The sequence below is a fragment of the Ovis canadensis genome, chromosome X (genome assembly GCF_042477335.2).
Source record: "Ovis canadensis isolate MfBH-ARS-UI-01 breed Bighorn chromosome X, ARS-UI_OviCan_v2, whole genome shotgun sequence".
In the NCBI taxonomy this organism is placed as follows: Eukaryota; Metazoa; Chordata; class Mammalia; order Artiodactyla; family Bovidae; genus Ovis; species Ovis canadensis.
In genome coordinates this window covers 117,913,766-118,172,377 of record NC_091727.1, presented here as the reverse complement: position 1 = coordinate 118,172,377, position 258,612 = coordinate 117,913,766, and the positions used below count along the sequence as shown (strand labels likewise).

Below are 258,612 nucleotides of genomic sequence, written 5' to 3'. Positions count from 1 at the left end.
TAAAGTCCCCCACTATCATCATGTTACCGTTAATTTCTCCTTTCATACTTGTTAGCATTGGCCTTATGCATTGAGGTGCTCCTATGTTGGGTGCATAAATATTTATAATTGTTACATCTTCTTCTTGCATTGATCCTTTGATCATTATGTAGTATCCTTCTTTGTCTCTTATCATAGTCTTTATTTCAAAGTCTATTTTATCTGATATGAGTATTGCTACTCCTGCTTTCTTTTGGTCCCCATTTGCATCTAATATATTTTCCCAGCCCTTTACTTTCAGTCTCTATGTGTCCCTAGGTTTGAGGTGGGTCTCTTGTAGACAGCATATATAGGGGTCTTGTTTTTGTATCTATTTGGCCAGTCTTTGTCTTTTGGTTGGAGCATTTAACCCATTTACATTTAAGGTAATTATTGATAAGTATGATCCCATTACCATTTACTTTGTGGTTTTTGGTTTGTTTTTATAAACTGTTACTGTGTTTCCTGTCTATAGAAGATCCTTTCAGTTCAGTTCAGTTCAGTCGCTCAGTCGTGTCTGACTCTTTGCGACCCCATGAATCGCAGCACGCCAGGCCTCCCTGTCCATCACCAACTCCCAGAGTTCACTCAGATTCACATCCATCGAGTCAGTGATGCCATCCAGCCATCCCATCCTCGGTCATCCCCTTCTCCTCCTGCCCCCAATCCCTCCCAGCATCAGAGTCTTTTCCAATGAGTCAACTCTTCACATGAGGTGGCCAAAGTACTGGAGTTTCAGCTTTAGCATCATTCCTTCCAAAGAAATCCCAGGGTTGATCTCCTTCAGAAAGGACTGGTTGGATCTCCTTGCAGTCCAAGGGACTCTCAAGAGTCTTCTCCAACACCACAGTTCAAAAACATCAATTCTTCGGTGCTCAGCATCCTTCACAGTCCAACTCTCACATCCATACATGACCACAGGAAAAACCATAGCCTTGACTAGACAGACCTTAGTCAGCAAAGTAATGTCTCTGCTTTTGAATATACTATCTAGGATGGTCATAACTTTTCTTCCAAGAAGTAAGCGTCTTTTAATTTCATGGCTGCAGTAACCATCTGCAGTGATTTTGGAGCCCCCAAAAATAAAGTCTGACACTGTTTCTACTGTTTCCCCATCTATTTCCCATGGAGTGATGGGACCGGATGCCGTGATCTTCATTTTCTGAATGTTGAGCTTTAAGCCAACTTTTTCACTCTCCTATTTTACTTTCATCAAGAGGCTTTTTAGCTCCTCTTCACTTTCTGCCATAAGGGTGGTGTCATCTGCATATCTGAGGTTATTGATATTTCTTCTGGCAATCTTGATTCCAGCTTGTGCTTCTTCCAGCCCAGCATTTCTCATGATGTACTCTGCATAGAAGTTAAATAAGCACAGTGACAATAAACAGCCTTGACGTACTCCTTTTCCTATTTAGAACCAGTCGGTTGTTCCATATCCAGTTCTAACTGTTGCTTCCTGACCTGCATACAGATTTCTCAAGAGGCAGGTCAGGTGGTCTGGTATTCCCATCTCTCTAAGATTTTTCCACAGTTTATTGTGATCCACACAGTCAAAGGCTTTGGCATAGTCAATAAAGCAGAAGTAGATGTTTTTCTGGAACTCTCTTGCTTTTTCCATGATCCAGCAGATGTTGACAATTTGATGTCTGGTTCGTCTGCCTTTTCTAAAACCAGCTTGAACATCAGGAAGTTCACAGTTCACGTATTAGCATTTGCTAAAGAGCTGGAGAAGGAAATGGCAACCCACTCCATTATTCTTGCCTGGAGAATCCCATGGACAGAGGAGCCTGGCAGGCTACAGTCCACGGGTCGCAAAGAGTCGGACACGACTGAGCGACTTCACTTTCACTTTCACTTTCAAAGAGCTGGTTTGGTGGTGCTGAATTCTCTCAGCTTTTGCTTGTATAAAGCTTTTGATTTCTCCTTCATATCTGAATGAGATCCTTGCTGGGTAGAGTAATCTTGGTTGTAAGTTTTTCTCTTTCATCACTTTAAGTATGTCCTGCCATTCCATTCTGGCCTGAAGATTTTCTATTGAAAGATCAGGTGTTATCCTTATGGGGATCCCCTTGTGTGCTATTTGTTGCTTTTCCTTTGCTACTTTTAATATTTGCTCTTTGTGTTTGATCTTTGTTAGCTTGGTAGGCTGCAGTCCATGGGGTCGCGAAGAGTCAGACAGGACTCAGTGACTTCACTTTCACTTTTCACTTTCATGCATTGGAGAAGGAAATGGCAACCCACTCCAGTGTTCTTGCCTGGATAATCCCTGGGGTAGGGGAGCCTGGTGGGCTGCTGTCTATGGGGTCGCACAGAGTCAGACACGACTGAAGCGACAGCAGCAGCAGCAGCAGCAGCTTGATTAATGTGTGTCTTGGGGTGTTTTGCTTTGGGTTTATCCTGTTTGGGACTCTCTCAGTTTCTTGGACTTGGGTGGCTATTTCTTTCCCCATATTAGGGAAGTTTTTGACTATTATCTCAGGTATTTATTCATGCCCTTTCTTTTTTTCTTCTTCTGGGACATCTATGATTCAAATGTTGGGGAATTTAACATTGTTCCAGAGGTCTAAGGTTGTTCTCATTTCTTCTAATTCTTTTTTCTCTTTTCCTCTCTGCTTCATTTATTTCCACAAATGGCACCCCACTCCAGTACTCTTGCCTGGAAAATCCCATGGATGGAGGAGCCTGGTAGGCTGCAGTCCATGGGATCACGAAGAGTCAGACACGATTGAGTGACTTCACTTTCACTTTTCACTTTCATGCATTGGAGAGGGAAATGGCAACCCACTCCACTGTTCTTGCCTGGAGAATCCCAGGGACGGGGGAGCCTGGTGGGCTGCTGTCTATGGGGTCACACAGAGTCAGACACGACTGAAGTGACTTAGCAGCAGCAGCAACATCTTCCACCTCACTTATTCTCTCTTCTGCCTGTTATTCTACTGTTGGTTCCCTCCAGAGTGCTTTTGATCTCAGTTATTGCATTATTCATGATTGATTGATTCTTCTTCATTTCTTCTAGGTCCTTTGTTAAACATTTCTTGCATCTCCTCAGTTCTGTCTTGAGTCTATTTATCTGTAACTCCATTTTGTTTTCAAGATTTTTTGGATCATCTTACTATCATTATTCTGAATTCTTTTTCAGGTCAACTCCCTATCTCCTCCTCTTTTGTTTGGTTTGGTGGGTTTTTATCATGTTCCTTCACCTGCTGAGTATTTCTCTGCCTTTTTATTTTGTTTAAATTGCTGTGTTTGGGGTGCCCTTTCTGAAGACTGGGAGTTCATGGTTCCTCTTAATTGTGGAGTCTGCTCCCTGTGGGTGGGGTTGGACTAATGGCTTGTCAAGGTTTCCTGGTTGGGGGAGCTTATGTCTGTGTTCTGGTGAGTGGAACTAGATCTTTTCTCACTGGAAAGCAAGTGTCCAGTAGTGAGTTTTGGGGTGTTTATTGGTTTAGCATGGCTTTGGGCAACCCACCTTTTAATGTTCAGAGTTGTGTTCCTGTTTTGCTGGAGAATTAACATGATGTATCTTGTACTGGAACTTGCTGGCTCTTGGGTGAAGCTTGGTTTTGGTTGATATTATTCATTTGCTGAAATTTAAGAAGCATTTTAGATTAAAAAATATTTATTGAAGTGTGATTGATTTGCAATGTTGTGTTAATTTCTGCTATATAGGAAAGTGATTCAGTTATACACACAAATATATATTTTTTCATATTCTTTTGCACACGATTTATCATGGGATACTGAAAATAGTTTTGTGTTTTGCAGTAGGAATTTGTTGTGTATCCATGCTATATATAGTAATTTGCCTCTGCTAATCCCTAATTCCCAAACTTCCCTCCCGCAGCCCACTTCCTCCTGGCAACTGAAAGTATGTAAGAAACATTTTCGATTTCTGATTCTTTTTTCTATATTGCCAAGGATAGATAGGATGACTAGAATGTCTTTTAAGGTGTCTACATGTCTTTTAAAATGACCTTTTCCTCTCTTTATAAAAGTGAGCTATGACAGCAAACTGCTCCTTGGATAACACAAAACTCCCTCCCACAAGAAACATCTAGAAATGTTGTATAAAATATAACATCACACATAGATATTTCACACTGGGAAGATCCCCTGGAGAAGGGAATGCCTACCCACTCCAGTACTCTGGCCTGGAGAATTCTATGCACAGACGAGCCTGGCACCCTACAGTCCATGGACACAAAGAATCAGACACGACTGAGCGACTTTCACTTTCACTTTCCCCTCTCCTCAAACCTCCAGTTTCTTCTCTACCACTGTCAGCAAATGATCTTTCTCTTGATTTCACTGAAAAAATACGAATCCGAAGAGGATTTCCCATATTCCCTGCTACCAGCTCTCCCAAATTCCATGATGCCTTTCCTCCTGATCATCTCCCATCTCATGGCCATGTATCTGCCGATGACTCCCATGGGTGTATTTCCAACCCAGATATCTCTAAACTTGCAAATCCTATGGTCAAATGTATCATGATGTCTCTCCTTGTGTGTCTCAAATTTAACCAGGTCTCTTGATTTCCATCCCCCAAACCTGTTTGTTTCCCAGAATTCTTCTGTGTAAATTACATCACCACTCAATGTTTGCTCAAGCCAGAAACATAAGACTTGGTTCTACCCCCTCTCTCTGTCTCACACACACCTTGTCTTGATACTTCAGCAAATACTTTTGGCTGAACCTTCACAATATACCTCTAATTTTACCCTTTCTTGTCTCCTCCATTGTGTTGTGCTGTGCTCAGTCACTTCAGTCGTGTCCAACTTTTTGGGACCCAATAGACTGTAGCCCGCCAGGATCCTCTGTCCATGGGATTCTCTGAGCAAGAATACTGGAGTGAGTTGCCATGGCCTCTGCCAGGGCATCTTCCCGACCCACTGATTGAGCCCGGTCCTCCTGTCTCCTTCATTGCAGACAAATTATTTACCACTGAGCCACCAGGAATGCCACCTCATTACTACCATCCTTATCTGAGTGAATTTCATCTTCTGCTTGGCCAACCACAGTAGTCCTCTCGCTTATCTCCTCCCTTCTACCATTTACTACCTTAGAGTCTATTCTCAACTCTACAGCTGAAGTGGTCTTTATAAAACTTAAGACAAGGACTTCCCTGGTGGTCCAGTGGTTAAGACTCCACTTTTCCATTGCAGGGGGTGCAGGTTCAATCCCTGGTTGGGAAACTAAGATCCTACATGAGGCATGGTGAGGCCAAAATAAATAAATAAAACACCAGTCAAATCATGGCATTCCCCTCTGTTTAAACCCTCCAATGATCTCTCTTCTCACTCCAATAAAAGCAAAAGCCTGCTATGCTCTGGCTGATCTGGTGCTTTGGCATCTTTGGTATACCTCTGATCTCTCTCTCTCTCTCTCCACTTTCCTACCATGCTCTAGCCACACATGCCCTCTTGCTGTTCCTTGAACATAGAGTGTCCACTTACACCTCAGGGCATTTGGCCTTACCTCTGCCTGAAACGCTCTCACCCAAAATAACACCATAGCTTTCTTCCTCATCTCATTAGGGTTTCTACCCAAATGTCAGCTTTCCCTGAAATAATAACCACTCACTCCACTCCCAGCAGTCCTCATCCCCTTAGTAAACATGCTTTACTTTTCTCCAATTCATACCCTCTGACATTATGGTATTACATTTTCTGGTTTGCTTGTGGTCTGCCTCCCTCAATTAGAATGTAAGCATCATGTAGGCAGGGGTTTTGTCTTCTTCACTGGTGTAAGTTTTGCTCTGAAAACAGTTCCTGGCTTCATAGTAGATGCTCAATAAATAATTATTGAATGACTGTCTGAAAGACACAGTTGAGAGTACAAGAAAATAAGGTACCAGAAAGGATGAGAGAACTAAAAACTAGAGTAGTATATGGGAAACTTGTCATCTAATGACTTGAGATTTGATTTCTGTGGCCAAGACTTAGTTCCCCAATATCCATTCTCCTCTGTATATAAATCTGAACTCCTTACTTTTCAGTTAGACACAGTCACCCAGAATAAAGACGACCATGACTAAGTTCTGACCAATGGGATATTAAAGAAAATGTCATTTGGAAGCTACTGAGAATCTTCCTTAAAAGATAGCTGCCATGTCCCTTTTTCTTGACCTCTTGCTCTTTTCTGCTGGCTGGAATGTAAAAGTGAAAGCTAGGGCCTTCTTGGACTATGAAGTGACCTGAGATACAGAGGAGACATAGACTGGAACAACAAGATAGAAAGAGCTTGGGTACCTGAGGACATGGTGAAGATAAACACTATGCCAGTGTGGACTGCCTTTCTCTGGACTGATATATGAGACAATTTTGCTCTTATCAATGTCTCTATTATTTTGGAGTATCAGGTTCAGCTCTCAGCTGAGCCTAATACTAATCAGTTCAATGTACATACAGAGAGAGGAGCCAAGGCTTTGGGACCAAGACCCTCATACTAGCCTTGGACCATTAATTAGTTATTCCCTTAGTGAAATGGAAAATTAGGGAAAACCATGTGTCCACTGGCAGAGGAGACTAAATGAAGGATTGCCTACCTGGACCTGGGCTCTGTCCAGAAAAATAGAGTTCCCTTGGGAATTCATAACCACTAATAGGGAAGAATACTGGAGTGAATTGTGATTTCCTTCTCCAGGGGATCTTCCTGATCCAGGGATCAAACCCTCTTCTCTTGTGTCTCCCACAGTGGCATGTGGATTCTTTACCACTTTAGCCACCTGGTAGACCCCACTAATAGGGAAGGATTTTTAAAAATAGCATATAAAAAGCACAACCCCAAGGGAGAAATTATAAATATGAGTATATTAAATTTAAAAACATAATTCTGAATGACTAAAAACACCATAAATGAAGTTAAAGACATGCCACAGAATACATAAGCAACAAAGGATTAATGCAAGAAAAATATAAAGAATTCTATAAATCAATAAGAAAAAGGCAATCTAGTAGAACAATGGGAAAAAGATGAAGAGGTACCTTACAGAAAACTTTCAATGACAAACAAACAAATGAAAAGGTGCCCAACCCATATTGATTATCATACTGATTATGGATATGGTCATTAAAATAGTAACTCACCCTTACTGAGACCTTGCTATGTGCCAGGCAACATTCTAAGTGCTTTACATAAGATATCATTTTACATCCATCAAACTGGAAAAACATTTAAAAGCACAACACATATCAATTTTTGGCAAAGATTGAAGCAATGGAAACTTCCATGGATTCCTGGTGAGAATAGAAGTACTTTACAGAGCAATTTGGCAGTTTCTGGTCAAGTTGAAGATGCAGATATCTCTTCTAGATGGACATTTAAAGAAATCTATACAGATGCCCAGGAATTTTCAGAGCAATCCCATTTGGAATAGGGAAAAAATGTAAAGGATATAAATGTCCTTTATTAAGAGAAAGGATAAGTAAACATACACACTCTGAAATTCTCTACAGCAAGAAAAATGTATCAGTGTGACACATGTATCAACATGAAGAAGTCTCAGAAAATGCTGAATGAAAAAGGTGTTTCAGAATGATATATGTACAGGTTACCATTTGTATATAGTTTTCTTTTTAACTTTTTATTTTGTATTGAGGAATGGTCAGTTAACAAAGATGTGATAGTTTCAGGTGAACAGCAAAGGGACTCAGCCATATGTACACATGTATCCAAACTCCATTCCCCCCATCTAAGCTGCCACATAACACTGAATAGTGTTCCATGCATACAATAGGTCCTTGTTGGTTACTCATTTTAAATATAGCAGTATGTTCATACCAATCCCAAAGTCCCTAACTATTCCTTCCAAGCATAAGTTCATTCTCTGTGTATATAGTTTAAAATATGCAAAAAACTCTATATTATTTATGAATACCCTCACTGCAGTAGTAATATAAAAGTGCTCAAGATAACAGCACTTCTAGGAAGAGATGGTATCTGAGAGACTGGGAAACATGCATACAGGCTGTCAACTCTATAACATTTTAATTCTTAAGAAAGGAAACTCAGGTAAATAAGGCATAGGTTTACATTTATTTATTTTTTATTTATTTAAAGTGACCTTTTATTTATAAGTTGATTTTATTTAAAAGCTCCAGCCATACTTTTTATTGTATTTGAAAAAGATTTTCAAATTTATTTATTTGGCTGAGCCTGGTCTTCATTGCAGCAGAAGGGATCTTTTTCTTTCTTTCTTTTAAGTTGTGCAATGCAGGATCCTCAGTTGTGGCATGTGTGATTTTTTAGTTGTGGCCTTTGAACTTTTAGATTTGGCATGTGGAATCTAATTCCCCAACTAGGGACTGAGCCCTGGTTCCCTGCATTGGGAGCCCAGAGTCCTAGCCACTGAACCACCAAGGAAGTTCCTAGGCTTACAGTTTAACAAAGCTAAGTAATGGGTATATGTGCACTCACCATGTTAGTCTCTATATATTTCCATAGGCTTGAAATATTAACAATAAAGTATATAAACAAATAAAAACAGTCCTGGGTCATACAGCCGGTGGCATAAGCCCTCTTGGAGGAGATCGCCATTAACCCCACCATAGAGCCACCGAGCAGATGATCCACAAACTGCTCAACATATAACAAAGAAATTCTTACACTGTTAAGAAAATCCTAGAACCCGCTACAGATTTCCCAACCTGGGGATCTGGCAAAGCAACTGAGAACCCCCAGAGAATTTGACTTTGGAGGGATTTGACTACAGAACTTACACAGGACTGGGGAAGCAGATTTCTTGGAGGGCACAAACAAAATCTTGTGTGCACCAGGACCCAGGAGAAAGGAGTAATGACCCTACAAGAGACTGAGCCAGACATGCCTGTGAGGGTCCAGGAGTCTCTGGCAGAGGCGTGGGTCAGCAGTGGCCTGCTGCAGGGTCAGGGGCACTGAGTGGGCCAGTGTGTGCATGGGTCATTTTGAAGGAGAGCACCATTATCTTCATTACCTCCACCACAGTTTGGTCTCAGATCAAACAACCAGGAGGGAACACAGCCCCACCCATCAACAGAAAATTATATTAAAGATTTACTGAACATGGCCCTCCTCATCAGAACAAGACCCAGTTTGCCCACAGTCAGTCTCTCACATCAGGAAGCTTCCATAAGCCTCTTATCCTTATCCCACAGAGGGAAGATAGAATAACAACCACAGTCACAGAAAACTAATCAAACTGATCATGGACCACAGCCTTGTCTAACTCAATGAAATTATGAGCCATGCCATGTAGGGCTGCCCAAGATGGACAGGTCATGGTGGAGATTCTGACCAAACGTGGAAAACTGAAGAAGGGAATGGCAAACCACTTCAGTATTCTTGACTTGAGAACCCAATGAACAGTACAAAAAGGCAAAAAGATATGACACTGAAAGATGAACTCCCCAGGTCAGTAGGTGCCCAATATGCTACTGGAGAAGAATGGAGAAATAACACCAGAAAGAAAGAAGAGACAGAGCCAAAGTGAAAACAACACCCAATTGTGGATGTGACTGGTGATGAAAGTAAAGTCTGACACTATAAAGAGCAATATTGCATAGGAACCTGGAAAGTTAAGTCTATGAATCAAGAGATACCTGAAGTAACAGGCTAATTTGGCCTTGGAGTACAAAATGAAGCACGGCAAATGGTAACAGAGTTTTGTCAAGAGAACCCACTGGTCATAGAAAACATCTTCTTCCAACAACATAAGTGAAGACTCTACACATGGACATCACCAGATGGTCAATACCTAAATCAAACTGATATATTCTTTGAAGCCAAAGATGGAGACCATCTATACAGTCAGTAAAAACAAGACTGGGAGCTTACTGTCGCTCAGATCATGAACTCCTTATTGCCAACTTCAGACTTAAATTGAAGAAAGTAGGGAAAACCATTAGACCATTCAGGTATGATATAAATCAAATCCCTTACAGTGGAAGTGACAGATATATTCAAGGGGTTAGATCTGAAAGACAGAGTGCCCAAAGAACCATGGATAGAGGTTCATGACATTGTACAAGAGGCAGTGATCAAGACCATCCCCATGAAAAAGAAATCTAAAAAGGCAAAATGGTTGTCTGAGGATTCCTTACAAATAGCTATGGAAAGAACAGAAGTGAAAGGCAAAGGAGAAAAGGAAAGATATACCCATGTGTATGCAGAGTTCCAAAGAATAGCAAGGAGAGATAAGAAAGCCTTCCTCAGTGATCAATGCAAAGAAATAGAGGAAAACAATAGAATGGGAAAGACTAGATATCTCTTCAAGAAAACTAGTGATACCAAGGGAACATTTTATGCAAAGATGAGCACAATAAAGGACAGAAATTGTATGAACCTAACAGAAGCAAAAGATATTAAGAAGAGGTAGGAAAAATACACAGAACTATACAAACCAGATCTTCATGACCCAGATAACCACGATAGTGCGATCACTCACTTAGAGCCAGACATCCTGGAATGTGAAGTCAACAGGACCTTAGGAAGCATCACTAGGAACAAAGCTAGTGGAGGTGATGGAATTTCAGTTGAGCTATTTCAAATCCTAAAAGATGGTGCTGTGAAAGTGCTGCACTCAATATGCCAGCAAATTTGGAAAACTCAGCAGTGGCCACAGGACTGGAAATGTCAGTTTTCATTCTAATCCCAAAGAAGAGGAATCTCAAAGAATGCTCAAACTACTGCACAATTGCACTCATCTCACATGTTAGCAAAATAATGCTCAAAATTCTCCAAGCCAGGCTTCAACAGCACATGAACTATGAACTTCCAGATGTTCAAGCCGGATTTAGAAAAGGCAAAGGAACCAGAGATCAAATTGCCAATATCTGTTGGATCATAGAAAAAGCAAGAGAATTCCAGAAAAACATCTACTTCTGCTTTATTGACTATGCCAAAGCCTTTGACTGTGTGGATCACAATAAACTGTAGAAAATTCTGAAAGAGATGGGAATACCAGACCACCTGACATGCCTCCTGAGATATCTGTATGGAGATCAAGAAGTAACAGTTAGAAACCGGACATGGAACAACAGACGGGTTCCTAATTGGGAAAGGAGTACCTCAAGGCTATAAATTGTCACCCTGCTTATTTAACTTATATGCAGAGTACATCAAGCGAAACGCAGGGTTGGATGAAGCCCAAACTGGAATCAAGATTGGCGGGAGAAATATCAATAACCTCAGATATGCAGATGACACCACCCTTATGGCAGAAAGCAATGAAGAACTAAAGAGCCTTTTGATGAAAATGAAAGAGGAGAGTGAAAAAGCTGGCTTAAAACTCAACATTCAAAAAACTAAGATTATAGCATCTGGTCCCATCGCTTCATGGCAAATAGATGGGGAAACAATGGTAACAGTGAGAGACTTTATTTGCAGGGGCTCGAAAATCACTGCAGATGGTGACTGCAGCCATATAATTAAAAGACGCTTGCTCATTGGGAAAAAAGTTATGTCCAACCTAGACAGCATACTAAAAAGCAGAGATATTGACAACAAAGGTCCAACTTGTCAAAGCCATGGTTTTTCCAGTAGTCATGTATGAATATGTGAGTTGGACTATAGAGAAAGCTGAGTGTTGAAGAATTGATGCTTTTGAACTGTGGTGTTGGAGAAGACTCTTGAGAGTCCCTTGAACTGCAAAGAGATCAACCCAGTCAATCCTAAAGGAAATCAGTCCTGAATATTCATTGAAAGGACTGATGCTGAAATTGAAACTCCAAGTTCGGCCACTTGATGTGAAGAAATGACTTATTGGAAAAGACCGTTGTGCTGGGAAAGATTGAAGGCAGGAAGAGAAGGGGATGATAGAGGATGAGATGGTTGAATGACATCACCAACTTGATGGACATGAGTTTGAGCAAGCTCCAGGAATTGGTGATGGACAGGGAAGCCTGGCGTGGTGCAGTCCCATGGGGTCGCAAAGAGTTGGACATGACTGAGCAACTGAACTGAACTGAAAAGAAGTCCAGTCATTTTGAGAAAAAAAAATTAGAAAATGGCTAAAAATTGACATAATTGCCTCATCCAAAACGTTAACATTTTAATCTAAAATTTTCTTTGAATTCTGATATTTATATTGAGCCTGTACTTCATGCTCAGTCAGGATATGGGACATTGTAGATGCCCGGAGTCAATAAGACCATAATATCCTGAATGATACCCTGTCATATGTTTTGCCAAAATCTCCAGCAAAGTGTTTCATCTCTGTTAAGAAGTATCTTTAAAATGTAGGTTTAAAGCTTTCACTGCACAAATATTCAATAATCATCAAAGAGGTTACCCACAGTTTTCTGGAAATAGCAGTAACTAATACTTTTATTGAGCGTTTACTATGTGTGAGGGTCTGTTCTAAGCACTTTATCTATATTAACATATCTAGTCTTAACAATAACTTTCTGAAGTAGGTGCTATTATTATCATAATCATCCCCATTTTCAACAGGAGAATGCTGAGGCACAGACAAGTTAACTAACTTGTACAAGGTCACACAGTTGGTAAATGATGGAGCCAAGGTTCAGACCAGACAGTCTGGCTCAGAGCCCTTGCTGTTAACCACTGTGAAATCTTATTTTCAGTATCGCTAATTTTACAATAATAATGCTTTCAGTTTGTTGTGTGTGGCAAATGGACATGAGTCAATAACTGAACTCCTATGTAGCACTGCCTTAATTAATTTCATTTTGTGTGTTTATGGCTTGTCTCCTTAATCAGAGAAAAAGCTTCTGAAAGGCAGACACCATGTTTTAAGACAATATTTTTTTGTAGATCACTATGTCATTCAATAGTTATTTGCCCACAGAATATTGTCAATAAATATTTACTGAATGATTGAAGGGAAATACAAGAAAATTCATGAACCTTTCCACATGGAGGCATAAAAGGTTAATTTCCTAGGTCAATCAGGAAAGATATTCCTCAAGAAACTTTTCTATGATTCTGGTTTTCATTAATTCTTTTGTTAACAAAAGCTTTATTGAGATATAAAGTGAATTTAATGATTTTCAGTATTGCCATTGAGTTATATGATCATCACCACAATCAACTTAAAACCTTATCATCATCCAGCCTCAAAAAACCCTTTGTCCATTAACACCACTTTGCAGCCTTTCCTCTTTTCTTCCCACATCTCCTCCCAGCCCTAGGCAAGCACTAAACTAGTTTCCGACTCTAAGGACTTGCTCCAGACATCTTGCAATACGTGGTTTTTGTGTGACTAACTTCTCTCACTTAGCTTAATATTTTTAAGGTGGTTGTTGTTGTTCAGTTGCTCAGTTGTGTCCGACTCTGTGCGACCCCATGGATTGCAGCATGCCAGGCTTCCCTGTACTTCATAATCTCCAGGAGTTTGCTCAAACTCATGTCCAGGGCTTCCCTGGTGGCTCAGAAGTTAAAGCGTCTGCCTGCAATGCGGAAACCTGGGTTCAATCCCTGGGTCGGGGAGATCCCCTGGAGAAGGAAATGGCAACCCACTCCAGTATTCTTGCCTGGAGAATCCCATGGAAGGAGGAGCCTGGTGGGCTGCAGTCCATGAGGTCACAAAGAGTCGGACACGACTTCACTTTCATGTCAACTGAGTCAGTGATCCCATCCAACCATCTCGTCCTCTCTCATCCTCTTCTCCTCTGCCCTCAATCTTTCCCATGAGCAGGGTCTTTTCTAATGAGTCAGCTCTTCGCATGAGGTGGACAAAGTATTGGAGCTTCAGCTTTAGCATCAGTCCTTTCAGTGAATAATGAATTTTTAAGAGTTTAAAGCAGTCCTGAGATCAAAAAATTTGAGAGCTACAGGCCTAGGACATATTAGGGGAGGTAAAACCCCCTCAGAGTCACTTCAAATCAAATTCCTACCTGACTACTACAACTGGAAGACCCAGGACTTCCCTGGTGGTTCAGTGGTTAAGATTCCATGCTCCCAATGCAGGGGCTCTGGGTTCAATCTGGGATCAGGAAACTAGATCCTTCTGCTGCAACTAAAATAAAAAGACAAACAAAAAAAGCTGCATGCCACAATGAAGGTCAAAGATCCCAAATATGCAACTAAAACTTGATGCACCTAAAAATATAAAAAATTCTAATACCCACTCTCCCATTTCTTCCCTCTCTCTCCTCCATTCCTTTTCCTACTTTTCCCTAAAACTATCTCACGTCTCTATGTGGGTTTCACTCTGCACCAGGTCTCCAGCATATATTTTGGGGTTTTATTGTTTTTGGCTGCACTGGGTCTTCATTTCAACATGCGGGTTTAGTTGCCTTAGGGCACATAGGATCTTGGTTCCCCGACCAGGGATGGAAACCATGTTCCCTTCACTGGAAGGAAGATTCATAACCACTGGACCACCAGGGAAGCCCCTCCAGCATATGTTTATCTCACCTTCGTCTCCACATCTTTTCTGTGGATTTCAAGAAATTAAATTGCTCCTGTTTTCCACACTGGCAGAAGCATTCTCTTTGGTGAAGATAGTTATAATACATTATATATAGTTTGTATTTTTAGAATATATGAATCCAAGAGAGGCCTTTTGTTACTGTACATGCTAACAGGGATATATAGCATCTCATTCACATTGTAAGTTGATATTGCAATTTTGGAACAAATTTCAAAAAATACTGACAGCATCTATTTAATGCATATTGTGAAGAATAAAGTGAAAGTGAAAGTGAAAGTGAAGTCACCCAATCATGTCTGACTCTTTGCGACCCCATGGACTAGTAGCCTACCAGGCTCCTCCCTTCATGGGATTCTCCAGGCAAGAGTACTGGAGTGGGTTGCATTTCCTTCTCCAGGGGATCTTCTCAACCCAAGGATCGAACCCGGGTCTCCCGCATTCCAGGCAGACGCTTTAACCTCTGAGCCACCGGGGTATATACAAAATGGCAAAAAGCACTACAATATTGTAAAGTAATTAGCCTCCAACTAAAATAAATTAATTAATTTCTTAAATCACTATCAAAGGATTATGGGATGATTTGAGAGAATAGCATTGAAACATGTACATTACCATATGTAAAATAGATGGCCAGTGCAAGTTTTATGCATGAAGCAGGGCACCCAAAGTTGGTGCTCTGGGACAACCCAGAGGGATAGGGTAAGGAGAGATGTGGGAAGGGGGTTCAGGATTGGGGGGAACATGCAATACCTATGGCCAATTCATGTTGATGTATGGCAAAACCCATCACAGTATCATAATTTTCCTCCAATTAAAATTAATTAAGAAAAAATATTAGATACTCATATCTGTGGGAAGCTCATTCAAAATATGGATGTTCACACCTCAGTTTATTTCAATCCAAGAATAAAAACCACAGAGAACAAAAAAACACCCAAAACTCTACCAAGTTCCAGTGTTCCCCTAATGACATAATTTCTCTTGAAAGAATGTCATGCTAAGTGAAGAAGAACTAAATAGCCTCTTGAGGAAAGTGAAAGAGGAGAGTGCAAAAGCTGGCTTAAAACTCTACATTCAGAAAACTGAAACCATGGCATCCAGTCCCATCAGATCATGGCAAATAGACAGGGAAACTGGAAACAGACTTTATTTTGGGGGGCTGCAAAATCACTGCAGATGGTGACTGCAGCCGTGAAATTAAAAGATGCTTGCTCCTTGGAAGAAAAGCTATGACCAACCTAGACAGCATATTAAAAAGCAGAGACATTTCTTTGCCAACAAAGGCCCATCTAGTTAACACTATGGTTTTTCTAGCAGTCATGTATGGATGTGAGAGCTGGACTATAAAGAAAGCTGAGTGCCAAATAATTGATGCTTTTGAACTGTGGTGTTGGAGAAGACTCTTGAGTTCGTTGGACTGCAAGGAGATCAAATCAGTCAAACTTAAAGGAAATGAGTCCTGAATATTCACTGGAAGGACTGTTCCTGAAACTGAAACTCCAATAGTTTGGCCACCTGATACATAGAATTAACTCATTGGAAAAGAGTCTGATGCTGGGGAAGATTGAAGGCAGGAGGAGAAGAGGATGACAGAGGATGAGATGGTTGGATGGCATCCCCGACTTTATGGACATGAGTTTGAGCAAGCTCCAGGGGTTGGTGATGGACAGGGAAGCCAACACAACTGAAAGACTGAACTGAACACAGGACACAGAAAAAGCAAATATATGAAGTAAGTGGAGTGAGGAATCATCATGGCAAACAAATACCAGGTGAGAAGAAGGTTTTCTTTTTGGTCTGGGGAGTTTTTGCTTTTGGAAACATAATGTGTTACTTTCTCCAGGCATCACACACATGCACAGGCACACACACAAAATATGTAGCTTGCTAAATTTAGCTGCAGTTCTTTTACAATGATGACAAAGTTTTCTTCTGACCACAATGTGTTTGAGTACAAATGGTTCCTCTTTCCAGGCTCTGTGTAGTACATACACAAATTCCTAGTATGGTGACACCCACACTCTCACAGTGGGACAACTTCTTAAGAGCAGTCAGCCAGGATCTGGCCATACTCTCTAGGAAAAGACACAAAGAATTAAACTGTTTCTTGGCTGGTGGGTTCTCGGACCTTATACCCATTTCATAGAAACTGATGATCGCAGCAGATTCAGTTTCACCGTGGCCAGCCTAGAATGACATGCAAATGCAGCCCTGTGTTGGGGGGGACCTCCATCACCTTGTGGAATGGGATTCAGTCAATGTGACACTGTCTTCTCCCGCACCTACTGTGCCACAGAGCCGCAGCACACAGACTCCTCCCTGAAGGGCTTCACCACCGAGCTGCCTTAGGGATTGAAGAATGAGCAGAAACAGGAAATCAAATGCCTGGAAAGGAGAAATGAAAGAAAAGGGACTGACAACAAATGGGATATTGTCAGCAGAAAGGAGAACAACAGAAGTGGAACTGCAAGAGACAAGGGAAAACTAAAGATGAAAGAGTACTAGAATCTCTAATAATAGTTCCCATTTAGCCGTGCTTACTCTGTGTTAAGCACTGGATAAATATTTCATATGAGTTTCTTCATCTCATTTAATCCTGACAAGAAAGCCTGTGGTAAGCATATTTTACAAAAAAATAAAACATGCTCTTGCAATGAAAAGCCTCCTGGCCACACACACAAAACATTTAAAATAAATCAAAAGAGGAGACAATAAAAAGAAACAGAAAAAAATGGGACAAACAGAAAGCACAAAACCAGATGGTAGAAATAAATTTAAACATACTGAACTAAACTCTACAGTTAAAAGACAATGATTGCCTATGGGATATAAAAGAAAGAAATTTGTACTGTATGTTGTTTCCAAGAGCACATCTAAAACATAATAGCAGAGACAGGAAAGTTAGGATGTGTGGAAACATACAAGGTACACACTACTAAACAAAAGAAAGCTTATGAAGTTTGACTAATATTAGTCAAAACAGACCCTGAGGCCAAAAGCATTCATACATTAATGAAAATTACATCTTAGTGATTAAAAACTTGGTTCTCTATGTGCTCAATCCATCAGTCGTATGCAGTTGTTTGTGACCCTTTGGACTGTAGCTCACCAGGCTCCTCTGTCCATGGGATTCTCCAGGCAAGAATACTGGAGTGAGTTGCCATGCCCTCCTCCAGGGGATCTTCCCAACCCAGGGATTGAATCCATGAATCTGCATTGGCAGCCAGATTCTTTACCAGTAGTGGCAGATTCTTTACCATTGAGGAAGCCCTCGATGGTTCACTATGAAGCTATAACAGTTCTAGATTTGCATGCCTCTGATGAAATAGCTTCAAAAATACATCTTTGTAAAGCAAAAATGAACAGAATTATAAGGAGAGCTTAATAGATCCGCCATCAGAGTATCATAGTGGGAGATTTTAACATGTCTTAGTGACTGGCAGGTTCAATAAGAAAAAAAAAACTCAGCAAGTGCATGGATTTGACCAACACAACCCACAAACTTGATATAATGTAAATACACACAACATTGTGCTCCATAATTGGAGAATTGTTCCTCAAACACTCATGGAACATTTACAAATACCAACTATGCATTGTGTCATAAAGCAAACCTAATCAAATCTGCAAGGCTTGGTACCATCCTGAGAAGTGAGGATGAAAAGGAGTTAAGTTCTGGCCTTGGTTTCTGTGACTGAGAATTGGAGAGGCTAAGCCAGAGTGCTCACAACCATGGCCGAGCACCAGGAATGTGACCCACTATGTGGTCTAGCTGCAGTCATGCTGCTTTAAGTAGCAGAGTCAGAAAGGGTAATCCGGGTAAGAAGCTGTGGGTGATATGTTGTCATTAACTTGGGGAACTAGCTTCCCTGGTGGCTCAGACAGTAAAGCGTCTGCCTGCAATGCGGGAGACCCAGGTTCTATCTTTGGGTCAGGAAGATCCCCTGGAGAAGGGAATGGCAACCCACTCCAGTACTCTTGCCTGGAAAATTCCATGGACAGAGGAGCCTGGTAGGCTACAGTCCATGGGGTCACAAAGAGTCGGACATGACTGAGGGACTCCACTTTCACTTTTAAACCAAGATGGGTGTTGCTGCTCCCCTGCCCTCCCCCAAGCCTGGTGTTTTCCACTTGAATAGTGAGACTTCCATTCCTTGCTTGCTGAAGGAAATGTCAAACAGCATGATAGGCAAAGTGACCTCTGGGAAGTGCAAATTAGCACACTGATGCCTGGGGGCAGTGTCACAGTAATGCAAAGAGCCCCCACCAGAGGGAGGCATCTTGGATAGAGGGGGCAGAGAAGAGACAAAGAGGCATGAGGGACTAGAAATTTCTGTGTTCAAATGTAAATAGTAACTATCCAACATATTCTAGACAGACAATGAAGACTTTTCAGGGCCAGAAGCTGCAGGCAACTAACATGCAAATGATGTATTTGAATGTTTAAACTGAAGAGTCCTGAGCCCTGAGGCACCAGCACAGATGGGGCTGTGGAAGGCTGGGCTTGATGGTGTGTAGACTGGTCATAGCTGGGCCCGGGAAGGGGCAGGACCTGAACAGGGCTTACCTCCAGGGTGGAGAGTACAGTGAGAAGGTGGCAGGGTTCCTGGCTGAGACCTGGGCTAGTAGCCCCAGTGACAGCACCCCAATCTGAGGCCAAAGGAGGAGCCTTGGATTAACAAAGAGGCACAGAGGCCCTTCTTCCAAAGAGTCAGAAAGCAGAAGAGGGTCAGTTCCATAGAGGAAGGGTTTGTGTCCTGAAGGAAGTGAGGCCATGAAGCCCCTGAAGAAGATATTGAATGCTCTCAAGGGGAGAGAGAGAGAGAGTAGGGTTGCCTGGACCCCCGCCATGTACTCTTCATAGCAGAGCCCAGGGATAAATCAGCCTCCAGGCCCCTGGGATCTGATGGTGGAGCCCGCAGTTTGCCTACAGGCTGACTCTGTCCCTGACTGCCAAAACCTCAAATCATCCTTCCTCCGCCTTCTTCCCTCTAGGCAAGAATGAAGGAACTCTTGATGATTCATCTTAGACCACAAGATCTTTTAGAAGATACACCACTTTTATTATGTATGTTACCACCTGGCTCATGAAAGTATCCTTATTGCTTCTGAGATACAGCAATCCCACTCCTGGGCAAATATCTGGAGAAAACCATAATTCAAAAAGATACATACATCCCAGTATTTATTGCAGCAATACTCACAATAGCCAAGATATGGAAGCAAGCTAAATGTCCATCAGCAGAGGAATGGATAAAGAAGATGTGACACATGTACACAATGGACTATTACTCGACCATAAAAAGGAACGAAATTGTGCCATTTGCAGAGACCTGGATGGACCTGAAGACTGTCATACAGAGTGAAGGATGTCATAAAGAGAAAATAAAATATCGTATGATATTGCTTATATGTGGAATCAAAAAAATAAAAGGCTACAAATGAACTTATCTACAAAACAAAAAGAGTTACAGACATGGTTACTGGGAGGTAAGGGTGCGGGGGACGACCCGTGAAGGGTTAAGTCTTGGGAGCTGCTCAGCAGGTATGCAGAGCCCTAGGACATGTTCCTAAGCTCCCTGTCCCGCCACCCTCAAGAATTTTTATAGCCCTTAAGGCTCCAAGATGTTTGGTTTCGGCAACATTTTATAGAAGATAGATTATCTTATTATGTATACTTCATAGAAGATAGATTATCTGATTGTGTTCTGTATACAATGGTAAGGGTCTGGTGATTGTATCTTGAGATTAAAAACAACCTTGTGAATGTCATAAGTCACGTACTTTACCCTATATATACTGCAGCACAATAAAGCAAGGTATCAGCCATTTTGGGCTGATCCTCTCAACCCCATCTTTTGTCTCTCTCTTATTTTTCTTAGCGGGGACGCTCCGTTCTCTCCCTGTGCAGGTGCGACTCTTGCTTGTGCTGGCCGCGGCAGGTGGCACCCAACGTGGGGCTCGAGCTCGACAGTTCTCCTCGCCACTACTCTTATTAATTGAAAAGAGTGAGTATATGAGTAAACAAGTGAATTAAATTGAGGAGGAGTAGTAAGGTATATAGTTGAGAGTATAAATATGGGACAGACGCATAGTCGTCAATTGTTTGTGCACATGTTATCTGTGATGTTAAAACATCGGGGAATTACTGTTTCCAAACCTAAATTAATCAATTTTCTTTCATTCATCGAGGAAGTTTGCCCTTGGTTCCCCAGAGAAGGTACAGTAAATTTAGAGACATGGAAGAAGGTAGGGGAACAAATTCGGACTCATTATACTTTACATGGCCCTGAAAAAATCCCTGTCGAAACTTTATCCTTTTGGACACTAATTCGTGATTGCCTGGACTTTGATAATGATGAATTAAAACGTTTAGGAAATTTATTAAAACAGGAAGAAGATCCTCTCCATGTTCCTGATTCGGAACCCAGGTATGCTGTTCCCGAGGGAGTTGAAGGCGATCCTCCGTTTTCTAACTTATTGCGTCCTTCGGATAATGACGATTCACTTTCATCCACAGATGAGGCGGAGTTAGACGAAGAAGCTGCTAAATACCATCAAGAAGATTGGGGTTTTTTGGCACAAGAAAAGGGGGCGTCAACATCTAAAGATGAATTGGTTGAATGTTTAAAAAACCTCACTATTGCTTTACAGAACTCAGGAATCAAGCTTCCTAGTAACAATGCTAAATCTCCTTCTGCTCCACCTCTTCCCCCTGCCTATGCTCCTTCCGTTGTGGCTGGTCTTGATCCCCCTCCAGGGCCTCCTCCACCGTCTGAGATCATGTCTCCGCTGCAGAGGGCATTGAGACAAGCACAGCGACTTGGTGAGGTTGTCTCTGATTTTTCTCTTGCTTTCCCTGTCTTTGAACATAACAACCAGCGTTTTTATGAAACACTGCCATTTAAACAACTAAAAGAGTTAAAGATTGCTTGCTCGCAATACGGTCCTACCGCTCCATTCACTATTGCTATGATAGAAAGTTTGGGTACTCAAAATCTACCCCCAAATGATTGGAAACAAATAGCTAGGGCCTGTCTTTCGGGGGGAGATTATTTATTATGGAAATCTGAATTTTTTGAACAATGTGCTCGTATAGCTGATGTTAACCGACAGCAAGGTATACAGACCTCCTATGAAATGTTGATTGGTGAAGGCCCTTACCAGGCTACTGATACTCAACTTAATTTCTTACCTGGTGCATATGCACAAATATCAAATGCGGCTTGGCAGGCTTGGAAAAAACTTCCTAGCTCCAGTACTAAGACAGAGGATCTTTCAAAAGTCCGACAGGGACCTGATGAGCCTTATCAGGACTTCATGGCACGACTTTTAGATACTATAGGTAAGATAATGTCAGACGAAAAGGCTGGGATGGTATTAGCAAAACAATTGGCTTTTGAAAACGCTAACTCTGCCTGTCAAGCTGCTTTAAGACCTTATCGAAAAAAGGGAGATCTGTCTGATTTTATTCGCATTTGTGCTGACATTGGACCCTCCTACATGCAAGGCATTGCTATGGCAGCAGCATTACAAGGAAAAAGTATTAAAGAGGTACTTTTTCAGCAGCAAGCCAGGAACAAGAAAGGACATCAAAAGTCAGGTAATTCGGGTTGTTTTGTTTGTGGTCAATCTGGCCATCGGGCTGCAGTGTGCCCCCAAAAACAACAAATCCCTGTTAACACTCCTAATTTATGCCCATGATGTAAAAAGGCAAAGCATTGGGCCTGAGATTGTCGTTCTAAAACGGATGTTCAAGGTAATCCTTTGCCCCCGGTTTCGGGAAACTGGGTGAGGGGCCAGCCCCTGGCCCCGAAACAATGTTATGGGGCAACACTGCAGGTTCCAAAAGAACCATTGCAGACCTCTCTCGAGCCACAAGAGGCAGTGCGGGATTGGACCTCTGTGCCACCTCCTACACAGTATTAACTCCCGGGATGGGGGTTCAAACCCTTGCCACCGGAGTATTTGGGCCTTTACCTCCAGGGACAGCTGGACTGCTTTTAGGGCGCAGCAGTGCGTCTTTAAAGGGAATACTTATTCATCCTGGTGTGATTGACTCTGATTATACAGGAGAGATAAAAATATTAGCCTCCGCTCCTAACAAAATTATTGTAATCAATGCAGGACAGCGTATAGCTCAACTTCTTTTAGTTCCATTAGTCATACAGGGAAAAACAATCAATAAAGACCGTCAAGATAAAGGTTTCGGGTCCTCTGACGCCTATTGGGTGCAAAATGTTACCGAGGCACGACCAGAACTTGAGCTACGCATTAATGGTAAGCTTTTCCGCGGAGTGCTTGATACAGGGGCCGATATTAGCGTTATTTCTGATAAATACTGGCCTACTACATGGCCTAAACAGATGGCTATTTCCACTCTTCAGGGTATTGGCCAAACTACCAATCCAGAACAAAGTTCGTCCCTTCTTACTTGGAAGGATAAAGACGGCCATACAGGCCAATTTAAACCTTATATTCTGCCCCATCTTCCAGTTAATCTGTGGGGGTGTGATATATTAAGCAAAATGGGTGTTTATTTATATAGTCCTTCACCCACTGTAACAGATTTGATGTTAGATCAGGGCTTACTCCCAAATCAAGGTTTAGGTAAACAACATCAAGGCATCGTTCTACCCCTTGATTTAAAATCTAATCAAAGTCGAAAAGGCTTGGGGTGTTTTCCCTAGGGACCTCTGATTCTCCTGTGACGCATGCCGATCCTATTGATTGGAAATCTGAGGAACCGGTATGGGTCGATCAGTGGCCCCTAACACAGGAAAAACTTTCTGCCGCACAACAGCTGGTGCAGGAACAGCTGAGACTTGGGCATATTGAACCCTCTACCTCTGCTTGGAATTCCCCAATTTTTGTTATTAAAAAGAAGTCTGGGAAATGGAGATTGCTACAAGATCTTCGTAAGGTAAATGAAACAATGATGCATATGGGAGCCCTACAACCTGGGTTGCCCACTCCTTCTGCTATACCTGATAAATCCTATATCATTGTTATAGATTTAAAAGATTGTTTTTACACTATTCCTCTTGCACCTCAAGATTGTAAAAGATTTGCCTTCAGTTTACCCTCTGTTAATTTTAAAGAGCCTATGCAACGCTATCAATGGAGAGTCCTCCCACAAGGAATGACTAATAGTCCTACGTTATGTCAAAAATTTGTTGCTACAGCATTAGCTCCTGTTCGTCAACGTTTTCCTCAGTTATATTTAGTTCATTATATGGATGATATATTACTAGCTCATGCTGACGAACATCTATTGTATCAAGCTTTTTCTATTCTAAAAAAACATTTAAGTCTTAATGGTCTTGTTATTGCTGATGAAAAAATTCAAACTCATTTTCCTTATAATTATTTGGGTTTCTCCTTATATCCTCGCGTTTATAATACCCAATTAGTAAAATTACAGATTGACCATTTAAAAACTCTAAATGATTTTCAAAAACTTCTAGGAGACATTAATTGGATACGCCCTTATTTAAAATTACCCACTTATACCTTGCAGCCATTATTTGACATCCTTAAAGGTGACTCTGACCCTGCGTCACCCCGAACACTTTCTTTAGAAGGACGATCAGCCTTACAATCAATAGAAGAAGCTATTAGACAACAACAGATTACTTATTGTGATTACCAACGATCATGGGGTTTGTATATACTTCCTACCCCTCGAGCACCCACAGGGGTTCTCTATCAAGATAAACCTTTGCGATGGATATATCTATCTGCTACTCCAACTAAACATCTGCTCCCTTACTATGAGCTTGTTGCAAAAATTGTAGCAAAAGGACGTCATGAGGCCATCCAATATTTTGGTATGGAACCTCCCTTCATTTGTATTCCTTATGCTTTAGAACAACAAGATTGGCTTTTTCAATTTTCAGATAATTGGTCTATAGCTTTTGCAAATTACCCGGGACGGATTACTCATCATTACCCTTCTGATAAATTGTTACAATTTGCTAGCTCTCACGCCTTTATTTTTCCAAAAATAGTTCGCCGACAACCTATTCCGGAAGCGACACTTATATTTACAGATGGATCTTCTAATGGAACTGCAGCTTTAATTATTGACCATCAAACCTACTATGCACATACCAATTTCTCTTCTGCTCAGGTCGTGGAATTATTTGCAGTCCATCAAGCATTGCTGACTGTATCCACTTCCTTCAATTTATTTACAGACAGCTCCTATGTAGTCGCTGCCTTACAGATGATTGAAACTGTTCCAATTATCGGCACAACCTCTCCTGAAGTTCTTAACTTATTTACATTGATTCAACAGGTTCTCCACTGTCGCCAACACCCGTGTTTCTTTGGGCATATTCGTGCACATTCCACCCTTCCTGGTGCCCTGGTACAAGGCAATCACACTGTGGACGTTCTTACTAAACAGGTGTTTTTTCAATCAGCTGTTGATGCAGCCCGAAAATCCCATGACTTACATCACCAAAATAGTCATTCTCTACGGTTACAATTTAAGATTTCCCGTGAAGCTGCACGACAAATTGTTAAATCTTGTTCTACTTGTCCTCAATTCTTTGTTCTCCCTCAATATGGTGTCAACCCTCGAGGTTTACGCCTTAATCACCTCTGGCAAACAGATGTTACTCACATTCCTCAATTTGGGCGTCTTAAATATGTTCATGTCTCTATTGACACTTTTTCCAATTTTCTCATGGCCTCCCTTCACACTGGAGAATCGACACGTCACTGTATTCAACATTTGCTATTTTGCTTTTCTATTTCAGGAATCCCACACACCCTTAAAACAGATAATGGACCTGGTTATACTAGCCGTTCTTTTCAACGTTTTTGTCTTTCTTTCCAAATTCATCATAAAACAGGAATTCCATACAATCCACAAGGACAAGACGCAGAAGGCAATTCAGCAGCCCAGCGTTTTTGGGGAGAACGGTCCTCATGCAAAAAACCACTTGTACGATGGAAGGATCCACTTACCAATCTGTGGTATGGGCCAGACCCTGTATTGATATGGGGACGGGGGCATGTTTGTGTTTTTCCACAGGATGCCAAAGCGCCGCGCTGGATTCCGGAAAGGCTGGTACGCGCGGCGGAGGAACTCCCTGACATATCAAATGCATCTCATGACACTGAGCGAGCCCACGAGTGAGCTGCCTACCCAAAGGCAGATTGAGGCGTTGATGCGATATGCTTGGAATGAGGCTCATGTACAACCTCCAGTGACACCTACTAATATACTGATCATGTTATTATTATTGTTACGGCGGATACAAAACGGGGCGGCTGCGGCTTTTTGGGAATACATTCCCGATCCGCCTATGATTCAATCCTTAGGATGGGACAAAGAAATAGTACCTGTATATGTCAATGATACAAGTCTTTTAGGAGGAAAATCAGATATTCACATTTCTCCTCAGCAAGCCAATATTTCTTTTTATGGTCTTACTACACAATATCCTATGTGCTTTTCTTATCAATTACAGCATCCTCACTGTATACAGGTGCCAGCTGATATATCCTATCCTCGAGTGACTATTTCTGGCATTGATGAAAAAACCGGAAAGAGATCGTACCGTGACGGAACCGGACCTCTCGACGTTCCGTTTTGTGACAAACATTTAAGCATCGGCATAAGAATAGACACTCCTTGGACTTTATGTCGAGCACGGGTCGCATCGGTGTACAACATCAACAATGCCAATGCCACCCTTTTATGGGACTGGGCACCTGGGGGAACACCTGATTTCCCCGAATATCGAGGACAGCATCCACCCATTCTCTCTGTAAACACTGCTCATATATATCAAACAGAACTATGGAAACTTTTGGCTGCTTTTGGTCATGGCAATAGTCTATATTTACCACCCAATATTAGTGGGAGTAAATATGGTAATGTAGGAGTTACGGGGTTTTTATATCCCCGAGCTTGTGTCCCTTACCCATTCATGTTGATACAAGGCCATGTGGAAATAACGCTGTCATTGAATATTTATCATTTAAATTGTTCTAATTGTATACTTACTAATTGCATTAGAGGTGTTGCCAAAGGAGAACAAGTTATAATAGTAAAACATTTCGCATGAAAATTCAATGCCATGCTAATTATAAATGGATTTGTGTTACAAAAAAGCCTTACAATACATCTGATTTTCCGTGGGACAAGGTGAAAAAACATCTACAAGGAATTTGGTTTAATACTAATGTTTCTCTAGATCTTTTACAATTGCATAATGAAATTCTTAACATCGAAAATTCTCCAAAAGCTACTTTGAATATAGCTGATACTGTCGATAATTTTTTACAAAATTTATTTTCTAACTTTCCTAGCCTTCATTCACTGTGGCGAAGTATAATTGCTGTGGGCGCGGTTCTGACTGTTGTGCTTATCGTAATTTGTTTAGCTCCTTGTCTTATTCGTAGCATTGTTAAAGAATTTTTACATATGAGAGTTTTGATACATAAAAACATGTTGCAGCACCGGCATCTTATGGAGCTTTTAAAAAAATAATGAGAGGGGAGCTGCGGGGGATGACCCGTGAAGGGTTAAGTCTTGGGAGCTGCTCAGCAGGTATGCAGAGCCCTAGGACATGTTCCTAAGCTCCCTGTCCCGCCACCCTCAAGAATTTTTATAGCCCTTAAGGCTCCAAGATGTTTGGTTTCGGCAACATTTTATAGAAGATAGATTATCTTATTATGTATACTTCATAGAAGATAGATTATCTGATTGTGTTCTGTATACAATGGTAAGGGTCTGGTGATTGTATCTTGAGATTAAAAACAACCTTGTGAATGTCATAAGTCACGTACTTTACCCTATATATACTGCAGCACAATAAAGCAAGGTATCAGCCATTTTGGGCTGATCCTCTCAACCCCATCTTTTGTCTCTCTCTTATTTTTCTTAGCGGGGACGCTCCGTTCTCTCCCTGTGCAGGTGCGACTCTTGCTTGTGCTGGCCGCAGCAAAGGGGAGGGATAAAATTGAAAATTGGGATTGACAAATATACAATACTATATATAAAATAGACAACTAATAAAGACCTACTGTACAGTACACGGAACTCTACTCAGTTCAGTTCAGTTGCTCAGTCATGTCCGACTCTTTGCGACCCCATGAATCGCAGCATGCCAGGCATCACTGTTCATCACCTTCTCCCGGAGTTCACTCATACTCACATCCATCGAGTCCGTGATGCCATCCAGCCATCTCATCCTCGGTCGTCCCCTTCTCCTCCTGCCCCCAATCCCTCCCAGCATCAGTCTTTTCCAATGAGTCAACTCTTCCCATGAGGTGGCCAAAGTACTGGAATTTCAGCTTTAGCATCATTCCTTCCAAGGAAATCCCAGGGCTGATCTCCTTCAGAAGGGATTGGTTGGATCTCCTTGCAGTCCAAGGGACTCTCAAGAGTCTACTCCAACACCACAGTTCAAAAGCATCAATTCTGCGGCGCTCAGCCTTCTTCACAGTCCAACTCTCACATCCATACATGACCACAGGAAAAACCACAGCCTTGACTAGACGGACCTTAGTCGGCAAAGTCATGTCTCTGCTTTTGAATATGCTATCTAGACTGGTCATAACTTTTCTTCCAAGGAGTAACCGTCTTTTAATTTCATGGCTGCAGTCACCATCTGCAGTGATTTTGAAGCCCCCCAAAATAAAGTCTGACACTGTTTCCATTGTTTCCCCATCTATTTCCCATGAAGTGATGGGACCGGATGCCATGATCTTCGTTTTCTGAATGTTGAGCTTTAAGCCAACTTTTTTGCTCTCCTCTTTCACTTTCATTAAGAAGCTTTTTAGTTCCTCTTCACTTTCTGCCATAAGGGTGGTGTCATCTGCATATCTGAGGTTATTGATATTTCTCCCAGCAATCTTAATTCCAGCTTGTGTTTCTTCCAGTCCAGCGTTTCTCATGATGTACTCTGCATAGAAGTTAAATAAGTAGGGTGACAATATACAGCCTTGACGTACTCCTTTTCCTATTTGGAACCAGTCTGTTGTTCCATGTCTAGTTCTAACTGTTGCTTCCTGACCTGCATACAGATTTCTCAGGAGGCAGGTCAGGTGGTCTGATATTCCCATCTCTTTCAGAATTTTCCACAGTTGATTGTGATCCACACAGTCATAGGCTTTGGCATAGTCAATAAAGCAGAAATAGATGTTTTTCTGGAACTCTCTTGCTTTTTCAATGATCCATCAGATGTTGGCAATTTGATCTCTGGTTCCTCTGCCTTTTCTAAAAACAGCTTGAACATCAGGGAGTTCACGGTTCACATATTGCTGAAGCCTGGCTTGGAGAATTTTGAGCATTACTTTACTAGCATGTGAGATGAGTGCAATTGTGCAGTAGTTTGAGCATTCTTTGGCATTGCCTTTCTTTGGAATTGGAATGAAAACTGACCTTTTCCAGTCCTGTGGCCACTGCTGAATTTTCCAAATTTACTGGCATATTGAGTGCAGCACTTTCACAGCATCATCTTTCAGGATTTGAAATAGCTCAACTGGAATTCCATCACTTCCACTAGCTTTGTTCATAGTGATGTTTTCTAAGGCCCACTTGACTTCATATTCCAAAGTGTCTGGTTCTAGATTAGTGATCACATCATCATGACTAGGTCGTGAAGATCTTTTTTGTACAGTTCTTTTGTGTATTCTTGCCACCTCTTCTTAATGTCTTCTGCTTCTGTTAGGTCCATACAATTTCTGTCCTTTATCGAGCCCATCTTTGCATGAAATGTTCCCTTGGTATCTCTAATTTTCTTTTTCTTTTTTTTTTTTAGTTTTTTATTTTTTAAATTTTAAAATCTTTAATTCTTACATGCGTTCCCAAACATGAACCCCCCTCCCACCTCCCTCCCCATAACATCTTTCTGGGTCATCCCCATGCACCAGCCCCAAGCATGCTGCATCCTGCGTCAGATATAGACTGGCGATTCAATTCACATGATAGTATACATGTTAGAATGTCATTCTCCCAAATCATCCCACCCTCTCCCTCTCCCTCTGAGTCCAAAGGTCCATTGTACACATCTGTGTCTCTTTCCCTGTCTTGCATACAGGGTCGTCATTGCCATCTTCCTAAATTCCATATATATGTGTTAGTATACTGTATTGGTGTTTTTCTTTCTGGCTTACTTCACTCTGTATAATCGGCTCCAGTTTCATCCATCTCATCAGAACTGATTCAAATGAATTCTTTTTTATGGCTGAGTAATACTCCATTGTGTATATGTACCACAGCTTTCTTATCCATTCATCTGCTGATGGACATCTAGGTTGTTTCCATGTCCTGGCTATTATAAACAGTGCTGCGATGAACATTGGGGTACATGTGTCTCTTTCAATTCTGGTTTCCTCGGTGTGTATGCCCAGAAGTGGGATTGCTGGGTCATAAGGTAGTTCTATTTGCAATTTTTTAAGGAATCTCCACACTGTTCTCCATAGTGGCTGTACTAGTTTGCATTCCCACCAACAGTGTAGGAGGGTTCCCTTTTCTCCACACCCTCTCCAGCATTTATTGCTTGCAGATATTTGGATCGCAGCCATTCTGACTGGTGTGAAGTGGTACCTCATTGTGGTTTTGATTTGCATTTCTCTAATAATGAGTGATGTTGAGCATTCTCTAATTTTCTTGAAGAGATCTCTTGTCTTTCCCAATCTGTTGTTTTCCTCTATTTCTTTGCATTGATCGCTGAAGAAGGCTTTCTTATCTCTTCTTGCTATTCTTTGGAACTCTGCATTTAGATGCCTATATCTTTCCTTTTCTCCTTTGCTTTTCGCCTCTCTTCTCTTCACAGTTATTTGTAAGGCCTCCCCAGACAGCCATTTTGCTTTTTTGCATTTCTTTTCCATGGGGATGGTCTTGATCCCTGTCTCCTGCACAGTGTCACGAACCTCATTCCATAGTTCATCAGGCCCTCTATCTATCAGCTCTAGGCCCTTAAATCTATTTCTCACTTCCACTGTATAATCATATGAGATTTGATTGAGGTCATACCTGAATGGTCTAGCGGTTTTCCCTACTTTCTTCAATTTGAGTCTGCATTTGGTAATAAGGAGTTCATGATCTGAGCCACAGTCAGCTCCTGGTCTTGTTTTTGTTGACTGTATAGAGCTTCTCCATATTTGGCTGCATATACTCTGTAATGGCCTATATGGGAAAAGAAGCTAAGAAAGAGTGCATATAACTGATTCACTTTGCTGTACACCTGATACTAAGACAACATGGTAAATTATAACCCAATTAATATTTTTTAAAAGAAAGAGTCAATTTAAACCACTACTGTCAAGTGTGAAGATGTAGAGGTCAATGGGTTTCAGGAAATTGATGGAGACTCACCCAGAACCCTGCTACTCTGCTGCTGCTACTGCTGCTAAGTCGCTTCATTTGTGTCTGACTCTGTGTGACCCCATAGACAGTAGCCCACCAGGCTCCCCCGTCCCTGGGATTCTCCAGGCAAGAACACTGGAGTGGGTTGCCATTTCCTTCTCCAATGCATGAAAGTGAAAATTGGAAGTGAAGTCACTCAGTTGTGTCTGACTCCTAGTGACCCCATGGACTGCAGCCTGCCTTAGGTTAAATTCAGAGGATCCCATCACAGGCCTCTTGTGTAAACAGCACTACCTTGAGTGCACCCCCACAAGATTTCTAGGAGAAAAGCACTTGCTGAAGAGTAAAGAAACTATGAGTCAACTAAACCCAGACTGATCAGGCTACATCCATCTTTATATTCTCTGTGGTGCCACATGGTGTATTCCCTCCAGACATCACAAATAAACCCAGAAGCCCCTGGTTGTTGTCCCTTCCAATCAGATTGCTGGCCCTAAGCTCCTTCTAGGTGGAAATCCTGGAATCACTCTGAACAGTCTCTGGCCTAGAGAAACCTGAATCCAGTGAGAGAAGTGGACATGCCCACAAACCTCTTTATTATTTGCTACAGTAGAGGAAATGTGTCAAGTGCTATGGGTCTTCAAGGGCTTTCTAGGTGTTGCTAGTGGTAAAGAACCTGCCTGCCAGAGCAAGAGATGCAGGAGAAGAGGGTTCAATCCCTGGGTCAGAAAGATCCCCTGAAGGAGTGCGTGGCAACCCACTCCAGTACCCTCGCCTGAGAATCCACATGGACAGAGTGTTATGCCCAGAGTCCGAGTTCCCAAAACTGAGAGAATAAGACGTCCACAGCAATGCAAAAGCATAAAGGGGTTTATTGCTAGCTCGAGTTAAGGCCCAGGTCTCATCCAGCACGGTGGAATCCGACAAGAGCCCCGAGCTCTGAATCACATCTACTTTTATACAGATGGTTCTTTGTTCCTGTAACAGCATAGCTGATTGGTTAAACCATACGCACGTGCAGGACTTTTAAACCTCGCATCCCTATCTGTATTGGCTCGGGTCTGGCGCGGGTGGGGGGCTACAGGGATTTTTCTGATTGGTCGAGCTACACTGCCTGTGGGAGTTTTCAGTGCCTCGGCCTTCCTAGAGACTAAACCTCAGGCCTAGCCTGCCCCTTAGGGCCTGTCCTGGCTCCAGTTTGGTCCTAACATTCCCCCCTGTCTTCAGCTACATAGAGGAATCTTCCTCTTTATTTGGGGGCAGGGCCTGATACTGTTGCCTCAGTACTAGTACCTGGACTGTATTGATGCGCTCCTTAACAAATGTGATAAGTCTATTTAGGATACAGGGGCCAAGAGTGAGAATCAGTAGTAGCACTATGAGAGGGCCCACCAGGGTGGAAATCAGCGTTGTTAACCATGGGGACTGTTGGAACCAGGACTCAAGCCATCTCTGTTGGGCCTCTTGCTTTCTTTTTCGTTGGGCTAGCCCTTTCCTTACTTTGGCCATAGATTTTTTTTACTAGCCCTGAGTGATTTACATCAAAACAACGTTTTTCCCCTAACGCAGTACATAAGCCCCCTGAGAGACTTCATACTCAAGATACTTTTTGGGAATTGGGGCAGAGGTCTCTTTCTTCTGTAACTTCTTCCTGCTGTGCATGGGCGTAGGCCTGCCTAATAGAGCAGAAGTCTCTCTCTACCTGATCTAAGTTGGGGTTTTTCACATCTGAAACCAGCTTTTACCTTTGTAGTAACAACAATTTAGTTGGCCCCTCTCAGAGATGAAATAGACAAAGGCCAAACAGGAGATCTAACAGGATGGTCGTCTCTGGTCCCCGGAAACAGAAGGCAACATTTGGGGTGAGGGTTGCAGGCTTTGTGACCCCTTCTGATGGGTTGGTGGTGAGGCAACAGAGCTGTGCTCCAGGAATCTTGTGTTCAGTCTGAAGTTACCATCTTCCACCTGGGTGGGGGCTCAAAGACATTGTTATGCATATTTCTTTGAGTAGGAACCAGGACTCTGTCTGGAGGCTGTACCAACTTTTGATTGTTTCTGTTTTTGTATCCCCTCCCTTCCCTGATTAGCAATTGTTTGAATCCATGTTTTGGAATTCAGGGAAGGCCAAGGAGGCTGAACAAAGTCTATATCGTATAGATAAAAAAAGGAGAACACAGAACAGATCTGTACTCCAGAGCCCCACAGAGTCCGGCTCAGTTTTAATTTTAGGGAACTAGGCAACTATGACTGTGATAACTTCCTGTCAAAATGGGGCATAGGACTGCCCCAGCTTGGAGTATAGACACTGAATCGGAAGTATTTCTGAGTTCCATGTTTTAGATCTGAGTCTTGTATGATTAAAATCCTAATCCCTTGGTTTGCCATGTTGGTGTAACAGACCCAATTAGAAGTAGTTGGAGGAGTGATAACTGGCTCATTTCTTTTTAGAAGAATAGGCCTGAAACCCAGTCTGGACCTGGCACTTCAGGGAGACTTGTAGCCATGTAGCCAGTTGCCTAGTTTTATAAAAAGTAAGGTTAGTAGCTTCCAGCAGACATTGTTTTGAAAATGGTGGCATCCAAGCCTGACACGACTCAGAAAACTCAAGTGTTTAGCAATACAAGGTCTAATCTGAAAGTACACCCATAGCATCACTTAGTTATTTTCCAGGATATCCGAACCATAGCTACACTATTTTGACTTTTAATTGTAAATTTTTCTTTAATAGCCAAAGCAGATTTTACCGTTAATGATGTCAGTGTTTCTCTAGGTATGAGAAGATACAAGAATTGGGACTCACAAAATCTTTTCCTGAAAAAATCTAATTATCTGAAGGCCTGTTCTGCCAGTTTTTCTCAGAGCACAGAGTGCCTCATTCCTGATTTTCACCCTGAACTCCTTTCAGGGGCGTTCAAAGTCAGCAGTTGCAGCGGCCATGATTTAATCTTCGTAGATGCAGATGGCGAGTGTCAGTCTTCAGTTGGCAGAGCCCCATTTTGCTCATAAACTTGACCATGATTATGAGGGGGGCCACTTCATGACTATTTTATCTCATGGTGCTGAGAGTGTCCATTCTCAGGTAAACAGGCCACTCAATGTGCTGTTACTGGACTAGGCCATAAAACAGTATCTAAAATTCTCTGGACCACCTGTCTTACTAGCTTTTTGGTCCAGGAAAATATTCCCTCTTGTTGCTTTTTGCCATATCTAGAGTTACACTGTTACCATCATCGATCTCATACGGGACTATATATTGTTCTATTAGAGGCCTCACACACATATTGGACAGTGTAAGAAACAGCAATTTTGTAAGACAGGGGAAATACAAATAACATAGCCAGCAGTATTAGTAAAGTCACAAGTAAGACTTATGTTAAGAACTTCCATTAGATGTAGCCCAGTATATCTTCAGGTCATCTGACTTAGTCTGCCCTGCAGAATCTTTATCTTTTAGGGAAATTATATATTGGCACCATCTATAAGGCACATAGCCCAGTTTTTTTTTAGTGTTACTAGACTGATTATCTTTAGTATGATTTATTTATTTATTTATTTATTTTTTCCAACAGAGGAGACTTTAAACCTAAATTATTGTAGCCTGGTATTATCTATATAAATCCATCCCATAATTGTGGGAGATTTTTCCCTTCTTTGTCGAAACTTTTCTTGTTCTGATTGAGCTTGGGTAGTAGAAAAAAGCTCAAATTTATAGCCAGAGTCAGAGCAGACATTATTAATTGGCCCAGTGAGGGGATCCTATCTAGTAATACCATAGTGACCTGAATATGACTATAATTTTTAAGTAAATTTTTTCAGGGCCAATCAGTTAGAGTCTGGTAGTAGAGAAATCTACCAAGGTAACCCAGAACTAGACACAGGTAATTGGCCACAAACCCAACAATTGGATTGATTTTTAAAACTAGCATAGGAGCAGGCCTATGATAGAAAAGCATTTGACTTATATGCAAAGGTCTAAGAAGCCAAGAAAACATAAATGATCATACGAATCAGGTCCAGCATCTCGGGGAAGCTGTCTACCTCTGATGTCGTCGTCTTCTCATCCTGGTGTAGTGTAGTTTCTCCTGGTATAAAAAGTCCTTCCATCCAGGTTGGAGACAGTCTCTTAAATTATGTCTTTTTCCAGTCCTGGTTGCAGGTCTGAGGCATCTGATCTTCATCCAAAGATAGATTACTGAGATAAGCTTCAGAAGCAAACTTAGAGTGTTTTTTTAAGAATTCAATTAAATTTTGCATTAACATCACATAACAGCAAGAACTATCTAAGAGATGAGTCTTACTAGATGCAGACCTCCATTAACAAACTGGTATTTAACATTTTGAAATATCTTTTTTTCCTTAAAGTTACCCTCATTTTTATCAAATATAACCAAATTAAGGCTAGTTTGTTTGGAAAATAGGTCTGTTCTCACTGATTTTGGTCTGATGATTTTTATAACCATAATTGGTCTTAGGGAGGCTAATTGTTCTCCTTCTCTGGTTTACAAGACCAGTATATTAATTGTACTACAAAGACTTGTCTTCATTTTAGGAGGTTATTTTCGATAGTGCTAGCTACTGGTATTAGTACTAGGATGATAAGGAAGTATATAATAGATGCTAGTTGTCCAATGACGATATAAGGGTGTTCGACTGGTTGTCCTCCAATTCATGTGAGTGTTAGTAGGTCTGCTACTAAGATTCAGAATATGCATTGGCTGATTGGTCGGAATATTATGCTTCGTTGTTTGGATGTGTGGAGGAAAGGTACGAGTACTAAGATTAGGATTGAGAGGACTAGGGCTAGGACTCCTCCTAGTTTATTGGGAATTGATCGTAGGATTGCATATGCAAATAGGAAATATCATTCGGGTTGAATGTGAGGGGGTGTGTTGAGTGGATTTGCTGGGGTATAGTTATCTGGGTCTCCGAGTAGGTCGGGTGTGAATAATACTAGTAGCATGAGGGCAAGGATTAGTAGTATGGCGCCTAGAATATCTTTAATGGTGTAATAAGGGTGAAATGGGATTTTGTCTGCGTCTGATGGGATTCCTGTGGGGTTGTTGGACACTGTTTCGTGGAGGAAAATTAGGTGGACTATGGTGAGGGCTGCAATGATAAATGGGAGGATGAAGTGGAAGGCGAAGAATCGGGTGAGAGTAGCTTTGTCTACTGAGAATCCCCCTCAGATTCATTCGACTAGGTTCGTGCCAATGTATGGGATTGCTGAGAGGAGATTGGTGATGACTGTTGCCCCTCAGAATGATATCTGTCCTCATGGTAGGACATAGCCTATGAATGCTGTGGCTATTGTTGCAAATAGGAGAACTACTCCGATGTTTCATGTTTCTAAAAAGGTGTATGATCCGTAATATAGGCCTCGTCCTACATGCATGAATAGGCAGATGAAAAATATTGATGCCCCATTTGCGTGTATGTATCGAATGATTCAGCCATAGTTCACATCTCGGCAAATGTGGGTTACAGAAGAGAATGCTGTTATTGTATCGGATGTATAGTGTATTGCTAGGTATAGGCCTGTTAGGATTTGTAAAATTAACCAGATGCCTAGGAGGGAGCCAAAGTTTCATCATGATGAAATGTTTGATGGAGCTGGGAGGTCAATAAATGCGTTGTTTACAATTTTTATCAGTGGGTGAGTTTTTCGAATGTTGGTCATTAGTGTTCTTGTAGTTGAATGACAACGATGGTTTTTCATATCATTGGTCATGGTTAGATTCCATGTGGGAATAATGATAACATACATTGTATTTATTTTAAGTATCATTTTTGTGATGGGTTTTGTGGGATTTTCTTCAAAACCTTCACCTATTTATGGGGGGTTAGGATTGATTGTGAGTGGTGGAGTTGGATGTGGTATTGTATTGAATTTTGGTGGGTCTTTTTTAGGTTTAATGGTTTTTTAAATTTATTTGGGGGGTGTGATGGTGGTTTTTGGTTATATGATGGCTATAGCTACTGAGCAATATCCTGAGATTTGAGTTTCTAATAAGGTTGTTTTGGGGGCATTTATTACTGGTCTGTTAATGGAGTTTCTTATAGTTTACTACGTGTTGAAGGATAAGGAAGTAGAGATTGTGTTTAAGTTTAATGGTATGGGGGATTGGGTTATTTATGATACAGGGGACTCTGGGTTTTTTAGTGAAGAGGCTATAGGGATTGCTGCCTTATACAGTTATGGTACTTGATTAGTTATTGTTACTGGTTGATCTTTATTAATTGGTGTTGTAGTAATTATAGAGATTACTTGTGGAAATTAAATAAAATTGTGCTGACGAGGATTGTAACTAGGAAGGAGAGGAAATATAATTTGATTAGGCCTTTTTGGCTTGTGATTATGGTAGCTGTTTTTATTTGGGTTAGTGAAATGGTTTTTGGTAAAATGGTTTCTAGTCAGATTAGATCTAGGAGGGAGGATGCTGATTTTTGGCTTATTGTTAGGTTTATGTAGGGGGTTAAGCAGTGTATAATTGTGGGGTAGTATCCTAATAGGTTAGAGAATTTAAATATGTTTGATTTTAAATTTTAGGTAATGGGTTATGTTGCTAATTTCTAGTGCTATAATAAAACCTAGGAATGTGACTGCTAGGGCGGTTATTTTTAGATAGTGGGGTATAGTTATTTGGGGAATTGTTGTTGGGGGAATATTGTTGGAAATGATGAATCCTGCGAAAAGACTTCCAATTAGTAAGCGTTTGATTGAGTTAATTAAGAGTGGGTTGTTTTCATTAATAGTGATAAGAGTTGGGAATCGGGGTTGTCCTAGGAGTGCGAAAAAAATAATACGGGTGCTGTAGATGGCTGTGAAAGAGGTGGCGATTAGTGTTATTAGGAGGGCTCAGGCGTTGGTATATGACGTGTTGGTGGATTCAATAATTAGGTCTTTGGAATAGAATCCGGTGAGGAAAGGTATTCCTGTTAGTGCGAGACTGCCAAGGAGGGCTGTTGTGGTAAATGGTATTGCTTTGAATAGGCCTCCTATTTTTCGAATATCTTGTTCATCATTTAGGCTGTGGATAATAGAACCGGAACATATGAATAATATGGCTTTGAAGAAAGCGTGGGTGCAGAAGTGGAGAAATGCTAAGTAGGATTGGTTAATTCCAATTGTTACCATTATAAGGCCGAGTTGGCTGGATGTGGAGAAGGCGATGATTTTTTTAATGTCATTTTGGGTGAGGGCACATATTGCTGTAAATAGTGTGGTAATAGCCCCTAGGCATAATATAATAGATTGGGCAAATTTGTTATTTTCTGTTAATGGGTAAAAACGAATTAATAGAAAAATGCCTGCTACTACTATTGTACTTGAGTGAAGTAATGCTGAGACAGGAGTTGGGCCTTCTATTGCAGAGGGCAGTCATGGGTGTAGGCCGAATTGTGCGGATTTTCCGGTTGCGGCTAATACTAAGCCTATTAGGGGTAGATTTGAGTTGTCTGGTTTTAGTATAAAGATTTGTTGAAGATCCCAAGTGTTAAGTTTAATTAAGAATCATGCTATTGCTAGGATGAATCCGATGTCGCCAATGCGGTTATACAGAATTGCTTGTAGGGCTGCTGTGTTTGCGTCTGCTCGTCCATATCACCATCCGATTAGTAAAAATGATATAATTCCAACTCCTTCTCAGCCGATAAATAGTTGAAAGAGATTGTTTGCAGTAACGAGAATGAGTATTGTAATAAGAAATAAGAGTAAGTACTTGAAAAATTGGTTGATGTTGGGGTCTGAGTGTATATATCATATTGAGAATTCTATGATGGATCATGTGATGAATAGTGCTACTGGGACAGATATTATTGAGAAATAGTCTATTTTGAAGCTGAGTGATAGTTTAAGGGTTTGGATGGTTAGTCAGTGTCAGTTTGAAATAACTATTTCTTGTCCTGTGTGAATAAACATTATTGTAGGAATTATGCTAGTGATAAAGGCACATGAAATGGTTGTTTTTACGTAAAGTGGATAATTGGTGGATTTATAGGTGTTGGGGTTAGTTATTATGATGGGTGCGGTTAGTAGAATTAGGGTTGTTAATGTGAGGGAGGAGAATAGGTTTATTACTTTTATTTGGAGTTGCACCAATTTTTTGGTTCCTAAGACCAATGGATAACTGCCATCCTTTAAAAGTTTGAGAAAGCCATGTTGTTAGACATGGGAGCATAGAATTAGCAGTTCTTGCATACTTTTTCAGTAAATAAGAAGGTGATAGGCTTCTACTGTTAGATTCACAATCTAATGTTTTTTTTAAAACTATATTTACAGTACAGGGGGCCTAGGATAATTTTTGGGTTTAGGGATAGAAGTAGTAGTGGTAGTATGCATAGTGATATGAGTGCGTTCTCTCGTGTGAAAGAAGGTGAAATGTTATTGATGTGATGGGTGTATTTACCCCGTTGTGTAGTAATTAGTATGTAGAGTGAGTACAGAGCGGTAATTACCATGTTAAGTCCTATTAGAATAATTGTGATGTTAGATCATGAAAAGGTTGATATTACTACAAATAATTCCCCGATTAGGTTGATTGTTGGGGGTAGAGCTAGGTTAGTTAGACTTGCTAGGAGTCATCAGGTAGCCATTAGTGGAAGAAGTGTTTGTAGACCATGGGCTAAAATTATTGTACGGCTGTGGATTCGTTCGTAGTTGGAGTTTGCTAGGCAGAAAAGTATGGAGGACGTGAGCCCGTGGGCGATTATCAGGGCGGTGGCTCCTATGTAGCTTCAGGGTGTTTGGATGAGGATGGCTACGATAACAAGTGCCATGTGGCTGACGGAAGAATATGCGATAAGTGACTTCAGGTCCATTTGGCGAAGGCAAATTGAGCTGGTTATGATTATGCCTCATAAGGATAATATGATGAATGGATATGCTATGAAGTCGGTGACTGGATTTAGGAGTAGTGTGATTCGTATTATGCCATAACCTCCTAGTTTTAGTAGGATTGCTGCAAGAACCATGGAGCCTGCAATTGAAGCTTCTACGTGGGCTTTGGGTAGTCAAAGGTGAAGTCCGTATAGTGGTATTTTTACTATAAAGGCTATTATGCATGCTAGTCATATGAAGGCGTCGGATCAGGAGTTGGGTATTGGTTGTACCCAGTATTGAAGGATTAGGAAGTTTAGGGATCCTACTGTGTTTTGGATATGAATTAGTGCGACTAGTAAGGGCAGGGATCCTGCTAGTGTGTAAAACAAGAAATAGAGGCCGGCATTTAGGCGTTCTGTTTGGTTTCCCCATCGAGTGATAATGATGAGTGTAGGGACTAGTGTTGCTTCGAATAGGATATAAAAGAAGATTAGTTCTGCAGCAGTGAATGTTATAATCAGAAATAGTTGTAATAGGATTAATATTGAGATGAATAGTTTTTTTCGGGCTAGGCTTTCTTTTGATAGATGATGTTGACTGGCTATAAATATTAAGGGAAGAAGTCATATGGTTAGGATTAGTAGTGGTGTAGATAAGGAGTCGGAGAAGAAAGTTAATGAGAAGTTGAGGCTGTTATCACCGAATTGATTTATAAGGAGTAGGCTTGTAAGGCTAATTAGTAAACTATGAAGCATGGTGTTAATTCAGATTATGTTGTTTTTTGATAGTCAGGTTAGGGGTATAAGTATTATTGTTGGAATAATATATTTTAGCATTGTAGTAGGTTAAGGTTTTGTACGTAGTCGGTACCGTATGTGTTTGATACCATTACTAGTAAGGATAGGCCTAGTGCTGCTTCGCAGGCTGCGAAAACCAGTAGGATGATAGGTATCATACTGGCTAAGGTGAAGTGTGAATTTAGGATTATTAGGATGGCTATGACAAATAGGGATAGTATTATTCCTTCTAGGCATAGGAGGGAAGATATTAGGTGGGATCGGTATATCAGTAGTCCTGTAAGAGATACTGCAAGTGCTATCATAATATTTATGTATACGAGGGACATTTGGTAATTATGAGCTTAATCATAATCTAATGAGTCAAAATCATTTATTTTATTTTAAACTAAATACAATATTCGGTTCATTCTAGTCCTTTTTGGGTCCATTCGTAGGCTAGGCTTACGGCTAGTAGGAAGATTAGGAGAAGGGCTATGGTAAGTATTGTGTTTAGGTTAGTTGTTTGTGAGGCTCATGGTAGTGGTAGGAGTAGTGCAATTTCTAGGTCGAAGAGGAGAAATGTGATGGCTACTAGAAAAAATTTTATAGAGAAGGGAAGGCGAGCGGATCCCATGGGGTCAAATCCACATTCATATGGGCTTGTTTTTTCTGAGTACACGTTTAGTTGGGGGAGTCAGAATGCGATAGTTACGAGTAACGTAGCTAGCGTAAAATTAGTCAGGAGAGTAATTATAAGGATTATTGTTCTTTTTCGGGTTAAACCGAAACTAACTGATTGGAAGTCAGTCGTACTGATTGATACTAAAAGGACATGAGCCTCATCAATAGATGGATACATAGAGGAAAAGTCACACTACATCTACGAAGTGTCAGTATCAGGCAGCAGCTTTGAAACCGAAATGGTGACTAGAGGTGAAGTGAAATTTCAGTTGGCGGAAAAAGCAGACAATTAAGAAAGTGGATCCGATGATGACATGGAGGCCATGGAATCCTGTGGCTACGGAAGGTTGAACCGTAAACTCCATCTGAGATGGTAAAGGGTGCTTCATAATATTCTGAGGCTTGTAGTAGTGTAAAGTATACACCTAGTGCAATGGTGATGAACAGGGCTTGTAATATGTGGTTAAGATTTCCTTCTATGAGGCTATGGTGGGCTCAGGTAATGGAGACTCCTGAGGCTAGAAGAACGGAGGTGTTGAGTAGTGGGACTTCTAGGGGATTAAGTGGGTGAATGCCTGTTGGGGGTCAGCAGCCACCTAGTTCGGGTGTGGGAGCAAGGCTTGAGTGGTAGAAAGCTCAGAAGAATCCAGTAAAGAATAAGACTTTGGAGATGATAAAGAGAATCATTCCGTAGCGAAGACCTTTTTGGACAGTTGGAGTATGGTGGCCTTGAAAGGTACTTTCTCGAATTACATCTCGCCATCATTGGTATATTGTAAGTATATTTGTTGTTAGGCCTAGGGTCAGTAGGGCTGTTGAGTTGAAGTGAAATCATATGATAAGGCCAGATGTTATCAGGAGGGCAGATAGTGCTCCTGTGAGGGGCCAGGGGCTTGGGTTTACTATGTGATAAGCATGGGTTTGGTGTGTCATTATGTGTTGTCATGCAGGTATAAGCTAACTAGGAGGGTGAATACGTAGGCTTGAATTATAGCCACTGCGAATTCGAGAATCGTTAGTAGGACTAGAATAATAAATGTAATAAGTGCTGTTGTGGTACTGATGCTTGTTAATGCAAGGGTGGCTCCTCCGATTAAGTGAATTAACAAGTGTCCTGCCGTGATGTTGGCTGTCAATCGTACGGCAAGGGCTACTGGTTGGATGAAGAGGCTGATGGTTTCAATAATTACTAGCATCGGGATTAGTGGGGTGGGTGTCCCTTGTGGTAGGAAATGGGCAAGTGATGCTTTAGTTTTGTTGCAAAAGCCTGTAATTACGGCTCCTGCTCATAAGGGAATAGCCATGCCTAAATTTATTGATAATTGTGTGGTTGGTGTAAATGAGTGGGGTAGTAGGCCTAATAAATTTGTAGACCCAATAAATAGGATTAGGGATATTAATATTAATGTTCGTGTTTGTCCTTTGGTGTTGTGAATACTTATTATTTGTTTTGATACAAGTTGAAGCATTCACTGTTGGAGGGAGATGAGGCAGTTTTTGATTAGTTGGTTTGATGTAGGGAATAGTAAGCTAGGAAATAAAACAATGAGGGTAACAAGGGGAAGGCCTAGTATTATAGGGGTAATGAAAGAGGCAAATAGATTTTCGTTCATTTTGTTTCTCAAGGGGTGTTTTGTTTTGGTATTTTTGTTGTTATTAACTCTGGGCTGTAGTAGAAATTGTGTTTTGAGATTTTTAACTGGAAGACAATAAAGAGAACTAGGAATATTGATAGAATTATTGTAAGTCACGTTGATGTGTCTAGTTGTGGCATGTCATCAAGGAGAGTATCATGCTCTCAGTCTTTAACTTAAAAGGTTAACGCTGACATAGCTTCTTGATGATTTTATAATATTGATGCAGATCATTTTTCAAAGTATTTCAGTGGGACTAGTTCAAGAACGATTGGTATAAAACTGTGATTTGATCCACAGATTTCTGAGCATTGACCATAGAATAGGTCTGGACGAGTCAACATAAGAGTTGTTTGATTTAAACGACCTGGGATTGCATCTGTTTTTAGTCCTAGGGAAGGCACTGCTCATGAGTGCAGGACGTCTTCGGAAGAGATTAGTATTCGAATTGTTATTTCTATAGGCAATACAACTCGGTTATCTACTTCTAGTAATAGTAGTTCTCCTGGTTTTAATTCTGATGTTGGAATTATATAGGAATCGAAGCTCAAGTCTTCATAGTCTGTATATTCATAGCTTCAGTATCATTGATATCCCATGGTCTTTACTGTGAGAGATGGGTTGTTGATTTCGTCTATTATGTATAGGATTCATAAAGATGGGAGAGCAATTATGATCAGAATAATGGCCGGTAAAATGGTTCAGATTGTTTCTACTTCTTGTGCGTCTATAGTGCTGGTATGGGTTAATTTTGTTGTTAATATTAGTGAAATAATATAAAGTACTAGTGAACTGATTAGAAAGACAATTATTAGTGTATGATCGTGAAAATGTAGCAGTTCTTCTATGATGGGTGATGTTGCGTCTTGAAAACCTAGCTGTACGGGATATGCCATATGAGATGTATGGGACTTTCACCTGTAATTTAATCTTGACAAGGTTATGTAATGTTTTACTAACATCTCGTTTATTGAGAGAGACATAGTGGCTATGGTGTTGGCTTGAAACCAATAACAGGGGGTTCGATTCCTTCCTTTCTTATTTTAGGTTAACATATGTGGGTTCTTCAAATGTGTGATATGGTGGAGGGCACCCGTTTAGTCACTCTAGATTCGTTGTGCTTAGGTCTACAGTTGAGACTTCTCGTTTGGATGCGAATGCTTCCCAGATAATAAAAATTATTAGTATCACTGCTGTTAGTGAGATGAATGAGCCTATAGATGAAATAGTGTTTCATATTGTATATGCGTCTGGGTAGTCAGAGTATCTTCGTGGTATACCAGATAGTCCTAGGAAATGTTGTGGGAAGAAAGTCATGTTAACGCCTACAAATATGATTGCAAAGTGGATTTTGGCTCATGTATCATTAAGAGTGTAGCCTGAGAATAGGGGGAATCAATGTACAAACCCTCCTATGATGGTGAATACAGCTCCTATTGATAGTACGTAGTGGAAATGTGCTACTACATAATATGTGTCATGGAGGACAATATCAAGGGAGGAGTTGGCTAGAACAATTCCAGTTAGGCCTCTGACTGTAAAAAGGAAAATGAAGCCTAGGGCTCATATTATAGCGGGGGATCATTTGATATTGCCTCCGTGAAGTGTTGCTAGTCAACTAAAGACTTTTACTCCGGTTGGGATGGCGATAATCATAGTAGCCGATGTGAAGTAGGCCCGTGTATCGACGTCTATCCCGACTGTGAATATATGATGGGCTCATACAATAAATCCTAGGAACCCAATTGATATTATGGCTCATACTATTCCTATATACCCAAATGGTTCTTTTTTCCCTGAATAGTAGGTCACGATATGGGAGATTATTCCAAATCCAGGTAAAATAAGAATATATACTTCAGGGTGTCCAAAGAATCAGAATAGGTGTTGATATAAGATAGGGTCTCCTCCTCCTGCTGGGTCAAAGAAGGTTGTGTTTAGGTTTCGGTCTGTTAGTAATATTGTGATGCCAGCTGCTAATACAGGAAGTGAGAGAAGGAGTAGTACGGCAGTGATCAATACAGATCACACGAATAGGGGAGTTTGATACTGTAATATTGCAGGGGGTTTTATGTTAATGATAGTTGTAATAAAATTAATGGCCCCTAGAATTGAGGAAACACCTGCCAGGTGTAGAGAGAAAATGGTTAGGTCTACTGAGGCTCCTGCATGGGCTAGGTTGCCTGCTAGAGGAGGGTATACAGTTCAACCTGTTCCTGCTCTGGCTTCGACTATAGAGGATGCTAGGAGTAATAGGAAAGAAGGGGTAAGGAGTCAAAAGCTTATATTATTTATCCGAGGGAATGCTATATCAGGGGCTCCAATTATCAGAGGAACTAGTCAGTTGCCGAATCCTCCAATTATGATAGGCATTACTATGAAGAAAATTATTACGAATGCATGTGCGGTTACAACTACGTTGTAGATTTGGTCATCTCCAAGTAGAGTTCCGGGTTGGCCTAGTTCAGCACGAATTAGTAGGCTTAAGGCGGTTCCTACTATGCCAGCTCAGGCACCAAATAGGAGGTAAAGGGTACCGATATCTTTGTGGTTAGTTGAAAATAATCAGCGGTTGATGAACATGGGTAAAATGGCTGAGTAAAGCAATAGACTGTAAATCTAAGAACAGAGGTTTGATTCCTCTTTTTACCAGGTCCTGTAGTGAATTAACATATTGAATTGCAAATTCAAAGAAGCAGCTTCAAACTCTGCCAGGGCTTCTCCCACCTTTTTTCCTTCGCTGCGGGAGAAGTAGATTGAAGCCAGTTGTTTAGGGTATTTAGCTGTTAACTAAAGTTTCGTGGGGGTGGAGCCCACCAATCTATGAGGATTTAGCTTAATTAAAGTGGTTGATTTACATTCAATTGATGTAAGATGTGATCTTGCAATCCTTATCAGGAATTAAGTGAATAATACTTGCTTAGGGCTTTGAAGGCTCTTGGTCTATTTAACCTAAATTCCTATTCTAGAATTGAAAGGATTGGTGTGAGTGGTAGTAGTATAGTGGATAGTACGGTTATTGTTGGTAGGAGGGTTATCCGTTTTGTGGTCGAGAATTGTCATTTTATTTTTATATTGTTTGTGGAGGGAAATATTGTGAGTGCGGTGGAGTATGTAAGTCACATGTAGAAATATAGATTTAGTAGTGCTGTAATTGCTATGAAGGTGGGTAAAATAATGCTGTTATTTTTTGTTATTTCTTGAATAATTATTCATTTTGGTATAAATCCTGATAGTGGAGGGAGTCCTCCTATTGATAGGAGGGTGATGAGGACTAGGACTGTTATGATGGGTGCTTTATTTCATGTATGTGATAGTGACAGGGCGGTTGTGGTTGAGTTGGCTATGAATAGTGTAAATATGGTGGAAGTTATAATGATATAAATGATTAGGTTCAGTAATGTTATGGTGGGGTTATATAATAAAACTGCTGTTATTCAGCCTATGTGGGCGATTGATGAGCAGGCTATGATTTTTCATAGCTGGGTTTGGTTTAGTCCCCCTCAGCCTCCAATTATAATGGATAGAATTGATAGGGTTAAGATTAGGTTTAGGTTGATGGATGGGGAGATTTGGTAGAGTACTGATATGGGTGCTAGTTTTTGTCATGTAAGTAAGATTAGGCCTGAGGATAGGGGAATACCTTGTGTTACTTCTGGGACTCAGAAGTGGAATGGAGCTATTCCTAATTTTATAGTGAGGGCTATTGTTATGAGTATGGAGGCTGTTGGGCTGAATAGTTTTATTACAGTCCATTGGCCTGAGAATATTGTTAATGATAACAGCTATTATTAATAGTATTGAGGCTGTTGATTGAGTTAGGAAATATTTGGTTGATGCTTCCGTGGCTCGTGGATTGTGTTTTTTTTATTATAATAGGGATAATGGCGAGTATATTTACTTCGAATCCGATTCGGATAAGTAGTCAGTGGGAGCTAATCATAACGATAATGGTTCCAAGTATAACGGTTATCAGGATAATAATAAAGATGATTGGGTTTATTAGTACGGGAAGGATATAAACCAACATTTTCGGGGTATGGGCCCGATAGCTTAATTAGCTGACCTTACTATTAGAATTTGGTGTAATTGGGAGCACGAAGAGTTTTGGGTTCTTAGGAGTAGGTTCAATTCCTATAGTTCTAGAAATAAGAGGGTTTAAACCTCTATTATTTACTCTATCAAAGTAACTTTTTTGTCAGACATATTTCTTATGTTTGTGGGGGGATGCTTGATAGGAGGATGGGTAGTGATACGTGTCATATGCATAGGGCTAGTGTTAGGGGTAGGAAGCTTTTTCATAATAAGTGTATTAGTTGGTCATAACGGAATCGGGGGTAGGATGCTCGGATTCATAGGAAAGTAATTGTGAGTAGTAGTGATTTAATGGTGAAGTTAATTGTGTAGAGTTCTGGTATGTATGGGCTGTGGAATGCTCCTAGGAAGAGGGTTGTTGTGAAAATATTTATTATGATAATGTTTGCATATTCTGCTATGAAGAATAGGGCAAATGGCCCTGCGGCATATTCTACGTTAAAGCCTGATACTAGTTCAGATTCTCCTTCGGTAAGGTCAAATGGTGCTCGGTTTGTTTCTGCTAGTGTTGAAATGAATCATATTATTGCTAGGGGTCATGCTGGGAAGATTAGTCATACTTGTTCTTGTGTAATAATTAACGTGGAGAGGGTGAAGGATCCATTTATCAGTAAAACTGACAGTAAGATAATTGCTAGTGTTACTTCATATGAAATTGTTTGTGCTACTGCTCGTAGGGCTCCGATGAGAGCATATTTTGAGTTGGAGGCTCAGCCTGATCAGAGGATTGAGTATACGGCTAAGCTTGATATAGCTAATATGAAGAGGACTCCTAAGTTTATGTTGATGAGAGGGTAGGGTATGGGTAGGGGGATTCATATGGTTAGGGCTAGGGTTAGGGCCAGGATGGGTGCTAGAATAAATACTGAGACTGAGGATGTGGCAGGTCGTAGAGGTTCTTTAATGAAAAGTTTAATTGCATCAGCGATGGGTTGAAGTAGGCCGTATGGTCCTACAACATTTGGGCCTTTTTGGAACTGTATGTAGCCTAGGACTTTTCGTTCAACTAGCGTAAGAAAAGCTACGGCTAGGAGAATAGGGATAATGAGTGTTAGAATATTGACTATAAACATTTTGTTAAGGAGAGGATTTGAATCTCTGAGTATAAAGGTTTAAGTTTTACGCAATTACTGGGCTCTGCCACCTTAACTAGGCCCTTTTCTAGGGCAGGTTTTGTTTGTGAAATTAATTGAGATAAGGTCATTAATTGGTTTAAGGCGCTTTGTTGAAGTTGGCCTTATTTCTCTTGTCCTTTCGTACTGGGAGAAATACATAACAGAAACCGACCTGGATTACTCCGGTCTGAACTCAGATCACGTAGGACTTTAATCGTTGAACAAACGAACTTTGATGGCGGTTGCACCATCAGGGTGTCCTGATCCAACATCGATGTCGTAAACCCTATTGTCGATATGGACTCTTGAATAGGATTGCGCTGTTATCCCTAGGGTAACTTGTTCCGTTGATCAAGTTTTTGGATCAATAAGCGATAATTTGGTTTGACTTGTAAGTCTAGTCTTTAAAATGGCTCAGAGGATTTTTTGTTCTCCGAGGTCACCCCAACCAAAACTGCTAGTCCATAAAGAGTGTTGTTATCCCTTGGTGGTTAAGTCTATTTTCTTTGGGCTAGTTAGTTAAAGCTCCATAGGGTCTTCTCGTCTTGTTGGTTTATCCCCACCTCTTCACGGGGAGGTCAATTTCACTGATTAGAAGTAAGAGACAGTAAAACCCTCGTGTGGCCATTCATACAAGTCCTTATTTAGAGAACAAATGATTATGCTACCTTTGCACGGTCAGGATACCGCGGCCGTTGAACGTCTAGTCACTGGGCAGGCAGTGCCTCCAATACTGGGGATGCTGGAGGTGATGTTTTTGGTAAACAGGCGGGGTTTGTGTTTGCCGAGTTCCTTTTACTTCTTTTAATCTTTCCTGTGTGCACTCCTGTGTTGGGTTAACAGCACAATTAATAAATCATTTATTGTTGGGTTATTTTTATTTACTGTTAACAGTCAGGGTATTATCAGATACTGACTTAAACTTGTGCAAGGAGAAAATATTTCTTGTTACTCATATTAACATTATTGCTTCTATTTAGTAATAGAATAGTCCAGTATTAGGGCTAGGAGTTAGCTGTATTATTGCTGGGATTAATATTATTTTTATTGTTGAGCTTTAACGCTTTCTTAATTGATGGCTGCTTTTAGGCCTACTATGGTGTTGTTAGATCTTACTCTCTAGTGAAGGTTGTACCCATTTCTAAAAGGCTGTACCTTTTTAGACTAACTTTTAAAGATACAGTGAGATTTGTTTGTATTTTTGGTATCTTTAAAGCTGAACTAAAATTCATTTTCTGGACAACCAGCTATCACCAGGCTTGTTAGGCGTGTCACCTCTACTTATGGATCTTCTCACTATTTTGCCACATAGATGAATTGGTTCTAATAAACTGTCCATGAGTAGCTCATCTGGTTTCGGGTTACTTAGCTAAAATTCGTTTTGTTAAGTTTTTTGCTCGTTAATTCATTATGCAAAAGGTACAAGGGTTAATCTTTGCTTTTTTGTACTTTGATTCTTTCTTTCATCGTTCCCTTACGGTACTTTCTCTATAGCGCCATGTTTAGAATTTCTATCTCTTATACTTTAATTAGGGTAAATGTTTTGTTTTAGTTTGTTTTGGTCGTTTGATTGAAGAATGGGAGTTTTGGGCTAGGTACAGTTCAAGATATTCATAGTGTGTGAAATCTTCTAGGTGTAAACTAGATGCTTTAGTTAAGCTATATCTTGGTTTGTCCAAGCACACTTTCCAGTATGCTTACCTTGTTGACTTGTCTCCTCTCATGTGACTGGTGCATGTGAATAGGTTTGAGTGCATTGTATCTACTTGAGGAGGGTGATGGGCGGTGTGTGCGTGCTTCATGGCCTGGTTCAACTAAGCACTCTATTCTTAGTTTACTACTAGATCCTCCTTTGGTCATTAGTTTCATAATGGCTTTTGTATTGGTTTTTCTTGAGGTAGAAAATCAAGCCCATTTCTTCCCATTCCATAGGTTACACCTTGACCTAACGTCTTTATGTGTTATGATTGAGCTTACTTTTACTCCTTTTTAGGGTTTGCTGAAGATGGCGGTATATAGACTGTATTAGCAAGGATTGGTGAGGTTTATCCGGGTTTATCGATTATAGAACAGGCTGCTCTAGAAGGGTATAAAGCACCGCCAAGTCCTTTGAGTTTCGGGCTGTTGCCAGTAGTACTCTGGCGAATAATTTTGTTTTTATAATTATTTGTGTTTAGGGCTAAGCATAGTGGGGTATATAATCCCAGTTTGGGTCTTAGCTATAGTGTGTCAGCTTCTATAGGGTTACTTTCGTCACTTATTTTTGTTGTAATTATGGCTTTTTACAGTTTAATTAGAATTTAACTCTATTTGATGTAGAGCTTTAACACGTTTTACGCCGTGTTCCTGTTAGCTCGGGTTAATCGTATGACCGTGGTGGCTGGCACGAGATTTACCAACCCTAGTCAATATGGCTTAGTCAAACTTTCGTTTATGGCTTAATTTTTGTCACTGCTGTCTCCCGTGGGGGTGTGGTTAAGCAAGGCGTTATGAGCTACAGGATGTGTGCTTGATACCTGCTCCTCTTAATCCTACGGATTCGGAGGGCGTTACTCACCGGGGTGTGGATGCTTGCATGTGTAAGTCTATTGAAAGTTAACAGGAAGGCTGGGACCAAACCTATGTGTTATGGAGTTAGTGCACTCATCTAGGCATTTTCAGTGCCTTGCTTTAAGTTTAAGCTACATTAACTATGTGTCATGTAGGAGACCCAGGCACTTATATACTTACCTCGGTTGGAGTGCTGATTTGAGTATTGGGGGTGGGATAAATTTATATTAGTATCTAGGGGAGAGTGTGTTAAAAATAGTGATAAATATTTAAGGGGGAGGAGGGAAGAGTATAGGGGATTTACAATATAATGATTATGTCCTGTGACCATTAACCGTGATGCTCGTGCCTACCATTATGGGGATGCTCAAGATGCAGTTAAGTCCAGCTACAATTCATGCTCCGGGTCAGGGCCTCAGATGGCCATAGCTGAGTCCAAGCATCCCCCAAAATTAAAAAATACCAAATGTATGACAGCACAGTTACGTGTGAGCATGGGCTGATTAGTCACTAGTCCATCGAGATGTCTTATTTAAGAGGAAAGAGTGGGCGATTTTAGATGAGATGGCCCTGAAGAAAGAACCAGATGTCTGATAAAGTTCATTAAATAGCTACCCCTACAATTAATGGGCCCGGAGCGAGAAGAGGGATCCCTGCCGAGCGGGTTGCTGGTTTCACGCGGCATGGTCAACAAGCTTGTGATCATAGGTTTTTTATTTTGCTAAAACATTTATAGAGTCTCAGACTGAACTTTTAAAATAAAACAGGGCTGGGAATCTCACACCAAAGTCTTATCACAGATTTTGCCTAACAAATCTAGGTGAATTTTTTTTTAAGGTCTCAAAAATTTCTTGAGATTTGTATCCATGAGATAACCTTCCTAACTCATTTGATAAACTTACTGGAAACCTAAGAACTTTCAATTTTTGGAGGAGTCAGATAGAAAATATAATTGTTTTGTTTATAACATTTAATTTTACCAAAGTATTGTCATAATTAGTTTGAGAGGAAGATTTTTCTTACTCCCTGAAAACATAAGATTCAAACCCATAATTTTTCAGATAGAAACCATAAAAGTTATAAGCATATTTCCTGGTTCATTCAGTCCTTTTGCTAACTTTTGTAAAGTCATCAGGTTTTCCATTAAAATACCAGGACATATCAGAATGTTAAAAACTTCATATAATTTTTAGGATATCTGTATTAGTTATTTTACCATACACTATAACATGAGCAGATTTATTACTCATCTGATAATCTTTTCCATGTAATTTAACCCACCAAATAAACACAGTTTAATATCTCTCCTTGGGATGCTTCAGGGGCCCTCTGAAGCACCCCAAAGTTAGCTAGAAGCCAAAAGTGCTTCATAGAATGATTTAGGAAGTTTTGTCAACAAATATCAGAAAGGTTTCGAGCACTCAGTCAGATGGGACTATAGGTCACTGTGGAACAATAGCTATTCACTCAGCCAAAGTAACAATATGGGATTTCAGAGGCAAATACAGAACAGACCATTTAAGAGGCAAATAAACTTAAATCTATTGTCAAATGCAGTTCAACATCTGAAGAAAGTGTGTCCTTTTAACAGAGAGAAAAGCCAAAATCGAGTTTTTGCGTCAGCTTATTTTTAGTCATTAACAGTCCCAAATTTCTTTAGCTTCTTTGTAAGAGGAAACTAATGTTCAGTAATAAATGTTTCAAAATCTTACTCTATTTGGAAATGAGCTAGCTAGTCAGTGAACTTCCATCACTTAGTTTAGCACAACCCAATTCAAGTTACCCCAATTTGGACAGACTATTTCAGACAGACATTCCTAAAGCATAATTATTCTTAATAGAGTTTATCTAAAAGCTCATATCTCATTTACATTTTTTTGAAGATTTTTTTTTAACTTGAGGTAATTTACTTTTGACAAACTTGTAACAGATATAATATTTAACTTATATGAAACCTGGGTACAATGAAAATATTTTTTTAACGTTAATTATTCTAAGACATGTCTATCTTAGATAGGTCAACAAACAAACATTAATATCAGGTATTTAACATTGAATATTTCCCAGTTCACCTGAACCTGGAATTTATTGTTTAATTTAGAATTACTTGATTTGTAAGTGCTTACATTTTTTAAGCCAGATAAATAGATCCCATATACAAATTAACCTCAAAAATATTACCCAGAGACAGAGACATACCAAGACATATTTAGACAGACACAGTGCAAGATCTAGCTTCAAGTCCTTTTTTTCCCTCAGTGTCAGGAGTTAGAGATGGTCTAGATAAGTGTTCCTGAGAGCCCTAGTCTCAAGGCACAGGGAAAGAAAATCAAATTCTAACAAATGGCGGCAGGTCTAAACCACATGGTGGCCAGACAAAGCAAAATGGCCATCAAAAATCACTACACAGATCACATAGTTAAAACACACACATAAAAACCCGGCAGTCCTCATCACAGTGAAAGTGAAGTCACTCAGTCGTATCAGACTGTTTGCGACCTGTGGACTGTAGCCCACCAAGCCTTTCTGTAACATCAAAGATTTTAAGGGAGGAAAGGAAGCCAGGTTGAAAGAAGGGGGAGGAGGTGGGAGAGGGGGCAAAAGGGGTGGCCTTACAGACGTCTCCTGCCACCTACAGATACCCAGGCCTTACGGGACTTTTCCCTGGGCTTCCAGAGAAGGGAGGACTGGAACTCGGCCCTACCAGAAATCAGAACCAGAATTCGAGTTCTCTGCCAAGAGGAGGTGATCAGTCTCCAATCCTCAGCTCAGGCTGAGGGCCCTTCGACGAGATTTTTGCATCCAGGACCAGGGGACTAGAAAAACAGGGAAGGATAGGAAGGGTTAAGGAGAGGAAAGAGAGAGAGAAGAGAGAGATCAATAAAGTCTCTTGTTTCTTACCGGTCGGGGCACTCTGACCAGTTGTCCGCATCAGGAGGAGACCAGGGACAAAAGGGTCCCAGTTGCGGCCGCTGGGTCTGGTCCATTGGCAGGCAAGCTGGCCCCTGAGTACCCCGAGTGGTCAGGATGTCAGTCTCGGTGAAGAAGAGTCCCACCAGAGTCACCATTTGTTGCAGAAAGAGGGACCCTTTCCAGGGCCCGAAACTGAGCTCTTGCCTAACACTCGGAAATGAATTGTCCGAGGAGACATATGTGCTGACAAAGCAAGAGATTTCATTGGGAAAGGGCACCCGGGTGGAGAGCAGCAGGGTAAGGAAACCCAGGAGAACTGCTCTGCTGCGTGGCTCACAATGTACAGGCGGTGTCTCCTTTAAACCTTTCCCGAACTCTTCCGGTTGGTGGAGGCTTATTAGTTCCATATTCTTTATCAGGATCTCCTGTCATAAAACAACTCATGCAAATGGTTACTATGGTGCCTGGCCAGGGTGGGGCGGTTTTAATCAGTGTGTTTCCCCTAACAATTCCCCGTGCAAGATGGGGTATATAGCGGCGCCGTTGGTTCAGCTCCTTGAGATTCTTTGGGTTCTTTCTTATATGTGTCGCCAACACCTGAGGGGTAGAAAATCCCTGTTGAGGCAAAAAAGGTTTTACCCAAGGAGGGGTGGGGGGGAGCTTGGTCAGGGTGTCCAATCCACAGTCGGAAGATGATATCTCGGACTTGGTGTACAGTTCCCAAGTCAAAAGTGCCTTCTGAGGGCCAGCCTACATGGAAGGTCGGCCATTCTGCTCTGCAAAAAGTTATTAATTTGTTCTTCTTCACCAGCACCGATAGATTCTGTGCTCTAGACTTAAAATCAGAGAAGTGGTCAGTCATAAGAGACAAAGGAGTAGAAGTTGTTTGTCCCATGATTACAGAGAAAAACACAGGAGACCAAATGAGCACACAAAGAGCAGAGACAGTGCCAGCACTCACACAGACGCAACAAACAGACAACAAATGTACATCGGCCAAGAACACAGTACTAGGTCTTCCCGGGCCCCCTTTTTTTAACCTTTTTCTCCCCTAGAGAGTATCTTACCGACAGGACGTCCACAGAGCCAGCCGCCTCCCCAGCACAATGCCAGGCCTCGGCCTTACGCCGGTCTTAACCTGAAAACAGAGCCAGCCGCCTCCCCAGCACGATGCTGGGCCTCAGCCTTACGCTGGACTTAACCAGAATTAACACCGGTTCTGCCAGGAGAGTGTTATTCTTCCCAGTTAAAGGGATCCCGGACAAGCCCCCAAATGTTATGCTCAGAGTCCGAGTCCCCAAAACTGAGAGAATAAGACGTCCACAGCAATGCAAAAGCATAAAGGGGTTTATTGCTAGCTCGAGTTAGGGCCCAGGTCTCATCCAGCACAGTGGAATCCGACAAGAGCCCCGAGCTCTGAATCACATCTACTTTTATACAGATGGTTCTTTGTTCCTGTAACAGCATAGCTGATTGGTTAAACCGTATGCACACGCGGAACTTTTAAACCTCACATCCCTATCTGGATTTGCTCGGGTCTGGCGTGGGTGGGGGACTACAGGGATTTTTCTGATTGGTCAAGCTACACTGCCTGCGGGAGTTTCCAGTGCCTCAGCCTTCCTAGACACTAAACCTCAGGCCTAGCCTGCCCCTTAGGGCCTGTCCTGGCTCCAGATTGGTCCTAACACAGAGAAGCCTGGTGGGCTGCAATCCAGTGGGTTGCAGAGTCAGACAGCACTGAAGCGAGTTAGCACACAGCACACAGGCACAGACGTGACCTATAAGAGCGAGGCGATAAGGACCTGAACAGATCACTGCAGGTGAGGATGGGGGAAGAGTAGATCTGAGAGGTGGTTTCCCAACTAAGTGTTCCTGTTCAGTCGCTCAGTTTTGTCTGACTCTTTGCCACCCAAGGGACTGCAGCACGCCAGGCTTCCTGTTAATCATCATTTCCTGGAGCTTGCTCACGCTCAAGTCCATTGAGTCAGTGATGCCATCCAACCACCTCATCCTCTGACGTCCCCTTCTCCTCCTGCCTTCAACCTTGCCCAGCATCAGGGGCTTTCCCAATGTGTTAGTTCTTTGCATTAGGTGGCCAAAGTACTGGAGTTTGAGCTTTAGCATCAGTCCTTCCAGTGACTATTCATGATTAACTTCCTTTATGATTGACTTCATCTAAGTTACCGCATGGCTAATCGGTGGAGTGGGCAAACTACGTAGGCTAGATCCGGGAAGGGAGGGCTCAAGGATTGAAGTTTTAGCATTCCTCTCTCACTGATTTTTGTTGGGCATGGGGATAGTAGCTGGTAGAATTTGACCTTAGACTGTTCCTATATTTTAACTTAAAATTTATTTCTAGCATACAGATTTGAGCCTTTGAAATAATTTTATTTAAAAATTAGTTTCTGGCAATGCCACGGGAGCCTCAGTTGGCCTCAGATAGCCAGTCCCCCACTTTCCCCACTGGCCACTTCCCAGGTCGTTCGGGGCATGGTGTGGCACGCCGCTCTGCATGTTGGAACCAGGTCCAGTACAGAAAACTGTTCATCCTGGAACACGGGTGTGACCAGAAAGGCAGCAGCCCCCTAGCCCAACACTGCACCACTCAATTGTGGGGAACCTGGGGGAACCTGGTGCTAAACCATTCCTAGATGACCTGTTTCTGGGTTGGGGTTTTGCATGTAGCAGAGCAGCTCTCTCGCTTTGATCTGTTGAAAGTCAGCCCTCGACACAAGGGTTTGTAAAAAGAAATAAGGTTATCAAAATTTATTTTTAATAACAGGATTTTTTTAAAAGACAAAAAAATTAGTTTCTAAAATCAGGCAATAGTTTTAGAAGTGCTAAAGTATTTCTTCATGCAGAGCATAGAATACATTAAATGACCAAGGTAAACAGAAAAAAAAAAAAACAATATCCAAAAGTCATATTTAACATTGTAGCTTTTATTTGACCCAGGATTTACACAATCAAATGCAAACAAAAAGACAGGAAGAGTTCTTTGAGAGTAAGGAATGCTGTTGCTGTCTTCACAGGACCATTATACAGATTTGTATGGTGTCAGGTTCTTTTCCAGACACTGTTCTCTTTACCTTGATGTATAATTGTATTATTTACAATTTACCATTTCCTCTTTACTATATATGATAGAATACAAGCAAAGGGTTTTCATAAACTGTATGTCCTCTGGAAGTGCAATCAGAAGGTTAACTCATTCCCAGTACCACACTTGCTTACACAATTCCTTCCCCTTTCTTTTTTCTACTCTTGCTAAAACACACACACACACACACACACACACAAACACCCACCCCCCAAGAACACAAAACAAACAAAATCCCTGGGAACTTCCTTGTGGCTAAGACTCTGCACTGGCAATACAGAGGTCCTGGGTTCAGTCTCTGGACAGGGAAATAGATCCCACATGCTGCACCTAACAGCCCCATGAAGCCAAATAATAAATAAATGAATACTTAAAAAAACCCAGCAAACAGCAATGAAGAACATAAAAGCACCGCTTTTGATCAGCATAACACAGCAGTTAAATTTTACTTATTTTCTATTTAGTTTTTAGTAAATATTAAACATTTTTTCTAATAATGCAGGATATAAAAACATAAAATGACAGTTAACTTGCCAGAGATTGAAACACATCAAATGTTAGATTTGAATAACTTATTCTAAAGTACATTAATAAAAGTTTTAAATAACTAGAATTAAGTACTTAGAATGTATGATTTACAGTAAAAGTCAAATCATAATACAGTAAATTTTACTTCTTTTCCATTTTGTTTTTAGTACATACTATTTTAAATATCTTTGTAATAATGCAGGATATAAAACATAAAATAAGTTGACAGTTAACTTGCCAGAGAGATGCAAACACATCAAAAGCTAGATATGAACTCTAAAGTACATTAATAAAACAGTTTTAAATAACTACAACCTTCAACTACTTAGAATGTATGATTTAGAGTAAAAGTCAAAGGTTATTGATGCTATGTTATAAGCTTCCATGTTTTGGGAAAGAAATATGTAAAGGGAGATAATATTCAACCCTGGTGGTACTTCATTCCAAGAGATATTGAATCAAATTAACAACCACAACCACAGCGGACTGTTTTTGTCTCCCCACAAGCTAAAACGTGGGGGAATGCAGAAAGTGACTGCTATTTTGTATGGGCTTTTTTAAAGGGTGATGAAAATATTCTAAAGCTGTGGTGATGGTTTTACAAGTTTTAAAATATACCATATAAACTACTGTATTGTACTCTGTTTTAAAGTGTGAGTTTTATGGCACATGAATTCACTCAATAACTTTGTTTTTTCTACATGCCCAAGGACACATGGGGGAAAAAAAAAAAACTGTAAAGAAAAAAGGAGTTGAGTACCACCACGGCCCAGGGAAAGTAAGGAGGGTGGTGGGGGAGGACAGAAGAGAGGAAGGAGAGGGACATGCATTGCTGACTACTTCTCCCCTCCTCCATTCAGTATACATGTGCACACACTTGCACACGTACGCACGCACACACACAGGCAGGCACATGCACACACGCACACACACAGGCAGGCACACACACGCACACACACACACACACACAGTGATAACCAGTGACAAGCAACTGGCTGAGTTCTGTTACGGAGAAAACCATAACTGCTCTGTTTCCTGACAAGGTCTCCTGCTCTTGTAAATGCTGACCTTGCTTGCTAAATAGTTGGTCTTTGTTAATGGGGTTTTTCCTTCTGCTCTCGCTTTTTAACTTTTAAAAGCAAATTTTAATAACTAGTATACAGTCTGTGTCACATCTTCTCTAATTTAAGTCACGCTCTGTGGTATCTGTAAAGTCATATTCATTTTATTCTGAAAAATATCTGCTTCTGAATCTTTCTCAGTGTAAGTATTATAGTTACCTTATCAAGTCAAGTAAGTATTTCACAAGTATTACAGGGTTGAACTCTTACAGTCCAGGCCTTTTAGGTGTTCTCTTGGCTTTCTTTTTCTTAAGCCTTCTTATTGACTCATAAGGGATTCCCAAGTGGCACTAGTAATAAAGAACTTGCCTGTCAATGCAAGAGTCTAAGATACGCGATGGATGGGAAGATCCCCTGGAGGAGGGCATGACAACCCACTGCCGTATTCTTCTAGAGAATCCCATGGACAGAGGAGCCTGGCAGGCTACAGTGCATAGTGTTGCAAAAACTAGGACACAAGTAAACCAACTCAGCATGGCACACACTGACTCACAGACACTAGCAGCTTAATTTCAACAAAAAGATGATAGACCTGTATACTTTTATATAGAAGTAGAGGGATTCTGAAAACTAACTTTCTTTCTAGCTGAATTTTATTAACTGGCAATAAGTCACTGTTTCAAAGTCTTAGTCATTTGCCCAACTTTTTACTGCCTGTATATTATATTCTGGGAAGTAGAATCAAAGTCAGGAATTATCAGTGACATAGTCTGAATACAAATGTTTAATTGTCTGAATTGATAGGGAGACTGTCCTCTTGGAAAAGCAAAGCAGTCTCCTTAAGAAAGAGATGGAGCAATGGCTACTTCCCCCCTTTTTCTAACTGTATCCTGACTTTTCTCTTTATTGAAGACCCCGAAGTGCAAGCCTGAGTCTCACCTTGTGGCTTATCAGCATCATGGGCTGCAGCTTTAGCTCCACTCGTATTCTTGCTTGCTGTGGACTGTTCACTGCAAGGTCTCTGGCTACTGCTCTCTCTCACTGAAACGCGAAAAACACCCAATGATGGTCTTTTCACATTAGAACTTGAAGTATAGTCTAAAGGAAATAGATGTAAAGTGGTGTTTTCGTCTCTCCGTGTAAAAGGAGAAAATATGCTTTTGGTGTAATCAATCATACTTTCCTCTGAAGTTTCAGATATTTCAGTACGTAGGTCTTCTCCTGGAGAAATGATGGAAAGGCTCCGAGGGAAATCAATCTCAGTTCCATGCTTTGGTGTGGAGATCCTCTCTGAGGAGGTCCTCTGTGTGAAAATGGATTTGCTTTGTGGATGGCCAAGCCTGGCATCGGGAAGGCTGGAGTCATCTTGAAATCCATCCACTGTTTGAGGGCCAAACGTAGGCGCTGAAGGAACAGTGCTAGATGACTTCTGACTGCCACTGCTTATTGTGATCGTCTTACTGCTGTTAGAGGAAATCTTCTCCTGAGGACGCTCTGGCACCTCAAAGATGTCCTGACTGTAAAATGAAACCTGAAGCTCGGAACTGTGTGGCTGTTTCTTTTTCCCTCTAGGTTTCATCTGTTTGGTATTCGTTTGCATTATCAGTTTGACAGCCACATACCTCTCAGGTCCGGGCGGAGGGTCCCTGATCGAAATAACTGACTCGCTCTTTTGAGACCCAAGGACGAAGTCATCATCACTATCAGAAAAAGAACGGTGAAACTGTGGCTGTTTCCTCTTGAGCCTAGCCGAAAGCTGCTTGTTTTCTTCTCTTAATTTGTTACTTTCTGCTGTGAGCTCACCAATAAACTTCAGATTTTGTTGTTGGATATCATAAAATTCTTGCTGTAGTGTATTTCTGTACGTTTCGTTTACTGTACAGCGATCACATACTTTGGTGTTTAACTGACCTCGCAGGTCATGGATAGTGTCATTAAGGGTTCTCTGTTGCTCCGTCCAATCTTTAATTCTGGATATGGAGCCTGTCCACCTCCCGTCTGACAACCGCTCTTTCCTCAAACTGGTTACTTTCCCCTGAAGTCGGTGTAGCTCTCTGTCATGGAGCTCTTTAAGTGTTAGCCAGGTTTTTTTAAACTCTTCCGAAAACACATCACAGAGGCTAACCTGCATTTTATCTTCTTTGGAAGAGCTCTGCCCGCTTTCCCTGTCTTCTTCACCCACGTCCCCCGCCTTCATCTTGATTCTCTGACTGGGATTGGGAAACAGTGGAGACAGGCACCACCAAAAAATGGTGGAAGGGCCGTCAACTAGAACTGGGCCGCGGACCGATCGAGAGTTTCACCTCTTCTACAGACCTGTGAAGTGGTCTCAGGGCACCGGATGGGTGAGAGGATGGATCAAAGATGGCTCAGGTATGCACAGCAGGACGTAGGTGGGGGGCAGGAAGGAGACACCAGCCTCCTTTTGCCAAGAAGAGCAAAAGCACAAGGGAAGGAAGACGGTGCCTTCAAGCCACCCTGTGCCGGACTGGAGACTCAAGAGACTGGAAATGCAGTGACTTCTGGGAAAGCCCCGCTGAGCTGAAGTGCATCCCAAAATGGGGGGGGGGGGCGCTTGGAACATACCGCTTGCTTTATTTTTGAAACAAATTAATTTGACCCAATTTTAGCTACTTTCTTCCTGACAGTCAGTATTTTATAATCATTGAGAAGCACAAATACCCATGGTCATTAGTAAGTTGGACATAAAGTCAAAAGCCATGCACTCTCTCCTTCCTGTCACCCCTCCGTTTAGGCAACATTGCTTAGTCGTCCATTCCTAGATTTAGAGGTTCTCGGGAGACTGGCAATTCTGTAACTGATTACTGTTGCAATCCATCCTAGAGGTTTGCTGGTGGCTCAGTAGGTAACGAGTCTGCCGGCAATGTGAGAGAGCCAGGTTCAAACTCTGGATCGGGAAGATCCCCTGGAGAGGGAAATGGCAACCCACTCCAGTATTCCTGCCTGGAGAATTCCATGTACAGAGGAGCCCAATGAGGCTACTGTCCTTGTGGTCACAAAGAGTCGGACACGACTGAGTAACAGTTCCACTAGGTTTTTAAAATTTAGAAGTGAAACTGCTGACACTATTAGCTATATCTGAATAGGTTAAAAAACAGAATGGAAGGTTAAGTGGGGGTAATATTTTTCTCTTAAAAAAGTTTCAGTGAGTGTGTTGGAAGTTAAAAAAAAAAAAAGAACAACTCAAAACAAGTATATGTGATAGGTTTAAGGGCTTTTATATCTAAAATAGTTGTTTCATGAATCTGTGTGGTATGTATCTATATTGCTAGAACTTCAGGGTTAATAATTCAAAGAGAAAGAGGAAAATAAGTTATCACTTTTTCCTCTCAAGTTCTCAAAATTTTTGGTTCTCCGAATCCTTTGAGTAGCAGGCAAACGTGCTTGACCCTACCTTCGGAACAATGCACATAAATGCACCATTTTGCATAAAATTTTAGGAAAAACCCCAGGTCTACTTCGCTCCCTGTCTTCAGGGATGATAAGCCATCAGAAAGAACATTTATAAAGTAAATAAAAATAATTGTTAAAGTTGAAAATAATTACAGATTAAGCAGTATATTTGTAATTAATAGAGTGTATTGTGGATATTGGGCAGTGAGATGAGATAGGAGGGCAGGATTCAGATGAGACAGAACTGGTTATGAGTTGATGGTTATTGAAACTAAAGTTATGTACTTTGGAATTCACTGTGCTATTACTATTTGCTGTTATGGTTTCTGCTATTTCAAGCTGTAACACTTTATTCTATTTTCAGATACACTCACAAGGTATCTCCCCAGGAGCTCATAAACATTCTCATACTTCTAGAGTAAGTTGTCTTGTTTTCATAAAATTTCCTCTTATTTTTGGGAGCTTAATGTTTATAGTTAATGAAATATTACTCCTTTTTTGTTTTCATCAGCATATTTGTACATAATGTAGGGAATGTTAAACTATTTTCATAGTTTATAGGTTGACATATAGCTTCTTCACACATAGAAGAAAAACATGTAAATGAAATACTTGTGGTATTATAGGAAACTCTAGCTAATAAATAGCCCATCTTTGCAGACCATCTGGAATCTTTGTGTGATCTGGAAAACTGGAAGTGGCACCAGCTGTCCTAATCATTCATTTAGAGCAGATGCTGGGTTAATGGAGCCCCTTAAATGTTGGAGTTTAGAATGAGTACCCTTAGATAGAGCCAAGTAATTCTACCCACTTAAGAAATGTGTGCGTATGTATATGTATACATACACATACACACACACACACACACACACATATATATGTATATATATATGCACACATATATACCCCACTCCAGTACTCTTGCCTGGAAAATCCCATGGACGGAGGAGCCTCATAGGCTGCAGTCCACGGGATCACTAAGAGTTGGACATGACTGAGCGACTTCACTTTCACTTTTCACTTTCATGCATTAGAGAAGGAAATGGCAACCCACTCCAGTGTTCTTGCCTGGAGAATCCCAGGGATGGGGAAGCCTGGTGGGCTGCCGTCTCTAGGGTCGCACAGAGTAGGACATGACTGAAGTGACTTAGCAGCAGCATGTATGTGTGTGTGTGTGTGTGTGTGTGTATATATATATATATATATATATATATATATATATATATATTCAAAGGTACTTGAGTGGAGGGGGGAAGTTGTCCTATATTTTTTGTTGAGCTATTTTTACATCGTTATTGAAGCTAAAAGAAAAATTATAGTGAAGTGTAATTTCTAAATACATTTTAACATAAATAGTACACATATATGATATTGTGTACAGAATGTGGTCCACTGGAGAAGGGAATGGCAAGCCACTTCAGTATTCTTGCCTTGAGAACCCCATGAACAGTAGGAAAAGGCAAAATGATAGGATACCAAAAGAGGAACTCCCCAGGTCATTAGTTGCCCAATATGCTATTGGAGATCAGTGAAGAAATAACTCCAGAAAGAATGAAGGGATGGAGCCAAAGCAAAAACAATACCCAGTTGTGGATGTGACTGGTGATAGAAGCAAGATCCGATGCTGTAAGAGCAATATTGCATAGGAACCTGGAATGTCAGGTCCATGAATCAAGGCAAATAGGAAGTGGTCAAACAAGAGATGGCAAGGGTGAACATCAACATTCTAGGAATCAGCAAAGTAAAATGGACTGGAATGGGTGAATTTAAGTCAGATGACCATTATATCTACTACTGCGGGCAGGAATCCCTCAGAAGAAATGGAGTACCCATCATGGTCAACAAAAGAGTCTGAAATGCAGTACTTGGATGCAATCTCAAAAATGACAGAATGATCTCTGTTCATCTCCAAGGCAAACCATTCAATATCACAGTAATCCAAGTCTATGTCCCAACCAGTAAAGCTGAAGAAGCTGAAGTTGAACAGTTTTATGAAGACCTACAAGAGCTTTTAGAACTAACACCCAAAAAAGATGTCCTTTTTATTATAAGGGACTGGAATGCAAAAGAAGGAAGTCAAGAAACACCTGGAGTAACAGGCAAATTTGGCCTTGGAATGGGGAATGAAGCAGGGCAAAGACTAACAGAGTTTTGCCAAGAAAATGCACTGGTCATAGCAAACACCCTCTTCCAACAAAACAAGAGAAGACTCTACACATGGACATCACCAGATGATCAACACCGAAATCAGATTGATTATATTCTTTACAGCCAAAGATGGAGAAGCTCTATACAGTCAACAAAAACAAGACCAGGAGCTGACTGTGGCTCAGATCATGAACTCCTTATTACCAAATGCAGACTCAAATTGAAGAAAGTAGGGAAAACCGCTAGACCATTCAGGTATGACCTCAATCAAATCCCTTATGATTATACAGTGGAAGTGAGAAATAGATTTAAGGGCCTAGATCTGATAGATAGAGTGCCTGATGATCTATGGAATGAGGTTCGTGACATTGTACAGGAGACAGGGATCAAGACCATCCCCATGGAAAAGAAATGCAAAAAAGCAAAATGGCTGTCTGGGGAGGCCTTACAAATAGCTGTGAAAAGAAGAGAGGGGAAAAGCAAAGGAGAAAAGGAAAGATATAAGCATCTGAATGCAGAGTTCCAGAGAATAGCAAGAAGAGATAAGAAAGCCTTCTTCAGCGATCAATGCAAAAAATTAGAGGAAAAGAACAGGATTGGAAAGACTAGAGATCTCTTCAAGAAAATTAGAGATACCAAGGGAACATTTCATTCAAAGATGGGCTCGATAAAGGACAAATGGTATGGACCTAACAGAAGCAGAAGACATTAAGAAGAGGTGGCAAGAATACACAAAAGAACTGTACAAAAAAAGATCTTCACAACCAAGATAATCACAATGGTGTGATCACTCACCTAGAGCCAGATATCCTGGAATGTGAAGTCAAGTGGGCCTTAGAAAACATCACTATGAACAAAGCTAGTGGAGGTGATGGAATTCCAGTTGAGCTGTTTCAAATCCTGAAAGATGATGCTGTGAAAGTGCTGCACTCAATATGCCAGTAAATTTGGAAAATTCAGCAGTGGCCACAGGACTGGAAAAGGTCAGTTTTCATTCCAGTTCCAAAGAAAGGCAATGCCAAAGAATGCTCAAACTACCGCACAGTTGCACTCATCTCACATGCTAGTAAAGTAATGCTGAAAATTCTCCAAGCCAGGCTTCAGCAATATGTGAACCGTGAACTCCCTGATGTTCAAGCTGTTTTCAGAACAGTCAGAGGAACCAGACATCAAATTGCCAACATCCGCTGGATCATGGAAAAAGCAAGAGAGTTCCAGAAAAACATCTATTTCTGCTTTATTGACTATGCCAAAGCCTATGACTGTGTGGATCACAATCAACTGTGGAAAATTCTGAAAGAGATGGGAATACCAGAACACCTAACCTACCTCTTGTGAAATCTGTATGCAGGTCAGGAAGCAACAGTTAGAACTGGACATGGAACAACAGACTGGTTCCAAATAGGAGAAGGAGTACGTCAAGGCTGTATATGGTCACTCTGCTTATTTAACTTCTATGCAGTGTACATCATGAGAAACGCTGGACTGGAAGAAACACAAGCTGGAATCAAGATTGCCGGGAGAAATATCAATAACCTCAGATATGCAGATGACACCACCCTTATGGCAGAAAGTGAAGAGGAGCTAAAAAGCCTCTTAATGAAAGTGAAAGAGGAGAGCAAAAAAGTTGGCTTAAAGCTCAACATTCAGAAAACGAAGATCATGGCATCCGGTCCCATCACTTCATGGGAAATAGATGGGGAAACAGTAGAAACAGTGTCAGACTTTATTTTTGGGGGCTCCAAAATCACTGCAGATGGTGACTGCAGCCACAAAATTGATAAGACGCTTACTCCTTGGAAGGAAAGTTATGACCAACCTAGATAGTATATTCAAAAGCAGAGACATTTCTTTGCTGACTAAGGTCCGTCTAGTCAAGGCTATGGTTTTTCCTGTGGTCATGTATGGATGTGAGAGTTGGACTGTGAAGAAGGCTGAGCACCGAAGAATTGATGCTTTTGAACTGTGGTGTTGGAGAAGACTCTTGAGAGTCCCTTGGACTGCAAGGAGATCCAACCAGTCCATTCTGAAGGAGATCAACCCTGGGATTTCTTTGGAAGGAATGATGCTAAAGCTGAAGCTCCAGTACTTCGGCTACCTCATGCGAAGAGTTGACTCATTGGAAAAGAGTCTGATGCTGGGAGGGATTGGGGGCACGAGGAGAAGGGGACAACTGAGGATGAGATGGCTGGATGGCATCATGGACTCGATGGACGTAAGTCTGAGTGAACTCCGGGAGATGGTGATGGACAGGGAGGCCTGGCCTGCTGTGATTCATGGGGTCGCAAAGAGTCGGTCATGACTGAGCGACTGAACTGGACTGATGATATTGTGTGTGCATGTCCAGCAAAACATTTGGAGAAAATATTGATAAACAAGGTAGGATTTAAGCAAAAACTACTCTAATTATATTGAAATATTCACTAATGAAAATAGATGATGTTGGGGATTTACGTTAAAAACATGGAGGAGGTAGTAAGTGTGGAGGGAGAGGAGAGGACCTGTTTGGGGTAGAAGATAAACAAGAGTGGCCATGAGTTGATAATTGTTGAAGCTGGTTGGTGTTGGGTACGCGGGGTTTAGTTTGCTATCTTCTCTACCTTTGTATGTTTGGGATTTTCTATACTAGAAAGTAGTTTAATATCACTATAAAAATATAGCAATTGCCACATTTTTTAGGGTTAAGAACCTTTTTAGGTGTTAATGACTATATTAGAGACCTTGCTGGGATACACATTATAAAGCATGAAGGATGATTTTCTTTGATATGTTTTTTAGAAATATGTCATTAGAATTGTATGTGAAGACCTGAGACTTTTTGGTGCTGAAGTAATTGTAGCAAATGAATGTAGAGCAATAGAATATGGCAGGAGGTTGTTTGTATATTTATTTGTATATACCAAAACATATTATTGTAATATGATTTTTTTTTCAAGTTCTCATCTTTATTTTTTTTTAATGGACTAGAATATTTATTTATTTTTGTTTGTTTGTTTTTTTTGTTTTTGTTTTTTTTTTTTTAATTTTAATATCAGGCTCTACTACAAAGCCACAGTCATCAAGACAGTATGGTACTGGCACAAAGACAGACATATAGATCAATGGAACAAAATAGAAAGCCCAGAGATAAATCCACACACATATGGACACCTTATCTTTGACAAAGGAGGCAAGAATATACAATGGAGTAAAGACAATCTCTTTAACAAGTGGTGCTGGGAAAACTGGTCAACCACTTGTAAAAGAATGAAACTAGATCACTTTCTAACACCGTACACAAAAATAAACTCAAAATGGATTAAAGATCTAAATGTAAGATCAGAAACTGTAATATGATTTTAAATAGGCCATTCGTTGTAACATATAGATTTTCAAATATTATCTGTTAAAATGCAAAGTATGGTGATATATTACTAACATGCTACTGTTTTTCTTACTAGAGTATGTTAGTTTCACTTTAGATACATGGGGAAAAGAATCATAGCAAGGTAATTCTCATAGCACTGCAATTTCCTCTTTTTTTCTTCTCTTCCAACAGAGGGCAATCTTAATCATGCCATGCAAAACCTAGATGCTTCCTTTTGAGTTAGCCTTAAGATACCCATCAAGAGGATTTTTAGTTCCTCTTCACTTTCTGCCATAAGGGTGGTGTCATCTGCATATCTGAGGTTATTGACATTTCTCCTGGCAATCTTGATTCCAGCTTGTGCTTCTTCCTGCCCAGTGTTCCTCATGATGTACTCTGCATAGAAGTTAAATAAGCAGGGTGACAATATACAGCCTTGACGTACTCCTTTTCCTATTTGGAACCAGTCTGTTGTTCCATGTCCAGTTCTAACTGTTGCTTCCTGACCTCCATATAGGTGTCTCAAGAGGCAGGTCAGGTGGTCTGGTATTCCCATCTCTTTCAGAATTTTCCACAGTTTATTGTGATCCACACAGTCAAATGCTTTGGCATAGCCAATAAAACAGAAATAGATGTTTTCTGGAACTCTCTTACTTTTTCGATGATCCATCAGATGTTGGCAATTTGATCTCTGGTTCCTCTGCCTTTTCTAAAACCAGCTTGAACATCAGGGAGTTCGCGGTTCACATATTGCTGAAGCCTGGCTTGGAGAATTTTGAGCATTACTTTACTAGCGTGTGAGATGAGTGCAGTTGAGCGGTAGTTTGAGCATTCTTTGGCGTTGCCTGAACTGAACTAAGATACCCATGGTTTATTTAAGGCTTCTCAACTCAATGTTGAAATTAACCTGATGGGAAGTGATACATTTTTAAAAGTTTTCCAAAAGGTAATGGTTAGACTGATGTGCACAATTTCTGGTCTAATCCTAGAATAGATGCTTGTCTCTACTGAAGCTCGTGAGAAAGGGCTATTTCCAGAGGAAGGCAGGAAAACATCAAGTGAGGACATTGTCAGGTCTGTACTTCTGTTTACAACCTATCAATACTCACTTCAGTTACTAATGTAAACAGAAATCCCCAACAGCAATTGAGACATATATTATTTCTTTCTTCTTTTTGCTGTGTAAGTCTTAGTGAAATAAATACTTAAGGAAACGTTTGCACGACCCTAAGGAAAAGATGGGGTTGCAAAGAGTCGGACACAACTGAGCGACTGAACTGAACTGAAGGAAAAGATTACTTGCTTATTTTAATAAGATATGTTTCAGAGGTAGAGTTACTCATTAAAGGAACTTAAGTAGATTTCTTTTCTTTTTTAAAATAACTTTCATAGCACTTGGAAAAACTAAAGAGGCAGTTTGGATGGGGTTTATTGCTGAGTCTCTGGGACATCCTAATAATTCAGATGACAATTTCTAGTGTCTCCCCAGCACTGGGAACTGGTTGGGAACTGCTATGGTAACTACCACCATCAATCTTAATCACCAAGATTCTGCTGACCTGCCCTCTGTGTTTAGTAGAGGATGGACAAAGGCTTTTTCCTCAGTGCTTGTATTACCCAGTTGTTAATTTTTTAATGAAACCCTAAAATTCAAGGAGAACAAAATAAAAATGTGGAAATAGACATGTTTATCGAGTAAAAAAGTTCTGATCCAAGTTTAAGTCCGGCCCAGAGACAGATTAGATAGGCCTCATTCTTAAACATCTAACTTCAGGAAACCACCCCCCTCCCCGCCCTCCACCCGAGTCTCTGAGTGTCCATCTCACTGTTTCCTCTGACTCTTGCCTTTCCTTATCTCTTGAGAAAAAGATGGAAAATTATTGGAGTATTGTCCACTCTACTCTGATATTTTTGAGGAGAGGAAGGAAAGTAAGAAATTTCTCTAAATTCCTTACTTGTATTCTTGTAGTATAAGCTATTTTAAATACATGGTAAGCATCATACGGTTTCCAGTGATGTCTCATTTAAGCCAAATAATAGTTGGTAGGATATTGAGCATAGCACAGTGTTTATGTGGAAATCTAGTCATTTATTAGTTTAAAAAATATAACATTGAGATACAGTATTAAAGTACTTCATTTCCTAACTTTAACCTTTATTTAGGGTGCATAATGCCTGGCTGTCAAAACACTTTGGAGTAGCCTGAAAATCGCAAACCATGCCAGCTCTTTGAAACAGATCAGGAATAATGCAGGCCAGGCTTCAGCATCTTAATAGTCTGGAAAGTTTATTTACACTTAATCACAGTCTGAAACAGACATTAATACTATTTAACCTAAATCACCAGTACAGCTGGAGATCATTTTACATACATCGATACATTTGCATCTCTCTGTTTCTGTACAGTCATTTCATCATATGTGAATATAAGATCAAATATGCATAGATTGTTTCTGGCAATTTTAGTTAATAGTGAATTCTTAGTTTAATATGAAGGAGATTACTTTTCTCATTGAACTATTATTATATGTGATTTTACAGTCAGTATTCTCTATCTGTACGTTAATGAAAATAATGAATCTGAATAAAATAGTATATATAATATTTGTTTAGAATGACTGTTTTTCATTCAGTGATTTTTTAAGGGATTACCCATGCTGAGCTGTCTGCAGAGGTCAGAGTACTGTAAATTCTATTTTGACAAAGACATATTTCACACAGGTTGAAATATTAACAAGTTCAATAGGAAGCTAGAGGGTTATATGAATGAAAGCTATTCTCTGAAAGCAAATCTTGATAAAAAGTCAGAGTGAGAGAATGTTCTTTACCAGACAGTCCTTTAGAGGTTGCATAAGAGGAAGCAAGCAGAACTGGCTTTGCGATTTGGACTACTAATAAACACAAATGTCTTGAGCAGATGGATGCTGAGCTACTAGACTCAGGACCTTTCAAAAAAAATGGGAGTGGTACCACCTTCAGCTTTGTTCTTTGTCTCTTGTAACAATGTATTGAACCTGTGTCTTTCAGTTGGCCCAGATGCTTTGTTTTCCTTCTGATTTAGAAATAAGTCTCACACCACTGGCATCATTGAAAACATCAGGCCATAGGGAACCCCTGTACATAACATAGCTGCTTTTCTATGATTTCTCATTTTTGCACATATAATGAGCAGCACAGCCTAAAATGCCTCCCACGTTATTTCTTAGGTACATACCTAGATCATCACTCACATCTTGTCTACAAAGAGGTAGGCACCTATTTATTTGCTACAGAGCTGTTGATACAGAGCTGAAGTAAACAATAGCAGAATTAACCCAGATCGTATTTGATTAAGGGGTAAATACAGCAAAACTTATTAAGTCTGCAGTTACTGAGAGCCTGGTGACTTTTTGCTTGTCTCTCTCTCTGAGTCTTTGGGAGAGAAAGTCATTCCAAACTGTTATGTGAATCCCTGTGTCATACAGTTTTAATTTCCTTTTTAAAAAAAATCTCAGGTTCTACAACAACTGAAGCAAACATTTTCCATCAGGCACTTCTTGAAAGAAATATTGCTACCGACGTTTCCCTAACAGTGTTAGATACCATACCATTTTTCACTCAGTGTTTCAAGGTAAAAATGAAAAGTTATAATTTAGTCAGTATCATTGCAGAGAAAATACACAAAAGTTAACTAGGCAGATGAAGGTTGCTGGTGCTGCTGCTGCTAAGTCGCTTCAGTCATGTGCGACTCTGTGCGACCCCATAGACAGAAGCCCACCAGGCTCCCCCGACCCTGGGATTCTCCAGGCAAGAACACTGGAGTGGGTTGCCATTTCCTTCTCCAATGCATGAAAGTGAAAAGTGAAAGTGAAGTTGCTCAGTTGTGTCCGACTCTTAGCGACCCCATGGACGGCAGCCCACCAGGCTCCTCCATCCATAGGGTTTTCCAGGCAAGAGTACTGGAGTGGGGTGCCATCGCCTTTTCCAAGATGAAGCTTAGTACAGTAGAAAAGCCCCCAGTAAGCAGTTAGGAAACTTGGGTGGCAGACCTAGCGTGACCTCAAGAAATCACTGAGACTCAGCCTTAAAATGAGAGAAGTGAAGTGAACTGAAGTCGCTCAGTCGTGTCCGACTCTTTGTGACCCCATGGACTGTAGCCTACTATGAGAGAGTTGGACTATTAATAATTTGTTCCTTATTCTCCTTCTCTGTTATTTTTGTGTTTAAAAACAGGGTTTTTTCATACTTTTATGAAAATATCCAGTCATTTTTAGCCCAATTATGATTGAGTCTGTTTATCCAAATACCCATTGAAATGAGGTGTCTTGTGAAGCCAGAAGATGTCCAGGCAGGCTGGCTGGCTGGCTTCCCTTGTCAGGTGCTTGTTGGTTTTACTCAGATGCTTGCCTCAGTACAAAGCATCATTGCTAGGATTATAAAATAGAAGACGAAGAAATTGAAAGCAGTTATCTTGCAGGGTTGTTGAAGGTGTAAAATGAGATAATGGATGTTGGAGAGCTCTGAAGAAACAGTATATAACTATGTGCTTTGCTGAGTTGCTCAGCTGTGTCTGACTCTTTGGGACCGCATGGACTGTAGCCCAAGAGGCTCCTCTGTCCCTGGGATTCTCCAGGCAAGAATGCTGGAGTGGGTTGTGATTTCCTCCTCCTGGGGATCTTCCCAACTGAGAGACTGAACCCAGGTTTCCCGCATTGCAGGAGGATTCTTTACCTGCTGAGCTACCAGGGGAGCCCATATAACCATAATGTGAGGTAACAGTAGTGGGAGAAGTCAAAAGTGAAAACTCTTGCTGGCTTTTCATCTGAGTTACACAGATTTTTTTTCCTTTCTTTCCCCTTCTCAAAGTAATTCAGTTAATTGCTCAAGCCTCCAGATTGACTATGGAAACTAGGCCTGTGCTTTTCAAAGAGGCTTATAAGGGAAAACTAAAATAAATACTAATCAGAAATAAGCTGCAGTATCTTTATATGAAGAATTAAGTTTGTTCTGATTAAAATGCAACCCAAATTCATTTTTTATTATGCCAGTAAATAAGACATTTGGTTTCATGGTTTGCGTTGTATTTCTTCCTCCTGTTCAGACATTTCTTACTGATGTAACGTACATCTCTTGGTAGATGACAGGCACTATCCTAAGTGATTTAGAAATATTCGCTCCTTTTTTATTGTGGGACTGGAGGTAGAAAAGGGGACTGCAGATGGGCACCACGGATCTTTTTGAGATGATGGGAATGACTAGATTGTAATATATGGACAACTCTGTAAATTTACTAAAAATCATCAAATGATAAATTTAAAATCGGTAAATTTTGTTGTATGTAAATAAAACCTCAATCAAAGTAAAAGAACAAATGAGAACTGACCTTTGATTCTCACACTAGCTTTGCGATGTAGATGCTGTTATTTTTCCCATTAATTTTTGTTTTCCTTGTTTAGCTCCATGGGTCTTAGTTGCAGCACTCAGGACCTTTGATCTTCTCGGGATGCAGGATCTTTTCATTGTGGCATGCAGACTCCTAGGTGCAGCGTGTGGGATCTAGTTCCTTGACTGGGGTTTGAACCTAGGCCCCTCATGTTGACAGTGCGGAGTCTTAACGAATGGACCACCAGGGACATCTCTATGTTTCCCATTTTAAAGTGAGAGAAGTGAAGCTCACAGGGAACTTAATGTCACATAGCTAGTTGGTAGCAGATCCGGATTCTGATCTTGCCAATTATCATAAGAGTCCATGCTTCTAAACACTACCCCATTCCTTTAAAAAAGTAGACTAACGAAAAAGCCAGAAAGATGGAGCGCCATCCTGGGATTCTGTCTATCATCATTACCAATAAATCTGTTACAAGTTGCATATTGTATTTTTTTTATAGATCTCATTCTAATTTTTTTTTAATTAAGGGATAATTGCTTACAGACGGAGAAGGCAATGGCACCCCACTCCAGTACTCTTGCCTGGAAGATCCCATGGGTGGAGGAGCCTGGTAGGCTACAGTCCATGGGGTCGCTAAGAGTTGGACATGACTGAGTGAGTTCACTTTCAATTTTCAGTTTCATGCATTGGAGGAGGAAATGGCAAGCGACTCCAGTGTTTCTGTCTGGAGAATCCCAGGGATGGGAAGGCTGGGGGGCTGCCGTCTCTGGGGTCGCACAGAGTCGGACAGGATTGAAGCGACATAGCAGATAGCAGCAGCAGCAGCAGCAGCAGCAGCAGTATTTTCTTTTCAGTACATATGTGCTTTTAAAGTGGAAAACAAGATTAAGTATCAAAAGAAGGCCTTGTTTGAGGCTTCTTTTCCCTACATCACCTGTATGCCTGTGAAATTGCCATAAAAACAAATAATGAAATTACACACCTGCAGTTAAAAATAAACTAACAACTATGAAACCCCTAAACACAACTAATTAAGGTTTTAGGTGTGTCTTTCAGATATATTAGCTTAATATTATCTCATCTTTTCAATTAGTAGAAATTTGAAATAAGAGTTTTATGTCTACTAAGTAGAAACCTACACCCATTAGATACTGAAGATAGTTAACTATATTAAAGTATTTCCTTAGAATATTTTCAGAGGGGCAAAAACCTTAAAACTAAGCAAAAATCAAGAACTATTTCTCTCCATTATCAGTTCTTAAGCTTTAGAATTATAACTATAGGATTGGAGAAAATAGGAACTGAAGTATATAAATTTGCTGTGAATTTTTTTTGGACATTAGCTTGAGGCAGCCAGCCTGAACAGCAAACAATGTGACATGTTTCAAGAAGTGGAAACAGTGCTTTTAACCGATCATTTAAATACTGATTTTACAAAACCTTCAAGGGTTGTTGTTGTTTTTTTGTTGTTGTTGTTGCTGTTGTTTCTGAATTTATCCTTCATAGAAATCAAAGAGCCAAATGGATAACAAATGGTTAAGAAATGTACTCAAGATACACATCAAATTAGAAATGAAATCAAAGCATCCTAATTCAGGGTCCAAAGTGTTTTCAGCTATTATATACTATTTCCTACAGTCTCCTGCTGCAGCTTTGTACAGAGACCCAAGAAGTTTCCTCTCTTCCACTTTTTTGCTAAGAAGGTAAGCCCCTTAAAAGTAGAGTCTTTTCTGATTTTTTTGTCTCTGTTTCCCTGAAACATAAAAGCACCTGCAAAAGAATAAATACTTGAGCAGTCTCAAGAAAGCCAGTTTAGATGAGCAGATCCTTCTAGAGCTTTTAGTATGGGCAAGGCAGTGTGAACAATAGCCCAGCCCTCAAAGAGCTTGTGGTTGAGGAAGATAAGACATAGTCACATAAGGAGATAAGAAAAGGTCTGATAATAGCAAATCAGTGGTCATGACAAGTGCTTGAATAGGCAGAGCTTTTTTAGATGTAGAACAAAACAGGCTTCATGAAGGATGACAGCCTTGAGGGATGGGTAGGAACCAGCATGTGTGTGTTAAGGAAGGACCTTAGGCAGGGTAGTTAAAAACTTTATTGTAACTATTAAATGAACACTGACCATTAGAACCGATCACTAGAATAAGAGCCATGCAAAGGAAAAATAATAATAGATAAATAATAAATAAATAATAAAAATAATAATATGTTACCTGCGTATAAAAGCAGGTAACATTATCTTGTTCTTCTGACCTCCTTATCCTTTTGCCTTAGACTCGAACTCAGGAAAGCAGCTTTTTTTTTTCTGTCAGAACATTTGCACTCTAGTTGCTTGGTCCCCATGTTAGAAAAATTTTGAAGCCAACCTCGGTCAAATTCTGACCAACAAGTCTTGTTCTTTGTGTATTGTAGCATTTTGTATTCTTTGTGTATTGCAGCATTTTGTATTCTTTGTGTATTGCAGCATTTTGTAATAATCACCGATTCTGTAGATCACCTAGGGCTGAGGGTCTTACAGGCTCTGGACTCCTCATCTGGCATGCTGAGTGTGTGCCTCTGATAGGAAACCAAGGAAAGCTATCATATGAACTGTTGAGGGCTGTAATCTGGGAATTGTCGACCATCTGTCACAATTTTTTGATCTTCCATTGTAAGCCAGCTATACGGGCGATCAAGGCTGTATTCAGCGGGTAGATACACAGGTGCGTGCTAAGTCACTTCAGTGGTGTCCAACTCTGCGACCTCATGAACTGTAGCCTGCTAGGCTCCTGTGTCCATGGGATTCTCCAGGCAAGAAGACTGGAGTGGATTGCCATCCCTTCCTCCAGGGGATCTTCCCACCCCAGGGATCCAACCCAAGACTCTTGTGTCTCCTGCATTGCAGGCAGATTCTTTACCTACTGAGCCACCTGGGATACACAGGTAAGACATTATAATCTAGCAGCTACTCCAAGGGTGGCCTTTCTCTGTCATTAACTGGACTGGGTCTTCTGGATTCTGTATCTGTTTGAGAGATGTAAGTAATAGTGGCTAGCACTGTTATATTTGGATGTTTGATACTGAGAAGCAAAAGCAGAGCTAATATAGACGTGGAGTTCTGTTCAGTGCAAAGCTGACCAGGTCCTATAGTGCTCATGCACTGAATTATTTCATAATTCTTCCTTGCCATAGTCAAGATTTGCGATGCTTCCAGAGGCACTGTAACATGAAGATAGTACTTACTAGATCTTCCCTCCATAGCTGAAACTAAATCTAGATAGACAAACACACAAAATGAAAGAGGTTGAGTGAAGGGAAAGGGCTGATCTGACAGAATTATCCCTACCAGAACAAGTACAGTGAAAGTGAAAGGCTTCTGGGAGGAAACTAGGTTCCACTTGTTCCACTGGAACCCCAAGTAGGTACAGGGTCAGCTGAATACAATTCAGGTCACATGCAAGAGAAATTATGTTCAAAGAGGTAATCTGGGGTATTTACACAGAATGTTTTGGTTTTGAAAATAAGGTAATCCCACCACCACCACCACCACATCCTCCTTTGTTATGGAAAGTGAAGGTCACTCAGTCATGTCCGACTCTTTGCGACCCGAAAGACTGTAGCCCGCCAGGCTCCTCTGTCCATAGGGTTTTCAAGGCAAGAAGACTGGAGTGGGTTGCCATGCCCTCCTCCAGGGGACATTCCCTACCCAGGGATCAAACCGGCTCTCCTGCATTGCAGGCAGATTCTTTACCTATCTGAGCCACCATGGAAGCCACCGGCAAAACATACAAAGCTGCCGGCTGATAGCAATCAACACTGCCATACTGGCACATGCTGACTGCATATGAATCCTGCCCTGTGTCTGTCTTCCTGAACAGTAGCCAGTTATTCATCGTTGTAGCTTCCACACACATCTGAGCATCGACCATCCGTCTCTTATGCCCCCAAACTCTTGGGCCCCTCTGCTTACCTCCTCTGGCTTCCTTCCACTATCAGAATTACACAGAAGTAGTTTTCGGTTAATGATTGAACTGATAGGAGTTACTCCCTCGGTGTTTCCTCTCTAGAGAGTCTCTAAAGCCATAGCCTCCTTCAGTTGAACTTAATGTATGTTTCTCATTTGGATTTCTTCTATCTACGTTCACAGATCACTAGCTCTCTTAAAAAAGATGAAAAAGTTTTCAGTTTCTGTCCCCATTTCTTACCCATTTCTCTGCAGCTATAGAAATCCTGTAGGGGAAAATTTGCCCAGCCAATCTTGTTTAAAGACATTTCGTCCTCACTTCGGGTGATGGGACCTGGAGTGAGGTCTGCAGTCTCTGTGTCTAGCAGGCGAGTGCCGGCCCCTCCCTCCCAGGGCCTCCTGGGTCCTGTCCTCCTCTGCTCAGTCTCTTCTTCTCCCCAAGAGCTCCCCACCCCCCTGTGCTGTGTGCTCTCCTCACACTAGCTGCTCAGTGCTCGCTGTCTGGATGAACCAGTTCCCGCACCGTGACCCATAACTCCAGCTCATCTCACTGAATGGCATTTCAGCAAGTTTCTGCAGCCACTGCAACTTGGGGGAAACTGACATTTAGTTGGTCAGGATCTGAGAAGCCTGCGCTAGGGAAATGTCTTGAGATGGAACTGGCTGTAGTTTCCTTCTCTTTACCCCAAATCTGAAATTTATCTCGCAGATGGATACCTCTCTACCCTCAGGCTCCCTCCCGGCCAGGTATTCTGCAGCACGGATTTCTTCCTTTGGATGGCTCTCAGCAAATCAGTCCCTGGCCCTGCTCTGCTTCCTCCCCCTGATCCGATGTTGGGACATCCCTAGGAAGTCAGCTACCTCATCATCCAACCCCTCTTCTAGGAGGGAGCAGAGTGGGGTGGGTATCTTGCGCTTCCTCTTTCTGGAGCCCAACAAGCCACCACATCTTTGTAATTGTGACAAGGTACACACACGCACCTCCATTGATTCAGGACTTTATTTTTATGTCTTTCAGTAGATAGTCTTCTCCAGCTAATGCTTTTTTCCTTCAGGGCGAATATCTTAGACGTCTTGGGTCTTATTAGAGGAATTAAACTGCTTTATAGTTGGCAGCAGTGATAGAACTGAAAGTGTTTGTCCAAGTTAACAAGTTGGAGGGTCACTAGTAGTGAGAAAGGCTTCACCAGGAAGTGGAAAGGACAGCTACAGGGATGGTGAGGCAGACCTTGAGCATCCTCAGATTCCAAACATAGCCTGCCTGTAGACCAACTGCCAGGTTAGAAATGAGGGTGAGGCTGCCCGCTCCTGCTTGTGGTATGCAGGATGAGTGTATAGACCCTGACCTTCCCCACCATCACCTGCTGGCTGACTTCACACATGCTCACTTCTTTGGTTATTCCTTTGTTGTCTGGTCCCTTAGATCTTAGAACTGTGGTTCTTAATTGGGATTGATCACTGGGCAGGATCAATGCCAAGACATCTGGCAATGACTGGAGACATTTTGGGAAGTGGGCTAGAGACCTGGGGTGCTGTGCAACACCCTACTGTGCCCAGGCAGCCACCCACAACAAAAATGTACCTGGCCTCTAAGGTCAGGAGTGCAGAGTACCACTACCACGTGCCTCGCTGAACTCCCTGAAAGCTGCTCCACCAGCTGGTTCGTCCTCAAGGACCCTTTTGCTGGTCATCCCATCAGTAAATTCACTGGGAGATCTCTTTCCTACTAGGGACTTTTTTACCCTCAGCCACAACTGTTACCCTTGTGTCCCTGCATACCGGGCTTCCCAGGACGGTAGCGGTAAAGAACCAGCCTGCCAATACAGGATACGTAAGAGTCGCGGCTTCCATTCCTGGGCCAGGAAGATTCCTTGGAGGAGGGCATGGCAACCCACTCCAGTTTCCTTGCCTGTACAATCCTGTGGACAGAGGAGCCTGGCAGGCTACAGTCCATAGGGTCTGACACAACTGAAGCGACTTAGCAGGCGCACACACACGTACCTGCACACCACAAGTGGGAGTGGGCCTCCCGACCCTCATTTCTAATCTGGCACTTGGTCTACAGGTGAGCTTTGCATACACGAGCTCATTTTATACTCACTGCAACTTTGTGAGGCAATTACTAATATCACCCACCTCCTTATGACTGGGGAAGCTGAGGCACAGTGAAGCTAGATAAGTTGTTTGAGATCACACCATCAATAAGCAGTCAGCTAGAATCTGAACCCAGGGAATCTAGTGTAGAAATTCACACTCTGAACCACCACATGGAGATGAATCAGGGAAAAAGGAGGACAGATGCAGGAGAATAAAGTGATGAGGAAGCAAGGAAGGAGGAGGAAAGCTTCAGTTCCCTGACATCGGAAGGCAATTGCTAGACGGTACCCAGCCTCTTTTTCCAGGCCCTTGGATCACCCACTTCTGTCTCTGTTACCAAAGCTTCCTAAGTACATCGGACTTAGGCAAGAGTCCAAATCAATGAAATAAGTGGTGTCCAGAGGAATCGACGTTTTCTTTCATTAAAAATATTTTCATTGGAGTACACTTGCTTTATAATGTTTTGTCAATTTCTGGTGTACAGCAAAGTGGATCTGCTATATGTATACATATATCCCTTCTTTCTTGGATTTCCTTCCCATTTAGGTCATCACAGAGCATTGAATAGAGTTCCCTGTGCTATACAGTAGGTTCTCATTAGTTATACATATACATATACATAGTAGTCTATACGTGTCAATCCTAATGTTCGAAATTTATCCCTCCCTAACACCAGTTTCCCCCCTAGTAACCAGAAATCTGTTTTCTACACCTATGACTCTACTTCTTTTTTTTTACCCTTTTAAAATATAAATTTATTTATTTTAATTGGAGGCTAATTACTTTACAATATTGTATTGGTTTTGCCATACATCATCATGAATCCGCCACGGGTGTACACGTGTTCCCCATCCTGAACCTACCTCCCTCCCCTTACCATCCCTTTGGGTCTTCCCAGTGCACCAGCCCCAAGCACCCTGTATCATGCATCGAACCTGGATTGGTGATTCATTTCATGTATGATATTATACATGTTTCAATGCCATTCTCCCAAATCATCCCACCTCTCCCTCTCCCACAGAGTCCAAAAGACTGTTCTATACATCTGTATCTCTTTTGCTATGTGACTCTATTTCTGTTTTGCAAATGAATTCATTTGTACCATTTTTTTAGATTTCACATATAAGCAGTATCATATGATGTTTGTCTTCCTTACTTCACTCAATATAACAATCTCTAAGTCCATTCATGTTCCTGCAAATAGCATTGTTTTCTTCTTTTTTATGGCTGAGTAATGGCAACCCACTCCAGTATTCTTGCCTGGAGAATCCCAAGGGCGGAGGAACCTGGTGGGCTACAGTTCACGGGGTCGCAAAGAGGCGGACACAATGGAGCGACTTCACTTTCACTTTCCCTAACATTCTAATCTTACTTTTATACAGTAAAAATGCAATGGTTTTCCGAAGGTATCTGAATTCAGGAATAGAAAAATGCTACATTTTGGTTTTCTTTTCCCCTCTCTGCCAAAGCGCAACCTAGGACAACAAACTCAAAAGATCCACCTATGTCCTCCCTCACCATATAGCTGTAATTTCGAAAAGCGTGTGCATGTGTGCTCACCAGGTATCATCAGTCGTGTCAGATACTTTGCGACCCCATGGACTGTAGCCCACCAGGCTCCCCTGTCCATGGGCTTCTCCAGGCAAGAATACTGGAGTGGGGTGCCACGCCCTCCTCCAGGAATCGAACCTGAGTCTCTTGTGTCTCCTGCATTGCAGGTGAATTCTTTACCCACTGAGCCACCCGGGAAGCCCACTTTAAACAAGAACAGGCCTTAAAATCCTAGGAAGACTGGAGACTAAACTGAAGATCATTCCAATTCTCAAATAAATTCTCAAAAGCCCTCTCACCTTCACCTGCACCTTGCCACATCTTTAGGGTTCTAAAAGAAATGACAGCTTTATGGCTAGAGCAAACACTGGCCCTGAGAACAAACCTGGAACTCTCAGCTCCTTACCCAGAGTGGGAAGAAGACTATGGGGTTTGGTGTGTTTACTTTGGTAGGTAGAACCGGAAGGGTGTCAAGATTCCGTGGCTTGGCGTCCAGCTGCAGCCTCTCTCCTAAGTTCTAGAATCTATACCCAGCTGCTTGCTGGGCTTCTCCCCTTGGAGACCCATGGGTACTTCAGGATCACCATGCCCCCACCTGACCTCCTGCTCTTCCCTGAACACCTGCTCATCTACTTGTGTTCCTCGTCTCAATGATGACAATATCTCCCATCCAGTTACCCAGGCCAGGAACCCACGAGTCACCTAGGTCAGCGTACATTTTCCGTAAAAAGCCAAATGGGAACTATTTAGGGCTTGGCCAACCATACGGTCTCTCTCGCAACTAGTCAGCCCTGCCGTTGCAGAATGAAAGCAGTCATTAGACAGCATGTAGCAAGTGGGTGGGGCTGTGTTCCAATCAATCTTCAATTGGGTGCACTAAAAAGTTTTCACATAATTTTCATAGGTTCCAAAATGATAGGTTCCTTTTGATTTTCTTCCCAGCTATTGAAAAATGTAAAATCCATTTTTAGGTCGTGGGTCATACAGAAATAAATGGGCTGGATTTGGTTGGTCTAGAATATTCACGGTCCTTCCTTCCCACGTCTAACTGGGCAAGTCCTACAGAACTCACTTCCTGAACGCATCTTGGATCTGTCCCACTTCTTCAACCATACGTACACCATGTGAGATCTTTGTCCATATCTACACCACTTGTCCATGTGGCTTCCTGACATGGACAGTTTAACAAAATTGAAGCCTGCAAAGAAAGATCCTCTATGACTATGGTAAGCAGAAGTACATGTCCCTCCCAGGTTAAGTTCCTCACAGTTTGAAGGATATGCTAAAGAAGCATTTGCTTCTTCCTACAGCTGGCACTGCAGAAAAAAATCTGTTAATGACTGCCAGGGTTTCATGAGGTGGCCTGGGAGGAGAAGGGAAACGATGCTCTGTAATCTAGTGCATGTGAAAGGGAATATGAAGCAGAGAATGGGAGAGAGCTCCTGAGTACACCCTGGCTCTGCCTAACCTGAGGGACTGCCTGGCCAAGGTCGGGCCCTTATCTCCAGGGATCTCCAGACTGAGACACTCAGATCCGCTTTGGTTAGGGGCCATGACATCTTCAGTTGGCTCAGTTCAGTCGCTCAGTCGTGTCTGACTCCTTGCGACCCCATGAATCGCAGCACGCCAGGCCTCCCTGTCCATCACCATCTCCCGGAGTTCACTCAGACTCACGTCCATCGAGTCCATGATGCCATCCAGCCATCTCATCCTCTGTCATCCCCTTCTCCTCCTGCCCTCAATCCCGCCCAGCATCAGAGTCTTTTCAATGAGTAATTCTTCTCATGAGGTGGCCAAAGTACTGGAGTTTCAGGATTAGCATAATTCCTTCCAAGGAAATCCCAGGGCTGATCTCCTTCAGAATGGACTGGTTGGATCTCCTTGCAGTCCAAGGGACTCTCAAGAGTCTTCTCCAACACCACAGTTTAAAAGCATCAATTCTTCGGCACTCAGCCTTCTTCACAGTCCAAGTCTCACATCCATACATGACTACTGGAAAAACCATAGCCTTGACTGGACGGACCTTAGTCGGCAAAGTAATGTCTCTGCTTTTGCATATGCTATCTAGATTGGTCATAACTTTTCTTCCAAGGAGTAAGCGTCTTTTAATTTCATAGCTGCAGTCACAATCTGCAGTGGTTTTCGAGCCCAAAAAAATAAAGTCTGACACTATTTCCACTGTTTCCCCATCTATTTCCCATGAAGTGATGGGACCGGATGCCATGATCTTTGTTTTCTGAATGTTGAGCTTTAAGCCAACTTTTTCACCCTCCTCTTTCACTTTCCTCAAGAGGCTTCTTAGTTCCTCTTCACTTTCTGCTATAAGGGCGGTGTCATCTGCGTATCTGAGGTTATTGATATTTCTCCCGACACTCTTGATTCCAGCTTGTGTTTCTTCCAGTCCAGCGTTTCTCATGATGTACTCTGCATAGAAGTTAAATAAGCAGGGTGACAATATACAGCCTTGACGTACTCCTTTTCCTATTTGGAACCAGTCTGTTATTCCATGTACAGTTCTAACTGTTGCTTCCTGACCTGCATACAGATTTCTCAAGAGGCAGGTCAGGTGGTCTGGTATTCCCATCTCTTTCAGAATTTTCCACAGTTTATTGTGATTCACACAGAAAAGGCTTTGGCATAGTCAATAAAGCAGAAATAGATGTTTTTCTGGAACTCTCTCTAGAATTTAGCTAATCTGCCCAAGACAGCTGAGGCATTGCTTCTCAGTTTCTAGTCCTCTGTCCTGTCTACACTTTCAGTGCAGCATTGTAGAGCAGCAGCATTCTTCCCTGGAAAGGGGACCAGTGGCCAAACATCCCTGGAGTTCACCCTGTCTTTAGGATGACAGTCACCTAGTCCTGGTGGGAGCAAGAGACATTAGGCAAATCACTGTTTGATTTAATGCCTCCCATGTAAAGAAAGGGGAAAGCCAAGTCCATTTCGATTTTATTCATTTGCTGGAATTTAAAAAGCATTTTGGTTTTTTAAAAATATTATTGAAGTGTGATTGATTTCCAATGTTGTGTTCATTTCTGCTGTAAAGTGATTCAGTATACAAACACACATATGTTTTTTCATATTCTTTTCCACACAGTTTATCATGGGATGCTGAAAATGGCTTTTTGTGCTATGCAATAGGACCTTGTGTATTCATGGTATATATAATAGTTTGCATTTGCTTATCCCAACCTCCCAATACTTCCCTCCCCCACCCCACTTCCTCATGGCAACTGGAAATCCGGAAGAAACATTTTCGATTTCAGATTGTTTCTTTTTTCTATGTTGCCAAGGATAGGATGATTAGAAGTAACTACATGTCTTTTAAATGACCTTTTCCTAGGGAACCTTCTTACAGTGTTGGTGGGAATGCAAACTATTACAGCCACTATGGAGAACAGTGTGGAGATTTCTTAAAAAACTGGAAATAGAACTGCCTTATGACCCAGCAATCCCACAGCTGGGCATACACACTGAGGAAACCAGAATTGAAAGAGACATGTGTACCCCAGTGTTCATCGCAGCACTGTTTATAATAGCCAGGACATGGAAGCAACCTAGATGTCCATCAGCAGATGAATGGATAAGAAAGCTTTGGTACATATACACAATGGAGTATTATCAGCCATTAAAAATGATACATTTGAATCAGTTCTAATGAGGTGGATGAAACTGGAGCCTATTATACAGAGTAAAGTAAGCCAGAAAGAAAAACACCAATACAGTATACTAACGCATATATATGGAATTTAGAAAGATAATAACGATAACCCTGTATGCGAGACAGCAAAAGAGACACAGATGTATAGAACAGTCTTTTGGACTCTGTGAGAGTGGGCGAGGGTGGGATGATTTGGGAGAATGGCATTGAAACATGTATAATATCATATATGAAATGAATTGCCAGTCCAGGTTCGATGCATGATACAGTATGCTTGGGGCTGGTGCACTGGGATGACCCAGAAGGATGGTACGGGGAAGGAGGTGGGAGGGGGGGTTCAGGATGGGGAACCCGTGTACACCCCTGGCGGATTCATGTTGATGCATGGCAAAACCAATACAATAATGTAAAGTAATTAGCCTCCAATTAAAATAAATAAATTTAACTCAAAAATATTTAAAGAAATAAATAAAATGACCTTTTCCTTTCTGTAAAAGTGAACTACCACAGCAAACTGCTCCTTGAATGACACAAAACTCTGTTCCAAAACAAACACCTAGAAATGTTGTATAGAGTACAACATCACACATAGATATTTCACACTGTCTCCCCTCTCCTCAAACCTCCAGTTTCTTCTCTACCATGTCACTCTTGGCAAATGATTTTTCTTCTGATTTCACTGAAAAAAATAGGAATCAGAAGAGGATGTCCCCATCTTCCCTGCTGCCAACTCCCCCAAACTCTATGCTGCCTTTCCTCCTGATCTCCCCTCATCTCATGACCATGTATATGCTGGTGACTCCCACAGGCATATCTCCAACACAAATATCTCTAAACTTGAAAATGCTATGCCCAACTGAATCATGTCTCCCCTTGCATAACTCTAATTTAACCAGGTCTCTTGATTTCCATCCCCCAACCTGCTTGTTTCCCAGAATTCCTCATCTCTGTAAATGACATCACCACTCAATGTTTGCTCAGGCTTGGTTCTATCACCTCTCTCTGTCTCACACACACCTTGTCTTGACCCTTCAGCATATACTTTTGGCTGAACCTTCACAATATACCTGTAATTTTACCCTTTCTTGTCACCCCCATTCTGCTGTCCTGTGCTAAGTCACTTCAGTCATGTCTGACTCTTTGCAGCCCAATAGACTGTAGCCAGCCAGGCTCCTCTGTCTGGGATTCTTCAAGCAAGAATACTGGAGTGGGTTGCCATGTCCTCCTCCAGGGGATCTTACTGACCCAGGGATCGAACCTGGGTCTCCTGAGTCTCCTGCATTGCAGGCAGATTCTTTACCACTGAGCCACTGGGGAAGCCACCTCCATTACTACCATCCTAATCTGAGTGACTTTCATCTCCTGCCTGGCCAACCACAGTAGTCTTCTCACTTATCTCCCCCCATCCACCGTTTACTACCTTAGACTCTATTCTCAACTCTGCAGCTGAAGTGGTCTTCATAAAACTTAAGACAAGGTCTTCCCTGGTGATCCAGTGGTTCAGCGTCCATTCTTCTGTTGCAGGGGGCACAGGTTTGATCCCTGGTTGGGAAAATAAGGTCCCACATGCAGCGTGGAGAAGTCAAATAAATAAATGAAACGTCAGTCAGACTGTGGCATGTCCCTCTGTTCAAACCCTCCAGTGGATCTCTTCTCACTCCAATAAAAGCAAAAGCCTGCTATGCTCTGGCTGATCTGGTGCTTTGGCATCTTTGGTGTACCCCTGATCTCTTCTCTCTCTCCACTTTCCTACTATGCTCCAGCGACACACACCCTATTGTTCCTTGAACACACAGTGTCCACTTCCACCTCAGGGCACTTGGTCTTACTTTTGCCTGAAATGCTCTCACCCAAATGTTGGTAACGACTCACTCCACTCCCAGCAGTCCTCATCACATGCTTTACTTTTCTCCATCCCAATTCAGACCCTCTGACATTACGGTATTACATTTGCTGGTTTGCTTGTGGTCTGCCTTCCTCAATTAGAATGTAAGCTTCATGCGGGCAGGGCTTTTGTCTTCTTCACTGGTCTAAGTCCTGCTCTGAAAAGAGTTCCTGGCTTCATAGTAGACACTCAATAAATAATTATTGAATGACTGTCTGAAAGGCACAGTTGAGAGTACAAGAAAATAAGGTACCAGAAAGGATGAGAGAACTAAAAACAAGAGTAGTTTATGGGCACCTTGAGATTTGATGAGATTTGATCTCTGTGGCCAAGACTGTTAGCCCCCAATATGCATTCTCCTGTGTATCTAAAACCAAACTCCTAATCTTCAGTTGGGCAGTCATCAGAATAGACGACCATGACTAAGTTCTGACCAATGGGATATTAAAGAAAATGTCATTTGGAAGCTACTGAGAATCTTCCTCAAAAGATAGCTGCCATGTCCCTTTTTCTTGACCTCTTGCTCTTTTCTGCTGGCTGGAATGTAAACGTGAAAGCTAGGGCCTTCTTGGACTATGTAGTGACCTGAGATACAGAGGCCACATAGACTGGCACAATAAGATAGAAAGAGCTTGGATACCTGAGGACATGGTGAAGATAAACACTCTATGCCAGCGAGGACTGCCTTTCTCTGGACTGGCATATGAGACAATTTTGCTCTTATCAATGTCTCTAGTATTTTGGAGTATCAGGTTTAGCTCTCAGCTGAACCTAATACTAATCCGTTCAATGTACATACAGAGAGAGGAGCCACGGCTTTGAGACCAAGACCCTCATATTAATCGTGGACCATTAATTTGTTATTCCCTCAGTGAAATGGAAAATTAGGGAAAACCATGTGTCCACTGGCAGAGGAGACTAAATGAAAGATTGCCTACCTAGGCCTGGGCTCTGTCCAGAAAAATAGAGTTCCCTTGGGAATTCATAACCACTAATAGGGAAGAATACTGGAGTGAATTGCCATTTCCTTCTCCAAGGGAACTTCCTGATCCAGGGATCATATCTGCATCTCATGTCTCCTACATTGGCAGGTGGATTCTTGACCACTGTCACCACCTGGGAAGCCCTACTAATAGGGAAGGGTTTTTTTAAATAAGATATAAAAAGCACAACCCAAAGGGTGAAATGATATATCTGGGGATGTTAGAGTAAAAAAACATAATTCTGAACGACAAAAGACACCATAAATGAAGTTAAAGACATGCCGAAGAATACATAAGAAACAAAGGATTAGTGCAAGAAAACATAAAGAATCCTATAAACCACTAAGAAAAGGCAATGTAGTAGAACAATGGGAAAAAGACCTGAGAGGTACCTTACAGAAAACATTTAATGACCAACAAACAAATGAAGAGGTGCCCAACCCATATTGATTATCATACTGATTATGGATATGGTCATTAAAATAGTAACTCACCCTTACTCAGACCCTACTATGTGCCAGGCAAAATTCTATGTGCTTTCCATAAGATATCATTTCACATCCATCAAACTGGCAAAACTTTTAAAAGCACAACACATATCAACTTTTGGCAAGGATGTGAAGCAATGGAAACTTCCTGGCACTGCTGGTGAGAATAGAAGTACTATACAGAGCAATTTGGCAATATCTGGTCAAGTGGAAGATGCAAATATCTCTTTTAGTTGGACATTTAGAGAAATCTATACATATACCCAAGAATTTTCAGAGGAACCCCATTTGTAATAGGGAAAAAATAGAAAGGATATAAATGTCCTCCATCAAAAGAAAAGACGAATAGACATAGACCTTCTGGAATTCTCTACAACAGCGAAAATGAAATAGAGCTACATGTAGCAACATGAAGGAGTCTCAAAAAGTGCTAAATGAAAATGGTGTTTCAGAATGATACATGTACAGATTACCATTTGTGTATATTTTTTTAACTTTTTATTTTGTATTGGGGTATAGTCAGTGAACAATGTTGTGATAGTTTCAGGTGAACAGCAAAGGGATTCAGCTACATGTATACAAACTTCCCCCACCTGCCTCCAGCATCTAAGCTGCCACATAACACTGATCAGAGTTCCATGTGCTATATAGTAGATTCTTGTTGGTTATTCTTTTAAAATATAGCAGTGTGTACATGCCCATTCCAAACTCCCTAACTATTCCTTCCAACCACAAGTTTGTTCTCTGTGTATATAGTTTCAAAATATGCAAAAACCCTATATTATTTATGAATACCCTCACTATAGTAGTAGTATAAATATACTCAAGATAAGGGCACTTCTAGGGAGAGATGGTGTCTGAGAGACTGAGAAAGGTACATGCAGGGTGTCAACTCTGTAACCTTTTAATTCTTATGAAAGGAAACTCAGGTACACAAGGCCTAGGGTTACAGTTTATTTTTACTTATTTTTTAAAGTGAACTTCTATTTACTAGTTGCTTTTATTTATTTAAAAGCTCCAGACATACTTTTTATTATATTTCATAAATTTTTTGAATTTATTTATTGGGCTGAGCCTTCATTGCAGCACAAGGGATCTTTTCCTTTCTTTTCTTTTAAGCTGTGCAATGTATGCTCCTCAGCTGTGGCATGTGGGATTTTTTAGTTGTAGCATTTGAACTTTTAGTTGGGGCATGTGGGATCTAATTCCCTGACCAGGGATCGAACCCTGATCCCTGCACTGGAAGCACAGAGTCCTAGTCACTGGACCACCGGGGAAGTTCCTAGGGTTACAGTTTAACAAAGCTAAGTAATGGATATATGTGTGCTCAGCATGGTCAGTTCAGTCCAGTTCACTGGCTCAGTTGTGTCTGACACTTTGCGACCCCATGGACTGTAGCACGCCAGGCCTCCCTGTCCATCACCAACTCCCGGAGTTTATCTTATCCATGGTGCTGCCATCCAAACGTCTCATCCTCTGTCATCCCTTTCTCCTCTCGCCTTCAATCTTTCCCAGCATCAGGATCTTTTCAAATGAGTCAGTTCTTCATATCAGGTGGCCAAAGTATTGGAGTTTCAGCTTCAGCATCAGTCCTTCCAGTGAACATTCAGGATTGATTTCCTTAGGATGGAATGGTTGGATCTCCTTGCTGTCCAACGGACTCTCTAGAGTCTTCTTCAAGACCACAGTTCAAAGGTATCAATTCTTCAGCACTCAGCTTTCTTTACAGTCCAACTCTCACACCCGTACATGACCACTGGAAAAACCATAGCCTTGACCTGACAGGCCTTTGTTGGCAAAGTAATGTCTCTGCTTTTTAATATGCTGTCTAGGTTGGTCATAACTTTTCTTCCAAGGAGTAAGTGTCTTTTTATTTCATGGCTACAGTTACCATCTGCAGTGATTTTGGAGTCCCCAAAATAAAGTCTGACACTCTTTCCACTGTTTCTTCATCTATTTGCCATGAGGTGATGGGACCAGATGCCATGATCTTTGTTTTCTGAATGTTGAGCTTTAAGCCAACTTTTTCACTCTCCTCCTTCACTTTCATCAAGAGGCTCTTTAGTTCTTCTTCCCTTTCTGCCATAAGGGCTCAGCATTAGTCTCTATGGAGTCCATTTCTGTGGACTTGAAATATTAACAATAAAATATATAAACAAATAATACTAATCCAGTCATTTTGAGAAAAAAAATAGAAAATGGTAAAAAATGATATAATTGCATCATCCAAAATGTTAACATTTTAAGCCAAGTTTTTCCTTTGAATTCTAATATTTATTGAGCCTGTACTTCATGCTCACTCAGGATATGGGACATTGTAGATGCCTTGGACCAATAAAACTATGATATCCTGAATGACATGTATCATATGTGTTGCCAAATCCCCAGCATAGGGTTTCAGCTCTGTTAAGAAGTATCCTTAATGTAGGTCTAAAGCTTTTCACTGCACAAATATTCAATATTCATCAAAGAGGTCACCCACAGTTTTCTGGAAATAACGGTAACTAATATGTTCATTGAGCATTTACTATGTGCGAGGATCTGTTCTGAGCACTTTATCTGTATTAACACATCTAATCCTCACAACAACTCTCTGAAGTAGGTGCCATTATTATCATAATCATCCCCATTTTCCACAGGAGGATGTTGAGGCACAGACAAGTTAACTAACTTGCACAAGGTCACACAGTTGGTCAATGATGGAGCCAAGATTTAGACCAGACAGTCTTGGTCCAGAGCCCTTGCTCTTAACCACTGTGAAAACTTATTTTCATTATCGCTAATTTTACAATAATAATGCTTTCTGTTTATAGTGTGTGGCAAATGGACATGAGTCAATAATTGAACTCCAATGTGGCACAGCCTTAATTATTTTCATTTTGTGTGTGTATGGCTTTTCTCAATCAGAGAGAAAGCTTCTGAAAGGCAGACACCATGTTTTAAGACAATATTTTTTGTAGATCACTATGTCATTCAATAGTGTTATTTGCCCACAGAAAATTGGCAATAAATATTTACTGAATGATTGAAGGGAAATACAAGAAAATTCATGAACCTTTCCACAAAGAGGCATAAAAGGTTAATTTCTTAGGTCAGTCAGGAAAGATAGTCCTCAAGAGACTTTTCTATGATTTTGATTTTCATGAATCTTTTTGTTGATAAAAGCGTTATTGAGATATAAAGTGAATTTAATGATTTTCAGTATTGCCATTGAGTTGTATGATCATCACCACAATCAACTTAAAACCTTACCATCACTCTGCCTCAAAAAACCCTTTGTCCATTAACACCACTTTGCAGCCTTTCCTCTTTCCTTCCCACATCTCCTCCCAGCCCTAGGCAAGCACTAATCTAGTCTCCAACTCTAAGGACTTGCTCCAGACATCTGGCAATACGTGGTTTTTGTGCGACTAACTTCTCTCACTTAGCTTAATATTTTTAAGGTGGTTGTTGTTGTTCAGTCGCTCAGTTGTGTCCGACTCTGTGTGACCCCATGGATTGCAGCATGCCAGGCGTCCCTGTACTTCACAATCTCCAGGAGTTTGCTCAAACTCATGTCCATTGAGTTGGTGATGCCATCCAACCATCTCATTCTCTCTCATCCCCTTCTCCTTCTGCACTCAATCTTTCCCAGGAACAGGGTCGTTTCCAATTAGTCAGCTCTTCACGTGAGGTGGTCAAAGCATTGGAGCTTCGGTTTCAGCATCAGTCCTTCCAATGAATATCCCTACAATGAACTATTATTTGGCAATGAAAAGGAATGACTCATTAACTATTTTATGAAACCATCTTACTAATGGATTGCAAGGTTCTAGACATATTTATACTTAGTTTTAAAAAAGTATTTGGTAGTAAACTATTCGTAACTGAAATTTTTTCCATTTTAAGTGTACAATTCAGTGACATTAAGAATATTTACATTGCTGTGAAACCATCACTAATATCCATCTCCAGAACTCTTTCATCATCCCATCTGAAATGCTATGTGAATTAAGTAAAGCTCCCCAGTCTTCCCTCCCCTCCAGCCTCTGGCAACCACCACTGTTCTTTCTGTTTCTATGAATCTGACTCTTCTAGATAACTCAGATAAGAGGAATAAGACAGTATTTGTCCATTTGTTACTGGCTAATTCCATTTAGCATAAAATCAAGTCTTCATCATTGTTTTCGCATTGTCAGAATTTCCTTCCTTTTTAAGACTGAATAATATTCCACTACATTTTGATCATCCATCCACCCATCAAGGGATGTTTAGGCTGCTCCCATGTTTCAGCTGTTGTGAAAAATGCTGGTATGAACATGGATGTACAAATGCCTGTTAAAGTCACTGCTTTCAATTCTTTTAGATATACAAAATAGAATGTGTGGATCATATGACAACCCTGTTTAACTTTTCGAGGAACTGCCAGACTTTTCACAGTAGCCAGTTTTCCACAGGAGCTTCATCATTTTATATTCCGACCAGCAGTGACCCAGCATTGCAACTTCTCTAGATCCTCATCAAAACTTGTTCTTTTCCTTTCTTTTTAAAATAATAGTCATCCTGATGAGTGGGAAGAGGTACCTCATTGTGGTTCTGATGTGCATTTCCCTAATGATTATGCCATATTTTCCTAAGCTATAGTATCCAAGAACTACCTTACGAGATTTTTTAAAAATTGTTTACAAAACAAATAATCCCCACACAAGCATTAAACTTACTTATTTGAAGTCATGTATATCCCTTACTGGGAAAAGAAAATTGCATAAATATGGAAATTCCTGGGCTAGACACTTGTCATAGGTTAGTCTTCCCAGGAAGTGAACTCTGAGGTAGTTCAGAGTGCAGGCTGTTTAGGAAGGAGTGCCCTTGGGATGAATACCTGTGGGACACAGGGAAACAAAGGTGAATTGCGGTTCCCAAAATTTTTAAGGGTTTAAAGTTGTCCTGAGATCAAAAAATTTGAGAACCACAGGCCTAGAACGTATTAGGGGAGGTAACACCCTCTCAGAGTCATTTCAAATCAAATTCTTACCTGACTACTACACCTGGAAGACCCAGGACTTTTCTGGTGGTTCAATGGTTAAGATTCCATGCTCCCAATACAGGGGCTCTGGGTTCAGTCCTGGGTCAGGGAACTAGATCCTTCATGCTACAACTAAAATTAAAAAAACAAAACAAAACAAAACAAAAAACTGCATGCCACAATGAAGGGCAAAGATCCCAAATGTGCAACTAAAACTTGATGCACCTAAAAATATAAAAAATTCTAATACCCACTCTCCCATTTCCTCCCTCTCTCTCCTCTATTCCTTTTCCTACTTTTTCCTAAAACTGTCTCACGACTATAGGTGGGTTTCACTCTGCACCAGGCCTCCGGCATATATTTTGGGGTTTTATTGTGTTTGGCTGCACTGGTCTTCATTTCAACATGTGGGTTTAGTTGCCTTGGGGCACATAGGATCTTGGTTCCCCAACCAGGGATGGAAACCATGTTCCCTGCACTGGAAGGAAGATTCATAACCACTGGACCACCAGGGAAGTCCCCTCCAGCATATGTTTATCTCACCTTCTTCTCCACATCTGTTCTGTGGATTTCAAGAAATTAAACTGCTCCTGTTTTCCACACTGGCAGAAGCACTCACTTTGGTGAAGACAGTTATAATACATTATATATAGTTTGTATTTTTAGAACATGAGAATCCCAGAGAGGCCTTTTGTTACTGTACATGCTAACAGGAAGGTATATCATCTCATTCACATTGTAAGTTGATACTGCAATTTTGGAACAAATTTCAAAAAATACTGAGAGCATTTATTTACTGCTTACTGTGAAGAATAAAAGTATATACAAAATTGCTATCAAAAGATTATGGGATGATTTGAGAGAACAGTATTGAAACATGTACATTACCATATGTGAAATTGATGACCAGTGCAAGTTCCATGCATGAAGCAGGGCACCCAAAGCCAGTGTTCTAGGACAACCCAGAGGGAGAGGTTGGGGAGGGAGGTGGTAAGGGGCTTCTGATTCATGTTGATGTGTGGCAAAACCCATCACACTGTTGTAATTATCCTCCAATTAAAATAAATTAATTAATTTAAAAAGAGATTAGATTCTAATATTTGTGTGAAGCCCATTCAAAATACAGATGCTCAACACCTCAGTTTATTTCAATCCAAGCACAGAAACCACCAGAGAACAGAAAAAGACCCAAAACTCCACCAAGTTCCAGTGTTCCTCTAGTGATATAATCTCTTTCGAAAGAATGTCATTGTACACAGGACAGAGAAAAAGCGAAGATATGAAGTAGTGGGGTGAGGAATGGTCATGGCAATCAAATACCAGGTAAGAAGAAGCTTTTCTTTTTGGTCTGGGGACATTTTGCTTTTTGGAAACAATGTGTTACTTTCTCCAGGCATCACACATGTGCACAGGCACACACACAAAGTACGTAGCTTGCTAAATTTAGCTGCAGTTCTGTCACAACAACGATAACAAACTTTTCTTCTGACCACAATGTGTTTGAGTACAAATGGTTCCTCTTTCCAGGCTCTGCTTAGTACATACACAAATTCCTAGTATGGTGACACCCACACACTCACAGTGGGACAACTTCTTGAGAGCAGACAGCCAGGATCCCGCTATCCTCTCTAGGAAGAGACACAAGGAATTAAACTGTTTCCTAGCTGGTGGGTTCTGCGGCCTTATACCCATTTCACAGAAACTGATGATGGCAGCTGATTCCATTTCACCGTGGCGAGCCTAGAATGGACGCAAATGCAGCCCCGTGTTGGGGGGGGGGGACCTCCATCACCTTGTGGAATGGGATTCAGTCAAGGTGCCACTGTCTTCTCCCGCACCTACTGTGCCACAGAGCCACAGCACACAGACTCCTCCCCAAAGGGCTTCACCACCGAGCTGCCTTGGGGATGGAGGGCTGAGCCGAAACAGGAAATCAAATGCCTGGAAAAGAGAAATGAAAGAAAAGGGACTGACAACAAATGGGATATTGTCAGCAGAAAGGAGAACAACAGAAGCGGAACCGCAAGATACAAGGGAGCACTAAAGATGAAAGAGTACTCGGACTTCTAATAATAGTTCCCATTTAGGAGGGCTTACTCTGTGTTAGGCACTGGATAAGCATTTCATGCCACTTTGTTCATCTCATTCAATACTGACAACAAACCCTGTGGTATGCATATTTTACAGAAAATAAAACATGCTCTTGCAATGAAGAGCCCCCAGCCACACACACAACATTTAAAGAAATCCAAAGAGGAGGTGATAAAAAGAAACAGAAAAAATGGGACAAACAAAAAGCACAAAACCAGATGGTAGAAATAAGTTGAAACATACTAGAGCTAACCTCTACAGTTAAAAGACAATGATTGCCTATAGGAGAGGAAACAAAGTGATTTGCACTCTATGCTGTTTCCAAGAGCACATCTCAAACATAGCAGAGACAGGCGAGTAAGGACGTGTGGAAAGGTACAAGGTACACACTACTAACCAAAAGAAAGCTTATGAAGTTACGCTAATATTAGCCAAAACAGAACCTGAGGCCAATAACATTCACAGATTACTGAAACCTACTTCTTCGTGATTAATAACTGGGTTCTCTATGTGCTCAATCCATCAGTCACATCCAGTTGTTTGTGACCCTTTGGACTGTAGCTCACCAGGCTCCTCTGTCCATGGGATTCTCCAGACAAGAATACTGGAGTGAGTTGCCATGCCCTCCTCCAGGGGATCTTCCTAACCCAGGGGACGAACCCGTGTCTGCTGCATTGGCAGGAAGATTCTTTACCACTAAGCTATTGGGGAAGCCCTCGATGGTTCACTATGAAGCAATAACAGTTCTAGATTTGCATGCCTCTGATGAAATAGCTTCAAAAATACATCTTTGTAAAGCAAAAAGGAACAGAATTGTAAGGAGAGCTTGATAGATCCACCATCAGAGTATCATAGTGGGAGATTGTAACATGTCTCAGTGACTGTGGGTTCAAAAAGAACAGAAAAAACTCAGCAAGTGCATGGATTTGACCAACACAACCCACAGACTTGATATAATGTAAACACAGAGAACACTGGGCTCCATAATTGGAGAATTGTTCCTCAAACACTCATGGAACATTTACAAATATCAGCTATGCATTGTGTCATGAAGCAAACCGAATCAAATCTGCAAGGCTTGGTACCATCCTGGGAAGTGAGGATGCAGAGGAGTTAAGTGCTGGCCTTGGCTTCTGTGACTTAGAAGTGGGGAGGCTGGTCTAGAGAGCCCAAGGCCACGGCCCAGCACCAGGAATGCAACGCACAACGTGGTCCAGCTGCAGTCATGCTGCTTTAAGTAGCAGAGAGTCAGAAAGAGCAATCCAGGTAAGGAGCTGTGGGCGATATGGTGTCAATTTATCGGGGAACTAAATCAAGATAGGTGTTGCTGGTCCCCCACCCTCCCCCAAGCCTGGTGCTTTCCGCGTGAATAGTGAGACTTCCATTCCTTGCTTGCTGAAGCAAGTGTCCAACAGCCTGATAAGCAAAGTGACCTCTAAGTTCAGTTCAGTTCAGTCGCTCTGACTCTTTGCAACCGCATGGACTGTAGCATACCAGACTTCCCTGTCCATCACCAACTCCTGGAGCCTACTCAAACTCATGACCATTGAATCGGTGATGCCATATAACCATCTCTTCCTCTCTCGTCCCCTTCTCCTCCCACCTTCAATCATTCCCAGCATCAGGGTCTTTTCAAAAGAGTCAGTTCTTCGCATCAGGTGGCATAGCACTGGAGTTTCAGATGCAACATCAGTCCTTACAATGAATATTGAGGACTGATTTCCTTTAGGTTGGACTGGTTGGATCTCCTTGCAGTTCAAGGGACTCTCAAGAGTCTTCTCCAACACCACAGGTCAAAGGCATCAATTCTTAGGCACCTAGCTTTCTTTATAGTCCAGTCCTCACACCCATACATGACTACTGGAAAAACTGAAGCTTTGACTAGAAGTACCTTTGTTGGCAAAGCAGTCACTGCTTTTTAATATGCTGTCTAGCCCTGGACTAACAATGAGGCACAGCTGGTGCTGCTGCTAAGTCACTTCAGTTGTGTCCAACTCTGTGCGACCCCATAGATGGCAGCCCACCAGGCTCCCCTGTCCCTGGGATTCTCCAGGCAAGAGTACTGGAGTGGGTTGCCACTGCCATCTCCGATCAATGAGGCACAGAATCCCTGAGAAAAGGAGAGAAAAGCTGAGAGAAGAATAGCCGAGAAAAGAAGAGAAGCTAAAGACAAAGGAGAAAAGGAAAGATTTGCCCATTTAAATGCAGACTTCCAAAGGATAGCAAGGGGTCTGATCCCTGGGTCAGGAAGATCCCCTGGAGAAGAAAATGGCAACCCACTCCAGTATTCTTGCCTGGAAAATTCCATACAGAGGACCCTGGCTGGCTGGCTACAGTCCAAGAGGTCACAGACTTGAATACAACTAAGCACCTAGCACACAATGACAAAATAATCCCCTCCCAATGGTTCCATGACCTTATCCCAGACAACTGTGCATATGTTTGTTACCTTATATGGTAAAAGTGACATTGCAGGTGTGATTATATCAATGATTTTCAAAAACTAATTTTTATTGACATATAGGTGATATAAAATGTTTTGTTTCTACTGTACAGCAAAGTGAGTCAGTTATACATATACATATATCCACTCTTTTTAAGATTCTATTCCCATATAGGTCACTACAGAGTACTGAGTAGAGTTTCCTGTGCTATACAGGAAATCAACGATTTTGAGATAGGAAGATGATCATGGATTATCTAGTAGCTCCTATATATTTTTTCCCTTTTACACTAAAAACATTTTGTACACAAATTTTAAAAGATTACACTCCATTTCCAGTTCTTACAAAATATTGGCTATATTCCTTGTGTTGTAGAATACCTCCTTGCCACCTACCTAACACCCAGTAGTTTGTACCTGCCATTCCCCTACCCCAACCACTAGCTTCTCTATAGCTGCTGGGTCCAATCAAATCACAAGGATTTCTAGAAATGAAAAAGGCAGGCAGGAGGGTCAGAGTCAGAGAAAGAGATGTGACGAGGGAAGCAGAGGTCTGAGTGGTGCAGGAACCAGTCAAGGCATGTAGCAGTTTCTAGAAGCCGGGAAAGGCAGGGAAATGGACTCACCCTCAAAACCTCCAGAAGGGAACACAGGTCTGCCTACAGCTTGATTTTAGTCCAATGAGACTTTTGACCTACAGAATTCTAATATGAATAAAGTAAAATGGGTGGTTTAAAGCCACTAAATTTGTGATAATTTGTTATAGCAGCCACAGGAAAACTAAAGAGTTCTTCCTCCATCCTCATCATCCTTAATCCTTAATCCTCACAGTCATCCTTCAACATATTCAGTGCCTACATTTTCAGCTCACCTTCCATCTCCCAATAGATATCTATGGAAAAGAAGTGTGTAGAAAATTGGCTGTGAGTTTTGAAAACTCCAAGGACATAGGATGGTGCTCTGTTGTGCTCAGAGGCTCGGTCCTGCCTGACTCTTTGCGATCCCATGAATTGTAGCCCGCCAGGCTTCTCTGTTCATGGGAGTGTCCAGGCAAGCATACTGGAGTGGGTTGCATGCCCTCCTCCAGAGGATCTTCCCACCCAGGGATGGAACCTGGGCCTCCTGCATTCCAGAGGGATTCTTACCAACTGAGCCACCTGGGGAGCCCAGTATGGCACTGTCTCTCGTATTTAAAATGTAGCTTTTTTCTTTCTTTCTATGTTCAACTTAGCATTATGTATCACCAGTTTTCAAATATACCTTCCGTCGCGTTCACAAAGCACGCTCCCACTAAGTGCCCTCTTTGGTCTTCCAAGTGCACCTTGTGAAGTCAGGCCTGGGATTTCTAAGCCTGGAGTCAGAGTTTTAGGAAACAAGGGCTCAGAGCCCAGCGACTGCAAGCTCAGACTCCAGAAGGCCAGCTCAAGGCTCCTTCCTTGAGGCCTGCCTGCCCTGCCCGGGTGCTCGGCTGGGCATGTCCAGGGTTCCTCCCGGCTGCACAACGTTCGCACCTACCCGACGGCGCCGGGGCCGGGCCGCGACGAGGCCCCTCTGCCTGGGCGGCGATCGTACTCCAGGGGCGCGACGGAGGCTCGGCTGCCGCGGGGCCAGGTATCGCCCCTCGGAAGCCCCTGCTGGAGCCGCGGGCGCCCGGAACCTCCGCCGGCGCTGGCCCCGGGGTTACCTGCGGCCGGTGGGCGGGACGGCCCTTCCCGTCTGCGCCGGCCCCCCCAGCCTCCAGGGCGGCGGAGCCGGGAAGTGGGAGACGGAGCGAAAGAGGCGGAGACTGCGGCGGCTGCAGCCCGGCCGGGCTCCGAGCGAGGGCTACATGGAGCGGCCGGCGCGGCTCTGCGGGCTGTGGGCGCTGCTGCTCTACGCCGGCCGCGGCGGCGTGGCTGCGCCCGCGGGTGAGTACGGTCCCCCGGCCGGGGCAGCGGGAATCGCGGCCGAGAGGCCCGCCGGGGCGCCTGGGGCCGAGGGCAGCGGCGGGAGTCGGGGTGGAGGGCCCTCTTCAGGCCATCCCGCGGCCGCGGCGGCAGGCGCCTCCCGCGCCCGGCTCGAGCTTGGGGAACCCGGGGCGACCGGGCTTTCCCGGATCGGGGGCGGCGGGGGCGGCGGGGGCGGCGGGGGCGGCGGGGGCGGCGGGGGCGGCGGGGGCGGCGGGGGCGGCGGGGGCGGCGGGGGCGGCGGGACGACGAGTTGACACCGCACTTCCCTTGGCCGTCGGGCAGCGCCGAGGAGCCTGGCGCCACGGCCTGGGGCCCGAAAGGAGTTCGCGGGGTCGGGGGCGGGAGTGTCGCCCGTAGCCCGGAGAGGGGATGAGGGGCCGGGAGCCCGCGGGGACGGCGACCAAGGTCCGGGAGTGCGGGTGACGCGCCGAGGCTCCTTGCGCGGCGGGTCCAGCGAGGTGGCAGCAGTCGAAGGGAACCTCTGAAGCCCCTAGTCCCTCCCTGTAGCAAAGGACGGGTCTCCTCTGGCGTACAAGAAATGCATGGCAAATCCAGAGCACCATCCGCGTGGATGCCTTTTTCTCTAGTAACCTTTATATTTTGGAATAATTTTCGATTTACAGAAAAGTTGCAAAGAGGCGAGTCCCCTATACTCCTCACCTGGTGCGGCCATTTAATTAACCAGCGTCACTGTGAAAACTTGGGGGCAGGGGCACTAATGACTTCCTGAGGGACAGATTTTGGCCTGAGCGACCTTCTGGACGTTTTTTTGGTGAGGATAGTAGCTGCAAAGTTGATAGGTTTTAGTGTCACGTTGACACAAACACCCACATTTTGTCTGTTGCTTTTTCAGCCTGTGCGTTGGGCTTTGAAAGCCAAGTTGAAAGGTTGATTAGGAAACTTGAATGCTCTCTATTGATTCAGTCAACAAAACCTATGCCCACTCTGCGTGCCCTGTGCCAGGCAGTGTTCTAGGGGCAGAGAATACAGTGGCCAGCAAAACAGATCAAGTGCTTGCCCTTTGGAGCTGGCATGCTATTGCTAGAGTCAGAGTAAGGGGGGCGGGGTAGTAAAATATGAGGTATGTTAGAGGGCAGTAAGCACTATGGAGAAAAACAGAGCAGTCCAGGGGTTGCCATTGTAAATAGGGTGGACTATGTAGACTGCCACTGAAAAGGCAGCGTTTGAGTAGAGACTTGAGGGAAGTTTGTAGTTTGTCCGTCATTCATTCAAGTGCCTGCCTTTTCAGTCCTGAGCCAGGTCTTGTGCATTGGCTTAGAGCCTTAGAGTATATTGTGTAATCGTTGTGCCCCCCATGCTCCTGGTTCACTTGGGGGGATCTGATTTCCGTAATGATGGGGCAGCTAGAGTCCAGAGAAGGGAGGGGGTCACCCATCCCCTTGGTTGTTGTCATTTAGTGACTCAGTCTGTCTGACTCTTCTCCAACCCCATGGACTGTAGCCCTCCAGGCCCCTCTGACCATGGGATTTCCCAGGCAAGAATATTGGGGTGGGTTGCCATATCCTTCTCCAGGGGATCTTCCGGACCCAGGGGTCAAACCCGCATCTCCTGCTGCTGCTAAGACACTTCAGTCGTGTCTGACTCGGTGTGACCCCATAGACTGCAGCCCACCAGGCTCCCTCGTCCCTGGGATTCTCCAGGCAAGAACACTGGAGTGGGTTGCCATTTCCTTCTCCAATGCATGAAAGTGAAAAGTGAAAGGGAAGTCGCTCAGTCGTGTCCAACTCTTTGTGACCCCATGGACCGCAGCCTGACGGGATTTTCCAGGCAAGATTACTGGAGTGGGGTGCCATCGCCTTCTCCGCGCATCTCCTGCATTGCATTGTATTGCAGGTGGGTTCTTTACTGCTGAGCCAGCAGGGAAGCCACCCATCTCCTTAGTCCCCTGATTTTCACAGTGCCACTCCAGCCCCCTCCCTCCTCCAGACTCCCTCTCCCACACACCTCACACCTGGAACAACAAACAGCTGACTAGCTAATAATGGCAATCCCCAATTCACCAGTTTTGTCACAGAAGTTCAATGGTGACTTGGTTACTAAGAAATACAGAAACTTTTTCCCATTGGAAATATTGATACAATCGCATTAAGATATGGTGGGGGGAAAAAGGCAAAACAAAACAGGAAACCTGACTATTATAATGGTCTGAGCTTACCCAGCTGTGGGACTTCAGGAATGGTCATTCCCCTCCCTTGTGCAACAGTGTTCTCTGTGAAAGGAGATTGAACTCCATAAGTTTTAAGGGCTCCTCCAGCTTTAATCTTTTGAGTGTTTAGAAAAATGATTAGGTTACCAGCTTAGGTTTAGTCTGTTTAGATTGGTAAGCCCACATAATGGCATTCTTAATAACAACTAGCACTTCTATAGTGTTTATGCTGGGCACCGTTCTAAGTTTTCCACTTGACCTATTTCATCTTTCAAAAGAACCTCTCCTGTTGGTGCTGTTACCATTCTTGTTTTGTACATGAGCGAGTTAGCACACAGCACACAGGCACAGGCATGACCTGTAAGAGAGAGGCGATAAGGACCTGAACAGAACACTGCAGGTGAGGATGGGGAAAGAGTAGATCTGAGAGGTGGTTTCCCAACTAAGTGTTGTTGTTCATTCGCTCAGTTGTGTCTGACTCCTTGCTACCCAAGGGACTGCAGCACGCCAGGCTTCCCTGTCAATCATCATCTCCTGGAGCTTGCTCACGCTCATGTCCATTGAGTCAGTGATGCCATCCAACCACTTCATCCTCTGACGTCCCCTTCTCCTCCTGCCTTCAACCTTGCCCAGCATCAGGGTCTTTTCCAATGAGTCAGTTCTTTGCATTAGGTGGCCAAAGTACTGGAGTTTGAGCTTTAGCATCAGTCCTTCCAGTGACTATTCATGATTGATTTCCTTTATGATTGACTGCATCTAAGTGACTGCATGGCTAAACGGTGGAGTGGGCAAACTACGTAGGCTAGATCCGGGAAGGGAGGGCTCAAGGATTGAAGTTTTAGCATTCCTCTCTCACTGATTTTTGTTGGGCATGGTGATAGTAGCTGGTAGACTTTGACCTTAGAATGTTCCTATATTTTAACTTAAAATAAATTTATTTCCAGCATACAGATTTGAGCCTTTGAAATAATTTTATTTAAAAATTAGTTTCTGGCAATGCCATGGGAGCCTTGGTTGGCCTCAGATAGCCAGTCCCCGACCGTCCCCACCATGGGGCCACTGCCCAGGTCCTTTGGGGCATGGTGTGGCACGCCCCTCTGCGTGTTGGGACCGGGTCCAGTACAGAGAACTTTTCATCCTGGAACACATGCATGACCAGAAAGGCAGCAGCCCCCTCACCCAACTCTGCACCACTCAATTATGGGGAACCTGGCGCTAAACCATTCCTAGATGACCTGCTTTTGGGTTGGGGTTTTGCATGTAGCAGAGCAGCTCTCTCGCTTCAATCTGTTGAAAGTCAGCCCTCGACACAAGGGTTTGTAAAAAGAAATAAGGTTATCAAAATTTATTTTTAATAACAGGATTTTTTTAAAAGACAAAAAAATTAGTTTCTAAAGTCAGGCAATAGTTTTAGAAGTGCTAAAGTATTTTTTCATAGCAGAGCACAGAATACATGAAATGACCAAGGTAAACAGAAGAAAATAACACTATCCAAGACTCATATTTAACACTGTAGCTTTTATTTGACCCAGGATTTACACAATCAAAGCAAACAAAAAGAGAGGAAGAGTTCTTTGAGAGTAAGGAATGCTGTTGCTGTCTTCACAGGACCATTATACACTTTTGTATGGTGTCAGGTTCTTTTCCAGACTCTGTTCTCTTTACCTTGATGTATAATTGTATTATTTACAATTTACCATTTCCTCTTTACTATATATGATAGAATACAAGCAAAGGGTTTTCATAAACTGTATGTCCTCTGGAAGTGCAATCAGAAGGTTAACTCATTCCCAGTACCACACTTGCTTACACAATTCCTTCCCCTTTCTTTTTTCTACTTTTGCTAAAAAAAAAAAGAAAAAGCACACACAAAAACAGCCTCCCCCCCCTCCATGAAAACAAAACAACAAAATCCCTGGGAACTTCCCTGTGGCTAAGACTCTGCACTGGCGATGCAGAGGTCCTGGGTTCAGTCTCTGGACAGGGAAATAGATCCCACATGCTGCACCGAAGACCCCCATGAAGCTAAATAATAAATAAATAAATACTTTTAAAAAAGGCAAACAGCATGAAGAACATAAAAGCACCTGGGTTTTGATCAGCATAATACCGTAGGTAAATTTTACTTATTTTCTATTTAGTTTTTGGTAATATTAAACATTTTTTCTAGTAATGCAGGATATAAAAACGTAAAATAAGTTGATAGTTAACTTGCCAGAGATTGAAACACATCAAATGTTAGATATGAATAACTAACCTCTAAAGTACAATAATCAGTTTTAAATAACTAGAATTAAGTACTTAGAATGTATGATTTACAGTAAAAGTCAAATCATAATACAGTAAATTTTACTTCTTTTCCATTCTGTTTTTAGTAAATATTATTTTAAATATTTTTGTCATAATGCAGGATATAAAAGCATAAAATAAGTTGATAGTTAACTTGCCAGAGAGATTGAAACACATCAAAAGCTAGATATGAATTCTAAAGTACATTAATAAAACAGTTTTAAGTAACTACAAACTTCAACTACTTAGAATGTATGATTTAGAGTAAAAGTCAAAGGTTATTGATGCTATGTTATAAGCTTCCATGTTTTGGGAAAGAAATATGTAAAGGGAGATAATATTCAACCCTGGTGGTACTTCATTCCAAGAGATATTGAATCAAATTAACAACCACAACCACAGCGGACTGTTTTTGTCTCCCCACAAGCTAAAACGTGGGGGAATGCAGAAAGTGACTGCTGTTTTGTATGGGCTTTTTTAAAGGGTGATGAAAATATTCTAAAGCTGTGGTGATGGTTTTACAAGTTTTAAAATATACCATATAAACTACTGTATTGTACTCTATTTTAAAGGGTGAGTTTTATGGCACATGGATTCACTCAATAACTTTGTTTTTTCTACATGCTCAAGGATACATCGGGAAGAAAAAACTGTAAAGAAAAAAGGAGTTGAGTACCACCACGGCCCAGGGAAAGTAAGGAGGGTGGTAGGGGGAGGACAGAAGAGAGGAAGGAGAGGGACATGCATTGCTGACTACTTCTCCCCTCCTCCATTCAGTATACATGTGCACACACTTGCACACGTACGCACGCACACACTCTCTCTCTCTCTCTCTCTCTCTCTCTCTCTCTCTCTCTCTCTCTCTCTCTGTGATAACCAGTGACAAGCAACTGGCTGAGTTCTGTTACGGAGAAAACCATAACTGCTCTGTTTCCTGACAAGGTCTCCTGCTCTTGTAAATGCTGACCTTGCTTGCTAAATAGTTGGTCTTTGTTAATGGGGTTTTTCCTTCTGCTCTCGCTTTTTAACTTTTAAAAGCAAATTTTAATAACTAGTATACAGTCTGTGTCACATCTTCTCTAATTTAAGTCATGCTCTGTGGTATCTGTAAAGTCATATTCATTTTATTCTGAAAAATATCTGCTTCTGAATCTTTCTCAGTGTAAGTATTATAGTTACCTTATCAAGTCAAGTAAATATTTCACAAGTATTACAGGGTTGAACTCTTACAGTCCAGGCTTTATAGGTGTTCTCTTGGCTTCCTTTTTCTTAAGCCTTCTTATTAACTCATAAGGGCTTCCCAAGTGGCACTAGTTATAAAGAACTCGCCTGCCAATGCATGAGTCTAAGAGACTCGATGGATGGGAAGATCCCCAGGAGAGGGCATGACAACGCACTGCCATATTCTTCTAGAGAATCCCACGGACAGACGAGCCTGACAGGCTACAGTGCTAGGACACAAGTAAACCAACTCAGCATGGCACATACTGACTCACAGACACTAGCAGCTTAATTTCAAAAAAAGATGATAGACCTCTACACTTTTATATAGAAGTAGAGGGAGGATTCTGAAAACTAACTTTCTTTCTTTCTAGCTGAATTTTATTAACTGGCAATAAGTCACTGTATCAAAGTCTTAGTCATTTGCCCAACTTTTTATTGTCTGTATATTATATTCTGGGAAGTAGAATCAAAGTCAGGAATTATCAGTGACATAGTCTGAAGACAAATGTTAAATAGTCTGAATGGATAGGAAGACTGTCCTCTTGAAAAGCAAAGCAGTCTCCCTGAGAGAGAGATGGAGTGATAGCTACTTCCCCCCTTTTTCTAACTGTAACTTGACTTTTCTCTTTATTGAAGATCCGAAGTGCAAGCCTGAGTCTCACCTTGTGGCTTATCAGCATCATGGGCTGCAGCTGTAGCTCCACTCGTATTCTTGCTTGCTGTGGACTGTTCACTGCAAGGTGTCTGGCTATTGCTCTCTCTCATTGAAATGTGAAAAACACCCAATGATGGTCTTTTCACATTAGCACTTGAAGTAGAGTCTAAAGGAAATAGATGTAAAGTGGTGTTTTCATCTCTCTGTGTAAAAGGAGCAAATATGCGTTTGGTATAATCAGTCATACTTTCCTCTGAAGTTTCAGATAATATTTCAGTAGGTAGGTCTTCTCCTGGAGAAATAATGGAAAGGCTCCAAGGGAAATCAATCTCAGTTCCATGCTTTGGTGTGGAGATCCTCTGTGGGGAGGTCCTCTGTGTAAAAATGGATTCGCTTTGTGGATGGCCAAGCCTGGCATCGGGAAGGCTGGAGTCATCTTGAAATCCATCCACTGTTTGAGGGCCGAGTGTAGACGCTGAAGGAACAGTGCTAGAGGACTTCTGACTGCCACTGCTTATTGTGATCGTCTTACTGCTGTTAGAGGAAATCTTCTCCTGAGGGCGCTCTGGCACCTCAAAGACGTCCTGACTGTAAAATGGAACCTGAAGCTCGGAACTGTGTGGCTGTTTCTTTTTCCCTCTAGATTTCGTCTGTTTGGTATTCGTTTGCGTTATCAGTTTGACAGCTACATACCTCTCAGGTCCTGGTGGAGCGTCCCTGATCGAAATAACTGACTTGCTCTCTTGAGCCCCAGGGACGAAGTCATCATCACTATCAGAAAAAGAACGACGAAACTGTGGCTTTTTCTTCTTGAGCCTAGCCGAAAACTGCTTCTTTTCTTGTCTTCGTTTATTCCTTTTTGCTGTGAGCTCACTGGTTAATTTCAGATTTTCTTGTTGGATATCATAAGATTCTTGCTGTAGCGTATTTCTGTTCGTTTCGTTTAGTGTTGAGCGATCACATACTTCCGCGTTTAATTGACCTCTCAGGTCATGGATAGGGTCATTCAGGGCTCTCCGCTGCTCCGTAAACTCTTTAATTCTGGATATGGAGCCTGTCCACCTCCCGTCTGACAATTGCTCTTTCCTCAAACTGGTTCCTTTCCCCTGAAGTCCGCGTGGCTCTCTGTCATGGAGCTCTTTTAGTGTTTGCCAGGTTTTTTTAAAATCTTCAGAAGACACATCACAGAGGCTAATCTGTATTTTATCTCCTTCGGAAGAGTTCTGCCCACTTTCCCTGTCTTCTTCACCCACGTCCCCTGCCTTCATCTCGATTCCCTGACTGAGATTGGGAAACAGTGGAGACAGGCACCACCAAAAAATGGCGGAAGGGCCCCCGACGGGATGAGAGTTTAAACTCTTGTACAGACCTGTGAAGCGGCCTCAGGGCACTGAGTGGGCGATCGGGCGGGCAAGAGGATGGATCGAAGACGGCTCGGGGTGGACAGGAGAGTGCGGTTCGGGGCCTGCAAGGAGACACCAGCCTCCTTTTGCCGAGAAGGGTGAAGGCACATGGGAGGGAAGATGGCGCCTTCAAGGCACCGTGTGCCGGACCAGAGATTCGAGAGCCCGGAAACGCAATGACTTCTGGGAAAGCCCCACGGAGCTGAAGTCCGTCCCAAAAGGCGGGGGTGGGGGTTGGGGGTGTTGAAACTTACCCCTTGGTTTATTTTTGAAACAAATTAATTTGACCCAATTTTAGCATCTTTCTTCCTGACAGACAGTATTTTATAATCATTGAAAAGCACAAATACCCATGGTCATTAGAAAGTTGGATGTAAAGTCAAAAGCCATGCACTCTTTCCTCCCTGTCACCCCTCCATCTAGGCAACATTGCTTAGTCGTCCATTCCTAGATTTGGAGTCTCTCGGGAGACTGGCAATTCTGTAACTGATTACTGTTGCCACCAATGCTAGAGCTTTGCTGGTGGCTCAGTAGGTAATGCGGGAGAGCCAGGTTCAAACTCTGGATCGGGAAGATCCCCTGGAGAAGGAAATGCAATTTCCAGTATTCCTGCCTGGAGAATTCCAGGGATAGAAGAGCCTAACACATGAATTTTCAAATATTATTTGTTAAAATGCAAAGTATGGTAATATAGGACTAAGATGCTACTGTTTTTCTTCCTAGAGTGTGTTTGGTTCACTTTAGATACATGGGGCAAAGAATCATAGCAAGGTAATTCCCATAGCCCTGCAATTTCCTCTTGTTTTCTTCTCTTCCAACAGAGGGCAGTCTTAATCATGCCAGGCAAAACCTAGATGCTTTCTTTTGAGTTAGCCTTAAGATACCCATGATTTATTGAATGCTTCTCAACTCAAAGTTGAAATTAACCTGATGGGAAGTGATACGTTTTTTAAAAGTTTTCCAAAAGGTAAGGTTAGACTGATGTGCACAGTTTCCGGTCTAATCCTAGAACAGTTGCTTGTCTCTACTGAGGCTCGTGAGAAAGGGCTAGATCCAGGGGAAGGCAGGAAATCATCAAGTGACGACAACTGTCAGGTCTGTACTTTTGTTACCCACTCCAGTGTTCTTGCCTGGAGAATCCCAGGGACGGGGGAGCCTGGCGGGCTGCCGTCTATGGGGTCGCACAGAGTCGGACAGGACTGAAGCTACGCAGCAGCAGCAGCAGCAGCAGTACTTTTGTTTACAACCTATCAGTACTCACTTTAGTTACTAATGTAAACAGAAATCCCCAACAGCAATTGAGACAGATGCTATATATTCTTTCTTTCTTCTTTTTGCTGTGTATGTCTTAGTGGAATAAATACTTAAGGAAACGTTTGTGCGACCCTAAGGAAAAGAGTACTTGCTTATTTCGAATAGATATGTTTCAGAGGTAGAGTTAGTCATTAAAGGAACTTAAGTAGATTTCTTTTCTCTTTTATTTTTTTTTTTCAGAACTTTTAAAATTTATCTTTTTAATGAATTTCTACTATAGATTATTCAATATATGCATGTATTAAAAGAAAAATAAACAATCACATTTTACTGAACAATATATATAATTACTGTTAAAAAAACAAAACAAAACAAAAACCTGGGCAACAATATTTTTAGAATATACTATAACAACTCAAAAGGAAAATTATCATACTGATTCTATTTCACTCATTATCCAATCCTTCCCTCTTAGCAGAAAACACCACCCAGATGTAAGTTGTTCTATATGAGATTGCCAATATTTAACCCTTTGGGGGCTCCCCTAGTGGCTTGGGTAGTAAACAGTCTGCTCCAATGCAGGAGACCTGGATTTGATCCCTGGGTTGGGAAGATCCCCTGGAGAAGGTAATGGCTACCAACTCCAGTATTCTTGCCCGGAGAATTCCAAGGACAGAGGAGTCTGGTGAACTACAGTCCATGTGGCTTCAATTCGAAGATTCTGACATGACTGAGCAACCAACTTTCACTTTCAACCATTTTTTATCTGCAAAAATGACAGTTTCTTATGGCTCCATTAAACATTAAGTCAAATATATAACAGAAGACAGCCCAGTTTTTATTATCTTGTCTAAAAAAAGTACATCTCAAAAAAACACCCAAGGCAAAAGGCACATTCAAATAGATAAGTAAATAATTTCAGCAGCTCAAATGATTTTCTAAATTCCACAAAACTGTAGCCCATATTTTGTTTTTTTGTTTTTTTTTTTAATTTTTAGTTTTTTATTTTTTAAATTTTAAAATCTTTAATTCTTACATGCATTCCCAAACATGAACCCCCCTCCCACCTCCCTCCCCAGAACATGTATACTATCATGTGAATTGAATCGCCAGTCTATGTCTGACGCAGGATGCAGCATGCTTGGGGCTGGTGCATGGGGATTCTTTTCTCTTTTAAAATAACTTTCATAGCACTTGGAAAAACTAAAGAGGCAGTTTGGATGGGGTTTATTGCTGAGTCTCTGGGACATCCTAATAATTCAGATGACAATTTCTAGTGTCTCCCCAGCACTGGGAACTGGTTGGGAACTGCTATGGTAACTACCACCATCAATCTTAATCACTAAGATTCTGCTGACCTGCCCTCTGTGTTTAGTAGAGGATGGACAAAGGCTTTTTCCTCAGTGCTTGTATTACCCAGTTGTTAATTTTTTAATGAAACCCTAAAATTCAAGGAGAACAAAATAAAAATGTGGAAATAGACATGTTTATCGAGTAAAAACGTTCTGATCCAAGTTTAACTCCGGCCCAGAGACAGATTAGATAGGCCTCATTCTTAAACAGCTAACTTCAGGAAACCACCCCCCTCCCCGCCCTCCACCCGAGTCTCTGAGTGTCCCTCTCACTGTTTTCTCTGACTCTTGCCTTTCCTTATCTCTTGAGAAAAAGACGGAGAATTATTGGAGTATTGTCCAGTCTACTCTGATATTTTTGAGGAGAGGAGGAAAGTAAGAAATTTCTCTAAATTCCTTACTTGTATTCTTGTAGTATAAGCTATTTTAAATACATGGTAAGCATCATACAGTTTCCAGTGATGTCTCATTTAAGCCAAATAATAGTTGGTAGGATATTGAGTGTGGCACAGTGTTTATGTGGAAATCTAGTCATTTATTAGTTTAAAAAAATATAACATTGAGATACAGTATTAAAGTACTTCATTTCCTAACTTTAACCTTTATTTTAGAGTGCATAATGCCTGGCTGTCAAAACACTTTGGAGTAACCTGAAAATCACAAACCATGCCAGCTCTGTGAAACAGATCAGGAATACTGCAGGCCAGGCTTCAGCATCTTAATAGCCTGGAAAGTTTATTTACACTTAATCACAGTCAGTGCAAAATGTAGGTAGGGTACTCATTTGAAACAGACATTAGTACTATTTAACCTAAATCACCAGTACAGCTGGAGATCATTTTACATACATCGATACATTTGCATATCTGTTTCTGTAGTCATTTCATCATATGTGAATATAAGATCAAATATGCATGGATTATTTCTGGCAATTTTAGTTAATAGTGAATTCTTAGTTTAATATGAAGGAGATTAATTTTCTCATTGAACTATTATAATTATGTGATTTTACAGTCAATATCCTTTATCTGTACTTCAATGAAAATAATGAATCTGAATAAAACAGTATATATAATATTTGTTTAGAATGACTATTTTTCATTTAGTGATTTTTAAGGGGTTACCCATGCTGAGCTGTCTGCAGAGGTAAATGCTATTTTGACAAAGACATATTTCACACAAGTTGAAATATTAACAAGTTCAATAGGAAGCTAGAGGGTTATATAAATGAAAGCTATTCTCTGAAAGCAAATCTTAATAAAAAGTGAAAGAGTGAGAGAATGTTCTTTACCAGACAGTCCTTTAGAGGTTGCATAAGAGGAAGCAAGCAGAACTGGCTCTGTGATATGGACTTATAATAAACACAAATGTCTTGAGCAGATGGATGCTGAGCTACTAGATTCAGGACCTTTCAAAAAAAAAAAAAATGGGAGTGGTACAGCCTTCAGCTTTATTCTTTGTCTCTTGTAACAATGTATGAAACCTGTGTCTTTCAGTTGGCCCAGATGCTTTGTTTTCCTTCTGATTTAGAAACAAGTCTCACACCACTGGCATCATTGAAAACATCAGGCCATAGGGAACCCCTGTACATAACATAGCTGCTTTTCTATGATTTCTCATTTTTGCACATATAATGAGCAGCACAGCCTAAAATGCCTTCCACGTTATTTCTTAGGTACATACCTAGATCATCACTCACATCTTGTCTATAAAGAAGTAGGCACCTATTTATTTGCTACAGAGCTGTTGATACAGAGCTGAAGTAAACAATAGCAGAATTGATTAACCCAGATCGTATTTGATAAAGGAGTAAATACAGCGAAACTCATTAAGTCTGCAGGTACTGAGAGCCTGGTGTCTTTGCTTGTCTCTCTCTCTGAGTCTTCGGGAGAGACAGTCATTCAAAACTGATATGTGAATCCCTGTGTCATACAGTTTTATTGCCCTTTTTTTTTTTTTTTTGTTAATCTCAGGTTCTACAACAACTGAAGCAAACATTTTCCATCAGGCACTTCTTGAAGCAAATACTGCTACCGAAGTTTCCCTAACAGTGTTAGATACCATATCATTTTTCACTCAGTGTTTCAAGGTAAAAATGAAAAGGTAGAATTTAGTCAATATCATTGCAAAAAAAAATACACAAAAGTCAACTAGGCAGATGAAGCTTAGTACAGTAGAAAAGCCCCCAGCGAGCAGTCAGGAAACTGGGGTGGCAGACCTAGTGTGACCTCAAGAAATCACAGAGAGCCTTAAAATGAGAGAGTTGTACTGTTAATAATTTGTTCCTTATTCTCCTTCTCTGTTAGTTTTGTGTTTAAAAACAGGGTTTTTTTCATACTTTTATGAAAATATCCAGTCATTTTTAGCCCAAATTATGATTGAGTCTGTTTATCCAAATACCCATTGAAATGAGGTGTCTTGTGAAGCCAGAAGATTTCCAGGCAGGCTGGCTGGCTGGCTTCCCTTGTCAGGTGCTTGTGGTTTTACTCAGATGCTTGCCTCTCAGTACAAGCATCATTGCTAGGATTAAAAAAATAGAAGAAGAAGAAATTGAAAGCAGTTATCTTGCAGGGTTGTTGAAGGTATAAAATGAGATAATGGATGTTAGAGAGCTCTGAAGAAACACTATATAACTATGAGCTTTGCTGAGTTGCTCAGTTGTGTCTGACTCTTTGGGACCGCATGGACTGTAGCCCAAGAGGCTCCTCTGTCCCTGGGATTCTCCAGGCAAGAATGCTGGAGTGGGTTGTCATTTGCTCCTCCAGGGGATCTTCCCAACTGAGAGACTGAACCCAGGTTTCCCGCATTGCAGGAGGATTCTTTACCTGCTGAGCTACCAGGGGAACCCATATAACCGTAATGTGAGGTAACAGTAGTGGGAGAAGTCAAAAGTGAAAACTCTTGCTGGCTTTTCATCTGAGTTACACAGATTTTTTTCTTTTCTTTCCCCTTCTCAAAGTAATTCAGTTAATTGCTCAAGCCTCCAGATTGACTATGGAAACCAGGCCTGTGCTTTTCAAAGAGGCTTATAAGGGAAAACTAAATTAGATACTAATTAGAAATAAGCTGCAGTATCCTTATATGAAGAATTAAGTTTGTTCTGGTTAAAATGCAACCCAAATTCATTTTTTACTATGCCAGTAAATAAGACATTTGGTTTCATGGTTTGCATTGTATTTCTTCTTCCTGTTCAGACATTTCTTACTGATGTAACATACATCTCTTGGTAGATGACAGGCACTATCCTAAGTGATTTAGAAATATTCGCTCCTTTTTTATTGTGGGACTGGAGGTAGAAAAGGGGACTGCAGATGGGCACCACGGATCTTTTTGAGATGATGGGAATGACTAGATTGTAATAAATGGACAACTCTGTAAATTTACTAAAAATCATCAAATGATAAATTTAAAATCGGTAAATTTTGTTGTATGTAAATAAAACCTCAATCAAAGTAAAAGAACAAATGAGAACTGACCTTTGATTCTCACACTAGCTTTGCGATGTAGATGCTGTTATTTTTCCCATTAATTTTTGTTTTCCTTGTTTAGCTCCATGGGTCTTAGTTGCAGCACTCAGGACCTTTGATCTTCTCGGGATGCAGGATCTTTTCATTGTGGCATGCAGACTCCTAGGTGCAGCGTGTGGGATCTAGTTCCTTGACTGGGGTTTGAACCTAGGCCCCTCATGTTGACAGTGTGGAGTCTTAACCAGTGGACCACCAGCAACGTCTCTATGTTTCCCATTTTAAAGTGAGAGAAGTGAAGCTCACAGGGAACTTAATGTCACATAGCTAGTTGGTAGCAGATCCGGATTGTGATCTTGCCGATTATCATGAGTCCATGCTTCTAAACACTACCCCATTCCTTTAAAAAAGTAGACTAAGGAAATAGCCAGAAAGATGGAGCACCATCCCGGGATTCTATCATCATTACCAATAAATCTGTTACAAGTTGCATATTGTTTTGGCTTTTTTTTCTAGATCTCATTCTAATGTTTTTTTAATTAAAGGATAATTGCTTTACAGACGGAGAAGGCAATGGCACCCCACTCCAATACTCTTGCCTGGAAGATCCCATGGGCGGAGGAGCCTGGTAGGCTGCAGTCCATGGGTCGCTAAGAGTTGGACACGACTGAGCGACTTCATTTTCAGTTTTCACTTTCATGCATTGGAGGAGGAAATGGCAACCCACTCCAGTGTTCTTGCCTGGAGAATCCCAGGGACAGGGGAGCCAGGTGGGCTGCCGTCCCTCGGGTCGCACAGAGTCAGAGAGGATTGAAGCGACTTAGCAGCAGCAGCAGCAGTAATTTTGTTAGTACATATGTGCTTTTAAAGTGGAGAACAAGATTAAGTATCAAAAGAAGGCCTTGTTTGAGGCTTCTTTTCCCTGCATCACTGACATGCCTGTGAAATTGCCAGAAAAACAAATACTGAAATTACACACCTGCAGTTAAACTAACAAATATGAAACCCCTCATTGGAAAAGACTCTGATGCTGGGAGGGATTGGGGGCAGGAAGAGAAGGGGATGACCGAGGATGAGATGGCTGGATGGCATCACTGACTCGATGGACGCGAGTCTGAGTGAACTGCGGGAGTTGGTGGTGGACAGGGAGGCCTGGCGTGCTGTGATTCATGGGGTCACAAAGAGTCGGACACGACTGAGCGACTGAACTGAAACACAACTAATTAAGGTTTTAGGTGTGTCTTTCAGATATATTAGCTTAATATTATCTCATCTTTTCAATTAGTAGAAATTTGAAATAAGAGTTTTATGTCTACTAAGTAGAAACCTACACCCATTAGATACTGAAGATAGTTAACTATATTAAAGTATTTCCTTAGAATATTTTCAGAGGGGCAAAACCCTTAAAACTAAGCAAAAATCAAGAACTATTTCTCTCCATTATCAGTTCTTAAGCTTTAGAATTATAACTATAGGATTGGAGAAAATAGGAACTGAAATATACAAATTTGCTGTGAATTTTTTTGGACATTAGCTTGAGGCAGCCAGCCTGAACAGCAGACACTGTGACATGTTTCAAGAAGTGGACACAGTGCTTTTAACCGATCATTTAAATACTGATTTTACAAAACCTTCAAGGGTTGTTGTTTTTTTGTTGTTGTTTCTGAATTTATCCTTCGTAGAAATCAAAGAGCCCTTCTCTGTGTAGGAAAGAAGGATGTTTTGCATTTTAACAAAAGTAATGTTAAATTTAGGAGAAGTTTACATATTTATTTATAGGTACCATCTATTTTTAAGCCTGGAAAATTCTACTCACTTAAACTAGAAAATCTTATTCTGAAATTGTTGCAGTAGTAAATCCTTAGGGTTTCTCTCCCTTAGCCTCTTTGATTCCAATGATCCGAAACACCTGATTTTGTAAATTTTGTAATTAAAGTATCATAGTCATGCCAATGTAACCACTAGTGTTAAAACACAAGTTAAAATCTTAATCTGTTAGCCTGTCTTCCAGTCTGAGAAATCCATAACCTAGGTAAGACCTGGATATTCAGAGTAAATAAAAGTCCATTTGAGTGCAGGACTGAAAGAAAAATTTCCAATTACACTTAAGACAAACTTATTTATCAAAAATAATAGTGCAATTGTAGAACCCTTTGCTTCCTCTCAAATATCCTTTTATGATTAAAAGAAAATCTCTGACATATCAATTGCCAAAATTTTTCGGTTTTCTCAAAGTTCTATGCCATTTCTGTTGAAGTCATCATAAAGCTTTCTTTTTCATCAAGATGGAATGAAACACTACAGCTGACGCATTGGAGACAGATGTTTGCCTGTTTAGAGTTTTTAAGGAAAAAACTAGTTTGTGCCATTGGGTGGTGGGCTGAGTGAGCCAAGACCTGGTTCCCCAGGCATCCCGAGGGGACCCCAGAACAGCAGAGCGCGGCCACTTCTGGATCCTGCTTCTCAGGCTTCAGGCGCTGAACTGAAAGGCAAGGTGGGGAGAGAGGCGCAGCGCTCCCTTCCTCACCCCCACCCGCAGACTTCCTTCTGCCAGAGCTCTGGCTCTTTGTACCAGAGATCTCAGGGATCGCATTTTCTTCCCTTTTTCCTAAGTTACCTCTAAGCGGTGATAGGAGGTGTTAGTTACTCCCAGTCCCCAAAATACATAATCAAAAAACGGATCTAAATTTCCTTACTTCTGCTTTGTCTGCAAACCTCAACATGTTCGAGGTGTCATTCTCTGGAGACTAGACTCCTGTACCTCTTCCTCTTGTCTTCCTGAGACAGTGCACAGCTGTTTCCCCCAGGGTAGACAAGAATCAAGTGTGCATTCTTCCACCACCACAGAGCCTCCGAGATTCAGCAAAGCTTCAGGCCTGTAGAGCTCCCCCATCACCCCAGGAAAAGGAATCTCCTTTCCCATAGAGTCTGTTCTTGTCATGCCTTATAGGGTAATGTTGGTCCCTTTCCCAAGTCTCTACACCCGGGATCTGACAGCTTGCGTTCTGCGTAGCTTTTCCTTTCCTCAGTTCCTTCCCAGTTACAGCCTTTCCCCTTTAGCCCTCCACCTGGGGCTCTTATGTGCTAATCCTCTTCTAACTAGCAGTCTTATTTTAGCAAGGGTAGCTTTCCCACCCTCCAAACTCTCCTCCACTTTGTTCACGGGACCATTTGTGCTCAAGGTAGTGGTCTAGTTGGACAGTTTACATCTTGCTTGCCCTAGGATAACATCAGGAAAACAGAAGCCACAGCTCTGAAGGGCAGAATCAGGAATCCAGGTCACATTCCAGAAAGATTTAAAGCAGACTCTTCAAGACCATGTGACATAATGCTCCATAGGGCTACAGAAGAGCCCTCACACATTTACACTGGCCTAGATTTAGTAACTTGTTTCATCTGAAACAAGACTAAAGGGAATCAAAGTTTTCCCCAAGCATTTTGAAGACCCACAAAAAAGAGTCCTCTTATCATTGGATAGTTTGGTGGGGTTGATAACTTAAACAAGGACATATATATTTATATATATGCATATGTGTGTGTTTGTGTATATATATGTGCTTGTCTAATTGGAGATGTATCATCAGGCATAGGAATCAACATAATGCATTTAGCAAGAAGAGTGGACTCTTAAGCTGAAAAAATCCTTTAGCGTACACCGGATGATGTAGATCAGAGAGTCCAAAAGTGGCTCTCAACCTGTTTGTTTCTGGCAGGAACCATAGTTTACCCTCCCTCTACTTGAGATACACATCGAAAGACCCTTTCCTGAGATGCTTTGGCCCCTTTTTATCCTCTCCTGAATCCTGGCCTTTTCTAGAAACCCTGGATGTGGGAATCATTTAAAATAATAATATCCTCAGAGTAGACAGAATTTTTCCCCCAGTCATGGATGTAGCTGCCTGAGCCCTTCAGGGGGTTGACTCTTTTCCTTGTTAAGGACTACATTCTTTACCTGTTCTTGAATTTGGGGGCCCTCTGCCTTAACTGCCTAACAAACCCTTCACTTCATGAATCAAGTGGGATGTTTTCTCCTAAATTTCAAAAAGTTCTCACAATGCACTGCTACTCAACGAGTGTCCCATAGACCAAGCCATGATACATGACCCTTTTTCCATCAGAATGCTGAAGAATCTCAGTATGAGGTTTGGCTTTCTTACAGCTTCCTTCTTCCTTCTCCAGCCTCTAACACCAGGAAGCTTACCAAATATTTAGTCGTGAGAACATCATCATTTCTAAGCATCACTATTAGATTGTAGAACAGTAGATGGCAAAAGCTGTTTGTCCCCTTTGGAACCAGTGATTTTCTACTGACTAGCAGCTTCTGTTATAAGGAGACTGAATTTTCCTTGAAAGTGACAACCCACTAATATAGGGGTAAATGCAACCACAGCAAGATTGTTTGGACATGTTCCTAAGTGCAAAATCTGTAGGGCAACCATGTGGCCTTCTATCCCCAGACTCTTGTTTGATGGTAACAGTTTGGTCCACAATCCTACAGCAATAGTTTTCAGCTGGGGCTCACTACTTAACCTCCCAATGGTCTAACAGCAGTCACTATACCAACTGCTAGCAACTATTTAATTTTATCTTCAGAAACCTAGTTTACTAATTGGTAGCTTTGGTAAAACAAATTTATTAAACACTTGTTGTATGTTAGGTACCGCTGCAAACACTTTACATTTCATTGAGTTCTTATAAGTAGTTCTTATAAGTCATCTGTTTTACAGATACAGTCCTAGAGAGAGAAACATGTCTAAAATCACACAGTTAATGATAAAACTGGGTCTGTCTAAGTTCAAAAGCTCTGGTTCTTCCAGTGCCCCATCCTGTTTCTCTGAGGATGCCTCATCCCTGGTATCTGTTTTATTTCCTTTCTCTCTTTACAAGCCCCAGGGCGCTTTTCCAATTCTCCAGTAAAACTAGGAACTAGAGATGATTACAAAAGCTCATTCAATGTTTACCTGAAAAGTACATGCCCTCTTTGTTTAGGTGACAGAAGATAAACATACACAGGATCAAAGTGTTAATAATTTTTAGACTATATTCAGTTCAGTTCAGTCGCTCAGTCATGTCCGACTCTTTGCGACCCCATGAACCGCAACCCGCCAGGCCTCCCTGTCCATCACCAACTCCCGGAGTTACCCAAACTCATGTCCATTGAGTCGGTGATGCCATCTAACCATCTCATCCTCTGTTGTCCCCTTCTCCTGCCTTCAGTCTTTTGCAACATCAGGTTCTTTTCAAATGAGTCAGCTCTTCGCATCAGGTGGCCAGAGTATTGGAGTTTCCAGGTTCAACATCAGTCCTTCCAATGAACACCCAGGACTGATCTCCTTTAGGATGGACTGGTTGGATCTCCTTGCAGTCCAGGGGACTCTCAAGAGTCTTCTCTAACACCCAGTTGAAAAGCATCAATTCTTCTGCACTCAGCTTTCTTTATAGTCCAACTCTCACATCCATACATGACTATTAGACAAACCATAGCATTGATTAGATGGACCTTTGTTGACAAAGTAATGTCTCTGCTTTTTAATAGGGTGTCTAGGTTGGTCATAACTCTCCTTCCAAGGAGTAAGCATCTTTTAATTTCATGGCTGCAATCACCATCTGCAGTAATTTTGGAGTCCCCAAAAATAAAGTCAGCCACTGTTTCCCATCTATTTGCCACGAGGTGATGGGACCAGGTGCCATCCCAGCAATCTTGCTTCCAGCTTGTGCTTCCTCCAGTCCAGAGTTTCTCATGATGTCAGCCGGGTGACTATATACAGTCTTGACGTACTCCTTTTCCTATTTGGAACTAGTCTGTTGTTCATGTCCAGTTCTAACTGTTGCTTCCTGACTTGCATACAGGTTTCTCAAGAGGCAGGTCAGGTGGTCTGGTATTCCCATCTCTTGAAGAATTTTCCACAGTTTATTGTGATCCACACAGTCAAAGGCTCTGGCATAGTCAATAAATAGATCATGTCAGGAAACTTTTACTATACCAAGCATTGCAGATGAGGGATAGTCAGAGAATGAAACTTATTTGTAAGTACCTTGAGCTCATCATTTGGGGAAAAGATTGGTAGGATATTAGTAGATAGATATAATTGGTTTAAAAAGTTTTTTTTAATAACAGAAAATTGCACTTATGACTTTGTTCCTTCCCCAAAGTATGTGTTTATTTTTTAAAGATAGGTAATCCATGTAAGTCTGTCTTTCATTTACAAAACACTTTTAAAAAGTAAATTTGCTTCACTGCTTTTTATTTACACAGAATTATTCCCTAATGGATGTTCAGCCTTCAAGAAAATTACTCCCAACAAAGATGAAGAAGGAGCAATGAAGGAGGATGCTGGAATGATGGATGTCCGTAAAATGAAGTAAGACTTCAGGGCCTGCATTGTCAGTTAGATAAATGTAACTTCTTTAAAATATTTACATTAAGAAATTATTAGAGCTAACTCAATTTGAAAGGTAACTAAGGGTTGATGGGACTTCCTTGGTGGCTCACACGATAAAGTGTCTGTCTACAACGCAGGAGACCATGGTTCGATCCCTGAGTTGGGAAGATCCCCTGGAGAAAGAAATGGCAGTTCACTCCAGTACTATTGCCTGGAAAATCCCATGGACAGAGAAGCCTGGAGGGCTACAGTCCATGGGGTCTCAAACCATCGGACACGACTGAGCGACTTTGCCAAACTTTGTCAAGGGTTGATGAACTATAAGGATTAAAACTACCCAGGGATCAGATGTTCGTTTTTGAAATGTGGAGCCCTATCTCTGCAACGGTTCTTTCTGTCTGGTTTTAGAAATGTACCATGTATCATCATCCAATCACCTTCCCAGTAACCAGATCACAGGTACCATACTTTGAAGACATCTCCATAAAAAATAGACTTAACAGTGTAACAGCTGAAGAGAGGAGGCTTCCAGGTGTTTTAAAGATGGAAAATTTCTGCTCTGAGCTTCATATGGATAGTAAACACCTGAAGTTGTCACTCGCTCAATAAGGCTTTGGACTTGGTGATAGAAGAGGTATAAAATAATTAGATATGGCTGATCTCTGACCTCCAGAGTCTACCTAAAGAGACAACCCCCCTACACAAAATGGAGAAAAGCAAGACAGTGCCATTTGAATAATGCAGACAATATGCAGAGTCAAAGGTGAGAGATAGCTTTGGGCTGAGGAGCGTTAGGACTAGAGAGAGGTTTAAAGAACGAGGATACCCTGAAGTTGTTTCAGCAGCAGCGGAGAATAGCTGGGATAAAAGGGAAGAGGTGGGAAAGGGTAAGGCGTATTTTAGGGGGCAGAGTAAATGGATCATTTTGGCTAAGCCATTGGGTTCTCATAGGAAAGAGCAGTAGTGGAGGTCTGAATTGGAGAAACTTTGAATGTCTGGACTTTATTGATTAGAATGTTGAATTGCTGTCAAAGGTTTTTGAGCAGAATAATAATAAGATGAAATGAAGCAGGAGGAAAGGTTAAATTGGTGGTAATGTGGGAAATGTATTGGAGGTCGATGGATGGCGGCTGGGGGCAGAGGCTGGAATGTGGCCTGCCCTAAGTGTCTAGTTGTGAAGCAGCCAGGCCTAAACCCAGCTTGTGACAGGTTCAGGGACCACTGAGGAAAAGAGGAAGACTTGCTGGCTATATAGGAGAAGAGTCCAAAGTAGCACTGAGATTTCAGGTTTGGATATTTATAGAGAAATGATGGATGGATGATTTTACAGGGAAGGTGATGAAGTCCATGTTTTGATGAGGGTTCAATCTGAAGTATCAGTAGAAGGTTATTGAAATGGAAACAACATCAGGTCATTAGACATTAAGAACTGAATCTAAAGAGAGAGATCAGGGTTGCGGAGCTACATCTGGAAGTCATAGCTGTGTGAGAAGCAAAGCACACTGATAATGGGAGATAATATAGCAAGTGAAGACCAGAGAACCAAGAACTGAATCACAGTGACGTTCACATTTAAGGAATGTGAAGACCAAGCAAAGAAACAACAAAAGGAGGCGACTGAAGTGCTTGCAGGCCCACAGAAATGAATTTTTTTAAGGTACTATTAAGAAACATAAAAAGCAGCAGCTTAAAGTAATAGAGACACACTTTGTACTCTATGAACTGTATTTTTTAAATATAAGCAATTTCAAGCTAGCTCTGGTTCAGTTCGCTAAAATGATCTATGCCTAGATGCTTTACCTCCTACCCTTTTTTTTCTGCCTACTACTTCTTTATGACTCTCTCCTCAGCAGTATAACTAGAGGCACAGATGTAGAGAGCGGACTTGTGGACACAGTCGGGGGAAAGAGAGGGTGGGATGAATTGAGAGAGTAGCATTAAAACATATACCTGACCATAGGTAAAACAGATAGCTAGTGGGAAGTTGCTGTATACACAGGGAGCTCAACCCGGTGCTCCGTGATGACCTAGAGGGCTAGGAACTGGGGGTGGGAGGCAGGCTCAAGAGAGAGGGTACACACACACACACACACACACACACACACACACACACAGAGGGTACATACACACACACACACACACACACACACACACACTCTCTCTCTCTCTCTCTCTCTCTCTCTCAATGACTGACTCACACACACACACACTCTCTCTCTCTCTCTCTCTCTCTCTCTCTCTCTCTCTCAATGACTGACTCATGTTGTGTGCCAGAAATGAACACTACATTGTAAAGCAGTTATCCTCCAATTAAATAAAAAAAAGATTCATAAGAGTAGGAGCCCATCTAGCCTCAAAAATGCTGGAGTGGGTTGCCATTTCCTTATCCAGGGCCTCTTTCCGACCCAGGGATCAAAACTGAGTCTCCTGCATTGTAGGCAGATTCTTCAGCATCTGCACCACCAGGGAAGCCCCAAATGATTAGCACATAGTATGAAATCAGTAAATATTTCTTTAGAGAAAAATAATAAAATGAAGATAATAATACTGTCCTGGTCACTTCACAATAAACATGAAGGTTCTTTATAGTGATTAGGTGCTACATAAATGTCAGGCTTTATCACTGAGCAACTGGATAGTAAACTTGGCTTTTACTCCCAGAACTTAAAAGAGTTGATGTTTAAAACGTGTTTGCTGGATCAATTAATCATAACAGAGAATCAGATCCTTGAATTTTAATCCCAGTTCATTGCTTGACTGTGAATCCTGGGGTAAATTAATTCATTTTGGGGGTTTTAGTTAGACTTAGATGATTTTCATGTAAGATGTCCAGTTTGTGTGGGCTCAGAGCAGGAAGATTCCAGGGAGTTCATGGGAGATAAATGGATTAGCACAACTGCAGTTATGTCCTTTTTTCCAAACAGCAGCTTCAGCTTAGTCATAGAAGTGGCCTTAAGCCTGACCCTTTTTTGTACTCCAAGGGAAAGTAGTAATATGTCTCATTAGTCAAGAACTATAATCAGTTTCCTATGTAAACACATATGTTGGAACTCTTTTGTGTTCTACAGTAATAATTTATATGTGCTTTTCACATATAAATATGTTTAATATGATAGAATATGATAGAAATATGATAGAATCATATTCTCCATAGTGTCATTTTATGTTTCAGTTTATATAATAGGGCTTTTTCCTCGTGCCCTAGCCAATGGAAAATAACTGCCACTGATTTACAAGTTTTATTGAAGTGAAAGATACAAACTATTGTTCATTTAGTGGCTTAAGTAGGTGAATTAACCCATTAATAATTTAATTTGTTTTTAAGACTGCATTTCTGACTTTTGAGTTGAAATAGTTTTAAAGATAAATTAGTATATAGTAAAATGCACACATATTAGGTGGACAACTTGATGAATGTTGACAGTTGTCTACACCCATATAACGCCATGGTAACACATTGTCACGAGAGACCAAAAAGTAGAACATGTGCATTAGCCCAGAAAGTTCCATTGCACCCAGTTCCCGTCAGTCTGCCCGGCCCCAATATCTGATGTAGATTACTTTTAACAGTATTTGGTGTCATAAAAATGAAATCATTCACTATCTACCTTTTGTATCTGCCTCTTTTGGTTGGCAGAAATTTTTTGAGATACATCCATGTTGTGGAGTAAATCAGAAGTTCTTCTTCCTGGCTAAATATTCTATTCTCTTGATATAACATTTTAAAACCCATTCTCCTGTGGAAGGATTTTGGATTGCTTCCAGTTTGGGACTGTTATGAATAAGGCTGCTTTAAACATTCTTATCTGTGACCTTTTATGGACATATGCTTTACTTTTTCTTGAGTAAATACCCTGCTGGTTCCTTGGGAAGTTTCATATGTAACTATATGAAATTGTCAGTTTTTAAAAGAGGTTGGGCCATTTTATATACCAACAGTGGATGACAGTTCCAGCTGCTTCACTTCCTCACCAATATTAGCTGTTGCTAATCTTTTCATAATTTGCCATCCTAGTAGACAGGAAGTGGTATCTCACTGTGTTTTCATTGTATTTCTCTAATGCCTAATGGTGTTGAGCATTTTTCACACAGTCTTTGTCTATTATTTATCTTTTGTGGAATGTTTATTCAATTCTTTAGCCCATTTTAGAAAATACATTATTCTTCTTGTTGTTGTTGTTTTATGGGGATTATTTCTATATTCTGGATATAAGTCCATTGTCAGATATATGTGCTGCAGATTATTTACCAGTGTTGGATTCGTTTATATATTTTCTTCACTAAGTCTTTTATTGAGCAGAAAGTTTTGGTTTTGATAAAGTCCAATTTACTTTTCTTTAATGGTTTATTTGTGTGTGGGGGTGGGCTGGGGCGGGGGTGTATATTTGGTCTGAGAAATCCTTATTTACCTCGAGACTGTGAAGATGTTGCCTGATATGTTCTGCTATGAACTTTCTTCCTGAGTTTTATGTTTTGGTCTATAGTCTCTTTAGAATTCGTTTTTGAGCATATAATGAGATAGAAGTCAAGATTCATTTTTTGTAGACAGGTATTTTACATAGGCCACACCATTTGGGGAGAAATAAATCTTCTTTCACCCCTGCTGAATTGCTTTGGCACCTTAGTTAAATTTCAGTTCTTTATATGTTTGTGATCTATTTCTAGACTCTGTTTTGTGCCACTGATCTATTTGACCATGTTGATACCAATATCACACTGTCTTGATTGCTGCAAGTTTGTCAGTTATGGAATAATATAGTGTTAGTCCTTCAACTTTGTTCTTTTTCAAAGTCACTTTGGCTATTCTGTATCCTTTGATTCCCATATAGAATTTCAGATTATCTTTTCTCTTTCCTCAAAATAGCCTGCTGGAAGCTTTGTTGAGCTTTTGTTACATTTATATATCACTAGGTGGAGGATGGATAGCTTGAACAATACTGAGTCTTTCAATCAAGTCTTGTTTAGGTTTTTAATTCCACCCAGCAATATTTTGTGCTTTTTCAGAGTAGAAGTCCTTTTCTGGATATTTTGTTAGATAATGGATGTTCCGATGCTACTGGAAATAGTATTGTTTGGCTTTTTAATCTTATTTTTCAATTTGTTGTTGCTAGTATCCATAAAATGGAGAAGGCAATGGCAGCCCACTCCAGTACTCTTGCCTGGAGAATCCCATGGACGGAGGACCCTGGTAGGCTTGGTCCATGGGGTCGCTGAGAGTGAGGACACGACTGAGCGACTTCACTTTTACTTTTCACTTTCATGCATTGGAGAAGGAAATGGCAACCCACTCCAGTATTCTTGCCTGGGGAATCCCAGGGACAAAGGAGTCTGTTGGGCTGCTGTCTATGGGGTCGCACAGAGTCAGACACGACTGACGCGAGTTAGCAGCAGCAGCAGCAACAGCAGCAGCAGCAGCAGCAGCAGCAGCAGCATACATAAATACAGTGATTCTGTATGGTGATCTTATGATCTGCAACCTTGCTAAATCCTCTTACTTGTTTTAGTAGTTTGTATATTCCTTAGGATTTTCTCCATACACCATCATGTCATCTGCACAGAAAGATAGTTTCACATTTCCTGATCTCTTTCCCTTCTCTCTTTCTTTCTCTCTTGCCTTCTTACACTGGCTAGCACCTTCAGCACAATAATGAATAAAAATGATAAGAGCAGACAGTTTGTCTTGTTCCCAAATTGAAGAAAAGAGTGTTCAGCCTGCAGGTTTTTAATAAATGTTCTTTATCAGATTGAGAACAATCTCTTCAATTCCCTGTTCTGGGTGGATTCTTTTTTAACATTGCAAAGGGATATTGAATTTTTGCAAATTCTTTTTCTGCAACTATTGCTAGACATCACGTTTTTTCTCTTTTATTCTGTTTACATGGCTCTTTCTATTTACATTGGATTTTTTCCTTATTGTAAACCAACTTTACATTCCTGGGACAAACGTTACTAGTTTTTAATAGATTCTTTTTTTATTTCCCCAGAGTTCCTCCTTTCTACTATTGATAGAAAATTTAGCTATTAAATGTTAATATATAGATTATTCAAGTAGCAACATTTAATGAACATCTATTTACTACCACCCTGCTAGTGACTGAAAAATACAATATAATAAATGTGTTGTCCCTACACTTAAAGAGTCACAGCCTACTTGTAAAGTCAGATACTTATATAACGGGCAAGTATAGTGATAAATATCCACCCAATGTAGTATCACAGTAAGAAAAATAGGCCTCTTGTGTCGCTACTCTGTGTTAATCAGGCGAAGGATCCTGGAAGAGGTGAAATCTAACTTTTCTTACAGGGTTAACTAAGTGAAAGGGATTAAAGGACACGAGGGTACAGAGTGGACAAAGGCACAAAGTTAAGACAACACCATGGTGCTTCCGAGAAACTAATAGTAGTTCAACACTGCTGGACATAAAGTACAAGGCTAGCTTGAGGGGTGATGATTTTATAAACTATCAGCCAGATCGCTGCAAACCTTATGTGCCAAATGAAGGAATTTGTCCTTAGTTCTGCAAATGATGGGGAGCCGTGAGATTACAAGGGAAGAGGGATGTAGTCTGGTTTGGATTTTAATCAAAACCCTATGACAGATGTGTAGAGGATAGATTTGAAAGTGCCAAGGCTGGAGGCAGGAAGATCTGTTAGAAAACAATAATGACATCTTGAACCTTAGCAATGAGTGTAGAAATGGAGAGGAAGGGTCAGATCTGAGAAATATTTAGGAAGTGAAAGTGGCAGAACTTGATGATAGAGGATGAGTCAAGACTGAGAGTGTATTAGTTTCCAAGAGTTGCCATAACAACATACACAAACTGGGTGATTTAAAATAATAGAACTTTATTGTCTCACAGTTCTAGAGTCCAGAGGTTGGAAATCAAGGTGTCAGCAGGGCCCTGTTCCCTCTGAGACTCTGGGTAGCAGCCTTCCTTGCCTCCCCCTAGCTCTGATGGTGGCTGTTGGTCTTGGATTTCCTTGGCTTGTAGCGACATTACTCCAGTCACTGCCTCTGTAGTCACATGGTGCTCTCCCTGTTTGTCTCTGTCCTTTTGGAGTAAGGCTCACCCAGTAAATCACTGCTGCAAGTAAGTCACTCAAGTATGACATCAACTTCACTCATCATTATCACCAGTGACCCTATTTCCAAATAAGGTTACATTTGGAGGCAGTGAAAGTTAGGGCTTCAGCGTATCTTTGTGAGGGACACAGTTCAACCTATAACAAAGAGTAAAGTCAAAAGTGCTTTTAGTTTTCTAGTTCAGAGTCTATAGGATATGACCCCTGGCTAGGTAGGAAGTGCAAGGGAAAGAGCTAGTTTAGAAAAAAGATGAATTCAGAATTGACTATAGGACATACTTTAAGAGCCATTGTAGCAGTCACTTCTATAGGTCTGAAATTCATCTCTTTAAGATAGAAACAAACTGTTCAGACTTATGGATAGCATGAGTAATTGGCATCACCCTTTCATTGCTGGGAACATGAGATGATGGTTGTTTTATAGAAGCTGTTATTATGGCAAAGAGATCTCTATCTTGAGGTATTATATTATCATTCTCACTAGTTTTAGAACCAACAGATAGGAAGGAAGCATTGTTGAACAAAATCACATCATTTAATGAACACTGATGTCACTGATGCAGCAGCTTGAAAATTGTGAAATTCCCTTAAGACTCTATTAACTGTGTGTAAACATAATTTTAGTAGGAAGCAAAAATCATGGACATTTATATGCTTAGTGGAATTTACCGTGCTAGACATTTAATATCCTCAGTTTGGAAAATACTTCTCAACATGTTACCATGTGTAACTATGGTTAACATCTTGATTATATGCAAAACAAGGTACGTAGTAGTTTACTATTGTCAATATTCATTTCATACTTTTAAGAATGTGGTTTCAATACCAAATATTTCAAGTATGTCATTTAGAAAATATAGTCACACAACAATACTCCTTCTGTACATTTCCTTAAATGTAGTACATTCTGTTTTTTATTCATTTGAAATAGTTCAAATTGCATTTGCCCAGAGCTCTAAAAGTATCTCTAATTCCTCATTACATTTTTTTCTCAATGCAGGACGTTTTGCTGGAGTTGCTGGAACATTGTGTGGATGGCTTATGGAAAGCAGAGCGTTATGAAGTAATTTCTGAAATTTCCAAGTTGATCATTCCAATTTATGAGAATCGTCGAGAGTGTGAGGTAAGTAACTGATATGTTTGCATCATTTACCTATATATTTTATTTTGGTCTTAAGTTGATATCTTTAAAAAACACTGAAATGCACTAAAATTACAGTCCTTCCTTATATTCATTTAAAATTTCCAAATGAAATTAAGGATGCAATGTTTAAAATCTGTACTGGAATTAACATTATGCCAGTTGTTCCTACAGCATTTTTACTAACAATCTCCCCTTCTCCACTCATGGCAGAGAATAATCCATGTTGTCCTCACTAAAAACAAAAAGTTACTGGATTTCCATGATGTCTGGGAAGAGATATAGGTGTAATTCTATGCTTTCCAATTTAATGGTGAGACTAAAGTTGCTAGCAGATGACAGTAGTGGAGATAATAAGTTACTAGGAATTACCCTTTTATTTCATGCAAAGATGGGCTCGATAAAGGACAGAAATGGTATGGACGTAACAGAGGCAGAAGATATTAGAAGAGCTGGCAAGAATACATGGAAGAATTGTACAAAAAAGATCTTCACGACCCAGATAATCATGATGATGTGATCACTCATCTAGAGCCAGACATCCTGGAATGTGAAGTCAAGTGGGCCTTAGAAAGCATCACTACAAACAAAGCTAGTGGAGGTGATGGAATTCCAGTTGAGCTATTTCAAATCCTGAAAGATGATACTGTGAAAGTGCTGCACTCAATATGCCAGCAAATTTGGAAAACTCAGCAGTGACCACAGGACTGGAAAAGGTCAGTTTTCATTCCAATGCCAAAGAAAGGCAATGCCAAAGAATGCTCAAACTACCGCACAATTGCACTCATCTCACATGCTAGTAAAGTAATGCTCAAAATTCTCCAAGCCAGGCTTCAGCAATACGTGAACCGCGAACTCCCTGATGTTCAAGCTGGTTTTAGAAAAGGCAGAGGAACCAGAGATCAAATTGCCAACATCTGCTGGATCATGGAAAAAGCAAGAGAGTTCCAGAAAAACATCTATTTCTGCTTTATTGACTATGCCAAAGCCTTTGACTGTGTGGATCACAATAAAGTGTGGAAAATTCTGAGAGGGATGGGAATACCAGACTACCTAACCTGCCTCTTGAGCAATTTGTATGCAGGTCAGGAAGCAACAGTTAGAACTGGACATGGAACAACAGACTGGTTCCAAATAGGAAAAGGAGTATGTCAAGGCTGTATATTGTCACTCTGCTTACTTAACTTCCATGCAGAGTACATCATGAGAAACGCTGGACTGGAAGAAACACAAGCTGGAATCCAGATTGCCGGGAGAAATATCAATAACCTCAGATATGCAGATGACACCGCCCTTATGGCAGAAAGTGAAGAGGAGCTAAAAAGCCTCTTAATGAAAGTGAAAGAGGAGAGCGAAAAAGTTGACTTAAAGCTCAACATTCAGAAAACGAAGATCATGGCATCCGGTCCCATCACTTCATGGGAAATAGATGGGGAAACAGTGGAAACATGTCTGACTTTATTTTTTGGGGCTCCAAAATCACTGCAGATGGTGATTGCAGTCATGAAATTAAAAGACGTTTGCTCCTTGGAAGAAAAGTTATGACCAACTTAGATAGTATATTCAAAAGCAGAGACATGACTTTGCCAACTAAGGTCCATCTAGTCAAGGCTATGGTTTTTCCTGTGGTCATGTATGGATGTGAGAGTTGGACTGTGAAGAAGGCTGAGCACTGAAGAATTGATGCTTTTGAACTGTGGTGTTGGAGAAGACTCTTGAGAGTCCCTTGGACTGCAAGGAGATCCAACTAGTCCATTCTGAAGGAGATCAACCCTGGGGTTTCTTTGGAAGGAATGATGCTAAAGCTGAAACTCCAGTACTTTGGCCACCTCATGAGAAGAGTTGACTCATTGGAAAGGACTCTGATGCTGGGAGGGATTGGGGGCAGGAGGAGAAGGGGACGACCGAGGATGAGATGGCTGGATGGCATTACGGACTCGATGGATGTGAGTCTGAGTGAACTCCGGGAGAAGGTGATGAACAGTGATGCCTGGCATGCTGCGATTCATGGGGTCACAAAGAGTCGGACATGACTGAGCGACTGAACTGAACTGAAATGAACTGAGGAGCTTTTCCAGTTTTGTCTGCCACATAAATCTTTGATCAAGGGGAATTACTAAAAAAGAGTAGTATAGCTGTTACCACCAGCACTCAACAGGACTTTTTATATTCAAAAATCTGAGTCTGTATCATAATTTTTTACCCCTGCTATGCTGGAAAGGGGTGCTTTAAGACTTAGCCATTTTTAAAAGCAAAGCAATTTATCCTTAAACATATGTATCAAGTAGTCTTTCATTGTAGAAGGGTCCAGGAGTGAAAATATACATTTAATGTTATCTGTCTAGTGTTCTAATCTCTTCTCCAAATTGGCTCTTATCAAACTCACTTTTTCTACCTGGGTTCTGGGTCTTCTTACTCTTTGCCCTGCTTTTGCTGTATATGGGGACATGCCTTAAAAATCATAGTGGATTTCAAGTGATTATATTAAAAAGTGAGTTAAGTAATTAAATCTATGTCCTGCTGATGACAAACAATAGCTTATGAGACAAGACAAGAATTGGCATTACTCTTTCCGTCAAAGCATTGCATCCTAAGAACCTTTGTAAAAGTTCCAAAGTACCTACTCTCTTACTCTTAAGTTGAAGACCAGGTTATTAGAAACCCACAGAACATTCTGCTACTTACTTGACTAATAGGGATAAAAGAAAAATATATATTCCCTACACATTAAAGGAAACAATAGATTCTATTGGGGAGCTATTCCTATTTCCTTGTAGAGAGGCAAGGGTCTGAATAGATTCCGAACCATCCTGCATGGGATGAAGTAATTTTTCAGTGTTCCTTATGGGGTGGGCTGAATAGTCTCAGCCACAGCAGCCATTAAGGAAGGAAAACTTCCCTCAAATTGACTTGAACTGCAGAAGACAGTATGGAAAGAATGTGAAAGAAAGAACATCTGCTTCTGGGCTCCCCTTTTAGCATTGAAATGAAATTCACCAGCATACAGTGAACCGTTTTCTAGTTTGCAGTTCAGTGGCATTTAGTGCAGTCTTAATATTATGCTCCAACCACCTCTCTCTAGTTTCAAAAGATTTTTATCATCCGATGTAAAACTCCATCTCCTTCAAGGAATCACTCTTCACCCCCTCACTCACCCCACTGGTGACCACTGATCTGCTTTCCATCTATGGATTTGCCTGTTCTGGACGTGTCATAAAAAAGATGAATGCAAGGTGTGACCTTTTGTGTCTGGCTTCTTTTACTTAGCATAATATTTCGAGGTTCATTCAAATTGTAACCTATATCAGAACTTGATTCCTTTTTCATGGCTGAATGATATTCCATGGTATGGCTACATCAAAATTTGTTTGTATGTTTGGGTTGTTTCCACATTTGGGCTGTTATAAACAGTGCTGTTCTAAACAGTTATGATAGGTTTCTATGTGGGCATGTTTTTGTTGATCTTGGAAAAATACCTAAGAGGGGAATTGCTGAGTCACAGAGTAATTCTATTGACTTTTGAGAAACCACCTAATTGTTGTCCCTTTTATCTTCCTACCAGCAGATCTGATTGGCAGTGGTATTTGGGGGTTCTTTTTAGAACCTAGTGAATGTGGCATCCTAGTGAATGTGAAATGGTGTCACACTGTGGTTTTGCTTTCTATTTCCTTAATGACTAATGATTTTGAACAGCTTTTCATGTCTTTGTTGGCCATTTTTATATAGTCTCTGGAGAGATGTCTATTCAGGTCCTTTGCTCACTTATTTTTTTATTTTTTTACTTTACAATACTGTATTGGTTTTGCCATACATAGACATGAATCCACCACAGGTGTACATGAGTTCCCAACTCTGAAACTCCCTCCCACCACCCACCCCATATCATCTCTCTGGGTCATCCCAATCTTTGCTCACGTTTAAATTGGGTTGTTTGTCATTGTGTTGTTGATCTATGAGAGTTCCTTATATTTTTTGGATAAGAAAACATCAGATATGCGATTTGCAAACATTTTCTCCTGGTCTGTATGGTGTCTTTTCACATTCTAGATAATGTTTTTTACATAGTACAGTCCCTTTTCTGAGTGTGTAGAAGACTATATTTTTTGGAAGTGTCTGTGAACTTGTTATAAAAGCGTTCCTCACTCGGGATTTTACTGTTTTTTTTTGTGTCTGCATTTTACTTTCCTCTTCTAAAGTGTTTGCATGATCGTTTATTCCCATCTTTCCACTTTAGGGCTCAAGCACACCATTTTGCTTCTTTTTCAGCTACAATAATTCAGACATGAAGATAAAAGTAGTCAATAACACAGTACTTTTAGTGTATATACTACCATTGAGATATGAATGACATGAAGCATGATATTTAGAATTACAGTGTTATTTGACCATTTTAAGCTCTACCCTGTCACCTAAACTTGTTGAGGCATTTTTTCTGTGACCATGGGAGAAGGGACTGCAAATGACCCCACCAAAACCATTTTGAAAAGGAAATGGTGTTGCTTTTTTCCCCTTATGCATTTATTGTAGACATTTCATAACTAACCAAAAGATAAAGCTAATTTGTTAATTCTCATATTTTCAGAAACTTACTCAAGTTTATAGAACTCTTCATGGAGCTTACACAAAAATTTTGGAAGTTATGCACACAAAGAAAAGACTTTTAGGCACCTTCTTCAGAGTTGCCTTTTATGGCCAAGTAAGTATACTTTAGTTCAAAAGTTGTTTTCCTTTTTAAACATTCACCTTGAATTATTAGGTTACCATAGCAGTAGTTACTGGTTCTAGGGTTCTGTCTGGGTAAAGCACCTGTCCCAACAGCAGGTGTGACCCTTTTCTCATGTAATGTTCACTTTGGTTTCCATATTTAGTCCACGAGGGCAGAGCACAGCATATAAGATTTGAACGTTTCCTTCAGTTTCATTTTCAGCCAGGCTTCTTAAATGTTTCTTTAATACCTAGTACTGAAAGTTTTCAAATAAAAATCAGGTAAGTATGCAAGTGATGAAAAATCGAGTGTAAAAACCTTCAGGCCAATGACATGCTCATATGACTGTGAGTTTGAACGTTCTCATTTATTTCAGCTACAATGTATGCATGTGGCTTCTAGAACTATTATTTAAAATCTAGCAAATACATTATTTCTGATTACTTAGTAGATGTTCTCTAAATGCTGCATTTGCTCATAATGCTTATAAAGTATTCTATGTTTAACTTTATAATAGTCTTTTTTGAAGAAGAGGATGGAAAGGAGTATATCTATAAAGAACCAAAACTCACCAGCCTCTCAGAGATTTCCCTGAGACTTGTTAAACTTTATGGTGAAAAATTTGGTACAGAGAACGTCAAAATAATTCAGGATTCAGACAAGGTAACATGCCCTGCATTTTGAAATCATTATTTATTAGTTCCAGATGTGGTACATTACTTCTGACTTTTTCCTTTTTTAGCTGGTGGAGGAGAAGAAGGGGAAATAGAGTCTTTCCAGATCCTAAAAGAAAGGACAGGGGCTTTGGAATCAGAGAGAAGGATTCAGATCTCCATTCTCTGCCACTTACTAGCTGTGTGACCATGGGGAATATACTTAACCTCTCTGGGCCTCATTGTTCTCATTAGTAAAGTGAACTGAATAATAGTGCCTTCCCCATAGAGTGTTGCATGAATTCAGTTCAGTTCAGTCATGTCCTACTCTTTGCAACCCCATGGACTGCACCATGCCAGGCTTCCCTGTTCCTCACCAACTCCCGGAGCTTGCTCAAAATCATGTCCATTGAGTCGGTGATGCCATCCAACCATCTCATCGTTTGTCATCCCCTTCTGCTCCTGCCTTCAATCTTTCGCAGCATCAGGGCCTTTTCCAATGAGTCAGTTCTTTGCATCAGGTGGCCAATATATTGGAGTTTCAGCTTCAGCATCAGTCCTTCCAAAGAATATTCAGGGTTGATATCCATTAGGATGGACTAGTTGGATCTCCTTGCAGTCCAAGAGACTCTCAAGAGTCTTCTCCGGCACCACAGTTCAAAAACATCAGCTTTCTTTATAGTCCAACTCTCACATCCATACATGACTACTGGAAAAACCGTAGCTTTCACTAGATGGACCTTTGTCAGCAAAGTAATGTCTCTGCTTTTTAATATGCTGTCTAGGTTGGTCATAGCTTTTCTTTCAGTGAGCAAGCATCTTTTAATTTCATGGCTGCAATCACCATCTGCAGTGATTTTGGAGCCCAAGAAAGTAAAGCCTGTCACTGTTTCCATTGTTTTCCCATCAATTTGCCATGAAGTAGTGGGACAGGATGCCATGATCTTTATTTTTTGAATATTGGGTTTTAAGCCAACTTTATCACTCTCCTCTTTCAATTTAATCAAGAGCTCTTTAGTTCCTCTTCACTGTCTCTCATAAGGGTGGTGTCCTCTGCATATCTGAGGTTACTGATATTTCTCGTGGCAATCTTCATTCCAGCTTGTGCTTCATCCTGTCTGAAATTTTGCATGGTGTACTCTGCATATATGTTAAATAAGCAGGGTGACAATATACATCCTTGATAGTTGTAGGGATTAAACTATTCAATGTATGGAAAGTGATTAGAGTTCCTGATATATAAGAAAGCATTTGATAATAACAGAAACTACCGTGCTCAATAGAAGTTAGCCATTATTGTTAATGTTATGCCGCATGAGTGTCAATTTCATACTTTATGATTAAAATCATCTTAGGTGGGACTTCTCTCGTCGTCCAGTGGGCAAGAGTTTGCCTGCCAATGACGGAGACACTGGTTTGATCCCTGGTCCAGGAGGATTCCACATGCTGTGGGGAACCTAAACCTGTGTGCCAAGCTAGTGTGCCTGCACTCTGGATCCCGGACACCACAGCTAGAGAGTACTCCCAGCTCACGACAACTAGAGAAAGCCCACACACCGCAGCAAAGAAGATCAGATGCAGCCCAAAATATAAATAAACAAATGCGATTTTTAAAAGAAAAATCATCTTATGACACACCTTTCACTCTTAAGATAGCCTTAGTTCAGTAGTTATATTTGCAGTGATGTAGGTTTAGGAGAGATGCCTTGATCTAAAGATGATCCATCCCACTAGACCCTGCCAAGGCAAGGATGAGAAAGGTTCCAGCAAGAGAGGCTGTTTCTTAGAAACGCATAGTTCCAGATAGACAGAATTGCAGAAGAGCACAATGGGAATGACTGATTGTCCTTAGTCACCATGGGCATGTTCAGGTTGAGAGCTGATTTTTAAGGTAGGAAAGACCTTTAATACAGTGCAAGATCTGCCGGCCCCAGAAATACGTACCGAGTGACTGTGATGTGCATGGTGCTCTGTAAAACACTTCCAGCATTGCCAGAGTGAAAAGCCCTTGGCGATGGTAAAGACACTTCATTTTCTACCATGAAAATGATCTCTTCACTTTGTAAATTTAGCTACAACTTATGGAGATGATTTTACCTTGAACATATGCCTTGGACCTTTAAAAGTAGGTATACTGACAGGCCCAGAATTCACTAATATTTGGCCAAACCTCTCTGCTTATCAGTTCCCGTCTTCTGTGTTGTTTTATTGAATTAAGACCATAGAGAAATTTCTCTTTTGTAGCCAGCAAGTTTTAGGCTTGCTACCACACTACTGATAGTATAAATGGAAAGTTATTAGAAAGCCAGGCTTGCAGAAAAACATGCAGTTTTCTACATTATGCTGCCTCTGAAAACCTGGCCAACAGGCACTAATGAGAAACCACCATCGGGCAGCTGGACTCCTGACCCTCTTTGTAAACACAATATTTCAGTCACTCTTCATAGGCAACAGAGAAAAGAAGCAGTTGCTACTTTTAAAATCCTTCTTCTTTGTTAATATGTGAAGTTAAAATTTAAAACACTCTTTCACTTGCCAAAGAGCAAAATCTGCTTAAGGGCACAAACAGGTTAAAGAACAGTGGGCAATATTTTCCAGTATTTTAAACGTATGTTTTATTGGATCCAGTAATTTTGCATTCAAGATTTTATCTTGTAGATGTACACAAAGAAGTACCTTTTAAGATGTTTATTGCTATAAGATTTATATAACAAAAACCTGGAAACAATCTGTGTCCATACTGTTAAGGAAATGGTACTACCCTCACAATGGATATAGGTAAACTACCTAAAAAATTTATAAGTATTGATATGAACAAACCAAGATACATTCTTGAGAGAAAAAGGTGAGATGCAGACATTATGGGCAGGATGATTACATTTGTGAAAACTGATATTTACATACACACACTTGTGTCTGCTTAGGAAATTTCTGGAATGATGCCAAGTTGCTTTTTAATTTACTTATTTTAATAGGAGGATAATTACTTTACAATATTGTGGGTTTGGGTTTTTTTTTGCTATACCTCAGTATGAATCAGCCATAGATGGAATGATACAAAAGTGTTAATAGTTATCCCTAAGGAGATAGAATAGAGTCTTACAGAGAAGAAAAATATTTATTTTTCAAGTGTAGTCTCATGTACTGCTTGAATGTTTTACCATATACTTTATTTTTTATAAGGTTAAAATCAGTCTTGACCTCTTTTTATTTCTTTTCTATGTTTTGTCTTAGGCAGATAATTAACGTCAACTATTTCCTTAGGTTTCTTGCAAGAAATCTAGATATTTAATGGGAAAGAAAAGAAAGAATTTTTGAATTTAGGCTTTTGGGAGAAGTTTTAAAAGCTGCTAAGAAAATTTCTATCCCTGTCACAGGATTGAATACAGTGTTTGCTATGGGTTTTCCACAGTGGCCCTTGGTCAGATTGTAGTCATTTCCTTGTATTCCTAGTTTGTTGAGTGTTTTCATTATGAAAAGGTGTTAATTTTGTCAAATGCATTTTCTGCATTGATTGAGATGATCGTGGTTTGTTTCTTTTTCCTTCATTCTGTTAATGCAGTGTATTGCTTCTTTTGTTGCAGAGCGTGGGCTCTAGAGTACATGGGTTCAGTAGTTGTGGTACAGGGGCTATTTTAGTTGTGGTACCCTGGCTTAGTTGTCTTGTAGTGAAATCTTAGTTCCCCTACCGATGATTGAACCCATGTCCCCTGCAATGGATGGAGGATTCTTAACAACTGGACCACCAGGAAAGTCCTATAGACTAATAATATTTTAATGTAAAGTCTCTTAAATCATGTGGTAATCAAAAAAGAGAAATATGTTGCTATTGTTATGATAATACTAGATTTTATAATTACTCATGGATTTACCTTTACCAAGACCTTCATACAGGTTTGAATTACTGTCTGATGTTCTTTCATTGTGATCAGCAGGACTCCCTCTGGTGTTTCATATGGGGCAAGCCTAGTGGTGTAAAAGCTGGCTTAAAGTCAACATTCAAAGAATGAAGATCATGGCATCCCGTTCCACTACTTCATGGCAAATTGATGGGGAAACATTGGAAACAGTGACAGGCTTTATTTTCTTGGGCTCCAAAATCACTGCAGATGGTGACTGTAGCCACGAAATTAAAAGACACTTACTTGTTGGAAGAAAAGCTATGACAAAAAAAAAAAAAAAAAAAAGCTATGACCAACCTAGACAGCATAGTAAAAAGCAGAGACATTACTTTGCTGACAAAGGTCCATCTAGTCAAAGCTATGGTTTTTCCAGTATTAATGTATGGATGTGAGAGTTGGACTATAAAGAAAGGTGAGCGCAGAACAGTTGATGCTTTTAAACTGTGGTGCTGGAGAAGACTCTTGAGAGTCCCTTGGACTGCAAGGAGATCCAACCAGTCCATCCTAATGGAAATCAACCCTCAATATTCTTTGGAAGGACTGATGCTGAGGCTGAAACTCCAATACTTTGGCCACCTGATGCAAAGAACTGATTCATTGGAAAAGCCAGGAGCAGAAGGGAATGCCAAAGGATGAGATGATTGGATGGCATCACCGATTCAGTGGACATGATTTTGAGCAAGCTCTGGGAGTTGGTGAGGAACAGGGAAGCCTGGCATGGTGCAGTCCATGGGGTCGCAAAGAGTAGGATACGACTGAGTAACTGAAGTGAACTGAGTGGTAGTGAACTCCTTCAGCTCTTCTTTATCTGGGAATGTCTTATTTTCTCCCTCACTATTAAGGACAGTTTTGCAAGATATAGAATTCTTGGTTGATAGATTTGTTTTTTCTTTAAAGTCCACTGCCTTCTGACCTCCAAGGTTTTGATGAGAAATCTGACCTTACTCAGGATTTCTTGTATGTGACAATCTTTGTCTCTCACTTCTTGCAAAATTCTCTCTTTGCCATAGTAAAGTAATTAGCCTTCAATTAAAAAACATTGATTTTTTAAAAAAGAAAAAATTCTCTCTTTGGCTTTGACTTTTGACATTTGATTTTCATAAGTCTCAGCATGGATCTGTTTGAGTTACCCTGCTTGGAGTTTGTTGACTTTCGTGTCTTTCATAAGATTTGAGTTTTCACCCATTATTTCTTCAGATAGTTTCCCTGCCCCTTTCTCTCTCTTTTCTCCTTCAAAGACTCCCATAGTGTGCATGTTCACCTGCTGGATGATATTCCTCAGGTTCCATAGCCTCTGTCCTCTTCAATTTTTTTCCTTTGTGTTCCTCTGATCCATCTTTGACATTGTCTTATCTTCACATTGGCTATACCTGCTGAAATGTGTCTTTGAATCCCTCTGGTGATGTTTCATTTCAGTTATTGTAATTTTCAGCTCTGAAAAAAAAAAGTTTTGGTTTCCTTTTCGATTTTCTTAGCTATTTATTGATATCAGCATTTTGTTGATAGATAATTTCCTTGACTTTTCCCACCACTTCTTTTAGTTGTTTGATCATGAATACTGTTGTTTTAATCTCTTTTTCTAGGGGATCTCCTATCACTTATTTTCAGTGATAATGTCTATTGGTTTCTTTTTCTGTTTTGAATGGGCCATACTTTCCTATTTCTTTGTATGCCTTGCAATTTTTTGTTGTTGAAAACTGGACATTTGAATTTAATATTGTGATCTTTCTGGAAATCAGATTCTGTCCCTGTCCCAGAGTTTCCTGGGTTTTGTTTTTGTTTTTAATTGTTGTAAGCTGTGTCTGTCCCAAGAATCAGCCTGAGGTGTAAATTTGGGGTCTTCTCTAATCTTTTCTGAGCCTGTGCCTTCCCCTGAGCATGCACAGTGACTTTCTAGTCACCCTCATTTATGCAGTTACCTTTGAACAGTCTAGTATTGGATGTCCAGCTCCTAAGAGGGGATGGAGAGGAAAATGAAGAGGAGAGGAGAGGAAAGGTGCTGGTCTGTTAAATCCCCTGAAAATCACTTTAGGCAGAGGGGGAGGGCATTGCAACAAAGGGAAGAGGTGGTATAAAAATGGCCACAGCCCCCTTGACTGTCCCCCTGTGATCAGAAGCAGCAGTCAGCAATCATAGCACAGATTCACAATATTTGGAAGACAGGGTCTTTGTTCATCGTGGCTCCTACAAGCTGTTATAAGAATATGCACACAGCTATCTGCCGTAGTATTTCAGGGATGTGGTATGGGTTACTGCCATTATGCCCAGAGTTAAAATTGAACAAAATCAAAATTAAGGTAATTTTCTGTCCAAGCCTTCCCCTGGAAGTTGCAAGTCTTCAACAGACTCCACAGTTGCAAAATTGTTCCATCAGATAGGTAATGATGGTGTAACTATTGTCTCTGTAAGGAGATAGATGTCTGGTGCTCTGGCATCTTCTGAGAATCCTCTCTGTAATAGGTATTTTTTGAGGTGGAATTCAAATGTTCAGTTAGCCATGTTAATATATGGGGAACACATGTACAACCGTGGTGGATTCAAGTCAATGTATGGCAAAATCAGTGCAGTATTATAAAGAAATTAACCTCCAATTAAAATAAACAAATTTATATTAAAAAATTTTAAAAATAAATAAAAATTTTTTAAAGAAAGAAATTGAACGTAAAATAAAAGCAAATAAAAGTAAATTTTTAAAAAAGGAAATGCTCAGCATGATCTCTGGTTTGTCAATAAATATATATGCATAGAAAAAAAGATTACAAGGAAATATATGAGAATGTAAATGATGGTCATTGCTGAGTGGTAGCATTGCAGTTTTTTCTGTCTACATTTCTATAATCTCCAGATAGGCTTCTGTAACTTCTTAATAATCAGAAGGAGACAATCCTTGAAGAAAGAGCAAAGACCTCTTCCAAGTATGTATTCATCTCACAGTGTATTCAATGACTGTTCCTCAGTTGATCTCAGAGGTGTTAGTAGGTTACATGTACCCTGTTTTCCCTTCTGTTTTAAATTAAAAAAAAAAAACTTTCTTAGTTTCCAGGTAAATGTCAAAGAGCTTGATCCCAAATATGCTCATATCCAAGTCACTTATGGGAAGCCCTACTTTAATGATAAAGAACTCACAGAAAGAAAAACTGAGTTTGAAAGAAGCCATAATATCAACAGATTTGTTTTTGAGGCTCCTTATACATTGTCAGGCAAAAAGCAAGGTTGTATAGAAGAACAGTGCAAAGGCCGTACAGTCTTGACTAGTAAGTAGGACTTGGCATAACTTCTTTGTTTGACATGATCTTTTTTGATACATACAAGCAGCAGTTGGTCAGCAGGAAAATGTAATTGAAATTTTAATCGTTTATTGTCCTACTGTTCAGTCACTCACTTCTGCAAACATGCTATGTTATAAACCATTCATTTGCCATATGTAATTATGTAATTCATGCTTAGTCTGAGTCGTCTCAGAGAGAATTTCTCCTTCAGTCCTGAAGTAATAAGGCACCTATTTGGTTTCTAAGGGATTTTCCAGAGAAAATATGGGGAGAATTAAGCACAGTAGATTTTTGTTTTAATTTGGCTATTTGATTTGCTATCTTAAAAACTTATTTGTCAATCTTAATCTTTAATAGCTTCAAACTCATTTTCATATGTGAAGAAGAGGATCGCTATACACTATGAACAGCAGATTCATTTAAAGCCAATTGATGTTGCCACTGATGAAATAAAAGATAAAACTGCAGAGCTGCAAAAGCTTTGCTCTTCTGTTGACGTGGACATGATTCAGCTCCAACTTAAATTGCAGGGCTGTGTTTCAGTGCAGGTATGTTGGTTGCTAACCATGTATTAAACGTTTCTTGTTGTACGTCTTGCTTTCATAAGGGACAAGCACTAGTTGTAATTGTTCTATACTCTGACTGGGTGCAAAAACCTCTACATTTTTTGTTAATTTAATAAAGACATTATGTTCAGCTTCTGTAAATTTTGTGTTATGTCAGAGAGCTTTAACGTAAATCCCTCTGACTAGAGCCAAGTCCTATATTTAGATAGCAGAAAGTGTTAACTACCTTGCTAGAGTATAATTTTGGCAGATGATTTGCTTTAGTTAATCTTTTTCAAATAAATTTATAATAAGACAGTAAATATGTTTCTCTGGTATGGATCTTTAACATAGTATTCTTTTTAAAAAGAGAAATGCAAAAATTACTTTTTAAATTATATTCTGACAACTCTCATTTTCTCCTTTTGTAATTTAGGTAAATGAAGTCCATTAGCATAAGCGAGGGCTGTCTTAAATGACAGTCAAGCTAGCAAGTATCCACCCAAAAAAGTAAATGCTTTGAAAGACATATTTAGGTAAGTGCTTTGTAGTTTTCAGATCAGACCACTATTTTTTTTTTTTTTACTCCATTGTCTTCTTAAGTGAAACCAAAATATTCACCAAATAATGTGCCTCTAAAAAAATTCTCGGTTCCCTTTTCTAACGTTTAAGTTACCTTCTAATGGTATTTTAGGTAGTGAGGAAATGTGTGATCTCTGTATTGCTGCATGACTGTAACAATCTCCTATTGACCCAAGGCATTAAATATGGCAACCATTTCATTGCTCTGGATATTGTGACACAAACGGAAGCCTACATTCGTTACGTGATTTCTTCCTTTGCCTGGTTGACCTCATGTCACAGCTTTTCCAGATCATTTAGTGTAGGAAGGGTTGGATAGGCTTACTTCTATCCTGTATCCTTAGTTCGACTTGGATTCTGCCAGTCTAGGGCATACGATATCATCTCTGGACTGAGAGTCCCTCTAAGCCAAGGCATGTTTGAATGGTCACACAGTAGAAAAAAAATCTGTTTTGTGTATACAAGAGTTTACATTCAGAATAAGAGAGAGAGAGATGAGTAAAGCAGAGTGAGTAGAAAGATAACTTCCACTCATTTGCTCCCAACTTACTTCATTTATTTTTCCTATCTCTGTATTATCAGCTATTTCAGGTTATAGAGCAACCAGTAGTCATTCATTCAATATTTATTAATGCCTGCTGCTGCTGCTATTGCTAAGTCACTTCAGTTGTGTCTGACTCTGTGCGACCCCGTAGATGGCAGCCCACCAGGCTCCCCCGTCCCTGGGATTCTCCAGGCAAGAACACTGGAGTGGGTTGCCGTTTCCTTCTCTAGTGCATGAAAGTGAAAAGTGAAAGTGAAGTCCAACTCTTAGCAACCCCATGGACTGCAGCCTACCAGGCAAGAACACTGGAGTGGTGTGCCATTGCCTTCTCTGTATTAATGCCTGCTATGTACAAAAAGATTCTACTAGTTGCTATGATAGGGATACAGAACAAATGGTCAGTGAGGTACTTTGTCCCCTAAGTTTTGCATTCTAATTATGGACATTAAACATATGAAACATACAAAATAATGGAAACATATTCTTATGATAAGTCATCAACTCCCTGTTGCCACTCTTACCAACCCAGGGCAGATACTTCATGCCTATAACACCCAGCACTGTACTGGGTACATAGCCCCAAATTAGCTATTTTTGAATAAATGACATTATCTACAGATATAAACTACTGTGAGCACAACCATAGCTGATATCATATCAAGTAAGTGACTGAGCAGGTAAGCTTCCTAGAGGGTATATATTTTGAGCTAGGTTTTGAAAGAGATAAGAAATCAGAAGCAAAGGTGAAAAAGAAAAGATATTTCAGACTTAGGAGATGACATTAGCAGAAACATAATGAGAAAATATGGGATTCTAATCTTCCTTCTAGGCAAGCCGTGGTTAAAGTAAATATTGAATGATCAGTGAGACTTTTGAGTAATAAGTAACAAACACTTTATCTTTGATCTTCATCTACAGGAAGTTCATCCAAGCATGCAGCATTGCACTTGAACTAAATGAGTGGTTAATGAAAGAGGATCAGATTGAATACCAAGAAGGGCTCACATCAAATTTCAGAGACATGGTGAAAGAATTGTCTGACATTATTCATGAACAGGCAAGTATTAGAGTGAATGAAAATGAAAACATGATCTCGGGTCCCTCAAGTGTTACTTAGCAAACCTGTTAGTTTGAAATGGTGTTACATTGAAATCAAGTCTGTTCTTTTAAAATTTGTTTGTATATTTTTAACCATTAAATGATGTAATCAAAATTAGAGTTTTTAAAATTCATCTAGTTTTTAATTGAAAGATAATTGCTTTATAGAATTTTGTTGCTTTCTGTCGAACATCAACATGAATCAACCATAGCTATACATAATTCCTCCCTCTTGAACCTCCCTCCCCTTCCTGCCCCTCTAGATTGATACAGAGCCCCTGTTTGAGTTTCCTGAGAGATATAGCAAATTTCCTTGGCTATCTATTTTACATATGGTAATGTAAGTTTCCATGTTACTCTCTCCATACATCTCCCCTCTCCTCCCCTCTCCCCATGTCCATAAGTCTATTCTTTATGTCTGTTTCTCCATTGTTGCCTGGAAAATAAATTCTTCAGTACCAACTTTTAGATTCGGTATATATTCATCAGTATTCGATATTTAACTTTCTCTTTCTGACTTACTTCACTCTGTATAATAGGCTCTAGGTTCATCCACCTCATCAGAACTGACTCAAATGTGTTCCTTTTTATGGCTGTGTATATGTATGACAACTTCTTTATCCATTCATCTGTCGATGGACATCTAGGTTGCTTCCATGTTCTAGCTATTGTAAACAGTGCTGCAATGAACAATGGGATACATGTGTCTTTTTCAATTTTGGTTTCCTCAGGGTATATGCCTAGGAGTGGGATTGCTGGGTCATATGGTGGTTTTATTCCTAGGTTTTGAAGGAACCTCCATACCATCTTCCATAGTGGCTGTATCAATTTACATTTCCACCAACAGTGCAAGAGCATTCCCTTTTTTTCCACACCCTCTCCAGCATTTATTGTTTGTAGACTTTTTGACAATGGCCATTCTGAGTGGAGTGAGATGATAGCCCATTGTAGCTTTGATTTTCATTTCTCTAATAATGAGTGACGCTGAGCTCATTTTCATGTGTTTGTTAGCCATCTGTATGTCTTCTTTGGAGAAATGTCTGTTTAGGTCTTTTTGCCACCTTTTGATTGGATTGTTTGATTTTCCTGGTATTGAGTTGTATGAGCTACTTGCATATTTTGGAAATTAATCCTTTGTCAGTTGTTTCATTTGCTATTGTTTCCTCCCATTCTGAGGGTTGTCTTTACACCTTGCTTATAGTGTCCTTTGCTGTGATAAAGCTATTAAGTTTAATCAGGTCCCACTTGTTTACATTTGTTTCTATTTCTGTTGCTCTAGAAGGTGGGTCATAGAAGATGTTGCTTTGATTTATGTCGTTGAGTGTTTTGCCTATATTTTCCTCTAAGAGTTTTATAGTTTCTGGTCTTACATTTAGAGATCTTTAAGCCATTTTGAGTTTATCTGTGTATGGTGTTAGGAAGTGTTCTAATTTGATTCTTTTACATGTAGCTGTCCAGTTTTCCCAGGACCATTTATTGAAGAGGCTCTCTTTGCCCCATTGTATATTCTTGGCTCCTTTGTCAAAACTAAGGTACCCATAGGTGCGTGAGTTTATTTCTGGGCTTTCTATCTTGTTCCGTAGGTGTATATTTCTGTTTTTGTGCCAGTACCATACTATCTTGATGACTGTAGCTTTGTAGAATAGTCTGAAATCAGGAAAGTTGATTCCTCCAGCTCCAGTCTTCTTTCTCAAGACTGCTTTGGCTATTCAGGGTCTTTTTGTGTTTCCATATGAGTTGTGAAGTTTTTTGTTTTAGTTCTGTGAAAAATGCCATTGGTAATTTGATAGGGATCACATTGAATCTGTAGATTACATTTGGTAGTATAGTATTGATTACATTTTGTGAAGAGTTTTAATCATAATGGGTGCTGGATTTTGTCAAATGATATTTCTGTACCTATTGAGATTATCATATGGTTTTTTATCTTTCAGTTTTTTAATATGGTGTATCGCATTGATTGATTTGTGTATATTGATGAATCCTTGCATCCCTGGAACAAACTCAACGTGATTATGGTGTATGAGCTTTTTAATGTGTTGTTGAATTCTGTTTGCTAAAATTTTGTTGAGGATATTTGCATCTGTGTTCATCAGTGATATTGACCTGTAGTTTTCTTTTTTGTGTTGTATCTATCTGGTTTTGGTATCAGGGTGATGGTGGTCTCATAGAATGTGTTTGGAAGTTTTTCTTCCTTGCATTTTTTTTAGAGTTTTAGAAGAATAGCCATTAGCTCTTCTCTAAATGTTTGATAGAATTCTCCTGTGAAGCCATCTGGTCCTGGGCTTTTGTTTTTTGGGAGAAATTTGATCACAGCTTCAATTTCAGTGCTTATAATTGGGTTGTTCATAATTTCTATTTCTTCCTTATCCACTCTTTGAAGACTAAACTTTTCTAAGAATCTGTCCATTTCTTCCAGGTTATCCATTTTCTTGCTATATAATTGTTCACAATTCTCTCTTATAATCCTTTGTATTTCTGCATTGTCTGTTGTAACCCCTCCTTTTTTATTTCTAGCTTTGTTGATTTGATTCTTCTCTCTTTTTTTCTTGATGAGTCTGCCTAATGGTTTGTCAATTTTGTCTTCTCAAAGAACCGCCTTTTTATTTTATTAATCTTTACTATTGTTTCTTTCATTTCTTTTTCATTTATTTCTGCTCAGATCTTGATGATTTCTTTCCTTCTACTAACTGTGGTTTTTCTGTTCTTCTTTTTACATTTTAGGTGTAAAGTTAGGTTGTCTATTTGATGTTTTTCTTGTTTCTTGAGGTAGGTTGTATTACTATAAGCTTACCTCTTAGAACTGCATTTGCTGCATCCCATAGGTTTTGAGTTGCCGTGTTTTCATTATCACTTGTTTCTAGGAATTTTTTGATATCCATTTTGATTTCTTCAGTAATCTCTTTGTTATTTTAAAATGTACTGTTTAATCTCCATATGTTTGTGCTTTCTATATTTTTTTCCCTCATAATTGATATCTAGTCTCATAGCATTGTGGTTGGAAAAGATGCTTGATGTGATTTCAATTTTCTTAAATTTACTGAGGCTTCATTTGTGACCCAAGATGTGGTCTATCCTGGAGAATGTTGCAAGGGTACTTGAGAAGAAGGTGTATACTTCTGCAGGTGGCTGGAGTGTCCTGAAGATGTCAATGAGATCCATCTCATCTAATGAATCATTTAAGACTTGTATTTCATTCTTAATTTTCTGTTTTGATGATCTTTCCATTGGTACGAGTGGGGTGTTAAAGTCACCTACTTATTGTGTTACTGTCAAATTCTCCTTTTTGTCTGTTAGTGCTTATCTTATGTATTGAGGTGCTCCTATGTTGGGTGCATAGATATTTACAATCGTTATATCTTCCTCTTGGATTGATCCCTTGATCATTATGTAGAGTCTTTCCTTATCTCTTATAATATTCTTTATTTTAAGGTCTACTTTGTCTGATACGAGGATTGCTACCCCAGCTTTCTTTTGCTTTCCATTTGCATCGAATATACTTTTCCATCCTCTCACTTTGGTCTATATGTGTCTTTAGATCTGAAGTGGGTTTCTTGTAGACAGCATATACATGGGTCTTGTTTTTGTATCCATTCAGCCAGTCTGTGTCTTTTGGTTGGAGCAATTAATCCATTTGGACTTAAAGTAATTATTGATATGTTCCTAATGCCATTGTCTTAATTGTTTGGGGTTTGTTTTTGTAGAACATTTTCTTCTCTTGTATTTCCTGACTATATAGTCCCCCCTTAACATTTGTTGTAAAACTGGTTTGGTGGTACTGAATTCTCTTAACTTTTGCTTGTTTGAAAAGTTTTTGATTTCTCCATCAAATATGAACGAGATCCTTGCCAGGTAGAGTAGTCTTGGTTGTAGATTTTTCCATTTCAGTACTTTAAATATATCCTGCCATTCTCTTCTGGCCCTGAGTTTCTGCTGAAAGATCAGTTCTTAAACATATGGGGTTTCCCTATATGTTACTTGTTGCTTTTCCCTTGTTGCTTTTAATATTCTTTCTTTGTGTTTAGCTTTTGTTAATTTGATTAGTATGTTTCTTGGTGTGTTTCTCCTTGTGTTTATGCTGTATGGGACTCTTTGCAACTCTTGGACTTGATTGAACATTTCCTTTTCCATGTTGGGGAAATACTCAAATATAATCTCTTCAAAAATTTTCTTATACCCTTTCTTTTTCTCTTCTTCTAGGGCCCCTATAATTCGAATATTGCTGTGTTTAATATTGTCCCAGAGGTCTCTGAGACTTTCCTCAGTTCTTTTAATTCTTTTTACTTTATTGTGCTTTCAGCAGTTATTTACACCATTTTATCTTCCAGCTCACTCATCCATTCTTCTGCTTCAGATATCCTGCTATTGATTCCTTCTAGAGTATTTTTAATTTCAGTAATTGTTTGTATATTTATTGTTTAATTCTTCTAGGTCTTTGTTAATTGATTCTTGTGTTTTCTCCATTCTGTTTTCAAGGTTTTTGATTATCTTTACTACCATCATTCTGAATTCTTTTTCAGGTAGTTTGCCTATTTCTTCTTCATTTATTTGGACTTCTGTGTTTCTAGTTTGTTCCTTCATTTGTGTAGTATTTCTCTGCCTTTTCTTATTTTTTAAAGTTATTGTGTTTGAGGTCTCCTTTTCCCAGGCTTCAAGGCTGAACTGTTTCTTCCTTTTGGTTTCTGCCCTCCTAAGATTGGTCCAGTGGATTGTGTAAGCTTCCTATAGGGTGAGATTTATGCTGAGTTTTTTTTTCCTCTGTTGGGCATGGCTGAGGTGGTAATCCTGTCTGTTGATGATTGGGTTTGTACTTTTGTCTTTGTTGTTTGGATGAGGCATCTTGCACTGGGTACTACTGGTGGTTGGGTGATGCTGGGTCTTGTATTCAAGTGGTTTCTTTTGTGAGAGTTCTCTCTATTTGATACTCTCTAGTGTTAGGAATTCTCTGGTAATCTAGGGTCTTGGAGTCAGTGCTCCCATTCCAAAGGCTCAGGGCTTGATCTCTGGCCAGGAACAAAGATTCCACAAGTGGTTTGTTATGGCATTAAGTGAGATTAAAAAAAATACCCAAAGATGAACCCCAGACAAATGGCAGTTTCAAAATCAGACAAATAATAATTAAACTAATGGAATATACACATACACAAAGAAGAAGAAGAAGATGAAGAAGTGAAGTTGCTCGGTCTTCTCCAAGTGTTTGCGACCCCATGGACTGTAGCCCACCAGGCTCCTCCATCCATGGGATTCTCCAGGCAAGAATACCTGAGTGGGTTGCCATTTCCTTCTCCAGGGGATCTTCCCAACCCAGGGATCGAACCCAGATCTCCCACATTGCAGGCAGACACTTTAACCTCTGAGCTAGCAGGGAAGCCCAGACATATACATAGACATATACACCTATAAACAAAATCAAAGCAGTCCAACAAAAATAAAGTACAATAGATTGACCTAGTGAACAAAGGAAACTGAAAATGATATCTACCAGTTAAGATCAAACTAACTAAAGCACAAACTAAAAAAATGAAACTAAAGGAATGTGCCATGTGGGAAGTAAAGCAGTGAAAACAAAACTAATAAACATGTTGAGAGGAAAGGAAATAAAGAAAAGAAAGAATAGATATGCAAAGTTAAATAAAGGTAGATAAGGAAAGTTTATATTCATTAAAGATTAACTGCAAGAGGAAAAGAAAAGTAGGTTGCCGGGAGGCAGCATGGGAGATCCCACCCATGCCAAAGGTCATGAGGAAGAGGCCTGACAGGCAAAGGTGAGTCAGGACTTGAGGGACCCCCTGGACCTGTTCGAGCATCTACCCCAAAACCAGAATTTTCCTGTCCTGCTATTTTTCACTAACTCCTCTGTTACCAATGGGGGTTGTCCCGACCACTTTTCTCTGATGAAAATTAACTTAGAGCTCTAGTTATTAAGTCTCCTGGATGTAATTGGAGTGCTTCAATTCAAACCCCTCTAATAGCTTTCTAACTTGCCTGACAGGTTTATCCAGACTTTTACAACTACCCATGATTGTTTACAGCTTTCCAGCCGTGAGAGACACATTCTAGGAATGTAGAGCCTTTCGAGGAGTTAAATATCATTAGAATAGAACTGGTTAAGTGTTTCATTGTTGAGCCAATACTTGCTGCCAAGTTTTCATATCTTTTATTTGTTGATATAGTTGGTATAGAGAAAAAACAGGTAGTAGCCCTGGCATTAGCACATTAGAGCTTTGAGTTAAGTACTTTCTTTGTTATAACCCACTGCACGTTTATTCTATAGGAATGTAACTTTATTTAGTACTTTGAGGGTGATGCAGATTAAACAAAAAACACTTCAAGGAAAATGACTTTTCTGGTTGATTAACATTTATCAAGGAAAAGAGCCATAAAATGTTAACGGGCCTCTTGGCCAGAAGATAATGTAAATCACCTGAGACCTTTTGCATACAGAAAGGTATGCAGAAAGAAAGCCTGGTCTCGATAAGGATCAGGACTGCTGCCCCTGCATGACTCTGTATTTTCATTATTCTCTATGTACAACTTAAGGTATATAAGTTCCCTTTGAAAATAAAGTTGCGGGTCTTGCACCAGCTTGGCCTCCCCATGTCGTACTTTCTTTCTCTCTTTATCTCTTTTTCAGGCTAATTCCCTGGAGCTCAGGGGCCATCTGAGTTCACTTTCCTCCCTGGGCTTCTAAGATCCACTCAAGAATGTCCCCAAGGTGGGGGCACCTTACACTGTTCTAGAGGGCGCCTGTGGCCTATGTGAACAGTGCAAGTCCCTTGTCTGGGATTTTATTGGCTTTCTGTGTAAACCAAGGAATATCAGCCTCTTTTCTCTCCTCTATTCCCTTAACTGCAAATTCTCTCCTTCTCTCTCTATATATCTATATATCTCTCTTGCCACGCCATCCATGCTTTGGATACCCTGGATCCAACGGGGGCTGGTCCCCGGTAGTAGGAAAAGCAAACAAATTAATAAATGTAGAAAAATATAATAATATGTTTAAATTTTTTAAATTAAAATTTTTTAAAAGGGATTAAAAAAAGAAAACTCCACAAAACTGTGAAAGGCCAATGTAGAGGTAGAGATTTATAGCAACAATAAAAAGTGTGACTGAAAAAAAAAAAAAAACCCTTAAAAGCTTATTTGTATTTCATAGTGCTAATAAAATCGACAACTAAAATAGAGGGGGAAAAGAAAAAAAAAAAGTCCAAAAGAAACTGCAGAACAAGTCAAAATATAAGAAGCGTAAATATTTTTCCTGAGTCACTGCTGTCAGTGTCCTTTCCATCGCTGGGAGTCACAGTCCACCTCGCCCTCCTGGGGTGCCTTCCAACACTGTGCTGGTCTCCGGGCCTGCTGTGGGGGCAACTCAGACTCTAATCTGGTCCTACTCCTGTGTGTTCTTGCCTCCAATGTACACAGCTATAGGAAATAGTGCATTTTCTTTTGTGGGCGCTCTCAGTGTCCTTTTATATCTCCCATAGACACAGAGTCTGCCTAGTTGATCGTGTGGATTTAATCTGCAGCTTGTACAGCTGGTGGGAAGGTTTTGGGTCTTCTTTCTTAGCCACACTGCCCCTGGGTTTCAATTGTGGTTTATTTCCACCTTTGTACATGGGTCGTCCACTTGGGTTTGTTCCTGAGGCTGCCCTAGAGGACTTGGGTCTGCCCCAGTGAGGGCCAGCGGCAGAGGTGGTACAGCTGCTTGGGTCACAGGGTTTCTGGCAGCACTGAGGGCTCAGGATAGTTGGAAGCTAGGGCAGCAATAAATACAGTGCTCTAGAAGGGTATGGCAACCAATATTGGCCAATACACTCCAATATTCTAGCCTGGAGAACCACCCTGACAGAGATGCCTGGCAATCCACAGTCCACAGGGTCGCAGAGTTGGCCACGACTGAAGCAACGCCATGTGAACAGATGCAGGAATTTTTTTTTTTTGCCTGTGGCAGCTCTGCCCCAGTGAGGGTTGAGCATGAAGGTGGCGCAGCTGCTTGGGTCACAGGGACCGTGACAGCACCAAGTATTCAGGGATATGGACTGCCTTCGCTGTAGGAGTTACTGCCCTATCAGAATCTTTTTTGAGTCTCTGGTAGCTGGCAATCAGAAGATCTCTTTGGCTAGTGTTTCTCTGTAGCTCCACACATTCAGGCACTTAGCGATCTCCCTTCCCTGGGGTCCTTCGCTATTGCTCAGTGTGTCAGGCACAGAGAGAGGCCCCACAGCTGAGGGTCCTACTCTGTAGTTCAGTGCATCAGTCACTTTGAGGAACACCCTGGATGGGGTCCTGCTCTGTAGTTCAGTGCAGTCAGGGGTTTGATGGGTCAGCCTCTCTACTGCTCAGCTGCCAGTGCTGGCCTGTGGGGAGAGAGAGGCTATGGTGATGGCTCCAGCAGTATCGTCTTGCTTCCATGGCTGCCTGGCTTTCTGCCACAGGCACTTTCCACCACAATTTCCTCCCTCAGGTCTCCTAGGTCGTTCTTGCCACAGTCAACAGCAGCCCTCACCCTGGAATTGCTCCACAATCTGGTGCTCCAGCTTCCAGCTGCTGTGCCTTGCAGGGGACCTGCTTTCCTGTCCGGGGTATGTGTGGCTGTGGCAAGGGCTGACACATTCTCACTCCATTTAGGCTGCCACAGATCAGCTGTTTCACTCTCAGCCTCAAATGTTTCTCCTGTGACCCAGACAATAGCCGCAGTGTGGGGATTGGACCCCTGCTTCAGTTCCAGCACCCACCGAGGGCAGGTCCAGTCCTAGTAATACTCCTGCTTTTCCCCCTAGTTTCTTTGTCCTACCGAGTGTTTGCATGGTTCTATATACTCTTTTCCAGTGGTCGGGTGCTCCCGTCTGCTCTCAGCTGGTGTTCGGCAAGCACTTCTGTGTCTGAATGGGTAGTCCTGATGTATCCATGGAGAGAGATGTACTCCACGTCCACCTACTCCTCTGCCATCTTGTTCTACACCGCAAATCAGGTTTGAAGCAATTACTGACAGTTGCTTTAGCAGTTGTTCAGGTAGTAAACTATTTTGATCTTTGCACCACCGTGCCATTAGAAGTCAGTAGCTGTGCAAGTCTGAGTTCATCTACTGTGAGCATGGCTGAGAGTCTCTCAGGAAGAGTCCTAGAGAAGTGAAATGATTGGCTCAGTAGCCAGATCCCTCAATGAATATCCCTGTTTTAGCTGTAAGAAACTAGTTACAGTTGCCCTTTCATATTTGCAGCTTCCACATCCAGGGATTCAACCAACTGCAGATTGAAAATATTTGAAAAAATTTCCAGAAAGTTCCAAGAAAGCAAAACTTGAATTTCTTGCATGTAGGCAGCTATTTACATAACATTTACATTGTATTAGCTATTATACATTAGCTAGAGATGATTTTAAAGTACAGGGGAGGATATGCAAAAGTTATATGCAAATACTGTGTGATTTTATATAAGGAACTTGAGCATCTTCAGAGTTTAATATCCATGGGGGAAGGGGCACAGTGGTCCTGGAACTAATCCTCTGGGGATACTGAGGGACAACTGTATGATCATTTAGGAGAGATCCAGAGCGGATTCCAAAACTCAGGAATTGTCTTAATACCCATCCAGCCTGCAAAACTCTTGTTTCATAATACTTGGCATTCTAATGTTTGACTGTTAATGTCAGTTATAACTAACTTAGTTATATAGTCCACAATGCGAAACATATAGAAGCAAAGATCTGCTCACCACTGACAGACAAAGTATGTCATAATTAAATAGTTAAGACTTTTATAGATCTACTTACCTTAAGTTCCCTGGTAGCATAGATGGTAAAGCGTCTGCCTACAATGCGGGAGACCTGGGTTCAATCCCTAGGTTGGGAAGATCCCCTGGAGAAGGAAATGGCAACCCACTCCAGTGTTCATGCCTGGAAAATCCCATGGACCAAGGAGCCTGGTGGGCTACAGTCCATGGGGTTGCAAAGAGTCGGATATGACTGAGCAACTTCATCATCGTCATACTTACTTTAAAACCAGAGCACTCCTGAATTATCCTGGTAAATGTCATTCCTATATTAGGCTCCTGAAATCTGTGTTTACAACCACTCTGTACATGGATTGTCACTCGACTATTTTAACATCTTCACCACAGATGTAAAAGTCATGGCCTGATGGTCTGGTCCCTCAGTGCCTGAGCCCTGTTGAGCTTACCTAATGTCTCTTTGCTTTCCTTAAAAAGGAAAACATCCAATAAGTTCAATATTTGCTTCAGAAACTGTTCAGACTCTCAATTTTTTATGAAATTCAGACCCCTTAAAAGAAACAAGGATCACTACAGCCCTTTAGAGAACACATTCTTATTGCTGGTTCCAGAAAGGAGAACCTCCTCTGTCCTGGTATGAGCATTTCACTGCTTGCCTGAAGACACTCCCCTGGGTGAGACCATCACATGGAGGGTATCCTTACAAATAGACTGACCATGGTTAGTGCCAAAGGACTGCAGTGTAATGGTGGGTGGGGCAGAAGAGATTTCAAGGAAAACAAGAGCTAGTTGACTCCAAGCTCTCTTTCTCATGGTATCTTGTATGCTTTCTGTTAGAAAGGACTATGGGAAATCTATTACAGTTAGTCCAAAGTTGCACTGCGTGACCAGGAGTCCCATTCTCTGACCATGGTCATCTTCTCAGCATGGAGAAGCCAGGCAGCTAGCCTTTCCTCATCCCATCTTTCAGTGAGTGAGTCATCCCAGTCTCCTCTCCTGTTTCGTGACAGGGATTCTCGCCGGCCTGAGGAGTCTGGACTCCGTGATCTGTTTCCTCTTTTTGTCATCTTGACTTCTGTTAGCCCACTTAGGCGTGAGTGTAAACCGTCCCAAGGCATACCTTTGCAGCTCAGTTTTCCGAGGTCCTTTTTTTGTCTCCTTGCCAAAGCAGTCCGGTGATCAGGACTAGGCAGGCAGGGAATCATTCCGCTTCCTTTATTGTCTGTAGCTCAGGTTCAGCCCCTGAGTACAGTGGGGACATGCCTCTCTTTACCCTCACTCTTCTGGGGTATGTTGAAGTGTTACTCACTCAGTCATGTCTGACCCTTTGTGACCCCATGGACTGTAGCTCACCAGGCTCTTTTGTCTGTGGAATTCTCCAGGCAAGAATACTGGAGTGGGTTGCCATTTCCTTCTCCAGGGGGTCTTCTGAACCCAGGGATCAAACTCAGGTCTCCTGCATTGTAGGTGAATTCTTTACCGTCTGAGCCATCTGGGGAATACTTTAATCAAATAGGCTACATAATTTGTTTCTAGAAACTGTCCAGTTTACGGTGTTCTGTTCTCCATTGTCCATAAGAAAAAACAGCAAAACTCCTCCTTTACAAAAATATGAAACAATTATAGCATTTTAAACCAATATATATTACAGTTATAGAATTTGCGTGTAACTGTATGACCTAGCCGTGAACTCTAAATTATTCATATTGAAAGCAAATTATTCAATTTACTGCTATTATGATGATCAAGTTATTTAGAGCTTTCTATACAGTTCTTTTTTCCTTGTTAAAAAACAAAATTCAACTGTGGTTGTTCAGTTGCTCAGTCATGTCCAACTCTTTGCAACCCCATGGACTGCAACACACCAGGCTTCCCTGTCGTTCACCACCTCCTGGAGTTTGCTCAAACACATGTCCACGTATTCAGTGATGCTATCCAACCATTTCATCCTCTGTCACCCCCTTCTCCTCCTGCCTTCAATCGTTCTCAGCATCAGGGCTTTTTCCAGTGAGTCAGTTCTTTGCATCAGATAGCCAAAGTATTGGAGTATCAGCTTCAGAATCAGTCCTTCCAGTGAATATTCAGGACTGATTTCCTTTAGGATGGACTGGTTGGATCTCCTTGCAGTCCGAGAGATTCTCAAGAGTCTTCTCGAACACCACAGTTTGAAAGTGTCGATTCTTGGGCACTTAGCCTTCTTTTTGGTCCAACGCTGGAAAACCATAGCTTTGACTATATGGACCTTTGTCAGCAAAGTAATGTCTCTGCTTTTTATTCAGTCAGGTGAGTCAGTTTTAAAGCTTTTGGCTTTATTCAGTGATTCACGAGTCCAGCAGGATCCCATGTAGCAGACTGAAAGGAGCTCTGAAGAGCCATAGAAAATGGAAGCCTTTTACAAGTAGAAGGAGTCAGGTCAAGGAAGTTATTCTAAAAGAGACCTGATTGTTTCAGGCAAGGTCACCTTCCTCTGGAGCACAGCAAGTGTCTGTCAGTTGGATTACCTCACTAGTGCTGACCAGGAAACTCCAGACTTGAAAGTGATATATGTACTTTTCTGACTAGTTAAGATTGCCTACCTGGAAAAGGCCAAAACTACAATTAATATATTTATAACTCAGGTGATGTGGGTTTAGCACAAGTGACTCCATTTTGGACCTCTTGTCTCTCTCTCTCTCTCTTTAAAAATGTATTTGGCTGCACAGCTGTGGCATGTGGGATCCAGCTCCCCGAGCAGGGGCTGATCCCACTACTCCCCTGAGCATAGAGTCCCATCCTCTGGACCACCAGGGAAGTTCCTTGTCTCTTTTTTAACACCCCAAACTTAGGTTTTATGAATCTGCACCTGTCCTTCTCATTTTATTGCTATAAACCGTGACTATTATATTTCGTTCTAGAGACCAAATTTTAGACCCTTGATATTATATATTATGTTATTCATTCTTCTATCTTATATATTATATATATTTATAGCTAACCAAGAAAATCTTGCTTTCTATTGGTTTATATTTATGAAAGCTGTACAGTCATGATGTATCATATTTAGGTGTACTTTAGTTTAGGCAAATGTTGAGTTTTAGTGAAGTTTTATAAATCAATATTTCCAAATACAGTCCCTTATAAAATAACTATTTTCAGTCACAAAATTTGAGATTTATTATTTCCCAAAGGTAACTATAATAACATAAAATAAGATAAAATATAGCTGTGCATTGAAATCTCAATTATCTGTTCAGCTCCATAAATGATGACTCGACAAAAAGATATGGCCTGGATATTCCTTGGCCCTTTTCAGTGTAATCTGTTACACTATATCAAAATATTAAGTCCTTTTAAAACGTCAAGCTTTTATAAGAGGAAAATCTTCTATTATGGACTTTATAATAAAGATGTGATTTGTAGCAATACAAATGATATGACCCATTACTGTCACCAGAAGCCATTTGCAGGCTTCCTACTGAAGTTTCAAAGCTAACTTGAGAACCTAGTCTTGAAAGCTCAAAAGCTTTTAGCTGTTGAGATTGGGGATTGTTCAGTAAAGAGGTTGATATGCTATTCTTTCATCTAATCCATGCATGAGATATCTGTTACCTTTGATCACACAAAATGGATAATTTTTAAAATGTCTATATGATTATGAATATATCTGTTTCTATGCTTGCAGGTTATAAAATTATTAATACATTTGTGAAGTTCTTCATTAAAACTTATTTGCATCAATTAGTTTACATAATTGTGGTGTATATTTGGAAATATTGCCTTATTTTCTCTTCACTTAACATTATTTCCCAAGTCTCCAGGAAAGGGGCATGGGTATCTGCATGTTGAATAGCCCCCAAGGGAACTTGAGAACCACTCTTAGAGGATGATCTACAAAATCATATCAAAAAGTTCACTGTTGAGGCTCTTTTCTGACCATCTATTAAAAAACATTTTTAAACATTTTATTACCTCTCACTTTCTGTTGAATCGTACATTTTACAACCTTTCGTTTTTCTTTTCTTTTTTTTTTTTTTATTTTTTTATTTTTTAAATTTTAAAATCTTTAATTCTTACATGCATTCCCAAACATGAACCCCCCTCCCACCTCCCTCCCCAGAACATCTTTCTGGGTCATCCCCATGCACCAGCCCCAAGCATGTTGCATCCTGCGTCAGACATAGACTGGCGATTCAATTCACATGATAGTATACATGTTAGAATGTCATTCTCCCAAATCATCCCACCCTCTCCCTCTCCCTCTGAGTCCAAAAGTCCATTATACACATCTGTGTCTCTTTCCCTGTCTTGCATACAGGGTCATCATTGCCATCTTCCTAAATTCCATATATATGTGTTAGTATACTGTATTGGTGTTTTTCTTTCTGGCTTACTTCACTCTGTATAATTGGCTCCAGTTTCATCCATCTCATCAGAACTGATTCAAATGAATTCTTTTTAACGGCTGAGTAATACTCCATTGTGTATATGTACCACAGCTTTCTTATCCATTCATCTGCTGATGGACATCTAGGTTGTTTCCATGTCCTGGCTATTATAAACAGTGCTGCGATGAACATTGGGGTACATGTGTCTCTTTCAATTCTGGTTTCCTCGGTGTGTATGCCCAGAAGTGGGATTGCTGGGTCATAAGGTAGTTCTATTTGCAATTTTTTAAGGAATCTCCACACTGTTCTCCATAGTGGCTGTACTAGTTTGCATTCCCACCAACAGTGTAGGAGGGTTCCCTTTTCTCCACACCCTCTCCAGCATTTATTGCTTGCAGATTTTTGGATCGCAGCCATTCTGACTGGTGTGAAGTGGTACCTCATTGTGGTTTTGATTTGCATTTCTCTAATAATGAGTGATGTTGAGCATCTTTTCATGTGTTTGTTAGCCATCCGTATGTCTTCTTTGGAGAAATGTCTATTTAGTTCTTTGGCCCATTTTTTGATTGGGTCGTTCGTTTTTCTTAATGAGTAACCAGATCTTTTCTGCCTTTTTAATACCCTGCCTTTGTAATACAGCTTTGAAGACTTGAGTCGGTAATGTTTTTCTTTGCTCTTTCTGCTTTACATCATTTTAAATAGCTAAATGTCAGTGATAAGTTGGAATATGCCTGTGATTTTGTGTACACATACTTTTTTTGGCCATGGCTATTTTGCTTTGTGATAAACATGCCATTTCTTTCATTTTAGATAATACAAGAAGACCCAATGCACTCTCCCTGGATGAGCAACACATTACGTGTATTTTGTGCAATTAGTGGTACGTCAAGTGACCAAAGTTATGGTTCCCCAAGATACACTGCTGAAATATGAGGACAAGCAGATGTCAAATGACAACAAGACTGAACTTCTCAGGAATATTTGGAGGGGTGCAAATGTTAACAATTTAAAGATCTGTTGTACACCGATTTCTGCTGTATAGTAAAGTGATTCAGTATACACACACACATGTATTTTTTCATATTCTTTTCCACACAGTTTATTATGGGATGCTGAAAACGGCTTTTTGTGCTATGCAGTAGGACCTTGTTGTGTATTCATGGTATATATAATAGTTTGCATTTGCTAATCCCAAACTCCCAATACTTCCCTCCCCCACCCTGCTTCCTCAAGGCAACTGGAAATCTGTAAGAAACATTTTTGATTTCTGATTGTTTCTTTTTTCTATGCTGCCAAGGATAGGATGATTAGAAGTAACTACATGTCTTTTAAAATGACCTTTTCCTTTCTGTAAAAGTGAACTACCACAGCAAACTGCTCCTTGAATGACACAAAACTCTGTTCCAAAACAAACACCTAGAAATGTTATATAAAATACAACATCACACATAGAGATTTCACACTGTCTCCCCTCTCCTCAAACCTCCAGTTTCTTCTCTACCATGTCACTCTCAGCAAATGATCTTTCTTCTGATTTCACTGAAAAAATAGGAATCAGAAGAGGATGTCCGCATCTTCCCTGCTGCCAACTCCCCCAAACTCTATGCTGCCTTTCCTCCTGATCTCCCCTCATCTCATGACCACGTATATGCTGATGACTCCCACAGGCATATCTCCAACACAAATATCTCTAAACTTGCAAATGCTATGCCCAACTGTATCATGTCTCCCCTTGCATATCTCTAATTTAACCAGGTCTCTTGATTCCCATCCCCCAAGCCTGCTTGTTTCCCAGAATTCCTCGTCTCTGTAAATGACATCACCAATCAATGATTGCTCAGTCCAGAAACCAAAGACTTGGTTGTATCACCTCTCTCTGTCTCACACACACCTTGTCTTGACCCTTCAGCATATACTTTTGGCTGAACCTTCACAATATAATTGTAATTTTACCCTTTCTTGTCACCCCCATTCTGCAGTCCTGTGCTAAGTCACTTCAGTCATGTCTGACTCTTTGCAGCCCAATAGACTGTAGCCAGCCAGGCTCCTCTGTCTAGGATTCTTCAAGCAAGGATACTGGAGTGGGTTGCCGTGCCCTCCTCCAGGGGATCTTACTGACCCAGGGATCGAACCTGGGTCTCCTGAGTCTCCTGCATTGCAGGCAGATTCTTTACCACTGAGCCACTGGGGAAGCCACCTCCATTACTACCATCCTAATCTGAGTGACTTTCATCTCCTGCCTGGCCAACCACAGTAGTCTTCTCACTTATCTCCCGCCATCCACCGTTTACAACCTTAGACTCTATTCTCAACTCTACAGCTGAAGTGCTCTTCATAAAAATTAAGACAAGGACTTCGCTGGTGATCCAGTGGTTCAGCGTCCATTCTTCTGTTGCAGGGGGCACAGGTTTGATCCCTGGTTGGGAAAATAAGGTCCCACATGCAGCGTGGAGAGGTCAAATAAATAAATGAAATGTCAGTCAGATCGTGGCATGCCCCTCTGTTCAAACCCTCCAGTGGATCTCTTCTCACTCCAATAAAAGCAAAAGCCTGCTATGCTCTGGCTGATCTGGTGCTTTGGCATCTTTGATGTACCTCTGATCTCTTTCTCTCTCTCTACTTTCCCACCATGCTCCAGCGACACACACCCTATTGTTGTTCCTTGAACACACAGTGTCCGCTTCCACCTCAGGGTACTTGGTCTTACTTCTGCCTGAAATGCTCTCACCCAAATATTGGTAACCACTCGCTCCACTCCCAGCCGTCCTCATCCCCTTAGTAAACATGCTTTACTTTTCTCCATCCCAATTCATACCCTCTGACATTATGGTATTGCATTTTCTGGTTTGCTTGTGGTCTGCCTCCCTCAATTAGAATGTAAGCTTCATGCGGGCAGGGCTTTTGTCTTCTTCACTGGTGTCCTGCTCTGAAAACAGTTCCTGGCTTCATAGTAGACACTCAATAAATAATTATTGAATGACTGTCTGAAGGGCACAGTTGACAGTACAAGAAAATAAGGTACCAGAAAGGATGAGAGAACTAAAAACAAGAGTAGTTTATGGGCACCTTGAGATTTGATGAGATTTGATCTCTGTGGCCAAGACTGTTAGCCCCCAATATGCATTCTCCTGTGTATCTAAAACCAAACTCCTAATCTTCAGTTGGGCAGTCATCCAGAATAAAGATGACCATGACTAAGTTCTGACCAATGGGATATTAAAGAAAATGTCATTTAGAAGCTACTGAGAATCTTCCTCAAAAGATAGCTGCCATGTCCCTTTTTCTTGACCTCTTGCTCTTTTCTGCTGGCTGGAATGTAAACGTGAAAGCTAGGGCCTTCTTGGACTATGTAGTGACCTGAGATACAGAGGCCACATAGACTGGCACAATAAGATAGAAAGAGCTTGGGTACCTGAGGACATGGTGAAGATAAACACTCTATGCCAGCGAGGACTGCCTTTCTCTGGACTGGCATATGAGACAATTTTGCTCTTATCAATGTCTCTAGTATTTTGGAGTATCAGGTTCAGCTCTCAGCTGAACCTAATACTAATCCGTTCAATGTACATACAGAGAGAGGAGCCACGGCTTTGAGACCAAGACCCTCATATTAATCGTGGGCCATTAATTCATTATTCCCTCAGTGAAATGGAAAATTAGGGAAAACCATGTGTCCACTGGCAGAGGAGACTAAATGAAAGATTGCCTACCTAGGCCTGGGCTCTGTCCAGAAAAATAGAGTTCCCTTGGGAATTCATAACCACTAATAGGGAAGAATACTGGAGTGAATTGCCATTTCCTTCTCCAGGGGATCTTCCTGATCCAGGGATCAGATCTGCATCTCATGTCTCCTACATTGGCAGGTGGATTCTTGACCACTGTCACCACCTGGGAAGCCCCACTAATAGGGAAGGGTTTTTTTTAAATAAGACATAAAAAGCACAACCCAAAGGGTGAAATGATATATCTGAGGATGTTAAAGTAAAAAAACATAATTCTGAACGACAAAAGACACCATAAATGAAGTTAAAGACACGCCAAAGAATACATAAGAAACAAAGGATTAGTGCAAGAAAACATAAAGAATCCTATAAACCACTGAGAAAAGGCAATGTATACCAATTTCTATGACTGTTTCAAATATGTTAAACAGGGTCTTGGAAATGTAGAATTTTGATGCACTATCTTATATGAGTAAAAAGATGCTATATTTGTAAAGCATAATTGAGTTGAATGTAATTGTTGTTAAAACAAAGTATGCTTGCTCAGTTTATAAATACTTGACACTGTTCAAATTTGACCTGTATTCAGACAAATCCCCAAACAGGTCAATTAAACAATGAAATATAATATCTCATTGTCCAACCTGTCTCATATCAGGGACAAATTTCACTAATGTATTTGATTACTTGATCTGATATCTATTTGTAATGAACAGCCAACATCTTTCTAGTAAACAAGGCATTTGCTTTTCAACTGGGGCCTGGTTCCACCTTCAGCATTTATGTAAACACAGTCTAAATCAAAAAAAGAAAGAAAAGAAAAGACAATGTAGTAGAACAATGGGAAAAAGACCTGAGAGGTACCTTATAGAAAACTTTTAATGACCAACAAACAAATGAAAAGGTGCCTAACCCATATTGATTATTGTACTGATTGTGGATATGGTCATTAAAATAGTAACTCACCCTTACTCAGACCCTACTATGTGCCAGGCAAAATTCTATGTGCTTTCCATAAGATATCATTTCACATCCATCAAACTGGCAAAACTTTTAAAAGCACAACATATATCAAATTTTGGCAAGGATGTGAAGCAATGGAAACTTCCTGGCACTGCTGGTGAGAATACAAGTACTTCACAGAGCAATTTAGCAATATCTGGTCAAGTGGAAGATGCAAATATCTCTTTTAGATGGACATTTAGAGAAATCTGTACATATCCCCAAGAATTTTCAGAGCAACCCCATTTGTAATAGGCAAAATAATGGAAAGGATATAAATGTCCTCCATCCAAAGAAAGGATAAATAAACATAGACCTTCTGGAATTCTCTACAACAGCGAAAATGAAATAGAGCTACATGTAGCAACATGAAGGAGTCTCAGAAAGTGCTAAATGAAAATGGTGTTCCAGAATGATACATGTACAGATTACCATTTGTATATAATTGTTTTTAACTTTTAATTTTCTATTGGGGTATAGTCAGTGAACAATGGTGTGGTAGTTTCAGGTGAACAGCAAAGGGACTCAGCCATATGTATTCAAACTTCCCCCACCAGCCTCCAGCATCTAAGCTGCACATAACACTGATCAGAGTTCCATGTGCTATATAGTAGGTTCTTGTTGGTTATTCTTTTAAAATATAGCAGTGTGTACATGCCCATTCAAAACTCCTAACTATCCCTTCCAACCACAAGTTTGTTCTGTGTATATAGTTTCAAAATATGCAAAAACCCTATATTATTTATGAATACCCTCACAGTGGTAGTAGTATAAAAATACTCAAGGGCACTTCTAGGGAGAGATGGTGTCTGAGAGACTGAGAAAGGTGCATGCAGGGTGTCAACTCTGTAAACTTTTAATTTTTATGAAAGGAAACTCAGGTACACAAGGCCTAGGGTTACAGTTTATTTTTACTTATTTTTTAAAGTGAACTTTTATTTACTAGTTGCTTTTATTTATTTAAAAGCTCCAGACATACTTTTTATTATATTTCAAAAATTTTTTGAATTTTATGTATTGAGCTGAGCCTGGTCTTCATTGTAGCACAAGGGATCTTTTCCTTTCTTTTCTTTTAAGCTGTGAATGTAGGCTCCTCAGCTGTGGCATGTGGGATCTTTTAGCTGTAGCATTCGAACTTTTAGTTGGGGCATGTGGGATCTAATTCCCTGACCAGGGATCAAACCCTGATCCCTGCACTGGAAGCACAGAGTCCTAGTCACTGGACCACCAAGGAAGTTCCTAGGGTTACAGTTTAACAAAGCTAAGTAATGGGTATATGTGTGCTCAGCATGTTCAGTTCAGTTCAGTTCACTTGCTCAGTGGTGTCTGACACTTTGGAACCCCATGGACTTTAGTAAGCCAGGCCTCCCTGTCCATCAGCAACTCCCGGTGTTTACTCAAACTCCTATCCATTGAGTTGGTGCTGCCATCCAAACATCTCATCCTCTGTCATCCCTTTCTCCTCTCGCCTTCAATCTTTCCCAGCATCAGGATCTTTTCAAATGAGTCAGTTCTTCATATCAGGTGGCCAAAGTACTGGAGTTTCAGCTTTAGCATCAGTCCTTCCAATGAACATTCAGGACTGATTTCCTCTAGGATGGACTGGTTGGATCTCCTTGCTGTCCAAGGAACTCTCAAGAGTCTTCTCCAACACCACAATTCAAAGGCATCAGTTCTTCAGCACTCAGCTTTCTTTACAGTCCAACTCTCACACCCATACATGACCACTGGAAAAACCATAGCCTTGACTAGAGAGGCCTTTGTTGGCAAAGTAATGTCTCTGCTTTTTAATATGCTGTCTAGGTTGGTCATAACTTTTCTTCCAAGGAGTAAGTATCTTTTTATGTCATGGCTACAGTCACCATCTGCAGTGATTTTGGAGTCCCCAAAATAAAGTATGCCATCCTTTCCACTGTTTCTTCATCTATTTGCCATGAGGTGATGGGACCAGATGCCATGAACTTTGTTTTCTGAATGTTGAGCTTTAAGCCAACTTTTTCACTTTCCTCTTTCACTTTCATCAAGAGGCTCTTTAGTTCTTCTTCCCTTTCTGCCATAAGGGCTGTTAGTCTCTATGGAGTCCATTTCTGTGGACTTGAAATATTAACAATAAAATATATAGACAAAAGTAATCCACTCATTTTGAGAAAAAAATTAGAAAATGGCTAAAAAATGACATAATTGCATCATCCAAAATGTTAACATTTTAAGCCAAGTTTTTTTTTTGAATTCTAATATTTATTGAGCCTATACTTCATGCTCACTCAGGATATGGGACATTGTAGATGCCTTGAACCAATAAAACTATGACATGCTGAATGACACGTGCCATATGTGTTGCCAAAATCTCCAGCATAGGGTTTCAGCTCTGTTAAGAAGTATCTTTAATGTAGGTCTCAAGCTTTTCACTGCACAAATATTCAATATTCATCAAAGAGGTTACCCACAGTTTTCTGAAGAGAATGGTAACTAATACTTTCACTGAGTGTTTACTATGTGCGAGGATCTGTTCTGAGCACTTTATCTGTATTAACACATCTAATCCTCACAAAAACTCTGAAGTGGGTGCCATTATTATCATAATCATCCCTATTTTCAACAGGAGGACGCTGAGGCACAGACAAGTTAACTAACTTGTACAAGGTCACACAGTTGGTCAATGACGGAGCCAAGATTGAGACCAGACACTCTTGGTCCAGAGCCCTTGCTCTTAACCGCTGTGAAATCTTATTTTCAGTATCACTAATTTTACAATAATAATGCTTTCGGTTTATAGTGTGTGGCAAATGGACATGAGTCAATAATTGAACTCCAATGTGACGCTGCCTTAATTATTTTCATTTCGTGTGTGTATGGCTTGTCTCAATCAGAGAGAAAGCTTCTGAAAGGCAGACACCGTGTTTTAAGACAATATTTTTTTTGTAGATCACTATGTCATTCAATAGTGTTATTTGCCCACAGAAAATTGGCAATAAATATTTACTGAATGATTCAAGGGAAATATAAGAAAATTCATGAACCTTTCCACACAGAGGCATAAAAGGTTAATTTCTTAGGTCAATCAGGAAAGATAGTCAAGAGACTTTTCTATGATTTTGGTTTTCATGAATCTTTTTGTTAACAAAAGCTTTATTGAGATATAAAGTGAATTTAATGATTTTCAGTATTGCCATTGAGTTGTATGATCATCACCACAATCAACTTAAAACCTTACCATCACTCTGCCTCAAAAAACCCTTTGTCCATTAACACCACTTTGCAGCCTTTCCTCTTTCCTTCCCACATCTCCTCCCAGCCCTAGGCAAGCACTAAACTAGTTTCCGACTCTAAGGACTTGCATCTTCCAGACATCTTGCAATACGTGGTTTTTGTGCTACTAACTTCTCTCACTTAGCTTAATGTTTTTAAGGTGGTTGTTGTTGTTCAGTCGCTCAGTTGTGTCCGACTCTTTGCGACCCCATGGATTGCAGCATGCCCGACGTCTCTGTACTTCCCAATCTCCAGGAGTTTGCTCAAACTCATGTCCATTGAGTTGGTGATGCCATCCAACCATCTCATCCTCTCTCATCCCCTTCTCCTTCTGCCCTCAACCTTTCCCAGGAACAGGGTCTTTTCCAATCAGTCGGCTCTTCACGTGAGGTGATCAAAGTATTGGGAGCTTCAGTTTCAGCATCAGTCCTTCCAATGAATATCCCTACAATGAACTATTATTTGGCAATGAAAAGGAATGACTCATTAACTATTTTATGCAACCAACTTACTAATGGATTACAAGATTCCAGACATATTTATACTTAGTTTTAAAAAAGTATTTGGTAATAAAATATTTGTAACACAAATTTTTCCATTTTAAGTGTACAATTCAGTGACATTAAGAATATTCACATTGCTGTGAAACCATCACTAATATCCATCTCCAGAACTCTTTCATCATCCCAATCTGAGATGCTGTGTGAATTAAGTAATAGCTCCCTACTCTTCGCTCCTCTCTAGCCTCTGGCAACCACCACTGTTCTTTCTGTTTCTATGAATCTGACTCTTCTAGATAACTCAGAAGAGGAACAATACAGTATTTGTCCATTCGTTACTGGCTTATTTGATGTAGCATAAAGTCTTCAGTCTTCATCATTGTTTTCGCATTGTCAGAATTTCCTTCCTTTTTAAGACTGAATAATATTCCACTACATTTTTATCATCCATCCACCTGTCAAGGGATGTTTAGGTTGCTCCCATGTTTCAGCTGTTGTGAAAAATGCTGGTATGAACATGGATGTACAAATGCCTGTTAAAAGTCACTGCTTTCAATACTTTTAGATATATATCTAGGAGTAGAATGTGTGGATCATATGACAACTCTCTTTAACTTTTTGAGAAACCACCAGACTTTTCACAGTAGCCAGTTTTCCACAGGAGCTTCATCATTTTATATTCCTACCAGCCGTGACCCAGCATTCCAACTTCTCTAGATCCTCATCAAAACTTGTTCCTTTCTTTTTAAAATAATAGTCATCCTGATGAGTGGGAAGAGGTACCTCATTGTGGTTCTGATTTGCATTTCCCTAATGATTATGCCATATTTTCCTAAGCTATATTATCCAAGAACTACCTTATGAGATTTTTTTAAAAAATTGTTTACAAAACAAATAATCCCCACACAAGCATTAAACTTACTTACTTGAAGTCATGTATATCCCTTACTGTGGAAAGTAAATTGCGTAAATATGGAAGTTCCTGGGCTAGACACTTGTCATAGGTTAGTCTTCCCAGGAAGTGAACTCTGAGGTAGTTCAGAGTGCAGGCTGTTTAGGAAGGAGTGCCCTTGGGATGAACACCTGTGGGACACAGGGAAACAAAGGTGAATTGTGGTTCCCAAAATTTTTAAGAGTTTAAAGTTGTCCTGAGATCAAAAAAATTTGAGAACCACAGGCCTAGAACGTATTAGGGGAGGTAACACCCCCTCAGAGTCACTTCAAATCAAATTCTTACCTGACTACTACACCTGGAAGACCCAGGAGTTCCCTGGTAGTTCAGTGGTTAAGATTCCATGCTCCCAATACAGGGGCTCTGGGTTCAGTCCTGGGTCAGGGAACTAGATCCTTCATGCTGCATCTAAAAAAACAAACAAACAAACAAACAAAAAAACAACAACTGCATGCCACAATGAAGGTCAAAGATCCCAAGTGTACAACTAAAACTTGATGCACCTAAAAATATAAAAAATTCTAATACCCACTCTCCCATTTTCTAGCTCTCTCTCCTCTATTCCTTTTCCTACCTTTTCCTAAAAGTGTCTCACGACTCTAGGTGGGTTTCACTCTGCACCAGGCCTCCGGCATATATTTTGGGGTTTTATTGTGTTTGGCTGCGCTGGTCTTCATTTCAACATGCGGGTTTAGTTGCCTTGGTGCACATAGGATCTTGGTTTTCCGACCAGGGGTTGGAAACCATGTTCCCTGCACTGGAAGGAAGATTCATAACCACTGGACCACCAGGGAAGCCCCTCCAGCATATGTTTATCTCACCTTCTTCTCCACATCTGTTCTGTGGATTTCAAGAAATTAAACTGCTCCTATTTTCTGCACTGGCAGAAGCATTCACTTTGGTGAAGACTGTTATGATACATTATATATAGTTTGTATTTTTAGAACATGTGAATCCCAGAGAGGCCTTTTGTTACTGTACATGCTAATAGGGAGGTATAGCATCTCATTCACATTGTAAGTTGATACTGCAATTTTGGAACAAATTTCAAAAAATACTGAGAGCATCTATTTACCGCTTACTGTGAAGAATAAAACTATATACAAAACTGCTATCAAAAGATTATGGGATGATTTGAGAGAACAGTATTGAAACATGTACATTACCATATGTGAAATTGATGACCAGTGCAAGTTCCATGCATGAAGCAGGGCACCCAAAGCCAGTGTTCTAGGACAACCCAGAGGGAGAGGGTGGGGAGGGAGGTGGTAAGGGGCTTCTGATTCATGTTGATGTGTGGCAAAACCCATCACACTGTTGTAATTATCCTCCAATTAAAATAAAGTAATTAATTTAAAAAGAGATTAGACTCTCATATTTGTGTGAAGCCCATTCAAAATACAGATGCTCAACACCGCAGTTTATTTCAATCCAAGCACAGAAACCACCAGAGAACAGAAAAAGACCCAAAACTCCACCAAGTTCCAGTGTTCCTCTAGTGATATAATCTCTTTCGAAAGAATGTCATGCTACACAGGACAGAGAAAAAGCGAAGATATGAAGTAGTGGGGTGAGGAATGGTCACGGCAATCAAATCCCAGGTAAGAAGAAGCTTTTCTTTTTGGTCTGGGGACATTTTGCTTTTTGGAAACATAATGTGTTACTTTCTCCAGGCATCACACATGTGCACAGGCACACACACAGAGTATGCAGCTTGCTAAATTTAGCTGCAGTTCTGTCACAACAATGGTAACAAAGTTTTCTTCTGACCACAATATGTTTGAGTACAAATGGTTCCTCTTTCCAGGCTCTGCTTAGTACATATACACAAATTCCTAGTATGGAGACACCCACTCGCTGACAGCAGGACAACTTCTTGAGAGCAGACAGCCAGGAACCGGCCATCCTCTCTAGGAAGAGACACAAGGAATTAAACTGTTTCCTAGCTGGTGGGTCTATGGCTTTATACCCATTTCACAGAAACTGATGATGGCAGCTGATTCCATTTCACCGTGGCCAGCCTAGAATGGACGCAAATGCAGCCCCGTGTTGGCGGGGGGGACCTCCATCACCTTGTGGAATGGGATTCAGTCAAGGTGCCACTGTCTTCTCCCGCACCTACTGTGCCACAGAGCCGCAGCACACAGACTCCTCCCCGAAGGGCTTCACCACCGAGCTGCCTTGGGGATGGAGGGCTGAGTGGAAACAGGAAATCAAATGGCTGTAAAGGAGAAATGAAAGAAAAGAGACTGACAACAAATGGGATATTGTCAGCAGAAAGGAGAACAACAGAAGCAGAACCGCAAGATACAAGGGAGCACTAAAGATGAAAGAGTACTCGGACTTCTAATAATAGTTCCCATTTAGGAGGGCTTACTCTGTGTTAGGCACTGGATAAGCACTTCATGCCACTTTGTTCGACTCATTCAATACTGACAACAAACCCTGTGGTATGCATATTTTACAGAAAATAAACATGCTCTTGCAATGACGAGCCCCCAGCCACACACACAACATTTAAAGAAATCCAAAGAGGAGGTGATAAAAAGAAACAGAAAAAATGGGACAAACAAAAAGCACAAAACCAGATGGTAGAAATAAGTTGAAACATACTAGAGCTAACCTCTACAGTTAAAAGACAATGATTGCCTATAGGAGAGGAAACAAAGTGATTTGCACTCTATGCTGTTTCCAAGAGCACATCTCAAACATAGCAGAGACAGGCGAGTAAGGATGTGTGGAAAGGTACAAGGTACACACTACTAACCAAAAGAAAGCTTATGAAGTTACCCTAATATTAGCCAAAACAGAACCTGAGGCCAATAACATTCACAGATTACTGAAACCTACTTCTTCGTGATTAATAACTGGGTTCTCTATGTGCTCAATCCATCAGTCATATCCAGTTGTTTGTGACCCTTTGGACTGTAGCTCACCAGGCTCCTCTGTCCATGGGATTCTCCAGACAAGAATACTGGAGTGAGTTGCCATGCCCTTCTCCAGGGGATCTTCCCAACCCAGGGGACGAACCCGTGCTTGCTGCATTGGCAGGCAGATTCTTTATCACTAAGCTATTGGGGAAGCCCTCGATGGTTCACTATGAAGCTATAACAGTTCTAGATGTGCATGCCTCTGATGAAATAGCTTCAAAAATACATCTTTGTAAAGCAAAAAGGAACAGAATTGTAAGGAGAGCTTGATAGATCCACCATCAGAGTATCATAGTGCGAGATTGTAACATGTCTCAGTGACTGTGGGTTCAAAAAGAACAGAAAAAACTCAGCAAGTGCATGGATTTGACCAACACAACCCACAGACTTGATATAATGTAAACACAGAGAACACTGGGCTCCATAATTGGAGAATTGTTCCTCAAACACTCATGGAACATTTACAAATATCAGCTATGCATTGTGTCATGAAGCAAACCGAATCAAATCTGCAAGGCTTGGTACTATCCTGGGAAGTGAGGATGCAGAGGAGTTAAGTGCTGGCCTTGGCTTCTGTGACTTAGAAGTGGGGAGGCTGGTCTAGAGAGCCCAAGGCCACGGCCCAGCACCAGGAATGCAACGCACAACGTGGTCCAGCTGCAGTCATGCTGCTTTAAGTAGCAGAGAGTCAGAAAGAGCAATCCAGGTAAGGAGCTGTGGGAGATATGCTGTCATTTTATCGGGGAACTAAATCAAGATAGGTGTTGCTCCTCCCCTGCCCTCCCCCAAGCCTGGTGCTTTCCAAGTGAGTAGTGAGACTTCCATTCCTTGCTTGCTGAAGCAAGTGTCCAACAGCCTGATAAGCAAAGTGACCTCTAAGTTCAGTTCACTTCAGTCGCTCTGACTCTTTGTGACCGATGGACTGCAGCATACCAGACTTCTCTGTCCATCACCAACTCCTGGAGCCTACTCAAACTCATGACCATTGAATCGGTGATGCCATATAACCATCTCTTCCTCTCTCGTCCCCTTCTCCTCCCACCTTCAATCATTCCCAGCATCAGGGTCTTTTCAAAAGAGTCAGTTCTTCTCATCAGATGGCCAAAGCACTGGAGTTTCAGATGCAACATCAGTCCTTACAATGAATATTGAGGACTGATTTCCTTTAGGTTGGACTGGTTGGATCTCCTTGCAGTTCAAGGGATCTGAAGAGTCTTCTCCAACACCACAGGTCAAAGGCATCAATTCTTTGGCACCCAGCTTTCTTTATAGTCCAGTTCTCACACCCATACATGACTACTGGAAAAACTGAAGCTTTGACTAGAAGTACCTTTGTTGGCGAAGCAATGTCACTGCTTTTTAATATGCTGTCTAGCCCTGGACTAACAATGAGGCACAGCTGGTGCTGCTGCTAAGTCGCTTCAGTTGTGTCCAACTCTGTGCGACCCCATAGATGGCAGCCCACCAGGCTCCCCTGTCCCTGGGATTCTCCAGGCAAGAGTACTGGAGTGGGTTGCCACTGCCATCTCCGATCAATGAGGCACAGAATCCCTGAGAAAAGGAGAGAAAAGCTGAGAGAAGAACAGCTGAGAAAAGAAGAGAAGCTAAAGACAAAGGAGAAAAGGAAAGATTTGCCCATTTAAATGCAGACTTCCACAGGATAGCAAGGGGTCTGATCCCCAGGTGAGGAAGATCCCCTGGAGAAGAAAATGGGAACCCTCTCCAGTATTCTTGCCTGGAAAATTCCATAGACAGAGGAGCCTGGCTGGCTGGCTACAGTCCAAGAGGTCACAGACTTGAATACAACTAAGCACCTAGCACACAATGACAAAATAATCCCCTCCTAATGGTTCCATGACCTTATCCCAGACAACTGTGCATATGTTTGTTACCTTATATGGCAAAAGTGACTTTGCAGGTGTGATTATATCAATGATTTTCAAAAACTAATTTTTATTGACATATAGGTGATTTACAATGTTGTTTTAGTTTCTACTGTACAGCAAAGTGAGTCAGTTATTCATATATGTATATCCACTCTTTTTAAGATTCTATTCCCATATAGGTCACTACAGAGTATTGAGCAGAGTTTCCTGTGCTATACAGTAGCTTTTTATTAATAGAAATCAACGATTTTGGGATAGGAAGATGATCATGGATTATCTAGTAGGTCCTATATATTTTTTCCCTTTTACACTAAAAACATTTTGTACACAAATTTTAAAAGATTACGCTCCATTTCCAGTTCTTACAAAATATTGGCTATATTCCTTGTGTTGTAGAATACCTCCTTGCCACCTACCTAACACCCAGTAGTTTGTACCTGCCATTCCCCTCCCCCAACCACTAGCTTCTCTATAGCTGCTGGGTCCAATCAAATCACAAGGATTTCTATAAATGAAAAAGGCAGGCAGGAGGGTCAGAGTCAGAGAAAGAGATGTGACAAGGGAAGCAGAGGTCTGAGTGGTGCAGGAACCAGTTAGGGAATGTAGCAGTCTCTAGAAGCCGGGAAAGGCAGGGAAATGGACTCACCCTCAAAACCTCCAGAAGGGAACACAGGTCTGCCTACAGCTTGATTTTAGTCCAGTGAGACTTCTGACCTACAGAATTCTAATGTGAATAAAATAAAATGGGTGGTTTAAAGCCACTAAATTTGTGATAATTTGTTACAGCAGCCACAGGAAAACTAAAGCATTCTTCCTCCATCCTTATCATCCTTAATCCTCACAATCACCCACTTTCAACGTATTCAGTGCCTACATTTCCAGCTCACCTTCCATCTCCCAATATATATCTATGGAAAAGAAGTGTGTAGAAAGTTGGCTGTGAGTTTTGAAAAATCCAAGGACATAGTATGGTACTCTGTTGTGCTCAGAGGCTTGGTCCTACCTGACACTTTGCGACCCCACGAATTGTAGCCCACCAGGCTTCTCTGTCCATGGGAGTGTCCAGGCAAGCATACTGGAGTGGGTTGCATGTCCTCCTCCAGAGGATCTTCCCACCCAGGGATGGAACCTGGGCCTCCTGCATTCCAGAGGGATTCTTACCAACTGAGCCACCAGAGAAGCCCAGTATGGCACTGTCTCTCGTATTTAAAATGTAGCTTTTTTCTTTCTTTCTATGTTCAACTTAGCATGTATCACCAGCTTTCAAATATACCTTCCATCGCGTTCACAAAGCACGCTCCCACTAAGTGCCCTCTTTGGTCTTCCAAGTGCACCTTGTTAAGTCAGGCCTGGGATTTCTAAGCCTGGAGTCAGAGTTTTAAGAAACAAGGGCTCAGAGGCCAGCGACTGCAAGCTCAGACTCCAGAAGGCCAGCTCAAGGCTCCTTCCCAGAGGCCGCCCTGCCCTGCTCGGGTGCTCGGCTGGGCATGTCCAGGGTTCCTCCCGGCTGCACAACGTTCGCACCTACCCTACGGCGACGGGGCCGGGCCGCTCTGCCTGGGCAACGATCGAACTCCCGGGGCGCGACGGAGGCTCGGCTGCCGCGGGGCCAGGTGTCGCCCCTCGGAAGCCCCTGCTGGAGCCGCGGGCGCCCGGAACCTCCGCCGGCGCTGGCCCCGGGGTTACCTGCGGCCGGTGGGCGGGACGGCCCTTCCCGTCTGCGCCGGCCCCCCCAGCCTCCAGGGCGGCGGAGCCGGGAAGTGGGAGACGGAGCGAAAGAGGCGGAGACTGCGGCGGCTGCAGCCCGGCCGGGCTCCGAGCGAGGGCTACATGGAGCGGCCGGCGCGGCTCTGCGGGCTGTGGGCGCTGCTGCTCTACGCCGGCCGCGGCGGCGTGGCTGCGCCCGCGGGTGAGTACGGTCCCCCGGCCGGGGCAGCGGGAATCGCGGCCGAGAGGCCCGCCGGGGCGCCTGGGGCCGAGGGCCGCGGCGGGAGTCGGGGTGGAGGGCCCTCTTCAGGCCATCCCGCGGCCGCGGCGGCAGGCGCCTCCCGCGCCCGGCTCGAGCTTGGGGAACCCGGGGCGACCGGGCTTTCCCGGATCGGGGGCGGCGGGGGCGGCGGGGGCGGCGGGGGCGGCGGGGGCGGCGGGGGCGGCGGGGGCGGCGGGGGCGGCGGGGGCGGCGGGGGACGACTTGTCGCCGCACTTCCCTTGGCCGTCGGGCAGCGCCGAGGAGCCTGGCGCCACTGCCTGGGGCCCGAAAGGAGTTCGGGGGGTCGGGGGCGGGAGTGTCGCCCGTGGCCCGGAGAGGGGATGAGGGGCCGGGAGCCCGCGGGGACGGCGACAAAGGTCCGGGAGTGCGGGTGACGCGCCGAGGCTCCTTGCGCGGCGGGTCCAGCGAGGTGGCCGCAGTCGAAGGGAACCTCTGAAGCGCCTAGTCCCCCTCTGTAGCAAAGGACGGGTCTCCTCTGGCGTACAAGAAATCCATGGCAAATCCAGAGCACCATCCGCGTGGATGCTTTTTTCTCTAGTAACCTTTATATTTTGGAATAATTTTCGATTTATAGAAAAGTTGCACAGATGCGAGTTCCCATATACTCCTCACCTGGTGCGGCCATTTAAATTAATCAACCAGCGTTACTGTGAAAACTTGGGGGGAGGGGCACTAATGACTTCCTGAGGGACAGATTTTGGCCTGAGCGACCTTCTGGACGTTTTTTTGGTGAGGATAGTAGCTCCAAAGTTGATAGGTTTTAGTGTCACGTTGACACAAACACCCACATTTTGTCTGTTGCTTTTTCAGCCTGTGCGTTGGGCTTTGAAAGCCAAGTTGAAAGGTTGATTAGGAAACTTGGATGCCCTCTATTGATTCAGTCACCAAAACCTATGCCCACTCTGCGTGCCCTGTGCCAGGCAGTGTTCTAGGGGCAGAGAATACAGTGGCGAGCAAAACAGATCAAGTGCTTGCCCTTTGGAGCTGGCATGCTATTGCTAGAGTCAGAGTAAGGGGGGCGGGGTAGTAAAATATGAGGTATGTTAGAGGGCAGTAAGCACTATGGAGAAAAACAGAGCAGTCCAGGGGTTGCCATTGTAAATAGGGTGGACTATGTAGACTGCCACTGAAAAGGCAGCGTTTGAGTAGAGACTTGAGGGAAGTTTGTAGTTTGTCCGTCATTCATTCAAGTGCCTGCCTTTTCAGTCCTGAGCCAGGTCTTGTGCATTGGCTTAGAGCCTTAGAGTATATTGTGTAATCGTTGTGCCCCCCATGCTCCTGGTTCACTTGGGGGGATCTGATTTCCGTAATGATGGGGCAGCTGGAGTCCAGAGAAGGGAGGGGGTCACCCATCCCCTTGGTTGTTGTCATTTAGTGACTCAGTCTGTCTGACTCTTCTCTGACCCCATGGACTGTAGCCCTCCAGGCCCCTCTGACCATGGGATTTCCCAGGCAAGAATATTGGGGTGGGTTGCCATATCCTTCTTCTGGGTCAGGGGATCTTCCCGACCCAGGGATCGAACCTGCATCTCCTGCATTGCATTGTATTGCAGGTGGGTTCTTTACTGCTGAGCCAGCAGGGAAGCCACCCATCTCCTTAGTCCCCTGATTTTCACAGTGCCACTCCAGCCCCCTCCCTCCTCCAGACTCCCTCTCCCACACACCTCACCCCTGGAACAACAAACAGCTGACCCTAGCTAATACTGGCAATCCCCAACTCACCAGTTTTGTCACAGAAATTAGAAATACAGAAACTTTTTCCCATTGGAAATGTTGATACAATTGCATTAAGATATGGTGGGGGCAAAAAACGCAAAATACAGGGGACCTGACTATTAATAATGATCTGAGCTTACCCAGCTGTGGGACTTCAGGACTAGTCATTTCCCTGCCTTGTGCAACAGTGTTCTCTGTGAAAGGAGACTGAACTCCATGAGTTTTAAGGGCTCCTCCAGCTCTAGTGTTTGTGTTTAGAAAAATGACTAGCTTACCAGCTTAGGTTTAGTCTGTTCAGATTGGCAAGCCCACATTGTGGCATTCTTAATAACGACTAGCACTTCTATAGTGTTTCCTCTATGCCGGGCAGTGTTCTAAGTTTTCCACTTGACCTATTTCATCCTTCCACAGAACCTCTCCTGTTGGTGCTGTTACCATTCTTGTTTTGTACAGGAGGAAACTGAGGCACAGCAAGGCCCAGAGGCTTGCCCAGAGTCTCTTAGGTCGTAGACTGCAAGAGGGAGCTAGGCTGCTGACCCCAGCAGTCGCTTCCAGAGACCATGCCCCTAACCACTGCATTCATTGCCTCTCTCTGCAGAAAGGACGGGAGTCCTTGGCTGAGAGGGGAGCTGGGCGTCTCCCAGAGCAGCAGGGCAGGACTGGTGGGCATTCACCCAAGTATGTACAGGCCATTCGTAAAAAGCGAATGATCATGTATTGGAGACTTGCTTTATAACTGCCAGACTGTGTAGTCCAAACAATAAGTACAATAGGCATTCAGAAGAGGGGAAACTGAGGGCTGGGAATTCTGAGGGAGAACTGAAATTTGAGCTAGACTTTTAGGGTGGGTGACATTTGAGTTGGTGGAGGAGAAGTTATTCCCTTTTTGGGAGGCGAGCAGGAGCAGAGGCCCAGAAGTAACGGTGGGGTGCCCCTGTGGGCTCAAGGAGGAGTCCGGCTTGGCAGGAGGGTGCATTGGCCAAAGCAGTCAAGGCAGAAGGGCTTCATTTGCCCTTGAAGCTGAGTTGGGGTGCAGAGGGAGGGAAATGACACTGGAGGAGAAGTCAACAGGGAGACTTGACTGAGTGTGGGGCTGGAGGGAGGGGGGACTCACCAGAGTGCAAAGCTCCACAGAAATCTAGAATTGGAGGTGGCCCCTAGAATGATGGGTCATGCACGCCTTCTGTCCAGGCTCAGGCCTAACTGCTGTATGTCTGCCTGCCTCACGAGACCCAGCAGAGCACCTGAGCGTGATCAGGATAATTAAGAGAGGTGTTGCAAGGAAAGCACTGAAAGAGGTTGATGATTAAGATGTAGAGGAAGGAGATGGATGGCTCACATATGACTCGTGATTTCCTTGACTTTTCCCGACATATGCATGCTTCTGCCAGCTCCTGTGACTGAACGAGAGAGAGCACAAGCTTTTGAGTTAAGCCTTATTATTAGAGACAGCATTGATCGTAATCATTCAAAATTAGAATGGGATCTTGCGCTAGAAGTGTGAAGACGTAGAGGTCAATGGGTTTTAGGACATTGATGGAGACTCACCCAGAACCTTGCTACTCTGCCTTAGGTTAAATTCAGAGGATCCCATCACAGGCCTCTTGTGTAAACAGCACTACCTTGAGTGCACCCCCACAAGATTTCTAGAAGAAAAGCACTTGCTGAAGAGCAATGAACCTATGAGTCAATTAAACCCAGATTGATCAGGCTACATCCATCTTTATATTCTCTGTGGTGCCACATGGTGTATTCCCTCCAGACATCACAAATAAACCCAGAAGCCCCTGGTTGGTGTCCCTTCCACTCAGATTGCTGGCCCTAAGCTCCTTCTAGGTGGAAATCCTGGAATCACCCTGAACCGTCTCTGGCCTAGAGAAACCTGAATCCAGTGGGAGAAATGGACATGCCCACAAACCTCTTTTATTATTTGCTACAGTAGAGGAAATGTGTCAAGTGCTATGGGTACCCAAGGGCTTTCCAGGTGTCGCTAGTGGTAAAGAACCTGCCTGCCAGAGCAAGAGACACAGGAGAAGAGGGTTCAATCCCTGGTTCAGAACGATCCCCTGTTGGAGTGCATGGCAGCCTACTCCAGTACCCTCGCCTGACAATCCACATGGACAGAGAAGCCTGGTGGGCTGCAATCCAGTGGGTTGCAGAGTCAGACAGGACTGAGGCGAGTTAGCACACAGCACACAGGCAGAGACGTGACCTATAAGAGCGAGGCGATAAGGACCTGAACAGAACACTGCAGGTGAGGATGGGGGAAGAGTAGATCTGAGAGGTGGTTTCCCAACTAAGTGTTGTTGTTCATTCGCTCAGTTGTGTCTGACTCTTTGCCACCCAAGGGACTGCAGCACGCCAGGCTTCCCTGTCAATCATCATCTCCTGGAGGTTGCTCACGCTCATGTCCATTGAGTCGGTGATGCCATCCAACCACTTCATCCTCTGACGTCCCCTTCTCCTCCTGCCTTCAACCTTGCCCAGCATCAGGGTCTTTTCCAATGAGTCAGTTCTTTGCATTAGGTGGCCAAAGTACTGGAGTTTGACCTTTAGCATCAGTCCTTCCAGTGACTATTCATGATTGATTTCCTTTATGATTGACTGCATCTAAGTGACTGCATGGCTAAACGGTGGAGTGGGCAAACTACGTAGGCTAGATCCGGGAAGGGAGGGCTCAAGGATTGAAGTTTTACATTCCTCTCTCACTGATTTTTGTTGGACATGGGGACAGTAGCTGGTAGACTTTGACCTTAGAATCTTCCTGTATTTAACTTAAAATAAATTTATTTCCATCATACAATTTTGAGCCTTTGAAATAATTTTATTTAAAAATTAGTTTCTGGCAATGCCTCGGTTGGCCTCAGATAGCCAGTCCCCAACCGTCCCTACCATGGGGCCACTGCCCAGGTCCTTTGGGGCATGGTGTGGCATGCCCCTCTGCGTGTTGGGACCGGGTCCAGTACAGAGAACTCTTCATCCTGGAACACGAGAACGACCAGAAAGGCAGCAGCCCCCTCACCCAACACTGCACCACTCAATTGTGGGGAATTGGGGGAACCTGGTACTAAACTACTCATAGATGACCCGCTTCTGGGTTGGGGTTTTGCATTGTAGCAGAGCAGCTCTCGCTCTGATCAGTTGAACGTCCGTCCTCGACACAAGGGTTTGTAAAAAGAAATAAGGTTATCAAAATTTCTCTTTAATAACAGGACTTTTTTAAAAGACAAAAAAATTAGTTTCTAAAGTCAGGCAATAGTTTCAGAAGTGCTAAAATATTTTTTCATAGCAGAGCACAGAATACATTAAATGACCAAGGTAAACAGAAGAAAATAACAATATCCAAAAGTCGTATTTAACATTGTAGGTTTTATTTGACCCAGGATTTACACAATCAAAGCAAACAAAAAGACAGGAAGGGTTCTTTGAGAGTAAGGAATGCTGTTGCTGTCTTCACAGGACCATTATACAGTTTTGTATGGTGTCAGGTTCTTTTCCCGACTCTGTTCTCTTTACCTTGATGTATAATTATATTATTTACAATTTACCATTTCCTCTTTACTATATATGATAGAATACAAGCAAAGGGTTTTCATAAACTGTATGTCCTCTGGAAGTACAATCAGAAGGTTAACACATTCCCAGTACCACACTTGTTTACATAATCCTTTCTTTTTTCTACTTTTGCAAAAAAAAAAAAGCAACACACAAACAGCCCCCCCCCATCCTAACCCCCCCCCCCCCCCCCCCGCCCCAGGGAAACAAAACAAACCAGCAAAATCCCTGGGAACTTCCCTGTGGCTAAGACTCTGCACTGGCAATGCAGAGGTCCTGGGTTCAGTCTCTGGACAGGGAAACAGATCCCACATGCTGCATCTAAGACCCCCATGAAGCTAAATAATAAATAAAGACTTAAAGCAAACAGCATGAAGAACATGAAAGCACCTGGGTTTTGATCAGCATAAAACAGTAGGTAAATTTTACTTATTTTCTATTTAGTTTTTAGTAAATATTAAACATTTTGTTCTAATAATATAGGATATAAAACCATAAAATAAGTTCACAGTTATCTTGCCAGAGATTGAAACACATCAAATGTTAGATATGAATAACTAATTCTAAAGTACATTAATAAAAGTTTTAAATAACTAGAATTAAGTACTTAGAATGTATGATTTACAGTAAAAGTCAAATAATACAGTAAATTTTACTTCTTTTCCATTTTGTTTTTAGTACATAGTATTTTAAATATTTTTGTAATAATGCAGGATGTAAAAACATAAAATAAGTTGATAGTTAACTTGCCAGCGATTGAAACACATGAAAACTAGATATGAATTCTAAAGTACATTAATAAAACAGTTCTAAATAACTACAACCTTCAACTACTTAGAATGTATGATTTAGAGTAAAAGTCAAAGATTATTGATACTATATTTTAAGCTTCCATATTTTCGGAAAGAAATATGTAAAGGGAGATAATATTCAACCCTGGTGGTATTTCACTCCAAGAGATATTGAATCAAATTAACAACCACAACCACAGTGGACTGTTTTGTCTCCCCACAAAGCTAAAAAGTGGGAATGCAGAAAGTGACAGCTCTTATTATGTATGGGCTTTTTTAAAGCGTGATGAAAATATTCTAAAACTGTGGTGATGGTTTTACAAGTTTTAAAATATACCATATAAACTACTATGTTGTATTCTATTTTAAAGGGTGAGTTTTATGGCACATGGATTCACTCAATAACTTTGTTGTTTCTACATGCCCAAGGACACATGGGGGGAAAAAAAAAACTGTAAAGAAAAAAGGAGTTGAATACCACCACAGCCCAGGGAAAGTAAGGAGGGTGGTAGGGGGAGGACAGAAGAGAGGAAGGAGAGGGACATGCTTTGCTGACTACTTCTCCCCTCCTCCATTCAGTATACATGTGCACACACTTGCACACATATGCACGCACACACACACACACTGTGATAACCAGTGACAAGCAACTGGCTGCATTTTGTTATGGAAAAAACCATAACTGCTCTGTTCCTTGAAAAGGTCTCCTGCTGTTGTAAATGTTGCCCTCGCTTGCTAAATAGTTGGTCTTTGTTAATGGGGTTTTTCCTTTTGCTCTCGCTTTTTGATTTTTAAAAGCAAATTTTAATAACTAGTATACAGTCTGTGTCACATCTTCTCTTTTCTAATTTAAGTCATGCTCTGTAGTATGTGTGAAGTCATATTCATTTTATTCTGAAAAACATCTGCTGCTGAATTTTTCTCAGTGTAAGTGTTGTAGTTACCTTGTCGAGTCAAGTAAGTATTTCACAAGTATTACAGGGTTGAACTCTTAACAGTCCAGGCCTTTTAGGTGTTCTCTTGGCTTTCTTTTTTTAAGCCTTCTTATTGACTCATAAGGGCTTCCCAAGTGGCACTAGTAATAAAGAACTCGCCTGCCAATGCAAGTGTTTAAGAGACAAGATGGATAGGAACATCCCCAGGAGGAGGGCATGACAACCCACTGCCGTATTCTTCTAGAGAATCCCATGGACAGAAGAGCCTGGCAGGCTACAGTCCGCAGTGTTGCAAAAAGTAGGACACAACTAAACCAACTCAGCATGGCACATGCTCACAGACACTAACAGCTTAATTTCAACAAAAAGATGATAGACCTCTGCACTTTTATATAGAAGTAGAGGGATTCTGAAAACTTTCTTTCTTTCTAGCTGAATTTTATTTTTGGGCAAGAAGTCACTGTTTCAAAGTCTTAGTCATTTGCCCAACTTTTTATTGTCTGTATATTATATTCTGGGAAGTAGAATCCAAGTCAGGAATTATCAGTGACGTAGTCTGAATACAAATGTTAAATTGTCTGAATTGATAGGGAGACTGTCCTCTAGGAAAAGCAAAGCAGTCTCCTTAAGAGAGAGATGGAGCAATAGCTACTTCCCCCCTTTTTCTAACTGTATCTTGACTTTTCTCTTTATTGAAGATCCGAAGTGCAAGCCTGAGTTTCACCTTGTGGCTTATCAGCATCATGGGCTGCAGTTGTAACTCCATTCATATTCTTGCTTGCTGTGGACTGTTCACTGCAAGGTCTCTGGCTACTGCTCTCTCTCACTGAAACGCGAAAAACACCCATTGATGGTCTTTTCACATTAGCACTTGAAGTAGAGTCTAAAGGAAATAGATGTAAAGTGGTGTTTTCGTCTCTCTGTGTAAAAGGAGAAAATATGCTTTTGGTATAATCAATCATACTTTCCTCTGAAGTTTCAGATATTTCAATAGGTAGGTCTTTTCCTGGAGAAATACTGGAAAGGCTCCAAGGGAAATCAATCTCAGTTCCATGCTTTGGTGTGGAGAGCCTCTGTGGGGAGGTCCTCTGTGTGAAAATGGATTTGCTTTGTCGATGGCCAAGCCTGGCATCGGGAAGGCTGGAGTTATCTTGAAATCCATCCACTGTTTGAAGGCCGAATGTAGACGCTGAAGGAACAGTGCTAGATGACTTCTGACTGCCACTGCTTATTGTGATCGTCTTACTGCTGTTAGAGGAAATCTTCTCCTGAGGGCTCTCCGGCACCTCAAAGACGTCCTGACTGGAAAATGGAACCTGAAGCTCGGAACTGTGTGGCTGTTTCTTTTTCCCTCTAGATTTCATCTGTTTGGTATTTGTTTCCGTTATTAGTTTGACAGCCACATACCTCTCAGGTCCGGGCGGAGGGTCCCTGAGCAAAATAACTGACTCGCTCTTTTGAGACCCAGGGACGAAGTCATCATCACTATCAGAAAAAGAACGGTGAAACTGTGGCTGTTTCCTCTTGAGCCTAGCCGAAAGCTGCTTGTTTTCTTCTGTTAGTTTATTCCTTTCTGCTGTGAGCTCACCAGTAAATTTCAGATTTTCTTGTTGGATATCATAAGATTCTTGCTGTAGCGTATTTCTGTCCGTTTCGTTTACTGTAGAGCGATCGCATACTTCCGCGTTTAACTGACCTTGCAGGTCATGGATAGGGTCATTCAGGGCTCTCCGCTGCTCCGTAAATTCTTTAATTCTGGGTATGGAGCCTGTCCACCTCCCGTCTGACAATCGCTCTTTCCTCAAACTGGTTCCTTTCCCCTGAAGTCCGCATGGCTCTCTGTCATGGAGCTCTTTTAGTGTTTGCCAGGTTTTTTTAAAATCTTCAGAAGACACATCACAGAGTCTAATCTGTATTTTATCTCCTTCGGAAGAGTTCTGCCCACTTTCCCTGTCTTCTTCACCCACGTCCCCAGCCTTCATTTTGATTCCCTGATGGGATTCGGAAACAGGGGAGACAGGCACCACCAAAAAAATGGCGGAAGGGCCCCTGACGGGATGAGAGTTTAAACTCTTGTACAGACCTGTGAAGCGGCCTCAGGGCACTGAGTGGGCGATCGGGCGGGCAAGAGGATGGATCGAAGATGGCTCGCGGTGGACAGAAAGGTGCGGTTGGGAGGCCGGAAGGAGACACGAGCCTCCTTTTGCCGAGAAGAGCGAAGGCACATGGAAGGGAAGGTGGCGCTGCCGGACCAGAGACTCGAGAGACAGGAAATGCAGTGACTTCTGGGAAAGCCCCACGGAACTGAAGTGCGTGGCAAAAGGCGGGGCTGGGGGTTGGGGTGTTGAAACTTACCCCTTGGTTTATTTTTGAAACAAATTAATTTGACCCAATTTTAGCATCTTTCTTCCTGACAGTATTTTATAATCATGGAAAAGCACAAATACCCATGGTCATTAGCAATTTGGACGTCAAGTCAAAGCCATGCTCTCTTTCCTCCCTGTCACCCCTCCGTCTAGGCAACATTGCTTAGTCGTCCATTCCCAAAGTGGCAATTCTGTAACTGATTACTGTTGCCACTCATGCTAGAGCTTTGCTGGCTGCTCAGTAGGTAATGCGGGAGAGCCAGGTTCAAACTCTGGATCGGGAAGATCCCCTGGAGAAGGAAATGGCAACCCACTCCAGTATTCCTGCCTGGAGAATTCCAGGGATAGAAGAGCCTAACACGTGAATTTTCAAATATTATTTGTTAAAATGCAAAGTATGGTAATATAGGACTAAGATGCTACTGTTTTTCTTCCTAGAGTGTGTTTGGTTCACTTTAGATACATGGGGCAAAGAATCATAGCAAGGTAATTCCCATAGCCCTGCAATTTCCTCTTGTTTTCTTCTTTTCCAACAGAGGGCAGTCTTAATCATGCCAGGCAAAACCTAGATGCTTCCTTTTGAGTTAGCCTTAAGATACCCATGATTTATTGAATGCTTCTCAACTCAAAGTTGAAATTAACCTGATGGGAAGTGATACATTTTTAAAAGTTTTCCAAAAGGTAAGGTTAGACTGATGTGCACAGTTTCCGGTCTAATCCTAGAACAGTTGCTTGTCTCTACTGAGGCTCGTGAGAAAGGGCTAGATCCAGGGGAAGGCAGGAAATCATCAAGTGAAGACAACTGTCAGGTCTGTACTTTTGTTACCCACTCCAGTGTTCTTGCCTGGAGAATCCCAGGGACGGGGGAGCCTGGCGGGCTGCCGTCTATGGGGTCGCACAGAGTCGGACAGGACTGAAGCTACGCAGCAGCAGCAGCAGCAGGAGTACTTTTGTTTACAACCTATCAGTACTCACTTTAGTTACTAATGTAAACAGAAATCCCCAACAGCAATTGAGACAGATGCTATATATTCTTTCTTTCTTCTTTTTGCTGTGTAAGTCTTAGTGGAATAAATACTTAAGGAAACGTTTGCACGACCCTAAGGAAAAGATTACGTGCTTATTTCGAATAGATATGTTTCAGAGGTAGAGTTAGTCATTAAAGGAAGTTAAATAGATTTCTTTTTTAAAATAACTTTCATAGCACTTGGAAAAACTAAAGAGGCAGTTTGGATGGGGTTTATTGCTGAGTCTCTGGGACATCCTAATAATTCAGATGACAATTTCTAGTGTCTCCCCAGCACTGGGAACTGGTTGGGAACTGCTATGGTAACTACCACCATCAATCTTAATCACTAAGATTCTGCTGACCTGCCCTCTGTGTTTAGCAGAGGATGGACAAAGGCTTTTTCCTCAGTGCTTGTATTACCCAGTTGTTAATTTTTTAATGAAACCCTAAAATTCAAGGAGAACAAAATAAAAATGTGGAAATAGACATGTTTATCGAGTAAAAAAGTTCTGATCCAAGTTTAAGTCCGGTCCAGAGACAGATTAGATAGGCCTCATTCTTAAACAGCTAACTTCAGGAAACCACCCCCCTCCCCGCCCTCCACCCGAGTCTCTGAGTGTCCCTCTCACTGTTTTCTCTGACTCTTGCCTTTCCTTATCTCTTGAGAAAAAGACGGAGAATTATTGGAGTATTGTCCAGTCTACTCTGATATTTTTGAGGAGAGGAAGGAAAGTAAGAAATTTCTCTAAATTCCTTACTTGTATTCTTGTAGTATAAGCTATTTTAAATACATGGTAAGCATCATACAGTTTCCAGTGATGTCTCATTTAAGCCAAATAATAGTTGGTAGGATATTGAGCGTAGCACAGTGTTTATGTGGAACTCTAGTCATTTATTAGTTAAAACAATCTAACATTGAGATACAGTATTAAAGTACTTCATTTCCTAACTTTAACCTTTATTTTAGGGTGCATAATGCCTGGCTGTCAAAACACTTTGGAGTAGCCTGAAAATCGCAAACCATGCCAGCTCTTTGAAACAGATCAGGAATAATGCAGGCCAGGCTTCAGCGTCTTAATAGCCTGGAAAGTTTATTTACACTTAATCACAGTCAGTGCAAAATGTAGGTAGGGTACTCATTTGAAACAGACATTAATACTATTTAACCTAAATCACCAGTACAGCTGGAGATCATTTTACATACATCAATATATTTGCATAGCTCTGTTTGTATACAGTCATTTCATCATATGTGAATATAAGATCAAATATGCATGGATTGTTTCTGGCAATTTTAGTTAATAGTGAGTTCTTAGTTTAATATGAAGGAGATTAATTTTCTCATTGAACTATTGTAATTATGTGATTTTACATTCAATATCCTTTATCTGTACTTTAATGAAAATAATGAATCTGAACAAAATAGTATATATATATATGTTTAGAATGACTATTTTTTATTTAGTGATTTTTCAAGGGATTACACATGCTGAGCTGTCTGCAGAGGTCAGAGCACTGTAAATACTATTTTGACAAAGACATATTTCACACAGGTTGAAATATTAACAAGTTCAATAGGAAGCTAGAGGGTTCTATGAATGAAAGCTATTCTCTGAAAGCAAATCTTAATAAAAAGTGAAAGAGTGAGAGAATGTTCTTTACCAGAGAGTCCTTTAGAGGTTGCATAAGAGAAAGCAAGCAGAACTGGCTTTGTGATAAGGACTAATAATAAACACAAATGTCTTGAGCAGATGGATGCTGAGCTACTAGATTCAGGACCTTTCAAAAAAAATGGGAGTGGTACAGCCTTCAGCTTTGCTCTTTGTCTCTTGTAACAATGTATGAAACCTGTGTCTTTCAGTTGGCCCAGATGCTTTGTTTTCCTTCTGATTTAGAAACAAGTCTCACACCATTGGCATCATTGGAAACATCAGGCCATAGGGAACCCCTGTACATAACATAGCTGCTTTTCTATGATTTCTCATTTTTGCACTTATAATGAGCAGCACAGCCTAAAATGCCTCCCACGTTATTTCTTAGGTACATACCTCGATCATCACTCACATCTTGTCTACAAAGAAGTAGGCACCTATTTATTTGCTACAGAGCTGTTGATACAGAACTGAAGTAAACAATAGCAGAATTGATTAACCCAGATCGTATTTGATTAAGGAGTAAATACAGCGAAACTCATTAAGTCTGCAGGTACTGAGAGCCTGGTGTCTTTTTGCTTGTCTCTCTCTCTCTGAGTCTTTGGGAGAAGAAGTCATTCCAAACTGTTATGTGAATCCCTGTGTCATAGAGTTTTAATTTACTTTAAAAAAAAAATCTCAGGTTCTACAACAACTGAAGCAAACATTTTCCATCAGGCACTTCTTGAAGGAAATACTGCTACCGAAGTTTCCCTAACAGTGTTAGATACCATATCATTTTTCACTCAGTGTTTCAAGGTAAAAATGAAAAGGTAGAATTTAGTCAGTATCATTGCAAAGAAAATACACAAAAGTTAACTAGGCAGATGAAGCTTAGTACAGTAGAAAAGCCCCCAGCGAGCAGTCAGGAAACTTGGGTGGCAGACCTAGTATCACCTCAAGAAATCACCAAGACTCAGCCTTATAATGAGAGAGTTGGAGTGTTAATAATTTGTTCCTTATTCTCCTTCTCTGTTATTTTTGTGTTTAAAAACAGGGTCTTTTCATACTTCGATGAAACTATCCAGTCATTTTTAGTCCAAATTATGATTGAGTCTGTTTATCCAAATACCCATTGAAATGAGGTGTCTTGTGAAGCCAGAAGATGTCCAGGCAGGCTGGCTGGCTGGCTTCCCTTGTCAGGTGCTTGTTGGTTTTACTCAGAGGCTTGCCTCTCAGTACAAAGCATCATTACTAGGATTAAAAAATAGAAGAAGAAATTGAAAGCAGTTATCTTGCAGGGTTGTTGAAGGTGTAAAATGAGATAATGGATGTTAGAGAGCTCTGAAGAAACACTATATAACTATGTGCTTTGCTGAGTTGCTCAGTTGTGTCTGACTCTTTGGGACCACGTGGACTGTAGCCCAAGAGGCTCCTCTGTCCCTGGGATTCTCCAGGCAAGAATGCTGGAGTGGGTTGTCATTTGCTCCTCCAGGGGATCTTCCCAACTGAGAGACTGAACCCAGGTTTCCGGCATTGCAGGAGGATTCTTTACCTGCTGAGCTACCAGGGGAGCCCATATAACCATAATGTGAGGTAACAGTAGTAGGAGAAGTCAGAAGTGAAAACTCTCGCTGGCTTTTCATCTGAGTTACACAGATTTTTTTCTTTTCTTTCCCCTTCTCAAAGTAATTCAGTTAATTGCTCAGGCCTCCAGATTGACTATGGAAACCAGGCCTGTGCTTTTCAAAGAGGCTTGTAAGGAAAACTAAATTAGATACTAATCAGAAATAAGCTGCAGTATCTTTATATGAAGAATTAAGTTTGTTCTGATGAAAATGCAACCCAAATTCATTTTTTATTATGCCAGTAAATAAGACACTTGGTTTCATGGTTTGCATTGTATTTCTTCCTCCTGTTCAGACATTTCTTACTGATGTAACATACATCTCTTGGTAGATGACAGGCACTATCCTAAGTGATTTAGAAATATTCGCTCCTTTTTTATTGTGGGACTGGAGGTAGAAAAGGGGACTGCAGATGGGCACCACGGATCTTTTTGAGATGATGGGAATGACTAGATTGTAATAAATGGACAACTCCGTAAATTTACTAAAAATCATTGAATGATAAATTTAAAATTGGTAAATTTTGTTGTATGTAAATAAAACCTCAATCAAAGTAAAAGAACAAATGAGAACTGACCTTTGATTCTCACACTAGCTTTGCGATGTAGATGCTGTTATTTTTCCCATTAAATTTTTGTTTTCCTTTTTAGCTCCATGTGTCTTAGTCGCAGCACTCAGGACCTTTGATCTTCTCGGGATGCAGGATCTTTTCATTGTGGCATGCAGACTCTTAGGTGCAGTGTTTGGGATCTAGTTCCTACTGGGGTTTGAACCTAGGCCCCTCATGTTGACAGTGCAGAGTCTTAACCAGTGGACCACCAGGGAAGTCTTTTTTTCCCATTTTAAAGTGAGAGAAGTGAAGCTCACAGGGAACTTAATGTCACATAGCTAGTTGGTAGCAGATCCAGATTCTGATCTTGCCAATTATCATAAGAGTCCATGCTTCTAAACACTACCATATTCCTTTCAAAAAGTAGACTAAGGAAATAGCCAGAAAGATGGAGCACCATCCCGGGATTCTGTCTATCATCGTTACCAATAAATCTGTTACAAGTTTCATATTGTTTTTTTTTTTTTTTAGATCTCATTCTAATGTTTTTTTTTTAATTAAAGTATAATTGCTTTACAGACGGAGAAGGCAATGGCACCCCACTCCAGTACTCTTGCCTGGAAAATCCCATGGATGGAGGAGCCTGGTGGGCTGCAGTCCATGGGGTCGCTAAGAGTCGGACACGACTGAGTGAGTTCACTTTCAGTTTTCACTTTCATGCATTGGAGGAGGAAATGGCAACCCACTCCAGTGTTCTTGCCTGGAGAATCCCAGGGACGGGGAAGCCTGGTGGGCTGCCATCTATGGGGTCGCACAGAGTCAGACACGACTGAAGCGACTTAGGAGCAGCAGCAGCTTTACAGATTTTTGTTATTTTCTATCAAACCTGAACATGAATCAGCCATAGGTATACATATATCCCCTCGCTTTAGAAACTGCTTCCCATCTCCCGCCCCATCCCACCCCTCTAGGTTGATACAGAGCTCCTGTTTGAGTTTCCTGAGACAACAGGAAGTTCCTGTTGGCTATCTACTTTACATATGGTAATGTAAGTTTCCGTCTTACTCTCCTCATACATCTCACCCTATCCTCCCCTCCTCCCACGTCCATAAATCTATTCTCTATGTCTGTTTGTGCATGCTGCCCAACAGATAAATTTTTCAGTATCATTTTTCTAGATTCTGTATATATGTGTCAGTATATGATATTTCTCTTTCTCTTTCTGACTTACTTCACTCTATCTAATAGGCTCTAGGTTCATCCACCTCATCAGAACTGACTGAAATGTGTTCCATTTTATGGCTGAGTAATATTCCATCGTGTATATATATGACAACTTCTTTATCCATTCATCTGTTGATGGACATCTAGGTTGCTTCCACGTTCTAGCAATTGTAAAGAGTGCTGCAGTGAAGAATGGGATACATGTGTCTTTTTCAATTTTGGTTTCCTCAGGGTATATGCCTAGGAGTGGGACTGCTGGGTCACATGGCAGTTTTATTCCTAGTTTTTAAAGGAATCTCCATACCGTCTTCCATAGTGGCTGTATCAATTTACGTTCCCGCCAACAGTGCCAGAGCATTCCCTTTTCTCCACATGCTCTCCAGCATATACTGTTTGTAGACTTTTTGGTGATGGCCATTCTGACTGGTATGAGGTGATATCTTATTGTAGTGTTGATTTGCATTTCTCTAATAATGAGCAATAGTGAATATCTTTTCATGTGTTTGTTAGCTATCTGTATGTCTTCTTTGGAGAAATGTCTGTTTTGCTCTTTTCCCCACTTTTTGATTGGGTTGTTTGTTTTCCTGGTATTGAATTGTATGCACTACATGTATATTTTGGAAATTAATCCTGTGTCTGTTGTTTCATTTGCTATTATTTTCTCCCATTCTGAGGGTTGTCTTTTCACCTTGCTTATAGTACCCTTTGCTGTGCAAAGGCTTTTATGTTTAATCAGGTCCCACTTGTTTACTTTTGTTTTTATTTCCATTACTCTAGGAGGTGGGTCATAGAGGATCTTGCTTTGATTTCTGTCATCGAGTTTTCTGCCTATGTTTTCGTCTAAGAGTTTTATAGTTTCTGGTCTTATATTTAGGTCCTTAATCCATTTTGAGTTTATCTTTGTGTGCTGTTAGGAAGTGTTCTAATTTCCGTCTTTTACATGTAGCTGTCCAGTTTTCCCAGCACCATTCATTGAAGAGGCTGTCTCCGCCCCATTGTATATTCTTGCCTCCTTTGTCAAAAATAAGGTAGCCATAGGTGCATGGGTTTATTTCTGGGCTTTCTATCTTGTTCCATTGGTCTATATTTCTGTATTTGTGCCAGTACCATACCGTCTCGATGACTGTAGCTTTGTAGTATAATTTGAACTCAGGAAAGTTGATTCCTCTAGTTCTGTTCTTTCTCAGTATTGCTTTGGCTATTCAGGGTCGTTATGTGTTTGCATACGAATGGTGAAATATTTTGTTCTAGTTCTGTGAAAAGTGCCATTAGTAATTTGATAGGGATCACACTGAATCTATAGATTGCGTTTGGTAGTATAGTCATTTTCACAATATTGATTTCTCCTTCCCAGCGTCATTTCTTCCAGTTTATCCATTTTATTGCCATATAGTTATTTGTAATAGTCTCTTATAATCCTTTGTATTTCTGCATGGTCTGTTGTAACTTCTCCTTTATTTCTAACTTTGTTGATTTGATGCTTGTCTCTTTTTTTCTTGATGAGTCTGGCTAAGGGGTTGTCAATTTTGTTTATCTTCTCAAAGAACCAGCTTTTAGTTTTATTAATCTTTATTATTGTTTTTTATTTTTCATTTATTTCTGCTCAGATCTTTTGATTTCTTTCCTTCTACTAATGTTCAAGTTTTTCGTTCTTTTTCCAGTTGTTTTAGGTGTAAAATTAGGTTGTCTATTTGATGTTTTTCTTGTTTCTTGAGGTAGGATTGTATTGCTATCAACTTCCCTCTTAGAACTGCTTTGCTGCATCCCATACCTTTTGAATTGCCATGTTTTCATTGTCATTTGTTTCTGAAATTTTTTGATTTCCCTTTTGATTTCTTCAGTAACCTGTTGGTTATTTAGAAACCTGTTGTTTAATCTCCATTTGTTTGTGTTTCTTACAGTTTTTTTCTTGTGAAAAAACCTCATCTCATCTCATAGCATGGCAGAAAAGATGCTTGATACAATTTCAATTTTCTTAAATTTACTGAGGCTTCATTTGTGACCCAAGATGTGGTCTATCCTGGAGAATGTTCCATGTGCACTTGAGAAAAAGATGTATTCTTCTGCATTTGGATGGAATGTCCTGAAGATATCAATGAGACCCATTTCATCTAATGTATCATTTAAGACTTGTGTTTCGTTGTTAATTTTCTGTTTTGATGATCTGTCCATTGGTGTGAGTGGGGTGTTAAAGTCTCCTACTATTATTGTGTTACTGTCAAATTCTCCTCTTATGTCTGTTAGTGTTTACCTTATGTATTGAGGTGCTCCTATGTTGTGTGCATAGATATTTACAATTTATGTCATCCTGTTGGATTGATCCCTTGATCATTACGTAGTGTCCTTCCTTATCTCTTGTAATATTCTTTATCTTAAGGTCTACTTTGTCTGGTGTGAGGATTGCTACCCCAGCTTTCTTTTGCTTTCCATTTGTGTGGAATGTATTTTTTCATCCTCTCCCTTTTGGTCTATATGTGTCTTTACGTCTGAAGTGGGTTTCTTGCAGACAGCATATACATGGGTCTTGTTTTTGTATCCATTCAGCCAGTCTGTGTCTTTTGGTTGGAGCAATTAATCCATTTGCACTTAAAGTAATTATTGATATATTCCTAATGCCATTGTCTTAATTGTTTGGGGTTTGTTTCTGTAGATCTTTTTCTTCTCTTGTATTTCCTGACTATATAGTCCCTGTAACATTTGTTGTAAAGCTGGTTTGGTGGTACTGAATCTCTTAACTTTTGCTTGTTTGAAAAGTTTTTGATTTCTCCATCAAATTTGAATGAGATCCTTGCCAGGTAGAGTAATCTTGGTTGTAGATTTTTCCATTTCAGTACCTTTAAATATATCGTGCCATTCCCTTCTGGCCTGCTCAGTTTCGGCCGAAAGATCAGCTGTTAAACGTATGGGGTTTCCCCTGTGTGTTACTTGTTGCTTTTCCCTTGCTGCTTTTAATATTCTTTCTTTGTGTTTAGTCTTGGTAGTTTGATTCGTATGTGTCTTGTCATGTTTCTCCTTGGGTTTATCCTGCATGGGACTCTTTGTGCCTCTTGGACTTGATTGACCATTTCCTTTTCCATGTTGGGGAAATTTTCAATTATAATCTCTTAAAAACTTTTCTCATACCCTTTCTTTTTCTCTTCTTCTGGGACCCCTATAATTCTAATGTTGGTGCATTTAATACTGTCCCAGAGGTCTCTGAGACTATCCTCAGTTATTTTCATTCTTTTTACTTTATTCTGCTCTTCAGCAGTTATTTCCACCACTTTATCTTCTGGCTAACTGATCCCTTCTTCTGCTTCAGATATTCTGCTATTAATTCCTTCTAGAGTATTTTTAATTTCAGTAACTGTGAAGTGATAGATAGAAGACTTCCTATAGCCGATTAAGTACTCTACCACTGTGCCTTCCCTTCCTGTCTATACAGAAGTATCTTGCCCGAAATGATTTATTTAACCTGGTGAAACCATTGATGAGATTTTTTTCAATGCCAGCTAGAAGACATTTATTAAATGTTCATTAATAGAAGAAGATGCATAAACAGTAAGGAGCATTGTACTTAGTGTTAAGGTGATACAAAGAAGATAGATTCCTATATAATGGGCTTAAATTCAATATTTCTAAAAAATAATATTAAAATTAGGCGCTAGCCTTATGTAGATTCCTATAATATGGGTAAATCCAATATTCCTGAGAATGATTTTGAGAGAATCTAGCTTCACACTCCCAGAAAAAATCCACTGTGTACCCTGGAGCAGCTTAGTACTCACTTGCCAAGACAGGTAAGCATGGAAGTTTGCAATAAGCCTACGTTCTATGTATAGCTTATTTTCCACAAAGCAGACTGAATACATTCCAAAAGTAGCAGTCACTTGCCTGTTTTGAGGATTAGATAGTCACTTTTGTACTTTTTCTATGCCAACCTGTATTTTACTCAACACTGTTTATGAGTAGAGGATGGACATGTTTCTGTTTGTGTACAATTTGTCTATACTCCATTTTGTTAAAAGATCAACTTTATTTGCTGAGTAGATTCTTGATATAATTTTCCTAGCATTTGGAAGTTTATAACATAAGGAACTGTTTAAATATAAAGCAAAAGAGTAAGTAATGCAGATTGGCCTTCCCATTTTTATGGCCCAAATTGAGACCATCATCATGAAATGAGTCATGATTTCAGTCATTCATTATACATGCTGGTCTTTATGTTTTTATCTAGCTTGGGTTTTCCAGAGTGGTACCCTAATCTTATGTTGATTGTGTATCCTCAACGCACCCAGCTTATAGTTTTAGGGAGAATACTGTAGGCACTTGATAGTGGATTGATTTCTGTTTTATGGCTTTTCAGATAATTATTTATGTTTTCCTATTGTTTAGTTTCCCTCGGCCTTTTTCAAAGGAAGGGCAAACATGTGTGCTGCGTTTTGCTATGAGGTTTTAAAGTGCTGCACGTCACAGATTGGCTCAACCAGGAATGAAGCCTCTGCACTTTTGTATCTTCTGATGAGAAACAACTTTGAGTACACCAAAAGGAAAACCTTTTTAAGGACACATCTGCAGGTCAGTGAAAACCAAAGCTTCTCTTTCTTGTGTTCAATCTTTAGCCTCTCTACATTAAGGTATAGAGCTCACCAGTCTAATACAAAGCTATTAGCCACAGGTGGCCATCTGGCACTTGAAATTGAGCTAGTCTGAATTCAGGACACATTGACTTTTGAAGACTACGTACAAAGAAGTAAAATATCTCAATTGTTTTATATTGACTATATGTTGAAATGATATTTTGGATATATTGGTTTAAGTAAAATAAAATTCACTTGTGTCATTTTACTTTTTAATGTGGCTGCTAGACAGTTTAATAGTACACATGTGACTCATATCCTATTTCTACTGGACAACACTGCTTGAGAACATAGGTGTTAAGAGCAGAGATTCCAGGTTCCACGAGTATCACACACTGTGTGACCTTAGCAAGGACTTCTTTACTCTCTTAGTACCTCAGATGCTTTGTAAGTAAAATACTGGTAAATATCCCTATCCACTTCGTATGGTTTTGGTGAGGATTAAACAAGATGATTAAGTAACAAATGTAGTACTTGTGTTTTTCATCTCCACCACGCCCAGTTAGTTAAAAATAATGAGCAACGTCTCAAGGTTTAGTGGAAAACATGGACTTTGAAAACAGACCTGCCTGGATTTAAATCATAGCTTAGCTACTTACTTAATATGTGACCCTGGGGATTTTACTCAGTCCATCGTAACTATTTGCCTCATCTGTAAAATGAGGCCAACTATGTTTCAGCTTTGTCATGAGGGTTAAAATAAAGTGTATGCAGTGCCAGGCACAAAATGCCTAGCTCATAATAGACACTTAGTATGTGGCAGTTGTTATTCAACATCTCCATAATTTTGTGCTTGTGTGATGAAACAGGTGTGAACTGAAACACAGTTGGGAGTTCTTGGCTCAGTTGCCGTCAGCTGTAATATGGGAAATGCTTGGTCATATTTCTATCTTTACTGCCATGGTCAGTCCCATTGCAGTTGTTTATTGGAGACTGGGTTATACTTGAGGAAATGGCCATAAGTAGCTTTTTAGAAATGTCATCAGTGATGTTAAAATCTGATAGAAGTATATGCTTTCTGTAAAAATCTTCTATCTAATTATATTTTGATACTTGGTCTAACATTATATGTTAGAGTATCTCATATTTGCTTTCATAGAGGTGTCACTTGAATACCACCTTCCTCCAAAGCATTTCTGCAATTAGTGTGCTGATGTTTTTGAACTTCCCCATTAGAGTCCATCCTTCTGGGTTAAAACGTCAATTTCTCTCAAGTCCTATATTCAAATAAAATGAGTTAATAAATTGCAGACTTAGAACCATGTCTAAGTGCTCAATAAACTGGATAAGTAGTAATATTATGTGTATGATCGTTTTAATCCTCATAACAGCTCTATAATGTAGGTATTGTTGTTATCCCTATATTGCCTTTAAGGAAAGTGAGAAACAGGAGGGTTAATTCACTTTCTCCAAGCCATTCAGTGAATAATTGATAAAGTCAAAGTTTGAATCTAGGGCACTTGGACTCAGAGCTTTCACACAACTCCTATAGTATCTTGCTTCTCAGATCAGGAGTAAAGCTTCTGGCCACGAACACTTTAGCCTGAATCATATAAGCCTTCATTAAAAGGAGCCTGAGAGATTAAAAAGCACCATGCATACGTGCTCAGTTGCTTCAGTCATGTCTGGGCTCTTTGCAACCCTGTGGACTGTAGAACGCCAGGCTCCTGTCTCCATGGGATTCTCTAGCCAAAGGAGTTGCCATGCCTTCCTCCGGGAATTGTTCCCAACCCAGGGATCAAACTGACATCTGTATCTCCTGCATTGAAGGCAGATTCTTTACTGATGAGTCAACAGTGAAGCCTAAAAGCACCATTACATGGCATTATACTGTTATCATTATGTAGTGTATATGCTGTAACATATACTACTGTCTAAACTATTTAGATAGGCCCTAGTCAGAAACAAAGAAAGGAGCTGAGGTACTGGAGTTGGAAATCTGCACATTGAGATAGACTAGTGAAAAGAAATGAGAAACCATCAAAGAAATGTCCTTTATTCCCAACTTTGCTAAAACTCCTTGCTAGCAAATGTATTGAAGGTAAATACCTGACCACCATTGTATCAGTTCACTAATTATGAAAATGGTTTCAGACCTAGATGTGCTGTGTGTTTCAGAAGTTTTTCACATCAAACTAAGAAAAGTCCTGATAAAATTTGAAATTAGGAACCTCCATTGATCTATAATTCTGTTTTTGTGCCAATACCATACTGTCTCGATTACTGTAGCTTTGTAGTATAGTCTGAAGTCAGCAAGGTTGATTCCTTTAGCTCCATTTTTGTTTTTCAAGATTGCTTTTGCTATTTGGGATCTGTTGTCTTTCCATACATATTGTAAAATTTTTTGTTCTAGTTCTGTGAAAACTGCCGTTGGTAATTTGATAGGGATTGCACTGAATCTGTAGATTGCCATTGGTAGTATGGTCATTTTCATAATATTGATTCTTGTGATCCAAGAACATGGTATATCTCTCCATCTATTTGTGTTTTGATTTTTTCATCAGTGTCTTAGAGTTTCCTTCATTTCAGTCTTTTGTCTCGTTAGGTAGGTTGACTCAGTTCGGTTCAGTTCAGTTCAGTTGCTCAGTCAAGTCCGACTCTTTGCGACCCAATGAATCACAGCACGCCTGGCCTCCCTGTCCATCACCATCTCCCAGAGCTCCCTCAGACTCACGTCCATCGAGTCTGTGATGCCATCCAGCCATCTCATCCTTGTTCGACGCCTTTTCCTCCTACCCCCAATCCCTCCCAGCATCAGAGTCTTTTCCAAAGAGTAAACTCTTCGCATGAAGTGGCCAAAGTACTGAAGCTTCAGCTTGAGCATCATTCCTTCCAAAGAAATCCCAGGGTTGATCTCCTTCAGAATGGACTGGTTGGATCTCCTTGCAGTCCAAGGGACTGTCAAGAGTCTTCTCCAACACCACAGTTCAAAAGCATCAATTCTTCGGCGCTCAGCCTTCTTCACAGTCCAACTCTCAACATCCATACATGACCACAGGAAAAACCATAGCCTTGTCTAGATGGACCTTAGTCGGCAAAGTAATGTCTCTGCTTTTGAATATACTATCTAAGTTGGTCATAACTTTTCCAAGGAGTAAGCGTCTTTTAATTTCATGGTTGCAGTCACCATCTGCAGTGATTTTGGAGCCCCCAAAAATAAAGTCTGACACTGTATCTACTCTTTCCCCGTCTATTTCCCATGTACTGATGGGACCTGATGCCATGATCTTCGTTTTCTGAATGTTGAGCTTTAAGCCAAATTTTTCACTCTCCTCTTTCACTTTCATCAAGAGGCTTTTTAGCTCCTCTTCACTTTCTGCCATAAAGGTGGTGTCATCTGCATATCTGAGGTGATTGATATTTCTCCTGGCAATCTTGATTCCAGCTTGTGTTTCTTCCAGTCCAGCGTTTCTCATGATGTACTCTGCATAGAAGTTAAATAAGCAGGGTGACAATATACAGCCTTGACGTACTCCTTTTCCTATTTGGAACCAGTCTGTTGTTCCATGACCAGTTCTAACTGTTGCTTCCTGACCTGCATACAGATTTCTCAAGTGACACGTCAGGTGGTCTGGTACTCCCATCCCTCTCAGAATTTTCCACAGTTGATTGTGATCCACACAGTCATAGGCTTTGGCATAGTCAATAAAGCAGAAATAGATGTTTTTCTGGAACTCTCTTGCTTTTTCCATGATCCAGCAGATGTTGGCAATTTGATCTCTGGTTCCTCTGCCTTTTCTGAAGCCAGCTTGAACATCAGGGAGTTCACAGTTCACGTATTGCTGAAGCCTGGCTTGGAGAATTTTGAGCATTACTTTACTAGCATGTGAGATGAGTGCAATTGTTTGGTAGTTTGAGCATTCTTTGGCATTGCCTTTCTTTGGCATTGGACTGAAAACTGACCTTTTCAAGTCCTGTGGCCACTGCTAGGTTGACTCCTAGGTATTTTATTCTTTTTGTTGAAGTAGTGAATGGAGTTGCTCCTTAATTTCTCTTTCTGATTTTTCATTGTTACTGTATAGGAATGCAAGGGATTTCTGTGTATTAATTTTGTAACCTGCAACTTTACTAAAGTTGCTATTTCTTTTTTTATGATATGAATTTGTTGTTAGCTTTTTAAAAATTAATTAATTTATTTTAATTGGACGCTAATTACTTTACAATATTTAGTGATTTTTGCCATACATTGACATGAATCAGCCATGGTTGTGTAAGTGTTCCCCATCTTGAACCCCCCTCCCACCTCCCTCCCCATCCCATCCTTCTGGGTCATCCCAGGGCACCAGCCCTGAACACCCTGTCTCATGCATCGAACCTGGACTGGTGATCTGTTTCACATATGATAATATACATGTTTCAATGCTATTTTCTCAAAGCATCCCACCCTCGCCTTCTCCCACAGAGTCCAAAAGACTGTTCCTTACATCTGTGTCTCTTTTGCTGTCTTGCATATAGATCATCGTTACCATCTTTCTAAAGTCCATATATATGCATTAGTATAACGTATTGGTGTTTTTCTTTCTGACTTATTTCACTCTGTATAATAGGCTCCAGGTTCATCTACCTCATTAGAACTGATTCAAATGCATTATTTTTAATGGCTGAGTAATATTCCATTGTGTATACATACCACGGCTTTCTTATCCGTTTGTCTACCGATGGACATCTAGGTTGCTTCCATGTCCTGGCGATTGTAAACAGCGCTGCAATGAACATTGGGGTACACATGTCTCTTTCAATTCTGGTTTCCTCGGTGTGTATGCCCAGAAGTGGGATTGCTGGGTCATATGGCAATTCTATTTCCAGTCTTTTAAGGAATCGCCACACTGTTCTCCACGAAGCTGTACTAGTTTACCTTCCCACCAACAGTATAAGAAGGTTCCCTTTGCTCTGCACCCTCTCCAGCATTTATTGTTTGTAGATTTTTGATAGCAGCCATTCTGACTGGCGTGAGATGATACCTCATTATGGTTTTGATTTGCATTTCTCTGATAATGAGTGATATTGAACATCTTTTCGTGTGTTTGTTAGCCATCTGTATGTCTTTTTTGGAGAAATGTTTGTTTAGTTCTTCAGCCCATTTTTTGATTGGGTCATATATTTTTCTGGAATTGAGCTGCATGAGCTGCTTGTATATTTTTGAGATTAATTCTTTGTCAGTTGCTTCGTTTGCTATGTCGTTAGCTTTTTACAATTTTTTTCTTTATTTTTGCCCGTGCTGGGTTCTTCATTGCTGTGCAGGCTTTGTCTAGTTGTGGCAAGCAGGGGCTAATCTTCATTGTTGTGCCAGCTTCTCATTGCATTGGCTTCTCTTGTTGCAGAGCACGGGCTCTCGGATGCTCAGGCTTCAGTAGCCATGGCATGTGGGCTCAGTAGTTGTAGCTCATGGGCTTTAGAGTGCAGGCTCAATAGTTGTGGCACAGATTTACTTGATTCGCAGCATGTGGGATCTTCCTGGACCAGGGATTGAACCCATATCTCCTGCATTGGCAGGCAGATTCTTTACCACTGAGCCCCCAGGCCAGCCCCTAAAGTTGCTGTTTCAATAGAAGAATGTAAACCACTCATGTAGGAGGAAAATAGATTTTGATGGAACTCTGTAAAATCTTTAAAAGAAGCATTTTGTATGAGTGCTAATGGGTTGGTACATTGAAGAAAAGAAGCAGCATGTATTCAAAAGACATTTGAAAAATAACATTGAAAAAAAGACATTTCTTCTTTCCACAGATAATAATTGCTGTAAGCCAGTTGATAGTGGATGTAGCACTAAGTGGAGGATCGAGATTTCAGGAGTCTTTATTCATTATCAATAACTTTGCAAACAGTGACAGACCTATGAAGGTATGTTCTCACTTTAAGTGAAAAATTAGACCCATGTTCAATGTTAGGGGCGTTTCACTCCTCAAGTTAAACTTCGCTTTGCATTCACATTTATATAGTATCAAGTGTACAGAATGTGAGCTTCACAGGTCAAGGCTTTGTTTCGTACATCCCTGTACCTCTAGCGCCTAGAATACTGCCAGGTACACAGTAAACATTCAGTATTAGTTGAATGAGTGAATGAACAACTATACTATGTATACATAATTATGATATAATTTTAATTTTCCCTGGGCTTGATATTTAAACTTACTTAGAAAAGAAATGTTTTTTTTTTCCCCCTCAACTGTCGTTCCCATTTCTGCTGCTGCTGCTGCTGCTGCTGCTAAGTCACTTCAGTCATGTCCGACTCTGTGTGACCCCATAGACGGCAGCCCACCAGGCTCCCCCGTCCTTGGGATTCTCCAAGCAAGAACACTGGAGTGGGTTGCCATTTCCTTCTCCAATGCATGAAAGTGAAAAGTGAAAGTGAAGTCACTCAGTTGTGTCCGACCCCTAGCGACCCCATGGACTGCAGCCCACCAGGCCCCTCCATCCATGGGATTTTCCAGGCAAGAGTACTGGAGTGGGGTGCCACTGCCTTCTCTGGTTCCCATTTATAAGATTGGCTAATTAAGCACTGAGTTGGAAATTTCACAAAACTTCACTTACTAGAGTAGCTAACAGCTGCCTGATCCTTTGCCAGCAGATGAGGAATGGCACAGAAGGGATTCATTACTTGATGATTTTCTGAGCTTAAAGAATCATCTGTTAACTGGGGCCTTCCAGAGATACTTATTGGCAAACCCATGTCCAAGGCTGTTGTTCTAGGGCAACAGTTGGCTGAGGCCAAACCCACGACCCTGAACACCGTTAGTCTTTCCTACCTATATACTTCAAACCTAAAACGTTGTAAAAGTTCATGCGCCGGGGTCCAGCCCCCGCAGGATCCAGGGAAACCTGAAAGAGAAACGGCGTCAGGGATTGATTTAGAGAGAGAAGGAAAGAAAGTTGAAGATAAGAAAATAGAGGAGAGAAAGAGGCTGATATTCCTTGGTTTACATAGAAAGCCAATAAAACTCCGAGACAAGAAGTTTGCCCTGTTCACGGAGGCCACAGGTGCCCTCCCGGTGTCCCGAGGGAGTGAAGACGCAGGACGTCTTCCCGTTCAGGTGTTAGAAACCTGGGCAGATAAGTGAACGCAGGGAGCCCCTATGCTCCAAGGTATCAGTCTGAAAAAGAGGGAGAGGGAGAGAGAGAGAGGAAAGAAAAGAAGAAGAAGAAAAAACACGGGGTGACCAAGCTGCTTCGGAGAGCAAGGCCCAAAAACTTTATTTTTCAAAAGGTACTTTTATACCTTGCCTTATACATAGAGGGAAATGAAAGATGCAAGGTCATACATAGTCAGCCCAAACATTCCAACAGTTTTGCCCTTATCGAAACCAGGATTTTTCTGCATACCTTTGCCACAAATGATGTTGTGTACAGTATCTTCTGGCCTTGGAGGCCTGTGAACATTTTATGATCCTCTTTTGATAAAGGCTGCTCAACCAGAAAACTTATTTTCCCTCAAAGTGTCTTTTCTTTATATTTCTAATCTATGTCAGCCTCAGAAAGTGCCAGACAGAGTTATGTTTTTCACAGAGCAAAGGTGCAGTGAGTTACAAGAAAGAACCAATTAGCTCAAAAGTCTGATATGGTTAAATTCAAGGCTACACTTGTTTTTCTTGCATTCTCACTATGTTAACTAATGCACTCCCAGGTGCACAGTGGATAAGAGATATGGGAACTTAGCAACAAGCATTGGCCCAATAATGAAATCCTACATCAGCACTAGCACTACTCTAATAACTCTTAACTCTTTCAAAGGCTCTATGTTTTAGGCTTTCCATGCCTCTCACAGTTGGGAGGCTGTAAATAATCACATGCATAGCTGTAAGAGTCTGGATATACCTGCCGAGCAAGCTACTATGTTAACAGAGGGAGTTTGATTTGAAATATTCCTCTCATGTCCAGGAGACTTATTAGCTATAGCCCTAAGTTGATTTCCTCCAGAGAAAAGTGGTCAGGATTAGCCTCCTGTTAATGTCAGAGGAGTTGGTGAAAGTCATGAAACAGTAAAACAGACAGATTCTGGTTTTGGGGTAGATGCTCGAGAAAGCCTAGGGAGCCCCTTGAGTTCTGAAGCCTTGCTTAACAGTTCTCTTCCACATGACCTTGTCATGGGTGGGAACTCCCGTGGTGGCTTCCGGCATTCATGTGTTGTTTTGTTGCATGGACAGTAGGTTCTGTTCTTCAGGGATATATGTGTACAAGGGAAGAAGATTCCCTTGCCAATAGAGAATGTTTCCTCCCAGAGGAATCATCCCCATTCTTGGGAAAGGTCATCTTCCAGCATAATTTGACAATTTGTGTAAAATCTGGAAAAAAAAAAAGTTTACAGTCACAGCATACTTGATGTTTGGGACGTGTTGAATCTTTGTACCAAAACATATTCCCATAGGAATGTTGCTTAGACTGAAAAAACAACAACAAAAACAAAAACACACAAACAACACTGAATAGTACCAGCCATTCTCAGGCTGGGAAAGTTTGCTTTTCAGCCAGTTCTACTGGTTCCCTAAGAAATCAGTATATGCTCCATCTAATCCCAACAGCACAGAAATAGCTTATGTCATTTAGCATCTTTTACTCATACCCTAAGAGTTTATTTTCCTAGTTTTTTTTTTTACCATCCTTAATTCCATGTTATATAAAAGTTAGACTACCAACTTTTTCAAAGTAAATGGGATCTGTTTTAGACCTCCTTGATAGGAAATCTTTTTCATGACTCATTTGTGAGATGACAGTTTTATTCTGGTAGGGCAATCATTACCAATAAACTCTATTACAACAAAGGTATAGCTTTCTCCCAGTAAATGAAATCTCTACTAATGTAGAAGAAGAGAAGAAGAATCTCTACTACTGTGTATATATCTATACACAAACACACACGCGTGTGCACACACACATATGGATAATCAGTTTTAAAAGTGATCTTTAAAGAAGACACTTTTGAATATAATTTTCTCCACCTTTGGTGGTATTCACATTGAAAAGCTGCCTAAGGCCTGTACCTGTCCCTACTCCTCTTCTCAGATCCCTACATATAATTGTGATTACTCTGCTGGAGTGAATAGGAAGCCATAGGACTGACAAAGAGGAAACTCTAACTTTGTGCTTTTGAGGACAAAAGCAATGCTTTAAGAGAAAGTAATGATCTCTTTAAACTCTTCAGAGTGTTCTGTGATCCATAAACTCTTCTTTACATAATTGAAAATGTCTACAGTATGGTTTTCACATCAAAGCATATGGCCGTTGGCAGATGGAAGAGTGACTAAGGTCATGAGCTCTGTAGCCCAACTGCCTGAGTGTCAGTCCTGTCTCTACCACCTACCAACTTCACAGCTTTGGCCAAACTGCATAACTGCTGTGTACATTGGTTTTCCCATTGGTGAAATGAATTATAATAGTACTTAATTCATAATGTTGTTATAAAGTTTAAAACATGTAAAGTGCTTAGGCCACTCCTTGACGCATAGTATGATATCAACTTTTAGTCACTATTGTAACTAAAATTAAACAATAAAGGTGAATATGGATTACCTTCATGGCAATCAAATTGACAGCAGAGGAGGTGGGGTACAAAACCAGGTAGTCTGGCTCCAGAGTTCACGCTTTTATGTGTTAGGAATATACTGCCATCAAACTCACTGGCTTTGAAGCCTAAGATAGTAGACTATTTGTTTTAAAGAATTAATGTAAAACTCTTTAGGCATGCCCACATGCCAAGAACCAAGAACCAAATACTGAGATCTCTGACAAGGGGTAAAAGTTCTATGTTATTCCCAAGATGGGCTGCTTAGGCTTAGAGCACACCAATAATATTGATAAATATGCCTTTTTTGCTTGTTCTGATACTGCACAACTGCTTTTCCCTCAGAAGTCAAAGACTTGACCAAGAGAATCTGTACTGTTCTTATGGCCACAGCTCAAGTGAAGGAGCATGAGAAGCACCCTGAAATGCTAATTGATCTCCAGTATAGCTTAGCCAAGTCCTACACAAGTATCTCAGAGCTCAGGAAAACCTGACTTGGTAGCATGGCCAAGATTCATATATAAAATGGAGATTTTTCAGAGGTGACTGCTTATGACTTTGTTCGAAACACAAGCCGTCCCAAAGCCCTGGAGCACAATCTCACGGTTCCTTCTTTGTCTCCTTTTTCAGGCAGCAATGTGTTATGTCCACATAGCAGTTTTGGTTGCAGAGTTTCTTTATCAAAAAAGTGAGACATTTCTGTTCTTAGGGATGGGGAGAACTTCAGTTAGCCCAAGGAGTGTTATCTTTGTAGCTTGCAGCTATGAATGGGATATGATTGAGCTCTGAAAAATATGCTCCCCTTTCATCTCACTCAGTGTTGAACAGAAGTTGTTCTAAAAGAAAACTGGATTGTTCATTTGCCTTCTGCTTTCATTAACAGTACACAAATAAGTTAAATAGTACAGGGCCAGGCCTGATGCTCAATGTTTGTTTCCCAAGACTGTCTCCCTGGAAGACTGCCACAGATTAAATTCTTCTCAGGGCTTATGGGAAGCTCTGGATAACATACATAACTTATTTTCCCCTGTCTGCCCCAACATTACCAACAACTGTCCATGAATTCTATCTGTACAGCCATTTTAGTATAACAGAATCTTGGTATTAAAAGGTAGTTGAGAGGACTTCCCTGCACTCCCAGTGCAGGACTCATGTTCTGTCCCTGGTCAGGGAATCAGATCCTGCATGCCACAACTAAAGGTCTCACCTGCTACAACTAAGACCCAGTGCAGGCAAATAAAGAAAGAAATATATTTAAAACATGCTAAAAAGACAAAAAAGGGAGTTCACACATCAGCTAGATGGCCCTGTAATATGTCGTTTGTTTGTATACCCATCTCAAGAACAATTTGGCATCCATACATGGATGAAGTGCCTTTGTGGGAGCTGTGGGATCCAGCCCCACATACCAAGGGACCTGGAGGAATTTTACCCACCCATGTATCAGGTAATGGGCAGACAGACCTGTGTGCTGTCTGTGGACCTTGCAGTGGCCTATGAGCTGGCTCCAGCCCCTGTCAGCTGCAGTCTAGGATCCCCTGGGGAACACTTGTTTTCGATAATCACCCACAGACAAGAAAGCCTTGGGGGAAGTCCAGAAGTCCAGTGGAGAAGTTCCAGCATGCTATTGGGGCAAAAATTATATAAGTTTGAATGCATTGAAGAGGGTCAGAGGAATAGTTTGATTTATTCATGTCACCTTTTCCACAAGGTGGCACAGCTCAGTGCCAAGAGAGACTTTCTCACCCTTGATTTCTAACGTAGGGAAAAGTGAGAGCATATGAAGGGGTGCTGTGTTTCCCAGCAGCACAGGATGCTCCCAAAGAGGCCCATTTCTCTCTTGCTCTATCCAGAGTACTGAGTTGTGAGCTGAATGACGGAGGCAGGAAGAGGCTGAGGGAGCAGCAGATAGGATTCTTAGAGGTCATTACACGCAAACAGACCCTACTAACCACATCACGGACTCCATGAAAAAGCCTGCCAACACATCCCTAGAGATATTTAGCCTGTGGATCCTCCACTGGCCCACAGGCACCCCCTGTGCTCCACGTGCCTCAACCACACTCTCCTCCATCCTGTAGCTGGATCTATGTGCTTGCTGCTGAAGGCAGTGAGAGCCAGCTCTGGCAGATGGATACTGAGCATGTGCAGAAAGCCAGCCAGAGTTTGTGGGCCAGGGAGAGAACACAAGTAGCATCACCCTTGGGAAATCAAATGGGAGGCTGTTAGCACCTGCCCTGGTATCTTACATGATGGAGAAGACATATGTGCTCATGAATTCTGTCATATGTGGGAGCCAGAATCGCAGAGCAGGTGTATCCATCCAACGTCTGTGAAAGCCTCAGAATCCCTAGCAGGACAGATGGAAAGTGTTTCTCACCCAAAATCAGTCAGTAAAATTGGATGAAGGTGGCAGCTATTTCAAATGTGAAGATAGCAATGGCAAATTTCAAGGAACATGAAAATTGAAGGAACTATGACACTACCAAAGGATCACAATAATCTTGTAGTAAGAAAAACATGGAGATCTGCAGCTTATCCAATAAAGAATTCAAAATAGCTTTTCTAAGGAAGCTCAACGAGCTACAATAAAACAAAAAATTTAGTAAAATCAGGAAAATAATACACAGACAGAATGAGTAAACAGAGATGGAAATCTCAAAACAAGAACCAAGCATTTTCTGGTGCTTATGAATACAATGAATGAAGTGAAAACTGAAATAGAGAGTATTAAACACAGAATGGATCAAGCAGAAGAAATAGTCTGAATTAAATTTTGGTCAAAGTGTATACATTTCTACCTACAAGGTGAATATGTTCTGGATATCTAATGTATATAGTGATTATAGTGGACAAGATTGGGTTATATACTTGAAAGTTGCTAAGAAAGTAGATCTTAAATATTTTGAAATTACCGAGTCAGAGGAGAAAGAAGAAAAATGAAAAAGAGTGAAGAAAGCCTATATGATCTATGGGATGCTATCAGCAGAAATGGCTAATAGAGGGTAGAATGATATTTTTCAAGTCCTGAAAGAAAAAAATAACTGCCAACCAAGAATACTCCATCCAGCAAAGTTGTCCGAGAAATGGACAGATGAGCACTTTTCCAGGCAAACAAAAGTTGAGGGAGTCCATCACCACTAGACCTGTCTTCCAAGAAATGCTGAGAAAAGTTCTTCAACTTGAAATGAAAGGATGCTAATTAGTATTATGGAAGCATGAAATGGATCCATATGAATGGATGAAGAAGACAAGGCACATGTCGTCAATGGAAAGAAGGGAATCCTACCATTTGTGACAACACAGCTGGACCTTGAGGATATCATGCTAAGTGAAATAAGTTCGAGAAAGACAAATACTGTGTGATCTCACTGATATGTGGACTCTTAAAAAGCCAAACTTGTAGCTGCAGAAAGTAGAATGGCGGTAGCCAGAGGGATGGCAAAAATAGGGTGATTTTGGTCAAAGGGTACAAATTTGTACTTACAAGATGAATGTGTCCTGGATATCTAATGTGTATAGTGATTATAGTGAGCAAGATTGTGTTATATACGTGAAAGTTGCTAAGAAAGTAAATCTTAAATATTTTCACTCTGTCTGAAAAGGTAATTATGTGTGGTGATGAACTTTAATGTGGTAATCATTTTGCAATATCTGCATGTATCCAATCAACACATACACCTTAAACTTAACATAGTTTTCAATATCAATTGTGTCTCAATAGAGCTGGGGCTGGTTGCAGGGGTGGGAGGGGGCCACAAATGGAATCATGGTCTTAAAGGGCTTGGGATTTGGCCAGTCTAATTCAGGAATCTGCCTGAAAGCTTCTCTTTCCGAAACTAGTATTGTTGACTACTGTAACAACTACTTAAATAGTGAAACAGTTGACTTAGGAGAATAGATACACATATATGTATGGCTGAGCCCTTTGCTGTCTACCTGAAACTGTTACCGCATTGTTATTCAGCTCTATTCCAATACAAAATTAAAAGTTTTTTAAAAAGTTGATTGCCATTGGGCACTGCAAAGAAACCTCCCACTGTCTATCATAATTGCCAAATTATTGGGTTGGCCAAAAGCTTCATTTGGGTTTTTTGTAATATCATATGGAAAACCCTGAAAGAACTTTTTGGCCAATCCAGTATTTCCTTGAAGGCAGTCAAATGAGTGACATTACTGCAAAATGAAACCATCTTGTGGGAGTCACATTAGTGTGGTTTTGACTACGAGAAAACTACCTTGTTTTACTTTTTAATTCTGGAATTTCTACAGTTAGTTATATATTTTTTTCCCGAAGAAAATAGCATGACTAAAATGATGCATTTTACTTGTATTTAAATTTCACACTTTGGGACTAAATTTCTTTTCAACAATGATATGTTTCAAATTGGTATCCTCTAGTATTTTCTTTTTAGTTCATATGTGGTTTTAAAATGGAGAAGTAGATTAATTATCAAAAGCAGGCCTCATTTGAGTTTTTTTTTTCCAACATCACTAGTATGCCTGTGAAATTGCCATAAAAACAAATATTGAAATTGCACACCTGCAGTTACAAATAAACTAACAAATATGAGACCCCTAAACACAGTACCTAATAAAGATTTAGGTGTGTCTTTCAGATATATCAGGTTAATATTATGTCATCTTTTCAGTTATTAGAAATTTGAAATGAGTTTTATGTCTACTAAGAATAAACCTATACCTGTTAGATACTGAAAATAGTTAAATATAATAAGGTATTTCCTCAGAATTTTTTCACAAGTGTAAAGACCTTAAAACAAAGCAAAAATGAAGAATTATTTATCTCCATTATCAGTACTTAAGCTTTTAGAATTATAACTATAGTATTGAAGAAAAGAGCAAATATATATAAATATTGCTATGAGATTGTTTTGGACATTGGCTTGAGGCAGACAGCCTGAACACCAAACAATGTGACATATTTCAATAAGTGAAACAGTGCTTTTAAACTAATCATTTAAATATTTATTTCACAGTACTTTCAAGGTTTTTTTGGTTTTTTTTTGTTCTTCTTTTTCTCTTTTATTTTTTTAAAGAATTTATCCTTCATAGAAATCAAAGAGCCCTTCTCTGAGTAGGAAAAAATGATATTTTGCATTTTAACAAAAAGTAAAGTTAAATTTAGGACAAGATTACATATGTATTTATAGGTGCTATCTATTTTTAAGCCTGGAAAATTCTACTCACTGAAACTAGAAACTCTACTCTGAAATGGTGGCATTAGTAAAATCCTTAGAGTTTCCTTCCCTTAGCCTCAATCATTCCAATGATCCAAAACACCTGATTTTGCTAATTTGGTGATTAAAGTGTGGTAGTTATGACAAGGTAAACCACTAATGGTTGTTTGAGGAGGCCTTACAAATAGTTATGAAGAGAAGAGAAGTGAAAAGCAAAGGAAAAAAGGAATAATATACCCATTTGAATGCAGAGTTCCAAAGAACAGCAAGGAGAGATAAGAAAGCCTTTGTCAGTGACCAGTGCAAAGAAATAGAGGAAACCAATAGACTGGGAAAGAGTAGAGATGTCTTCAAGAAAATTAGAGACACCAAGGGAACATTTCCTGCAAAGAGGGGCTCAATAAAGGGCAGAAATGGTATGGCTGAAACAGAAGCAAAAAATATTAAGAAGAGATGGCAAGAATACACAGAAAAACTATACAAAAAAGATCTTCATGACCCAGATAACCACGATGGTGTGGTCACTTACCTAGAGCCAGACATTGTGAAATGCAAAGTCAAGTGGGCCTTCGGAAGCATCACTAAGAACAAAGGTAGTAGAGGTGATGGAATTCCAGTTGAGCTATTACAAAACCTAAAAGATGATGCTGTGAAAGTGCTGCACTCAATATGCCAGCAAATTTGGAAAACTTGGCAGTGGCCACAGGCCTGGAAAAGGTCGGATTTCATTCCAATTCCAAAGAAGGGCAATGCCAAGAATGCTCAAACTACCACACAAATGCACTCATCTCACATGCTAGTAAAGTAATGCTCAAAATTCTCCAAGCCAGGCGTCAGAAATATGTGAACCGTGAACTTCCAGATGTTCAAGCTGGTTTTAGAAAAGGTAGAGGAACCAGAGATGAAATTGCCAACATCTGTTGGATCATTAAAAAAGCAAGAGCATTCCAGAAAAACATCTGTTTCTGCTTTATTGACTATGCCAAAGCCTTTGACTGTGTGGATCACAATAAACAGTGGAAAATTGTGAAAGAGATGGGAATACCAGACCACCTGACCTGCCTCCCGAGAAATCTGTATGCAGATCAAGAAGCAACAATTAGAACTGGACATGGAGCAAGAGATAGGTTCCAAATAGGAAAAGGAGTACATCAAGGCTGTATATTGTCACCCTGCTTATTTAACTTCTATGCAGAGTACATCATGAGAAACGCTGGGCTGGAAGAAGCACAAGCTGGAATCAAGATTGCTGGGAGAAATATCAATAACCTCAGATATGCAGATGACACCACCCTTATGGCAGAAAGTGAAGAGGAGCTAAAAAGCCTCTTGATGAAAGTGAAAGAGGAGAGTGAAAAAGTTGGCTTAAATCTCAACATTCAGAAAACTAAGATCATGGCATCTAGTCCCACCACTTAACGGCAAATAGATGGGAAAACCGTGGAAACAGTGACAGACTTTAATTTTGGGGCTCCAAAACCACTGCAGATGGTGACTGCAGCCATGAAATTAAAAGACACTCACTGGCTCCTTGGAAGAAATGCTATGACCAACCTAGACACGATATTAAAAAGCAGAGACGTAACTTTGCCAACAAAGTTCCATCTAGTCAAACCCTTGGTTTTTCCAATAGTCATGTATGGATGTTAGAGTTGGACTATAAAGAAAGCTGAGCGCCAACAAATAGATGCTTTTGAACTGTGGTGATGGAGAAGACTCTTGAGAGTCCCTTGGACTGCAAGGAGATCCTACCAGTCCATCCTAAAGGAAATGGGTCATGATATTCATTGGAAGGACTGATGCTGAAGCTGAAACTCCAATACTTTGGACCCCTGATGCAAAGAACTGACTCATTGAAAAAGACCCTGATGCTGGGAGGGATTGAGGGTGGGAAGAGAAGGGGACGACAGAGAATGAGATGGTTGAATGGCATCACCGACTCGATGGACTGAGTCTAAGTAAGCTCCAGGAGTTGGTGATGGACAGTGAGGCCAGGTGTGCAGCAGTCCCTGGGGTCACAAAGAGTCGGACATGACTGAGCAACTGAACTGAACTGAACTAAAACCACTAATGTTAAAACACAAGTTAAACTCTTAATCTGTTCCCTGTCTTCCAGTCTGAGAAATCCATAACCTAGGTTGAGTTCAGTTCAGTTGCTCAGTCATGTCCGACTCTTTGCGACCCCATGAATCGCAGCACGCCAGGCCTCCCTGTCCATCACCATCTCCCGGAGTCACTTAGACTCACGTCCATTGAGTCACTGATGCCATCCAGCCGTCTCATCCTGGTTCGCCCCCTTCTTCTGCCCCCAATCCCTCCCAGCATCAGAGTCTTTTCCAATGAGTCAACTCTTCGCATGAGGTGGCCAAAGTACTGGAGTTTCAGCTTTAAATCATTCCTTCCAAAGAAATCCCAGGGCTGATCTCCTTCAGAATGGACTGGTTGGATCTCCTGCAGTCCTAGGGACTCTCAAGAGTCTTCTCCAACACCACAGTTCAAAAGCATCAATTCTTTGGCACTCAGCCTTCTTCACAGTGCAACTCTCACATCCATACGTGACCACAGGAAAAAACATAGCCTTGACTAGACGGACCTTAGTCGGCAAAGTAACGTCCCTGCTCTTGAATATGCTATCTAAGTTGGTCATAACTATTCTTCTAAGGAGTAAGCATCTTTTAATTTCATGGCTGCAGTCACCATCTGCAGGGATTTTGGAGCCCAAAAAAATAAAGTCTGACACTGTTTCCACTGTTTCCCCCTCTATATCCCATGAAGTGATGGGACGAGATGCCACGATCTTCGTTTTCTGAATGTTGAGCTTTAGGCCAACATTTTCACTCTACACTTTCACTTTCATCAAGAGGCTTTTTAGTTCCTCTTCACTTTCTGCCATAAGGGTGGTGTCATCTGCATATCTGAGGTTATTGACATTTCTCCCAGCAATCTTGATTCCAGCTTGTGTTTCTTCCAGTCCAGCGTTTCTCATGATGTACTCTGCATAGAAGTTAAATAAGCAGGGTGACAATATACAGCCTTGATGTACTCCTTTTCCTATTTGGAACCAGTCTGTTGTTCCATGTCCAATTCTAACTGTTGCTTCCTGACCTGCATACAGATTTCTCAAGAGACACGTCAGGTGGTCTGGTATTCCCATCTCTTTCAGAGTTTTCCACAGTTGATTGTGATCCACACAGTCAAAGGCTTTGGCATAGTCAATAAAGCAGAAGTCAATGTTTTTCTGGAACTCTCTTGCTTTTTGCATGATCTAGCAGATGTTGGCAATTTGATCTCTGGTTCCTCTGCCTTTTCTGAAACCAGCTTGAACATCAGGGAGTTCGTGGTTCACGTATTGCTGAAGCCTGGCTTGGAGAATTTTGAGCATTATTTTACTAGCATGTGAGATGAGTGCAATTGTGTGGTAGTTTGAGCATTCTTTGGCATTGCCTTTCTTTGGAACTGCAATGAAAACTGACCTTTTCCAGTCCTGTGGCCACTTCTGAGTTTTCCAAATTTGCTGGCATATTGAGTGCAGCACTTTCACAGCATCATCTTTCAGGATTTGAAACAGCTCAACTGGAAATCCATCACCTCCACTAGCTTTGTTCGTAGTGATGCTTTCCAAGGCCCACTTGACTTCACATTCCAAGATGTCTGGCTCTAGATTAGTCATCACACCATCATGATTATCTGGGTTGTGAAGATCTTTTTTGTACAGTTCTTCCATGTATTCTTGCCACCTCTTCTTAATACCTTCGGCTTCTGTTAGGTCCAGACCCTTTCTGTCCTTTATCAAGCCCATCTTTGCATGAAATGTTCCCTTGGTATCTCTATTTTTCTTGAAGAGATCTCTAGTCTTTCCTATTCTGTTGTTTTCCTCTATTTCTTTGCATTGATCACTGAAGAAGGCTTTCTTATCTCTTATTACTATTCTCTGGAACCCTGCATTCAGATCCTTATATCTTTCGTTTTTGCTTTGCTTTTTGCCTCTCTTCTTTTCACAGCTATTTGTAAGGCCTCCCCAGACAGCCATTTTGATTCTTTGCATTTCTTTTCCATAGGGATGGTCTTGATCCCTGTCTCCTGTACAATGTCACGAACTTCATTCCAAAGTTCAACAGGCACTATATCTATCAGATCTAGACCCTTAAATCTATTTCTCACTTCCACTGTATAATCATATGGGATTTGATTTAGGTCATACCTGAATGGTCTAGCGGTTTTCCCTACTTTCTTCAATTTGAGTCTGAATTTGGTAAGACCTGGATATTCACGGAGTAAATAAAAGTACATTTGAGTGCAGGACTGAAAGAAAAATTTCCATTTACACTTAAGCTTATTTATCAAATATAATAGAGCAATTGTAGAACCCTTTGCTTTCTATCAAATATCCTTTTATGATTAAGACAAAATCTGATTAAGACAAAATATGTCAAAATCTGACAAATCAATTGCCAGAATTTTTCACTTTTCTCAAGTTCTATGCCATTTCTGCTGAAGTTATCATAAAGCTTTATTTTCATCAAGATGGAATGAAACGCTACAGCTGGCGCATTGGAGACAGATGTTCTCCTGTTTAGAGTTTATAAGAAAAAAAACTAGTTTGTGCCATTGGGTGGTGGGCTGAGTGAGCAAAGGCCTGGTCTCTGGGCATCCCGAGGGGACCCCAGAACAGCAGAGCATGGCCACTTCTGGATCCTGCTTCTCAGGCTTCAGGCGCTGAACTGAAAGGCAAGGTGGGGAGAGATGCGCAGCGCTCCCTTCCTCACCCCCACCCACAGACTTCTTTCAGCCAGAGCTCTGGCTCTTTGTACCAGAGATCTCAGGGATCGCATTTTCTTCCCTTTTCCTAAGTTACCTCTAAGCGGTGATAGGAGGTGTTAGTTACTCCCAGTCCCCAAAATACATGATCAAAAAACGGATCTGAATTTCCTTGCTTCTACTTTGTCTGCAAACCTCAACATGTTCGAGGTGTCATTCTCTGGAGACTAGACTCCTGTACCTCTTCCTCTTGTGTTCCTGAGACAGTGCACAGCTGTTTCCCCCAGGGTAGATGAGAATCAAGTGTGCATTCTTCCACCACCACAGAGCCTCCGAGATTCAGCAAAGCTTCAGGCCTGTAGAGCTCCTCCATCACCCCAGGAAAAGGAATCTCCTTTCTCATAGGGTCTGTTCTTGTCATGCCTTATAGGGTAACGTTGGTCCCTTTCCCAAGTCTCTATACCCAGGATCTGACAGCTTCCGTTCTGCATAGCTTTTCCTTTCCTCAGTTCCTTCCCAGTTACAGCCTTTCCCCTTTAGCCCTCCACCTGGGGCTCTTATGTGCTAATCCTCTTCTAACTAGCAGTCTTATTTTAGCAAGGGTAGCTTTCCCACCCTTCAAACTCTCCACTTTGTTCACGGGACCATTTGTGCTCAAGGTAGTGGTCTAGTTGGACAGTTTACATCTTGCTTGCCCTAGGATAACATCAGGAAAACAGAAGCCACAGCTCTGAAGGGCAGAATCAGGAATCCAGGTCACATACCAGAAAGATTTAAAGCAGACTCTTCAAGACCATGTGACATAATGCTACATAGGGCTACAGAAGAGCTGTCACACACATTTACACTGGCCTAAATTTAGTAACTTGTTTCATCTGAAACAAGACTAAAGGGAATCAAAGTTTTCCCCAAGCATTTTGAAGACCCACAAAAAAGTCCTCTTATCATTGGATAGTTTCGTGGGTGTATATATATATATTCGTGTATATAGATATATATGAATATGTGTGTGTGTGTGTGTGTGTGTGTGCGCGTGTGTGTTGGGATCGAACCCAGGTCTCCTGCATAACAGGCAGATTGTTTACCAGCTGAGCGGCAAGGGCAGTATGTATATATATATCTGTATATATATACACACAGGCGATGATCTCTAATTCGAGATGCATCATCAGGCGTAGGAATCAAGATAATGCCCTTAGCAAGAAGAATGGATTGCAGTAACTCTTAACCTGTTTGTTTCTGAGAGGAACCATAATTTACCCTCCCTCTACTTGAGATACACACCAAAAGACTCTTTCCCAAGATGCTTTGGCCCCATTTTGTCCTCTCCTAAATCCCAGGCTTTTCAAGAACCCTTGGATGTGGGAATCTTTTAGAATAAACTATCCTCAGAGTAGACAGAAGTTTTCCCCCAGTCATGGATGTAGCTGCCTGAGACCCCAGTAGGTTGACTCCTTTCTTTGTTAAGGACTATATTCTTTATGTGTTCACTCAAGTTTTGGGCCCTTATCCTTAACTGCCTACCTCTTCACTTTATAAAGGTAATCAAGTGGGATATTTTCTTCTAAATTTCAAAAAGTTCTCTCAGTGCACTACTACTCAATGAGTGTCCCATAGACCAAGACATGATGCATGATCACAATGCTGAGAAATCTCCGTATGAGGTTTGGCTTTCTTAAAGCTTCCTTCTTCCTTCTCCAGCCTCTAACACCAGGAAGCTTACCAAATATTTAGTTGTGAGTATGTCATCATTTCTAAGCATCACTATTGGATTGTAGAACAGTAGATGGCAAAAGCTGTTTGTCCCCTTTGCGACCAGTGATTTTCTACTGACTAGCAGCTTCTGTTATAAGGAGACTGAATTTTCCTTGAACGTGACAACCCACTAATATAGGGGTAAATGCAACCACAGCAAGTGTGTTGGGACATGTTCCTAAGTGCAAAATCTGTAGGGCAACCATGTGGCCTTCTATCCCCAGACTCTTGTTTGATGGTAACAGTTTGGTCCACAATCCTACAGCAGCTGTTCTCAGTTTGAGCTCACTTCTTCCCTCCCAGCAGTCCAACTGCAGTCACTTACTATACCAACTGCTAGCAATTATTTAATTTTATCTTGAGACACCTAGTTTCCTTGTTGGAAGCTTTGGTAAAACTAATTCATTGAATACTTGTTGTATGTTAGGTACTTGTTGTATGTTAGGTACTGTTCATTTCATTGAATTCTTTACATTTCATTGAATTCTTATAAGAAGTTGCCATCTGTTTTACAGATACAGCCCTAGAGAGAGAAACATATTTAAAATCACACAGTTAATGATAGAACTGGGTCTATCTAATGCCCAAAACTCTAGTTCTTCCAGTGCCCCATCCGAGGATGCTTCATCCCTGGCATCAATTTTATTTCCTGCCTCTCTTTACAAGTCCTAGGCCAGTTTCCCAATTATTCAGTAAAGCAAGGAACTAGAGATGATTACAAAAGCTCATCACTGTTTACCTGAAAAGTACATGCCCTTTTTGTTTAGGCAATAGATGATAAACATACACAGGATCAAAGTGTTACTAACAATTTTTAGATCACATTAGGAAAACATTTACTATAGTAGGCATTGCAGATGAGGCATAGTCAGAGAATGACACTTATTTGTAAGTACCTTGAGCTCAATGTTTGGGGAAAAGACTGGTAGGAGGTAGAGCAGAGAGAGAGAATTGTTAAAATTGCGGGGTGGGGGGTGGTTTGTAACTGAAAATTACACTTATGGCTATGTTCCTTACCAAAAATATGTATATATTTTTAAGGATAAGTAATGAATGCAAGTCTTTCATTTTCAAAAGACTTTTAAAAAGTAAATTTATTTCACTGCGTTTTATTCACACAGAATTATTCCCTAATGGATGTTCAGCCTTCAAGAATATTACTCCCAACACTGATGAAGAAGGAGCGATGAAAGAGGATGCTGGAATGTTGGATGTCCATTATAGTGAAGTAAGACTCCAGGGCCTCCATTGCCAGTTAGATGAATGTAACTGCTTTAAATATATTTAAAATTAAGGCTGGTGCATGGGGATGACCCAGAAAGATGTTATGGGGAGGGAGGTGGGAGGGGGGTTCATGTTTGGGAATGCATGTAAGAATTAAAGATTTTAAAATTTAAAAAAAAATAAAAAAAAACAAAAAAAAAAAAGAAATTATTACAGCTAACTTAATTTGAAAGGTAACTAAGGGTTGATGAACTATAAAGATTAAAACTACCGGGGGAACAGATGTCCCTTTTTGGAATGTGGAGCCCTATCTCTGCAACAGTTCTTACTGTCTAGTTTTAGAAATATGCCATATATCATCGTCCAATCACCTTCCCAGAACCAGACCGCAGTGAGACATCTCCATAAAAAATAGAGTTAACAATATAACAGCTAAGGAGAGGAGGCATCTTCTCCTCTTTTAAAGATGAAGAATTTCTGCTCTGAGTTTCAGATGGATAGTAAACTGCTGCAGTTGTCACTCAGTCAATAAATATTTGTTGAGCACTGACTTATGAGCAACGCTTTGGACTTGGTGATAGAAGAGCTATAAAGTAATTAGATATGCTGATTCCCTGGCGTCCAATGTCTACCTAAAGAGACTACCCACCTACACAAAATAGAGAGAAGACAGACAGTGCCATTTGAAAGATACAGACAGTGTGTTCCCTGCAGAATCAAAGGTAAGCGATAACTTTGAGCTGAAGAGAGTTAGGATTAGAGAGAGGTTTAAAGAAAGAGGATGCCCTGAAGGCATTTCAGCAGCAGAGGATAGCAGGGTTAAAAGTTAAGCAGTGGGAAAGTGTAAGGCATATTTTAGGAGGCAGAGTGAATGGATCATTTTGGCTAAGCCATTGGGTTTGCATAGGGAAGAGTAGTAGTGGAGGTCCGATTTTGAGAAACTGAATGTCTGGATTTTATTGATTAGAATGTTGAGTTGCTGTCAAAGACGTTTTGAGCAGAATAATAACGAGATGTAAGCAAGGAGGAGGAAAGTTTAAGTTGGTGGTAATGTGGGAAATGTATTGGAGGTCGATGGATAGCGGCTGGGGGCAGAGGCTGGAATGTGGCCTGCCCTAAGTGTCCAAATGTGAAGAAGCCAGACCTAAACCCAGCTTGTGACAGGTTCAGGGACCACTGAGGAAAAGAGGAAGACTTGCTGGCTATATAGGAGAAGAGTCAAAAGTAGCACTGAGATTTCAGGTTTGGATATTTATAGAGAAATGATGGATGGATGATTTTACAGGGAAGGTGTTGAATTCCATGTTTTGATGAGTGTTCAATCTGAAGTATCAGTAGAAGGTTATTGAAATGGAAACAACATCAGGTCATTAGACATTAAGAACTGAATCTAAAGAGAGAGATCAGGGTTGCGGAGCTACATCTGGAAGTCATAGCTGTGTGAGAAGCAAAGCACACTGATAATGGGAGATAATATAGCAAGTGAAGACCAGAGAACCAAGAACTGAATCACAGTGACGTTCACATTTAAGTAATGTGAAGACCAAACAGAGAAACAACAAAAGGAGGCAACTGAAGTGCTTGCAGGCCCACAGAAATGAATTTTTTTTAAGGTAGTACTGGCTCAGAGATTAAAGCGTCTGCCTGCAATGCGGGAGACCAGGGTTCGATCCCTGAGTCGGGAAGATTCCTTGGAGAAGGAAATGGCAACCCACTCCAGTACTCTTGCCTGGAGAATCCCATGGAGGGAGGAGCCTGGTAGGCTACAGTCCATGGGGTCGCAAAGAGTCAGACAGGACTGAGCGACAAACTACTAAGAAACATAAAAAGCAGCAGTTTTAAGTGATAGAGACACAGTTTGTACTCTATGAACTGTATTTTTTAAATATAAGCAATTTCAAGCTAGCTTTGGTTCATTTCGCTAAAATGATCTATGCCTAGAAGCTTTACCTCCTACCTCTTTTTTTTTTTTTTTTGCCTGCTAATTCTCTATGACTCTCTCCTCAGCAGTATAACTAGAGGCACAGATGTAGAGAGCGGACTTGTGGACACAGTCGGGGGAAAGAGAGGGTGGGATGAATTGAGAGAGTAGCATTAAAACATATACCTGACCATATGTAAAATAGATAGCTAGCGGGAAGTTGCTGTATACACAGGGAGCTCAACCCGGTGCTCCGTGATGACCTAGAGGGCTAGGAACTGGGGCTGGGAGGCAGGCTCAAGAGAGAGGGTATGTATACACACACACACACACACACACACACACACACACTCTTAATGACTGACTCATGTTGTGTGACAGAAATGAACACTACATTGTAAAGCAATTATCCTCCAATTAAAAAAGAAAAAAGTTTCATAACAGAAGGAGCCCATCTAGCCTCAAAAATGCTGGAGTGGGTTGCCATTTCCTTATGCAGGGCCTCTTCCCGACCCAGGGATCAAACCTGGGTCTCCTGCATTACAGGCAGATTCTTCAGCATCTGCACCACCAGGGAAGCCCCAAATGATTAGCACATAGTATGAAATCAATAGATATTTCTTAAGTGAAAAATAATAAAATAAAGATAATAATACTATCCTTATCACTTCACAATAAGCATGAAGGTTCTTTATAAGTGATTAGGTGCTACGTAAATGTCAGGCTTTATCACTGACCAACTAGATAGTAAACTTGGCTTTTACTCCCAGAACTTAGAAAACTTGATGTTTAAAACGTGTTTGCTGGATCAATTAATCATAACAGAGAATCAGATCCTTGAATTTTAATCCCAGTTCATTGCTTGACTGTGAAGCCTGGGGTAAATTAATTCATTTTGGGGGTTTTAGTTAGACTTAGATGATTTTCATGTAAGATGTCCAGTTTGTGTGGGCTCAGAGCAGGAAGATTCCAGGGAGTTCATGGGAGATAAATGGATTAGCACAACTGCAGTTACGTCCTTTTTTCCAAACAGCAGCTTCAGCTTAGTCATAGAAGTGGCCTTAAGCCTGAGCCTTTTTTGTGCTCTAATGGAAAGTAGTAATATTTCTTATTACTCAAGAACTATAATCAGTTTCCTATGTAAACACATTTGTTGGAACTCTTTTGTGTTCTACAGTAATAATTTATATGTGCTTTTCATTTCAGGTATACAGATAGAATTATATTCTCCATAGTGCCATTTTATGTTTCGGTTTATATAATAGGGTGTCTTCCTCGTGCGCTGCTGCTGCTGCTGCTGCTGCGAAGTCGCTTCAGTCGTGTCCGACTCTGTGTGACCCCAGAGACGGCAGCCCACCAGGCTCCCCCGTCCCTGGGATTCTCCAGGCAGGAACACTGGAGTGGGTTGCCATTTCCTTCTCCAATGCATGAAAGTGAAAAGTGAAAGTGAAGTCGCTCAGTCATGTCCGACTCCTAGCAACCCCATGGACTGCAGCCCACCAGGCTCCTCTGCCCTTGGGATTTTCCAGGTAAGAGTACTGGAGTGGGGTGCCATTGCCTTCTCCCTCCTCATTCCCTAGCCAATGGAAAATTGCCACTGATATACAAGTTTCATTGAAATGAAAGATACAAACTATTGTTCATTTAGTGGCTTAAGTAGGTGAATTAACTCATTAATAATTTAATTTGTTTTTAAGACTGCATTTCTGACTTTTGAGTTGAAATAGTTTTAAAGATAAATCAATATACAGTAAAATGCACACATATTAGGTGGACAACTTGATGAATTTTGACAGTTGTCTACACCCATATAACACCATGGTAACACATTGTCACGAGAAACCAAAAAGTAGAACATGTGCATTAGCCCAGAAAGTTCCATTGCACCCATTTCCCGTCAGTCTGCCCGGCCCCAATATCTGATGTAGATTAGTGTTAACAGTATTTGGTGTCATAAAAATGAAATCATTCAGTATCTACCTTTTGTATCTGCCTCTTTTGGTTGGCAGAAATTTTTTGAGATACATCCCTGTTGTGGAGTAAATCATAAGTTCTTCTTCCTGGCTAAATATTCTATTCTCTCAATATAATATTTTAAAACCCATTCTCCAGTGGAAGGATTTTGGATTGCTTCCAGTTTGGGACTGTTATCAATGAGGCTGCTTTAAACATTCTTATCTGTGACCTTTTATGGACATATGCTTTAATTTTTCTTGAGTAAATACCCTGCTGGTTCCTCGGGAAATTTTCTATGTAACTTTATATGAAATTGTCAGTTTTTAAAAGTGGTTGGGCCACTTTATATCCCAGCAACAATGGATGAGAGTTCCAGCTGCTTCACTTCCTCACCACCATTAGCTGTTGCTAATCTTTTCATAATTTGCCATCCTAGTAGACCGGAAGTGGTATCTCACTGTGTTTTCATTTGTATTTCTCTAATGCCTAATGGTGTTGAGCATTTTTCACGCGGTCTTTGTCTTTCATTTATCTTTTGTGGAATGTTTGTTCAATTCTTTTGCCCATTTTAGAAATTACATTATTGTTGTTTTATGTGGATTATTTCTATATTCTGGATATAAGCCCATTGTCAGATATATGTGCTGCAGATTATTTACCAGTGTTGGATTCGTTTATGTATTTTCTTCACTAAGTCTTTTATTGAGCAGAAAGTTTTGGTTTTGATAAAGTCCAATTTACTTTTTCTTAATGGTTTATTTGTCTGGGTGGGCTGGGGTGGGGGTGTATATTTGGTCTGAGAAATCCTTATTTACCTCGAGACTGTGAAGATGTTGCCTGATATGTTCTGCTATGAACTTTCTTCCTGAGTTTTATGTTTTGGTCTATAGTCTCTTTAGAATTCATTTTTGAGCATATAATGAGATAGAAGTCAAGATTCATTTTTTGTAGACAGGTATTTTACATAGGCCACACCATTTGGGGAGAAATAAATCTTCTTTCACCCCTGCTGAATTGCTTTGGCACCTTAGTTAAATTTCAGTTCTTTATATGTTTGTGATCTATTTCTAGACTCTGTTTTGTGCCACTAATCTATTTGACCATGTTGATACCAATATCACACTGTCTTGATTGCTGCAAGTTTGTCAGTTATGGAATAATATAGTGTTAGTCCTTCAACAGTGTTCTTTTTCAAAGTCACTTTGGCTATTCTGTATCCTTTGATTTCCATATAGAATTTCAGATCATCTTTTCTCTTTCCTCAAAATAGCCTGCTGGAAGCTTTGTCGAGCTTTTGTTACATTTATATATCACTACATGGAGAATGGATTGCTTGAACAATACTGAGTCTTTCAATCAAGTCTTATTGAGATTTTTAATTTCACCCAGCAATATTTTGTGCTTTTTCAGAGTAGAAGTCCTTTCCTGGATATTTTGTTAGATAATGGATGTTCTGATGCTGCTGGAAATAGTATTGTTTGGGTTTTTAATCTTATTTTTCAATTTGTTGTTGCTAGTATCCATAAAATGGAGAAGGCAATGGCAACCAACTCCAGTACTCTTGCCAGGAGAATCCCATGGACAGAGGAGCGTGGTAAGCTTGGTCCATGGGGTCGCTGAGAGTCAGACACGACTGAACGACTTCACTTTTACTTTTCACTTTCATTCATTGGAGAACGAAATGGCAACCCACTCCAGTATTCTTGCCTGGAGAATCCCAGGGACAGAGGAGTCTGCTGGGCTGCCGACTGTGGGGTCGCACAGAGTCAGACACAACTGAAGCGACTTAGCAGCAGCAGCAGCAGCAGCAGCAGTGTACATAAATACAGTGATTCTATATGGTGATCTTATGATCTGCAACCTTGCTAAATCCTCTTACTTGTTTTAGTAGTTTGTATATTCCTTAGGATTTTCTACATACACCATCATGTCATCTGCACGGAAAGATAGTTTCACATTTCCTGATCTGTTTCCCTTCTCTCTTTCGTTCTCTCTTGCCTTATTACGCTGGTTAGCACCCTCAGCACAATGTTGAATAGAAATGAAAAGCAGACAGTTTGACTTGTTCCCAAATTGAGGAGAAGAGTGTTCAGGCTGCAGGTTTTTAATAAATGCTCTTTATCAGATTGAGAACAATCTCTTCGATTCCCTATTCTGGGTGGATTCTTTTTTAACTTTACGAAGGGATATGGAATTTTTTCAAATTCTTTTTTTGCAATTATTGCTAGACGTCACAGTTTTTCTCTTTTATTCTGTTTACATGGCTCTTTCTGTTTACATTGGAGTTTTTCCTAATTGTAAACCAACTTTACATTCCTGGGACAAACATTACTAGTTTTTAATAGATTTTTTTTTAAATTTCACCGGACTTCCTCCTTTCTACTGTTGATAGAAAATTTAACTATTAAATGTTAATATATAGATTATTCAAGTAGCAACATTTAATGAACATCTATTTACTACCACCCTGCTAGTGACTGAAAAATACAGTATAATAAATATGTTGTCCCTACACTTAAAGAGTCACAGCCTACTTATAAAGTCAGATACTTATATAATGGGCAAGTATAGTGATAAATATCCACCCAGTGTAGTATCATAGTAAGAAAAATAGGCCTCTTGTGTCGCTACTCTGTGTTAATCAGGCAAAGGATCCTGGAAGAGGTGAAATCTAACTTTTCTTACAGGGTTAACTAAGTGAAAGGGATTAAAGGACACGAGGGTACAGAGTGGACAAAGGCACAAAGTTAAGACAACACCATGGTGCTTCCGAGAAACTAATAGTAGTTCATCAGTGCTGGAGCATAAAGTACAAGGCTAGCTTGAGGAGTGATGATTTTATAAACTATCAGCCAGATCGCTGCAAACCTTATGTGCCAAATGAAGGAATTTGTCCTTAGTTCTGCAAATGATGGGGAGCCATGAGATTACAAGGGAAGAGGGATGTAGTCTGGTTTGTATTTTAATCAAAACCCTCTGGCAGATTTGTGGAGGATAGATTTGAAAGTGCCAAGGCTGGAGGCAGGAAGATCTGTTAGAAAACAATAATGACATCTTGAACCTTAGAAACGAGTATAGAAATGGAGAGGAAGGGTCAGATTTGAGAAATATTTAGGAAGTGAAAGTGGCAGAACTTGACGATGAACTGATTAGAGGATGAGTCAAGACTGAGAGTGTATTAGTTTCCTAGAGTTGCCATAACAACGTACACAAACTGGGTGATTTAAAATAATAGAACTTTATTGTCTCACAGTTCTAGAGTCCAGAGGTTGGAAATCAAGGTGTCAGCAGGGCCCTGTTCCCTCTGAGACTCTGGGTAGCAGCCTTCCTTGCCTCCTCCTAGCTCTGATGGTAGCTGTTGGTCTTGGATTTCCTTGGCTCGTAGCGACATTACTCCAGTCACTGCCTCTGTAGTCACATGGTGCTCTCCCTGTTTGTCTCTGTCCTTTTGGAGTAAGGCTTACCCAGGAAATCACTCCTGTAAGTAAGTCACTCAAGTATGACATCAACTTCACTCATCATTATCACCAGTGATATTTCCAAATAAGGTTACTTTCGGAGGCAGTGGGAGTTAGGGCTTCAGCATATCTTTGTGAGGGACACAGTTCAACTTACAACAAAGAGTAAAGTCAAAATTGCTTTTAGTTTTCTAGTTCAGAGTCTATAGGATATGACCCCTGGCTAGGTAGGAAATGCAAGGGAAAGAGCTAGTTTAGAAAAAAGATGAATTCAGAATTAACTACAGGACATACTTTAAGAGCCATTGTAGCAGTCACTTCTATAGGTCTGAAATTCATCTCTTTAAGATAGAAACAAACTGTTCAGACTTATGAATAGTATGAGTAATTGGCATCACCCTTTCATTGTTGGGAACATGAGATGATGGTTGTTTTATAGAAGCTGTTATTATGGCAAAGAGATCTCTATCTTGAGGTATTATATTATCATTCTCACTAGTTTTAGAACCAACAGTTAGGAATGAGACCAAAATCACATCATTTAATGAACACTGATGTCACTGATGTAGCAGCTTGAAAATTGTGAAATTCCCTTAAGACTCTATTAACTGTGTGTAAATATAATTTTAGTAGAAAGCAAAAATCATGGACCTTTATAGGCTTAGTGGTATTTACCGTGCTAGAAATTTAATATCCTCAGTTTGGAAAATACTTCTCAACATGTTAACCATTTGTAACTATGGATTACATCTTGATTATATGCAAAACAAAGTAAATAGTAGTTTACTATTGTCAATATTCATTTCATACTTTTAAGAATGTGGTTTCAATACTAAATATTTCAAGTATGTCATTTAGAAAATATAGTCACACAACAATACTCCTTCTGTACATTTCCTTAAATGTAGTACATTCTGTTTTTTATTCATTTGAAATAGTTCAAGGTAAATTTGCCAAAAGCTCTAAAAGTATCAATACTTCCTCATTACATTTTTTCTCAATGCAGGAAGTTTTGCTGGAGTTGCTGGAACATTGTGTGGATGGCTTATGGAAAGCAGAGCGTTATGAAGGAATTTCTGAAATTTCCAAGTTGATCATTCCAATTTATGAGAATCATCGAGAGTTTGAGGAAAGTAACTGATATGTTTGCATCATTCACCTATATATTTTATTTTGGTCTTAAGTTGCTATCCTTAAAAAACGCTGAAATGTCCTAAAATTACAGTCCTTCCTTCAGTTCAGTTCAGTTCAGTTGCTCAGTCGTGTCAGACTCTGCGACCCCATGAATCGCAGCAAGCCACGCCTCCCTGTCCATCACCAACTCCGGGAGTTCACTCAGACTCACGTCCATCGAGGCAGTGATGCCATCCAGCCATCTCATCCTCTGTCGTCCCCTTGTCCTCCTGCCCCCAATTCCTCCCAGCATCAGAGTCTTTTCCAATGAGTCAACTCTTCGCATGAGGTGCCCAAAGTACTGGAGTTTCAGCTGTAGCATCATTCCTTCCAAAGAAATCCCAGGGCTGGGAATCTCCTTCAGAATGGACTGGTTGGATCTCTTTGCAGTACAAAGGACTCTCAAGAGTCTTCTCCAACACCACAGTTCAAAAGCATCAATTCTTCGGTGCTCAGCTTTCTTCACAATCCAACTCTCACATCCACACATGACCATTGGAAAAACCAAATGAAATTAAGGATGCAATGTTCCAAATCTGTATTGGAATTAACATTATGCCAGTTGTTCCTACAGCATTTTTACTAGCAATCTCCCCTTCTCCACTCACGGCAGAGAATAATCCATGTTGTCCTCATTAAAAACAAAAAGTTACTTGATTTCCATGATGTCTGGGAGGAGATATAGGTGTAATTCTATGCTTTGCAATTTGATGGTGAGACTAAAGTTGCTAGCAGATGACAGTAGTGGAGATAATAAGTTCCTAGGAATTACCCTTTTATGAGGAGCTTTTCCAGTTTTGTCTGCCACATAAATCTTTGATCAAGGGGAATTACTAAAGAACAGTAGTATAGCTGTTGCCACCAGCACTCAACAGGACTTTTTATGTTCAGGAATCTGAGTCTATATCATAATTTTCTACCCCTGCTATGCTGGAAAGTGGTGATTTAAGACTCAAGCCATTTTTAAAAGCAAATCAGTTTATCCTTAAACATATGTAGCAAGTAGCCTTTCATTGTTGAAGGGTCCCAGAGTGAAAAAATACATTTAATGTCATCTGTGTAGTGTTCTAATCTCTTCTCCAAATTGGCTCTTATCAAACTCACTGTTTCTTCCTGGGTTCTGGGTCTTCCTACTCTTTGCCCTGCTTTTGCTGTATATGGGGACATGGCTGAAAAATCATAGTGGATTTCAAGTGATTATATTAAAAATGAGTTAAGTAATTCAATCTATGTCATGCTGATGACAAAGAATAACTTATGAGACAAGACAAGAATTGGCATTGCTCTTTCTGTCAAAGCATTGCCTCCTAAGAACCTTTGTAAAAGTGCCAAAGTACCTACTCTCTTACTCTCAAGTTGAAGACCAGGTTATTAGAAACCCAGAGAACATTTTGCTACTCACTTGACTAATAGGGAAAAAAGAAAAATATATATTGCCTACACATTAAAGGAAACAATAGTTTCTATTGGGGAACTACTCCTATTTCCTTGTAGAGAGGCAAGCATCTGAATAGATTCTGAAGCATCCTGCATGGGATGAAGTAATTCTTCAGTGTTCTTTATGGGATGAGCTGAAAAGTGTCAACCACAGTAGCCATAAAGGGAGGAACACTTCCCTCAGATTGGCTTCAACTGCAGAAGATAGTATGGAAAGAATGTGAAAGAAAGAACATCTGCTTCCGGTCTGCCCTTTTAGCATTGAAATGAAATTTACCAGCGTACAATGAACCATTTTCTAGTTTGCAGTTCAGTAGCATTTAGTGCAGTCTTAATATTACGCTCCAACCACCTGTCTCTAGTTTCAAAACATTTTTATCTTCCCAGGAAAATCTCCGTCTCCTCCCAGGAATCACTCTTCACCCCCTCCCTCACCCCGCTGGTGACCACTAATCTGCTTTCCGTCTATGGATTTGCCTCTTCTGGACGTGTCATAAAAAAGATGAATGCAAGATGTGACCTTTTGTGTCTGGCTTCTTTTACTTAGCATAATATTTAGAGGTCTTTCAAGTTGTAACTTAGATCAGAACTTCATTCCTTTTTCATGGCTGAATGATATTCCATGGTATGGCTACGCCAAAATTTGTTTGTATGTTTGGGTTGTTTCCACATTTTGGCTGTTACAAACAGAGCTGGTCTAAACAGTTATGAGTAAGTTTCTATATGGGCATGTTTTTGTTTACCTTGGATAAATACCTAAGAGGGGAATTGCTGAGTCACAGAGTAATTCTGTTAACTTTTGAGAAACCACCAAATTGTTATCCCTTTTACCTTCCCACCAGCAGATCTGATTGGCACTTGTGTTTGAGGCTTCTTCTTAGAACCTAGTGAATGTGAAATGGTGTCACATTGTGGTTTTGCTTTCTATTTCCTTAATGATTCACGATTTTGAACAGCTTTTCATGTCTTTGTTGGCCGTTTTCATATAGTCTCTGGAGAGATATCTTTCAGGTCCTTTGCTCACTTTTAAATTGGGTTGTTTGTCATTGATGTTGAACTGTGAGAGTTCCTTATATTTTTTGGATAAGAAAACATCAGATATGTGATTTGCAAACATTTTCTCCTGGTCTGTATGGTGTCTTTTCACATTCGAGATAATGTTCTTTGCAGAGTACGTTCCCTTTTCTGGGTGTGTAGAAGAATATATGTTTTGGAAGTGTCTGTGAGCTTGTTATAAAAGCATTCCCCACTCAGGCTTTTGCTGTTATTTTTGTGTCTGCATTTTACTTTCCTCTCCTAAAGTGTTTGCATGATTGTTTATTCCCATCTTTCCACCTTAGGGCTCAAGCAAAGCATTTTGCTTCTTTTTCAGTTACAACAATTCAGACATAAAGAAAAAAGTAGTCAATAACACAGTGCTTTTAATGTATATGCTACCATTGAGATATGAATGACATGAAGCATGATATTTAGAATTACAGTGTTATTTGACCATTTTAAGCTCTACCCTCCCACCTAAATTTGTTAAGGCATTTTTTCTGTGACCATGGGCGAAGGGAGTGCGAGTGACCCACCAAAACCATTTTGAAAAGGAAACGGTATTGCTTTTTTCCCCTTGTGCATTTATTGTAGACATTTCATAACTAACCAAAAACTAAAGCTAATTTGTTAATTCTCATATTTTCAGAAACTTAAGTTTATAGAACTCTATATGGAGCTTACACAAAAATTTTGGAAGTTATGCACGCAAAGAAAAGACTTTTAGGCACCTTCTTCAGAGTTGCCTTTTATGGCCCAGTAAGTATCCTGTAGTTCATCAAGTTGCTTTCCTTTTTAAACATTCACCTTGAATTATTAGGTTACCATAGCAGCAGCTACTGGTTCTAGGGTTCTGTCTGGGTAAAGCACCTGTCCCAACAGCAGGTGTGACCCTTTTCTCATGTAATGTTCACTTTGGTTTCCATATTTAGTCCCCGAGGGCAGAGCACAGCATATAAGATTTGAACGTTTCCTTCAGTTTCAATTTCGGTCAAGCTTCTTAAATGTTTCTTTAATACCTAGTACTGAAAGTTTTCAAATAAAAATCAGGTAAGTATGCAAGTGATGAAAAATCGAGTGTAAAATCCTTCAGGCCAATGACATGCTCATATGACTGTGAGTTTGAACGTTCTCATTTATTTCAGCTACAATGTATGCATGTGGCTTCTAGAACTATTATTTAAAATCTAGCAAATACATTATTTCTGATTACTTAGTAGATGTTCTCTAAATGCTGCATTTGCTCATAATGCTTATAAAGTATTCTATGTTTAATTGTATAATAGTCTTTTTTGAAGAAGAGGACTGAAAGGAGTACATCTATAAAGAGCCAAAGCACATCAGCCTCTCAGAGATTTCCCTGAGACTTGTTAAACTTTATGGTGAAAAATTTGGTACAGAGAATGTCAAAATAATTCAGGATTCAGACAAGGTAACTTGCCCTGCATTTTGAAATCATTATTAGTTCCAGATATGGCACATTGCTTCTGACTTTTTCCTTTTTTAGCTGGTGGAGGAGAAGAAGGGGAAATAGAGTCCTTCCAGATCCTAAAAGAAAGGACAGGGGCTTTGGAATCAGAGAGAAGGATTCAGATCTCCATTCTCTGCCACTTACTAGCTGTGTGACCATGGGGAATATACTTAACCTCCCTGGGCCTCATTGTTCTCATTAGTAAAATGAACTGAATAGTAGTGCCTTCCTCATAGAGTTGTTGCATGAATTCAGTTCAGCTCAGTCGTGTCCTACTCTTTGCAACCCCATGGACTGCACCATACCAGACTTCCCTGTTCCTCACCAACTCCCAGAGCTTGCTCAAAATCATGTCCGTTGAGTCAGTGATGCCATCCAACCATTTCATCCTTTGTCAACCCTTCTGCTCTTGCCTTCAATCATTCCCAGCATCAGGGCCTTTTCCAATGAGTCAGTCTTTGCATCAGGTGGCCAAAGTATTGGAGTTTCAGCTTCAGCATCAGTCCTTCCAATGAATATTCAGGGTTGATTTCCATTAGCATGGACTGGTTGGATCTCCTTCCAGTCCAAGGGACTCTCAAGAGTTTTCTCCAGCACCACAGTTCAAAAGCATCAGCTTTCTTTATAGTCCAACTCTCACTTCCATACATGACTACTGGAAAAACCACAGCTTTGACAAGATGGACCTTTGTCAGCAAAGTAATGTCTCTGCTTTTTAATATGCTGTCTAGCTTGGTCATAGCTTTTCTTCCAGTGAGCAAGCATCTTTTAATTTCATGGCTGCAGTCACCATCTGCAGTGATTTTGGAGCCCGGGAAAATAAAGCCTGTCACTGTTTCCATTGTTTTCCCATCAATCTGCCATGAAGTAGTGGGACAGGATGCCATGATCTTCATTTTTTGAATATTGAGTTTTAAGCCAACTTTATCACTTTCCTCTTTCACTTTCATCAAGAGCTCTTTAGTTCCTCTTCACTGTCTGTCATAAGGGTGGTGTCCTCTGCATACCTGAGGTTACTGATATTTCTCCTGGCAATCTTCATTCCAGCTTGTGCTTCATCCAGTCTGACACTTTGCATGATGTACTCTGCATATAAGTTAAATAAGCAGGGTGACAGTGTACATCCTTGATAGCTGTAGGGATTAAATTATTCAGTGTATGGAAAGTGATTAGAGTTCCTGATATATAGGAAGGCATTTGATAATAACATAGAAACTAGCATGCTCAATAGAAGTTAGCCATTATTGTTAATGTTGTGCCGCATGAGTGTCAATTTCACACTTTATGATTAAAAACATCTCAGGTGGGACTTCTCTGGTGGTCTAGTGGGCAAGAGTTTGCCTGCCAATGACGGAGACACAGGTTTGATCCCTGGTCCAGGAGGATTCCACATGCTGTGGGGAACCTAAACCTGTGCGCCAAGCTACTGTGCCTGCGCTCTGGATCCTGGACACCACAACTAGAGAGTACTCCCAGCTCACGACAACTAGAGAAAGCCCACACACCGCAGCAAAGAAGATCAAATGCAGCCAAAAATAAAAATAAATAAATGTGATTTTAAAAGAAAAATCATCTTATGACACACCATTCACTCTTAAGATAGCCTTAGTTCAGTAGTTACATTTGCAGTGATGTAGGTTTAGGAGAGATGCCTTGATCTAAAGATGATCCATCCCACTAGACCCTGCCAAGGCAAGGATGAGAAAGGTTCCAGCAAGAGAGGCTGTTTCTTAGAAACGCATAGTTCCAGATAGACAGAATTGCAGAAGAGCACAATGGGAATGACTGATTGTCCTTAGTCACCATGGGCATGTTCAGGTTGAGAGCTGATTTTTAAGGTAGGAAAGACCTTTAATATAGTGTAAGATCTGCAGGCCCCAGAAATACGTACCAAGTGACTGTGATGTGCATGGTGCTCTGCAAAACACTTGCAGCATTGCCAGAGTGAAAAGCCCTTGGCGATGGTAAAGACACTTCATTTTCTACCATGAAAATGATCTCTTCACTTTGTAAATTTAGCTACAACTTATGGAGATGATTTTACCTTGAACATATGCCTTGGATGTTTAAAAGTAGGTATACTGACAGGCCCAGAATTCACTAATATTTGGCAAAACCTCTGCTTCTTATCAGTTTCCGCCTTCTGTGTTGTTTTATTGAATTAAGACCATAGAGAAATTTCTCTTTTGCAGCCAGTAAGTTTTAGGCTTGCTACCACACTACTGATAGTATAAATGGAAAGTTATTAGAAAGCCAGGCTTGCAGAAAAACATGCAGTTTTCTACATTATGCTGCCTCTGAAAACCTGGCCAACAGGCACTAATGAGAAACCACCATCAGGCAGCTGGACTCCTGACCCTCTTTGTAAACACAATATTTCAGTCACTCTTCATAGGCAACAGAGAAAAGAAGCAGTTGCTACTTTTAAAATCCTTCTTCTTTCTTAGTGTGTGAAGTTAAAAATTTAAAACACTCTTTTACTTGCCAAACAACAGAATCTGCTTAAGGGCACAAACAATTTAAACACAGTGGGCAATATTTTCCAGTATTTGAAACGTATGTTTTGTTGGACCCAATAATTTTGCATTTAAGATTTTATCTTGTAAAAGTACACAAAGATGTACATTTAAGATGTTTATTGCTATAAAGTTTATATAACAAAAACCTGGAAACAATCTGTGTCCATACTGTTAAGGAAATGGTACTACCCTCACAATGGATATAGGTAAACTACTTAAAAAATTTATAAGTATTGATACGAACCAACCAAGATACATTCTTGAGAGAAAAATGTGAGATGCAGACATTATGGGCAGGATGATTACATTTGTGAAAACTGATATTTACATACACTCACTTGTGTATGCTTAGGAAATTTCTGGAATGGTATAAAGTTGTTTTTTAATTTACTTATTTTAATAGGAGGATAATTACAATATTGTGGGTTGTTTTTTTTTTGTTTTTGTTTTTGTTTTTTGCTATACCTCAGTATGAATCAGCCATAGATGGAATGATACGAAAGTGTTAATAGTTATCCCTAAGGAGATAGACTAGAATCTTACGGAGAAGAAAAACATTTATTTTTCAAGTGTACCCTCATGTACTGCTTGAATGTTTTACCATATACTTTATTTTTATAAGGTTAAAATCAGTCTTGACCTCTTTTTTATTTCTTTTCTATGTTTTGTCTTAGGCAGATAATTAACTTCAACTATTTCCTTAGGTTTCTCTGGAGAAATCTAGATATTAAATGGGAAAGAAAAGAATTTTTGAATATAAGCTTTTTTGGAGAAGTTTTAAAAGCTGCTAAGAAAATTTCTATCCCTTGTCACAGGATTGAATACAGTGTTTGCTATGGGTTTTCCACAGTGGCCCTTGGTCAGATTGTAGTCATTTCCTTGTATTCCTAGTTTGTTGAGTGTTTTCATCATGAAAAGGTGTTAATTTTGTCAAATGCATTTTCTGCATTGATAGAGATGATTGTGGTTTGTTTGTTTTCCTTCATTCTGTTAATGCAGTGTAATGCTTCTTTTGTTGCAAAGCATGGGCTCTAGAGTACATGGGTTCAGTAGTTGTGGTACAGGGGCTTTTTCAGTTGTGGTGCCCTGGCTTAGTCGTCCTGCAGCGAGATCTTAGTTCCCCTACCGGTGATTGAACCCACGTCCCCTGCAATGGATGGAGGATTCTTAACAACTGCACTACCAGGAAAGTTCTGTAGACTAACAATATTTTAATGTAAAGTCTCTTAAATCATGTAGCAATCAAAAAACAGAAATATGTTGCTATTGTTATGATAATACTAGATTTTATAATTACCCATGGATTTACCTTTACCAAGACCTTCATACAGGTTTGAATTACTGTCTGATGTTCTTTCATTCTGATCAGCAGGACTCCCTTTGGTGTTTCATACGGGGCAAGCCTAGTGGTGTAAAAGCTGGCTTAAACTCAACATTCAAAGAATGAAGATCATGGCATCCCATCCCACTATTTCATGGCAAATTGATGGGGAAGCATTGGAAACAGTGACAGGCTTTATTTTCTTGGGCTCCAGAATCACTTCAGATGGTGACTGCAGCCATGCAATTAAAAGACGGTTGCTTGTTGGAAGAAAAGCTATGACCAACCTGGACAGCATATTAAAAAGCAGAGACATTACTTTGCTGACAAAGGTCCATCTAGTCAAAGCTGTGGTTTTTCCAGTAGTCATGTATGGATGTAAGAGTTGAACTATAAAGAAAACTGAGCACAGAACAATTGATGCTTTTGAATTGTGGTGCTGGGGAAGATACTTGAGAGTCCCTTGGACTGCAAGGAGATCCAACCAGTCCATCCTAATGGAAATCAACCCTGAATATTCATTGGAAGGACTGATGCTGAAGCTGAAACTCCAATACTTTGGCGACCTAATATGAAGAACTGACTCATTGGCAAAGGCCCTGATGCTGGGAAAGATTGAAGGCAGGAGGAGAAGGGATGACAAAGGATGAGATGGTTGGATGGCATCACCGTCTCAATGGACATGATTTTGAGCAAGCTCTGGGAGTTGGTGAGGAACAGGGAAGCCTGGCAGGGTGCAGTTCATGGGGTCGCAAAGAGCAGGACTTGATGAGTAACTGAAGTAAACTGAGTGCTAATGACCTCCTTCAGCTTTTCTTTATCTGTGAATGTCTTAATTTCTCCCTCACTATTAAGAACAGTTTTGCAAGATATAGAATTCTTGGTTAACAGATTTGTTTTTTCTTTAAAGTCCACTGCCTTCTGACCTCCAAAGTTTTGATGAGAAATCCGACCCTCTCACTCAGGATCCCTTGTATGTGACAAGTCTTTGTCTCTCGCTTCTTGCAAAGTTCTCTCTTTGCCATAGTAAAGTAATTAGCCTTCAATTAAAAAACATTAATTTTTAAAAAAAGAAAAAAATTCTCTCTTTGGCTTTGACATTTGACATTTGATTTTAATAAGTCTCAGCATGGATCTGTTTGAGTTACCCTGCTTGGAGTTTGTTGACTTTTGTGTCTCATAAGATTTGAGTTTTCACCCATTATTTCTTCAGATAGTCTCCCTGCCCCTTTCTCTCTCTTTTCTCCTTCAAAGACTCCCATAGTGTGCATGTTCACCTGCTGGATGATATTCCTCAGGTTCCATAGCCTCTGTCCCTCTTCAATTTTTTTCCTTTGTGTTCCTCTGATCCATCATTGACATTGTCTTATCTTCACTTTGGCTACACTGCTGAAATGTGTCTTTGAATCCCTCTGGTGATGTTTCATTCCAGTTGTTGTATTTTTCAGCTCTGAAAGAAAAAGGTTTTGGTTTCCTTTTAGATTTTCTTAGCTATTTATTGATATCAGCATTTTGTTGATAGATAATTTCCTTGACTTTTACCACACCTTCTTGTAGTTCTTTGATCATGAATACTGTTGTTTTAATGTCTTTTTCTAGGAGATCAGTGATACTGTCTATTGGTTTATTTTTCTGTTTTGAAAGGGCCATACTTTCCTATTTCATTCAATATTTATTACTGCCTGCTGCTGCTGCTGCTGCTGCTAAGTCGCTTCAGTCGTGTCCGACTCTGTGTAACCCTGTAGATGGCAGCCCACCAGGCTCCCTCTTCACTGGAATTCTCCAGGCAAGAACACTGGAGTGGTTTGCCATTTCCTTCTCCAGCGCATGAAAGTGGAAAGTGAAAGTGAAGTTGCTCAGTCGTGTTTGACTCTTAGCGACCCCATGGACTCAGCCCACCAGGCTCCTCCATCCATGGGATTTTCCAGGCAAGAGCACTGGAGTGGGGTGCCGTTGCCTTCTCCGTATTAACGCCTGGCATGTACAAAAAGATTCTACTAGTTGCTATCATAGGGATACCGAACAAATGATCAGTGAGGTACTTTGTCCCCCAAGTTTTGCATTCTAATTATGGACATTAAACATAAACATATGAAATAATGGAAAAATACTCTTAAGTCATCAACTCCCTGTCACCACTCTTACCAACCCAGGGCAGATGCTTCATGCCTGTAACACTGTACTGGGTACATAGCCCCAAATTAGCTATTTTTGAATAAATGACATTATCTACAGATATAAACTACTATGAGCACAACCATAGCTGATATCATATCAAGTAAATGACTGAGCAGGTAGGCTTCCTAGAGGTTATATATTTTGAGCTGGGTTTTGAAAGAGATAAGAAACCAGAAGCAAAGATGGAAAAGAAAAGATATTTCAGACTTGGGAGATGGCATTAGAAAAAACACACTGAGAAAATATGGGATTCTAATCTTCCTTCTAGGCAAGCCGTGGTTAAAGTAAATATTAAATGATCAGTGAGACTTTTGAGTAATAAGTAACAAACACTTTATCTTTGGTCTTCATCTACAGGAAGTTCATCCAAGCATGCAGCATTGCACTGGAACTAAATGAGTGGTTAATGAAAGAGGATCAGATTGAATACCATGAAGAGCTCAGGTCAAATTTCGAAGACATGGTGAAAGAATTGTCTGATGTTATTTATGAACAGGCAAGTATTAGAGTGAATGAAAATGAAAACATGATCTGGGGTCCCTAAAGTGTTACTTAGCAAACCTGTTAGTTTGCAATGGTGTTCATTGAAATCAAGTCTGTTATTTTAGTTTGTTTGTATATTCTTTAACCATTAAATGATGTAATGAAAATTAGAGTTTTTAAAATTTATTTATTTTTTATATAAAGCTAATTGGTTACAGAATTTTGTTGTTTTCTGTCAAACATCAACATGAATCAACCATAGCTATACATAATTCCTCCCTCTTGAACCTCCCTCCCCATCCTGCCCCTGTAGATTGATACAGAGCCCCTTTTTGAGTTTCCTGAGAGATATAGCAAATTTCCTTGGCTATCTATTTTACATATGGTAATGTAAGTTTCCATGTTACTCTCTCCATACATCTTCCCTCTCCTCCCCTCTCCCCTCTCCCCATGTCCATAAGTCTATTCTTTATGTCTGTTTCTCCATTGCTGCCTGGAAAATAAAGTCTTCCATACCAACTTTAGATTCCGTATATATGCATCAGTATACGATATTTAACTTTCTCTTTCTGACTTACTTCACTCTGTATAATAGGCTCTAGGTTCATCCACCTCATCAGAACTGACTCAAATGTGTTCCTTTTTATGGCTGTGTATATGTATGACAACTTCTTTATCCATTCATCTGTCGATGGGCATCTAGGTTGCTTCCATCTTCTAGCTATTGTAAACAGTGCTGCAATGAACAATGGGATACATGTGTCTTTTTCAATTTTGGTTTCCTCAGGGTATATGCCTAAGAATGGGATTGCTGGGTCATATGGTGGTTTTATTCCTAGGTTTTGAAGGAACCTCCATACCATCTTCCATAGTGGCTGTATCAATTTACATTTCCACCAACAGTGCAAGAGCGTTCCCTTTTCTCCACATCCTCTCCAGCATTTATTGTTTGTAGACTTTTTGACAGTGGCCATTCTGAGTGGAGTGAGATGATAGCGCATTGTAGTTTTGATTTTCATTTCTCTAATAATGAGTGACATTGAGCTCATTTTCATGTGTCTGTTAGCCATCTGTATGTATTCTTTGGAGAAATGTCTGTTTAGGTCTTTTTGCCACCTTTTGATTGGATTGTTTGATTTTCCTGGTATTGAGTTGTATGAGCTACTTGTATATTTTGGAAATTAATCCTTTGTCAGTTGTTTCATTTGCTATTGTTTCCTCCCATTCTGAGGGTTGTCTTCACCTTGCTTAAAGTATCCTTTGCTGTGATAAAGCTATTAAGTTTAATCAGGTCCCACTTGTTTACGTTTGTTTCTATTTCTGTTGCTGTAGGAGGTGGGTCATAGAAGATGTTGCTTTGATTTATGTCATTGAGTGTTTTGCCTATATTTTCCTCTAAGAGTTTTATAGTTTCTGGTCTTACATTTAGAGATCTTTAAGCCATTTTGAGTTTATCTGTGTATGGTGTTAGGAAGTGTTCTAAATTGATTCTTTTACATGTAGCTGTCCAGTTTTCCCAGGACCATTTATTGAAGAGGCTCTCTTTGCCCCATTGTATATTCTTGGCTCCTTTGTCAAAACTAAGGTACCCATAGGTGTGTGAGTTTATTTCTGGGCTTTCTATCTTGTTCCATAGGTGTATATTTCTGTTTTTGTGCCAGTACCATACTATCTTGATGACTGTAGCTTTGTAGTATAATCTGAAATCAGGAAAGTTGATTCCTCCAGCTCCAGTCTTCTTTCTCAAGACTGCTTTGGCTATTCGGGGTCTTTTTGTGTTTCCATATGAGTTGTGAAATTTTTTGTGTTAGTTCTGTGAAAAATGCCATTGGTAATTTGATAGGGATCACATTGAATCTGTAGATTGCATTTGATAGTATAGTCATTTTCACAGTATTCATTATATTTTTTGAAGAGTTTTAATCATAATGGGTGCTGGATTTTGTCAAATGATATTTCTGCACCTATTGAGATTATCATGTGCTTTTTTTTTTAATCTTTCAATTTGTTATTATGGTGTATGACATTGATTGATTTGTGTATATTGATGAATCCTTGCATCCCTGGAACAAACTCAACTTGATCATGGCGTATGAGCTTTTTAATGTGTTGTTGAATTCTGTTTGCTAAAATTTTGTTGAGGATATTTGCATCTGTGTTCATCAGTGATATTGACCTGTAGTTTTCTTTTTTGTGTTGTCTCTATCTGGTTTTGGTATCAGGGTGATGGTGGTCTCATAGAATGTGTTTGGAAGTTTTTCTTCCTTGCATTTTTTTTAGAGTTTTAGAAGGATAGCCATTAGCTCTTCTCTAAATGTTTGATAGAATTCTCCTGTGAAGCCATCTGGTCCTGGGCTTTTGTTTTTTTGGGAGAAATTTGATCACAGCTTCAATTTCAGTGCTTGTAGTTGGGTTGTTCATAATTTCTATTTCTTCCTTATCCACTCTTTGAAGACTAAACTTTTCTAAGAATCTGTTCATTTCTTCCAGGTTATCCATTTTCTTGCTATATAATTGTTCACAGTTCTCTCTTATAATCCTTTGTATTTCTGCATTGTCTGTTGTAACCTCTCCTTTTTTATTTCTAGCTTTGTTGATTTGATTCTTCTCTCTTTTTTTCTTGATGAGTCTGCCTAATGGTTTGTCAATTTTATCTTTTTCAAAGAACCAGCTTTTCATTTTATTAATCTTTACTGTTGTTTCTTTCATTTCTTTTTCATTTATTTCTGCTCAGATCTTGATGATTTCTTTCCTTCTAATTGTGGTTTTTCTTTTCTTCTTTTTACATTTTAGGTGTAAAGTTAGGTTGTCTATTCGATGTTTTTCTTGTTTCTTGAGGCAGGTTGTATTACTATAAGCTTTCCTCTTAGAACTGCATTTGCTGCATCCCATAGGTTTTGAGTTGCCATGTTTTCATTGTCACTTGTTTCTAGGAATTTTCTGATATCCCTTTTTATTTGTTCAATAATCTGTTTGTTATTTTAAAATGTACTATTTAATCTCCTTGTGTTTGTGCTTTTTACATTTTTTTCCTCATAATTGATATCTAGTCTCATAGCATTGTGGTTGGAAAAGATGCTTGATGTGATTTCAATTTTCTTAAATTTACTGAGGCTTCATTTGTGACCCAAGATGTGGTCTATCCTGGAGAATGTTGCAAGGGTACTTGAGAAGAAGGTGTATGCTTCTGCAGGTGGCTGGAGTGTACTGAAGATGTCAATGAGATCCATCTCATCTAATGAATCATTTAAGACTAGTGTTTCTTTATTAATTTTCTCTTTTGATGATCTTTCCATTGGTACGAGTGGGGTGTTAAAGTCTTCTATTTATTGTGTTACTGTCAATTTCTTCTTTTATGTCTGTTAGTGCTTGTCTTATGTATTGAGGTGCTCCTATGTTGGGTGCATAGATATTTACAATTGTTATGTCTTCCTCTTGGGTTGATCCCTTGATCATTATATAGAGTCTTTCCTTATCTTTTATAATATTCTTTCTTTTAAGGTCTACTTTGTCTGATATGAGGATTGCTACCCCAGCTTTCTTTTGCTTTCCATTTGCATCGAATATACTTTTCCATCCTCTCACTTTGGTCTATATGTATCTTTAGGTCTGAAATGGGTTTCTAGTAGACAGCATATACATGGGTCTTGTTTTTGTATCCATGCAGCCAGTCTGTGTCTTTTGGTTGGAGCAATTAATCCATTTGCACTTAAAGTAATTATTGATATGTTCCTAATGCCATTGTCTTAATTGTTTGGGGTTTGTTTTTGTAGAACATTTTCTTCTCTTGTATTTCCTGACTATATAGTCCCCCCTTAACATTTGTTGTAAAGCTGGTTTGGTGGTACTGAATTCTCTTAACTTTTGCTTGTTTGAAAAGTTTTTGATCTCTCCATCAAAATTGAATGAGATCCTTGCCAGGTACTCTTGGTTGTAGATTTTTCCATTTCAGTACTTTAAAAATATCCTGCCAGTCTCTTGTGGCCTCCAGAGTTTCTGCTGAATGATCAGCTCTTAAACATATGGGGTTTCCCTGTATGTTACTTGTTGCTTTTCCCTTGTTGCTTTTAATATTCTTTCTTTGTGTTTAGTCTTTGTTAGTTTGATTAGTATGTGTCTTGGTGTGTTTCTCCTTGGGTTTATGGTGTATGGGACTCTTTGTGCCTCTTGGACTTCATTGACCATTTCCTTTTTCATGTTGGGGAAATATTCAAATATAATCTCCAAGAATTTTCTTATACCCTTTCTTATTCTCTTCTTCTAGGGCCCCTATAATTCAAATATTGGTGTGTTTAATATTGTCCCAGAGGTCTCTGAGACTTTCCTCAGTTCTTTTAATTCTTTTTACTTTATTCTGCTTTCAGCAGTTATTTACACCATTTTATCTTCCAGCTCACTCATCCATTCTTTTGCTTCAGATAGTCTGCTATTAATTCCTTCTAGAGTATTTTTAATTTAGTAATTGTATTGTTGTCTCTGTATATTTATTCTTTAACTCTTCTAGGTGTTTGTTAATTCACTCTTGCATTTTCTATATTCTGTTTTCAAGGTTTTTGAACATCTTTACTGTCATCATTCTCAATTCTTTTTCAGGTAGTTTGCCTATTTCTTCTTCATTTATTTGGACTTCTGTTAAGATCAAACTAACTAAAGCACAAACTAAAAAATGAAACTAAAGCAATGTGCCATGTGGGGAGTAAAGCAATGAAAACAAAACTGATAAAAATGTTGAGAGGAAAGGAAATAAAGAAAAGAAAGAATAGATATGCAAAGTTAAATAAAGGTAGATAAGGAAACTATATATTCATTAAAGATTAACTGCAAGAGGAAAAGTAAAGTAGGAAATGCAAGCAAATTAATAAATATAGAAAAATATAATAATGTTTAAACTTTTTTAATTAAAATTTTAAAAAGGGATTAAAAAAAAAAAGAATGGAAAACTCCACAAAACTGCAGAGGCCAATGTAGAGTCAGAGATAATAAAAGTGTGACTGAAAAAAAAACCTTAAAAACTTAATTGTATTTCATAGAGCTAATAAAATCGACAACTACAATAGAGGGGGAAAAAAAGAAAAAGAAAAATTCCAAAAGAAACTGCAGAAAAAGTCAAAATATAAGAAGAGTAAATATTTTTCCTGAGTCACTGCTGTCAGTGTCCTTTCCATCGCTGGGAGTCACAGCCCACCTCGCCCTCCTGGGGTGCCTTCCAACACTGTGCTGGTCTCCGGGCCTGCTGTGGGGGCAACTCAGACTCTAATCTGGTCCTACTCCTGTGTGTTCTTGCCTCCAATGTACACAGCTATAGGAAATAGTGCATTTTCTTTTGTGGGCGCTCTCAGTGTCCTTTTATATCTCCCATAGACAGAGTCTGCCTAGTTGATCGTGTGGATTTAATCTGCAGCTTGTACAGCTAGTGGGAAGGCTTTGGGTCTTCTTTCTTAGCCACACTGTCCCTGGGTTTCAGTTGTGGTTTATTTCTACCTTTGTACATGGGTCGTCCACTTGAGTTTGTTCCTGAGGCTGCCCTAGAGGTCTTGGGTCTGCCCCAGTGAGGGCCAGCGGCGGAGGTGGTGCAGCTGCTTGGGTCACAGGGTTTCTGGCAACACCGAGTGCTCAGGATAGTTGGAAGCTAGGGCAGCAATAAATACAGTGTTCTAGAAGGGTATGGCAACCAATATTGGCCAATACACTCCAATGTTCTTGCCTGGAGAAACCCCCTGACAGAGATGCCTGGCAATCCACAGTCCACAGGGTCGCAGAGTGGGACACGACCGAAGCAACGCCATGTCAATAGATGCAAGGTGTTTTTTTTGTTTTGTTTTGTTTTGTTTTGTTTTGTTTTGTTTTTGCCTGTGGCAGCTCTGCCCCAGTGAGGGTTGAGCATGAAGGTGGTGCAGCTGCTTGGGTCAGAGGAACCATGGCGGCACTAAGTGTTCAGGGATACGGACTGCCTCCGCTGTAGGAGTTACTGCCCTATCAGAATCTGTTTTGAGCCTCTGGTAGCTGGCGATAAGAAGATCTCTTTGGCTAGTGCTTCTCTGTAGCTCCACACATTCAGGCACTTAGCGATCTACCTTGCCTGGGGTCCTTCGCTATTGCTCAGTGTGCCAGGCACAGAGAGAGGCCCCACAGCTGAGGGTCCTACTCTGTAGTTCAGTGCATCAGTCACTTAGAGGAACACCCTGGATGGGGTCCTGCTCTGTAGTTCAGTGCAGTCAGGGGTTTGATGGGTCAGCCTCTCTACTGTTCAGCTGCCAGTGCTGGCCTGTGGGGAGAGAGAGGCTATGGTGATGGCTCCAGCAGTATCGTCTTGCTTCCATGGCTGCCTGGCTTTCTGCCACAGGCACTTTCCACCACAATTTCCTCCCTCAGGTCTCCTAGGTCGTTCTTGCCACAGTCAACAGCAGCCCTCACCCTGGAATTGCTCCACAATCCGGTGCTCCAGCTTCCAGCTGCTGTGCCTTGCAGGGGACCTGCTTTCCTGTCCGGGGTATGTATGGCTGTGGCAAGGGCTGACACATTCTCACTCCATTTAGGCTGCCACAGATCAGCTGTTTCACTCTCAGCCTCAAATGTTTCTCCTGTGACCCAGACGATAGCCGCAGTGTGGGGATTGGACCCCTGCTTCAGTTCCAGCACCCACCGAGGGCAGGTCCAGTCCTAGTAACACTCCTGCTTTTCCCCCTAGTTTCTTTGTCCTACCGAGTGTTTGCATGGTTCTATATACTCTTTTCCAGTGGTCGGGTGCTCCCGTCTGCTCTCAGCTGGTGTTCGGCAAGCACTTCTGTGTCTGAATGGGTAGTCCTGATGTATCCATGGAGAGAGATGTACTCCACGTCCGCCTACTCCTCTTCCATCTTGTTCTACACCGCAAATCAGGTTTGAAGCAATTACTGACAGTTGCTTTAGCAGTTGTTCAGGTAGTAAACTATTTTGTTCTTTGAACTACTGTGCCATTAGAAGTGAGTAGCTGTGCAAGTCTGAGTTGATCTACTGTGAGCATGGCTGAGAGTCTCTCAAGAAGAGTCCTAGAGAAGTGAAATTATTGGCTCAGTAGCCAGATCCCTCAATGAGTATCCCTGTTTTAGCTGTAAGAAACTAGTTACAGTTGCCCTTTCATATTTGCAGCTTCCACATCCAGGGATTCAACCAACTGCAGGTTGAAAATATTTGAAAAAATTTCCAGAAAGTTCCAAAAAAGTAAAACTTGTATTTCCTGCATTAGGCAGCTATTTACATAACATTTACATTGTATTAGCTATTATACATTAGCTAGACATGATTTTAAAGTACAGGGGAGGATATGCAAAAGTTATATGCAAATATGTGTGATTTTATATAAGGAACTTGAGCATCTTCAGAGTTTAATATCCATGGGGGAAGGGGCACAGTGGTCCTGGAACTAATCCTCTGGGGATACTCAGGGACAACTGTATGATCATTTGATTGACATCCAGAGCAGATTCCAAAACTCAGGAATTGTCTTAATACCCATACAGCCTGCAAAACTCTTGTTTCATAATACCTAGCATTCTAATGTTTGACTGACTGTTAATATCAGTTATAACTAACTTAGTTATATAGTCCACAATCTGAAACATATAGAATCAAAGATCTGCTCACCACTGACAGTCAAATTATGTCATAATTAAGTAGTTAAGACTTTTATACATCTACTTACCTTAAAACCAGAGTACCCCTGAATTATCCTGGTAAATGTCATTCCTATATTAGGCTCCTGAAATCTGTGTTTACAACCACTCTGTACATGGATTGTTACTTGACTGTTTTAACATCTTCACCACAGATGTAAAAGTCATGGCCTGATGGTCTGGTTCCTCAGTGCCTGAGCCCTATTGAGCTTACCTAATGTCTCTTTGCTTTCCTTAAAAAGGAAAACATCCAATAAGATCAATATTTGCTTCAGAAACTCTTCAGACTCTCAATTTTTTATGAAATTCAGACCCCTTAAAAGAAACAAGGATCACTACAGCCCTTTAGAGAACACATTCTTATTGCTGGTTCCAGAAAGGAGAACCTCCTCTGTCCTGGTATGAGCATTTCACTGCTTGCCTGAAGACACTCCCCTGGGTGAGACCATCACATGGAGGGTGTCCTTACAAATAGACTGACCATGGTTAGTGCCAAAGGACTGCAGTGTAATGGTGGGGAGGGGCAGAAGAGAGATTTCAAGGAAAACAAGAGCTAGTTGACCCCAAGCTCTCTTTCTCATGGTATCTTGTATGCTTTCTGTTAGAAAGGACTATGGGAAATCTATTACAGTTAGTCCAAAGTTGCACTGCGTGACCAGGAGTCCCATTCTCTGACCATGGTCATCTTCTCAGCATGGAGAAGCCAGGCAGCTAGACTCTCATCATCCCATCTTTCAGTGAGTGAGTGATCCCAGTCTCCTCTCCTATTCTCGTGACAGGGACTCTCGCCGGCCTGAGGAGTCTGGACTCCGTGATCTGTTTCCTCTTTTTGTCGTCTTGACTTCTGTTAGCCCACTTAAGCATGAGTGTAAACCGTCCAAGGCATACCTTTGCTGCTCGGTTTTCTGAGGTCCTTTTTTGTCTCCTTGCCAAAGCAGTCCGGTGATCAGGACTAGGCAGGCAGGGAATCATTCCACTTCCTTTATTGTCTGTAGCTCAGGTTCAGCCCCTGAGTACAGTGGGGACATGCCTCTCTTCACCCTCACTCCTCTGGGGTATGTTGAAGTGTTAGTCATTCAGTCATGTCTGACCCTTTGTGACCCCATGGACTGTAGCTCACCAGGCTCTTTTGTCTGTGGAATTCTCCAGGCAAGAATACTGGAGTGGGTTGCCATTTCCTTCTCCAGGGGATCTTCTGAACCCAGGGATCAAACTCAGGTCTCCTGCATTGTAGGTGAATTCCTTACTATCTGAGCCAACTGGGGAGTACTTTAATCAAATAGGGTACATAATTTCTTCCTAGAAACTGTCCAGTTTATGGGGTTCTGTTCTCCATTGTCCATAGGAAAAAACAGCAAAACTCGACCTGTACAAAAATATAAAACAATTATAGCATTTTAAGGCAATATATATTACAGTTATAGAAATTGCATGCAAGTGTATCACCTAGCCTTGAACTCTAAATTATTCAAATTGAAAGCAAATTATTCAATTTACTGCTGTTATGATGATCAAGTTATTTAGAGCTTTCTATACAGTTCTTTTTTCCTTGTTAAAAAACAAAATTCAACTGTGGTTGTTCAGTTGCTCAGTCATGTCCAACTCTTTGCAACTCCATGGACTGCAACACACCAGGCTTCCCTGTCATTCACCACCTCCTGGAGTTTGCTCAAACACATGTCCACATATTCAGTGATGCTATCCAACCATTTCATCCTCTGTCACCCCCTTCTCCTCCTGCCTTCAATCTTTCCTAGCATCAGGGCGTTTTCCCAGTGAGTCAGTTCTTTGATCCGATGGCCAAAATATTGGAGTTTCAGCTTCAGAATCAGTCCTCCCAGTGAATATTCAGGACTGATTTCCTTTAGGATGGACTGGTTGGATCTCCTTGCAGTCCAAGAGACTCTCAAGAGTCGTCTCCAACACCACAGTTTGAAAGTGTCCATTCTTAGGCACTTAGCCTTCTTTATGGTCCAACGCTGGAAAAACCATAGCTTTGACTATATGGACCTTTGTCAGCAAAGTAATGTCTCTGCTTTTTATTCAGAGTCAGGTGAGTTAGTTTTAAAGCTTTTGGCTTTATTCAGTGATTCACGAGTCCAGCAGGATCCCATGTAGCAGACTGAAAGGAGCTCTGAAGAGCCATAGAAAATGGAAGCCTTTTACAGGTAGAAGGAGTCAGGTCAAGGAAGTTATTCTAAAAGAGACCTGATTGTTTCAGGCAAGGTCACCTTCCTCTGGAGCACAGCAAGTGTCTGTCAGTTGGATTACCTCACTAGTGCTGACCAGGAAATTCCGGACTTGAAAATAATATATGTACATTTTTGACTAGTTAAGTTTACCTACCTGAAAAAGGCCAAAACTACAATTAGGCTATATATTATAACTCAGGTGATGTGGGTTTAGCACAAGTGACTCCATTTGGGGCCTCTTATCTCTCTCTCTCTCTCTTTTTAAAAATGTATTTGGCTGCACCATGTCTTAGCTGTGGCACGTGGGATCCAGCTCCCTGAGCAGGGGCTGATCCCACTACTCCCCTGAGCAGAGTCCCATCCTCTGGACCACCAGGGAAGTTCCTTGTCTCTTTTTTAACACCCCGAAACTTGGGTTTTATGAATCTGCTGTCATATTTCCCACCTGTCTTTCTCATTTAATTTCTATAAACCATGACTATCATATTTAGTTCTAGAGACCAAATTTTAAACCCTTGGCATTATATGTTATACATTATATGTTATGCATTCTTCTATCATATATTATATATAATATATTTATAGCTAACCAAGAAAATATTGCTTTCTATTGGTTTATATTTATGAAAGCTGTATGGTTGTGATGTATCATATTTAGGTGTACCTTAGTTTGGGCAAATGTTGAGTTTTTAGTGAAGTTTTATAAATCAATATTTCCAAATATATATATATACAAAAATATATATATAATAATACAAATATATATATAATAACTATTTTTAGTCACAAAATTTGAAATTTATTATTTCCCAAAGGTAAATATAATAATATAAAATATAGCTGTGCATTGAAATTTCAATTATCTGTTTAGCTCCATAAATGATGACTTGACAAAAAGATATGGCCTGGATATTCCTCAGCCCTTTTTAGTGTTATCTGTTACACTATATCAAAATATGAAGTCCTTTTAAAACTTCTTCACGCTTTTATAAGAGGAAATTCTTCTATTATGGACTTTATAATAGAGATGTGATTTGTAGCAATACAGATGATATGACCCAATACTGCCACCAGAAGCCGTTTGCAGGCTTCCTACTGAAGTTTCAAAGCTATCTTGAGAACCTAGTCTTGAAAGCTCGAAAGCTAAGTTGGGATTGTTCAGTAAAGAGGTTGGTATGCTATTCTTTCATCTAATCCATGCATGAGATATCTGTTACCTTTGATCACACAAAATGGATAATTTTTTAAATGTCTATATGATTATGAATATATCTGTTTCTATGCTTGCAGGTTATAAAATTATTAATACATTTGTGAAGTTCTTCATTAAAACTTATTTGCATCAATTAGTTTACATAATTGTGGTGTATATTTGGAAATATTGACTTATTTTCTCTTCACTTAAAATTATTTCCCAAGTCTCCAGGAAAGGGGCATGGGTATCTGCATATTGAATAACCCCCAAGTGAACTTGAGAACCACTCTTAGAAGATGATCTATAAACTCATATCAAAAAGTTCACTGTTGAGGCTCTTTTCTGACCATCTATTAAAAAAAATTTAAACATTTTATTACCTCTCATTTTCTGTTGAATTTTGCATTTTACAACCTTTCATTTTTCTTAATGAGTAACCACATCTTTTCTGCTTTTTTGATACACTGCCTTTGTAATACAGCTTTGAAGACTTGAGTCGGTAATGTTTTTCTTTGCTCTTTCTGCTTTACATCATTTTAAATAGCTAAATGTCACTGATAAATTGGAATATGCCTGTGATTTTGTATACACATACTTTTTTTGGCCATGGCTATTTTGCTTTGTGATAAACATGCCATCTCTTTCATTTTAGATAATACAAGAAGACCCAATGCATTCTCCCTGGATGAGCAACACATTACGTGTATTTTGTGCAATTAGTGGTACGTCAAGGGACCGAAACTATGGTTTCCCAAGATACACTGCTGAAATATGAGGACATGCAGATGTCAAGTGACAATAAGACTGAACTTCTCAGGAATATTTGGAGCTGTGCAAATGTTTAAAATTTAAATATTTGTTATACACGGAGTGTTTCTTCCTGACACCAAAACTTTCATGCTTTCATACAGGGTGCTTACGTATTTGTAAATATTTAAGCAACTTTAAAGTGCCTGGAAAATTGCACCACTGTGCTTAGTTTGTACTTTTTAAGGTAGATCTATATACCGAGGAATAGAGCTCAAAAACTTTCATTTGATTTGCTTAATTGTTACTTAAAATATTAATGGTACTGTGTAAAATGGTATAATGGCAGTCAATAAAAGTAAAACTTCTTTGTAATTAGAAGTGAAGGAAATAATACTTTGAACTTAGCATTTTTCTTGACAGGAAGCTAAATTCATTATTATACTAGTCCTCGGAGGAAAAAAAAATGAAAAATTTTTCATGAAACATGGATACTTCCAACTGAGATCATTTGAAACCTTGCCTACCAATGGTCTAGACTGAGTTAAAGGAAACAAAACCATTATGTAAACACGGAAATTTTCACAAAGAAAGGACAAATATATAGAAATACCAGACTTCCAAATCCTTCAAGTTTTGATCCAATTATGCTTGGTATTCCAGTCAGTGGTCTCTCTAACATACTAGGCAAGGGATTCCTTTCTGGCCTTTGTTTGCCTAGCAAGCAGCATTTGTTGCCAAAGCTTCATCAGTTGAGGCTGTCCATAAAGCTAAACAAATATCTCTGAGATTTGCAGTTACTTCAAAGTTTTAGCAGCAGAATCTGAGGGTAGGGATTTTGTAATGATGATTTCTTCAGTTTACAAGGTTAGTAAGTATTTTGATAGAACTTGATGATCACAGCATTCCTTGGGTCAGTATACAACACGTATTTAGCAGTTTCTGGCTAAGGATTACATCTCTAACTATGAAGAAACTTCAGATTAACTAAATAATTCAGGAGAAACCAAGACGTGAAGGACATTTTTACCTTGAACTATCCATAAAATTTTGGCTGCCTTTCTTGTAAACATTAAGTCCTAGATTTATTGTTCATATGTAGTTTAGCCTATTTTATCGACAAAAAAGGAAAAAACAGACACTGAAATATAAGTGGATTGCATGGAGCTTTGGCTTTTTAAATACTCTGTGATTAAGTAAATCTTAGAGCTTATTATGCACCTGGCTTGGCCATTTTTCTTTACATGTCATTTGTAAGCGTTCAGGGGAACATTAAATTACTTATGAAAGGTTAATTTTGTATTTTAATAAGGGATTCAGAAATTCCAGAGGCAGTTGGTAATTCCTTAATATCTTGGAGTAACATGAAAAGTTAGTTTCACCTTTAAAACTATTATATTTGACACATACGTGTAAAAAATCATCACCCAGAGAGAGTGATGCCTTCTGAGAATGAGGCGTCTTAGGGAAACGTGAGTGCTCTTTTGTCAATGACCAGTCCCTATCTTATCCCCCGGCATGGCATTGTGCCCTGTGGGTCATTTTAAAAAGTAGAACAAATGACCCCTGCCCTCAAAGAAGTTGCAGTCTAGTTGAGGAGGCAAGATAGACACAAAAATAAATAATACAAGAATTAACAATATAAGACAAGATAAGTTGTCTCTGAGGACTGCCAGATGAATGACGCTGTCCATAACTCATATCAGATTCAAGGGATGAGAAGCTGCTGTGAGTGTTAATGTTCAAGGATGACTTCATGGAGAAAAGAAAGCCTTGAACAGGCTTTCAAAGATGAGAAGCTATTCTAGGCAGGAGGACTGTCACAAGCAAAGGTGCAGAAATAGTTTGTAAAAGGTCAGGGGATGGTGAAGAGGCCAGTTTTGTTTAAGGGAGTAATGGATTCTGAATCTAGAAAGAAAATTCACACCTAGATTTTGGAAGGCCTTCAATACCAGGATAATAGCATTTGGCGGAGAAGGCAATGGCACCCCACTCCAGTACTCTTGCCTGGAAAATCCCATGGACAGAGGAGGCTGCAGTCCATGGGGTCGCGACTAGTCGGACATGACTGAACGACTTCACTTTCACTTTTCACTTGCATGCATTGGAGAAGGAAATGGCAACCCACTCCAATGTTCTTGCCTGGAGAATCCCAGGGACGGGGGAGCCTAGTGGGCCGCGATCTATGGGGTCGCACAGAGTCAGACACGACTGAAGCGACTTAGCATTAGCAGCAATAGCATTTGGACATTACTCAATAAACAGAAGGAAACCAGTCAAGGTTTGTGAATGGAGATATTACTTGACTAAACGTTACTTTTATGAATGTAATCTTTTATATTGCTGCCAGAAGCTTTTGAGTCCAAGAGAGATGGATATATGGAAACCAGTTAGATAGTTATTGTAGTAATCTAATTATGAGTCCATAAGCCCATAGATGTGAACAAGAATGGAGAAGAAAGGACAAGTGCAAGAGATACTATGTGGAAAGATTGGACATGATTCATTGATGGCCAAGGAGAGAAAAGGAAAAAGTAAAGATAATTTTGTGTCCTGTGGCCACAGGCCTCCAGGTCATGGCACAATTTCCCTATTGTTTTTTCACCAGCTTCCAAACTGAGGGCAGAAATGTATACAGAGAGAACAAGGTGGGTTAGACTAGAGAAAGCCAGCTAAGTAGGCTTTGAAACACTGTGTATGTTAGCTATTACTGTTTATATAGTTTAAAGATTTCATGGCTGGTGCACTGGGATGACCCAGGTGGATGGGATGGGCAGGGAGGTAGGAAGAGGGTTTAGGGTGGGGAACACATGTAAACCCATGGCTGATTCATATCAATGTATGGCAAAAACCACTACAATATTGTAAAGTAATTAGCCTCCAACTAAAATAAATAAATTTAAAAAAATAAAGATTTCATGAATTGATTTGGCCTCTACAGATGAATTCATATCAAAGAATACATTTCTGCTATACTGATTATTTTTGCAATTAAGCTTGACTCCAGGTTTCCCTGGAAACTACTGTTTTGATAGTCTTTGAACAGCTTGTAAAATGTGAATAAAGTCACCATTAGTAGTATTAGTTTATCATGACAATGAGAACCCATAGAGAAAGTAAGCAATTCCATGCAGATTTTATGAGTAACCAATGCACCAATGGCATCAAGTCTATAGATGCTTTGTTATTGTTACCATATTTATATGAATTGATTGCATGTATAAGTACTGTATCTTTTAATGGAAATTTCTAGGGAAATCTACTAGACTATTCAGGTATGATCTAAATCAAATCCCTTACAATTATACAGTGGAAGTGACAGACAGATTCAAGGGATTAGATCTGATAGAGTGCCTGAAGAACTATGGACAGAGGTTTGTGACATTGTACAGGAGGCAGTGGGCAAGACCATCACCAAGAAAAAGAAATGCAAAAAGGCAAAATGGTCCTCTGAGGAGGCCTCAGAAATTGCTGAGAAAAGAAGAGAAGCTGAAGGCATGGAGAAGCAGAAGATACTAAGGAGAGGTGGCAGAAATATACAGAAGAACTATACAAAAAAGATCTTCATGACCCAGATAAACACGATGGTGTTTTTCTATGGATATGTTTTCATTTGTCTTGGGCATACACCTAGAAGTTGAATTACTGGGTCATATGGTAACGATGTTTAACCTTTTGAAGAATTGCCAGACTGTTTTCCACAGTAATTGCACTATGAAGAGGAGAGTGAAAAAGTTGGCTTAAAGCTCAGCATTCAGAAAACTATGATCATGGCATCTGGTCCCATCACTTCATGGAAAATAGACGGGGAAACTGTGGAAACAGTGGCTGACTTTATTTTCTTGGGCTCCAAAATCACTGCAGATGGTGACTGCAGCCATGAATGTAAAAGACGCTTGCTCCTTGGAAGGGAAGCTATGACCAACCTAGACAGTATATTCAAAAGCAGGGACATCACTTTGCCAACAAAGGTCTGTCTAGTCAAGGCTATGGTTTTTCCAGTAGTCATGTATGGATGTGAGAGTTGGACTCTAAAGAAAGCTGAGCATTGAAGAATTGATGCTTTTGAACTGTGGTGTTGGAGAAGACTCTTGAGAGCCCCTTGGACAGCAAGGAGATCCAACCAGTCCATCTAAAGGAAATCAGTCCTGGGTGTTCATTGGAGGGACTGATGTTGAAGCTGCAATTTCAATACTTTGGCCCCCTGAATCAAAGAGCTGGCTCATTGGAAAAGACCCTGATGCTGGGAAAGATTGAGGGCAGGAGGAGAAGGGGACGACAGAGGATAAGATGGTTGGATGGCATCACCGACTCAATGGACATGGGTTTGGGGGGACTCTGGGAGTTGATGATGGACAGGGAGGCCTGGCGTGCTGCGGTTCATGGTGTCGCGAAAGAGTTGGACACGACTGAGCGACTGAACTGAACTGAACAGTCACAGCAGCACTAAATAAGTATTCTAATTTCCCCATATTCTCAACAACACTTGTTATTATCTGCCTCTTTGATTATACCTTCCTAGTAAGTATGAAGTGGTATCTCATTGGGGTTTTTGTTTGCATTTCTCAAAAGGTTAATGAAGTTGAGCATTGTTTCATGTGTTTGTTGACCATTCTTATCCGTTCTTTGGCAATACGTCTATTCAGATTCTTTACCCATTTTTAAACACTGGTTTGTCTTTTGATTGTTGAGTTGCAAAAGTTCTTTATATGTTCTAAATGCAAATTTCTTATCAGCTATATGATTTCCATAAATTTCTGTGGCTAACTTTTTACTTTTGTAATGGTGTTCATTGAAACAAAAGTTTTTAATTTTGGTGCAATCTAATTTCTCTGTTTTCTTGTCATTTGTGCTTTGATGTTATACCTAAGAAGACATTGCCTAATCCCAGATCATGGAGATTTATACCTAATTTTCTTTGAGTTTAAAAAAATTTTGTATTTGACTACCTACCCATACTTTATTTACAAATTGCAAGTCTTCTTATGGTACATAAAATGTTTTCTGTAGTTGATCTCAGCTTTGTTCACACTGAAGAGAGTTCTTTTCTATGCACAGTTGCTGCTGCTGCCACTGATTTGTTTTCTTTCAGGATCAAGATGGGCACTTTCATATATAATCTTATTTTTAATTCCTTCTCTGGAAAGTCTTTCCTGGATTCTTAGCTTTGCATAATTATACCTACAATGGAACCAGCATCCTATGCAGATGTACCACCCTTTATGGCAGAAATCAAAGAAGAATTAAAGAGCCTCTTGATGAAAGTGAAAGAGGAGACTGAAAAAGTAGGCCTAAAAGTCAACATTCAGAAAACTAGATCATGGCATCTGGTCCCATCCCTTCATGGCAAATAGATGGGGAAACAGCACCCGAAAACTTTCTACTCTTCCACTTTTTTACTAAGAAGGTAAGCCCCTTAAAGGTAGAGTCTCTTCTGATTTTTTGTCTCTGTTTCCCTGAAACATAAAAGCACCTGCCAAAGAATAAGCACTTGAGCAGTCTCAAGAAAGCCAGTTTAGATAACCAGATCCTTCTAGAGCTTTTAGTATGGGCAAGGCAGTGTGAACAATCCCCCAGCCCTCAAAGAGCTTGTGGTTGAGGAAGATAAGACATAGTCACATAAGGAGATAAGAGAAGGTCTGATAATAGCAAATCAGTGGTCATGACAAGTGCTTGAACAGGCAGAGCTTTTTTAGATGTAGAACAAAACAGGCTTCATGAAGGACGACAGCCTTGAGGGATGGGTAACCAGCATGTGTGTGTTACGGAAGGACCTTAGGCAGGGTAGTTAAAAACTTCATTTTAACTATTAAATGAACACTGACCCTTAGAACCGATCACTAGAATAAGAGCCATGCAAAGGACAAATAATAATAGATAAAAAATAAATAAAAATAAATAGTATGTTACCTGCATATAAAAGCAGGTAACATTATCTTGATCTTCTGACCTCCTTATCCTTTTGCCTTAGACTCAAACTCAGGAAAGCAGCTTTTTTTTTTTTTTTCTGTCAGTACATTTGCACTCTAATTGCTTGGTCCCCATGTTAGAAAACTTTTGAAGCCAACCTCGGTCAAATTCTGACCAACAAGTCTTGTTCTTTGTGTATTGCAGCATTTTGTATTCTTTGTGTATTGCAGCATTTTGTAATAATCACCGATTCTGTAGATCGCCTAGGGCTGAGAGTCTTACAGGCTCTGGACTCCTCATCTGGCATGCTGAGTGTGTGCCTCTGATAGGAAACCAAGGAAAGCTATCATATGAACTGTTGAGGGCTGTAATCTGGGAATTGTCGACCATCTGTCACAATTTTTTGATCTTCCATTGTAAGCCAGCTATACGGACGATCAAGGCTGTATTCAGCGGATAGATACACAGGTGCATGCTAAGTCACTTCAGTGGTGTACAACTCTGCGAGCCCATGAACTGTAGCCTGCTAGGCTCCTGTGTCCATGGGATTCTCCAGGCAAGAAGACTGGAGTGGATTGCCATCCCTTCCTCCAGGGGATCTTCCCACCCCAGGGATCCAACCCAAGACTCTTGTGTCTCCTGCATTGCAGGCAGATTCTTTACCTACTGAGCCACCTGGGATACACAGGTAAGACATTATAATCTAGCAGCTACTCCAAGGGTGGCCTTTCTCTGTCATTAACTGGACTGGGTCTTCTCGATTCTGTATCCATTTGAGAGATGTAAGCAATAGTGGCTAGCACTGTTATATTTGGATGTTTGATACTGAGAAGCAAAAGCAGAGCTAATATAGACGTGGAGTTCTGTTCAGTGCAAAGCTGACCAGGTCCTATAGTGCTCCTGCACTGAATTATTTCATAATTCTTCCGTGTCATAGTCAAGATTTGCGATGCTTCCAGAGGCACTGTAACATGAAGATAGTACTATATCTTCCCTCCATAGCTGAAACTAAATCTAGATAGAAAAACAGAAAAAATGAAAGAGGTTGAGTGAAGGGAAAGGGCTGATCTGACAGAATTATCCCTACCAGAACAAGTACAGTGAAAGTGAAAGGCTTCTGGGAGGAAACTAGACTGCACTTTTTTCCACCGGAACCCCAAGTAGGTACAGGGTCGGCTGAATACAATTCAGGTCACATGCAAGAGAAATGTTCAAAGAGGTAATCTGGGATATTTACACAGAATGTTTTGGTTTTGAAAATAAGGTAATCCCACCACCACCACCACCACATCCTCCTTTGTTGTGGAAAGTGAAAGTCATTCAGTCATGTCCGACTCTTTGTGACCCGATGGACTGTAGCCCGCCAGGCTCCTCTGTCCATAGGATTTTCAAGGCAAGAAGACTGGAGTGGGTTGCCATGCCCTCCTCCAGGGTACATTCCCTACCCAGGGATCGAATCAGGCTCTCCTGCATTGCAGGCAGATACTTTACCTATCTGAGCCACCATGGAAGCCACCGGCAAAACATACAAAGCTGCCAGCTGATAGCAATCAACACTGCCATACTGGCACATGCTGACTGCATATGAACCCTGCCCTGTGTCTGTCTTCCTGAACAGTAGCCAGTTATTCATCGTTGTAGCTTCCACACACACCTGAGCATTGACCACCCGTCCCTTATGCCCCCAGACTCTTAGGCCCCTCTGCTTACCTCCTCTGGCTTCCTTCCACTATCAGAATTACACAGAAGTAGTTTTCGGTTAATGATTGAACTGATAGGAGTTACTCCCTTGGTATTTCCTCTCTAGAGAGTCTCTAAAGCCATAGCCGCCTTCAGTTGAATTTAATGTATGTTTCTCATTTGGATTTCTTCTGTCAATGTTCATAGATCATGAGGTCTCTTAAAAAAGATGAAAAAGTCTTCAGTTTCTGTCCCCATTTTCTACCCATTTCACTGCAGCTATAGAAATCCTGTAGGGGAAAATTTGCCCAACCAATCTTCTTTAAAGACATTTCTTCCTCACTTCGGGTGTTGGGACCTGGAGTGAGGTCTGCAGTCTCTGTGTCTAGGAGGCGAGTGCCGGCCCCTCCCTCCCAGGGCCTCCTGGGTCCTGTCCTCCTCTGCTCAGTCTCTTCTTCTCCCCAAGAGCTCCCCACCCCCCTGTGCTGTGTGCTCTCCTCACACTAGCTGCTCAGTGCTCGCTGTCTGGATGAACCAGTTCCCGCACCGTGACCCACTCCAGCTCATCTCACTGAAGGGCATTTCAGCAAGTTTCTGCAGCCACTGCAACTTGGGGGAAACTGACATTTAGTTAGTCAGGATCTGAGAAGCCTGCGCTAGGGAAATGTCTTGAGATGGAACTGGCTGTAGTTTCCTTCTCTTTACCCCAAATCTGAAATTTATCTCGCAGATGGATAAAACCCTCAGGCTCCCTCCCAGCCAGGTATTCTGCAGCACGGATTTCTTCCTTTGGATGGCTCTCAGCAAATCAGTCCCTGGCCCTGCTCTGCTTCCTCCCCCTGATCCGATGTTGGGACATCCCTAGGAAGTCAGCTACCTCATCATCCCACCCCCTCTTCTAGGAGGGAGCAGAGTGGGGTGGGTATCTTGCGCTTCCTCTTTCTGGAGCCCAACAAGCCACCACATCTTTGTAATTGTGACAAGGTACACACAAGCACCTCCATTGATTCAGGACTTTATTTTTATGTCTTTCAGTAGATAGTCTTCTCCAGCTAATGCTTTTTTTCCTTCAGGGCTAATATCTTAGATGTCTTGGGTCTTATTAGAGGAATTAAACTGCTTTATAGTTGGCAGCAGTGATAGAACTGAAATTGTTTGTCCAAGTTAACAAGTTGGAGGGTCACTAGTAGTGAGAAAGACTTCACCAGGAAGTGGAAAGGATGGCTACAGGGATGGTGAGGCAGACCTTGAGCATCCTCAGATTCCAAACATAGCCTGCCTGTAGACCAACTGCCAGGTTAGAAATGAGGGTGAGGCTGCCCGCTCCTGCTTGTGGTATGCAGGTATGAGTGTATAGACCCTGACCTTCCCCACCATCACCTGCTGGCTGACCTCACACATGCTCACTTCTTTGGTTATTCCTTTGTTGTCTGGTCCCTTAGATCTTAGAACTGTGGTTCTTAATTGGGATTGATCATTGAGTAAGATCAATGCCAAGACATCTGGCAATGACTGGAGACATTTTGGGAAGTGGGCTAGAGACCTGGGGTGCTGTGCAACACCCTACTGTGCCCAGGCAGCCACCCACAACAAAAATGTACCTGGCCTCTAAGGTCAGGAGTGCAGAGTACCACTACCACGTGCCTCACTGAACTCCCTGAAAGCTGCTCCACCAGCTGGTTCACCCTCAAGGACCCTTTTGCTGGTCATCCCATCAGTAAATTCACTGGGAGATCTCTTTCCTACTAGGGACTTTTTTACCCTCAGCTACAACTGTTACCTCTTGTGTCCTTGCATACCGGGCTTCCCATGATGGTAGTGGTAAAGAACCCACCTGCCAATGCAGGATACGTAAGAGTAGCAGCTTCCATTCCTGGGCCAGGAAGATTCCTTGGAGGAGGGCATGGCAACCCACTCCAGTTTCCTTGCCTGTACAATCCTGTGGACAGAGGAGCCTGGCAGGCTACAGTTCATAGGGTCTGACACAACTGAAGCAACTTAGCAGGCACACACACACGTACCTGCACACCACAAGTGGGAGTGGGCCTCCCGACCCTCATTTCTAATCTGGCACTTGGTCTACAGGTGAGCTTTGCATACACGAGCTCATTTTATACTCACTGCAACTTTGTGAGGCAATTACTAATATCACCCACCTCCTTATGACTGGGGAAGCTGAGGCACAGTGAAGCTAGATAAGTTGTTTGAGATCACACCATCAATAAGCAGTCAGCTAGAATCTGAACCCAGGGAATCTAGTGTAGAAATTCACACTCTGAACCACCACATGGAGATGAATCAGGGAAAAAGGAGGACAGATGCAGGAGAATAAAGTGATGTGGAAGCAAGGAAGGAGGAGGAAAGCTTCAGTTCCCTGACATCGGAAGGTAATTGCTAGACGGTACCCAGCCTCTTTTTCCAGGCCCTTGGATCACCCACTTCTGTCTCTGTTACCAAAGCTTCCTAAGTACATTGGACTTAGGCAAGAGTTCAAATCAATGAAATAAGTGGTGTCCAGAAGAATCAACGTTTTCTTTCATTAAAAATTTTTTTATTGGAGTACACTTGCTTTATAATGTTTTGTCAATTTCTGGTGTACAGCAAAGTGGATCAGCTATATGTATACATATATCCCTTCTTTTTTGGATTTCCTTCCCATTTAGGTCATCACAGAGCATTGAATAGAGTTCCCTGTTCTATACAGTAGGTTCTCATTAGTTATACATATACAGTAGTCTATACGTGTCAATCCTAATGTTCGAAATTTATCCCTCCCTAACACCAGTTTCCCCCCTAGTAACCAGAAATCTGTTTTCTACACCTATGACTCTATTTCTTTTTTTTTTTACCCTTTTAAAAATATAAATGTATTAATTTTAATTGGAGGCTAATTACTTTACAATATTTTATTGGTTTTGCCATACATCATCGTGAATCCGCCACGGGTGTACACGTGTTCCCCATCGTGAACCTACCTCCCTCCCCTTACCATCCCTTTGGGTCTTCCCAGTGCACCAGCCCCAAGCACCCTGTATCATGCATCAAACCTGTACTGGTGATTCATTTCACATATGATATTATACATGTTTCAATGCCATTCTCCCAAATCATCCCACCCTTTCCCTCTCCCACAGAGTCCAACCAACTGTTCTATACATCTGTGTCTCTTTTGCTATGTGACTCTATTTCTGTTTTGCAAATGAATTCATTTGTACCATTTTTTTTAGATTTCACATATAAGCAGTATCATATGATGTTTGTCTTCCTTACTTCACTCAATATGACAATCTCTAGATCTATTCATTGTTGGGAGCCAGCGTGAGGAACTCCGCCCATGGCAAAGGTCATGAGGAGGAAGCTTGGCATACGCAAAGGCGTGATCAAGCCTCAGGAAACCCCCTGTTCCCAAGCATCTACCCCAAAACCAGAGTACTTTACGGAGAGCTCTCCCCCATAACCATTTTTCTCAGAGAAGGAGTTAACTTGCAGCTCCAGTTAATAAAAATTCCTGGGCATGATAAGAGTGTTTCAGCTTACGAACTCTGAAGGTTCTCTGGCCTGCCTGATCAGGTTCGTCCATCCACATGTGATTGTTTACAGCCTCCCAACTGTGAGAGGCACAGGATGTTTTAAAACTTTCTAAATACAGACTCTTTTGAGAAGTTAGAAGATTATTAGTATAGCATTAGTAGGAATTATATTGGTGAAGGGTTTTTTCATTTGTCCTGCCAATAATTACTGCTAATTCCCTGCCCTGGGTGTGACAAGGATGTCTCAGGTCAAACCTCTCTGCTGACAGACTAGCTTATGTGACAACCTCTCAACCGTAAACAGCACAGAGAGTTTGGAATATTAGCATAGGGCTTTTTTCATTGATGAGTCAATGATTGCCATCAGGCCTCCATATCCTGAGGCACCTGAGAATATATTAATCAATGTATTTGGAATATAGAAAAGGAAATATAGTAGTTTTTGATGTTAGCAATACTAGACTTTTGAGTTAATGAATCTTCTCTTTTGTTATAGATCACTGTACTTTGTTATAAATCACTATAAATCACTATGCTATGTAACTTTATCACTATCTTAAGACAAAATAGATCTTAAGGGGAACATTGGTAAAGGGTTTACATTTGTTGAGCCAATATTTGCTGCTAAAACTTCATATTCCTGCCCTTATAATAAATATAACTAGCATATAGGAAAAATAAGTATTAACCTTTCAGATTAATCATGTTAAACCTTAGGTTAAGTAAATTCCTTTCTTGATTGTAACTCACTACACCCTCACCCTATGGGAATGCAACTTTATTTGGAGGGTGGCGCCTGATTTAAGAAAAAATCACCCCTGGAAAAATAAGTTTTCTGGTTAACTGACCAGTATCAGAAAGAGCCATAAAATGTCAGCAGACCTCATGGCTAAAAGATGATGAAACTCATAAGACCTTTGTATAATTTTATATGAAGCACCTGATTGTGACAAGGGTCAGGTCTGCTGACCCCCGCGTGACTCTGTATTCATCCCTATGTATAACAAAAAGGTATATAAACAAACCTGAAAAATAAAGAAATCGGATCAGTATCTGGAAAGACTGATTCCCCCATGTCGTTTCTTTCTCGCTCCCCGTTTTCCTGGCTGAATTCGCATCTGAAATGTGGGTACTCACCAAGCCTGCTAATTCTGCCTGGGCGTCTTGAGATCGGACCAGGGAGGCCTCAGTGCCTCCTCTCCTTTGGGAAAGTGGAAAGACGCCTGTGGCCTACGTAGGTGGTGATTGGTATTTCATGTAAACCAGTTATTCAGCCTCTTTTCTCCACTAATTCTCCTGCTACACTATCTGTTTCTAATCTCCCTCTATATCTATAATTAAATACGTTTTTTCCAGGACGCCGACTCCATCCCCACCTTCGAATCACCCTGGATCCACCGGGGCTGGACCCCAGCAATTCATGTTCCTGCAAATGGCATTATTTTCTTCTTTTTTATGGCTGAGTAATGGCAACCCACTCCAGTATTCTTGCCTGGAGAATCCCATGGGCGGAGGAGCCTGGTGGGCTACAGTCCACGGGTTTGCAAAGAGTCGGACACGACTGGGTGACTTCACTTTCACTTTCACTAATATTCTAATGTTATTTTTATATAGTAAAAATGCAGTGGTTTTCCGAAGGAATCTGAATTCAGGAATAGAAAAATGCTTCATTTTGGTTTTGCTTTTCCCCTCTCTGCCAAAGTGCAACCTAGGACAACAAACTCAAAAGATCCACCTATGTCCTCCCTCACCATATAGCTGTAATTTCGACAAGCGTGTGCATGTGTGCTCGCCAGGTATCATCAGTCGTGTCAGATACTTTGCGACCCCATGGACTGTAGCCCACCAGGCTCCCCTGTCCATGGGCTTCTCCAGGCAAGAATACTGGA

General features: G+C 40.8%; 2 protein-coding genes and 1 long non-coding RNA gene across 28 annotated transcripts; 2 read left to right on the top strand and 1 right to left on the bottom strand.

The window, feature by feature from the left end:
- The first annotated feature begins 25,437 nt into the window (after positions 1-25,437).
- Positions 25,438-27,261, top strand: LOC138931196 (endogenous retrovirus group K member 19 Env polyprotein-like). Its single transcript, XM_070292120.1, has one exon. It carries the CDS (start codon positions 25,438-25,440, stop codon positions 26,473-26,475), a length of 1,038 nt encoding a protein of 345 aa, XP_070148221.1. The 3' UTR covers positions 26,476-27,261.
- A 4,316-nt stretch (positions 27,262-31,577) lies between these two features.
- On the bottom strand, positions 31,578-54,769 carry LOC138931195 (uncharacterized). Its single transcript, XR_011446472.1, has 3 exons — positions 54,449-54,769; positions 48,516-48,673; positions 31,578-34,897 (listed from the first exon to the last, which is right to left on the bottom strand). It is a non-coding gene; the product is annotated as an uncharacterized lncRNA (long non-coding RNA).
- Positions 54,770-97,630: 42,861 nt separating this feature from the next.
- LOC138931194 (uncharacterized) lies at positions 97,631-248,530 on the top strand. Of its 26 annotated transcripts, XR_011446453.1 has the most exons (11): positions 97,631-98,329; positions 118,436-118,541; positions 126,646-126,768; positions 131,369-131,482; positions 132,009-132,154; positions 139,083-139,300; positions 139,673-139,863; positions 140,297-140,396; positions 141,905-142,043; positions 150,914-151,055; positions 156,987-157,241. XR_011446453.1 is itself a non-coding variant. In XM_070292116.1 (3 exons), the coding sequence occupies exons 1-3, from the start codon at positions 97,897-97,899 to the stop codon at positions 223,289-223,291; spliced, it is 627 nt and encodes a 208-aa protein (XP_070148217.1). In that variant the 5' UTR covers positions 97,631-97,896; the 3' UTR covers positions 223,292-226,054. The 26 variants fall into 26 exon arrangements, 4 of the variants coding, with proteins under 4 accessions (XP_070148217.1, XP_070148218.1, XP_070148220.1 ...); XR_011446451.1 differs by lacking the exon at positions 139,083-139,300; XR_011446455.1 differs by lacking the exon at positions 150,914-151,055.
- The last annotated feature ends 10,082 nt before the right edge of the window (positions 248,531-258,612 follow it).

Bases quoted from the DNA above. Each gene is read 5' to 3' on its own strand.
- LOC138931196 (XM_070292120.1), top strand. From the start codon at position 25,438: ATGCCAAAGCGCCGCGCTGGATTCCGGAAAGGCTGGTACGCGCGGCGG.
- LOC138931194 (XM_070292116.1), top strand. From the start codon at position 97,897: ATGTCCAGGGTTCCTCCCGGCTGCACAACGTTCGCACCTACCCGACGG. The intron at 98,330-118,435 runs GTGAGTACGGTC...TTATTTACACAG, and splicing joins CGGCGTGGCTGCGCCCGCGG to AATTATTCCCTAATGGATGT. The intron at 118,542-223,203 runs GTAAGACTTCAG...TTCTCAATGCAG, and splicing joins ATGGATGTCCGTAAAATGAA to GAAGTTTTGCTGGAGTTGCT.